Source organism: Lampetra fluviatilis, chromosome 46 (genome assembly GCF_964198595.1).
Source record: "Lampetra fluviatilis chromosome 46, kcLamFluv1.1, whole genome shotgun sequence".
Taxonomy (NCBI): domain Eukaryota; kingdom Metazoa; phylum Chordata; class Hyperoartia; order Petromyzontiformes; family Petromyzontidae; genus Lampetra; species Lampetra fluviatilis.
This window is the reverse complement of record NC_136320.1, coordinates 3949401-4237758: the sequence shown is the minus strand read 5'-3', so window position 1 is coordinate 4237758 and position 288358 is coordinate 3949401. Positions and strand designations below refer to the sequence as shown.

At 48.8% G+C, this 288358-nt stretch overlaps 2 protein-coding genes across 9 annotated transcripts in view; both read left to right on the top strand.

Annotated features, from left to right (window-relative positions):
• The window catches only part of LOC144947683 (protein strawberry notch homolog 1-like), a 117225-nt gene extending 97363 nt beyond the window's left edge, over positions 1–19862 (top strand). For 3 of the 5 annotated variants that reach the window (XM_078876957.1, XM_078876960.1, XM_078876956.1), the window contains 8 exons: positions 54–101; positions 269–415; positions 2574–2668; positions 3880–3972; positions 7477–7614; positions 8479–8555; positions 9585–9775; positions 10957–19862. In XM_078876957.1, coding sequence (XP_078733083.1) covers positions 54–101; positions 269–415; positions 2574–2668; positions 3880–3972; positions 7477–7614; positions 8479–8555; positions 9585–9775; positions 10957–11117 — 950 coding nt within the window. In that variant the 3' untranslated portion in view covers positions 11118–19862. The remainder of the gene's footprint in view (positions 1–53; positions 102–268; positions 416–2573; positions 2669–3879; positions 3973–7476; positions 7615–8478; positions 8556–9584; positions 9776–10956) is intronic. The other 2 variants (XM_078876958.1, XM_078876959.1) reach the window with 2 other exon arrangements.
• Positions 19863–46439: 26577 nt separating this feature from the next.
• LOC144947680 (uncharacterized) lies at positions 46440–286238 on the top strand. Of its 4 annotated transcripts, XM_078876952.1 has the most exons (14): positions 46440–46721; positions 84645–84693; positions 106758–106838; positions 129648–129778; positions 166275–166389; positions 171379–171394; positions 174209–174310; positions 175825–176126; positions 176841–177174; positions 210749–210855; positions 270532–276256; positions 277110–277267; positions 280294–280332; positions 281708–286238. In XM_078876952.1, exons 1-14 carry the CDS (start codon positions 46717–46719, stop codon positions 281801–281803), a joined length of 7260 nt encoding a protein of 2419 aa, XP_078733078.1. In that variant the 5' UTR covers positions 46440–46716; the 3' UTR covers positions 281804–286238. The 4 variants fall into 4 exon arrangements, with proteins under 4 accessions (XP_078733078.1, XP_078733081.1, XP_078733080.1 ...); XM_078876955.1 differs by lacking the exons at positions 46440–46721; positions 84645–84693; positions 106758–106838; ... (5 more) ...; positions 176841–177174; positions 210749–210855 and adding an exon at positions 225938–226068; XM_078876954.1 differs by lacking the exons at positions 46440–46721; positions 84645–84693; positions 106758–106838; ... (5 more) ...; positions 176841–177174; positions 210749–210855 and adding an exon at positions 239166–239395.
• The last annotated feature ends 2120 nt before the right edge of the window (positions 286239–288358 follow it).

Sequence of the window (288358 nt, the reverse complement as noted above, 5' to 3'; positions counted from 1 at the left end):
GTTTCCTCCGAGTGGCAATGCTGATGCAGTGCCTTCGCCCCTCTCTCATGCAGGCATGAACCAGTACTCGCACAATGGCGTGCAGTTGGGACCGAATCAAGGTACTTTTGGGTCTGCTCCTACTTTCCTTTGTAGCTCTTCTTCAACTAGTACCCCCTCCCCCCCCCTTCTTGACAGATTTGAAGATGCGGTGAGGATCGCGCGGCGCGTTGAAACGTGCGTGTATTATTGTTTTGCTGTTTCCGCCCGCGTCCACTGTGAAACAAAGCAGAGCTGGGCCTTGCAAAGTTCCTCAACCGGATTCTGGGCATGGAGGTGACGAAGCAGAACGCCATCTTCCAGTACTTCATCGAAACGTTCGAGGTCACCATCGACGCGGCCAAGAAGGAGGGGAAGTACGACATGGGGATATTGGGTAAGGCCCCCCACTGTCACGTGTTGCGATGTTAAACTCAACTGCAGTGTTTTTATGTCACCAGATAAGGCCTCCACTGGGCCGCAAATGATAGCTCAACCAAGTGGCTTATCACGTGGGAATTTATAGCAGCAGGGAAAACCAGAGGTCCTGGGGAGAGAACATGCAAACTCCAATAATGCAACAGGCATCACGGTCGGGATCAAACCCACGATCTCCTGCATACCAGGCGAGGTAGTTGACAACATCGGTACGAAAGAAGTTCTACATACATATGTACAACCCTGGGCTGTGGTCAGGGCACCCAATTTAGATTTCTTACGATTCTTTACTTTACCGGGTCACGCCCACTGAGCTCTTTTTCAAAAGCGACCTGGCGATGGAGTGGCTTAACATGTGGACATTTATAGCAGCCAGTTACTCTAAATGCACGTTTCATATCACAATTACTGCGGCGTGTTTTATTGACCGTAATAATTCTACGCTCCACCGTCCGCTTCAAAGGTGACGTTGAAGATTCCCCCGACGTCATTTGGAAGTGCGGCCCATCGTGTGGCCACGTCGCATTAAAAATTTGACTGTCACACCGCAAATTGCTCAGTTGGAAATTTTACACGGCACCAATCGCCGACCCCCCCCCCCCTTCCCCTTACTGGCAGACGAATACTCCTGGCGTGACACTGATCACACAACTGGGATACAAATTCGGACTTGGAAGCAGTTCCATTTGCTGATTGTGGATTGGCGGCTCTGAACCGCGCCACAAAAGTGTCTCCTCTGGGTGTGCCTTTCTGCATGCATGGTGTGTACATTCTCCCCCAGTTCTGCGTGCCTTTCCCATGGGTTCTACGTTTTTCCCCCCTCACACCTAAAAAAAAAAAACCCAAATACAATGTCTAATTTAATATCATATTTATAGAGCGCTTGACGTAGTTTGGAAAAAAAAAAACGGTGACAGAAGAATGATTTAGATGGCAGGGGGCGTGCGGAGATTGAGGAATGAGTGACGGTAGCAATAGAGGGGTAATTAAGGGATCACGAAAGGGGAGGGGAGGGATGGGAAGGAGTGGAGGGGTGAGGGGAGAGAAGAGGAAGAGAATGGGCAACGGAGAAGAGGTGCGCTTTAAGAGAGGAACAGAAGGAGGTTTAGGAGGGGGACTGTCTCAATGTACAGGGGAAGTTGATTCCAGTGGAGGGATTCAAGGATGGAGAAGGAACGGAAATGGGATTGGGCACAGGGAGGGGAGGGACAGGGAGAGAGAAGATTGGGAACGAAAAGGACGAGGTGAAGGGGGACATGGAAGGAGATGAGAGAGGCGAGGTGAGGTAGGGCAAGGCCATGAAGAGATTTAAAGACGAGGTATTTGAATAGCCAGCGGTGCAGCGAATGGGAAGCCAGTGGAGTTGACGGAGGAGAGGCGAAGTTTGAGAGTTAAATGGGAGATTGAAAATGACCCGCGCGGAAGCATTTTGAGTTTGTTGGAGGGGAGTGAGAGCAGAGGCAGAGAGACCGAGTAGAAGACAATTGCAGTAGTCCAGGCCGGGTAAAGATTAGAGCATGAATCGGGAGTTTGGAGATCTGGTTTGGGGCGTAAGTGAGGGAAGAGTCAAAGGGGACACAAAGATTGAGGGCAGAGGAAGCAGGAGTGAGGGAGAGAGAGAGAGAGGGAATGGAAGGAGGTGGTGGAAACAGGAGGAGGAGACGGAGAGGCCGGAAAGAAAATGAATGATGTTTTGGATGGATTGAGAGAAGCACAATCCAGGATTGGATGGCAGCCAGGCAGGAGGAGGAGATGCGAGAGGAAAAGTCAGGGAGTAAGACGGAAAGGAGATTAAGATTTGTGTGTCGTCGGCAAAGGAATGATGAGGAAAGAGGTGAAAATAGATTCAAGAGGCGAAATATCGAGAGAGAGAATAGTACGGGACCCACATCCGACCCCTGCAGAACATCGACACTGAGAGGAGGGGAGGGGAGGGAGGGGATACGGGGCGGTTGAAGGAGACTGAGGAAGTGCGAGAGGGGAGTTCCAGAGATGCCGAGGTCGGAGAGAGTGGAAAGACGAGTGGGCTGATCAAAGGTGGAAGAAATCTCAAGAAGAAAAGATTGGCGTGTAAGGAATTTGCAGTGTGGTTCCTGTCCACCCTTTGCGCCACGCAGACCTCGCGCCCGGCGTGGAGGAGATCAACGAGGAGAAGAAGCACACGTTCAAGATCCCCTCGTCCATGGGCAGTGGGCAGGTGGTGCTCTACACGGTAAGGTCACGTGGGGGTCACGGCGCGAGTCGCGTCGTGCGTAGAGAGACGGGGAAGGCATTGCCGCAGCAGCAGCATCAACGCGGTCTCCATTGTCGGTGTCATGATTATCAGTGTCGTCATATTCGGTCATCGTCTGTACCGCCATCGTCATCACATTGTTGTCGTACTACTTTAGTCGTCACGCTTCGGCATTCATCATGATGACCATCACGATTCCGTCCATTGTCGACAAGAACCGTCACCTCCGCTCGTTATGTAATGCTTCTATAAATACTTTCACCTTCACAGCTCAATTAGCTCACTTGAGAAGAGGAATTTTATCGGCGAATGTTTTTTACTTGAAGTTGCCAAGGTTGAGACCGTGGTGAACATAATCTCCATCGCTCATGCGCTTCTGACAGTGATGAGCGACTGATTTCACACTTAAAAGACCGCAGGTTATAACAGTGCGTGCAGAGAGAGGAGGCCGATTTAATTTCAGAGTTGTGCCGCGTGCAGCGTTAGGGATGGGAAGACCCCCAAAGCGCCATTGCGCAGCCTCATGGCTCGGCGGACGATGCGAGAAACTCTCCGAGAGGCGGCAGGGCGACGGCGAGACGCAAGAGGCAGGATTAAGATCGCCGTTAGTGAAACGAATCTCCCATTGTGTTCTGTCGACGAGTCCTCGCGTTGAATTTGGGGGCAGCGCTGCGGATGGGACGCTGCCGCAGTGGTGGTGCAGCACGCCGGGGGCTTGCAATCCTGAGGGTGCCCGTTTGATACGTCGAAGCGATAGTTGAAACAACGGGCAACTCTATTAAATCCCCGTGCCTCTGCCCGCCCGGCGGTATGCATCGGCGCACCGCAGCCCTTTGGCGGTTGGCAGGTCACGTGTGGTGGGGTTAAATGTGGGTACGCCCACCTCTTCCAAGACATCTAACCAGTGCGGAAGGGTAGACCGAAATCCCCTCCAGAGGGGGCTCTCTGTAGCCCTCTGGATCTCCCTCTAGTAGAGGCCTTTCTGCCGGCGGTGACGCGAGTGAAGGTGTTGAATGGCTACGCATTACCCTTTCACCTTACACGAGAGGTGGACCCAGCGCCACGCGTGGCATAGGAATGATTTGCGCCATGCGTTGGATGGCCGCTAGGCGGAGAGCATTTGCGCGGCATTGCGATCGAGTCTCACCTGCTGCTTGCATTTACCCCCCCCCCCCCCTTTCCGCGTGCAGGTGAAGGTCGACCGAGGAATTAGCTGGAACGACGCGTTGGAAAGGAGCAAAAAGATGACTGGACTGAACGACGGATTCTACGTCATGAAACTGGTAAATCCAGGGGTTTGAGTCTGAACCGCTTCGTACACGTGTGTACGTTATCACTTTTTCTTCCGATGATGGGAGAAAGACTGAAATAAAATAACTTTATCCGTACCGAGGCTCCTGCAAGGCCATGCGGGAGGGGCGTGTGGCGCAGTTTGGCACCAGCTGGCGTAGAGTGGCAGTCGTGATAATTGTTTTTTTACCCTTCTATCTGGCAACAAAACTGACACCTTTTTTACAAGGAGTCATGTTTACATAGACCACAATACCTGCAGTCATAATGCCAGATAGAAGGGTAAAAAAAACAATTATCATATTTTTTACTGGCAAATGAGGTTCCAATGGAGTGGCAGTCGTGTCGCTATGGTTCTCTGCGGTGAGCGGTGAGTAGCGATAGCGATGCCTCTCTAAACAAAATCATCTCCGACCCGCTTTGTGCGTTCCAAGATTAAGCGGTGAACGGGGCACCCACCCTGCAACTCGAAACGGGAAAGGGTTAGCAGACACCGATGAATGGACTCCTGGGCTTTGCACCAGTAGTATTATAAACTATGGAAGGTCCCAAGTGTAGCTTGTGCTAATTTATACAATGATCAGATTATTTGTACCGGGCTGTAATTATGTTACCATGGAGTTTGACCATAAACGTATTTGAATTATTTGATCACGATGACACTGCTGCTGTTGGCAGTGGTGCGCAAGCACAAATAACCAAACGTATACATTTGTAATTTACAAATGTATACGTTTGGATAGTGAAATCTGGAGATGGCACTTGACATCGTGAGGCCTGATAATTAATGTTAGATGTGTAAGCAGTCACGTGGTTGCTGTGGTTCGAACGCGTCACCTGCAATCAAGAAAACCCCCATGTCCTCCTTCCCCACTCAGTTTGACTCGGTCCTGCTCAATGAAGGGTCCACTCAGGTCTGGTCTTCCAACACCGGATGGCGATGGAATACTTTGAGGGACCCCTCGATTTGTCTCACGCGTAGGCATCTCAGCCCTCCACCCCTCCTGAATGAAGGGTCCACTCAGCCCTTCACTGCTCCTGGTTGAAGGGTCCACTCAGCCCTTCACTGCTCCTGGTTGAAGGGTCCACTCAGCCCTTCACTGTTCCTGAATGAAGGGTCCACTCAGCCCTTCACTGCTTCTGAATGAATGGTCCACTCAGCCCTTCACTGCTCCTGAATGAAGGGCCCACTCAGCCCTTCACTGCTCCTGAATGAAGGGTCCACTCAGCCCTTCACTGCTCCTGAATGAAGGGTCCACTCAGCCCTTCACTGCTCCTGAAGGAAGGGCCCACTCAGCCCTTCACTGCTCCTGAATGAAGGGTCCACTCAGCCCTTCACTGCTCCTGAATGAAGGGCCCACTCAGCCCTTCACTGCTCCTGAATGAAGGGTCCACTCAGCCCTTCACTGCTCCTGAATGAAGGGTCCACTCAGCCCTTCACTCCTTCTGAATGAAGGGTCCACTCAGCCCTTCACTGCTCCTGAATGAAGGGTCCACTCAGCCCTTCACTCCTTCTGAATGAAGGGTCCACTCAGCCCTTCACTGCTCCTGAATGAAGGGTCCACTCAGCCCTTCACTCCTTCTGAATGAAGGGTCCACTCAGCCCTTCACTGCTCCTAAATGAAGGGTCCACTCAGCCCTTCACTCCTCCTGAATGAAGGGTCCACTCAGCCCTTCATTGTTCCTGAATGAAGGGTCCACTCAGCCCTTCACTGCTCCTGAATGAAGGGTCCACTCAGCCCTTCACTCCTTCTGAATGAAGGGTCCACTCAGCCCTTCACTGCTCCTGAATGAAGGGTCCACTCAGCCCTTCACTGCTCCTGAATGAAGGGTCCACTCAGCCCTTCATTCCTCCATGAAACAATGAAGTCAACAACATACGTGCGAAGTCAGCAGCAGTCACTCTGGTGGCGTAACTAGCCATTGCCATGTGAACGTGGAATTTCCACCGTTTGTCTATGGGCTACCAATGGTGACAAGCGCCTGCTCGCTTTTTTCTTTCTTCCCATTGTCCGCGTGGAGAATCGTTGAACGGAGTGGAGACACCGGCTGTGAGGGCTCTGAAACGTGCAACGAATTTGGCACGAAGGGACCACGGGTTCGCACCGCCCGGTGTCTGCGCGCGAAACAAATCGAGGGTCCTTTCAAAGTCTCTTCTCTCGCCATCCAGTGGTGGGAAACCAGACTTCTTGAGACGAGTTTCAGTCTCCGTTCACCAATCACGTAACTTTTTTGGGAGCATTGTAATGTGTAACCAGTGCCGGATTATCCTAGGAGCAAAAGTAGCTACATATGCTACTGGCCCCGCACTTTCAAGGGCCCCGCGCTAAATGCTTTCAAGCTATCAATTCTGGTTTAGTGATTCTGCACTTGCTCTATTACTAGACTACCTTCAACTTTGATGAACCACTGGGTGTTTAAGGTTAGCGATTAGTCGTATTATCTGGCTGTATAGCAAATGCAATTACTTTACTATGCAAGTGAACAATTTGTATTTTGATATTTATTTTTTATTTAGGGCTTCTTTAACATATGCTACAGGCCCTGCACTAGCTTAATCCGGCACTGCGTGTAACCCCTCTATAGATGGCGTTTTCAAAGTGACGTAATTAGATTTCGTTAAATATTAACATTAATTTCTACAAACACGTCACGTGTCTAATGGCAGAAATAGCGGCAGTGTGATCTAATTTTAGGCATTGCAGTACGATGCGTGCGCGTTGGCTGTTTAGCCGAACTGCCCACAGTCATTTCGCCCCTTTAGTTTCGTTGTTTTTGGAATTATTCTCCAATGAAAACAAATGACCTCATGGCTTTTCCAGCTGCCAATTGAGCACCCAAACCATCGCTCACCACCTGTTGCGATTTAGCAAAAAACAATCGAAATGCATTTCATTCCACACCCCCGATTAGCATGGTTGGCTACGTACGGTGCGAAAGAAGTTATACATATGTAACATCAGTACTTCACACTCGGGTCCGTCTTGCGTCACTGACGCCTCGGGCTGCCCGCTGCCTCCACTCGTCCCTGTCTGTAGCTTTCGCTCGGCGCTCTCCCCACGTGTCCCCTCTATAAACCTGCCTTTAGATTATGTAGATTGTTTTGCTGCTGTATATTTCCACATGATAAGCCACTTTGTTGAGCTATCACTTGTGGCCAATTTGTCGCCTCTGAAAAATTTGCTAATTGCTCAGTGTGCCTTACCTGGTAAACTACATTTTTTTTGTATATTTGCTTAAGTGATTTTGTTTACCATTCCTACACTTTGCACTCCTATCGTGGTTGTATTATTGTTTGTTGTGTACCGTTCTGACCCGCCCTGTGAAAAAAAATCGTTATAGCTCATCGGATTTCTCCAGATTGAATAAATATTCTGACTGAGACGTTCCACCCTTGCGCGACTGGTCGGCCACCCTCACAACGTCGATGGGGGCGGGGGGGGGAGGTTAAGGGATTTGTTGTGACGCCCTCCCCACTCTCGTCGGTGGATCCACAGATGCGCTCGGGCCGGCAGATGGCGATACTCGCCGAGGAGTTTGACAAGGAGAAGAAGCTGTTCGCCATTTACCGACCAAACACGGGGAAGCAGCGTCACCAGGAGGAGCTCCGTGACCTCAGCAGAAAATACGACAAGGTAGCGGTGGCTGGGAGATGTTATCTCCCTCGCCGAGTATGCAGGAGGTCGTGGGTTCGATCCCGACTCCTGACGCCTGTGTATTTGGAATTTGCGTGTCTCTCTCCCTGTGGTCGCGTGGAGCTTTCCACCGGGCCGTCTGGTTTTTCCCTCCATTTATAATGAACGTGCATTTAGAGTGTTTGGTTACTAGAAATTCCCACGTGATAAGCCACTTCATTGAGCTATCATTTGTGGCCAGGTCGCTTCTGAAAAAGCTATACAGCTCAGTAGGCCTTACCTGGTAAAAAAAATATATATTTAGTTTTTAGGTCGTGCCGCGCGATGTTAGACACGACGTCCGATGTTACGCTCTGCGCGCTCTTATTTAAAGGAGGGCGCAGACCACGTGGGAGCAATGTTACTCGCACGCCCGATGTTAATTCTGAAGCACTGTTAATGATAATGTTACATTCCTAAGTTCTGCGGCCACATTGCCCTCGACGTGTGACGCCATCGCCTTGGCCTGCCAGGAAAATCCTCGCAGCGGCAGTTTTTTTGATGCCCAGTTTTGGGAAACTCTGTTAAATTTGGCCGGTTTTCTATCGGGCTAAGTTTCTGATAGCAATATAAAATACATCATAATTGTGTTCGTAGTGAATCGGCTTTACACGAGTTATTGTGGGGGTATTCCCCGCGACAGATGGACAGGCGGACACAGCTAATGCGCTCGCAACCATGTTTGGAAAAATGCAAACAATTGAATGTGCGGTGCTGCACGTGCGTTATTACATTACTTATTCCTGAGTGGTTCTTGGCTGCGGTGAAAACGGCACAGGGGAAGCATTTCTCCTCACTCGGCGCAATTCCAATCTCCCCCTTCAGGTCACGGAAGAGGAGGCGGAGGATGTATGGAAGTACCAGTACGACTGGTCGTTCGACAGTTGCAGCCACGCCTTCTGGTCAGTGGAAAGAAGGGGACGGTGGGAGGGGATTTCTCATGATCGTGGTGGGGCAAAGTGTGGGTAACCTCGATCGCGTACCTCTACCAGTTCATTCCTCTTACATCTCGCGATGGGAGGGGAGTGGTGGCCAGAGAAGTCTAAGATTATCATAATAATAATTTCAACTTGTAAAGGGGCACCGCACAGCGTCTGCTCGCTCTGGTAGAGTGAGAGAGAGAACGACTTGGAGGCGGGATTACAGGTGAGCGGGAAGGCAGCAGCAGCCACGCGGTGAGGAGCCGGCGCTACCAGCAATTGCCCAAGCCCTGCGGTCCTCTGTGTATTGAGGTGTTTATCGGCCAATTGACGAGTGGGAGAAAACCGGAATACCTAGAGAAAATCCCAAACGTGTGGCGGCTGCAGTTATCACCCAGTGTTCCCTGCTGCGTTGAGAACAAATAAGTATAACCCGTAAAAACAAAGTTTTTCACTATAAATCCTTTATATGCGTGGCAGCGAACTTAATATAAAGGATTTAAAAATATATTCGCCTGTGGAGGACGCGGGGATCGATCCCGCGACCTTTGGCATGGGAAGCGAGGGCGCTACCAACTGCGCTACTCCGCCACGGCCTGTGGAGTGGTTACGCTCTGGGCTCTTATACTGTGACGTTCAGCCAAAGCGATGAATGAGTTCTATTTTAATATATGTAAAATATTTTTTTTGCCTAAAAAGTGTAAAATTTTGGGAATTTTTTTTCACGAACATTAATTGTCTGGCACAACGAGTCTGTGTGGAAAATGTCAGCTCGATTGGATCACGGGAAGTGGGTTAAAAAACGAGCGAAAGATTTGCACGGTCCTAAGCACGCAAGCACGCAAGCAAGCAAGCGAACTTAATATAAAGGATTTAAAAATACGAACGCACGTTCGTACGTTGAACCTCTTTGGCACCGTGTACGTAGCCAACCGTGCGAATCTGGAGGCGTGCGACGAGCTCATCTTCGTAACGCCGCTCCGCTCGTTGTTTTTTCCGCCCCCGACGCAGGAGCGGCCGCTGCCGGAACGTGGCGGCGCTCGGCTCGTGCTCGCACGGCGGCCGCCTGTGCCTGCACCACGTGCTCTGCGGCACGCTGCTGAGCGTGTGGCGCGGGGTGGAGGACGCCATCCAGCAGGTCACCAACTCCACCAGCATGCAGATCGTGCGGCTGCAGACCAAGGACAAGCGGCGGCAAGTTGGTGAGTGAGAGGCGCCGCCACCGCCGGCGGCTCACGGGTGGAGGAAAAGGGTCGTTCGTGTGGTGCATCGTTTTGCGTGGACGCCCCCCCGGAGATGGAGCTGGGGTCTTCTTGCCACCCCGGGGGTGTTTGCGGTCGTGCGAGGTTCTGAGCGTCCCCCGCTCGGGAGCGGCTTGTTCTTTTGGAGCTCCGCAGGACATCATCGGGGTTCTTTTTGCGTTTAGTTTGTTGGCCTTCTCCCGCACCTCCGATTAGCACGGTTTGCGACGTATTGCACGAAATAAGTTCAACATACGTACATCAACCGGTGACGTGCCGGCCAGCGGTAGTAATATTCACGTTGCTCGGGTGGAAGTCTTGCTGCAGGAAAAAACTGCTATTGACTTCGCGCAATGTGATCGTCTTTGTTATCAACCCCGTGGGACAACGGGTTGCTTGGTGTCTCCCAGCTGGGAGTTGAACTCATGACGGCTCACTAACTGAGAGTCTTAAAGCCCCAACCGCAGTTCTGCAAACACCAGAAAGTGAAAAACCAACCAGAGGGGTGGAGAGGGCCCACTGAGCGATGGGAGAAGCGCACCGTTACGCGGTCGGCGCATTCACCAACGCGTCCTGAGCGTTAGTCCCGATGAAGACTTCTTGCGAGTCAGGCTTTCTAAATGGTATGACATAACTAAAGTGTACTAACCCAGCCCCTTCTTGACTTTCACTTTTTGGTGTTTCCAGTGGCCATGCGGATGGATGTTGGAATGTAATGTAGGGTTAAAAGAATAATAACAATGTAAAGCTTTAGTGACTGCAGGGATTCATCTTCTTGGTTCTTTCGGCAAAGTCACGTAGAATGTAAATAATAAAATAATAAAAATAAAACATAATAAAATAATTCTCACGACGTCATTCAGACTCTGTCTACTCGACAGACCTGCTCTCCACCTGAGGACGGCTGCTTGCGTTGTGGCCGAAATGTCGTGAGAATTATTTTATTATGTTTTATTTTTATTATTTTATTATTTCCCTTCTACGTGACTTTACCGAAAGAACCAAGAAGAAGAATAATAACAATGTCAACTTTTTAAAAAGTTTTCCACGCGTAACCCCCCTCTCTCCGTCACCATCATCGCCTCCCCATCCCCACCTCCCCTTCTGCCACGGCCGTCCGTTCCCCCTTCCGCCCCCCCCAGGAATCAAAATCCCGGAGAACTGCCTGAGCAAGGTGATGAAGGTGCTGGCCAACCAGGACCAGGCGCTGCTGCTGGCACGCGAGTCGGTCATCGTGCCGTACCCCAGCAGCCCATCGGCGTTGTTCATCGACGAGACCTTTCCCGACGGCCTCAACGGCTAAACCCGGCCGCTTCTGAGCCCCCACCACCCTACCACCCTCACTAGCCAGACATCGAGCCGTATCGCGTGGAGTCGAGGTGGTGGCAGTGGCGGCGGGAGAGGGTTGGTGAGATGGTGGTGGTGGTGGACTGGCAACCATCGTAAGACTCGCCGCGTCGTATCCGTAGCGGCGGTGGCGGCGTCGGTGCCGTCGCTTCGCGGTGACCTCAGTGTGCATATATACGTGCAGTATACATGTATATTAGTATTTACTGTGTGTGCGTATATATATGTTGTATTTAGATGTAAATGCAAACATGTCCGCGCGTGCGCGCGCGCGTGTGTATATATAAGTATTTATGTGTGTATTTATATATGTTTGTATATAAATTCAGTATATACATTCTGGAAAGGGTAAAAAGAGAAATCCAGTCCGTGTTTTCCCGCCCACCCGCGGAAAAATCTTTACAAACGCCGCACCGCAGATTTTGTAAACGGCGGCGTCGGGACGGCCAGTGTCGTCGGTGCTCCGGGCCGGTTGGTGGCACCGTCGGGGGCCCCCCCCCGGGAGCTGAGGGATCCGCGTCGTTTTCGTCCCGTCGAGGGGCTCCTCCGCCGTGGGAGGTCGGAGGGGAAGCGAAGCGTCGGCGTCGATGGAGCCTGCGGCGGTCGGAGAGCGAGCGCCCCCCCCCTCCCTCCATCTCCCCTGCCCCCCCCCCCACACCCCATGGAGGTGTACAATCGTGACCTCCAGTATTGTAGAAGGAAGTTGTATTTTGAGGTTCCCTCCCACATCCCCCACTGCCGCCGCCCCCTGTTCTGACTACATTTGGTTTCGACTTTTAAAGAACCAAAGTGCCTTATGATACACAACTCCCTCTGCCAATCCAGACGTGTGAATGCAGTATGCCCTCGACTCGTCTCCGTCGTGAAACTGAAGCCCGTTGTCGTCGTCGTTGTTGTTGTTTTCCTACAATGGTTTTAATGAGCATCGGCCAAGCCAAACAGAACCCCACCACCTGTTGTAGAAGGGGGAGGGAGGGGGGGGTGTGTTATGCTCGATTGCGAACGTCAGACCTGAAGAGTCCCCAAAACTTGCACGTTCAGGAACGGCGTCACTAACTTTGTCTTCTTAGCCCGGCCGCTGGAACAGAAAATGTGCTTCTGTGTTGTTTGTGTGCGTGTGTATCGATGTAGGCGAGTGTATGCGTATGCGTTACGCACCTCCGATAAGCATGGTTGGATGCATACGGTGCGAAAGAAGTTCAAAATACATCCGCCTCTGTGGATGTGTGCGTGCGTCTCAGCGGCTGACACTTTGCGTTTATGATCTTGGCAGCCTGGGTTCAACCCCCGGTCATGACAGACACTGATGGCATTCGGTATCTGAACCGGTCCTGGTCCCGCTCCCTCGGTCGACTCTACCTTGAGCACACAGTGTGGTTGATGAACATTGGCAGGCGACAAAGGCAGCCCGGCCAGGCGTTGATCACATGTCACCCTCGTGAGCCGTGTGCCGCCCTTACCAGATGCTCACCACAGCGCTTGCCGTTGTGGCTTGTCAGGCTAAAGAGGAGGTCGTATTTACGTGTGCATGTGTGTGTTTATTGCACGTATGTGTACATTCGAGATGTGTGTTGCCAATTTTTTGGGATTAATCTGACAAATTCGCGAATTGCGCCTCTGAAAAGAAAAGTTTTGGATCCAAACCTAAAGGGCGTGTGATGGGAAATGTCGTGACGTGTGTTATGACTCTCCCACCAAATGTCACGTCACGTGGCATCAGGCGACGCCGGCTGGCACAATGGCACCGTTGACTTCCTTACATTATGGAAATTATTAGTAAATCTCAAAAAGGCCCAAAATCGTCCTTTAAAATTCGAAATCCTACAGTTATACCAACGCAACTCACACCTGGGTTTGGGTGTGTTTACTATGTACGTGTGTTTCTCGTCCCGACGTTCAGCCTCTTCTAGCCGGTGCGATCTGTCGGCCCGTACTCGTGCGAGCGCGAATCGTCAACGCGCGCCGGCTCAGCGCGTGGGCCCAGCCACCCGTGCCGGGTTGACGCTGGGTCGCAGTGGGCGGTCAAAGTGACGTCTGTGCGGCCTCCGGGACATCTTCCCCCTCCGAGCATTCGTTTCGGATGAAATGAGATTGTAGGCATGGTCAGGTGCCACCACCACCACCACCCCCTCCCAAACAGAGAGCGTGCCACCACCGCCACTTTCATATTCACGTCGAAAATCTACAAGTGGGGGAGGGGGGGGGGGAGCGCGGTTCTTCTGCCAAACGAAACGGCAAGATGCCCCCCTCATGCCGACGGATGAATTGGGGGGGGGTGGGGGGGGCACGTGTCTCCAATGTGCTTGTGCCGAATCCCCAAAATGAAATGGGATTTATTGTTGGTTTGTATAACAGCGATGAGACAATTTTTTACCAAAATTCCCACACCCGTGGCATGTAATTCCTCTGCACGATATTTATTTTCCTTGTAGTGCCATGCCCCTGTCGTTAATTTTTAATTTTTGTAGAGTTGTTTTTTTAATGTTCAGGTTACTGTTGTACAGATGCTTGATGCCAACTTTTTTCGTGGCATTGTGTGAATGTTTTTAAAAAAACTTGCTCGGGCCTTGATGTCAGGTTTGGTTTGGCCTTGACCTCATTCTATAGAGTCAGCCATACATTATATATATTATATAACGTTTAAAGAGAAAGTTGTGTTTATGGGAAAGGCAGTTTTAAACATAGCATTTAAAATGTATGCACGTGACAATTTTTTTTAAAGCCAAATTTCTATCACAACAGACGAAAAAAAGTAGTTTTGAAACAACTGACCAAAATTGTAATTATAATTTTTTATACCAAAAAAAAATCTAGTATAAAAACCGCTGCTTTAATTTAACCTTATTGTAGCTTAGCTACCACGTAACATTTTAATCTATCCTCTGTCTTAAACATTGGGGACCACGTTTGCACCTATTCCTCGTTTTCCTTGCATGTCGAAAAAAATAAACCTGTTTTCTTTCGCCGCGCGCGAGCTCCCGCACGAGCCGCGATGTCCAACAACGGCTGTGCCCCCACGCCCCCCCCCCCCCTTGTCTCGCACGGTCGCCGGCGTTTGACGACAACACCCCCACGCACGGATTTCACCTTCAACCGAGCATTACCCTCCGGTTCCACACGAGGGTCCTGCGAGTGAACTGTGAGAGAGGTCGCGCTTGCCGACCTCTCACCTTTGACATGCGCCGTAGCGTCCCCTTGTGTCCTTGTGTTTCTTGAGTGTGTGCGGTGATGTTTAAGTAGGAGAGGGGCGGCGGCGTGGGAGGGGGGCGATGGAGAAGTCTTGTGGCCTGACAAAGATAGCAGTGGCTTGTCCTTGATGATGTCCTCATATTTTTGTGCATGTTTTTGAAGTGTAAGCCAGACTGAGCCTCATTCCTTCAGCGTCCCAACATTTTAATGCCACCTGGAATAACGTTTTTTTTTGTGCTCCTTAAACCGGTCGTTCACCGCACACGCATTGCTCCTTTTCATAATCAGGCAAGTTGCATCTCCGATGCGGTTCCGGCCGCGCCGCGTGTTATTTGAACACGGAGTTCGGAGGTATCACTCCAAGCGTGCCGGCGGGCCTCTTCAGCGTTGCGTTTCTGAAGAAGCTTCCCCTGGGGCACTTGGGGCAGAAACGTCGGCGGAACGCCGTGCCGGACACAACGTGCAGGACACAACGCGCGGTGCCGCTCGGAAACCCACACACGGGGGAGGGCTGCGGGATAAGCACGGCCGCAGGGACCGTCGCAGGCGGTCCCTCTCGCCGTGTGTGGAGCTGAGTGGCCGGCAATGGGATCCAGCCATGTCCTGCCGTACGATGGGATTTCTCTTTTTCTGCAGATGTCTGTGGATTTCTCAACGTTTCTGTTAAAACACTGCGATTTTCAAAAGTTAATTTAAAAAAAATTAAACCGAGTACAGTTCATCTTTTGAAATGCAATTTGGCATTGCTTTAATGTACGTTTATCTGTACATTCACCCTTAGTAATAGCAGAAAAACTCAATTACGTCTGTAAATAACACTGCCTTAAAAGCAAGAGTATATAATTGGTGATGTTTTGGGCAGTAGCCCCTTCCGCGTAGTGCAGGAAGGGCCGGCGTCCAACATGCCACCAGTCGTAGACACCGGTTCCTTTTGAGGCCACAGTGTTGCTCACGAGCGTGGGTTGTGTTGTTTGTGCTTTTTTGGTACCACTGGCAATGCAGTGTCACGAAAGTAACTTCGGAATAGCACCACCCCTCCGATGTCAGGCCACGGTCCTTTTTCCCTCGTCCCCTGTTTTGTTGTGTTTGCGCAATACCTGTCGATGCTGACTTTTGAACGCTGCGTTGGGGTTTTGTGGTGGCCAGCCTGCAGCTCTTCGCGATCGCCAGGGGGGCCCCCACCTACGGGGTCCGAGTTGTCTCGCAATTCGGTAGCCGCGCAGAGAGCAGCCCTCGCCTCGGCTCAAAAGTGGCCGGCGATCCTCATTAATTCCCACAGGAGCTTTCAGACTTATGGCCCAGTAAACGTGGAATCAACAGTTCCAGCCACATTGGCCCAATGTGGGCCCCAACTGTTGTGGATGTCTTGGGGTGTCCGATGCCGAGGCAACTGAATATGTAGGAGCGAAGCTTGTGGCGGGTGGTGTGGTCGTGCATGATCGTGCTCCGACCTGTTCGCTCGTTCGGTGGCATGATGACATTTGGACCCTTTGCACGTTTGGTTTTAGTGGAAAGCTTCTATTAAATGGGTCACTGTGTCTTAAAGCTTGGAGCTTACCGCAAACAAACATCCGCTCGTTAAAAACACAATGTGGAATTAATTTAACGAAACGTTGTAGACTCAGTTTTTCGCCATATAAGTTCCTAACAAAATCTGTTTCGCAAGTGGGAAGACACACGGCTACGCAGATAAATGCCACTCAAATTAGGAGACTATTCGCCAAAAAATTAAATTGTTCACCAACCCTCTTGCTCTGCTGTCGCCTTGTGGCCCACCTCGTTCCCAGGCAGGTTGTGAGCCCGACAGTGATCTGTGCACGGTCTACCCAACCCCAATTCCAGAGCGATAACATTGCCGGCGTATGAAAAGAATTCTCCAACGATTTACGGGGAATTCTCACTAAGGACCAAACTACCTGCATACATTTTAGGATAACAAGTTCAAGGTTCCACCGTAATTTGAATAACGAAACACTTTATTTCCGCTGGTGGCCCTCAGCCTTTGGTGTATATTTCACATTCCTATGACAGGGATTATCTCTAAAAAGCAAAACATCATTTTAACAAATCTAATACGTTCTAAATGGGCCAGTTTTATAAAGGGAAAGGGCATTTGGAAGTTGAAGGCTTTTCTGACCGAGTAACAATTTCAAATTTGTATTGTTGTTCAAGTGTGGTTTGTAAATTTGCCATCGTTGTGAAGTAGAATTTCCTGTCGAAGATATGAGGATCCCGTTTAGATTTGTGTAAGCATTCACAAACCTCGGAAACTTTCTTTTTCCGTTTAACCATTTCACATTTAAGTTTTCTATTTTAAAAAAAAAACTGAATTTAATGGAAGCTTTTCAATACGTGCATGTAAATGTGTGGCGTAATATTTTTTTATTTTAAATTATTATCTATCTGTCGAGATGCAGCCTTGCAAAGTCTTTTCTCTTGCTACTGCTGCCGGATATTTGGTCAGTGATCAAGGGGGGGACGCCTCAACGCCATAGCTCTGTTGCATTCTCACCCGCCGGATAAATGTCGGTTCGCGCGTGAAAATTCTTCTCTCTTAACCTGTTCACACGGTGCAAGTATTTTGACCCCCCCCCCCCCCTCAATGTGTTAGAAACGAGCTCAGGTTTCACACCGTGTGGATGTCGCGTTTTGTCGACTTTGTTTTGCTGCACTGGAAAAGGGCGACATGGTGTTGGGTGTTTTAGAGTGCAGTTTTAACTTGGTTCCTGACCGCACGTTGTCAAACACGCGAGCCCCACTGTGGGACGTATTGCATCCTTCTTTCAGCGGTCTCGGTAGTTCCCAATAACTAAAACGCATTATCCCAGGATATAGTCCATGAGCCCCCAGATCCGATATCTCATTCGTCGGTACCGCTTGAAGTGGCATCACTATAGTGGGATCTAATCTCTTAATGTGGCCAAAAATAGTGAATTGTGTGAAGGAGGTTATCGAATAATTCACTTTTATTATCCATATAACAAACATTGGTACTTCTAAAGTTGTGCTGCCTTATGTGGTACCAATTTTTGCTTGAGCCCACGGACTAAAACTTTGGAAATTCAGAAATCCTACTAAACAACACGTGCAATGGGATTATTAGTCTACGGAACAGCTTCAAGCTGCAGGATGGAATATCTTTCACTGGGCCATTCTCAATGGACCAATCCGTTTTACGTTGTTTGTACCTTCAATTCCCTTTCGTGCCACCTCAATGTTTTGTTCAGCTGTTCGCTGATGGCATGCGACTGATAATTACGCAGATAGCGATGTGTTAATATAGCATCTCAAATAACAGCATCTGGCCTGGGCTTGGTACGTCGGTGAAATGGGTAACAAGACGTACGAATTTGTCTTTATGGGTGACAAAGGTCCTTAACCGACTCCCATAGACGATGGTGGCAGGTGCTGTTAGCGAGCACCTGTTAAGGCAGGAGTGGCAGACGGAGGAGTGGCGTGGCCAGAACCACACTTGGCCATCTCTGTCCCACTGGTGCTGATGTTCACTCGCCGAATCCGGTTCTCACTTGAGCACGAGTCAACCTCACGGAGGCTTTGGACAGGTCTGGGTAACACTTGCCGATGCTGTTATTCACGGTGGTCAGGAATCCAACCCAAGTTGCTAGGATCGCATCGCAGTGCTAGGACTGCTGTGCCCACTGCTTGCAAATTGTATCGCATTGTAACTCAATTCCTGACCGCTGCAATACATCAGTTGCAAGTAATATCTGACCTTATGCTGAGCACCGCCGAGGTCAACTCTGTCTCAAATGAGAACGCATTAGCGTTGCAGAGATAAAAACCACTGGGGCACGGTGCTAGCTTAAACCACCTTTGCTCACGTCTTGTGCCAGGAACAATCTGTGCTCGCTAACAGCGCATTCCGCTCAGCTCAATAATGCTATAAACGAGTGACGTGCGTGTGTGGGTATGACATTGTGGGAACGCGGTAATGCCAGCTGCATGTCAGACCTGATGTTGGTGTTGATCTTTAGTTCCATCTTCCAAGATTGGCAATCTTTTGAAATCAAATTAACGTACATATGATATTGCAATAATTGCATATGGAAGTACATTTGTATAACTTGGGAATGCCGACCGCAGAGAGGAGTGAGGATTTGAATTTAAGAAAGCTTGTCCAACTTTGGCAATCAAACGATCCCATGCCATTCCACTATTTGTAATTGATTTAGTCATTGTTGCAACAACAACGAAATTGTCTCTTCAAATGCGCACGTGGGTTGACGCTCAACTCCATTGGTGTTTCTGAGCCAGTGGTGGAAATTCTACATTCCTATGGCGGGAGGCCATGCTGTCCATAGAATAACCACTGGCGACGTTCCACAAAGCGGTGCTCGTTTGTTTTTGTATCACCGAGATGTTGATTTGACCCTCCAGACCAGGATTTGAATTGGCGACGCGGTCACTCTCTAACCCCCACGGTGTCACGCGGTTAATGAACAATGTCAAACACAGTGATCAGCAGTTAAATCTTCCATTCGATGCCATTTGGGGCGGCGGGGGGGGTAGCGCAATGTCCGGGGAGACGCGCGGATGGAATTAGACTGTGTAATGTGAATCACAATAAGACTATGAATGGTTGACGATACTGTATCTCTCACACCGAGGTGAAAATCCGCCAGTGGGGCATGCTGGGTAAACACACTGCAGGCTTGCCGTCACCACATCAGCTGTTTGCTCTGTGCCGCTGTCACGCCGGTTAATGTTTTGAGACGTACCACTGATAACTCTATGCAGTTACATTGTAATAACGACATATTTATTACACTTTTGTATATGGTAGCAAAAGTATACATTTATACTTTATTTTACCCCTGTAATTATTCGCTCCTTTGTGACTAAGTTGGCGTAGTTCGCTACCGATACCGTTCTTTGTTTAATGCGTAAACATTGTTGTAAAGGATATGTTTAAAGGATTATAAATGAGCTTTTCTGCAAAGTAAAAATAACATCCTTACCACGTTGTGAGAGATATTTCTTAACGCATTAATAATTAGAGCTTTTTTATATTTACAATCTCGCGTATTGTTTTCCCCGTAATTTTCTTAGTACTATGGTTTAAGTTTAGCGATCTATTTCCAGTTAAGAGTTTATATATCTTAAATGGTTCTCCCCGTTTTAACTGTACATTTTACAGATGGTCGGTTACGCGTATTTCATGAAAAGGTATTTATAATTTTTAATCAACTAAACCTTTTTTTTGAAATGTAGTACAATTAGTGTGTTTTGCACTTCTCCAATATGCAGACATCACAAAGCTTAAGTTATTACTATGAATATACATTTGTATCGACAGAACAGTAAATTCCTATACACTGTAAAGTCTACGTAATGTTTCGTGTTGGTTTCATACGTATTCCTATCGAGAATCGTGGGGCGGTTAAGGGATATATGTAATGTTTGTTACATACTTGGGTATAGTTTTAATATTAAAATTTCTCTTGCACTTTGTAAAATTTATGCCTTAATACTATTAAAGATAATGTGTTGACATCATTGTCCTCCGCCCACTGCTTTGTGATATGTTGTAGAAATGTAAGGTCACGGTTACAGAGGTCAATCATAGACAAAACAATAATGATGATATTCATCACCCAGTGCATATAGAGGGCACTTGCTGTATATGCCTCAGCAGCTAAGAGCACGTTACGATATTTCTTGCTTAAACTTTCGAAGGGCACCTCCAGTGGCAGCTTGCCCTGCGTGGCACTGTCATCCCTGCCTCCTGCCAGATCTCTCTCCAGTTGAGCGATGCCCCCTTGCCCCCAGGGAGATCTCCTGGCAGCCTCAGTGCCGCCGACCGGCTGTGGGTGTCGCATGCTCCGAGTGGTCGCAGACATCTGGGCCATCCGTGGCATCGGTCAAAGGCGGCAGAGGGAGGGACATCCCCAGTCAGGTGACGATGGCGTTCACAAACGCTGGGGGAGAAGTCGCCGTTTGTCCAGTGTCCTATTGGTGTCCCACGGGAGATGGAATAAAAAAAAACCTGGCGATGTCTGCATTGCAAGTCCATTGTGCAACCATTCCACCACCGTGGCATCAGTGGTAACATGAAGATCGTTGGCTAGCAAGTCGACATCGGTTAGTGATGGAAGAGATGGACCCTTTACCATAGGATAGTGGAATTTCCACGCCTGGCTCAGGGCTACTGATGACGACTTTGTTGACCTTGAATTCACTTTCGCTGTGGTGGTGGTGAGGCATATCTGTAATCCGGTGACGTGGCAGGGTAGGTTGACCGCACAGGGATGAGTGACATGTCTATATATATATCTCAGACACATGAGGTACAATGAGAAGATGCCAAGAGTTGATGCTGCTCAACGTTGATGTCTGACCTTGCAGTGTCGAGTTTGACATGTTTCCCTTGTGTGGCTTTTAATCCGGGCGCTTTGGTTTGCTGCCATGAACAATAAATACTCAGCGTCGCGTTTAAGTGGCTCTGTGCGCGAGCCTTGTGCCACAAGCAGATACTCGAAGCTTCAATCCCAACGAGGGAGACGCTGGCAGTGACTTGGCGATCGACGCTGCCCTCTAAAACCCTTCAATCCTTCTAGATTTGAAGCTTTCGTGACTGCAAGGATTCATATTCTTAGGTTTTTTCGGTAAAGTCACGTAGGTAAAAACATAAAAATTAATAAAAGTAAAATAAAATAAAAAAAATCACGACGTTTCGAAGGCAACACAAGCTTCCGTCTTCAGGTGGAAACGTCACAGCCACGACAGCTGTGACGGTTCCACCTGAAGACGGAAGCTTGTGTTGCCTCCGAAACGTCGTGATTTTTTTTACTTTTATTAATTTGAATGTTTTTACCTACGTGACTTTACCGAAAAAACCTAAGAATATAACCCTTCAATCGAAGAGCAATCCACCCCCCTTGGTAAAGGCACAAACGTCCCTGCATCTAAAACATCTTGATGCTTAGGAACAACAGGAACAACAACAGGGCAGTTGTTTATCTTTAGCGATGTGTCCTGAGCCAGCAAAGACAATTCTCTGCGTTTTCCACGATCTGGCAAAATCGGATGTTTCCCAAGTTATTGGAATGATAATGTTGACATTCGAATCTGAATTTATTTATACTGGAAGATTCAAATGAGCTATGCAGCTCTCTTTCGCAGGTGTCCAGTAGGGGTGGGTCACAATAGGAGTGTAAAGTTTAGGGAAGTTAAACAAATCACCAACAAATATATATTTTTTATTTTTACCAGGTAAGGCTCGTGGAGCCATTAGCTTCGTTTTTAGAAGCGACCTGGCCACAAATGATAGCCGAACGAAATGGCTTATGTATGTATAGCAGCCAAATACTCTAAACACTTGTTTATAAATGTGGAGGGAAAAGCCAGAGGACCCGGCGAAACAGCCACGCAACCACGGGGAGAACATACAAACTTCAAATAGACAGGTGTCAGGGTCGGGATCGAACCCACGACCGCTCGCATATCAGGTGAGGTGGTTAACATCTCCTAGCCATCGAGGAAACAAGGATGAAGGGAAGGGGATGGCTTGGGAGAGGGGACCGTGGTGATAAGAGGGGATGGCAGAGGAGTGACGGGAGAGAGAGCTGTGGATGAATGGGAGAGCTGTGGATGAAGGAGGGGGGATGAGCAGAAGAGTTGTGGATGAACAGGATGGAGCTGTGGATGAAAAAGAGAGCTTAGATGGAGGGAGCTTTGGATGCAGGATGGAGCTGTGGATGAACAGGAGAGCTGTGGATGAAGGAGGGAGCTGTGTGGAATAAAAGGATTGGAACCCTTGCCTGCCTCAGAGGGTTGGTGAGAGGAGTGTCCGCTACAAATGCATGCTATATGCTCATGTAAACCAATGAAATGTTGATTGATTTATAATATTACACTAATAGAAGTATATTTTTTGACGAATATTGTTACCTGGGAGAAGTAATGTTCATGTGTTAGGATGTTAATTCCATCTGAAATTGATTCCCATTAGAGATGATGAGGTCGCAATTGGAGAAAGTGTCGACTTAATCTCATTGTGGGTGAAGATTATCGACGGGTGTAATGGGGGGGGGGGCTCTGTACAAGGAATGGAGCAAACGGGAGAAGCAGGAGTGGGTGACGTTCGCTCCACTCTCCCCAACCCACGTCCGGTCGGCGCAACCGGCGACTCCCAGGGTACCCGGTGCTGGGATCCTGTGGGCGGAAAACCCGAAAAGCCCCGAGGCACGACCTCCACAGACGCACGCCCCAGCTCGTCGGACACACCAGCCACCCGGCCCTTGGATAGTGCGGATGAAGGGATTCTGCCCGGTGGGGAACAAATAAAAATAAAACACGGATCCCGACGCGTTAGATGCACAGCCAACACCGGCGCACGAACCGAATCCGCACGTATCCATGGACACAACACGGACGCCAGGGTCCCATGCCACCCTGCAACCGTCCCATCTCCCAGGCGGTGATGGGGCCCAAGACTGAACTGTCTAGCGCCCCTTCACTCGCACAATCACAAATTACATGTTGGATGTCGTCCGACATCCCGGGGCAAAGAAGTCGCGCTGCAAGGTCGCCCCAGTATCTGTGTTTGAAGGTTCAGCGACGATCTCGGCGTGGAATTGGGCCCTGCTCGTGCACGAACACAGCGTGGAACCACATCTCGGCGGGTCCCCCTGCGTACAGCAGCAGCCGTCCCGTGAGGACCACGACGGACATCTCGTGTCGTCTCCCTTCAGCACCCCACCCCCTCCTTTCCGACGCGGCGTCTCAATGATAAAATCGCACACGGCGGCCGTATCAGGGGGGATTTTAACCCGTCTCTCTCCCCAGACTCGCATTGCAGCGTTTGGCTGTACACAATCGAGCCGAGAGGACACAGTCATTCACTCTCCAAGACTCGCATTGCAGCGTTTGGCTGTACACAATCGAGCCGAGAGGACACAGTCATTCACTCTCCAAGACCCGCATTGCAGCGTGCGGCTGTGCACAATCGAGCCGAGAGGACACAGCCATTCACTCTCCAAGACTCGCATTGCAGCCCCTGGCTGTACACACATCGAGCCGAGAGGACACAGCCATTCACTCTCCAAGACTCGCATTGCAGCCCCTGGCTGTACACAAATCGAGGGGAGAGAGCAACGCGAGTTTGGCGACAATTACCAGTCCAACGCACCCTCGATCCATTATGAACACAAGGAGCATTCTCGCACGAGAAAAACAACATTCTGTGCAACAACGGACAGGCAACAATCAGTGAGTTCTAACCACACCGAACCTGTCCTTCCAAAACTCCCCTCGACATCAAACACGGGGTTTTCCCGGGGCTCAGGGCACCCGAACTCGACAGCAAAGCACCACACACGATCCCCCCAATCGTCGACGATGTCGAGCAAAGCAGGATATGCAGTCCGCACATCGTTAACCATCCCGATCAGTGCACTACACAGCACTTACAAACAACACACAATCCCGACAATGCACCGTATTCGATAAGCAAAGAATCGGCGATCCCGAAAATGCACAAAAAAAACCCCGATATGGTAGTATTGTCGGAGTCGTAATGCTGCAGCGTTGGCAGAAAGTAATTTCCGCTTGTTGCGGTCGCGATGAGATGATGCGGGCGACACGAACATCGCAAAATGCGTTGAAGGTCATTTCCAGCGACTGCGCTGAGCCGTTGCTGATAACTCCACGTTCCCGTGACGGCACCTGGTGTTGTCCATGAGACCACCGATGCTCTGGTCATCCGGTGCGCGTCTGAGATGGGGGCGACGGCGTTTGTACGCCGTCGTGAGCGGTGGCGCAGTGGTTAGGGCACTGCGCTATGAGCCCGGCGATCCGAGTTCGATTCCCGGTCACGGTCGACGAACGTGTCGTGGCCCCGTGGCCTCTCCCCTGCACCAGTTGGTACGAAGCAGCGTGGTCGGGAATCGGCAAAACAACCCCCATGGCCAACGTGGTACGCCGAGGCCTTCATCCAGCAGTGGATTTGCACAAGGCTGCACGTTACACAGCATGCTCCTGTAAGCTCCAAATACATTCACACACAGAGGCTTTCAGTTTACGGTATTAACCCTAACAGGTTGGTGATGTTGGATGATGATGATGATGGTGTTGGATGATGATGATGGTGTTGGATGATGATGTTGGCTCATGATTGATGATGTTGGCTCATGATTGATGATGTTGGATGATGATGGATGATGTTGGGTGATATTGGATGATGATTGATAATGTTGGATAATGATTGATGTTGATAGATGATGATGATGATGATGATTATATTGATGATGTTGGATGATGATGATGGATGATGTTGGATGATAATGATGTTGGATAATGTTAGATGATGGTTGCTGTTGGATGATGACGATTGATGATGATGATGACGATGGCTCACGACGAACCTAAGTCGATCCCCCACACTGCCTCTGGAGCTCGCAACCCTCCCGACCGTGACTCGATCGCTCTGCCACGGTTCGTCCGGGGCCGGGTGATGAAACCCAGAGGATGACCAAATGGGAGGCGAGGGGCTTCCTGCCGCATTTAGCCACAGGAATCCATTCCCCTGCTGCTGCAACATCTGGGGCTCATTGCGCCCGAGTGATGTCAGGAATTCGGCCGTCAGCAGATTGGCAAAGTACTTGGGCTCGTTTCAGGCACGCACCCCACGGAACACCCCGGGATATTTATACGAGGTGTTTATCGGCGGCTTCACGAGCTTTGTTCAATTCACGCAGCACGATTCGTCCGGTTGGTGGGCACCTCGCTTGGACCACCACGTGACCCCGCAGTGGGAATGTTGGAGTCCCGGTCGGGGGTGAGAGTCCTCTCTGTGTCCTCCCGATTGAGGCCTCCATCGCGAAGAATCGAGTGTGAATGTCGATAGCTGTGGGAATTCATAATACAGGTTATTTTTGTGTTAGATCGCGTAAATATATCAATGTTGCGTCGTTAAACCCGCCACCACCCAACACAGTCAACTAGTATGGCGTGTCATGTACACAGAACGTGCCAATTCGTTACTAGTGTAGTGTAAAATAATAAAAATAAAACATAACAAAATAATTTGTATTACGTTTTATTTTTATTATTTTATTACTTCCCTTCTACGTGACTTTACCGAAAAAACCAAGAAGATGAATCCCTGCAGTCACGAAAGCTTTAAATCGAAATTTAGTGTAGTGTAATAGCGCCGGCTGGTGGCCAGTAGCGGCAACTGTGGTGGACAAACAGCACGCAAGCCGGTGAGCGTGTACACGGCTGTGTGGGCAGGGCGGAGGAACTGGGGCAAGGGTCATGGGGGGCCCTCTGGAAGGTTCTGGAACCTGCCAGTGGGTTCGAGAAGGGAGGCGCGGCCAGGGCGGATCCAGGTCGCGCTGGTAGCATTAAATGGAACTCGAGGCTGCCGGTTCCGGGAGTGGATCCTCGCCGTTCACGTTAAAGATTCTTCTTCTTCTTGTCGTGTGGCTGCTGATGTAGATGCAGAGCAACAGCTACAATTTCACATTCAGGGTGGTCAAGATCAGATAACCGCGTCAGGAGCAGTAGCGGAGTAGTATATCGTCGCTGTGATGATGTCTCCTTCGTATGTGTGGATCGGAGCATTGCGTCGTTATACGTTGTGTGGTTTGGATTACCATAGTTTCACACTAATGGAGAGTTTTTAAAATTTTCCATTTGTGCATCAGGTATCATCCGCATCTACTGCCATGGTTTGTGTAGCGGATGTGGTTTACGCTGGACCATGAGCTTCAGTGGAAGATGAAAACCAGAGATCGTCTGCGTTGGGTCCTTCACAAGGTGTCTGTGAGTTCTTTCCAACTCCATTAATCTCTCTAAGCTTCATCGGAGTTGAACTCACATCGTTGATAATATTTCTAGAATTCAGAATGCTAGAATAGTTTTTTTTTGTAAGCATGCACAACTTGGCATTTGTAACACCTCGCTGCCGCAGGTGTCTGCTGGCAGATTCACCCTTTGGCCGTCTTTCGTATGATGGGGGAAGCTGACAATGGGACGTGGAGATTGGAGATCCGCTCAGTGGCTTCGAGCGAAGCCAGGCGCATGCATGAAGTGCCTCTTGCAACGGATCCCAGCGGGGAGGTTGACGAGACGCGCCCCTTGCTAACGAAGAGCTCCGTAGCTCAATGAAGTATCCCGGGGACTTGTATGAATTCTGCGTGTTCTTCTGGGTGTAAAACAATGTATGTGCGTATGCTGAACTTCTTTCGCACCGTACGTCGCTAACCGTGGCTAATCGGAGGTACGGGGGAGGGACAACTAACTAAACACACAAAATACAACTTCAAAATAAATGTGTTTTTGATCTATGTGCCTGTTACATCCAGCACAGAGTGTATGTTTAGATTACATTTGCGAGTTTCGTTTCGGCTAATCGACTGCACTGAAAACAAACAGAACACAAGCGGCGCTGGACAAAAACACCGCAAGAAATGACGACGCACGAAAAGGCGAAAATGAAACTGAAAAAGAATCGACGCCGTCTCAAATCAATCCTCGAACTCATTCCTGGCCCCTTCGATTGTGACGATTCATCATCGCCATCATCATCATCACCATCATCATCACCATCATCATCACCATCATCATCATCACCATCATCATCACCATCATCACCATCATCATCACCATCATCATCACCATCATCATCACCATCATCATCACCATCATCATCATCTTCACCATCATCATCACCATCATCATTACCACCATCATCACCACCATCATCACCATCATCATCATCATCATCACCATCATCACCATCATCACCATCATCATCATCACCATCATCATCACCATCATCACCATCATCATCACCACCATCATCACCACCATCATCACCACCATCATCACCATCATCATCACCATCATCATCAACATCGTTATCACCATCATCATTACCATCACCATCATCACCACCATCATCATCACCATATTCACCATCATCATCATCATCACCATCATCGCCATCATCATCATCACCATCATCATCAACATCATCATCACCACCATCATCACCATCATCATCACCATCATCATCACCATCATTATCACCATCATCATCATCATCATCTTCACCATCATCATCACCATCATCACCATCATCACCATCATCATCACCATCATCGCCATCATCATCATCACCATCATCATCAGCATCATCATCACCACCATCATCACCATCATCATCACCATCATCATCAACATCATTATCACCATCATCATCACCATCACCATCATCACCACCATCATCACCACCATCATCATCACCATAATCACCATCATCATCATCATCACCATCATCGCCATCATCATCATCACCATCATCATCAACATCATTATCACCATCATCATCACCATCATCATCACCATAATCACCATCATCATCATCATCACCATCATCACCATCATTACCAAATCTCTACGAGGGAAATCGCCGAACACGCAAGAAAAAAGTTATTGCCACAAATGAACCACAATACCTGGCTGATCTCGTCACGTATATACTACACTATACACTACACTACTGTAGGGGTGTTACGGAGGGGCTGTATACATAGGATCACACGGGAAACAAACACAGTGGGCGGGGCTTCGTGAGTGCACGGGGAGGTGCTCTCAACGACGTCCGCACAGGGCAGCCTGGGGGGGCTGGCTCCACCCCTCAGCGGGGGGGTTTTGGTATAAAAGGGGATGAGCCGGAGAGCTCGGGGAATGTAAAAGCTAAACCAGTGAAGACCGAAGATCGTCTAGCTAGAGCCCTGGACTCCCCTGGGTCGCCGCCCTTGTCAGGGCCGCGCAGGAACGAGCAAGCGGCGTGGTCCCGAGAACCAGAGCTAGTGCTCTGGGACTCCGGGTACCGTAGCCCGACTTACCAGTGTCGGGCCAGACAGCCTCCCCTAGCCCGTTAGTGGAGGACTAGGAGGTAGGTCAGAGATAGCTAGCAGTGTATTCCCAGCTAGCCGGGTGAGGGGGCCGATACCCCCTCCAGTGTTGTATGTCCGCGGTTGTGACAACTGTTGCGGAATAAATTCGTGTGCCTCAACCCCGGCGTCCAAGAGTCCTCAACGATATTACACTACTATACACTACACAGTATACCAGAGGTGGGACAAAGTCATTGTTATGCAAGTCCAAGTCGAGTCGCAAGTCATCAAATTCATGACTCGAGTCTGACTCGAGTCCAAGTCACATGACTCGAGTCCACATCTCAGAGGTGGGACAAAGTCATTGTTATGCAAGTCCAAGTCGAGTCGCAAGTCATCAAATTCATGACTCGAGTCTGACTCGAGTCCAAGTCACATGACTCGAGTCCACACCTCTGCTACACACTATAATACACTATACACTACACTTCTATACACTAAACTACTATACACTGCACTACACTTTCATACACTACTATACACTACACACTATAATACACTGTACACTACACTTCTATCCACTAAACTACTATACACTACACTTTTATACACTACTATACACTACCCAGAATGCTACACTACACTTATATACACTAAACTACTTTACACTACACTACACTTTTATACACTAATATACACTACACAGTATAATACACTATACACTACACTTGTTTCCACTACTATACACTACACAGTATACTCCACTATACACTACACTTCTATACACTAAACTACTTTACACTGCACTACACTTTTATGCACTACTATACACTACACACTATAATAAACTAAACACTACTATGCACGACACCACTATACGAGATTGAAAACGAATGTCTTTAGAATGTGTTTACTGTGTTGTCCTTCCCCCGCACCTCCGATTAGCACGGTTGTTCTATGTGCGGTGCGAAAGAAGTTCACCGTACAGACATCACCTGGTGATGCCCTGCGTTGGCAGTGAGGCACAAACACAAATAACTAAAACAGAACTCGGCACGTTCGTCAATGACACTGTGGCCTTAAAATAATATATATTAGATGTTGACATTTTCAGCAACGGCCCTTTCTCAGAGCACATTATTTATATATTAAAAATCACAAAAAAATGATTGTGAATAATAATGATGATTCATTTATTTCCAATAAAGAAGGGCCACTGCATTAAACGTTGCCGATTAAACAAAAGTTTTATTTTAAGGCTACAGTGTTATTAATAATAATAATCTCGACTTATAAGGTGCACGGCATTCGTTCACTTTCTAATCGAGAGGACAACTCACAGAGGAATCGCAGCAGTGGGCACGCGGCGAAGCAGCGCCAACAATTGCCCAATCTCTGCGGTCCTCTATGTATGGAGGTGTTCTCGGCCAATTCTTGAGTGTGTGTGTGTACGTGAGTTAAGAGTTCTACCCGGAGCCCCACTGGGACAGGTGGACATAAACTAGACGAAAATTTTGTTATTTCACCCCCTAAGCTCTTTTTCATAAGCGACCTGACCACAAATGATAGCTCAACGAAGTGGCTTAACACGCGGACATTTCTAGCAGCACTCACAGACTCTAAACACGTAGTGACGTTGATTCTAAACGTGGAGGGAAAAACCGGAGGATCCGGAGAAAAATCCACGCGACCACGGTGAGAGGTAGTTTACATCTCCTAGCCACCGTGATGATTGTGATGAGAGAGAGAGACACGCAAACTCCAAATATACAGCAGGAATCAGGGTCAGGCTCGAACTCACAACCTTGTCCATACCAGGCGAGGTAGTTAACATCTCCTAGCCACGTGATGATGATGAAAGATAGAAACACGCAAACTCCAAATATACAGCAGGTGTCAGGGTCGGGATCGAACCCACGACCTCCTGCATACCAGGCGAGGTAGTTAACATCTCATAGCCACCGTGGCTCCCACAATGCCTGTCATGAGCACGAGAGAAAGGCTCTTTAAGAATGCTGGGACCCCGAGTGGGGTTCAGTGAGACGTGACCCCCTTTGACCCCGATCGCGCCCGTGGAATGGATGGAACTTGTGCCTCTCCGGTTTCCTGTCGAGCTGTCACCCCACGGCTCAATTCCTCCCTGAATATGTCCCCGCGTCTCTGGCTTAGCCTGGAGGAGGTTTGTCGTAGCCGCAGCGAGAGGAATACTGGCCTGGCTGCACGTGGTGTGAGCTGGTTGTGGAAATGTTGCCAGGATCACCGACCCCACGTAGAGATGGAATTCACACCATCCGAGCAGGCGGTTCGTGTGGCCTTTCTTTAGAGCTGCGTGCCACAACATGAACAATTACGAGTGCTCGAATTGTCCATGTGGAAAAAACATAACTCTGATAATGTGCACTGTCCTTGAAGTTGATTGGTCCATACCCGAGACAGCTTTCCTTAGAGCCTACACTCACATGGGTTGGACCAGATGACGCCAAAAGTGAGACTAGGCTCTAAGGAAAGCTGTCTCGGGTGTGGACCAATCAACTTCAAGGACAGTGCATACATTATCAGAGTTATGTTTTTGTTTGCATTATGGCTACAGGTATTGTGGTCTATGCAAACATGACTCCTTGTAAAAAAGGTGCCAGTTTTGTTGCCAGATAGAAGGGTAAAAAACCAATTATCATATTTTTTACTGGCAAATGAGGTTCCAATGGTGTCCATGTGAAGCCCGCAACATTCTCAATGTTGTGGGTTTACCTCTGCAACACACCGGCGTGGTGAACTTGTCACTAATTGGCACGCTTCGTTCACGCGACGGAACTTACTAGTTGGCTGTGTCGGGTGGCGGCGGGTTTAACGACACATTTATATATTTACGCGATCTAACCCCAAAAACACCTCTATTATATATTAATTACAAACACCACAATCGGCATCATTATCACAATCATCTTTCAATTACATATTTGCCGAAATCATCACCGCGAGTTAAATATGATTGCACATTATCATCTTTCTATTAGTCATCCATAATTTTCAACACAATCATATTACTCATCATTAATATCTGTTCATTAAACATTGGTCCTCCTCCTCCACAGCATCTATATTATGTTGCCATATGTATCAACGATTGTGGTGATAGCATTGAAGTCATCATCATCAGCTTTAAATACATTATTAATAGTGTAATGTTTCGTCTAACACACCAACTTAATTATTAAAACATCGTCATTATCGTAATCATCATCTATCAACTTAATATACATTCTCATCTGCATTTTAATTCTATCAATCAGTGAGTTATTAGTGTGTACACACACGTAAATGTACGGTCATAAAGGAGTTCAACATATTACATAAACACGATTTATCAATTATTATAATATCCATAAGAGTTTTTTTTGGGTTAGATCGCGCAAATATTAAGCACATATAATATATTATAATATGACAAAGATATTACAACATGACAAAATTCTCATATCTTTTACCACCTTCATCATATGAATCATCATCGATCAATACATATATCCATCACCAACCATCGAATATTCCGCCAAACGCCCATCGCTCCGCACCGTCTGGCTGTCACCCAGACAACGTCTGGTCCACGCGGCCCTCAATGCCTCATCGCAACGCGGCAGCCCGGGCAGAGCCCAACAGGTAGCGTCGGTGACTTCTACAGGTGACTGCTACAGGTGAGTCGAGCGTGGGCACCCCCCCCCCAACCCCTGCCACCCCAACCCCCTCCACCCCAATTGCTCCCCCCACCCCAACCCCTCGCCCCCACCTCAACCCCTCCCCCCCACCCTAACCCCTCCCCCCCACCTCAACCCCTCCCCCCCACTCCAACCCCTCCCCCCCACTCCAACCCCTCCACCCCACCCCAACCCCTCCCCCCACCCAACCCCTCCCCCCACCCCTCCTGAACGCCTCCTGTTTTATTGCCAGAAAGGGTAAAACGAATTACCTTTCATATTTTGAAACCGGCAATAAAAAAAAAAGTCCCCGTGCTACACAGCAGTTGCTCAGGCCGAGCCATGAATGCCGTGATACGTGCGGCATGGTCCTTGTGCTGTCCACCTTGTGGCGTCCTCTCGTCCGACGCCGGTGAGACTGGGCCCGAGAGAAGGCAGATGTCTCTGGTGCGGACCAATCAGTTTCAAAGGCGATGCATCATAGATTATTTATCAAGCATGCTTTATTTGTGCATGTTCACCGCAAGTACTGTATGTGGTTAATGCAGACTTGATTCCCTCCAAAAGGGTCATCTATTTGGTTGTTGAACACCTTAACGCACCTGCTGTTTTTTTCCCATAAGTGGTAAAAGCCCTCTTCTTATTATCTTTCATCGCGTCGTCCGTGTCCGTGTGGCGCCTGCCACGCGCCCACGAGGCCCCACGTGGCGCGGAGGGCGGCGGCCCGAACGATTATTCCATAAAGTTGGTATTTGCTCGATCATTTATCGCCGTAAAATATACAGAGCGCTGGCTGGAGCTCCACTTGCAGATTGCCCACCCGTCTCACTCAGCCAAGCGTCGTGCAAGCTCGCGGGAGTACCGTGCAGACCGTCTGGACGATTCTCTTGGCTCGGGATTTTCCACGCGCACGAAAAAAATGTTAAGCTGTTCGCAAATTACGATTTTTTTTTTGACGTGAGCTGAAAATCATAAGGTTAAACTCATCCCATCATCCTTCCAACGTCCGATAAAAGTAAGCACCGCAGCAGGCGTCGTTATTTTAGCGTACGAATTCCACTCCCAGTTGAAGGTTAAACTCATCCCATCATCCTTCTAAGGTTCCATACAAAAAAATAATGAGAATGAAGCACCACTGGCAGACGGAGCGAGGAATCGAGCAGGTGGTGCAGGAGCTCGTCGCATTTATTACATCGCAGAATCATGAGAGCTGGTGATGCCTCGGGAGGGGCTTCATCCAGCAGTGGATTGACCATGGCTGTCTGACGACGATGATGTTAAAGAATTACGAGCGGGCATCCTACAGAGACGTTTAATGTGCAACTCGCGCAACACCGCCGTGTGCCTGTCGACGAAGATGTCCATTTGGGCACGGAGACATCGTCAGTGACTTTGACTCGTATCGGAATCTATTGGCCGGGTGTGTGTGTGGGGGGGAGGGAGGATTTTGCTTTCTGAGCACGTAGCGCTGTGTGACGCTCTCTCTCTCTCGCACACACACACAGAGAGAGAGGGGGGGAGACACGGCCCTAGTTTGGAGCTCACAGCTGCTGCAGCGACGTTGCAGAATCGTCACATCGGGTGCGCTTGTTCAGGGAATTCAAGGCGGCTTCACGGAGACTATGGTGTCACGTGGCATTATAAGATGCATCGAGATTATTCAGATTATTTTGGTGCTGTGAATGTCCGAATGGTGGCCCACTTTGTTGAGCTATCGTTTGTGGCGGCCAGGTCGATTCTGAAAAATAAGTTAATATATCACTGGGCTTTGCCTGGTAGGATGGATTTAGTTTGATTTGTTTAGGTGATTTGTTTAGCTTTCCTATACTTTGCACTCCTATCGTGTTTTCGTACTGTTTGTTGTTGTGACGTTCTTACCACGCGCCCCTACTGGATATGTTTGAAAAAGAGCTTCATAGCTTATCGGATTCATCCAATATAAATAAATATTCTGATTCTGATATCAGGCATCTTAAACAGCGGTGGAATTGATCCCCTCTGCTTCGGTGCCTTGATTGATGGGGTTGGTGGACCATGCAAGAAATGGAGCCTGCAGGGCAATGAGGTCCGATAGAAACCTGCCATCGTGGTGGCTATGAGATGTTAACTACCTCGCCTGGTACACTGGAGGTCGTGAGTTTGATCCCGGCCCTGACGCCTGCTGCTGTATATTTGGAGTTTGCGTGTCTCTCTCTCATCATCATCACGGTGGCTATGAGACATTAACGGCCTTGCCTGGTATACAGGAGGTCGTGAGTTTGATCCCGACCCTGACGCCTGCTGCTGTATATTTGGAGTTTGCGTGTTTCTCCCCCCGTGGTCGCGTGGATTTTTCTCTAGGTCCGCCGGTTTTCCCCTCCACATTTAGAATCAACGTCACGCATTCAGAGACTTTGGTTGCTATGAATTTCCACGTGATGATAATAAGCCACTTCGTTGGGCTATCATTTGTGGCCAGGTCGCTTCTGAAAAATAAGTTAATATATCGGTGGGCTTTGCCTGGTAAAATAAAAAAAATAGTTTAGTAAATAGTTTTCATAGGTACCAGTAAACAGGTAGTCGAGCAAGTAGCTATAAAACCTGCGTCTGTCTGTGCGGAGTTTGGATGGATGTTGTTGGGGTTCCTTCCTCCAGGCTCTGCAGATTCCTCAAAGCCGTGAAAGAAAAAGACGTAGAGGAATCGGTCAAGCAATGCAAGGCAGGACCCTCTTGAAAATGAGTCTTGAGATTTAGAGAGCGTGCATATGGATATTGAGGTATTTTTTCAAATAAAATATAAATATATATCATGAGTATTATTACTATGCTCGTTTCTAGTAATTGGTTTTTACCCTTTGATCTGGTACAAAACTGACACCTTTATACAACGGATCATGTTTGCAATAACCACAACACAAGCAGTCAAAATGCAAACAAAAAGAAACAACTCTGACAATGATATGCACTGTCTTTGAAGTTGATTGGTCCACACCCGAGACAGCTTTTCTTAGAGCCTAGTCTCCATTGGTGTTGGACCAGATGACGCCAAAAGCCGTACAACTCAAAAACAGCGCACTATCAGAGTATTGAGAGCTCGGGGTAAGCATTTACACTATGAGAGGTCTCAGTGTAAAATGTCTGTGTGAGCCTATAGGACACTATATGAGTTTTTGGAATCCTACATGAGTCTATGGATCTCTTTGTGTGTCTATGGATTACTGTGTGGGTCTATGGATCTCTGTAGGAGTCTATCGATGTATATGTGAGTATAGGTCATTGTGCGAGTCTATGGGTCTCTCTGTGAGTCTGGACCTCTATGTAAGTCTATGGGTCTCTGAGAGTCTATGGGTCTCTCTGTGAGTCTGGACCTATATGTAAGTCTATGGGTCTCTGAGAGTCTATGGGTCTCTCTGTGAGTCTGGACCTCTATGTAAGTCTATGGGTCTCTGAGAGTCTATGGGTCTCTCTGTGAGTCTGGACCTCTATGTAAGTCTATGGGTCTCTGAGAGTCTATGGGTCTCTCTGTGAGTCTGGACCTCTATGTAAGTCTATGGGTCTCTGTGAGTCTATGGGTCTCTGTAAGTATATGGGTCTCTCTGAGTCTATGGGTTTATGTGAGTCTATGTGTCTCTGAAAGTCTATGGGTCTCTGTAAGTCTATGGGTCTCTGAGAGTCTATGGGTCTCTCTGTGAGTCTGGACCTCTATGTAAGTCTATGGGTCTCTGAGAGTCTATGGGTCTCTCTGTGAGTCTGGACCTCTATGTAAGTCTATGGGTCTCTGAGAGTCTATGGGTCTCTCTGTGAGTCTGGACCTCTATGTAAGTCTATGGGTCTCTGAGAGTCTATGGGTCTCTCTGTGAGTCTGGACCTCTATGTAAGTCTATGGGTCTCTGTGAGTCTATGGGTCTCTGTAAGTATATGGGTCTCTCTGAGTCTATGGGTTTATGTGATTCTATGTGTCTCTGAAAGTCTATGGGTCTCTGTAAGTCTATGGGTCTCTGAGAGTCTATGGGTCTCTCTGTGAGTCTGGACCTCTATGTAAGTCTATGGGTCTCTGAGAGTCTATGGGTCTCTCTGTGAGTCTGGACCTCTATGTAAGTCTATGGGTCTCTGAGAGTCTATGGGTCTCTCTGTGAGTCTGGACCTCTATGTAAGTCTATGGGTCTCTGAGAGTCTATGGGTCTCTCTGTGAGTCTGGACCTCTATGTAAGTCTATGGGTCTCTGTGAGTCTATGGGTCTCTGTAAGTATATGGGTCTCTCTGAGTCTATGGGTTTATGTGAGTCTATGTGTCTCTGAAAGTCTATGGGTCTCTGTAAGTCTATGGGTCTCTGAGAGTCTATGGGTCTCTCTGTGAGTCTGGACCTCTATGTAAGTCTATGGGTCTCTGAGAGTCTATGGGTCTCTCTGTGAGTCTGGACCTCTATGTAAGTCTATGGGTCTCTGAGAGTCTATGGGTCTCTCTGTGAGTCTGGACCTCTATGTAAGTCTATGGGTCTCTGAGAGTCTATGGGTCTCTCTGTGAGTCTGGACCTCTATGTAAGTATATGGGTCTCTGTGAGTCTATGGGTCTCTGTAAGTATATGGGTCTCTCTGAGTCTATGGGTTTATGTGAGTCTATGTGTCTCTGAAAGTCTATGGGTCTCTGTAAGTCTATGGGTCTCTGAGAGTCTATGGGTCTCTCTGTGAGTCTGGACCTCTATGTAAGTCTATGGGTCTCTGATAGTCTATGGGTCTCTCTGTGAGTCTGGACCTCTATGTAAGTCTATGGGTCTCTGAGAGTCTATGGGTCTCTCTGTGAGTCTGGACCTCTATGCAAGTCTATGGGTCTCTGAGAGTCTATGGGTCTCTCTGTGAGTCTGGACCTCTATGTAAGTCTATGGGTCTCTGTGAGTCTATGGGTCTCTGTAAGTATATGGGTCTCTCTGAGTCTATGGGTTTATGTGAGTCTATGTGTCTCTGAAAGTCTATGGGTCTCTGTAAGTCTATGGGTCTCTGAGAGTCTATGGGTCTCTCTGTGAGTCTGGACCTCTATGTAAGTCTATGGGTCTCTGAGAGTCTATGGGTCTCTCTGTGAGTCTGGACCTCTATGTAAGTCTATGGGTCTCTGAGAGTCTATGGGTCTCTCTGTGAGTCTGGACCTCTATGTAAGTCTATGGGTCTCTGAGAGTCTATGGGTCTCTCTGTGAGTCTGGACCTCTATGTAAGTCTATGGGTCTCTGTGAGTCTATGGGTCTCTGTAAGTATATGGGTCTCTCTGAGTCTATGGGTTTATGTGAGTCTATGTGTCTCTGAAAGTCTATGGGTCTCTGTAAGTCTTTGGGTCTCTGTGCGAGTCTATGGGTCTCTCTGTGAGTCTGGGCCTCTATGTAAGTCTATGGGTCTCTGAGAGTCTATGGGTCTCTCTGTGAGTCTGGACCTCTATGTAAGTCTATGGGTCTCTGAGAGTCTATGGGTCTCTCTGTGAGTCTGGACCTCTATGTAAGTCTATGGGTCTCTGAGAGTCTATGGGTCTCTCTGTGAGTCTGGACCTCTATGTAAGTCTATGAGTCTCTGTGAGTCTATGGGTCTCTGTAAGTATATGGGTCTCTCTGAGTCTATGGGTTTATGTGAGTCTATGTGTCTCTGAATGTCTATGGGTCTCTGTAAGTCTTTGGGTCTCTGTGCGAGTCTATGGGTCTCTCTGTGAGTCTGGGCCTCTATGTAAGTCTATGGGTCTCTGTAAGTCTATGGGTCTCTCTGAGTCTATGGGTTTATGTGAGTCTATGTGTCTCTGAAAGTCTATGGGTCTCTGTAAGTCTATGGGTCTCTGTGAGTCTTTGGGTCTCTGTGTGAGTCTATGGGTCTATGTAAGTCTACGGTACTCTCTGAGTCTATGGGTCTCTGTGAGTCTATGTGTCTCTGAAAGTCTATGGGTCTCTGTAAGTCTATGGGTCTCTGTGAGTCTTTGGGTCTCTGTGTGAGTCTATGGGTCTCTGTGAGTCTCTGGGTGTCTCTGTAAATCTATGGGTCTCTGTGAATCTCTGTGTGTCTCTGTGTGAGTCTATGGGTCTCTGTAAGTCTATGGGTCTCTGAGTCTATGGGTCTTTCTGAGTCTATGGGTTTTTCTGAATCTATGGATCTCTATGTGAGTCTATAGGTCTCTGTGAGTCTATGGGTCTCTGTGAGTCTATGGGTCTCTGTGAGTCTATGGGTCTCTGTGAGTCTATGGGTCTCTGTGAGTCTCTGGGTGTCTCTGTGTGAGTCTATGGGTCTCTGCAAGTCTATGGGTCTCTGTGAGTCTATGGGTGTCTCTGTAAATCTATGGGTCTCTGTGACTCTATGGGTCTCTGTAAGTCTATGGGTCTCTGTAAGTCTATGGGTCTCTGTGAGTCTATGGAGACGCTAAAAGTCACGAAAGATGGAAAGCATCCATCGTGGAAATTAATTCTCATCTACCATGTGAACGTGGAATTTCCATTACCGGCTCACCAGTCACGATTACCACTACCCCCCGGATCCAAATTGACACTGCCTCGACTCGTGATTTTGATTTACAATGGGCGTTGTGCCAGAGCACCGAGTGGCAATTGAGTTGCAAGGCATTAGCCGAAATCATTGCCTTCCTGAGTGGTGTTACGTAATCCAGCGGTGGCTTTTGCTGCTGAAACTCCCAACAGACCGCGGTGGCCCCCCGCTGAGCCCACTTTCTGTGCACGGGCAGTTTCACATCGATTAGCGGCACAGAAAGAGAGAGAGAGAGAACGTTTTACGTGAATGTGCGTTGTGTACGTTGTGATTTTTTTCGCACCGTACGTGGCCAACAGTGCCGATCGGAGGTGCGGGGGAAGGACAACAAAACTAAACGCACAAAAAATTCGGTTCTGAATAAAAAAAAATTCGATTGAGATTTAAAAGTGCATAGCTCCAGTGGCTTCCTAATATCGGAAGGAAGAGCGTTCCAGACGGCCGCAGAAGCGCAAATATACAGGGTGTTTAAAAAGGTTGGACCCGATTTGAAATCGCTATGTCTCTGCATCCACGAACCGCCCATGAATTAAACTCTTACCACTTGAAAGGGCGGGGCATAGAGAGGGCGGGGCATAGAGAGGGCGGGGCATAGAGAGGGCGGGGCATAGAGAGGGCGGGGCATAGAGAGGGCGGGGCATAGAGATGGCGGGGCATAGAGAGGGCGGGGCATAGAGAGGGCGGGGCATAGAGAGGGCGGGGCATAGAGATGGCGGGGCATAGAGAGGGCGCGGCATAGAGAGGGCGCGGCATAGAGAGGGCGGGGCATAGAGAGGGCGGGGCATAGAGAGCGCGGGGCATAGAGATGGCGGGGCATAGAGAGGGCGGGGCATAGAGAGGGCGGGGCATAGAGATGGCGGGGCATAGAGAGGGCGGGGCATAGAGAGCGCGGGGCATAGAGATGGCGGGGCATAGAGAGGGCGGGGCATAGAGAGGGCGGGGCATAGAGAGGGCGGGGCATAGAGATGGCGGGGCATAGAGAGGGCGGGGCATAGAGAGCGCGGGGCATAGAGAGGGCGGGGCATAGAGATGGTGGGGCATAGAGAGGGCGGGGCATAGAGAGCGCGGGGCATAGAGATGGCGGGGCATAGAGAGGGCGGGGCATAGAGAGGGCGGGGCATAGAGAGGGCGGGGCATAGAGATGGCGGGGCATAGAGAGGGCGGGGCATAGAGATGGCGGGGCATAGAGAGGGCGGGGCATAGAGATGGCGGGGCATAGAGAGGGCGGGGCATAGAGAGCGCGGGGCATAGAGAGGGCGGGGCATAGAGAGGGCGGGGCATAGAGAGGGCGGGGCATAGAGAGGGCGGGGCATAGAGATGGTGGGGCATAGAGAGGGCGGGGCATAGAGAGCGCGGGGCATAGAGATGGCGGGGCATAGAGAGCGCGGGGCATAGAGAGGGCGGGGCATAGAGAGGGCGGGGCATAGAGATGGTGGGGCATAGAGAGGGCGGGGCATAGAGAGCGCGGGGCATAGAGATGGCGGGGCATAGAGAGGGCGGGGCATAGAGAGGGCGGGGCATAGAGAGGGCGGGGCATAGAGAGGGCGGGGCATAGAGAGGGCGCGGCATAGAGAGGGCGGGGCATAGAGAGGGCGGGGCATAGAGAGGGCGGGGCATAGAGAGGGCGGGGCATAGAGAGGGCGGGGCATAGAGAGGGCGGGGCATAGAGAGGGCGGGGCATAGAGAGGGCGGGGCATAGAGATGGCGGGGCATAGAGAGGGCGGGGCATAGAGAGGGCGGGGCATAGAGAGGGCGGGGCATAGAGATGGCGGGGCATAGAGAGGGTGGGGCATAGAGAGGGCGGGGCATAGAGAGGGCGGGGCATAGAGAGGGCGGGGCATAGAGAGGGCGGGGCATAGAGATGGCGGGGCATAGAGAGGGCGGGGCATAGAGAGGGCGGGGCATAGAGAGGGCGCGGCATAGAGAGGGCGGGGCATAGAGATGGCGGGGCATAGAGAGGGCGGGGCATAGAGAGGGCGGGGCATAGAGAGGGCGGGGCATAGAGAGGGCGGGGCATAGAGAGGGCGGGGCATAGAGATGGCGGGGCATAGAGAGGGCGGGGCATAGAGATGGCGGGGCATAGAGAGGGCGGGGCATAGAGAGGGCGGGGCATAGAGAGGGCGGGGCATAGAGAGGGCGGGGCATAGAGAGGGCGGGGCATAGAGAGGGCGCGGCATAGAGAGGGCGGGGCATAGAGATGGCGGGGCATAGAGAGGGCGGGGCATAGAGAGGGCGGGGCATAGAGAGGGCGGGGCATAGAGAGGGCGGGGCATAGAGAGGGCGGGGCATAGAGAGGGCGGGGCATTGAGAGCGCGGGGCATAGAGAGGGCGGGGCATAGAGAGGGCGGGGCATAGAGAGGGCGGGGCATAGAGAGGGCGGGGCATAGAGAGGGCGGGGCATAGAGAGGGCGGGGCATAGAGTTTCAAATGATTACCGCGAGATGCCTCTCCCAGCGCACAAACAGCCCCTATAGCTCTTTGGTTCTTTTCGGTTAAGTCACGTCTAAAAATAAAATAATAAATTAAAATAACATATTACGACGTTTCGATTGCAACACAAGCAATCATCATCAGGCATAAAATTTATTATTTTATTTTTAGACGTGACTTAACCGAAAAGAACCAAAGAATAATTCCTGCAGTCACGAAAGCTCCTAAATTAAGATTGAACCACTTCTACGGGGAAGTTTTAAGCTTATCATTTTTCTTTCTGCCTATTTGTTCTCTCTGCCTGTGTCCTCTCTTTGGAATTTTCACACTTAAAATTCTAACTTAGCAAATTTTGAAACACGTAATCAACCAGGCTATGCGTTAATTGTGTGTTAACCGACTCTCTGTGTTGTATTACATCACATTTCGATATTTTGCTAGGTTATTTAATTTTCGTGTGCCTGTCTCCTAATTTTCAAGCTTGCGTGCCCGTTCCACATTGTCATCTTACTTGCAACAGCAGTACGTTGCCGTACACTCATTGATATGCTAATTCTCTCTGCCCCCTCCCTCTCTCCGTCCCCGCCCCCCCCTCTCTATATTTAAGGGACCGTCACAGAAACGACCCCTCTCTTTGTGCCGATTTGTGTCCTCTCTCTGTGTGCCGTTGTGATGTCTGTCTGCTTGTATGTCTGTCTATAGTTTTCTAGTTAGATTTTTGTTGCTATTTCTTTTATGCCTGATGATGATTGCTTGTGTTGCAATCGAAACGTCGTAATATGTTATTTTAATTTATTATTTTATTTTTAGACGTGACTTAACCGAAAAGAACCAAAGAATAATTCCTGCAGTCACGAAAGCTCCTAAATTAAGATTGAGCCCCTATAGCCTCAGTCATTCGCGAGACGCGCTGCCTCACCGTTGGATAGGTCGCACCGGACCCCAAGACTTGGCGCTACACTCTTGGCCCCCAAGATCACCCCCAGACATCACCACACCCTGCAACTTTTTCTTGTGGGGATACGTCAAAGACCGTGTGGTTTTTGACGATGTTTTAGACACGACAGCTATGTCAGGGCCGAGTAAACGTAAGTTTATGATGCCACATTCGCCACTGATGTTACCCGTGAGCAGGAATCGAACTCAGGTTTACGGGTTCACGGTGTTCGCGCGCTAACCACTGCACCACCGATCTAACCACACACAAACCAGTGGTGGATCCATTGATATTGAACATAGAAAAAAAACACTGAATGTGCTTTTTAGATCTGACTCTGACACAAAAATCCCCCGTGTTGCCTTAACAGACTGTTGGGGCAAGCGCTGTGAGCGAGCAGCACCTATGAAGGCCGGCACGGTACACGCGGTGGGTGGATAGCCATCACGACTCCCGGCCGCCTTTGTCTCCCTAGTGCATCCTGCACCAGGTACTTATTTAAAGCTCAGTCAACCTAGGGGTGGTCTCGGACCGGTTCTGTAATCCATCACTGATGTTGGCAGTGAGCGGAAATCGAACTCAGGTCACCGGGTTCGTAGCGCAGTGCGCAAACCGTCATCCCACCGCTCCCCACACAAAGACACATCCGCACAGTAAAATGCATTTCAAACTCACAAACGCTTTGGCTTTATGAAGGCCCTTAGTGTGCGCGGTATCTCCAAAAAAATACTTTAAAAAGTTTAAAGACAAAACGTCATGCCAATTTGGGTCCTTCCTGACCAATTAGCAAATACCAAAAAAGCCGCGCGGTTGTTTTCATTTCTGGCTGTGGCCATCGTCCACTAAACATCCCAAACACACGAAGCACTTCCACGCCAATGGGATGACGTTGCCAAGGGGTTCAGCTGCGACTCCTCTCCACCTGTCGCCACAGCTTCACGTTCCGTTGGCGTTGCGCAATGCGGCGCAGCTGAAGAAGTGGTCGCAATGTGTCCTTCTCTCGTCCGTCAGGACACGCGCTATGCAGTGCCGGATTAAGCTAGTGCGGGGCCTGTTGCATATGTTATAAAGGGGCCCTAAATAAAAAAACGTTAATATTTAAACACGTAAATTTTTAGCTTACGGTGTAAAGTAATTGTATTTTTTTTTGCTGTACGGCCAGATAATACGACAAATCGCTAACCTTAAACACACAGTCGTTCATAAAAGTTGAAGGCGGTATAGTACTATAGTAATAGAGCAAGTGCATAATAACTGAACCGGAATTGATAGCTTGAAAGCATTTAGCGCGGGGCCCTTGAAAGTGCGGGGCCCGTAGCTACTTCATATGTAGTAGCTACTATATGCTACATATGTAGTAGCTACTAAATATTGACTTAAAACTTTCGTGACTGCAGGAATTCATATAGAAAATAAAATAAAATAATCTCTTATTTTTATTACTTATTATTTTCATTATCTGTTATTTTAATTATATTTTCTATCTACGTGACTTTACCGAAAAAAACCAAGAATATAGTAGCTACTACATATGTAGGTACTTTCGCAACGAGGATAATCCGGCACTGGCTTTATGCACAATGAGCCGTTAGATTTCGTAAAAGTTTGACCCGTGATGTGCATCTGTTTTTGTCTGTTTCAGTAACGCTCTTGCTGAACCCCGACAGCTGGCACGGCAGGTTTGAGCCCACGGTCCTGATCATCCCGTGGTCAATCCACCGCGAGTCGATCTCATCGCTCCGTCTCTCACGCGGAACGCCTCCTCGCGACGCAGCTCCATCCCTTGGCAGCCACTCCCGTTATCTATTCCGTGAGCTCTCGGCCACCGACTCCTACGACACCATGACGCGTCCTGCCCCAAGCACCACTCTCTTTTTTTATTTTACGATCAGTGGAAACAAGAAGATGCTCGGTGTATTCGGCACTTTGCTTCGTTCATCATTTCGTATTTTTTATTATTTAAAATTTTAAAACTTGGCTTTATGTAAACCCCCCTCTAGCTCACTCTCTCGCTCACTCGCTCGCTCTCTCTTTTTTTTACGATCAGTGGAAACAAGAAGATGCTCGGTGTATTCGGCACTTTGCTTCGTTCATCATTTCGTAATTTTTATTTAATTTAAAATTTTTAAAACTTGGCTTTATATAAACCCCCCTCTAGCTCACTCTCTCGCTCACTCGCTCGCTCTCTCTTTTTTTTACGATCAGTGGAAACAAGAAGATGCTCGGTGTATTCGGCACTTTGCTTCGTTCATCATTTCGTAATTTTTATTTAATTTAAAATTTTTAAACTTGGCTTTATGTAAACCCCCCTCTAGCTCACTCTCTCGCTCACTCGCTCTCTCTTTTTTATTTTACGATCAGTAGAAACAAGAAGATGCTCGGTGTATTCGGCACTTTGTTTCGTTCATCATTTCGTAATTTTTTTTTTAACTGGGCTCTATGTAACCCCCCCTCTAGCTCACTCTCTCGTTCGCTCTCTCGCTCGCTCTCTCTCTCTCTAGCACCACTCTCACTTCGACGCTCTGTATGATGCCATTAGTCGGCGTGCGTGCTTCTCTCGTTCACGGGCTCCTCTTCTCTGCCTCTCTCAATGCAGACCCCAAGCGCGCATCTCTCCGTGCCTGGTCCAGGCCATGCGAACGTGGAAGTTCCACCACCGGCTTCAAACCACGAGCGGAAATGAGCGCCCACCGCACTGCTTGTGCGTGTGTGAGCAATGGGAATTCTGGCGGCGTGCGAGTGCTTTGTATCCTGGTTTCCTCTAAATGGGAGCCATTCAATCTGACATCATGTCCTGTTCACATGCGTAGTGCGTGTGTGTCAGTGACTGGCATGCAGGGCATTAGGATGTGTTAGTGGCTGGATGTGAAATACGGCGTGGTGATGTTTGTATGTGTGTGTATGTCCGTGGCTAGTTGGGAGGCAAGGCGTTATTTTGATGTGCGTGTTCATGAGTAGATAGGATATTAATACGTTAGAATGTGCGTGTGTTATAACAGTTGAATTGGAGACGTTAAGATATGTGTGCGTGTGTGTCAGTGGCTGGATGGGAGGCAACGTGTTAAGATGTGTGTGTGTGTCATGTGGGGAGCGGCAGTGTAGTGGTCAGCGCTACGCTGCGCTACGAACCCGGCGACCCGAGTTCGATTCCCGCTCACGGCCAAAACCAGTGACGATTATCTCCAGCAACAACGGAGGGCAGAGGAGCGACGTTCACAACAACGAGCGGAGCGCCGGGCGGATAAAACGCAGCGAGTTGGCACAGTAGGGGGCACAGGTGGTGCATCAGCCAAATAATCAGTCAACCCACGGCATCCGCTGGGTCTGTCCCGTGACCTCCTGCCAACGAACCTTCGACACTGCACGTGGCCTCAAATGTGCACCTAGCCTGGCACAAGCGCCGTGGTGACGTCATTGCCACTCGGAGAACGGTGGTCGTTGGTTCAGTGGCAGGGCACTGTGTGTGTGTGTCAGTGGCACTGTGTGTGCGTGTCAGTGGCACTGTGTGTGTGTGTCAGTGGCAAGGCACTGTGTGTGTGTGTCAGTGGCAAGGCACTGTGTGTGTGTGTCAGTGGCACTGTGTGTGTGTGTCAGTGTCAAGGCACTGTGTGTGTGTGTCAGTGATAGGGCACTGTGTGTGTGTCAGTGGCACTGTGTGTGTGTGTCAGTGGCACTTTGTGTGTGTGTCAGTGGCACTGTGTGTGTGTGTGTCAGTGACACTGTGTGTGTGTGTGTCAGTGGCACTGTGTGTGTGTGTCAGTGACAGGGCACTGTGTGTGTGTCAGTGGCACTGTGTGTGTGTGTGTGTCAGTGGCACTGTGTGTGTGTGTCAGGGCACTGTGTGTGTGTGTCAGTGTCAGGGGCAGGGCACTGTGTGTGTGTGTCAGTGGCACTGTGTGTGTGTGTGTCAGTGGCACTGTGTGTGTGTGTCAGTGGCACTGTGTGTGTGTGTCAGTGGCACTGTGTGTGTGTGTGTCAGTGGCACTGTGTGTGTGTGTCAGTGGCACTGTGTGTGTGTGTCAGTGGTACTGTGTGTGTGTCAGTGGCACTGTGTGTGTGTGTCAGTGGCACTGTGTGTGTGTGTCAGTGGCACTGTGTGTGTGTCAGTGGCAAGACATTAAGGTGTATGTGTGTATATCTGCTTAGAAGGCAAGGTAAATCATATGTGTGTGTGTGAGTCTTAGTTTTTCAATGGCAGGCAAGAAATTAGGATGCCTGTGTGCGCGTCTTGCTGCTTGAATGGAAGGCAAGGCCTTGTTATAGCCGCGTGTCTGAGGCTGAATTGGATGCCTTAGGACGTGCGGGTGTGAGTGAGTGCGCATGTGGTTAATATTGCCCGGCTCAGAGAGAGAGAGGCAGCAGGCCCCGCTGATGCACATGGTGGGGTGGGTTGGTGGTGGCGGTGGGGTGCAGGGCGGGAGAGACGGAGGAAGGAGGAAGGGAGGGAGGGGCAGGCGTGTCTCGGACGAGGAGGCGATTCTTGCTTCTCGCAGATGAGCAGCAGCAGTAGCAGCATACGGCTTGTGTCGGTGCATAGTAAGCTGAGCAGCCCTGTAATCCTGACACATCCTCACCGCATCCATTCGCTATCCCAGCCAACACCCCACCCCCCCACACAGTCTCAGCATATCCCCCCCCACTCCCCTCTCTCTCTCGGCCCACCCCTCCCCCCTCTCTCTCTCTTCTCTCTCTCCATCCCTCCCTCTTCATCACCTCCCTCTCTCCATCCCTGGGTGTGCGCGCTGCATCATACACAGCCCGTGTCTCTGCGTCTGCGTGCACACACGTACATCAAACCCTACAGACACACACACACACACGCGCATCTATACATTTTACTGTGTACGTAATATATTTCACACAGGCGTACACACACGCACAGGCGTACACACACACACGAAGATTCTACAGCCTACTAGGCAATCCGCTATCAAGGCAGTGCCGTGTTCATCAAATGGAGTGAGTCACATTTATGTCATTATACGCATGATCGTTTTGTATTAATTGAGCAATTTGTGATTTCATGCGGTTTGTTTTTATATATATATAAATGCACACAGGTATAGCGTCTTTTATCGAATGCTATTCTGTTGATGATGCTACCTGTCTGTATACTGTTAACATTATTTTGTAGATCGTACGCACGGAGCCCAGTTACCTTTAATACTGTTGCTATGTTGCCATATCCTGCACCCTGAATAATACATTTGTATACAACTATATACATTACTGCCTGTACGCCGTGTACATGCATTATTGATACGCACCCGTTCACCATACCGAACTGCACGGATATTTCATGGTTTTACGACTCGCCTCATCGATAAGCTGAGGAATTACCCGACTCGCGTTTATCTCCACCAGTGCCGCTGGACGGGAGGTTGATGGGCTAGGCTCGGTGACGTCATCGCCACGATCAAATGGGCGTGGCTTGTAGGGCGGAGCAGGGGGTTTCCCGCCTTCGGGAGTCAGAATTAAGTGGGGGGGGGGGGGGGCACCAGCTAAATGTATTAAGGGGGTTCGAGTAGCATCGCTGCCAACCCATTCTCAGCGCCCTAGCTGACTACAGACCAAGTCAGACCTCGTTGCTCACCCCGTGCCCCTTGTACATCTCGACGTTCATCCGACAGAGTCCCATCACAAGGGAGAAACACAAACCAATAGACTCTATATTTGTTGCCCGTATTGAAACGGCTGTGCACCGTATGGACCCGAATACTCAATTTCCTTGACAGCTATGGAGTAATTAATTAGAGACGGAAAAAAATTCCATTGCAAATTTTTGGTCGATACAGTAACTATATTACACACTTGCACTGCATGTTTTAAATCACATTCTACAATAAAAACCGATTTCGAAGGGAATACAAATATATAATAGGCGACGTTTCGGGCAATGACCCCTCTTCGAAGCACATAGGACCAGAGAGATTTGAGTGCACAACAGTTGGCGACTGGCACTCGATCACACCAGAGGACCCTGATAAATGTGACCGCTTTTGAAGCTGAGTGCAGTAAAGTTGAAGCGCCCGTCTCCTGCTCGCCATGCACTCCACATTAGCGGCTGTGCATGTTGTGTGCCACAGCACACACGTGCACGACTAAGCAAGTGCGGGGCCCGTAGCATATGCAGCTACTTGTGCTACTCGGTATAATCCGGCCCTGGCTGCACGCGGGGTGATGTGGGAGACGGATGAGCAGTATCGCGAATCCTCGCGTTCGCGATTTGACTCCTCTTATCCGCCGTTGAACAGAGACGCGTGGGCAGAAACGCCGCGGATAAATGAGTTGATGAGTGTTCGCGTCCCTTCAGCTGCCGCGGCCACAGCTAAGAAGATGCGTCCTGCTGCCGTGTGTCACTGTGCAGTCTGGCAACAAAATAAAACAATCTAGAATGCATATTCTTAGGTTTTTTCGGTGAAGTCACGTAGGTAACAAATTAAAATTAATGAAAGTAAAATAAAATAAAAATAATTTTTATTTTATTTTACTGTTATTAATTTTAATTTCTAATTTTTTTCCTACGTGACTTTACCGAAAAAACTTAAGAATATGAATCCTTGCAGTCACGAAAGCTTCAAATCTAGAATCCAGAATGCACCCCATCTCATCAGACCTCGGAGGCAAATCAAACGAATACTCACGACAATTTTTATCCACCGGTTAGTGCTGTACTAGTGCACTACACTACACTATACACTACACACTAGTGCTGTACTAGTGACGAATTGGCACGTTCTGTTTACGTGACAACCCTTACTAGTTGGTTGTGTCGGGTGGTGGCGGGTTTAACGACACATTTATACATTTACGCGATCTAATCCCCCCAAAAAAACCTCTATTATGGATGATATTGTTCGCGAAAGCCTCCTACGTGTTAAACTACAATTTGTATTTTTTTTAACCAGGTCAGACCCACTGAACTTTGCAATATTTTTTCGGAAGCCACCTGCCACTCACACATGGCAGCTCAACCCAGCGGCTTTCGACGTCGTGAGGACGTTCATCGCAGCAGGCCAATATTCAGTCTAAAGCCGAGTTGAGCGATTGTATGTGGGACCACCCCGCGCCATGCTTACAGGTGCTAGAGGTTACTGCCGTTGCGGTACCGTGCAGTGTGCAGCAGATGGCATTGCAGCAAAACAACATTGTTGTGTTGCACTTCTATGGCCCCCCCCCCCCACCACCACCACCACCACGCTCACGATCACCGGCTCCACCAAAGCACACTGCCCGGCGTAGTCGTGTCTGGTCAAATAACCTCCACGATCTGGGGCAGCGTGGGGGAGGCATTCATCCAACAGTGGATATTCATGACATCTCTCGTGTATTAAAATTTTTTTTATATGTTTAAATATCGCATTATTAGGTGAGCATATATTAGCGCGTGTATTTCATGCGCAATCGACGCTGTTTGGAAGTAGAGTGTGTGCTTACAAGTGGGTACAGCTTGTGCTGGTGATATCGATGGACATTGCAGTTTGCATGCTGTGTGGGTGTTATTCACTGCACATGATATATGCTTAATGGCTTTCCGTTGTTTTATGCTAGTAGGGTATAACTTACGAGGCGTTCATACCCAAACACACACTGCCTTTCTTGCGTGTGCGGTATGTACTCGATGTTGAATTTCCTACGCGCCTTACGTAGCCAACCGTGCTAATCGGAGGCGCTGCGTTTGATCCATCGCTTGCGGAACGTCGAGTGGTATCCACTCGCACGCATGGGGGGTTAATCTCCGGGTTCTAGTCTTTCCAAGGTTTCATATTCTTAGGTTTTTTCGGTAAAGTCACGTAGGTAAAACATTACAATTAAAATTAATAAAAGTAAAATAAAATAAAAAAATAAAATTAAAATCACGACGTTTCGGAGGCAACACAAGCTTCCGTCTTCAGGTGGAACCGTCACAGCACGATTGCTGTATCAAGTAAATGAAAAACTCATTTGCTGTATCAAGTAAATGAAAAACTCATTTACTTGATACAGCAAGCGTGCTGTGACGGTTCCACCTGAAGACGGAAGCTTGTGTTGCCTCCGAAATGTCGTGATTTTTATTTTATTTTACTTTTATTAATTTTAATTTTAATCCTTTCCAAGGTGTCAAATACGAATTGGGTGGAACTTTGCCAGGTATTGCCAAAGTCGTGGGGCTCTTTGAAGCTTCTCCACGGTGAGTTATTATGGCATTGTTAAAGCACAGCACGTGATGGTGTAGAATCTCGCTATAACGTACTCAACTTGCGGATAGCCAGTCCCCTTGTACATACTGTTGGTACCTCGCCATAACGTGCTCGAGATTTTCCAACGTGTGCACTCAGGCGCAACATTGTTTACGTTTCAGGTGCCAGGTGCCATCCAATCATTAGTATCCTAGACTTGCTTACAGTCTCTGTCATGTGTACTCTATTCATATCTTTCACGTGTACTGTATTTTTTTGCTCTGTACGAAGTGTCGTCAGCCTGTGGCGGCGCTGCCCGTGACGTCATATTTTCGGAATCGGCCGGACCCCAAAAAAAAATCGGGATCATGAATGTGGTCATCTTGGCCTGACATTTTTTGTATTTATTTTGGATTCATACAAAACTCCGGACCACATTCCGACTCTGTCGTGTGAATAGGCTGCACCACTCGTGCTGTTGACTATCGAATCCATGCTGGTTTATACCAGCGGATGCATTGCATTGCAGGGTGGTTCGCTTGCACAGGGCACGTGATGTGGTGTTCTAAATATGTCATCCTGTAATATAGTACACGTAGGTGTGCATGCCTGGTGTGAGAATAATTATATTGGCATGCTGCTTGTGTTCAGTACAGCAGTATCCATAGTGTTCATGCTGCTTGTGTTCAGTACAGCAGTATCCATAGTACAGCAGTATCCATAGTGTTCACGGGTGTGGCTATGGTGATTTATTTTATTTTATTTCTACCTACGTGACCGAAAGAACCACAGAGTGTGATTATGGTATAGAGAGTATTGGAATGTACAACAACCTACACTCTCTATGCAATGTATTGGCAGCAAGGCTGCAGTGTTTATATGGGATGTATGGCTTGTGTATATATACAAATACAGAATTTGTATCCGTAGGCTTCATGGATGTGATTATACATAGGCAATCTTCACGGATGTGGCTATGTTATATTGGGGTGCAGTATGCGTTAAGATATTCGCGGCACGGCTGATGTTGTGCATTGAGTTGCTTGTGTGTGTGTGTTGGGTGACGAATATCCGAACCGGTCCTGGGACACGCCTAGGTCGACTCAGACTTAAATATGAACCTAGTGCGGAGTGTGATAACCATCAGCGTTGGGGAGACAAAGGTGGCCGGGCGTGATCCAGGCCGGTGCACCACCCACTCCTCGTGCGCCATGCCGGCCTTAGTAGGTGCATACAAGCAGCACTTGCCCCAGCGCTCCGTTAGGGGCTATATGGGGGATCTTTGTTTTTTGCTTGCGTTCGCCCGTGCGCGTCGTCGATTAGCATGCACGCCCGTGCTGCTGCTGCTGAGGCATGGCATGGGTGTGGTGACTCCCATAGGCAGCAGCATCCACCTCCACCACCATGCACGCGCACACACATGCAGCGTGCATCCATTGTGAACACAGGGATATCCCACACACAAAAACAATGATCCCCCGTATAGCCTGTAACAGACTGTTGGGGCAAGTGCTATCAGTGAGCACCTATGAAGGCGCAAAAAGGCCAGCACCACGCCCGGCCGCCTTTGTCTCCCCAGTGGCGATGTCGACACACCGCACCAGGTACGCGTTTGAGGCTGAGTCGACCTAGGGGAGGCCCAGGACCGGTTCAGATAATTGCCACTGATTTTGGCCGTGGGCGGGAATCGAACTCGGCTCGCCAGGTTCGTAGCGCAGCGCGCTAACCGCTACACGACCGCTCCCCACAACACACACAGCACACACACGCGCGGGCAATACGACCACGCAACACAACCACATAGACCCACGTGGTCAACGACATGACGCAATGCACAGCTTACCCATATTGTGCATAGCATCGCACACACAGAGAATACGAACATGGGTGTGAGTCTGGATTCATTTATGTAATCATGGAGATGTATGGACATACTTTAATCCTACACTGGGGATATGTTCTACACTTTTTTGGATGAATGCAAGGAAACAAATTAATTCGAGAAAATTAAATTGTGTATGCTAATGTTTTTTTTTCGGATTGGTCAGAAAATGCGACATCGCTTCTATTACATAATCTCTGTGCTAGCAATAGTCATTGAATAATAACGTCAACTTGTAACGCGCTGCCATCGCATGGAATTCACTCCTCGCTCTCGTAGAGAGACAGAGACAGAGGACGACTCAGAGGCGCTCGGAGGAGGAACCACAAGCGAGCTTAGGGAAGGCAGAAGCAGCAGCAGCCAGGCGGTGATCTGGCGCTACCAATAATTGCCCGAGCTCTACTGTCCTCTACATATGAAGATGTTTTCAGCGAATCAATGAGCGTTCATACATGTGGCGGAGATCCGGAGCACTCGGAGAAAACCCACAGCATGCGAGGGGACAACGCTCGATCCCTCGCCTGGTGGGTTAGTTCCCAACAATCTGAGTACGACGTTTCGCCAGTAATTACAACTAGCTTCATCAGGCGACGGCCAGATTTGTGGAGAAGTCCACCTGTAAATGCTGTGGCTTGGCTCTCCAACACACCGGTGTGCTGTACGAGTGACGAATTGACACGTTCTGTTTACGTGCCGGGTGGTGGCGGGTTTTAACGACACATTAATATATTTACGTGGTGATCTCACCCAAAAACACTCTATTATGGATGATATTGGTCACGAAAGCCTCCTACGTGTTAAACTCTCCGATTACGCACGACTCGAAGCTTCACAAGTAGTGCAATACTATTTGTTTTTTTACGGATTTGAAATTCCATCACCTGATTTGCTTTTTTATTGTTACTAACAAACTCCGATCGAGGCGAAGCGTCACGCCCTCGGGAGGTCACGCGAGCACCTATGAAGGCCGGAACGGCACACGAGGGGGTGGGTGACCAGCAACCACGCCCGGCCGCCTTTGTCTCCCTAGTGGCGATGTTTACACACTGCACCGGGTACTCATTTAAGGCTGAGTCGACATAGTGGGAAGGTCAGGACCGGTTCGGATAATCGTCACTGCCGTTGGCCGTGAGCGGGAATCGAACTCGGGTCCCACCGGGTTCATAGCGGCAGCTACCGCTCCCCACATTGCACGGCAAAGACAAAGATCCCCCGTATAGTCTCAGTAGTCTGTTGAGGCACGGCACACACACACGTACACACACACACACACGTACACACACACGTACACACACACACGTACACACGAGTACACACGCACACATACACGCACACACACGCGCACACACACGTACACACCTACACGCACACACACACGTACACACACACACGTATATACACACACACACGTACACACACGTACACACACACACGTACACACACGTACACACACACGTACACACGCACGTACACACACACGTACACACACACACACGCACACACACACGTACACACACACACGTACACATACACACGTACACATACACACGTACACACACACACACGTACACACGTACACACGTACACACACGCACGTACACACACACGTACACACACACACACGTACACACACACGTACACACACACACACACATGTACACACACACACACACGTACACACACACGTACACACACACACACGCGCACGCGTGCTCACTGACGCAACCGTGGATGTGCTCCCCCCACCACGTTCACAGACTCAACACAATTCCTCGCGTGACACAATTCGTCTGGCGCGCGTCACCAGCGTCTCCGTGTGCCACCCCGCCCCCCCGTCTCACCCCCCCCCCCCACGTCTCACTCGAGACGCGATGTTCTCACCCCCCCCCTCAACAATAATAATGAACAAGAGCTACAAACACAATAGCTCTTAGGAAAGGGTGGCATATAAAGTTACCGAAGATTTTTTATAATTATTATAATCCATGCTGTCAATTTCTTTTTTTGCCCTCGGGTAAAATAACACACTCGTTCTGCCCGACGTTTGTCCTCGTATCACTGGCGATCAGGACACGGGCGTGGTGCTGTAGCGGAGCCCTAAACTCGCAGGGGGACGAGTTCAGTCCCTGGTCAGGGTCAGGTCATTCTAACCTCTCTCCAGCGTTAATAATAAAACACACACACACACAAGCTCCGCATTACGGGATTGACAATTTGGTGGTTGTCGTACGGAGTAGACTGGGGCTGTGGTCTGTCTCTCTCTCTCTCGAAAAAAAAACAGCTGCTTATTTCTTTTTTTACGATCAGTGGAAACAAGAAGATGCTCGGTGTATTCGGCACTTTGCTTCGTTCATCATTTCGTAATTTTTTTTTAAACATTTTTAAACTGCTTAGGTTCCATGGGCCTTACAGCCTGACGCTGGCTCTCGCCATAGGAATGTGGAATTTCCACTCGGGCCGCCAACGGAGGTTGAGCAACCCATCCCCGACGTTTGCGCAGCCGCTATTGGAGCCGTGACGAGCACTCTGAGACACCCGGTGTCTGTCGGTGTCTGTCGGTGTCTGTCACTGTTGAGATGTGGAGGGAGAATCGAATGATCGTTGTAGCATCCGGCGAGGCTGGGTTCTCCGTGTTGCTGTGGGAATGGAAACTCGTGTTCTGAATATTTTTGTTCGACGTGTTTTACATTTTTTTCGACAAACAACGTCTTTCCATAATACAGGTGTTTTTTTGGGTTAGATCGCGTAAATATATAAATGTGTCGCTAAACCCGCCACCACCCGACACAGCCAACTAGTAAGAGTTGTCACGTAAACAGAACGTGCCAATTCGTCACTAGTACAGCACTAGTGTATAGTGTAGTGTATAGTGTAGTATACTAGTACAGCACACCGGTGTGTTGGAGAGCAAAGCCATAACATTTACAATCTGAGTACGACGTTTCGCCAGTAATTACAACTAGCTTCATCAGGCGACAGCCAGATTTGTGTTGAAATCCTCCCGGTTATGATGCTACGTGTAATTTACGATGATATATAAAAGGCGACGTTTCGGGAAATACCCCTTCTAAGACATCCAATAGCGGATTGACAAAAGCCCGCCACGTGTTTTTGTGACATTTCAGTCTAAATCGTGCTCGTGTGTGTGTGTGTGGGCCCCCTGAGAAAGGCCCATTTCCCTCGAAATGTTGTAAATCGTTCTCAACGTTTGCAATGCATCGCAATATGCCATGGGGGGGAGGGGGGGTACAAAACTAATTTTCGACGCATTGAAGTGTGCACCGCCTAAATGCATTCGCGTGAATGCACCGCCGGCGTCGTTAAAACGATCGACGCATCACGTGGCGATGTCGCCTCGGACGCATTACACGAGAATGACGATACCACATCGGACGCATTCTTTGGCGATGATACAACATTAGACGATGACGACGACGATTTAATTGACATGCTCGAGCAAAAATCATCAACGCGGGTGAGCGGGGACGCCACGTGACCACAGGGAGAGAGAGAGACACGCAAACTCCAAATATACAGCAGCAGCAGGCGTCATGGTCGGGATCGAACCCACGACCTCCTGTACACCAGGCGAGGTAGTTAACATCTCAAAGCCACCAAATTTTCGCGTGAGCACGGGTCGCCGGGCTTGGCGGTGCAGTAACAGCGTCTTAACCCAGCCCTCTTTGCCCATTGCAAGTCGGGCCGTGTTCGTGAATTAAACAACGAGCGGCCCTAATGTCTATCGATTAGCGCCTGGAGCCCGGAGCGAGGTGCGGGCAGCAATCATTGCGACTCTGCACTTCCATCAATGGCCTTGGGATGCCGGAGTGATTAATCGGACACGTTGATGAATGCACTTCTACGATTGCTACTTTTTTTTATATATCGCATTAAGCTAGTTGCAGGGACTATAGCATATGTTATAATGCGAAATAAAAAAAAAACACATACATATTTAAAGATTATCTTCTTTGTTGTTTCGGTAAAGTCACGTAGAAGGGAAATAATAAAATAAGACTTTACCGAAAGAACCAAGAAGATGAATCCCTGCAGTCACGAAAGCTTTAAATCGAAAATTAGAAGACTAATTTTTAACTTGCATAGTAAAGTAATTGCATTTTTTCATTGGCTATACAGCCAGATAATACGACAAATCGCTAACCTTAAACACCCAGTCGTTCATAAAAGTTGAAGGCGGTATAGTACTATCGTAATAGAGCAAGTGCAGAATCACTGAATCGGAATTGATTGCTTGAAAGCATTTAGCGCGGGGCCCTTGAACGTGATCAGGACACAAAATAAAAGTTAATAATTCACTCCATTAATATCTGTGTAACACATTTTTTTTGTCCCTGGGTAGTAAGTGTTATTTTCCAATTGCTTATTCTTCAAAAGTACAAGACAATGTCTATTATTCCCCACAAACTTTACTTTTTTGACCAGGACAGTGATATTTTGAAATGTAACTATTTTCAATGAGAAAACGTGTGCATTTGTGTCTTTCGTTCCCGTAAAGTCCTGATCACAAAAGCAAAGTTTGTGTGGATATCCATTTTCTATACTTTTTATGCATAAGCAATTAGAAAATAACACTTAGTACCCAGGAACACAAATCTTGTTATATCGTGTGTATTCAGCCTCTAGCCGCACATTTGTTTGTTTTAAAAATTGCCCGACATAATCCGATTATTTGACTTCCTTTATGATTTAAAAGCCAAAGTGTATCCATCTTTAAATGTCCACTGGAGCTTCGCTCATCTAATCCTAATAATAAGAATAATCACGTTAATTTTCACAGTAGCGTCGTCATTCATGTTAATTGCATCTCACAATCGCTGATAAACCACAGACGCGCTGGAAGGCAGCCAGGCAGTGAGCCGGCACTACCACGCAATTGCCCAAGTCCTGCATTCCTCTATGTGTTCAGATGTTATCAGACAATTGTTGAGTGTTTGTACATGTCGAAGGAAACCGGGGCACCCGGTGCAACCACACGAGTGTGTGCGTGGGAGCAACACTCGATCCCCGTACAGAAGGGCACGGGTGATATTCGTCTGAACCTTGCTGAGCCAGTGTACGACTGGCTCCTTGACGCTCACGGGGAAGGGATTTTCACGACATTTGTGCGGTGATCCGCCAACCCTCGCCGATGCCCTCCACCGTTGCTGGATTGCAGGCCACGTGCAACGCCACTACCACCCAGCATCCCCATCGGCGAGCAGTGAGCGAGCGAGCGGAGCAAATGTCATTTTTTTGTTCCATTGACCATTTTTGAATGCGCACAAAGTAATACCTATTTTAATGGCCCCTATTCGGGATGATGAGCTGAGCCAACTCCCCACAAGCACTCCAATCACAGCCCCGTCTTGGCCAGACTTTTTATGATACCGGCAGTTTCACCAGGGTTTGGTCAAAGCAAGACTGACTCTGCTTTCGCGACCCTTGTGCGTCAAAACCGGTTCCGAGTTTGCTCGTCTTGAAACAAAGCTGCTGAGATTATGCACTCCCAGAAGGCCGTGCGGACGATGGGATGTGCAAGAAATACTTGCATCTATGAACGTGGAGAGACGGATACGTGAAAGAAACATTGTCTGCTTACCTATTTAGTTTTTAAAAATTATTAGATTGATTTAAGTGCAGAAATATTAAGTTGGAATAACTTCAGAATATCGATGGGCTGTAGTGTGATCTACATCACTTTTATACACAAGCCAAAGTTTTTTCTGTGTCGCCATGCAGAGTGCTGGTGCAATAGCTGTTCTCGAGCATATTTATGTTGACGAATCGGCAGGAATATATAAATATACGTGAACTTGTGCATTTTTGTATACTTTATAAGTATTATGTATAGCAACTTGAATTATCCCTTCTCTATCTTGTTCTTTTATCGTTATTTCGTTGTTGTAATTTGTTAATGCAACTTGCTGACCGCCTGCCCCCGCACTGGACATCTGTGTCAAAGCGCTTCGCAGATCTTCGGGTTTCCGGCCGCGGCGAGAGCGCTCTCCGCCTCGCTGCACGTGACATTCGCGCGACTTTTACCGTCCGAAATTCGACAGATCCCGCGATCGCTTCTCGCGAACTAAGAGCTGGTGCCGTTCACTCTCACCACCTCTACAACAACATTCCTCCACGTCCCGAGGCGATCTTCCTCGGGAATCCGTCAAAAGACAAATGTCATTGCCCCCACGCTATTGGCGAGCACACGTGGTGGAGCGGTGCGTCTAGGATCGAGCCAAGGCGCACTTCGTCTCTCCGGCGCTGATGTTCAATCGCTGGCACCTGGTTCTCGTTTAAGGCTGAGTTGATCTAGGGGGAGGTGCAGAACTTGTTTGGATGCCACGTGTCACCGACATCACGATTCACTGCACTAACCTGTGCATACACGGGCACTGTACGCGCACAAACAAAGACAAAGATCCGCTGCATAGCCTTCAAACAGACTGCTGCATGGGCAAATTATGTCAGCGAGCGAAATTATGAAGGCCGGCACGGCACGCGAGGGGGTGGGGTGGCCAACACCACGCCCGGTCGCCTTTGTCTCCCTTCGTGGCAATGCTTTGGCACATCGTACTAGGTACTCATTTGAGGCTGAGTCGACCTAGGGGAGGCCCAGGTACCGATTTATATTCATCGTTACCGGTTTTGGCCATGAGCGGGAATCGAACTCGGGTCGCTGGGTTCGTAGCGCAGCGTAGCGCTAACCGCAACGCTACCGCTCCCCCGTCATGCACACACACACACGCGCGCGCGTGCACACCATTTATATCTGGTAACAATTTCAGAATATACACGCATTAAAATAGCAATATGGTTGAAACCGGAACACACAAAGTTAACACGTACAATGGAAACTTAACAAACGCACTGTGTAGAGACATTAAAGGGCAATAATTTACAGGTGCTTTTAAGGGAACGCGCACACACACACGTGACTTAAACACACGAACCAAAAAAAACACACAACACTCACTCACTCTGAAACAAAGCTGCGACTCCTTATAAACAATCTAGATTTGAAGTCACCTACGTGACTTTACCGAAAGAACCAAAGAGTATGGATCCTTATAAACACTTTTGGCAGAGCGGTGGTGCAGGGGTTAGCACGCTGCTCTCTAAACCCGGCCCTCCCAAGTTCAAATCCCGGCCAAGGTGAGAGTCATTTATGAGCACCGACTGGACCGGACATCTGTGGAAAAATAAATTAACCCGTAAAAACAAAGTTTTTCACTATAAATCCTTTATATGCGTGGCGGCTAGAGTCCTCTCGTCCTCTGGCTTGAGATGGCTGCCACCTATGGGTCAGATGATTGCCTGCCACCATTAAGCAATTGGTAATTAAATATTTTAAAAAAATTCCTAAAAAGTGTAAAGTTCTGGAAAAAAATTTTCTCCAAAATAAATTGTCACGCACAACGAGTCTGTGTGCAAAATGTCAGCTCGATTTGATCACGGGAAGTGGGTTAAAAAACGACCGAAAGATTTGCACGGTCGTAAGCGCGCAAGCAAGTGAACTTAATATAAATGATTTAAGAAGCTTCATAGCTCATCGGATTTCTCCAGGATGAATGAAACATTCTGATTCTGTATTCGTGACATCCGAATTCGCCGTGGACGTCCCCATCACCACCTCGCATTGACACGTGGGATGGAGTATGGCCACTTAGCCCCCATGTGTCGGTACAGTACCGTATGTTTATACATACCTGTGAACCCCTTATCAGGGCCCGACCTTGTTACAGACCAATTCAGACCTCATTGGTCATCCCGTGTCCCTTATAATTCTCAACGTTAATCCTACAAAGTCCCATCACAAGGGAGAAACAGAAACAAATAAACAAAAACATACCATCTTTTTTGCCCGGATTGAAATGGTTTATGCCGTATGGACTTGAAAACTGAATTTCCCTGCACAAGAATACGGGGTGAAGCCGTATGGGTTGACAGCTTATTTATAGGTGGACTCAGCCTCAAATGAATAACGGGTGCGGTGTGTAAACATCACCATTGGGGAGACAAAGGTGGCGTAGTGTTGACCACCCACACCCCCCTCGTGTGCCGTGCCGGCCTCCATAAGTGCCCGCTAACAGTCCTTGCCCCAACAGTCTGTTACAATCCGTCCAGGGGGTGTCTTTGTGGGTTTATAGCTCAGCCCAGCCTGTACACAACACCGGTCGTCTAGCACTGACGGCGCTGACTGAGATAGCCAACTACTCTCCTCCGTAGCGCAGCGTCTAGCGGAGACGTTGAGCACCCCACACTTTTACCCCCACGCACCGCGCGCACCGCTGGGTGGACGGAGGCGGTCGGTCTGGGGGCCGCGCGGAGAGAGAGTTGGATTCCGGACGTGTTCTCCGACGTTGTTCCGAGAAGCTGCCGCGCCGGGAGGTCGAATCGAACCGGCGACGACCTTCAGGCCTGCAAGTCCAGAGCGCTGCCCGGTTGGCTGCGTACGGTGCGAAATAAGTTCGTCGTGCGCTACACACAAAACAAGCTGTACGGTGCTGTCATGCGCACATAGATATAATAGATTCCCTTTGCGGTGATTTGTGTGAATCTTTGCACAGCCGAGGCAGCAATCCCCGATTTAAATGTGAAAGGCGTTTTTTTTTTTACCTCCACGTAAATCTAAAATAGACGCTTACGTGAGAGACGGGAAATGGACCGAGTTGAAGCAACTGGGGGCTGTATTTGTCCAAATTAACGGATCGGAAATCCCACCCAAAGGAAAGACACGCTTCCTGTCCACTCAGCGCCAGAACATTAGCAGGTGGAGCGGTCAGAGAGAGAGAGGGAGAGAGGCACGGTCCTGTAAGCTGTCCTCCATCAACTCCCACAAAGCAAGGCCAAGTTTAAAAAAGAAAGAACAATAATATAAATAAATTGTTTTGTTAATCCCGACTGACCACAGCTGTCGGTGAGAACTGTATTGCGGGTGAAACTGTCGCCAGCGTGCCTGGCGACGTTCCGGCAACGTTCCAGCGACGTTCCAAGCGATGACATTTCACAGCTGGCAAAGGCGACAGCTGCATTCGTAACAGGGACTTGTAGACTCGCACGCAGACCGACGCAGATGCCCATAGACTTGCACCGAGACACATACACCCGGAGACTCGCGCAGAAACACGCAGACTTACAGAGAGACCCATCGACTCGCATTGAGATCCACAGAGTCAGAGAAACACTCGACTCACAGACTCACAACAATGACCTGTATGCCGGGAATCAAACTCACATGGATCTGGGTATTAATGTTACTCCAATTCAGCTGCATGGAGAGCTGTGTATTGAAGCAACATCGATTTACTTGTATAGACATTTGTGTATAAACTGACCTTTTACCTTCATAAAGATATGTACATGAAAGCAAGCCCTAAGAATATTCAGAGACCTGTACGGCACTATATATACCAAGGTGGGCCTCCGTTCACTTTCACAGATATTTGTACAGTTCTGTAACGTGAAAGAACCCTCCATTCACTTGAATAGACATCTGTATATAGTATTAAAGTGACTCTCACTTTTTGTTGGTTCTTTCGGTAAAGTCCCTTCTACGTGACTTTACCGAAAGAACCAAGAAGATGAATCCCTGCAGTCACGAAAGCTTTAAATCGAAATTTGACTCTCACTTGCTTACACATTAACAAGTGAAGGTCATTGAATTTTAATGCTGCCCCACATCCACTTTAATGGAATTCCACGTATAGTATAAAGTAGCCGCTATTAACTTTTTTTTGTGGAAGTCTAAGCAACATCGGTAGCAGTTTATTGCAAAGAACCATCAACCAACATGTGCATGTGGTTGTAACCATTGGCCCCAACGTTGGCCTAACGTGCCATGTCTGTATGTAGATGTGTGATGACGACTTGACACACCTCTCTTGAGATGGCACTTTATTGAAGACGCGTTCACTTGACATCAGGCGGAGACCCCCACCGCAACAGCCCCGAGTCTCCCGCGCATCTCCCTTTTATATACCGACACGAGGCCGTGCCCCCCCCTTCTCGATTATTCTCGCCTACCCTGGACGCTCGCTCCATCGGCAGACTCCACCGTCCTCTTCCGTCGTTTGACCACGCTCCCCTTCTCGAACATTCCCGTAGTCACTAGTCCATAGTAGAGTTTTTTTTTGGGTTAGATCGCGTAATGTAGGTCAGAATACAAACGATCTAACCCAAAAAAACTCTATTATGGATGATATTGGTCGCGAAAGCCTACGTGTTAAAGCCACTAGTCCCTTCACACTCACAACTGATACCCCTGTCACTACCTCCCGTGGCCACTAGTGCATTCGTACTGTAAGCTGACCTTCTTGTCATTACCTCCTGTGGCCACAAGTCCCCTCACACCGCATACAGGCTCTATTGTCAATACATATGTACATGTATGTATGTTGAACTTCTTTCGCAACCGTGCATAGTCAACAGCGTTTGTCAGCGGTGCGTAAAATCGGGCAGCCCTTACAATTGCAAAATCACAAACACGTATATATTGTAAATGTTGTGGCTTGGCTCTCCAACACACCGGTTAGTGCTGTACTAGTGACAAATTGGCATGTTCTGTTTACGTGACAACCCTTACTTGTTGGCTGTGTCGGGTGGTGGCGGGTTTAACGACATATTTAGATATATTTACGCGATCTAACCCAAAAAAACCTCATTCATGGTTGATATTGGTCGCGAAAGCCTAAACATTAAACTGACGTGTCCATTATCTTAACCTCGGTGGCTTTAATTGGTCTCGTTTGCGCGTGCCTTTGACGAACAAACGGGACACTTTCAGCCCTGGTGAGCAGCCGGCGATAGCATTCTCGAAGCGGAGACTCGTGACAGAGAGATAAGAGTGATATTTTTGGTCCCGGGAGATAGCGCGGTGACACCAGTGACATCGGCCCGAGATGAAATGGAATGAAGTTTCCTTTTTTCGCATGGCGACTGCGATAGCGCGGAAAGAAAATGGAAACTAGCGGAACGGTGATTTTATTTGACGCCTGCAACCGCGTTGATTTCGTTATAATTTAACGCCCTCTTAATTGTATTCGTGAAGTTAACATTGTGCAGTTATTTACGAGCACTTGCATTCACTCTTGGGACGAACTTTAATTTAAATGAATAAGTTTTCACTCTTTTGTGTCACGTGTTTAATATCAAACACATCCCTGGTGTCCGTTAGCTTTATATATGTTTTTCTTAATTTCAACACTGCCCGCCACGGTCTACAGTATCCACTGCTGGATGGAGCCTTCCCCAGCCCGTCGCCACCCCTCAAGGTGTGACGATGCAACGACCCACAGCGCTCCTGCACACGGGCCGATTTCACTGCTCCATCTCCGCAGATGACGTTCCCTCCCGCTCGGTTCTCTTTTAGACTCGAGCTGATTGGTTGGTGGTGCTGCAGCTGCTGCTGCTGTTGAATTGGCAGCGGTGCAGAAGGACAAACAGCAAATAACTCACTATGAGACCTCCTTTACCAGTAGCAAAATATAGTAATAGGTTTTTACCCTTTGATCTGGTACAAAACTGACACCTTTATACAAGGGATCATGTTTGCAATAACCACAACACAAGCAGTCAAAATGCAAACAAAAAGAAACAACTCTGATGATGATAATGATATGCACTGTCCTTGAAGTTGCTTGGTCCACACCCGAGACAGCTTTTCTTAGAGCCTAGTCTCCATTGGTGTTGGATCAGATGACGCCAAAAGGCTTGTGTTGTGGTTATTGCAAACATGATCCCTTGTATAAAGGTGTCAGTTTTGTACCAGATAAAAGGGTGAAAACCTATTACTAGCAAATAACTCGCCGCACATTCGGCAATAACACGGTGGCCTTGAAAGTAAAACATTGTGCAATCGGTGATGCTTCGGGGTTGATGCCCCCTTCTTCGTAGCGTCTCAGACTCGACTACAATGGGAAACAAGATAGCTGATGTAAGAAATGTAGGTCAGAATACAAACGAAATTCATTTCCACACATAGGCGTCATTTCATCATGAATTTGCTAGTCCACGTTTCCCATATTTATACGTTCAAGATGTGATAAATAATGTAGTTAATTGGATCAGCAATCAGCTCATCGTTAATTGTTGATCCGATTGGCGATTCGGATGACACTTTACTCGACCGTGACTTCACTCAGTCCATTCAATCCACAGCACTCAAAACAGAAACGACGTGTCAAAGAATTGAGCGCCGCACAGGCGTTCGTAATCAAAAGCTTCGTTCGCGCTGCCGGGGTCTGTGCGGATAAAATACTGCCAAAACCCGAGAGCGGGCAAACCAGTAAATACCCAGGACATTTAACGTAAACGCAGCGCTGCACAGTAAATAACGCCGCTTAACGTAAATTGTTTAGGAGTTGGTGACGTGTCTAACGGTGCTGCCCGGACAGCATGCACCCAGCAACCACGAGGTGAACACCGCGAGGACAGATCGTGCCGCTGCGTTGTTCTTTGGCACGTTGTCCGACGTTTCGCTCCACGCGCCGGGGGCAGCTTCTTCGGGAACTGTGTAAGCTCGAGTTTGAAAGTGAATTTAGTTATTGGAATTCAGTTTCTCACGTGGTTTTTGTTTGTTTGTAAAGAATGAGGTTAAACACTTCACGGAGAGACAACATAAGTAACGGGTACAATGTTTTTTTTTGTCTGTAAGAATAATTAGAGCGTGGCAAGTTAGAGTACTTGGACGTGTAATTTAAAAGCAAGGGACCAAATTTAATGTTTTGACTTGGGGACATTACAGGCACAACAAGAAGCAGACGGAGACAGCAAATTCACTTACGTAAAGCAATCTGAACAATTGGACGCAACTGGGAATCGTTTAATGCGAAGTGATTGAGTAAAATATTCTTATGTTTTTTTTCGGTAAAAGTCACGTAGGTAAAACATTAAAATTAATAAAAGTAAAATAAAATAAAAATCACGACGTTTCGGAGGCAACACACCGTCACAGCCACGACAGCTGTATCAAGTAAGTAAGTACTTGATACAGCTGTCGTGGCTGTGACGGTTCCACCTGAAGACGGAGGCTTGTGTTGCCTCCGAAACGTCATGATTTTTATTTTATTTTACTTTTATTAATTTTAATGTTTTACCTACGTGACTTTACCGAAAAAAAACCTAAGAATATGAATCCTTGCAGTCACGAAAGCTTCAAATCTAGAATGGTTGAGTAAAGATCATGGACAGAGTGGAATGGAATAAGGGCCATCACTGTTCGCTGATGGCTTTGAGTGTGTCGCGGTGGCGAGATGTTAACTCCCTCGCCTGGTACACAGGAGATCGTGGGTTCGATTCCGACTCTGTCTCTCTCTCTCTTCCCATGGTCGTGCGGATTTTTCTCCGTGTCCTCCAGTTTTCCCTCCACATTTATAAACATGCCTTTAGAGTCTTTGTCAGCTGTAAATTCCCACGCGATAAGCCAACTTCGTTGAGCTATCATTTGTTGAGCCAGGTCGCTTCTGAAAAAGAGCTGTATAGCTCAGTGGGCCTTACCTGGTATAATAAAAAAAAACAGGTTTACGTGGTTTACTGGAGGCTTGAGCTGATCTAGAGCGAGACATAATCTAGCTTGTAGTTTAGCTTTAGCGAAAGGGCGTGGCTCACACAGACACGCGGTTCAGTCCCTGAATACGCTGCCAGGGCCTGTGCGCGAAACGTCGGGACCGGACATCGCGTGCTGCCTTTGCAGCGCGCGGGCACGGCGCGAGCAATGCGATGTGAACCCACGCTCCGACCGGCAACTCCCGGGGGGGGGGGGGGGGTCAGTGACCCGGACACTGGGCCGAGGTTCTCTGGTGGCGGTGGCGTAGGCAGCAGCGCCCTGCTCACGCCGAGTGGCGATTGTTCCACTTAGGCGGTGCTCGCGTTCCTGAAGCAACGCGCACGCGCCATCTGCTCTTGGCCGCAACGCCGCCTGGCTGGCGGGATCGCCTCCAGCGGAGAGGGCGGCGTTTAGTCTGTATTTAGTTCGTATTTAGTCCGTATTTAGTTCGTATTTAGTTCGTATTTATTCCATATTTAGTCCGTATTTAGTTCGTATTTAGTCCGTATTTAGTTCGTATTTAGTTCGTATTTAGTTCGTATTGATTCCATATTTAGTCCGTATTTAGTTCGTATTTAGTTCGTATTTAGTTCGTATTTAGTTCGTATTTAGTCCATATTTAGTTCGTATTTATTCCATATTTAGTCCGTATTTAGTTCGTATTTAGTCCGTATTTAGTTCGTATTTAGTTCGTATTTAGTTCGTATTGATTCCATATTTAGTCTGTATTTAGTTCGTATTTAGTCCGTATTTAGTTCGTATTTAGTTCGTATTTATTCCATATTTAGTTCGTATTTATTCCATATTTAGTCCGTATTTAGTTCGTATTTAGTCCGTATTTAGTTCGTATTTAGTTCGTATTTAGTTCGTATTGATTCCATATTTAGTCCGTATTTAGTTCGTATTTAGTTCGTATTTAGTTCGTATTTAGTTCGTATTTAGTCCGTATTTAGTCCGTATTTAGTTCGTATTTAGTTCGTATTTAGTTCGTATTTAGTTCGTATTTAGTCCGTATTTAGTTCGTATTTAGTTCGTATTTAGTTCGTATTTAGTCCGTATTTAGTTCGTATTTAGTTCGTATTTAGTTCGTATTTAGTTCGTATTTAGTTCGTATTTAGTCCGTATTTAGTTCGTATTTAGTTCGTATTTAGTTCGTATTTAGTCCGTATTTAGTCCGTATTTAGTTCGTATTTAGTTCGTATTTAGTTCGTATTTAGGTCGTATTTAGTTCGTATTTAGTCCGTATTTAGTTCGTATTTAGCCCGTATTTATTCCATATTTAGTTCGTATTTATTCCATATTTAGTCCGTATTTAGTTCGTATTTAGTCCGTATTTAGTTCGTATTTAGTTGGTATTTAGTCCGCTAATCCCGACCTCTCGGGGATCAGGGGGGGGGGGGGGTGCCCCCCACTTGACCCCACCGCACACGACCGTTCCCTGTCGACGAACGTGATGAGTGCGTGTCGGTGCTCAGGCGAGCAGTCGGCAGCAGCTGCAGTGGTGGTGGTGGTGGTGGCGAGCAAGCTGAGAGCGTGCGATTTACAATCACATCGCGGCTCATTGACGACGACAACAGCAACAATGGAAACATTTGATATGGAAGCGGTTTTTTGCAATTGTTTTTGTAAACGTAAATTGTAGAGAGTTCCCCTCTTGACACTCGAACCGCACCAAGAGGCTGAGTCCCCACGTGTGAGCAGACGGAGTCGTCTCAACAAAGCCACGTCGTGGACCACAAAGCCACGTGGTGGACAACAAAGCCACGTGGTGGACAACAACGCCACGTGGTGGACTACAAAGCCACGTGGTGGACAACAACGCCACGTGGTGGACTACAAAGCCACGTGGTGGACAACAATGCCACGTGTTGGACAACAAAGCCGCGTGGTGGACTACAAGCCACGTGGTGGACAACAAAGCCACGTGGTGGACAACAAAGCCACGTGGTGGACTACAACGCCGTGCGATGTCGCAGAATTCCTTTGCGTAACGCGCGAGCGGCAGAAATGGTGGAACGACAAAACCCTCCTTCCCTCGTCTTTGGTTCTTTCGGTAAAGTCACGTGGGTATAGAATAATAATAAAGTCACGATGTTTCGATCGCAACCACAAGCGGTCGTTCTCAGGCGGACAAAACAAGTACAATCCAGGCGGGGAGAGAGTGGGGGATGGTCACACATGAGGTCACGTAGTTTACTGGAGGCTTCAGTTGATCTAGAGAGAGATGTAGAGATGAGAAGGGAGGTGTTCAGAGCGGGGGGTGGTCACACAGGACGTCACGTGGTTTACTGGAGGTTTGGGCTTATTTATATCTTGAGATCTTGCCTTAAAATTCGAATTATGATAATATTCACTTATGTGCTGATTATGTGATTTTGTAACACTCTTGCATGTAAAGTTAAGCAAATACAAAAAAACAGCAACTCACATACGAATTTATGTGTATTCATATATATATCAATAACTACGTTATTTAACAGTCTTTTTTCATGCAAATAACACTAAGTGTTTGACCTTCACGAGCTCTAAAGTGTCCATGAATAAACATTAAACTCATCGTGCGGCTATACCATTTGAAATGCCACATGCTGCAAACTAGAGGGACATTTCGTTCCATATTCATCTGAACTTTAATGCACATATAACAATTGTCTTAATGTGTTCATGATTCTGCGTTGGCAGTGGTAGTGTGCAATAGCAAATAAAACAAAGAAACTCGACACGTTCGTCAATAACTCTCTGGTCTCGTGAGAATTTTTTTTAAATAAAATATATAATAGGTGACGTTTTGGGCCATGGTCCTTCTTCATAGCACATGCATGATATTAATTTTAATATTGCATTGAATTCATGTTAGTCTAAAATATTATTTTCAAATGGGGGGCGGTTATCCTGTTTAAATATTTACAATCATTTACACGATCACAATTATTACTTTGGAAGTACTTTAAGACGGAACGATAGACACATTGATTCCAGAACATCATTCAGATGTATCATTCAAACTATTAAGAAAAAAACATGTATTTTTTACGCTTTCCAAAAGGGCCATTTAATCTAATATTGATGCTTTTGATGTCACTGATGATAATGTTGATGACCGTCAAGAGCGAAGTGGACACATGACTGGGAAGTTAAATCTCAGTGTCCAGTTTTGTCAGTCTATCGCTGGATGAGAATAACGGCATCTTACAGCAACCAGGAACAACGCTTGATACGGGGTTCAATAAAATGAACACCGATGTGTGGAAGCCAACATTGGCTGTCCTCTGGACAGACTAGCTCCTGCCATAGCAATGAGAAATTAGCATGTCTGGCTCAGGGACACCAGGGAGATAGTCCGACTTTCCTGAACGAAAAAATATCCCCGACGAGGACTCGGTCAGACGTCCCAGACGCAGGCACCCTCCTCAGGGGGAGTCCTGAGACTTTGGTGAGGTCTCGCCGCGTCAAAATATAACATCGCTGTCATCAGAACGCTGCTATCATTTTGTAAATCAATGCCAGCGGTGCTGTCACAGGGGTTCGTGACCCCAATCCCGAGGAGGGGTCCACTCGGCACATCAACGGCAATGTGGAGTTTATACCACCGGACCCAGTGTCACTAAATCACCAGAATTAAAACCACATTTTTTTTTTATCAATGTTTGTTTATTGCACCAGGCAAGGCCCACTGAGCTATTAAGCTCTTCTTTTTCACAAGCGACCTGGCCACAAATGATAGCCCACGGAAGTTGCTTATCATCATGTGAAATGTATAGCAGACAAATACCCTTAAACAGACGTTGATTCTAAATGTGGAGGAGAAAAACCGGAGGACCTGGAGAAAAATCCACGCGACCACGACGAGAGAGACACGCAAACTCCAAAAATACAGCAGGCTTCAGGGTCGGGCTCGAACCCACGACCTCCTGTGTACCAGGCGAGGTAGTCAACATCTCCTAGCCACCGTGGCGCCCTCATTCCCAATCTCATTGTACTTCAGGAACGCGAACACGTTTGAGCCTCGTTCGTACTTGTGTTGGTGACTAAAACGGCTTGCCAGGTGTTAGAGGGCATTCCAGGAGATGCCGGCATCGAGCGTTCCCCCCTCGTAGGTGTCGGAGTTTTCTCCAGGCGCTCTAGTTTCCTGCCACACGCAAACCAATCGCTCGTCACTTGCATTCGTCAAATATCCCCATGCAGGGATCTTCCCTTACAGAACTCTACAGACTCTATTCACGTGGGGGTTTCCCCTCGGTCAAGTAATTGGCATTGCAGCATTGGCCATCATCAAGAGCCAGCATCTATCCACTGCTAGATGAAGACCTTCGTATCACGGCCGGTCTTGCGATGCAACAAATGCCATTAACCACTGATAATACCAAAAAAATAGCGCGCGGTTAATTATCGTTTTAAAAATATGGACGCTTTGGCCTTATGAACGTAACCTTCTCCATTTGCCCTTTTGAAGAGATATGGTAAGCGGTTGAATTTTACGAGGTGGCCTTGGGGATGGCACGAATACTGTTTTGTATGACAATTAGGTGTAGTTTATGTTGTTTAACCAGGGAAGAACAAAAGAGATCAGCATATAAGTCCCATTTGCAAGAGTGACCCCTGGGTAAGCGAAATGACGAAAGTAAAAACAAATAAAATAAAGTGCAGTCACGAAGCAATTAGAAATCAGCACAAAAACACAACTGCACGTGACATGCACGCGTAAGGACACGTGGATGTACATTGTCCATGTAAGGAAATTGCACACGTCAGGACAAGGGGGTAATCCTGCAACTACCACCACTGCCGACAGATGGACCTCCATTAGAGGGCACTGTATTTGGCCTACTCTTCCACGCCGGCCAGACGTGTGGGAAGAGGCGAGAGGCCGGTGCCCGCGAGTTGCTTTGGCGGCGTTCCCCGTGGCGCGTACAGCACGTGGCCCTCTTGGGTCTCTTCTTTCTCGCGTGAGCGTCGAGGAGCAGAAACCATCGTGGCGCAAACTCCACTCATCCTCACAGCGGCGACGGCGGCGGCTTTATGGCTCGGCCATCGAACAAAGACGGTGGCGGTCACCGCATCATCGCGCGGCGTTTTCCGATGCACTTCTGCGGCCGTCTGGAACGCTCTCGCTTCCGATACGGGCTTTGAAATCGTCATCATCATCATCATCGAGGTTTTGCGTTCCACTTGTCGTCCTTACGCAGCACCTCCGATTTGCCGCGGTTGGCTACGTACGGTGCGAAAGAAGTTCATGCACACCAGTGCCACAGGGCCCAAGATAGAGTTCCCTTTGGCCTTGTGCTGTGGTCGTCGCTGTGAATAGAACTCCCGTGCTAATAAAAGTGCTCAGCGTTATTAATGGTGGGGGGGGGGGCGGAAGAGGGTGGGGGGAAATAGCCGTGTATATTTTAAGAAATTCATTTTAAAAAAGCTACTGATGGGTGGAGATTTCACCCATCACCGATGCCAGAATTAAAATGTACAATCCCCCCCTCCCTCCCTACCGCCCTCTATTAATCATGTAGTTTGCTAACCACTGCGCCACCACTCCCACCCTGGCTGGCAATGCCGCACAGCAAGTGACGGATCAATCGCAGCGGAGTCGACAGGCCTCGCCAGACGGCCTTGACCACGTGCCCAGGCCTGTTTATGTCAAATTAATTTGAACGATTCAATCACCGGCCGCCTTATTCTGCACACATTACACAGCGCACGTTCAATTAAAGCCGTGTTGTGCGGCGCAGGCAAATGCATTTGCTTCAGCTTTAAACAAGTATGAAGAGTGAATAGCGTTTGTTTTTTTTACGTTCAAATCGTGCGTAACGTAATGCTGTAATGCATTATGCATGTGCTGCAGGAATGGTGTAAATTGTCGATCACGCCAACCACACGGGCCGTTCAAACAAAGACAAAGATCCCCCGTATAGCCTGTAACACACACACACGCGCACATCCACATCCACACACACGCACGTACACGTACACACACACACGCACACACGTACACACACGCACACACACACGCGGTTAGCCCGGTGCCATGCAACTCGTTGACTTCCTCTGCTCGGTGACAATCCGCCAGCACTCTGGCGGCTGTCCCGGTGCATGCCGCCTCTCCACCGCACGCTCCTCCCGTCTCCTCCCTCTCCTCCGCCTCCTCCCGTCTCCTCCCTCTCCTCACTCTCCTCCCTCTCCTCCGTCTCTTTCCCTCTCCTCTCTCTCCTCCCGTCTCCTCCCTCTCCTCCGTCTCCTCCCTCTCCTCCGTCTCTTTCCTCTTCTCCGTCTCTTCCCTCTCCTCCGTCTCCTCCCTCTCCTCCGTCTCCTCCCTCTCCTCCGTCTCTTTCCTCTTCTCCGTCTCTTCCCTCTCCTCCGTCTCCTCCGTCTCCTCCCTCTCATCCCGTCTCCTCCCTCTCCTCACTCTCCTCCGTCTCTTCCCGTCTCCTCCCTTCTCCCCTGTCTCCTCCATCTCCTCACGGTCGCCTCACGAGGAGAAGCTCAGAAACGGGGAGCGGGAGGAGGAGGAGGAGGGGAGGAGAGGGGGGCACCAAAATGTCGTAGTTTATTATTATTTGAAGAAGAAAAAAAAACCGTGAGAAAAACGGAAACGTTCCCAGTGAGGCAGAGAGACGACGCAGAGCTCGGGGTGGCGTTGAGAGACGGGGCGAGGGGCGCGTGGGATTTGATTTGCGTCGATGTCGGGTAGCTGAGCAAGGATTAATTCTAGATTTGAAGTTTTCGTGACTGCAAGGATCCATACTTTTTGCGGTAAAGTCACGTAGGTGAAAAGAAAACAAAAAAATTAAATCAGTAATTTTGCTGTGACGGGTCCACCTAAAGACGGAAGCTTGTGTTGCCTCTGAAACATCGTGAGCAGGATTAGTTTGAGCCTGGGCAGCGCTTGGACAGGTGACGACCGTGCATACCGGGTCGTTACGTGTGGCTTCTGCAGAGGGCATCGCAGAAACGTCCACTCGTGTGGCTCTTACTTCACACGCTCCGGCATCCACACTGCCCCGTAGCACCAACCCAGGCTGACGCGTTGCGGTGAAATATGGTGAAAGATCCCCCGCTACACACGGACGGAGAGTCCTTCATCCAGCGGCGCGTTGAAAAATAATGCGTAGACTCGAAAGACGAGGATTGGTCTCGCTCGCAAAGAGTGACCCCCCCACACACCCAAATGACAAAATAAAAACGAGGAAAATAAAAAAAACTAGATTAGGAGTATTCGTGACTGCAGGAATTACTCTTTTGTTCTTTCGGTAAAGTATAAATAAATTTAATAATAATTGAATACGACGTTTCGATTGCAACATAAGCAATCATCATCAGGTACAAATGAATGAGAAAACAAACATAGTAAACTTTAGTCAGTAGTGTCTACTCTGTAGGGTGCGTAGTCATATATACCTACACGCCCTACATACTATAGAGTCAGTAGTGTCTCCTATGTAAGTAAGGTGTGTAAATACCTACAGAATAAGACGGCCGTAGTCGCCAACCACGTCACCGAGTATAGAGAGATGTAGAGATATAGATAGAGAGATATAGTTTTGTATTGCAATGCTATTGACGGATGCGTTGGTGGGGTGTATTTATTGATTGAGCAACTGGTTTACCTCCCGCCAAGGATTGACAGCCACCGCGTCCTGCCACGAGTGCACGTGGCTTGGCACCACTCCAAAGGGCCGAGCCACCAAGGCCACCTAAATCAGGGCTCAGAATTCCGAGTTCGTCCAGAAAAAAAACCCCTAAAGAAGTGAAAACATTTGAGACAAATTAGCTCCGATGATTGCTTTGGACGCGGATTCCACGCAAGATTCGCTACCCCCCCCCCAGTCTCCTTACGCTCTGCAGGACACACAGCGACGCTTTCCTAATCACTTTTATCCCGACGGCTCCATCAATGGCCTCATTCATCACGGAGGCTGCACGTGCCACCACCGCCGCCGCCACATGCGAATTCGATTCGGGCTTCTCGGACCGTCCCAACTGCAGAGAGCCCAGCGCACCGGGCCCTACCAACATAGCAAAGCTGACGGGGAGGTACAGGAGATAGGGCGCGGGGGTGGTGGTGGTGTGCGGCGCGATGTGAACGTCAACGTGGAAGATTTTCCTTGCGTCACTTGCTACGAATATTGGAAAATTGTTTCTTGGCTCCAGCAATGCAACGTTTCGGATCTTCTTCTTAGGTTTTTTCGGTAAAGTCACGTAGAAAGTAAAATAAAATAAAAACAAAAATCACGACGTTTCGGAGGCAACACAAGTCTCCGTCATCAGGTGGGACCGTCACAGCCAGATTAGCTGTATCTTGATACAGCTAATCTGGCTGTGACGGTCCCAGACGGAGACTTGTGTTGCCTCCGAAACGTCGTGATTTTTGTTTTTTATTTTATTTTACTTTCTACGTGACTTTACCGAAAAAACCTAAGAAGATGATTCCTTGCAGTCACGAAAGCTTCAAATCTAGAATTAAGTTTCGGATCTTCTTCTTCCACATCCTCCTCGTGTAGCTGCGCGTTGGAATAGCCACAGTTAGAAATGTGAATCTCATAAATTATCCCGTGCCCCTGCTGTTGCTGCTGCGTTGGCCGCAATGCACAGGGCACAGCGAACGGAAGCAGCCGAACGCGTCCGTGAACGGCGCCGCAGCAAAAAAAGCAAATCGAAACGATGTCAACGGGCGGCGTTGTGGGCAATGAATTGCCCTTTAAAAAACATAGCGCACGGTTACACCTCAATGTAGCTTGTTTAGCCACGAGATCGCTTCCGGCGATGCCCAGCGAACGCCTTCAATTCCTCGCCGTCAGAGGATCGGAAGGGGTACAAGCGACGGTGATGCGCTCCATCGATTTGCGTTGAGTGGCAGCGTGGGGGGGGGGTTTCCAATCGCGTGCCCGCCGCGGCAGAAGCGTTCGTAGCTGCCTCGAAGCTTCCCAGTGTCCGTGAGGTCGGTGTGAGCCAGCAGGTCTCCCAGCTGACTCGGGGATCGAAGTGCGCGTTGTTTTAGTTGTTGTTGTTGTTGTTTACCTTGAGTTGGCGTGCCGGCCCTCTTGCCGGTCAAGTTTGCAGGGGCAGTTTCACGGTGCGAGGGGTTTCGCTGTGCGACGCGTCAGCTGTGGCTCCGGGTCATCTGCGTGACGGGCGCGTGTCGCTCAACGCGAGCTTATTTATTGGGGGGGGGGGGGATGTCACTCACCTCGACGACAAATATCAACGACCGCAATAATTGTACAGAGCTTCTGAATGCCGCGAGCATCTCAAGATGCCGCATGGCGCAAGCGCGGGTCACAAACAATGAATGCGGAACAACACCCCCCACCGCACTGTTTGGTTTTTTCGCTAAAGTCACGTAGGTAAGCAAAAGGAGAATTAACTAAATCACGACGTTTCGGAGGCAACACAAGCTTCCATCTTCAGGTGGAACCGTCACAGCAAAATTGCTGTATCAAGTGAAGAGAGCTCTAAGAGACACCCCCCCCACCGCGTTGGCAATATCGTGACGCCGCGCAGAATCCGGCCCGGCGACAACCGCGGACCCCACGCAGATGCAGAATTGTGTCGCGACGCGTCGCGCTTAATGCAACAACGCTTTGCTTTTCTTTTTTGTAATCATTCATGCAACAAGGGGGAAAATCGGTGGAGTGGAAAGTGATTCGCTGCTCAAGTGAGCGCTGAGGCATTGCCGCTCAGCTCCTGTTTACACGCTTGCACGGGGCCGGCCAGCGTTGGAAATTCCACATTCCTATGGTTTGGGGGGGGGTGGGGGGACGGTACGGCGTCAGTCTATCCAAAGGACGATCGCTGTTGACCGACGGATGTCGGGATGATGGGCCGAGTCGAGCCCCGAGCCGGGGTGCGAACTCGCGACCCGCCGACTCTGCGAGGCCTCTCGCTCCACCGCTGGGCTGCGTGAGCAATGGAGGTGGAAGAGGCCAAGGATTTGGTAAAAAGAAAATGTAGTGACGGGTGTTTACGTACGTTAAGCACCATTATTATTATTTGTTTTTGTTGTTATTATTATGACGTTGGCCACGCAGGAGCAACGCCGATCGGCGGCCCCGAGATAGCGGCGAAAGTTCCACGTTCCCATGCCAGGATCGTTCTGTCCATAGGACACCCACTGGTGACGTCATGCAAAGCGGTACCAAATTTAACTACCAAAGCGATTACAATGTAAATACCAAAGCGGTACCAAATTTAACTACCAAAGCGATTACAATGTAAATACCAAAGCGGTACCAAATTTAACTACCAAAGCGATTCCAATGTAAATACCAAAGCGGTACCAAATTTAACTACCAAAGCGATTACAATGTAAATACCAAAGCGGTACCAAATTTAACTACCAAAGCGATTACAATGTAAATACCAAAGCGGTACCAATTTAACTACCAAAGCGGTTCCAATGTAAATACCAAAGCGGTACCAAATTTAACTACCAAAGCGGTTCCAATGTAAATACCAAAGCGGTTTCAGTTTAACTCCCAAAGCGATTCCAATTTAACTTCCAAAGCGGTTCCAATTTAACTCCCAAAGCGGTACAATTTAACTACCAAAGCGGTTCCAATTTAACTACCAAAGCGGTCCCACATTTAGAATCACCATCACGTGTTTAGAGTATTTGGCTGCTATGAATCTCCACAAGATAAGCGGATTCGTTGAGTCGCTTCTCAAATAAATAGCTATGCAGCTCAGCGGGTATTACCTGGTCAAATAAAAAAAGAGTTAAACATTTTTTTTTTAGCAGTTTAGGTTAACTACGCCGACTCTATGATTGTTTGAATCATCTCGCGAGTGGAATTTGAGCGGGGAGGGATGCTTGACCAGTGCCTCTTTGAAGGCGTGAAACGAATGCAAGGGTTTGGGGAGATTTTTTTTGTAATATATATTTTTTTGAACATCTCAACTGAAGGGACCACCTCCGAGGAAGGTATCCGAGCCCGGGTGCCCTTTCACCGCTATTCCCTCCACATTCCACAATTTCCTCCCGGGAGAGACGTCTCAATATAACCAGCGAAGGGGAAAGCACTTTGCGAAATACGGTACAGTACGGCGCTGCAAGCGGTGCAACATTCGGACCGCTCGAGCAGCGAACATCATCTGTGGCCGCCGACACTCGCCGTGAACTGGGAGAAATAAACACGTGGACAAAATAGATTTACGGCGCAAGGCATCCTGGGAGGACCCATAAACACTCTCGCGTAAATATAAATTTTTGCTACCCGTCAGTTGCGAGATGGTGAGTTAAAATCCACTGTTGGTCAAAGCTCCATCATCGCCACTGTCATCCCGCGCCTCCGATTAGCGCGGGTGGCTACGCGCGGTGCGAAAGAAGTTCAAGGAGTATTTGCGCGTCGCCGTCGAACTCTTCTCCAGCATCAGCAACGTGGCTTGTCAAGTTGTGGCTCTCGGCATTCAACGGGGGAAAAGTGTCCACGTGGCGTTCTCATTTGCGTGGCTACGTCGTGGGTGGCGGTGGACGGTCTTACGGCAAAAAAATTGGCCGAATAATTCCCCGCCCCCCTCCGTGGCCGAATTCCCCCCCAACCTCCAACAAAAATCGAATTGTGAATCATAACGTCGGTTGTGGAAACTGACGATACGCGGGGTCTCCAGTTTGTGGATGGTGGATCACGATGGATTTAAAATCCCGCCCATGCATTAGGGCTCTCTATCGGCTTGCGTGGATCCTTTATAGATCCCAATAAAATCCCAGTGTGCACTGCACATTCCCACGGTGGCTTCACGTGATCCCAGCCGGGGCGTGCAGCCACTCGAGGGCGCTGTCGTGACAACCACGTGACCATGAATTCTGATCGATGGATCGTGACGCTTACGTTGTGAGGCCCGCGGCGATACAACAACAACAAAACCCCCCACGGTGTAAATATTCACGGCAACACAAATGCCAGCAGTTTCTGCCCCGTGTTGTGCCTCCCATTGAAATGCTTTTCTCGCTGTGCCTCCTCCTCCTCCTGCTGCTCCTCTCCCCCGATCTGTTGGGGCTATGCACGTCCCACGGGGGCCCATTCATTCAGAATCAGAATCTTAAATGTATCCTGCGAGAAATCTTAATTTTAGAACTTTCGTGACTGCAGGAATTATTATTTGGTTCTTTCGGTTAAGTCACGTCTAAAGATAAAATAATACATTTAATTAAATAAAAATGTATTATTATTTAAAATAATAAATTAAATTAAATAATAATTTATTATTATTTAATTTAATTTATTATTTTATCTTTATTATTATTTATTTTATCTTTATTATTATTTAATTTAATTTATTATTTTATGGTTAGACGTGACTTAACCGAAAGAACCAAATAATGTATCCTGCGAGAATCCGATGAGCTGCCAATCGTTTTGTTTCACGGATGTCCAGTTCGGGGCGGGTGGTCCAGCGACCGGCAAACAACGCACAAGACGATACGCGTGCAAGCTGCGTCACTCTTGATTGGTCGGCGACGTTAACACAGCTGCCAACCCCTTATCAGCAGCGCCCTACCTTATCACAGACAAATTCAGACCCTATTGGTCACCCCGTGCCCCCTTATAAATATCAACGTTTATCCTACAAAGTCTCATCACAATGAAGAAACACAAACAAATAGACAATCAAAACCACTAATCTCACCACTGCATAGCTGCCAACCCCTTATCAGTCGCTATCGTGAAGGTCATTTGAAATCATCATCAAATCACAAGCATTATCCCTGCCAAAGAAATGCGGAATTTCCATCCACTGGCTCAGCACTACCAATCGAAAATAAGCGCAGGCCCCGTTTGGTTGTTTGAGCGAGGACACTTATGAGAGCCAGGAGGACACAAAAACACCGGCTTACAGAGTTTTGCATCCTCTAACAAGTGACAAATTGTAACGGAGTTCAGATTTGAAATCATCGAAAGGAGCTACCGCGTCTCGGGATGCCCGTACATGGGGAGGGTCACGTGGGGTTGCCGGGGGGCGTGGGAGGATGGCGGTTATCGCGAGCGGGAAGGGGAGGGATGTGGGGCTTTTTTTTGCGTTCACTGTGGGAAAGAAGTTTGTCTCACGAGGATAGCGATCGAGGCGTAGGAGGGAATGGGTTTGGTAAGAGTGAGAGGATGAAAGAGTTCGACAGGCCCGTGCTGGTGAGACTAAACACGGGAGAGCAAGACACGGCCGTGACCTAATCACCCACAATGCACCCGGATTTGTTAGATCTCAGCAGCTAAGCAGGCGTGAGCCCGGATAGCGGCTTGTATGGGTGACCGCCATGCATGCCAGGTTGCTAAAGGCCTGCTGCAGGGCTTGTTCTGTATGGCCGGCCGCAAGAGCGCGGTGCGGAAAATCCCGTTGTTGTACCCTACTTTCTACGCTCCATGCCCTCGCTGACCCCTGCAAGCCGCGCGGCGTGCGGAGCCCGTCATCCAGCAGTGGATCGACACAAAGGCCTGCACGTGTGCAGTGGCTGTGGGCGGAGGAGCAGGGGAACGTCTAAAGTCCCCACTGGAAGAGGGCAGCGAGGGGCGGAAGCAGGACATCGTTGTTAGTGTGGATGTCAAGCAGGGAGGGAGTTCCAGGTGCACAGGAGGTCGTGGGTTCGATCCCGAACCTGACGCCTGCTGCTGTATATTTGGAGTCTGAGTCTCTTTCTCTCATCATCATCACGGTGGCGAGGAGATGTTAACTACTTCGCCTGGTGTACAGGAGGTCGTGGATTCGATACCGACCCTGACGCCTGCTGCTGTATATTTGGAGCCTGAGTCTCTTTCTCTCGTCATCATCACGGTGGCGAGATGTTAACTACTTCGCCTGGTGTACAGGAGGTCGTGGATTCGATACCGACCCTGACGCCTGTTGCTGTATATTTGAAGTCTGAGTCTCTCTCTTTCTCTCCGTGGCCTCGTGGATTTTTCTCCGGGGACTCCGGGTTTTCCCTGCACATTTCGAATCAACGTGATGTGGGTTAGAGTATTTGTATGCTGTAAATGTCCACGTGATAAGCCACCTCATCGGGCTACCACTTGTCACCTCGTAGCTCAGTGGGGCCTTACCTGGTAAAAATATATATATTTTTAAAAAATATATATTTTTTAAAAAATAGTCACGGGGAGGCTGAATTGTAGAGGCTGACCTGCGGGGGTTGGACAGAGGGCCTAGGCAGCTGGAATGGAGTCCACACGGAGGAGAGGGGAAGAGACATTAGAGGAGGAAAGGTAGCGGGGAGAGAGGCGAGCGAGTGGTGGAAGATTCGTGGAGATGTTGCGGGCGGTGCTTGGGAGTCGGGATTCACGGTCGGATCGCGAGCCACACGATGAATGTGTGCGGGTGCTCTCGAGTGAGGGTGTGGAAGATGACCTGGCCCCGGCCAATGAGGACGCGAGCGACGCTCACAACAACGAGCGGAGCACTAGGCAGATACAATTCAGCAAGTTGGCATATTCTTTGGGTCTATCGGTAAAGTCACGTAGAAAGGTTCAAATAAAATAACAAAAAAATTACAAAAAAACGACGACGTTTCGATCACAACACAAGCGATCGTCATCAGGAAGAAAAAAGAGGGGGAAAGCTGCTGAAGCAGACTGTTTTAAAGGTTTAAAATGGGTGTAGCCCAAGGGTCATAACGAAGTGGGCGGGGCTTGTTATGTTAATGTGAGATCGGAGGGCGACCTCCATGACGAGGGCACGGAAGTGGCTATGTTAATGTGAGAGATTAGCATGTTCACGGAAGTGGCTATGTTAATGTGAGAGATTAGCATGTTCACGGAAGTGGCTATGTTAATGTGAGAGATTAGCATGTTCACGGAAGTGGCTATTGTAATGTGAGAGATTAGCATGTTCATGGATGTGGCTATGTTAATGTGAGAGATTAGCATGTTCACGGAAGTGGCTATGTTAATGTGAGAGATTAGCATGTTCACGGAAGTGGCTATGTTAATGTGAGAGATTAGCATGTTCATGGAAGTGGCTATGTTAATGTGAGAGATTAGCATGTTCATGGATGTGGCTATGTTAATGTGAGAGATTAGCATGTTCACGGAAGTGGCTATTGTAATGTGAGAGATTAGCATGTTCACGGAAGTGGCTATGTTAATGTGAGAGATTAGCATGTTCACGGAAGTGGCTATGTTAATGTGAGAGATTAGCATGTTCACGGAAGTGGCTATGTTAATGTGAGAGATTAGCATGTTCATGGAAGTGGCTATTGTAATGTGAGAGATTAGCATGTTCATGGATGTGGCTATGTTAATGTGAGAGATTAGCATGTTCATGGAAGTGGCTATTGTAATGTGAGAGATTAGCATGTTCACGGAAGTGGCTATGTTAATGTGAGAGATTAGCATGTTCATGGAAGTGGCTATGTTAATGTGAGAGATTAGCATGTTCACGGAAGTGGCTATGTTAATGTGAGAGATTAGCATGTTCACGGAAGTGGCTATGTTAATGTGAGAGATTAGCATGTTCATGGAAGTGGCTATTGTAATGTGAGAGATTAGCATGTTCATGGATGTGGCTATGTTAATGTGAGAGATTAGCATGTTCATGGAAGTGGCTATTGTAATGTGAGAGATTAGCATGTTCACGGAAGTGGCTATGTTAATGTGAGAGATTAGCATGTTCATGGAAGTGGCTATGTTAATGTGAGAGATTAGCATGTTCACGGAAGTGGCTATGTTAATGTGAGAGATTAGCATGTTCATGGAAGTGGCTATGTTAATGTGAGAGATTAGCATGTTCATTGAAGTGGCTATTGTAATGTGAGAGATTAGCATGTTCATGGAAGTGGCTAGGTTAATGTGAGAGATTAGCATGTTCACGGAAGTGGCTATGTTAATGTGAGAGATTAGCATGTTCATGGAAGTGGCTATTGTAATGTGAGAGATTAGCATGTTCATGGAAGTGGCTAGGTTAATGTGAGAGATTAGCATGTTCACGGAAGTGGCTATGTTAATGTGAGAGATTAGCATGTTCATGGGAGTGGCTATGTTAATGTGAGAAATTAGCATGTTCATGGAAGTGGCTATGTTAATGTGAGAGATTAGCATGTTCATGGGAGTGGCTATGTTATTGTGAGAAATTAGCATGTTCATGGAAGTGGCTATGTTAATGTGAGAGATTAGCATGTTCACGGAAGTGGCTATGTTAATGTGAGAGATTAGCATGTTCACGGAAGTGGCTATGTTAATGTGAGAGATTAGCATGTTCATGGAAGTGGCTATTGTAATGTGAGAGATTAGCATGTTCATGGAAGTGGCTATGTTAATGTGAGAGATTAGCATGTTCATGGAAGTGGCTATTGTAATGTGAGAGATTAGCATGTTCATGGGAGTGGCTATGTTAATGTGAGAGATTAGCATGTTAATGGCAGTGGCTATGTTAATGTGAGAGATTAGCATGTTCATGGAAGTGGCTATGTTAATGTGAGAGATTAGCATGTTCACGGAAGTAGCTATGTTAATGTGAGAGATGAGCATGTTAATGGAAGATCGCAGACCAGCAATGTCGCTGTGTTAGTGTGGGGAATTTAACCTGCTATTGTCATATCAGTGAGCCGAAAATAACAACTAACGAAAGACCCAAAGAATATGAATTCCTGCAGTCACGAAAGCTTTAAGTGAAGTTGGCATAGTTGGGGGTACAGCTGTTGCATCTGCCAGTCATCTGTCAGTCAACCCACGGCACCTGCTGCGCCTGTCCCGTGACCTCCTCCTGCCAGCGAGCCTTCGACACTTCACGTGGCCTCAAAGTGCACCTGGCCTGGCACGGGCGCCGTGGTGACATCACCGTCACAAGCCAGGCCTGCTGCTCGCCGCCTGTCGTACACACATTCACAGCGCCAGGATTGGAGGTAGCCGCAGGTTAGAATCGATCTATCTGTATGGATGTTAAACATTTATCTGTTTTGAATGAGAATAATTTATTATTGAAAGAAAGCAAGGGAAGCGAGGGTTACAGCGTACGGTGCGACTGGGTGGGGGCGGCGCGTGGGGTAAAGCGTAATGATAACAATTTACATTTACATGTAAGGCGCCTTCCACTAACGTCTCAAGGCGCCTTAATGGAGTAGTAACACCCACGAGCCACACAGGGGGGTAACGTTCTGAGTGGGAGAGACCGCCTTGATGACTACTGCGGGGGAGGCGAACGAGGATCCTGTGGGGCTGTGGTGTGTGTTGTTGGCACGGTGGAGGCAGTACAGCTGGTGCATCTGCCAGCAATCGGTCAACGCATGGCACCTGGGTCTGTCCCGTGACCTTCTGGCAGCGGGGAGCCTTCGACACTTCACTTGCGCCTGGCGTGGCACAAGCGTCGTGATGATGTCACCGTCAGTCAGTGGCCAAAGGCGGTTGTTGTTGTGGTTGGAGAGGTTGGTGGCTCGTGCGGCGGTGGTAGTGGTGGTGGTGGCAATTGGTGAGTGTGTGTTGAGTGAGGGTCTGCCTGGTGGGGCACGTCGGAGCGGTGGATGTGTCGTCAGTGGGAGAGTGTGGGGGGTGGTGATGCTTGTGTTTTGATGTGTGTGTGATCTCCTTGTGAGCATGGCTGTTCTCCAAGGTTGCCACTGTGTGCAGACAAACCCAGGGATTGAGCAGGACCCCTCCTGGCGATGAGCCTTGAGACTACTAAGGGGTTTTCCTGTGCAATAAAAAAAAATATTTTTTCGAATAAAACGATATATATTCCACATTTCCATACCAGATAAGGCCTCACTCAGCTGTGTTTGATTTTTTCAGAAGTGACCTGGCCACAAAATGATAGCTCAACGAAGTGGCTTATCACGTGGACATTTCTAGCAGCCAAATATTCTAAACGCGTCATGTCTATTTTAAACGTGGAGAGAAAAACCGGAGGACCTGGAGAAAACTCCACGCGACGACGGGGAGAACAGTAAAACTCCCAAATATAGAGCAGGCGTCATGGTCCGTTTCGAACCCATGATCTCCTGTATACCAGGCGAGGTAGTTAACATCTCGCCACCGTGGCGTAACATCACACGGCTTGAAAACGTGTATTTACTTGAGCCCTCTTGTCAATCCACTGCTGGATGAGGACCAATCCACGCCACGTGGCTGGTAGCGGTTTATTTGACCATACTTCACCACCGCACAGATATGTCTGTGCAATGTTGGCGACGGTTGGAGCCTATAGACATGGGAGCATAGAAGCGCAGTACAACTATGGATTTCACCGCACTACCTTCTGCTGCCTGCAGTCTATCCGCAGCCCTGTCCATCACCTGTGGCGACCTGGCATGCACGGTGGTCACCCATCCAATCACTATCCAGGCTCAACTCTGCTTAGCCTCAAATGATTTTGCTTCGCCTCCGAGATCCGATGAGATCAGGTGCATTCTTGGTGATCTAAAACGTAATTAACAGGCTCATATCTCGTGAGTTTTGGCTGCAGGTTTTGTTTGCGTTTTAATCATTTTTTTCCCAACAGGCTTTCACATAATCTCAGATAATTATTATTTAACTGCCTCCAGCATCGGGACGTGGGGCACATTTGCTGGATTTCACCGCAGTCAGATCGTGGATAAATAAAGTCTACAAAACCAAACATCCGCGAGGTTTATTTTCACGAATGTCTGTATTATGCGAGTAAAAAAAACCTCTCTAGATTTAAAAGACACATTTTGCAAAACAAGAATTCCGCCAGGCCAGCAGTCGGCGCATTTTTGGAATATTCCCTTGCAGACGGTTAGAGAATGTGAAATAACAGAACCCAGGTAAGAACTGGACCACAAATGCAAATTTCTCTCTGTATCCAGCGAGAGCAGCAACAACAAAAACCCATAAAGAACAACAACCCACACCCTCTCATCGCGGGCGATGCCGCTGGAAAATGATAGCCACCGTGCGCGGCGAGGAAAATGGGAAAACCATATCGGGGTGGAGATATAGAGTGGTGACATAGAGTGGCGATAAAGAATGGAAGAGGAAAGCGGGCGAGAAGATGGGGGGTGGGCACAGAGAGACAGAGTGTTGGGGAGGGGAGGGGGAGTGTGTGGTGGGTAGGAGGGAGATAGGGAGGGGGTGAGTGGAAAATTGAGGGAGGGGAAAGTGGGAGGGAACGACTGCCAAGTTGAGTTCACAAATCTCACCACCCTGAATCACTTCGCTCGCTCGCGCGCGCGAGCTCTCCCGGTCATTTGTCCCCGTGGCGTTGTTCGCTGCTGGTGTTGTCGGCTGGTGCCGTGCGCTTTGCGCTTTTTTTCGCCGCCGCCGCTGCAGCAACAGCAGCAGCAGTAGCCAGGGATCGGTGCGGCTGCCTGGGGGCTCTGCGAAGCACCGTTTCTGAGCGTGCGTCTTCCTTTTCTCCTTCCCCAGGATGGATGTGGTGGCTCATCTACAGAAGGAGAGGCTGCAGACCTTGACGGTGAGGCGTTTCTCTGTCTCTCTCAATCTCAAAGTTGTTTGTCTCGATGTGTTGTTATATTTAGTCCTATTTAAACTATTTCACAATTTGTATTTGTTTTTTTTTGACCAGGTAAGGCCCCGACTGAGATGTATGGCTCGTTTTCAGAAGCGACCTGGCTATTACAAATGATATCTCAATGAAGTCGCTTATCATCATGTGGACATTTATAGCAGACAAATACTCTGAACGTGTGATGTTGACTGTAAACGTGGGGGAAAAAACGGGAGGACGTACGGAAAAATCCACACGACCACGGAGAGAGAGAGAAAGATGCACACTCCAAATATACAGCAGGCGTCAGGGTGGGGATCGGGTTCAAACCCACAACCTGCTGCATACCAGGCGAGGTAGTTAACATCTCCTAGCCACCGTGGCGTTCTTGTCCGGCAGGGGTAATGACTCGTCGTGTTTTCGAGATTGATGAAATATGAGTGCCACTTTGCGGAACGTTTCCAGCGGTTGTCCTACAAAGACCGATCCCCCGCCATAGGAACGTAGAATTGACAGCGTTGGGGGCCGAGGGCAACTCGGCGCTGATTTGGCGGCGATTCGACTCCGCTAAAGTAAATAAAACTGGCAGTGCATTTGGCAAGTGAAATGTAACATCGCGACAAATATTCCCCAGCGCAAGGTTAATTGCCGCGCACGCAACGGCATAACGTCGAGCGTACCCGTCAAAAATAAACCTGAACGAAGAATAAAAACATCGGCGCTAACTTCGCCAGCGGCGCTCTGTGTTTTTTTTTTTGCGGCCGATGGGCCACATCGCGCGGGTTTGTACGGCGGCGCGTTTGGTCGGCATTCACGCATCGGTGCGGTGCCCTTCGCGAGCCATCGACGCACCTGTAACTGGGGAGGGATCGTCGTGTGAGAGGTTCGCCTACTTACAGTGGCCTACAGATGTGAGTAGTGCGAGTAGACTGCTCATCTATCCGTATGAATGGGCTCTCGGTTTTTCCCACTCTCCTCCCACGTGGAAATCGCGAATAAATGATTTTTTTTTAAACTCCCAAATCGGGGACATTTCGCGGTACAGGGCCCAGCCTGTTGCCCAGCTAAGCACCGGCCCCGCTCACCCTCAACGGCAGCTGTAAAAAAAAAAACACGTGATCGGTTCATAATGTGTGTCAAGAGGAGGCCAGGTTAATGTTCAAACGAAGTTTTATTAAAGTTCGGAAGCGTAACATTGCAACGTTGTGCTTGAAGGACGTGGAAGGACCTCCGCTCTGCAGGAAATGTTATTTTGTTTCGGTTAAGTCACGTAGGTTAAAAGAAAACTAATAAATTAAATCACGTGACTGTTCCACCTGAAGACGGAAGCTTGTGTTGCCTCCGAAACGTCGTGATTTAATGTATTTGTTTTCTTTTAACCTACGTGACTTTACTGAAAAAAACAAAGAGTATGGATCCTTGCAGTGACGAAAACTTCAAATCTAGAGTTATTTTTTGGTTCAGAGTGAACGTCACGCGCAAGTTGCTGATCTCTTCACGGATCATAAACCATTTACGCGAACTCCGGTCATCCTCACAGCGGCTTTTGGCTGACCACCGAACAAAGACGGTCAGCTGCTGTGCGGTTTGTTACATCGCAGAACTGCGTCTCGTGGAGGCCTTCATCGAGCAGTAGATTCCCCGCAGCTGGTCACGCGAGGAGTGGACTACGCTCGCCTCCATTGAGCCGGTGTGGTAGATTCCACGTTTCCCAACACAGGCGCAGGTCCGTGCGTGGGATGACCACCGTTGACTTGCCCTTGCCTCTGCGGTGCTCGTTTTTGTCTCGAGCCACAGAGAGCACGGTGGAGCCGACTTGACCCCTGACCCAGATTCACGTCTGTCAACTTTCCAGCTGCGAGTCAAAGCGCCAGCGTTGCGTGACATCGGAGGTCACAAACGGGTTTTGATTCCTTACCCGTACCCGTACCCGGCCACACCAGGGTCGAAAACGGGTACTCGTACCCGGCCCGATACCCGGCAACCCGTACTCGGCAGGGTATCGGGTAGGGTACGGGTATCGGGTACCCGGTTGCGACCTCTGGGATGAAGCCATGTTGCAGGTGCGGGTGGGTTGATTCTAGGAACTTGAATTGTGAGAAGAGACAAGACGTTGGGAAATGAGTGACACACGGTTACTCACCAGGGACTCACGGTCTACCCGGCCGCACCAGGGTCGCAAATGGCTACCCGTACCCGGCTGGGTACGGGTAGCCGGGTATCGGGTAGGGTACGGGTATCGGGTACCCGGTTGCGACCTCTGCGTGACATTTATTCTCCGCTTCCTAACCCCTCGACGGTGCCCCTCCGCCTGCTCCTCCTCATCCGCAAGCAGCCCGCGGTGGCGGATCAAAGAGGTGCAGCACGGACCAAGCGGGGACGTTTCAATAGCGACAAGTTCCATGCAGCTGATACCAGCGGCGGCTCGATTAGTGGCAGTAGTTGGGATGTGATTCAAGTTTGCTTCTGGTTTGTAAGTGGCAGCAGCAGTATCCCTTGTTTAACCAAGTCGCGGTGACGTCACCACGGTGCTTGTGCCAAGCTAGGTGCACTTTGGATTGCAGGCCCATTGAGACACGCAATGCATTTGCCTCTTTCACAAGGGTGACCTGGGTCACATCAAGTTGTCTGTCATGGATCGGAATATATAAAAGAAAAAAATTATATTGCAACAAGAATTTATATCTGTTACCTCGTAATAATAATAATTGTTATTTTTTTACGTTTTACAATATTGAAGCACATTTCACCCGGAGGTCGCAAAGTGCTGCTGTACGTCGATAAAAACAGGAATAGCTAAATATTTTTAAACGAACGCAATAAAAAAAAACTAATAAAAGCTCGCAGGCTCGTGAAAGCAACACCCCGCGGGAGTAAAATAAACACCCGGCGGACGGGCGAAGGTGACGTGTATATACGCGGAGGAAGCGAAGAGTAGATACGTGGAAGGAAGTGTCTGAAGGCGCGACTGGAATCGGCGTCTGGCGGAAGTGAATGCCACCGCCCGGGAAGAGGCCCTGCCCGGTCACCCGCCAGGCAGGGCCTCCGCCTCGGCCACGCACAGCGGCGGCGGCGGCGGCACCAGCGGTCAGAGTCGGATCTCTTTGTGTCCGTAGGTCAGAGGTGCCGGGGTGGCTCGGGGGAGGGAAGGTCAATCTGGGGGGTCAATCTCGGGGGGGAAGGTCAATCTGGCGGGGGGGGGTCAATCTCCGGGGGTGAATCTGAGGGGTCAATCTTGGGGGGTCAATCTTGGGAGGTCAATCTGGGGGGGGGAAAATTGGGGGGTCAATCTGGAGGGGTCAATCTGGGGAGGGTCAATCTGGGGGGGTCAATCTGGGGGGTTCAATCTAGGGGGGTCAATTTGGGGGGGTCAATCTGAGGGGTCAATCTGGGGGGGTCAATCTGGGGAGGTCAATCCCGTGTCAGGGCGCTGAGCGTTCATCGCTGAGTGTTCCACTGTGGGGCTCGTCCGATCCTTGTTGGTGTGTCCCCCCCCCCCCACAATGCAGTTCCCTGTCGTTCTTCTCAAGTGCTGCTCGCTGCAAGAGCTCCGAGTTTAAATGTCTCGAACCGTCACGCGACAGACTCCGATGGCGCCATCACGATGTTCGTGTAGCGACAGAGAACATCCCACCAAGCGGCTCAGTGGTAGAGCCAGCGGCTTGCAGCTGGAAAGTTGCAAGCTCGAATCCTGCTTGGGGGTTGACTCAGCCTGCTAGCGCCACGTTACAGGAACGCAGAGCAGTGATCGTCCTGTGGATGGACTCACCTCCGCCATAGGAATGGTGAACTTCTACTACTGGCTGAATGCTGTAAGCGGGAGATGAGCACCACGTGATTGCTCATTTGAGCCAGGAAATCGCTGACTTTTTTTTGTTGAAAAGAAGAAAAACGCATTAAAAACTGTTCAGAATCGAATTTCCGTTTCCACAGCAACGCTGAGAAGTCAGCCTCACTGGATGCTGCGCGGTCATTAATTCCCTCCACATTTCAATAATTACACGACCCGAGGTAGCCGGGTTTCTCGAGAGGGCTCGTGATTGCTGCAACAGAGCCAGCAATGCTGATGGGCCTGGGTTCGAATTTGGACCACCACCCATGATTTAAAACAGGGCTTTAAGAAAAAAGTGACTTTGATAGCTGACCAATTCATCGCCCGGGAAAAGATACCATACTGTTGTCGCAATAACCGCAATTTTGTATCTGGCCATGTGGCAATGTGCTCAGAGCTCTCTCACCTTACCCCAGCAGAAGATCAGCGAATTAAAATTCCAGTCACGATGTCGTCATTCGTCCGTTCTCGGCCTGGCGGAGAGACATTGGCCCACCCCACCGTAGGAATGTGAAATTTCCGCCACTTGTGGAGGACAACCAATGGAAGTGGACGGTGCTCCGACGCCGCTCGTTCAGAGCAGGGAGACCCTCTGACCTCTTGAGCTCTGAGTAATCGTTCTCTAGACGTGCCGTCAATTTTCGACCACGCCGGCGCAGTGAACCCCCCCCCCCACCGCGTTTCAAATAAGACGCAGCGATGTCAGCCGTTGGGGCAAAAAAACCATTGGCATTTCCTGAACAGTTGCATTGTGGTCCTCCTGTCCGACCTAGATCACCGTTACCGTCAAATTAAATGTTAGCAGATGTGGCCGACTGACGGCAGCGTTGATGCGGAGACAGACAACTGTGGTGGGCCGGTTTCGTCCTCATTAGAGCTCATCAGCTCAGTATAGTCACCACTGCTCACTGCTGGGAATTCTAATCGTCGAGCACCCTCTTACTCAACATGGGCCCAATGATAAGAATTATTACAATGTATAAAGCGCCCTTAAACGATTGTTCTCAGGGCGCTATAACCGGAAAGGCGGAAAATAGTTTGACGTCAACCAAGGAAAGAAGAAACGAGAAAGACGTTTGAAAATAACTAAAGAGAGAGAAAGCCACTTTAAACAGATACGTTTTACGATGCGCTTTATGCAGAACTTGTGCTTTGCGGGCCTGCGCTGATATTCTGTTACGATTGGGGTTTTCTCGTCGCTTTCCGATGTGAGGGTGTGTAGGCCGTGGCAAAACGCCTCTCCCAGCCAACGCTGGCCGGTGTTCCATCCCTCCCGCGTGACGGTGGGCGCATTGTGTGCCGGTCAAAAAGGGATGCGTTCGCAGGAAAAAAAAACACAACAACGGCCAATTTATGCATGTAAAATTAAAAAAATTCGGCAAAAAATAACCCACCGTGGCCTTGAAAGAAAAACATCGGCGGTTATACATTTTTATTGTATGGCCCACGGTCGTGCTGACGAATGCACCGAGTGTCCTTCTCGTTAATTGTGCTCGTGCCTCGCTGCTCACTCCAGCGGCGGCGGTGGCATCGCCAACAATGATTGAGCTGCTTTGTGTTGCGGGCTACGTGCGCACGTCGCTTGTGATCGTCGCCCAAGATCGTCAACTCGGGCTGCGCTTGAGAACCCACCCAATCGGTTTGTAATCGCAAATGAGGGAAACCCCGGGCCCAAGTCCAGGGCTCTCAGCAGCGACGCCAGCTGCTTGGGCTGATGCCGTTACGATGGGAGAGAGAGAGAGAGAGCCAGCTCAGACAGCCACAGACCTCGCTTTGTTAATATTTAATTCGTAACGAATTCAAACTACTTGTGATTGCTGCATTGCACTTCACGCAGATCGATATCGCCGAGCTATCTTCCATTTTATTTTCGAAATATATCTCCACGAGCACAAGACACGGCGTCCCTGTGGACAAGTTGTATAATGTCTTAACAAATGGTAGGAGATGTTCTACGTGTTATCGTCGTCGTCGTTGTCAGCGCTGTCTTCCCACTGCTGGGCAAAGGCCTTCTCTCAGACTCTTCCATTCCTTACTTTCCTCCCTTGCTGAAGTCAGTCTATTGGTCTCTGTGTGAGTCTATGGGTCTCTGTGTGAGTGTATGAGTCTCTGTGTGAGTGTATGGGTCTCTGTGTGAGTGTATGGGTCTCTGTGTGAGTCTATGGGTCTCTGTGTGAGTCTATGGATCTCTGTGTGAGTCTATGAGTCTCTGTGTGAGTCTATGTGTCTCTATGTGAGTCTATGAGTCTCTGTGTGAGTCTATGGGTCTCTATGTGAGTCTATGGGTCTCTGTGTGAGTGTATGGGTCTATGTGTGAGTGTATGGGTCTCTGTGTGAGTGTATGTGTCTCTATGTGAGTCTATGGGTCTCTGTGTGAGTGTATGAGTCTCTGTGTGAGTGTATGGGTCTCTGTGTGAATCTATGGATCTCTGTGAGTCTATGGGTCTCTGTGAGTGTATGGGTCTCGGTGTGAGTCTATGGATCTCTGTGAGTCTATGGGTCTCTGTGTGAGTGTATGAGTCTCTGTGTGAGTGTATGAGTCTCTCTGTGAGTGTATGGGTCTTTGTGTGAGTCTATGGGTCTCTGTGTGAGTGTATGAGTACTCCGTCCTCACACGTGTGGCCAATTAGTTCTAAACATTCGGATACAGGTGGAGACGGTGAAGTTGTTGATTGTTTTTACGTTGCAATTGTGCCGAGAGATCAATTGTTCTCACGATTTGCAAAGCAGCGGACGAATGATGACGATGCATGTGCCTGTGCGCACCGCACGTATCGGTTGTCCCAGGTGTCTCCTCTCAAGGCGGGTGCTCCAAATCAGGAGACGCGCACTCACAATTGAACGTCAGAGTTTAATTGCACGTGGCTCGGTGTCTCAGGGGTGGGGGGGGGCTGATTCCCTGCCAGAGCACTGAGCCAGCGCCGTGGGAGATCTCAAGTTGGAGGTTTCTTTTGTGCGGTTAGTTTTGTTGTCCTTCCACCCGCACCTCCGATGAGCACGGTCGGCGTGCAGTCTATAGCGACCTGCTGTGCATGGTGGTGGTCACCCATCCAAGCACGATCCAGGCTCAAACCTGGTTAGCTTGTCAGATCTGAGCGTGGCCTCTTTGGATAGATGAATACATGATCATTATTCATATCTGACAAGGTCGGGTGCAAGGGTGATTTGGTCAGAGACTTCTCGTCACTGATACGAGTAAAATTTCCCCTTGAAGGAACTTCAAATATGGTGTCTGTGCTGTCATTCTTTTGCGAGCCGTTTCGGGATATTCCACTGCTCACTGGGAGCAAACCTCGTGGAAATTTCGGCACCGTAACGGCACTGTCAGCAAGATTACAATTGGAGAAAGAAAAATGTAAACCGTTAACAGCGTGTGCTATAACAGAGCAATCGAATATTGTTCTTTATAATTTACAGATTATTATTGCAGTTATTGTTATTACATATTGACCGTTTCCTCCCTATGTTCACTCGTGGCCAGGAACGTTACTGCGTTATTCGCCATCGGAACAAGGTGCCTGCATTCGCGAGCGCTGTCAAGAACGTAACCGTCGCGGATAGACATCGGGGTTTTTACCGCATTACAATTCCAGTTGGAACTTCAGCTCCCAATCGGTGGGGACTCCTTGGCCCAGCGTCTGCCCGCATCGCGACCACTGTTGGTTTGCTCCAGAGTGGAACGGATTCGGTAAAAATCCTGGAGAGGGGAAGACGGTGGACTGAGTCGAGTTCTGACCCAATGTTTGAATGTCGCAGCCCTTCTGGCGGAGCGCCACCCACTCGCATTCTCAAGTTGTGCCGTTCGTCCGAGTGCGTTGAAACCCAGGTCAGGCCTTGGAAGGCTCACTTAATACACTGGATTGCACGCGTTTTTGTTTGAATTCAGTGCAAAATGTTTTTAATGCACATGAAAGCTGAGGGAGAACATTTCTACCCATTAAAAATATATCCTCGTGCGAGAAATTTCAATGACTTGGTTTTAAGTAAAATCATGTAAATCTGTTCGTTTTATTTTGCTCACCTACAGATGAAATTCTCATGAAAGTATTGTCTCTGACGGGTGCTCAAACTCATCGAAGTGCAGGGCTCAACGTGGGAGGAGGGCTGGGGGTGGTTTTTGTTGGTCCCTGCTGATGACTACTCAGCGCCGATACTGCGATTCAGATTTTATTTACTAAATCAAAATGTTAGCCCGGTACAGCCAATATTGCTGCAATTAGCGTTCGCGTGCGGAATTCAGTTCCGTTATGTGTGTGTTGTAGTTTGTTAATGTGAACACATTCGTGAGATATTGATGCTGATACCGGGTTTTTAATTGATCTAATTGGGCTTCAAACCCATGCAGGAGTCACGGATTACAGATAAATTCCATTTTAGAAATCCTAATTACGAACTATCACGTGATCCTCATCGCTTGTTCTTCTTTCCTGGGAGTTATTTTGTATTATTGTTATTTATTATTCTTCATTATTATACCATTATGTATGCATGAGCCTAAAATTGCTCCGTATTTACACAAGCTGGCTGCAGTGTGTGTGTTTATGCGTACAGTATACGCGTGCTATGAGCAATGTACAGTTACTACTCTTTGTTTTTTTCGGTAAAATAAATGAAAAAAACAACTAAATTAACTCACAGTGATTTAATTTAGTTGTTTTTTCATTCATTTCATTTAATGTTTTACCTACGTGACTTTACCGAAAAAAAAACAAAGAGTATGAATCCTTGCAGTCACGAAAACTTCAAATCTAGAATGTATAGTTACTGTTAAGATTTTTTTTCCAATCCGCTGCTGGATGATGGCCTCCTCACCCCACATTGGTAACAGTGTGCCGTTTGACCATGCTGGCCAGCTCGGGTTTTTAGACAGGAGGGCCCATGACTGGTTCCGATATCATTCGCCACTGACATCAGCTATGGTTGTGAATCGAACTCGGGTCGCCCAGGTTCTTCGTGCAGCTCATTCACCACTGAGCCACCCCCCACGACTCCTCACCGCCACGGCTCCGTATATCTGGACGTGCGTTGCCGTATTCCTGTTTCGAGTGGTCGGTGCATTGCCCGTCCAATCTTGGTGACCTGGGTTAAATTCTAGACCGTGATGCATGACCTCAGCGGCTGTTGGATTCCCCGAGGTGGAGTTAGCCTTGAATGAGTACCTCGTGCAGTGCATGAAAGTCAACGCTGGGAAGACAAAAGTGGCTGGGCATGGCAATAGCCACGCAACACTGATTGGGTACCTTGCCAGCCTTGATAAATGCTTCAGGGCAATGGTTGCCTCCTGTGGTATTTGAAGATATATTCTGGTTTGTCGTGTCTGCATATTCGGGTGGGATATTGAAATTGTTCGATGAGCTGATCAGATGAAATAAATTTGTATTCGTGCTATATTTGTTCCTAAACATGAATCCAAAACACTCCAAATATTCAATAATATTGGCGCACCATGTATTCTTTTGGTGGAGTGGTGGCGCAATGGATTGCGGCCTGTGCTACGAAATCCGGCGACCCGAGTTTGATTTGCGGCTATGGCTAACATTAGTGGCGAGCGAGTGATATGACAGCCAGTCCTGCCATTGATACGTACTGACCAGTGTGGCGAACTATGGCTCAACAAAGAATCCCCATAACTGTCACGGCCTGGTGAGGCCTTCCTCTGTTGGTGGATTGAGGTTGGATGGAATGAGTTTTAATTTATTTGATAGATTATTTAAGAACTGTAGGATGCCCTCTGTCGAAGTGGAAATGTACTGGCCACCTGTAACGTCAACAAGAGGCATCTACGCTTTACAAATTATTTTTGTTACTGATTAAAGTGTTTATTAACTTTAAGAAACAAGATAAATTATTTACTTAATGTAGGTTTGCAATACAGCACGTGGCAACACAAATCCATGTCTGTCGATACTTATTTAAAAATGCTGTATCATTTTATAAATCGGCTATTACAATGTATCATCCGATTATTATCTGCAGACCAGGATTGGATTTATCCACCAGACGATGTTATCAACAAGAGAGGCTGATTCGACCCGCTTTGCTTCGTATCGGTTTCGGGTCTGATTGGATCCACGTGATGTCAGGTCCAATAGTGAACAAATATTGAGTTTACACATTAGGGTTAAAATTATTTTCTACAAACAGTTTAACACGTAGCAGGCTTTCGCGACCAATATTATTCATAATCGAGGTTTTTTAACGTTAGATCGCGTAAATATATAAATGTGTCGTTAAACCCGCCACCACCCGACACAGCCAATCAATAAGGGTTTGGCGTGTGAACAAAATTCAACAGATTCATGGAACGGATGAAACAATATTTACGATTTGTGGGTTGTTTACTCTCCAACACACCGGTGTGCTGAAGTAGTGACTAATTGACACGTTTTGTTTACGTGGCAAACCTGACCAACTGGATTTGTCGGGTGGTGGCGGGCTTAACGACACATTTATATTTACGCGACCTAACCCAAAAAAACAACCTCTACTATGGATCCACAAACAGCATTTATTAGAGTAAAAAAAAACCTGGAAAATCAATTACACTGTTCCAAAAACCAGTCTCCATCTGCACACCGGAGCAAAAAATAATCTAACACACACGCCGATTGTTTATTTTGGGATGAAGTCAATGAGACGTGTTTTTATTTTGAACAAAAAATCTCATTACAAGCAAGCGGGGGGGGGGTCATTTCTCCCGCTTGTAGTTGGACACGCGGCGACATGAAGTTACATGTCCCGCCTCTGCTGCTGCTGCCGCCGCTGCTGCTGCTGCGCGTGTGACGGTGACGCGCGCGTGTGACGGTGACGCGCGCGCGCGCGCGCACGTGCGTGGACTCGCGCGCCGACGCAAATTTCCACGCGAGCCTCTGTTCAGGGCGCCTATTTTGGGAGCCTCCAGGGCACGCGCCCCCACCACCATCTACCCCCCGCTCGCCCCGGCACTGGAGGCCCGGGAGCTTTTTAATAGCGGCGAGCGCCCGGAATAACGAGAGGTCACCGGCTTGAATCCGCTGCTGCGATGCAGTTGTTTCATCGGTCGCATTCGGTGGGGATTTACTCGAAATTCCGTCGGCAGGGACGCACCCAGAGGCTTCTGAAGGTCCGTGCAGATCACCACGTGGCCTTCCAAACCCCCCCTCCCACCTCCTCCTCCTCCCCCTTATTCATTCGTGACAATATCAATACAAAGCAGGCCCCATAGGTTGCCCTATTTTGTGTGAGACTTGGGAGAAAATTACCCCTTGACTTCGCACAAACGGATACTCGTTTTATTGACCCTATCGGGACGCGTGGTGTGATGAGTCAACATATGACTGGGATTTGAACTCGTAGAAACCTTCCAATCGAGCACGCCACCCCCTGCCTCGATGGCAAATCGTTCAGCATACGCTCTTTGTCGCTTTAGGAAACGTTTGAAATCGTCGTGTTTATGCATTGATTGACTATAAAAATATGGCGAAACGTGTAAAGCTAAGAGCGGCGCTGGAGAAGATCCATACTCACACCAGACCTGGCTCCCAGTGCCTGAAGGTTGTTTTGTAGGGTTAAAGAACTGCTTGTGATGGAACGTGACTCACGAGTGAAGTTACAGCACGTGCACCCTGTGCTCGTGTCAAAGCAACGCTGCTGAAATGACGCGCTCCCAGAAGGCGTTGCGGCTGATGCTTTGTGTAAAGGATATACTTTGAGGTTGTTCTTTTTACGGGGAGAGACAAATATGGGAAGGAGGCTTTTTATGTTGTGCTGTGAATTAAACCCTTGGGACATCAATTATGGTGGTGATGATGGTGGTGATGCTGATCGTGGTGATGATGGTGGTGGTGGTGATGATGGTGGTGGTGATGATGGTGGTGGTGATGATGGTGATGATAATGGTGGTGATGATGGTGGTGGTGATGATGGTGGTGATGGTGATGATAATGGTGGTGATGATGGTGATGATGGTGGTGATGATAATGGTGGTGATGATGGTGATGATAATGGTGGTGATGATGATCATGGTGATGGATCGAGTGCGATGTCAACATCTGATGGGGTCCACCTAGAGTCCGAGAGAAATCGTGAAGCTTCATCCTGGCAACTCTCCGCTCTCTCTCTCTCTCCGTGTCCTACCACTTTATTTTTTAATCATACAGTTAATTGCTCGCAGCATTTATATCCAAGTGGGGATTCCTCCAATTCTGCTAAAGAGCTCCTTAATTAATCACACGGTCAATCAACCAAGCACAGCAGTGTTAATGCTCTCACCTTTTCACGTTTTCCAACTAATTTGGCAAGCGCCATATGAATCTGCTTCATCCATCCATTTACCCGTCTGTCCATCTGTTTGGAGCGGCAGTGTCGCGCTACAAACCCGGTGACCTGGCTTCGATTACCACTCACGGGTCAACACCAGTAACGATTATTTTAACCGTTCCTGGGCCTCCTCTAGGTTGACTCAGCTTCAAATGAGTATCTGGTGCGGTGTGTCAACATTGCTACTTAGGGAGACAAAGGCGGCCGGGCGTGGTGCTGGCCACCCACACCCTCGTGTGCCGTGCCGGCCTTCATAGGTGCTTGCTAACAGCATTTGCCCCAACAGTCTGTTAAGGGTACACGGGGAATCTTTGCCTTTGGAGGGGTGAAGTAGTTGGGAGCTGAGAGGATGGAGTGTGCAAGGTTCCTAGTTCCACTCCCGTTCAGGGGTTAGGATTAGCCCATCATCCCACCAGGGCCTATAAAATAGCTATCACTTCGTGGCGAAGTGAAAAGTGGTTTGCAATTCGCAATGGCATTGGCTCTGTCAAGGGAATGTGGAATTGTGACCGCCGGCTGACGAATGATACGAGCATCCCCCTCCTCACTCGTTTGTCCAAGGGAGAGACACTTTGACCTTTGACCCGAGGGATCGTGTTGGCATATGGTGCAAAGAGAGAGAGAGAGAGACGGAGAGACGACCGCGTCAATCGTGAACGCTGGTGCCCATGGACAGAAAGGCACGGGCGCACGCTCGCAGGCGGTCTCGCAATGCTTCGCCGGCTTCATTCGAACTCTTTTCTGCGCGTACGACGACGCGCACGCGCCGTCGTACGTGCTCGGACCCGTTGCTTTCTGTGCGCGTGCGGTGTGCGGGCTGTATAAGGCGGCACTCTGCACTGTACAGGGTGGTCCACGTGTCTTTAATTTTCGACAACTTAATATTGGTTTGAAGTTCAGGTTTCAATTAAGACAGAAATGAATTTGGAAAGGAAGAAAAAAATGTTAGGGGTATATTAATTTGGGGGGGGGGGGGGGAGTGGTGTTCACAAGACATCTGGACCATCCTTGCACTATGAACTTGGCGGCCTGAGTTCGATTCCCGGCCATGGCTTAAACATCAAGAGGCGAGTGATGTCTGAAGCAGGCGTAGCACACATGTCGCTCACTTGACCAACCCGCAGTGACCGAAATAGGTGAAGTATGGTTCCACAACCCCTGCCCCCCCGTGACCAACGAAAAGTAGTGGGAGTGGGCCTTCATCCAGCAGTGGATTGTAAACAGTTCTTCGTTAATGCCCGCTCCTCGTTACAACGATCGTCATCAGCCAGTGTGACAAGGCGAAACGGTACACAAAAAAACCCAACAGGAGTGCAAAATAGCGAATAAGTATATATAAATAATTATAAATTTGAAGCTTTCATGACTGCAAGGATTCATATTCTTAGGTTTTTTCGGTAAAGTCACGTAGCTAAAAAATAAATAAAAATAAAAAAATAAAATAAAATTTTATTTTTATTTTAATAAAATAAAAGTAATAAAATAAAATTTTATTTTTATTTTACTTTGATCAATTTTTTACCTACGTGACTTTACCGAAAAAAACCTAAGAATATATATAAATAATTATGTCGATTCCATAAGTCCGATTGTTCAACACTCAAGGCGAGCTTGCAGGGGTCACCGGTTTGAGTGTCTTTACCCCCCAATCCTGCACACCTCTGTCCGTGAGTCGCTCGCCAGACCGCGCTGCGGTCGGGTGAAGTGTCAGGTGCAAGGCTCCACGGTGGCTCGGAGATGTTAACTACCTCGCCTGGTATACAGGAGGTCGTGGGTTCCACCCCAACACTGGCGCCTGCTGCTGTATAGTTGGAGTTTGCGTGTCTCTCGCTTCGCGGTCATGGGGATTTTTTCCTGGACTTTCCCTCCACATTTAGAATCAACATCACGCATTTGGCTGCTGCTACAGATTTCTACGTGGTGATGAGCCACTTCGTTGAGCTATCGTTTGTGGGCCAGGCCGCTTTTGAGAAAACAGCTACACAGCTCAGTGGGCCTTACCTGGTCAAATAAACAAATCAAGATGAAACAATGGTTCAGTTTGAGTTTAGTTCAAGGTTAGGCGCACCCCTTCCAAGGTGTCTGGCCCGCGTGGAAGAGGAGGCCAAGCACCCCCCAGAGACGCCTCCAGTGGAGTTCCTTCTGCCAGCGGGCACGGGCGTGGGGGCTATTGCAGGGCTGCACCCTTTCACATCATAAATCAGACTGTGTTCCCCGTACGCACTTCAGGAATGCCAGAAAAGGGATTGCAATCGACGAATGAAAAGTCTTCGGTCATCGCAGACCGATGACTTTTGACAGGTGACCCGTTCTCAGTGGCGTTTATAAGCAGCTTGCAATTGTCAGGGGCAATATTAATCACCACACGTGTCCCTGGTGGTGGTGGGTTCAGCTGGGGGAGCGTGGCGGCGATGGCGGCAGGAACGAGGCCTGTGGAACAGCAACAGCAAACGACGCGAGGGCTTTGACATTTGACGTTTGGCAGAGGCCGGAGGCTCTCGGTCGAGTGGTGGTGGCGGGTGGGGGGGGGCTTCCCAGGCGGAGGCTGCACACACTCGAGGGTGTGGGCAGGCGGGCGTTGTGTGTGGCAGTACCGTCATACCAAGGCCATAAATATAATAAATATTGGGGGGGGGGGGGGGGACACATCCACCCCCCCAATATTCAAATATGCGCAAAATGTCCCCCCTAATATATTGCTATAAAATAGATTTCTGTTTATATGATTGTGGTTATAGTTGTACTTTATTAATCCCTAATCTCTGCCATTACAAACAATGCAACAAGAAATGGTAATAAAGAAAAAACAGAGCAATGTAATACAATACACTATTAGACATTATTGTAAAAAATAAAAAAAGTCCATCCTGTGTGTTAGTGAATTTTTTTTTATATTTTAGGCAGGAAATTCGCTTTCAAACTTAAATTTTTTTCTGGGGGGGGACCCCCAGACCCCCTGGAAGATTTGGTCCCCCACAATGTTGACTCCATGGCTGCAGCCTTGGCTTCTGCGACCGTCTGGAACGCTTCTTCCGATTTTTCGGAAGCCACTTTAGCTCTGCACTTTTAGACCATCTAGATTGGAAACTCGTTTCTTTGGAGCTGCTCCTTGTGTTTAGTTTGTTGTCCTCCCCCCGGCACCTCTGATGAGGACGGTTTGCTGCATACTGTGGAAAAGAAGTTCAACATTATACGTGTGGGGCTATGTGTCTCCATGTATATATTTAATCTGGACAATGTATGCCTGTTCAAGGGATGTCGTTGATTTTTGGATTACTGTAATTTACAAATTAATTTGGTTGGCATATCCATAAAAGTTTGAATTACGTGTATCTGGAAATGATCTGAAAATATGATGTCACAATAAGGGACAGCACTCCCATGGCATCACGTCCATGCTTTTCCCGCCAAAAGGGCCATCACGTGACAGGATTTTGACGGTGCTGCACTAAACTATTTTTTATTTTACCAGTTAAGGTCCACTGAGCTATATACAGATGGCGACAAATGACAGCCCAACGAAGTGTTTCATCACGTGGAATTTAAAGCAGCCAAATACTCTGAACTTAAATAAATGGTCGCTAACAGCACTTGCCCCGATAGCCTACCTGCATTCACCACGGCAGCGGTAGGGCCTGCAAAAATAAAACCTCTGTATTATCCATGGCTCCATTCTTCCAATTATTTGCGATTTCACCCCACCCCCCGCGCATTGAGCAAAACCGCTTTACAACGCGGGCAAGAGGACTCGGCTCAGCAAATTTCTGCAGCTATCTGCAATATTTTTCTCCGCAGATCAGAGGAGCAAGATCGCTGATAATTCTGCGAATAATAGGATCTGCGATGTTGGTCACCGGTATCGCCGCGGCCAGGAGGGGTTCTGTTCGTTGTCCGCGTCGTGTTGCGTTTACGCGGAGCGGTGGCGCAGTGGTGAGTGCACTGAGCCACCCGAGTTCAACTCCACATCATGACCAACGTGTGGCGGATATTTAAACCAGTCCTGGGCCCCCACTAGGCCGTGCCGGATTAAGCTAGTGTGGGGCCTGTAGCAAATGTTATAAAGTGGCCCTAAATGAAAAAAAAACATTAATATTCAAACACAAATTTTTTACTTGCGTTGTAAAGTAATTGTATTTTTTCATTTGCTATACAGCTGGATAATACGACAAATCGCTTATCTTGAACACCCAGTCTTTCATAAAAGTTGAAGGCAGTCTAGTACTATAGTAATAGAGCAAGTGCAGAATCACTGAACCGGAATTGATAGCTTGAAAGCATTTATCGCGGGGCCCTTGAAAGTGTGCGGCCCGTAGCATATGTAGCTACTTTTGCTACTAGGATAATCCGGCACTGCCACTAGGTCGACTCAGCCTTGAATGTGGTGTGTAAACATCCACTCTGGGGAGACAAACGTGACAGGGCGTGATAATAGCCATCCACTCCCTTGTTGGCCTTCATAGGTGCTCGCTGACAGCGATTTTTGTCTTTGAGTTTCATCAACCTGTCTGGTCGTGTACATACCACATTCTCTGTATTATCAGACGCGCTGTGTTCACTTTAAAGCACACCGTTTGCGGGTGCGTCTTACTTTTCGGGGTGTCCTGTAATCAGGAGAATACGGCACATATGCACGTGTGTGTACTTAATGTGTAAGTGCACAGGATATGTGTGTGTGTGTCAAATAATATTCGCAATGGACTCTTGCCTGGTTGAGTACGGAACAATGAATTGAAATGCGAGAGGTGACACTTGAAGCTGTGGTGCACGGATACCTCGGAGGAATGGAAGTATCTTGGGAATGCATTGTGTTGTCCAGAGGTGGAACACGTAGGGAAGTAAGTCTATAAACAGGGCACTCTTTAAACAAAGCTCAAACAAGTTCACGGAGGATGTGGAATGTTGTGTTTGGTTAAAGCCCCTGTTAAGTTTCAAAAAATGCCTTGCACCTACGTGTAAAATGCCTATCTAGAACCCAAAGGAATTCCACAAGACAGATCTCAAGAGATAGGCTTTACAATTCCTTGCAAGACAATTTTAAAGGTTTGTAAAATATATTCGGCAGGAAAGGTGGTACATGCTCCCCTGCTGGTAATCCAGCTCCGAAGAGGCGTACACACTCGCCAATGATGCTGTGGCCTTAAAAGTAAAATTTCGAAGAGGTGACTTTTGGGGCAATTTAATGATCATTATCTCACGTTAAGATTTTATATTGTACCGTTCATGCAAATTACATCTTACAATCACCGAGGCACCACAGACGAGATTGAAAGCTGCCAGACGGTGAGCCGGCGCCAACAATTGCTCTGCAATTCTCTACATATTAAGATGTTCTCAGCCACGAGTGAGTGTTTATTATGCATGTCGGAGCACCCGGAGAAAACCCACGCGTGCGAGGGGGCAACGCTCTATCCCATACAGAAGGTGACTGATGACATTCGTCCACTCTTCGCTGTACCGTGTTTGGCTGGCAAGCCAGGATATTACCAGTGCCGGATTAGGTTAGTGCAGGGCCTGTAGCATATATTATAAAGGGGCCCTAAATTAACAAAAAACACATCAATCTTAAAACAAAACATTTTTTACTTGCAAAGTAAAGTAATTGTATTTTTTTAATTTGCTATACAGCCAGATAATACGACAAATCGCTAACCTTAAACACCCAGTCGTTCATAAACGTTGAAGGCAGTATAGTACTATATTAATAGAGCAAGTGCAGAATCACTGAACCGGAATTTGGTTAAAGCCGTGAAAGTGCGGGCCCGTAGCATATGTAGCTACGTTTGCTACTCGGATAATCCGGCGCTGGGTATGGCACGAGAAGCTTAACAGCATCTGTGTGTGTTCCACCAACTCCTCGCGTCACGCAGTGATGGATTGCAGGCCACGTGCATAGCCATATCACCCTTCTCCATAGCACGTAGGTGCCATTGCCCCGTGAGGTCGCCTATTATAAACATGCTTTTCTTCTTTCAAGGCCACACACAGTGTTATTGACGATTCTGTTGAGTTGTGTTTGTTTGTGCACCGCTGCCAACACAGCAGCAGCAGCAGCGAACAGTGCATTCTACGAACTGTGATTGTTGGGTCACGCACAGAACAAGCATCACACACCTTAAATTTCGTTTTAAAGCTTTCGTGACTGCAGGGATTCATGGTTCTTTCGATAAAGTCACGTAGAATGGAAATAATAAAATAATAAATATAAAACATTATGTTTTATAATAAAAATAAAACATTATGTTTTATTTTTATTATTTTATTATTCCATTCTACGTGACTTTACCGAAAGAACCAAGAAGATCACACACCTTCCTTCGCAAGATGGTGTTTTCATCTCGGTGTGATCCACCCAACCCTAACTACTTTGTCACCTATATTACGACACTTATCAATCGGGCTGGGTGGCACTGTGGTCGGTATCGCCGGCATCACAATTGCACGGCAGGAAATTCAAATCTCGGAGGCGGTTCAACTCGTGAAACCCTCGGTATCTTAAAAAATAAAAATAGTACCAGAGTGCTCGTTCTGGAGATGGAACCGCACCTACAATGGGCATGCTATGTACAGTGCGAAAGAAGTTCAACGTACACAGTGTCCCTCACATTGCGGGAATGTGGAATTTCCACCACTGGCGCAGAGACGCCAACGGAGTAGAGTGCCCACCCCCCGCCCCCATCCAGCGGAGAAGAGAGAAGTCCAATTTTGTCTTTGATTGGCGCTCTGAGAAGAGGCATAAGGCTCACCTTTCTGAAGCAGCATTTGCATTCGCTCAGAGGTTTTTTTTTGCAAATGAAAGGATTTAAATAAAGTTCTCTATTCATGAGGTGCGTATGCAATTAGATTGTACTATTATTCGTTTTTAAAACAAATATTTTTCCTGTAACGTAATTCGCCACAATATTTAGCCATTCGTATAAATTCGTTCACACTTACAATATGCCAGCTGTTCAAGGTAAACGCAGAGGTGCTGAAACAAGGGCAAGAATGTGTGTGTGTCAGCGAACAGGAATGTCGCCGGTGTTTATAACACTGCTACATTGTGTATACACACGTACGGCGTTCGTGTGTCCGCTGTGCGTGCGAGATTTTTATGGGGACCAGCGTGTGTTTTTGCGCGGCAAGCGGTGTCAAAGGGCAGGTTTTTCGCTCACCGAACGCGGGAAACGCGTCCCGAAAAATTGGGGGCGCGCAAAAAATCAAATTCGCTCGGCGTACACGGCACCGTCACCCTAACCCACAATGCACCCCAGGAGACAGCTGCCTGCTGAGTAGGAGCGCATAGAGGGCACACGCAAATGGTGTCCCGCGTCCGAGGAGCACAGTAGCCGCATCTGGGTGAATTCACACAGCGCGTTTGGCTGACTTTTGGGAAGGAATAGGTCAGCAACCCCCCCCCCCCCCGTATACGCGAAAAACCGGACCCCGCAAAAGGCGCTGCAATCCCTGTCCCATCTTTTGATGAACAAAACAATGTTGACATGTGGTGTCTGGGCTACCTCTGTGGTGGCCTGGCCTAAAATGTGGACTGCCGGCGAATTGCGTAATACGCCAAAGGTGAAAATGTCACGAAATATATTGTGTGCGCCTGGTCACTTCGGGGGTAGACATCGGAAGCTGGAAGTATGTCTCTTGCTCAGTAGCCACCATTAGATAAATATTCATATGCCAGGTAAAACAAACTAAAAAAACTTCATCAGAAAAGATACAAATTGTTTTACATCTCCATTAGGCCCCATGGCGTCAGCGCAGTCCCCAACTCTTACCATCCACTCCGCCTCTCGACCAGCCTCTCCATTAATGTGCAATGAAGAAGAGCCATTGCCCGAAACGTCGCTTGCTATATATATATTTTTTTATTTTCAAGGCCAAACAACGGTGTTATCGACCAACGCGCTGAGTTATTTTTAGTTTTTTTGCACCAATGCCAACGCCGCGGGATTGTCAAAGAATGTGTTCTCAGAGCTGCGGTTGTTGGGTCACGCACAGGGAACCAAGCATCACACACCTCCCCTTCACGGGATGACGTTCTCTTCTTGATGTGATTCACCAACCCGAACTACTTGGTCACTACATTATGTATTCAGTCTTCTACCCATTTTTGCCATTCTGCCCAGATAGAATCGGTGCTTGCTGACAGAATCAGAATATGTATTTATATCGGAGGAATCCGATGAGCTATAAAGCTCTTCTTCTTGGTTCTTTCGATAAAGTCACGTAGAAGGGAAGTAATAAAATAATAAAAATAAAACAATAAAATAATTCTCACGACGTTTCGGCCACAACACAAGCAGCCGTCCTCAGGTCTCCCCGACAGACCTGGTCTTCACCTGAGGACGGCTGCTTGCGTTGTGGCCGAAACATCGTGAGAATTCTTTTATTATGTTTAATTTTTTATTATTTTATTACTTCCCTTCTACGTGACTTTACCGAAAGAACCAAGAAGATGAATCTTTTCAGTCACGAAAGCTATAAATCGAAATATAAAGCTCTTTTTCACAAATGTCCATGAGGCTTGGACCTGTGTGAGTCTACGTTGTCGTGTCTCCCTGGACCAAACGAGCACGAGGCGGCTGCTGCCGCAAGCTCTGATCCACCGGTGGACATTCCACATTCCTACAGCAGGACTTTGTACTCATTCACATTTGACTTCCCCCCACAGTGGTACTCATTGCATCAGCCCGTGCTTAAGAGTTCCTGCAGTCACGAAAGTTTAAAGTAAAAATTTACGTTAATTTGATTATTCATTGTTATGCGACAAACACTCTGTGCGGGACATTCAAAGTTGCCTCATCAGGGGTAAGAGGCCTCTGTTGAGAGCAGCTTCAGAAGTAGTTCTTTGACGTCAACCTCTGTCCTCTGAGAGTGCTGCGTAACGGTGCGCCGCTCACGGCGGAACATTCCAAAGCGGAAACGAGTTAATCTCTTGACACGATGCCGATAGCACATTTGGAATAAAACCGGGGATAAAATAGATAACAATAATAATGATGTCAACTTGTAACGCGCCACCGCACAGCGTCCGCTCGCTCGCGTACAGAGAGAGAGAACGACTCGGAGGCACGAGGAGGAGGAACCGCAGACGAGCGGAAAGGCAGCAGCAGCAGCAGCAAAAGCCACGCAATAAGCCGGCGCCAAATTCCCCCTCCAAGCTCTGCCATCCTCTGTATATGAAGGTGTGATCGGCCAATGAATAAGTGTGTGTGCATGCGGGAGGAAACCGGAGCACCCGGAGAAACCTGGCAGTAGGAGTTTCACATTGTGCAAGTGAAATTGTGGTTTATTGCAACTGTTTTAACCACCGCATTTATACAAAAATAATCTGCCTCCTAAATCTTGGTTTTCATTTGCAATGTTCTATTTTTTCACGAGCCAATCAAACGCATCTAGTTTTACACGGAAATCGTTTGCATTTGCAATTAATATTTTGCATACGGTGCAGCGGGTCCCAGCGATGAGGCAGTGTTGCCCATTTGTCTTCCCCTCCACACCGGAGATTGCACTCAGGGTGGTCTCATGGTTATAAATACGTTTCCATCCTAACGGCTTGGAGAGCAAGAAACACGCACAGCCCTTCAGCAGCAACAACAACAACCACCGTGTCTCTCTCTCACCTGTAGAGCGGTGGTCGTGTCGCTACGGTTCTCTGCGGTGAGTAACAACATCTTTGAAAACAACGGCGCTACGGCTTCTCTAAATGAAAATAACGCCGAACCGCTCGCGCGTTCCGAGACTCGGCGGTGAACTGGACACCCACCCTGCAACTTGCAGACGTCTCAGAACGGGAGAGGGTTAACAACATCGCCGGCTGTCAAACCCTGCGCGCCAAAGATGTCTCGCGCGGCTATGGGAGGTCGGAATTGTCGGGGGCGTAGCTGACCGTGAGCGACTCGTGTCTCCACAGGAGAGAAGAAGCAGACAGGAGGACATCGAGAACAAGAAGAGGGCGCTCGAAGATGAGAAGTTAAACCTGCAGCATTTCAAGGTGAGCGGGCGACCCGTGTGCGTGTACGTGCGTGCGTGTGCGCGCACCATCGCTACGAACCCGACGGCCCGAGTTCAATTCCCGCTCACGGTCGACGCCAGTGACAATTATTTAAACCGGTTCTGGGCCTCTCCAAGGTCGACTAATACTCAAATGTGTACCTGGTGCGGTGAGTAAACATCGCCACTCAGGAGACAAAAGTGGCCAGGCGTGGTGCTGGCCACCCACTCCCTCGTGTGTCATGCCAGCCTTCATAAGTGCTGCTCGCTAACAGCGTTTGCCTAAACAGTCTGTTAAGGCTCGACGGGGGATCTAATGTACAATGGAATGGTGTTCTAATATACGTGATCGTTCAGGACCAGGCACTGCATTGGGTTCTAATGTACGTGATCGTTCAGGGCGAGACACTGCAATGGGGTTCTAATGTACGTGATCGTTCAGGGCCACACACTGCAATGGTGTTCTAATGTATGTGATCGTTCAGGGCCAGGCAGTGCAATGGGGTTCTAATGTAGTGATCGTTCAGGGCGAGACACTGCAATGGGGTTCTAATGTAGTGATCATTCAGGGCCAGACACTGCAATGGGGTTCTAATGTAGTGATCATTCAGGGCCAGACACTGCAATGGGGTTCTAATGTAGTGATCATTCAGGGCCAGGCACTGCAATGGGGTTCTAATGTAGTGATCATTCAGGGCCAGACACTGCAATGGGGTTCTAATGTAGTGATCGCAGAGTATCGGTGACCAGTGAATAAACAACGGTGCAAGCTTCTTAAATCATCCCTCCCGCCCACCTGTGTCCACCGAGCAGTGTAAATGAGTACGCTACAGCCAGCCGATCGGCCGGTCGCGTGTGCGGTGGGGTAGAGCGTGGGCAACTCCCACCTCGTCCACGACGGCTGGCCAGCGTCGAAGGGCGGGTCAAAACAGAGCTCCCTCGAGTCGCGTCCCGATCGCTCGCAGCGACGTGAGCGAGCGATCTCAGGGCTGCACCTTTACCTAGACCCGATTTCAGAGCCATCCTTGTGACGCTCTAAGTCAGAGACACCCACACGCACAGCCACACGTTGGTGGGTTCAAATACCAGATTGGCGGTGGACTCAATAAATCGTTCCCCTATGTGCGATAAACGTGAGCCCCCCCCCCCCACCCCGGTCTTTACCGTAGCGCTCTGGAATTTCCACGCCAGATTGAGGACCGCAAATGAATATAAGTGCCGCGCAATGCCGTGCTTGTCGATGCGGCGACGCGAACTTGTTGAGTTTTACAACAATTATAAAGCAGTAATAGGTTTAAACGCTTTAAATTGGTACAAAACTGACACCTTTATACAAGGCATCATGTTTGCAATAACCGCAACACAAGCAGTCAAAATGCAAACAAAAAGAAACAACTCTGATAATGGTAATGATATGCACTGTCCTTGAAGTTGATTGGTCCACACCCGAGACAGCTTTTCTTAGAGCCCAGTCTCCATTGCTGTTGGACCAGATGACCCTAAAAGGCGTACAACTGAAAACATTTATAAAATCGCACATAAGATGAAAGTCGTCGCAATAAAAGGGTGGGGGTTATTAAGAAGTGGGGGGGGGGGGGGTGTAGTTATAGTGGCACCGTGTTCAGAGTTGCGTTTGGCCGGTGACTCGGGGTGTTGGTAATGGCCGTGCCCGAGAGCACTGAGCCAGCACTGAGCCAGCACTGAGCCAGCACTGAGCCAGCATTGAGCCAGCGAGAGCACTGAGCCAGCACAGGCAATGTGCTGGGTTCAGTGGCTCGAATAAGCCACTTCCACCAGGGTGGTGTACATCACCAGATTAGGTCGTCTCAGCTCACTCGGCAATAGAACATTTATCGCGAAAAATTGGTTTCGCCTTTAAATGGATCAGTGCCCAGCTCACGGGGGGGGAGGGGCAGAGAGCGGGGCATTCACTCATCTGCAAAAGCTTCAACGTGTGCAGAATAACCGCTCGTTTCAGACGCAAACCCTCGAGGGATGTCAGTCCAGAGCTGCTGTGTAACTCCACAAAGTGGTACCCGCAACGCACGGAGACAACCGAGAGCGGCGATTTGGCATTTTTTCTTGCAGGTTTTTTGTAACTTTTTTTGCTGTGGATTTGTATTTGTTTATATACTCGCAAACTCACGACGTCCCACGGATGGCTATAGCTCATGACAGGGGTGGCCACAAAACCTTCTGACACTGCGAACCGCCGACCGACAAAACATCTTCATAGGGCCAACAGCGGAAGAGACACGCAAACCTTACGCGTGCGGTGAGCCGCTCACGTGGGGCGGTCACGTGGTTGAGTGGAGTTGGCCAGCTCCGCTCGCAGTGAGATTTTAATTTAAAATTCTTTGGCACGTAAATTTCGATTTCAAGCTTTCGTGACTGTAGGGATTCATCTTCTTGGTTCTTTCGGTAAAGTCATGTAGAATGGAAATAATAAAATAATGAAAATAAAACATAATAAAATAATTCTCACGACGTTTCGGCCACAACGCAAGCAGCCGTCCTCAGGTGGAGAACAGGTCTGTCGAGAAGACAGAGACTCTGTCTTTTCGACAGACCTGTTCTCTGTTCTTCACCTGAGGACGGCTGCTTGCGTTGTGGCCGAAACGTCGTGAGAATTATTTTATTATATTTTATTTTTATTATTTCATTATTTCCATTCTTTGGCACGTGTCGTGTTACTTGCAAGATCTGACCACGTCCGTCCGGTGCTTGCCGAGCTGCATGAGCTTCCGATTGCCGAACGAATACATTTACAAGGTCGCGCTCATTACACACAAAGTGTTTGCCACAAATGAACCGCAATACCTTGCTGATCTTTTCAAGTAGCATCAATCATCATTGCGCAAACTCCGGTCATCCTCGCAGTGGCTTTTTGGCTAACCATCGAACAAAGGCTGTCACTGCATCGCAAGCCTTGATATGTGCTTCTGCAGCCATCTGGGACGCTCTTTCTTCTGCTATTAGGAGGCCACTGGAGCAATGCACTTTTAAATAAATATGTAAAACGAATTTCTTTAGAACTGCAATGTTTGTTTAGTTTGTTGACGTTCCCCCGCACCTCCGATTAACACAGTTGGCTACGTACGGTGCGAAAGAAGTTCAAAGTTCAACGTGCCTACGTACAATTTTAGAAATCTGCGCGAGCACCTGGGGGAGTGGCCACGTCTGGCTCCGCTGCCAAGGTTGAGCGCCCCTGGGCTGCTGCGGCTTCCGCAGATTGTTCCTTTTTTCAAAATTCAGTTACAAATTGGGATGCGTCTCTATCGAGCCGCACGTGAACTGTGACTCGCAAGCCGCGGTTCGCTATCCCCCCCCCCAGCCGCTTGCGGCACCTTGCGTTTAACACATTCCTGCGGAAGGAGCTGGTAGGAAGTTGGGTTGCTCGGTCAATGGCCAGGGTGGTGTATTCCGCAAATATGGCCGACCGTGAGGGCGGGCACAAGCCGGCGTGAGTAGGTTAAACGTTGAGTTTTATAAGGGCACCACGGGGTGACCAGCCCCTCCCCACCCCCACCCCCCACCCAGGCCCCCCCTCCCCACCCAGCCCCTCCCCACCCTCCCCTCCCCACCCAGTGCCTCCCCACCCTCCCCTCTCCATCCAGCCCCACCCCTCCCATTTTTGGATGCACGACAGACGGACGGACACAATAATCCCCTGTGGGCTGGTGGAACCAGGTGGTTCCCACCAGTAATAGGCCACTGTTTACTGATGACACTCGGAGGAGATTGACGCTGTGCCCTGCTTAACACGAGGAATCTACCCAAAAAAGATTTCTCCTGAAGATCTATTGGCCGATGGACGTAATGCTATTTAGTTCTGGCAGTGAAACAGAGCAGCTTTCAAAACGTATTTATTTCCAAACACTTCATCTGCCAAGACAGCGAGCGGTGATGTTGTGCATTCCAAACGGCGCTTTGCTATTGTAGGCAGAATGAGGAATGGAAAATTCTTCACTCCCTGCCTTGATGCCAAAAGGACATTTGGGATATAATCTGGTAAAAAAAAAAACTAAATAAATAAATTCAGAGCATCAGAATCAAGCCATTGCGTAACTATGAAAAAGATTGCATTCACGTTTCATCTTCACGGATTCCAGACTTGGTATTCTTCGTGTAAATATATTGTGGCACCTTACAGACTCTCATGCACTGCCAGCTTTCCCAGCATTCCTCTTTAAAACCAACAGTTTCCGGTTGCTAATTCCAAGTTGGCCGAGTGTAATCTCGTATATATAGACCGCGAATTAAGTTACAGTTGTCATTTGAACAACTGGATGCAACTGGGAGGAGAATCCAGTTATTGAGCCAATATCATGGACAGAGCTGAATGTCAGGAAGACCATGACCACCGAAGACTTTGAGAAAGGACACTGCACAGAGAGAGAGAGTGTCTTAAAATTTACATCTAGGATAAAATCGCGAGTGGCAATTTCGGCTATTGACGGAATTGCTCCTCGCGATTTTGGCTATGCGCGAATCTCATCTGGAGCTCCACAGACCTGCATCGAGAGAGAAAGTGATGAGATGAAAGTGATGAGATGAAAGTGAAGAGATGGAAGTGAAGAGATGGAGTGATGAGATGGAAGTAATGAGATGAAAGTGATGAGATGAAAGTGATGAGATGAAAGTGATGAGATGGGATGATGAGATGAAAGTGATGAGATGAAAGTGATGAAAGTGATGAGATGAAAGTGAAGAGATGAAAGTGATGAGATGAAGTGATGAGATGAAAGTGATGAAAGTGATGAGATGAAAGTGATGAGATGAAAGTGATGAAATGAAAGTGATGAGATGGAGTGATGAGATGAAAGTGATGAGATGAAAGTGATGAGATGGAAGTGATGAGATGGAAGTGATGAGATGAAAGTGATGACATGAAAGTGATGAGATGAAAGTGATGAGATGAAAGTGATGAGATGAAAGTGATGAAAGTGATGAAATGAAAGTGATGAGATGGAAGTGATGAGATGAAAGTGATGAGATGAAAGTGATGAGATGAAAGTGATGAGATGAAAGTGATGAGATGGAAGTGATGAGATGAAAGTGATGAAAGTGATGAAATGAAAGTGATGAGATGGAGTGATGAGATGAAGTGATGAGATGAAAGTGATGAAATGAAAGTGATGAGATGGAAGTGATGAGATGAAAGTGATGAGATGGAGTGATGAGTTGAAAGTGATGAGATGAAAGTGATGAGTTGAAAGTGATGAGATGAAAGTGAGGAAATGAAAGTGATGAAAGTGATGAAATGAAAGTGATGAGATGAAAGCGATGAGATGAAAGTGATGAGATGAAAGTGATGAGATGCGTAGCATCATTATAATTTCGGTAAGTTCATTTATAAACTATTCCTTAATAGTTTAATATATTTTTAAATTTTACTTTATGTTTAGTTACGTAAAAATGTGTTGTTGTGTTATAATTTTCATATATTTAACATCTTATTTACGTATTTATTTAAGGTAATATTTTGTTTAGGTCAATATCATTATCCACGAAATTTCCTTATCACGAGCATCACCGGAACGTATCCCTCGTCGCGAATGACGAGGTCACACCGTACTCGGTTCAGTCACCGTTGGGAACAGCTACGACTGTGGTTATCTCTGACTATTGCTGCCTTCACATTCACCCAAGCGGCTACCGGCTCGGTCAATTTCGTCTCGTCATCGATTTTTGGAATCGTTTTCAAATATTTTAAAATTAACGCAATCATAAAACGCGATCAATAGGTGCGTGCTAGGCAGCGGGTTTCGTGTGCGCGTTCCTCGTCTCTCCGTGTATATTGTCTGCCGCTGCGTTGTTTTTGTATTGGGTTTGCAATCACTTCCTTCCGGAGAGATTCTGTTGCCGTTGTTGTTATCTCAAATTCCACTTTGTTACAATGCCTCAAAGAGCTATTGCATGGCCACAGTCGAAGAGCGGTTGTGGCTGCGCAACCGAAACTTTGGACCGCACAGTAAGCTCACTGTATAAATTTCGATTTAAAGCTTTCGTGACTGCAGGGATTCATTTTCTTGGTTCTTTCGGTAAAGTCACGTAGAAGGAAAATAATAAAATAATAAAAATAAAACATAATAAAATAATTATCACGACGTTTCGGCCACAACGCAAGCAGCCGTCCTCAGGTGAATAATGAAACACCACCAAGCTTGGAGCGTATATTTAAGCTGGGTTGGTGGCTGCTTGCGTTGTGGCCGAAACGTCGTGAGAATTATTTTATTATGTTTTATTTTTGTTATTTTATTATTTTCCTTCTACGTGACTTTACCGAAAGAACCAAGAAGATGAAGCCCACTGTGGTTTGCGCTCCTGCTATGGATGAGGAGGAGGAACAGCAAAGCCACACAAACTCTCGTGGAAACCCCTCTCGCCATGGCCAGCATACATCTGTCGGTCGTGGGTTCAACCCCAACCCTCACGCCTGTTGTATATTTGAAGTTTGCATGTCTTTCTCTCTGTGGTCACGGGGATGTTTCTGGGTCCTCCGATTTCCCCCTCCACATTTAGAACCAACGTACGTTTAGAGTATTGGGCTGCTATACATTTGCACGTGACAACTACTTCGTTGAGCTATCATTTGTGGGCAGGTCGCTTCTAAAAAAGAGCTATGTAGCTCAGTGGGCCTTACCTGGTAAAATAAAAATTGGTGATCTCCACTGCTGCATGTTTTGACCATACTTTACCACGCCAGTCAGAACCGGTTCGATAGGTCAATCGCCAGCAATGCTCGCCGCAGCCAGGAAAGAAACGCAGATCCTTTTATTGGGAATCGTTTCCAAACATTTCGCAGATCGCCACTGTGGCCTGCGTCCGTGGCTGAGGTTTCGATCGAGCAGAAAACTAATTTATGTAGATTCCAGCTAACGGCGACGTGGTAAATTTCGATTTAAGGCTTTCGTGACTGCAGGGATTCATCTTCTTGGTTCTTTCGGTAAAGTCACGTAGAATGGAAATAATAAAATAATAAAAATAAAACATAATAAAATAATTCTCACGACGTTTCGGCCACAACGCAAGCAGCCGTCCTCAGGTGGAGAACAGGTCTGTCGAGTAGACAGCGTTTGAATGACACACTCCAGGCTTGGAGCGACTATTTAAGCTGGGATGTAGGGGGGAAGCTTAAATAGTCGCTCCAAGCCTGGAGTGTGTCATTCAGACTCTGTCTACTCGACAGACCTGCTCTCCCCTGAGGACGGCTGCTTGCGTTGTGGCCGAAACGTCGTGAGAATTATTTTATTATGTTTTATTTTTATTATTTTATTATTTCCATTCTACGCGACTTTACCGAAAGAACCAAAGGAGCATGGCGACGTGGTACCCACTCCGACGCCATCGTTCCGATCTGGGCGCCCTGCACAGTTTTTTCCCCTTCTTCTGCTGCCCGGCTATAAATGGCGCCGTCTCGCGTTGGCACATTCCAGCCAGACAAGAGCGGGAGGCCTTCCCCTCGAGGGGTCTGCCCTGAATTCCAAAGCTCGCTTTCGCGGTCAAAAGGGCAAATCTTTGTCAACACAACTTGCGCGGAAGGTCCAACGTGACACTGAGCAGATGTGGTTATTACTTTGCCGGGTTTTGTTCGCCTACTTTCCAGTGCGTAAAATGTAAGTTGCTTTATAAATTTATAGCGGGATTTGCCCTTCCCACCCCCCCATCCACCCCGTCCGCCGCTGTGGTTTAGCTGTGGCCGCTTGGCCTGTAACACAGTTTGTATCCTGGCAAGCCTCCCTGATAGACCCTAATAAGGTCCCGCATTACATTGCGGGCTCAGTAACGGCGGTTTACTGCCCGGGGCTGTTTCGGAAAAATTAACCAGCGTGTGTATGCGTGGACCATGCGGTGCTTCCCAACGTCTTCGGAAGTGTTTCTTGAACAGTATGGAAGCTCGCAGAGAAAAGCACGTTCGCATCATTTCAGAGTCCTTTAATTTTAACACTGGTTGGTGTTTTCTCAAGTTTTTCGCCAGCCGTCGATCAGTTTTGCCGGTTTTTGAACTTATCAAGTGCCTAATAACAACACCATAGTTTGCTAGCTATTGAAGTACCCAACAAACTGGACGTACAGAGCTCTTTGGAAAGTGTTGATCGGATGAAAGTGTCTCCTTGAGCAAATGTGCAATGACATGGAGTTGTGGAAATTCCACATTCCCATGCCAGGGACAGTCTCTCTCTGGGGGACGACTGCTGTTGGCATGAATAAACCCCTTGGCCTCTATTTGAACTGACAAGATTGCGATTGTGAGCTGGATTCCTCTGTTTAATTTACTCAAGAAAGTATAATTTAGTCTCAAGATCCCTTTTCCCCATTTATTAGACATGACTGTATTTCTGTGTGTGTGTGGGAGGAAATGGTATTGCCCAGAGAACACTCGGAAAACCATCACACCTAACGTTTTAGAAACCTACTTGCTGCGGCCTCTGGAAACTGCCCTTTGATTAAGCTTCCGTCCCTTCGTGATCCATCCTACCCTGGATGCGAGTTGTTTTGTTGCATGGTGGCAGCTCAACCAGGCTTGAGCCTGGTTAGCATTCGGATGCGTGACACTGCAGGGGTGGCCAGGAGATCGCAGGAGAGCGGCAGATTGTTGAACTTACCGGTGCGGAACTTTTTTGTGTTACTCCCTTGTACGTGTGGTGGGTTTTCTGTTGGTTCTCTGCTTTTTCTTGCTTTGCTTCTCTCTCCAATATTCATGTAACAGTTCAGACACCCCAAATGCGGCAGTCCCCTCCTCGAAATCAGTGTCGCGGCTTCAGCTAGGCTTTGAAATAAAGTAAATTCCAGCCATTTTCTGAATCCACCAATTGCTGAAGATATCTCTATGCCATGTCGGTCATGTGCGGTGCGTGGTTTTATTTTTGGCCATACTTCACCACGTGGGCTGGTGATGGGTGAGGAAGGTAGGCCCGGCTGTGACATCACTCGCCACTGATGCTAGCCGTGGCCTGGAATCGAATTCTGCGTCGCTGCGTTCAAAGCGCAGCTTGCTACCTGACCTGTCTGGGTTAATTATTATTTAGTTTTGATTGTAATACATTGGATTGCTAGCATGCAAAGACCCCCCCGCATCGCCTTAACAGACTATTCGGGCAAGTGCTGTTAGCGAGCATCAATGAAGGCCGGCACGGTACACGAGCGGGTGGGTTGGTCAGCACCACGCCCCGCCGCCTTTGTCTCCCTTGTGGTGATGTTTACACACCGCACCAGGTACTCATCGGGGCTCAGTCGACCTAGGGGAGACCCAGGAACAATTCACACAATCGTCACTGGTGTTGGCCGTGAGCGGGAATCGAACCCGTTTGACCAGGTTCGTAGCGCAGCGCGCCAACCGCTATACTACCGCTCCCCACCATTCCTGGCGTACACCACCATCACCACCACCACACAGCATTGAGACTTATTTAAAAGAAAGTTCTGAAGTGGGACTGCGCGTGCTTTCTCGAGGCTTCGGCGTAACGTGCTGGCTCTCTGCGTGCGACTTGCTCCAGTGGGAAGGGAAAAAAAAAACGAATTGTTAAATAAGTTTTTGACCCACTTGGCGGTGCAAACTTAAGCGTTTAGAGCCCCGGTAGCTGCTTTGGCGGGGACGGCGCTCCGTGCCGACGGAATGCCCGCACGTTCTCACAGCCGCGGGATCCTGGTCGTGCGGCGACTGAGCTCATCTCTCCGGGGTTATTAAAATGAGAACCACATTTGCGGGGAGGAAAATAATATATCCGGCAGCGGTAATCCTGCGTCATGGGGACGTGCAAGGAGCTTAACGACAGCTAGGGTGTCTGTCATGAATTATGTTACGTAACTGACGAACGCTAGCTAAAGTGTGCGTGCGAAGGAGTTTGGAATTTGCCGAACATCCCTGCATAGGGCCACGGACCTTGGGGGAATCGTTGGCACCGGTTCTGGCCACCCTCCCGCGTCTCCGGGCGACTTCAGTGCCGCGTCACCAACTCGGCAGCAGTTTCGAGAGGCGATTTGCATGAATCGCGCTGTGTAAAATAATCATCACGTGAGTAATAGAAGTTGCGCGTATTAGTTGTTATGTAATATGTGTCATACGTATTTCCTCCAGGATGTGGCTAAGTAGTAGTGTCGTCAGAGCACCCGACTCACGGTCAAAATGTTTTCAATCCCAAGTGGAAAATCGACATGGGCCACCAACACCATCATCACCATCATCACCATCATCGTCGTCGTCGTAACCTTCCATCTGTGAGGCGGTTGGAAGTCAGCAGAGTTTGTACTTTGGAGAGAATGGTCGCCCACCTTAGAAACGTGGAATTTCCACCGCAGTTTTCCGAGTCAGCGGCAGAGATCATCGCCGTCCCACGATTTTTTGGTCACGTTGGCCCGCGCTGCCAGAACGTGTTCAACAAAGGCAGTGTTTCTCCTTTAGCCGTGAGTCAGACACGACCACGTAAACGCTGTTCACCATCATCACCACCACCACCACCACTGTTTTTCTTTGCATTTAATACATTATTTTTTTTTGTTCTTACCGGTCTTTTATACTGGTGCACATTTTTTTGCTGACAGGGTTCGTAAATCTGGTGTCTAAATTAAACACGTTAGTGGCATGGATATTTGCGGCCTTGACCCACTGCCATTAATTATGAAAATGCCAGGCTAATAACAAAGGCATTCACTGTGCCTGCGTGTGCCTGGGCCCGTGTGGGCCCCCGGTGTTGGCATCTTGACCGGGGGCTGGGGGGGGGCTGCATCGGTGGGTTTATAAAAAAGACGTAACGCTTGCTCCTGATTCTATCGCCAGTATGCGCTGCCAGCTTCGCGCCGCGAGAGAGGTGGAGAGAGCGCCGTGAGCGTCGTCGCCTCGCGTGGCATCGCGACGCAGAAAGACTCGGGAAAGTGACGGCACGAAAACGACTTCAAAAGTCAATTGAATAATGCGCGAGTCACCCTTACTTTTTCAAACGAATCAGCTTGGTGACTTCCGGCTTTTGGCGTTCAGTTTTATCGCCAGGCTAATTGTGTTGCATGCCATGCGCATGATCATGGCAGCGGCAGCAGCAGTAATTTGGTTGGGGAGCTAAATGCCACTGTTGAGGTCTGCTAGCCACGATGAAAGGGCTTCAGAAGAGAGTTTGTGTAGTTTTTTGCCGTTCCTCTGTTGAGATTTGGCTGATGACGGTCGTGCACCGGTGGTAAAGTTCGTGGGCATGTGGCGGTCGTGTACACTTTGGCCGGAACGTGTTAATTTTCGATGGCAAAAACAGGAGAAAAGCAAATTTACACAGCAAAGATTCAACTGCGAGTGCATCTGCAGCTCGCCAGATCTCAGCCACTCACGACGATGATGATGATGATGCTCTTTGTAATGTCTCCTTGATCAAATCATCATGCACATTTCACCTCGCCATGCAGTGCTTGGAGCATGGCAATTCCGTACAACAGATACCCTTAATGCTTGAAGTTGGATTTCGCCAATTTAAGTCGAACAAAACACACTGTGTGGTATTTGAGGATCAAGCTGAGACCGTAACATTGCTGTCCTTGAGAATCCAGTTTCATCTCGAATTACTTGGTGATGCTGCGTCCATTTATGTGCTACGAAGAAGGGCCATTTCCCGAAATGTCTCCAATTACATATTTTTTCGTTCGAAGGCCACAGCGTTAGTGGCGGATGTGTTGAGCCTTCAGCATAATCACGGTTCCACGAAGTCCATGACTGAACCCAGCAACACTGGCAGTTTCACCTTGGTGGTCTGACAGAATTGGCACCACGAGTCACACGCCGGCCGTTGCGATCGCCTCGACTGTTCAACGCCAACTGCGGTGTGGACGTCTACGTTCAGAAGGGTACCCCTGTCATCTTAAAAAACAGAAGCTCTAATGAATCCTGGGCGATAATTGTTCATGATCCAGACATATCCCCCCCTCCCCCCAATGGATAATCATGCAGGATAATTTTTTTGGAAGAGGGATGAAACAAAATTCTTTCCGCTCGCTAATGGAAATAGCACACGTGGAAAGCCATGCTTGGCACAGTCGAGTTACAACAGCACGTAGAGCCCTTGGTTCAATTGCCTCCCGCATATAAGGGAGGACACTTAAAGCACCCCCCCCCCCACCACTCTGTTATTTTAAATCATTGGTGGCATTTTAATAAAGGCGAGTGAGTGCGCGCTATATCCGGCCACGCGGCGATGTGGCAGAGTAACCCGACCCGACTCGCGAGCGAAAGATTGAGAGCGGCCGCTACGCTGCCGCGCGTGGCTGCAGCAAGGGTGGGTGGATCACGACGTTTCATTTGCAACACAAGCAATCGTCATCAGGTGTGAAAACCACAGCAAGAAATTTTTGAAAAAAGTGGCGGTGGTTTTCACACCTGATGATGATTGCTTGTGTTGCAATCGAAACGTCGTGAGAATTTTATTGTTGAATTTTTATTATTTTATTATTTCCCTTCTACGTAACTTGACCAAAAGAACCACGAATATGAATCCCTGCAGTCACGAAAGCTTTAAATCGAGATCGTTGTGACTTTCCCCTCCCTTGGCTCGCCAGGAGAAGCCGGGGGAAGCCGAAATGTGGACTCCGACTCTTCCATCTGTGTAGGACAGAGTGTCGCTCTCTTGCGCGCTTGGGGTTTTCTCCGGGTGATCCAGTTTCTCCCCACATGTGAACGCTCATGAATTGGTGGAAAACATCTTGATCTACGATGGCCAAGATGGTCCACTGGATAAAGACGGTCCCTGCATCGCTCGCTTTCAGATGCGATTCTGCGACCGTCTGGAGCGCTCTTCCTTCCGATATTAGGTCACTGGAGCTAAGCACTTTCAAATCTAGATTGAAAACTCACTTCTTCAGAACTGCTTTTTGTGTTTGGTTTGTTGGCCTTCCCGCATCTGAAAGCGCGCGATGCGGTGACCGCCTTTGTTCGACGGGTAGCCAAAAGCCGCTGCTGCTGCCGCTGCTGCTGCGAGGATGACCGGAGTTTGCGTGGTGATGGTTGACGCTCCTTGGCGAGGTGTTGTGGTTCATTTTTGGCAAGAGCACTTTGTGTGTTCATGAGCGCGAGTTTCTAACCCCCTCCACCCCCACCTCATCCTGTTCAGCAAACAGTATAAATGGGTACGACCCAGTTTGTTGATTGGCAGGTTGCGTGTGGTGGGGTAAAGTGTGGCCATTCCCACCTCCCCCAAGATAACTGGCCACCGTGGAAGAGCAGGCCAAGTACTCTTTACACGGGCTCGTCTAGAGCTCCCTGCCGTGGAGGCGTGGGCCAGCAATTGCAGGGCTGCCACCTTTGCCTTTTCACTGAGGGTCGTTGCCTCATTTTGTTAGATTTCAGCTCTGAGAAACTGAACACAATGGTTTGATTGCCTTGAAGTGAACGGAGTTTGCAAGGCAAAAATATTGCAAGAAAGATGTTCGCCGATTGGTGTTCGATGAGGCAATTGCAGTTGTTGGTTTGTGCAAAAAAAAACAAGGAATTATTATTTGGCGATGCTGCTGCGTTGGCATTGGTGCGGAAGCACAAATAACAAAAACAACTCCATAATTCTCTCCATAAAACTCATTCGTCAATAAGACGGCGTGGCCTTCAAAAGAACAAGTATATAATAGGTGACGTTTAGGATATTGGCCCTTTTTCACGGTGCGTAGAGAGGCCGGCGAGGCAGAGTGATCGTCGTTTTGTGATGTCATCTTTCAGGCACATTAAATGTTGGCTCAGCCCCAGCTATGGAAATAACCTTCATATACACGTGAAAAAAATGTCTTAAAACTCAGATTTAACTCCTTTGAGCAGTTTAAGGCAATTATTTTAGGTATCTTCGTAAGACAAATCCTTAAGTGATCACTTCTGTGACCTGCAATGTAATTCTCAGGGTGTTCATTCGTGGTAGCCGAGTGGCTCTCCTGTCAGTAAACGACCTGGAATGAAGACATGGTTTGCAAGTGCTGACAGCACTGTCGTTGAAATGAAATTGCTCAACAATATATTTTGGGAGTATGCACGTACGTATGTTGACTTTCGCACCATACGTAGCTAATGTTTGTACTCTTAGGTTTTTTTTTTCGGTAAAGTCACGTATGTAAAAAAGAAATTAAATAATTAATAAACTAATAGAAGCAATAATAGAAATATTATTTTATTACTTCTATTATTTTTATTATTTATTTTTATTTTTTCTACCTACGTGACTTTACCGAGAAAAAAAACCCTAAGAGTATGAATCCTTGCAGTCACGAAAGATTGAAATCTAGAGCTAATGTTTGGTCCGTTTCCGCTTGTTTTTTTTCAATGAAGGCCTCGCTGAATCTCATGACTCTTTTTCAGGAGGGTCGTGCCTGGTTTTCCACATACGGGGAGGGCGGGCGGTGGCTGCCATATAAAACTCCAGTTGAGGGAATGCGCGGTGCAATTTCTTAAATCTTGACAAATTTGGAGTTTCGAGACGCCAGCACACGATGCCCGCTTCTTGAAAGTGACGTCACGGGATCTTTAACGTCTGCCGTGAAGCAGACGGCGAGCGTTGTTACACCCCGCAAGTTTTAACCGGGGTCAGCCGCTGGAATTTGAGAACTCTGAAACCTGTGCCACAAGCGGCGAAAGCTGAACCACCGCTGGGCCTCCACTTGGCCTACTGCTGGGCCATTGCTGAGCTACTGCTGAGGCACCGCTGGGCTACCGCTGAGCTACTGCTGGGCGACTGCTGGGCCACTGCTGGGTCACGGCTGGGTCACGGCTGGGTCACCATATTCAAAAAGAAAAATGATCAATAAAACAAAAAAAAGGCAGCCGTGTAATTTGACTCTCAGCGTCACTCCCTCTGATATTGTAATTATTGATATGTTGCCCTAGTCCGGTTCGATAAGGTTTGGGCTGTCACGTCTGATGCAAACCAAAACCTAAAGTGAAGTACTTTTTTTTCTACCTTCTAACAAACAAACAACCACCCCAATTATTATTATTCACGTTCTCACATCTCATAGCATTTAAGCAGCAGGGTGCTGTTTAAAAATTGTGTTTTTTCCAAAAGAACATTAGTGGCGTCTCCCTGTGGAAAAACAAACTATTAAGTGATCTTAAAAAAAAAAGCTTTTGCCAAAGGGAGATGTTAGCTGATGGACAGCCGTTGGAGTAAATTGCTTGTGAAGGCGACACTCTAAACAACGCACTTTAAATATTAACGGGCTCCCTTTAAGACCCGTGACCAGCCGTGTGACGCTTGGGTTACAGTTGCCGCAAGGTCACGGGTCACCTAAGCCCCGTAATTGCTCTGGGATCGATAGAGTGAGCACAACTCCTTCCCGAAAGTCTCCTGCAGACATAATGGCCCCTGTTACAGGAATGTGGAGTTTTACACTGGCGGGTCAGAACACACTGATGGAGTCGTTCCAATGCCTGTTTGGACGCGGGGACACTGACTTCACTTGACGTTCATCCCCAGAGACTCGCCACTGATGCCCAAATGTCTGTGGATTACAGCGTCTCGAAATTACGGGGGCGGATACGCACTGGTCCACGTATAATGGAATATTTTGTGGGGAAGCCAAATTTATATATATATTTTTTAAGTGCTTTCCTAAAATGTTTAAAACTGAACAGCTAGCAAAGCAATGCTGACTTGCAGTTAGCGGCCTCTCCACGCTGCGCTGTGGCATCTCTACGCCAGTCCCTGCGCGTTCCCCTGTCCTGCACGACCACGACTTGCAGCATTTGATTTGTGCGTTGCAGGATTAGCTCGTGACTTTTTCAGGAGTGGCTTCATTGGTTGTTGTGTCCATCTCTCTTTAGTAAAGTTAAAATTGTAATATTTGTAGTTTTCGGGGTGCCCGGTATTAAGGCAGAGTTTGCGTGTGCAGTATTTGTAATCGGAGTGTGTTGGCAACCACCTTTTAAAACGGGGCTCATGTCAGTACTACAGCCCTGTTATTTGATCACGTGTAGTGACATCGCGGGATGTCACTGTACAGTGCCGGCCCTAGAGGGGCCCTGTGAGCGCTGAGTGATGGCACCACGCTTGGCGTGCAGTGCCAGCCCCTACAGGACAGGGTGTGAGAGTGCCGGCCGTAGGGAAGGGGTGACTGAGGGCCATGCACTCTGGTTGACCCGAGAGGACACGTGCCCGGTTGAGTCGACAAAGGGGCCCCAAGTGGGGGCGAGGGGTGGTCACGTGGTCCGGGTCGAGATCCTGCTCGAGGATTCTGGAAGGTGGGCGTGGCCAAGGGCGGAGCCAGCCACGCCGCAAAGGATATAAGCCGGGTCCCCCAGAGGGGCCGGCATTGTTGTTCATCTTCAAGAAACCTTTGTATACGTTCTACGTCCTACAGAGTCTCCAACACGTGGACCTGGACGCGAGCTGTGGTCCGGTCCGCTGTAGCTAGTCACGTTGTAATTAGCGCAGTTAGCCTGGTGGTCACCACCATAGGCTTTTATTCTGTTAGGGGGCAGTTACCCCGTGTGTTGGTATTAAATAGATGTGTTGCCTCCAAGAGTACGTCTGCGACTCGGTTGTACCCACTACACATGTACAAACCAATACAGGCAGTCCCCGATATACGAACGTCCGACTAACGAACATCCACACTTAGGAACGAACCGCCCAAAGACGTCGTGTTATGTTCAACCATCCGATTTGCGAACGTTCGGTCGTGCTCGCGAACCGAACCGCGGAACCACTTTGTTCGTCGGAGCGATCCTCCGCGCGATGTGACGAGTCCCTGCATCCTGCTGTGAGTGAGTGCGTGTGATTTGTACCGGGGCACACTACCCCCGGAACTTGTGCGGTATTTCGATGACCGACTGTGCCTCTGTTCATCGCCAACCTGTTGCAGTGGGCAGAAAGCGGCCTTCACAGATTTCTAATGATGTCTGCAGCTGTGTCAGCCCCCACTGTATTTGCCCGCCCCAAACTAAAATCGATGAGGAAAGTGCATCAATAATGCACGCATATAGATTTCATTCTCTTTTAATCGTTTTATGGTTTGTACTGCACTGTTGTTGTGGTGCGGTGTGCGCGTGTGGTGGCACGGGCGCTTTTGCTTTGCCAGCGCAATCGGAGGTTTGGCTTCAAAATAGCCGGGCAATCACCGTCGTACACAGAGCGTGTGTGGTGTGTGTGCGAGAGAGAGAGTGGCGAGTGAGTAATTTCCGGCAGGGCAGGGAGATGTTTGGCAGCAGAGACAGCGAGGAGCAAGGGAGCAGTTTTTTTTATTTTATTTTATAAAAATAACAAAGACAAACAATACTAAGACCACCCCCCCCCTTATTGCCTAACGTGGAATGTTGGGGCAAGGGCTCTGGGGGCCTCTATGCCACACGAGGAAATGCTCTTGTCCAGCACCACCCGGCCGTATTTGTCTCCCCAGTTGGTGGCGTCTAAACACAACGCACCAGGCGCTCATTTTTAGGCAACCTAGGTTCGGAGAAGAATTTCACACGTGGGATTTCGCGACCAATATTCATATTAAAGGGGTTTTTTTTTGGTGGATAATCGCAGCGCGCTGACCACCATCTACGCCTCCACTCCTCCGTACGCGATAACAAAACACAGCACACACACACAGCACACACACACACAGCACACACAACACACACGTAATCACCAGTGTCCACATACAACGAAATGTCTGGAGACAAATCACCGGCGATGTCTCTTTTGCTTGCCGTGAGTGTCACGGGATTACGATGTGTCAGAGGCTGTAATTCAATTGTTGCAATTTCCTGACATTGGATCGTGGGACACCGCAACACCATCCACCCACAGCCAAAGTGGCCCCACTGCCGACATGAACAACTGCGGCAGTGTTCCCCTCCACTGGTGGCCCGAGCTTTTTGAAATTCCACATTCCCATGGCAGGGAATGTGTATTTTATTTGTCGGGTGGCGGCCGAGGATTGGTTGCCTTGCCGAGTTGACCGCGAACCGAATTTGAACTTCCGCGAACGACACAAAACGAAAAGGTTCAAGTGTTCATCTAAAATCTAAATCGTTGGTTTTTACTTTCACGCCGTCTGTGTCACATGGGCGGCGTCCTGGGGAGTTCATAATGGCCATGGCGGAGGCACTGGGCCAGAACGACGTCTGGGTTTCCCCAGAGTACCTCTCTCGTCCAGACACCAGCTGCCCCCCTCCCCCATTATCCTGTTTAAAATAGATATATAAATATATCTCGCGTAGTAAACATCCAATTAAGACTTTCAGAGCAGAGCCGGGCTCAGACAAAATAAATAAAAAGCTAACCACGTGTTGTGTGCGTTTTGCAAACTGAGGCTAAGAGCGTCAATGAGTTATCGCTGTCCAACGGGGTGAGGCTTAACACTCGTTAAAGATAAACAGGACCCTGCGGGGTGGGCTGGTAGGAACGAATAACCAAATAATATAAACATAATGTATTATTACACTTGTTAAGCCAGGAAAGCCCCACTGAGTCAAAAGGTTTTTGTAGGGTCCTGCCAAGTGTTTGCAGTAGGGGTCGATGTTGATACACGGACGGACGGACGGACGGACGGACGATATAATCTATTGGTGGTCTGGTCCACTTCGTTCCTACCAGTATAACTTCAAACCTGTAATGCGCTGCACGGTACTGTATTCACTCGCTCGTGAAGGAGAGAGAGGACAACTCTGAAGCGCTCGGAGGAGGAACCACAGACGAGATGGTTAAGGTAACAACAGCCAACAATTGCCAAAGCTTTGTGGTCCTCTATATATTAAGATGTTTTGGCCATCTTAGACGAATTCCAGTTATTTTAAATTGCGATCGCTTATGTTTATTAGGATCTGAGTAGCAGCTGATGAAGTTTTTTTCTATTCAATTTCGTTCGTGAACCGGGACCCCCTTGAGCTACTTGGGATAATCTTCCTTTGCTTCGTTTGCGTGTGTACTCTCGCGCTACCACTGGTGGATCGGGACGAGACTCAGATCATGGGGGGGACGTGACCACTGCCACTGACCCAGGGCTTGCCAATGGACACGGGCATCACCTCTCGTTTGAGACACTTCAACTGATTTCGAAAAGTGTATTGGTTTAGCCATGTTTGTTTGTTGTAGTACAGAGTTAGACTGATGGCCTTAATCTAGGTTGTCTTGTGGTTGTTGTTGTTTGTTTGACTTGCATACCACTGGGATTTTTGCACACAGCGTTAGTGTACGGTGTTTTTTTCTGCAATATTTTGCTGTCTTTTCTTGGATTTTCTGTTTGCACTCAGTCACATATTCACTTTAAGATGTTTTTTTGTTCATGTTTTTGTTTTTTGTTTGTTGCGGTTGCACCCGATTCAAGAGCCGAATGGCTCACAGGGCTATACCTAATAAATGAACTTGAACTTATTATTACAGTTTATATCAAGAAGCAATGCCACGCACGAGAACCAGCGTCACCCCTATAAATGAACAAATGGAACGTTCCGCAAGCTGTGATTGGCTAACGTCGTGCAGGTGCAGCGTGGCCTTTGGGGCATTCCATTTGTTGCGGGGGTAGGGGGGGTTAGAGAATGAGCTGCTGGTTTTAACATTCGCCCCTTGCACATGTGTTAAGCATTTTTTCAGCCTCATGCAACATTTCCTGCCCAGATGTTGATATTGCAAACAAAAGTGGCCATTGTCTGTAACCCCAAAACGTTTACATTGTTCGGTTTTTATTTTCGCGCATTTGTCGCAGTCCATCGTGGTTTGTCACTCGCTACACGCCGTTCAGGCTGCTGGTTTAAATTGTTGTTTTGCCATTGTTTGAAAGTCAGTTGCGGTGGTCATAATGGAGAACGCTGGTCCCTGTCACAGTAACGTGGAGTTTCCCACCGCTGGTTAGAAGCCACGGAAATTGAAGATGAGCCGTCGCCCAGTGCTCGTTTGCGCTTGGGAAAACATTTTGACTTGATTGAAATGTGCATCGTTACATGCAGTCTTATTGTTTATTAATTCATGCTGATAAATATATTCATAAGATGTATGTATGTCGTCTGTGTGTCTGTGCGCCTGCCTGTGTATATCTATGTGTGTGTCTGTGGGGAGCGGTCGTGCAGTGGTTAGTACACTGCACTACGAACCCAGCGACCCAGGTGCGATTCCCGCTCACGGCCAACAACAGTGACGAATATCTGAGCCGGTCCTGGACCTCCCCTAGGTCGACTCAGCCTCAAATGAGTACCCACTGGGGATACAAATGAGGCCAGGCGTGGTGTTGGCCACCCACCCCCTCGCGTGCGGTGCCGGTCTTCATAGGTGCTCGCGAACAGCACTTGCCCCGACAGTGTGAAAAGGCTATACGGGGGATCTTTGTCTTTGCCTGTGAGTGGGTACTCCCACACATTTTTGACCATTCAAAAGTGTGGGTTTTCAGATTTTTGTAGCCGCTATAGGACATGGGTGTAAAAGGCATTTTTAGAAATGTTCATCTTATTAAGCCTTCTTAGAAAACCAGTCACTCGGGAGCTCATGATAATCTCCACGTGTTATCTTAACAAAGCGAAGGTGTTCATTTGCATTGGGTGCCTTAAGCCACTTTCGGAAAGATGTTGTACGATTGCATTTTCATCAAACTAGAGATCCTAGTTTTCGAGAGGAGGTCCTTGTCTTTAACATCTGGCAAGTTCACCAGCAGTTCTATAAAGTAAGCTTGACTTGCTGATGAGACACTGCACGTTGAACCGGTGCACAGACGTGCTTGTACTGAATCAATGTTGCCGAAATCATTCACTGCCCCCAGAAGGCCGTGGTCAAGATCAGTTGTGTACAAAAAGAAATATATTTCTAAAGTTCTTAGATTAACTCAGTTTTTCTTGTGTCACGCGCAATAAGTTTTTACGACATATCGCCGCATTTATCCGCGGTGAACGGCCGTGTTTGTGTAAGCGGCAATTTCATTCTTTATATGGGCGGTCGTGCTACGTTTTGGTGTATGTTCGCCAGATTCATTAGCGCCGGATACTATTTGTTTTACTGAGAAACTTGTCCTCTGCTGCACGTCACAACTCACCCCCCAACCCCCACCACCCCCCAGTTTATCTCTGCAATTCTCCCGGGGCAGCGCAGTTATCCAAATGGTGCGCGCCGATGGATGGTGCGGCGGTCGCTACGGTTTCTCCGAAGGGTCACATTCCCCCGAGGGCTCACGCCAAAGCGAAGCGTCGATCCGTCGAGCGACGTTCGCTTCCATGAACGCGATGCGCAACTTGACGAGGCCAGAGGGAAGATAGGCTGGCACCCCTCCCGACCGGGATTGGGATTCATAATCTTTTACACTATGAGACATCTCCTTTACCAGTGGCAAAATACAGTAGTAGGGTTTTACCCTTTCAACTGGTACAAAAACTGACGCCTTTATACACCTGTATACGTCTTTTGGCGTCATCTGGTCCAATGAACTTCAAGGACAGTGCATATCATTATCATCATCAGAGTTGTTTCTTTTTGTTTGCATTTTGACTGCTTGTGTTGTGGTTATTGCAAACATGATGCCTTGTATGAAGGTGTCAGTTTTTGTACCAGTTGAAAGGGTAAAAACCTACTACTATATTCATAATCTTATACAGCAATCGTCAGTTGGATATGTTCAACCGCAGTACAACCCAGAGAAAGCAATTGGCTCATAGCAGCTATCGTTGAATGCTTTAGAGTAGTTTGCCTGCTAGAAATGTCCACGTGATAAGCCACTTCGTTGAGCTATCATTCGTGGCCAAGTCGCTTCTGAAAAATTGCTGATTAGCTCAGTTGGCCTTAACTGGTAAGATAAAAAAGTAGTAGGTCACACTATTAAAAGTAGTTCCAATTACAGGAATTGTAATTGCTGTTGTCTCTTGCCTTATTTGTTTCACACAACTGTGAATGCCCAGCATGTACCGTTTGTATAGTCACGTGACGCACCCACAATACATTTCTGCTCAAGTGGAGTGACAGCACCACTGTTGATTGTATGTACCTTGAACTTCGTTCGCACCGTACGTAGCCAGCCGTGCTAATCTGAGGTGCGGATGAATTCCACAATCGTGCCCCACTCTCTTTCACGCGACCTCAGGGGAAGGGCGCTCCTGACGGTCCGATAACCATCGAAACACGATCGTCCCCAGCACCGCGCGTGCTGCCAATGCTCCAGCGTGAGTCGCAGTTCGAGGCCTCTGCTTAGCGCCGAGAATTTCCAAAGTAAACACTGAGCAAAGACAACGAGCACATATCTGGATCGCAATTCCAGTATGCTGGCTATTACGCCGTTGCTACGCTGTTGTGCCATCATCGATGCGCTGCAGTTGAATCAATGATGCAAGTATCGTTCGAACCGCTTCAGCTCTGACCGTACAGCAGTATAAATAGCCGCAGTACACTTTATCGTTCGGCAGGTCGTGTTCGGTGGGTTGAAGTGTGGGTACTTCCCACCCTTCCAAGACATCCGACAAGCGTGGAAGAGTAGACCAAAATGTACTGCATCAGGACTAGTGCAGGTTTCTCTGTCCACCCAGCCAGTGCTGTATCAATCTGCAGGTCACGTGTGATAGGGTAAAGTGTGAGTACGACCATCGCTTGCAGCGCGTCTGCGAACCCTGAAAGAGTGGACCAAATACCCTCCAGAGGTTGCTCGAGTGGAGGTCCTTCCGCAAGCAGTCGTGTGAGCTGAACCTTTACGTTTCTCTCAATGTTTTTCATGAATATAATGCTAACACCATTTCTAATGGGCGCTTATTTCGCTAATTGTCGAACGCATTGTTCTATCGCCAACTCGGAGGTGTGGAGCCAGATACGGGGCCCCCGTTGAGTCTTTATTCTTTTTGCTGATGCCACCCTCCGTTGCTGCGTGTGCTCCGTGTGGCTGCTCGTGGCCGCGTGTTTGCGCCGTGCAGACGAAGGTTCTGCGTGAGCGTTGGCTCCTGGAGGGAGCGCCGGCCGGCTCGGCCGAGGAGCAGGAAGCCGTGAAGAACCAGCTGGCGGAGAACGAGCAGCGCTCCAAGCAGCTGGAGGAGACCATCCACAGGTATGGCGCGGCACGGCGTGATACGGTGCGACACTGCCGCACATCTGTGTCCGGCATCGGGTCAGATACCCACGGGGGGGCAGTGGGTATCCAACGGGTACCCGCAAAGCAAGCCGGAGTTCGACGGTCTGTCCAGCTTGCCGTATGGGCGGGGGTCAGGTCATGCCGCGAACACCGACGCGCCAAGCATGACCCTGACCCCCGACCCCGAATGGCGGCGGCGAGCGGTGGCGATGACCTGGCTCTGACGTGGCGTGAGGTGCCATCCGTGCTCGCTTCTTCTTCTCGACGGATCCTGCGCTCATCGCGTCGGCCTTACGGGTGGCGGTTCTCAACCCCACCACCCGCTACCCAGGAGGGCGTGAAAGCCTCCAGTAGGGGGGGGGGGCACTGGCTACTGGACATCTATGAAAAAGAGCTTCGTCGCTCATGGCATTTCTCCAGGAGAAATAAAGATAAAGGCTCTGAGGTTGCTGATCTTGTGCACTGTTCCCCTGGGACCGCAACGACACGGCCATCAATGCGCCGCCTGGGCCAAGTCGGGTAACAGAAGCTAAACAGGTCTTTTTTTACTTTGAGCCTGGCTAGTAATGCGATCGATGTCCGACAGGGATTGCTAGGTGTTGCGGGCGTGGGACGGATAAGTGGCCGGGAGGTGGCAGTGCTGAGGAGTGTGACTCCCCTCCCTACGTACGCATGGCGGTGGTGGTGGCGGCGGTGGTGATCTCGCCGGCCTCTTCGGTTTCCTCGCAACTTGAAGCCAAACGGCCGTGACCGGGACTGGCCGAACATCACCAAGCGGCCAAGTCCCTTCCTTAAATATAGTCGTTGCACTCGCCGAGGCTTTCACGGGTCAGTAAAGAGTCGCACAATGGTGCCTGCGGCGGCTGTCATCCAGCAACGGATTGCGAGAGGACTGTGAATTATGATGATTTGTGTAGAGGCTGCATGTCCGGCACGCGTGCTGCGTGCACAAGATGGGTGACGAGAAACAGACGGCTCACTCACAACAAAACTTAACACCACAACCGGCCCTCGCAGCGTGGACGCGACGGATTGGAAACCGCTGGTGGGATGTTCGAACCGAACAGTGGTGGGGGGGATGGGGGGATGGGGGGGTGGGGGGGTGGTTACGTTTGAAGGCACAAAGAAGGCCTTTGTTAGACGTCGAGTGCTGCGGTACCCCGCCGCCTCCCGGGGATGCGCGTGCTGCGCGTTTCGTGTGTGCCAAGGTGGGGGGCGGTAGCGGTGGTGGTGGTGCCGTACGCCGGGCGGTGGCGCAGTGCGGAGGCCACGTGGGGCGGTGGTTGCCGGTTGCGATGCGCAGCGTGCAGCGTGACGCTCTCCTCGTCGCTTGCTCCGGTGCGTACGGAGGGTACTCCGATCGTCTGAGACTTCGTACGGCCGGTGAGGAGCAACTCTTGAGAGGATCAGCTCTAAGCGATTGAGATGTTCACTCTCGTCACTGCTGGCCTGTGGCCAAATCACACGGAATAATAATCATGCATTTTTATTATTATTTATAAAGCGCCCTTAAACAATGGATCTCAGAGGACCAGGGAGAGAGACTCCAGAGACTAGGTAGAGAATAAGAGAGAGGAGGCTATCGTGGTAAACAGACGGTGGAGTCTACAGCCAGGACTCATGACCCCGTATTGAGACTCCATCTCGAATTCCATCTCGAATTCCATATCGAGTCTCCATCTCAAGCCTCCATCTCGAGTCTCCATCTCAAGCCTCCATCTCGAGTCTCCATCTCAAGCCTCCATCTCGAGTCTCCATCTCAAGCCTCTATCTCGAGTCTCCATCTCAAGCCTCTATCTCGAGTCTCAATCTCAAGTCTTCCATCTCAAGTCTCTGTCTCAAGTCTCCGTCTCAGACTCCGAGTCCCTCACCTCCAAGGGCAGGGAACTCCGGGGGCCCGGGCCCCGTGCATCCCTGGGGGGTCGCCCTGGGGTCGGAGCCTGGAGCGTGGCTCCGCCGAGTTAGGGGGGTGGTGGTGGGGCACCATCGGTGGGACCTCGTGAATCTCGGTGGCGGGGTATGGTGTTGCTCAATCAACTCCCGATCTCATTGGTCATCGGAAGCTAAGCAAGGGTCGAGCCTGGACGGTGCGTTGATGGGCGGCCACCGTGCATTGCAGGTGTTGACGCCTACATTGTGGGGCAGTGGTGGCACTCTTCGCTATGGACCTGAAATCCTAAGTTCGATTCCCAGCCGCAACCTACATCAGTGGCAATTGATTTCTGAATCATTCCTGGGCCTCCTGCCTTCACCGGCATAAGTGATGTATGGTCAAGCAACCCCAATGAACGACATGGCAATGGGAAGCCTTCTCACAGCAGTTGATTGGCCAAGGGCTGAATATTAAATCTTTGCTGAATACCGGATTTAAATTGCACCGTACACACGTATATAACCCAGCGCAAAAACTGCACGCAGTAAAGAATGCGCGTGTAATATATCATGTTTAGTACACGTGTAGTTGGATATTTATTTCACTTGGAGGAGCAGAAATTATCAATGCTTTACCCAACTTGACCATCATCCCTCTGGGTTGGCTAAATCGAGTATCACATTGTGGGAGGTAAACAGTGGGTGTTGTATGGGTGGGTCACTGGCCTTTGCCATAGGAATGTGTAAATTCCAACCACTGGCTTAGGGCTATGCATATAAATGGAAACACTTTGAATTGTGAATCTCTTCCAGGAAATGCGTGTATTTATTGACCACAGCTGCTATGCAGAGGCACCGAAGCGTATAATGCCAGGCAGTCAGAAATAACTACTTCTAAATTAAGCGTAGCTCATGGTGGGAAGTTACGATCTTCTTAAATTAGAATCATAATCCCAGGTATACATGAGCACGGTTGGCTACGTGCGGTGCGAAATAAGTTCAACGTACACGCATACACACAAGGGAAGCATCACCGAAGCTGAAGCTTCTTTTTCAGAAGGACCATGCATCGGGATGTCATAGTGAGCTGCTGGTGGATCCTGATGGCCTTTAGTGCGGCCCCTGACAGCACACAAATGTGAAAACACCCTGTCGCGTTGTCACACCCCAGTGGCTTCAAACGTGTGGCGGCCCTCACACCGATGATGCCTTATCGGCGAAAGTGGCCCCCTACTGAAAGTGAGTAAAGAACACTGTCATGAAGGATTGTTTTTGGCCTATGGGAAGAAGAGCAACCCCACGCACACGAGGGGACAGCGCTTAACGTGTGGTTATATGAGGATGAAAGATTGATAAAGGAAGGGATTTGGACGATCTGAGGCGTGCGATGGGGGGATGGTTGGGTGGGACTGCCCTGTGGTGAAACTGCTGGACGGGCCAGTAGCGACGAGGCAGAGCGGCCGTGCTCTCCACATCAGGGGCAGAGTCAACAAATGCGACTCGCGAGAGCAACGGGGACGACTGCGATAGTAGCGGCAACGGAGAGACGAGGAGGCAGCAGAACGATGATGACGGCCTAAGAGGGACGATCGTGACCACCTAAGAGTCTTTTCGGAAAGCAACGATGCACATCCACCTTCCACGATTCAATGAATGATCACAATTTTGGGTCTGGATTCAGTTCACATATCCCGAGCGCTGTGCATGTGTAACATTTCGCGGGATAATTGATATGGACACGTGAAGAGTACAATCGTAAGATGCAACATCTGTTGCGTGCATCGTAAGCATGACAATGATTTTGAATTGAATCGTGGTAGAGGAACGTCGTTGTGGCCTGTTCCACCCGGCAAGCGCCGTGAATGAGCACCTAATCACAGAACGATGGCGTGCGGGCAAAGGAGTGTCAGCCAAGGAACGCCAACGCGCCCGAGAACCACGTCCACCGTGGAGATGGAGCGGTGAAAATCAGCTCGTGGCGCAAGCGTTACGTGGATTGTATCGCAGGCTTCGCGATAGATGATCACAGCTTCGGAGAGGCCCTTATCCAGCAGTGGATTGATCATGGCTACTGCTGCTGTTGTTGTTGATGATGATTGAGCCCGGCATAGCGCGTACAAAAAAACGACTTGTTGGAGAATTTCCCCGAAACAATAAAAAAATAAGTGTTTCACTTGTTTTACGTTCACATATCAAATTTAAATTGCACGTGCAATAAAATAGTTTAATAACGCCAACGAAAGGGGACTGTGATTTGTGGTAATGGTCCAAGCCGCGTTGTGTTTCCCGTCTTGGTTTGCAAGGAGACATTCCGTAGTCCGCGCGCGAGCGTTAATTTTACTTTTTTTTGGGGGGGGGGGAGGTGGGGTGAAACTTGCCCGCAGCAATCCGAATCTTTCCCCGCGTAAGAAAAATGTGTCTCGAATCAGAGCGTTATTTATGCATGGCCGTACAAGAGATTAAATCTCAGAGAACGCTTGATGTTACTTTGAAGGTACCAATAAAGTAAAACATGTTTTCGCGATATACCGTAGAAGCAGCGCTCGTATACCCAGTGCACCGCACGTCCGTCACATATCCGCCCTGACCAGTTAACCGCCCTTGTCCAGCAACCTTTATTTGTGCACGCAGTGTAGCCCGTTAATGTTTCAATGAATATTCACAAATCGGCCCTTTTCACATTCCGATGGCGTGTGCACGTACGTCATCCAGTTTTCTATTCCATTCCGATGATGGAATCGATTCTGTATGGAATCGGAAGTAAAAGGCCCATTTGTCGATTTAAAGCTTTCGTGACTGCAGGGATTCATCTTCTTGATTCTTTCGGTAAAGTCCTATGCATTCCACAAGTAGTGACTAATCCCATATCTGCATTTTCCATAAATATGCTAAATTCCTCTGTTGATATGCAAATTCATTTGTCAAGGCGCCCTTACTCCCCTCACCCAGCTTAAATATACGCTGCCAAGCTTGGTGGTGTTCATTCAGACGCTGTCTTTCCGACAGACCTGTTCTTTACCTGAGGACGGCTGCTTGCGTTGTGGGCGAAACGTCGTGAGAATTTTATTTTATTATGTTAAATTTGTATTATTTTATTATTTCCCTTCTACGTGACTTTACCGAAAAAACCAAGAAGAAAAAAGGCCCATTGCCGGAGGGCTGGCGTAGAGCGGCGGTCGTGTCGCTACGGTTCTCTGCGGTGAGTAACAACGTCTTTAAAAACAGCGGCGCTACGGCTTCTCTAAATAAAATGAACGCCGAACTGGTGAACGGGGCACCCGCCCTGCAACTTACAGACGTCTTGGAACGGCAAAGGGTTGATCTCTCCGTACAGACGCTCGCTCCAAGAACACGGTAACGCACCGCCCCGCGTTTAAAGCAGTGTGCGCTTCGTTTGTGTCCAGTAGAGTCCGATGCGTATGTGGTGGTACTGTAATTTTCCGAGAGATGCTCACATATGCCGACCCATTCACGCCTACCCACTCAGTCCCAGAGGTGTGGACTCGAGTCATGTGACTTGGACTCGAGTCAGACTCGAGTCATGAATTTGATGACTTGCGACTCGACTTGGACTTGCATAACAATGACTTTGTCCCACCTATGAGATGTGGACTCGAGTCATGTGACTTGGACTCGAGTCAGACTCGAGTCATGAATTTGATGACTTGCGACTCGACTTGGACTTGCATAACAATGACTTTGTCCCACCTATGAGATGTGGACTCGAGTCATGTGACTTGGACTCGAGTCAGACTCGAGTCATGAATTTGATGACTTGCGACTCGACTTGGACTTGCATAACAATGACTTTGTCCCACCTATGAGATGTGGACTCGAGTCATGTGACTTGGACTCGAGTCAGACTCGAGTCATGAATTTGATGACTTGCGACTCGACTTGGACTTGCATAACAATGACTTTGTCCCACCTATGAGATGTGGACTCGAGTCATGTGACTTGGACTCGAGTCAGACTCGAGTCATGAATTTGATGACTTGCGACTCGACTTGGACTTGCATAACAATGACTTTGTCCCACCTATGAGATGTGGACTCGAGTCATGTGACTTGGACTCGAGTCAGACTCGAGTCATGAATTTGATGACTTGCGACTCGACTTGGACTTGCATAACAATGACTTTGTCCCACCTATGAGATGTGGACTCGAGTCATGTGACTTGGACTCGAGTCAGACTCGAGTCATGAATTTGATGACTTGCGACTCGACTTGGACTTGCATAACAATGACTTTGTCCCACCTCTGCTCAGTCCTAACAGTGAGTCTGCTTCGGTGAGCTGGGGAGCATGAAGGTCAGAGTGAGGCCCAGTCAAGGGGGGCCTCTCCCGCTCATATACGAGCAAGGGGAAATGTTGAGTTTCATCGGCAGCCCTTGCATTCCACATTCCTATGGAAGGGGACGGTGTTATTTGTCGGACAGCAATTGTTGACTCACCGGCAAACGTGGCTGTTTATTTTATCAACCCCCACAGGGCAAGCAACAACAAACAATCAAACAAACCTCAATGTATTTGTCAGTCACACTGTGGCCTTGAAAATGAATCGTATATAATAGGCGACGTTTCGCGCAGCTGCTCTTCCTCACAGCACATGGAGAGGTAGAGATAAGGCCATTAGACACTTGACCGGGATTTGAACTCAACGGCGGCGTGGTGTATTCCGCAAATATGACCGACTGTGAGGGCGGGCACAAGCGGCTTGAGTAGGTTAAACGTTGAGTTTTATAAGGGCACCACGGGGTGACCAGCCCCTCCCCACCCAGCCCCACCCCTCCTACCCCCACCTAGCCCCACCCAACTCCACCCTCCCCACCAAGCCCCACCCCCCACCCAGCCCCACCCTCCCCACCCAGCCCCTCCCCACCCTCCCCACCCAGCCCTTCCCCTAACCTCCCCTCCCCACCCAGCCCCTCCCCACCCCACCCTCCCCTCCACTCCTCGCCCGTCTCTCCCCACCCAGCCCCTCCCTGCACGACGGACACAATAATCCCCTGTGGGCTGGTGTAACCAGGAGGTTCCTACCAGTATTAAATGTTGAACCAATCACGTGCCGAGAATGCCGTCTCGTTTTGTTGTGTCCTCATTGGTGCGGGTTCTCTCCAGGCGAATCTGCTTCCGCCTCAAGCGTCAAACTTGTGCAGTGTCAACTTGCCGAACGTCCCGATTGAGAAAGTCCGAAAAGGAACCCATCGTCAGAACAGAGACATCAGTGCAGACCGCAAAATCCACAAGTTTCAGGCAACACATAGCAACGTGTGAGTGTGCGCATTATGTCAACAACAACAAAAAGCAGATTTGAAGTTTTCGTGACTGCAAGGGTCCGTACTCTTTGGTGTTTTCGGTAAAGTCACGTAGGTAAAAAATAATTTAATTAAACATTAAATTAAATTGCAAAATTGCTGTGACGGTTCAACCTGAAGACGGAAGCTTGTGTTGCCTCCGAAACGTCGTGATTTAATTTATTTTCTTTATTTTCTTTTTTACCTACGTGACTTTACCGAAAAAACCAAAGAGTAACAAAAAAACACCACAAACAGCTCCTGAAGACCTGCATTGTTAGACCTCTTGTCATAGGTCGCCGTCAACGTAAATTTGAGCAAAACAACCCACTGTAGCAGGACCCTCCTGGAGACGAGTCTTGAGACTCGGCGATGCTCCCCTGGTTGCATAACAGAGCAATAATTGATGATTAACCAGGGAAGACTTTTTGTTTCTGGAGGTTTCTACACTGGGATGTTTAGCCGGTTCCTTGACGCGTGTTTTTTTCTGAGTGTGGGAGAGAACTGGGGTTCCTTTTTCCCCCCATTGTGGATGTCAGAGGAGGATAACAACACTCACGGCTCTGCACTAATAGGACTCAAGAATCCATTGATGTACAGCCCAGAAGGTTAGGAGTCTCACAGTAGTCGATGATCTCTTGTTGATCCACCAACCCCTTGTCTCCGACGCGCCCTTCATTGCTCAGTCCACTACCACCACCACCGCCACCACGGTGCCAGAGCTACGTGTACGTTCATCTGCGAGAATTTAGCTGCAGATTTTGATGTTTTGCCACAGCAGCCGATCGTAAGGGCGATTATTATAAAACACTTTGAATGTTAACGGCCGCCTAACTCGAATCAGACACGACCGAGGGTTGTAAAGCCGTGACGCGGAACACCGCGGAGCGCATTTCAGCCGCGTGCCAAGGAATTTGAACTCCTTTCGCGCCCGACCGGGGCACGTCAAGGGCTGCCTGCACTGGAGTCTGGATCTTGTGCCCGTCACGGCTGCGTTGCCGCTGCGAGGGTGGCGCTCTTCACCGCTCCGTATCAGCTCTGTGATGTGTGATTTGTACCGTGCCGACACCGCCGCGTGGTGTACACTCCTCGGCCTCGTGGAGAGAGAGAGTCACTTAAAATAACGTGCACTATGCTCCCAGGTATTTTTTGTTGTTCAGCGGCATTTTGAGGATAGAAAAATGCGTAACATTGTAAATTTCGCGAAGTGTGGTTCCGCACTAAGGGATTCGTCGGCATTTTCACGTATCCCAACAATATTGGTTTTATGTTTCATTCACGCGGTTTTGACATTGTGAATTTAGCGAGGTGTGATTTTACGCTAAGCGATTCTTAGGCATCTCCACGTCTCCCAACAAAGTTGGTGTGATTGTTGTTCCATTCCCGCGGTGTTCTTAATAGACGAAATAAATCATGTTTGTACAAAAAAAAGAGACGGGGAGAGAACAACTCGGAGGCGCTAGGAGGAGGAGGAACCATAGACGAGCGGAAAGGCAGCAGCGGCACAGACGGAGAGCCGGCGCTACCAACGGTTGCCCAAGCTCTGCGGTCCTCTATATGCCAAGATGTTTTGGCCATCTTAGTCTCGTTGAAGTTATTTGTAATAGTGCTCTGAGGGGGTAAAGAACATATGTTAATGCTTTTTATGATCTGAGGAACAGCTGATATAGTACTTGCTCTATCCACATTACGTTCATGAATCGGGACTCCTTGGGCTACTTGGGGTTCTTTGCTTTTGCTTAGTTTGCGTGTTCAGCAAATTAATAATGTTTACACGCGTGTTTACACGTGTTTACACATGAGAGGAAACCAGAGCGCCGGGAAAAAAAGGAAAACCCACGCGCGCAAGAGGGCAACACTTTATCTCATTCGGATAGAGACACATATGGAGTCCACGTGGCGCTGTAATGCGGTCCCCTGCTCAGCCGGGTACGGCACGTCCGCCGACGTCCACGGGAAGAAGATTTCGGAGCATTTTGTGTGGCGATCCAACAACCCTCGCTGCCGCCTGCAGAGCGCTGGGTTAGCAGGCCACGTGCAGCAGCGTCGCAGCCAAACATAAACACGGGCTCACAATACAAGTAAATAGAAAACAATTATATTGAGAGACATGGCATGCAGGAAACAAGTGAAACCGAAAATGTTTATTTCGCTTATGATGAATGACGATGGTGATGAAGAAAATGGTGATGATGAAGATGTTGATAATGATGATGGTGATGATAAAGATGGTAATGATGAATATGGTGATGATGAAGATGGTGATGATGGTGATGATGATGATGATGGCGATGATGACGATGGTGATGATGAAGCTGATGATGTTGGTGGGGGTGCTGGAGAGGGTTTACAACGCGCGGAGCAAGACCACGGGAGAGTGTTGGGGCGCGAAGTTGGCGATGAGATATTCATCCTCCGTTCAGCGCGGTTGGTTACGTACGGTGCGCAAGAAGTTCAACGTCGTATCTACGTACATACATCCGCAGCGTGTAGAGTACAGGTGAAGGGGGCCGTGCACTGCTTGCCAACGCTAAGATGAGAAGCTTAGCAGCGTCAAACCACATAGAGTCGAAACATCGCAGCCCGCGTTCCGGAAAGCATAGCTCACGAAGCAAACCGCGTATCGCTGAAACACGCGTTCGATAAACCGGCGTTGGGCAAGGCGCGACTGTTTTGTATTGTACACTCTGAGCAAGAGTAGACCATTGTGTGCCACGCAATGTGGCGATTTGTGCCTTCGCGTTTCCTCATCATCGTCACCATCATCATCATGTGTCATTGTCTATCCACTGCAGGATGAAGGCATTTCCTCACCATTATCGTTGCTCATGTGATGCCACGATCCATTTCTTTCCTGCGCTGAGCAGATTTTCATGATCTCCACCTCAACGGAGGATGCCGTGGGAAGTTCCATCCTTGGGCTTCCATTCCTTTTCCAGTCTCGCCGAATCGCCGTCATTCCTTGCGGGGATGTGTCCTGGCCAAGGCCATGGCCTTCACTTTCCTTCGCAGTCGATGGATCTATCTGATTTGCGTGTGTCCAGTAAATCCTCGTCGGAGTAATCGTGACAAAGTTGAGCCAACGTTGGCACGTGTTTGGTCGTGGGTTCGATGCCGACCCTGACGCCTGCTGCTGTATATTTGGAGTTTGCGGTGTCTCTCTCTCTCCCCGTGGTCGCGTGGATTTTTCTCCAGGTCCTCCGGTTTTTTCCCTCCACATTGAGAATGAACGCACGTTTTCGAGTTTTTGTCTGCGATAAATTTCCACGCAATAAGCCACTTCGTTGGGCTATCATTTGTTGCCCGGGTCACTTCTGACAAAAAGCTATATAGCTCAGTGGACCTTACCTGGTAAAATAAAAATAGTTTATAGTTGCATAGTTCATGTTGAGCTTCTTCCGCACTGCACGTAGCCAACCGTGCTCATCGGAGAAGCGGATGAAGGCCACCAAACTTTATTCTAGTAATCCATTCCTCGTCGGTAGTTGCGGCTGCGTATATTAAACTCGTTCATCTGTGAGCTCCCGTTACGTAACGCTCGTTTCAGCGCATCGCATCGCCATGCTGCCCGTGTGCCGCTCCCATTTCGGCTGTTGGTTCATCTGGGGGGCATCTCCACACAACGGGAAGGTTGTCAGCTCCTTGGCATGGGAAAGGACCACCACGGCCACACTGCCCCTGTGAGCTGGGAGACACTGGCACTTGATTCTTGATCGACAGCACAAAAATGTTGCCCAATTGAGTGATTAGCAGTGTCATGTTTTTCAGCGATAATTGCTACTATGAGCCAAGAATGTCTGTTTGTGTGTATCGCGCGTGACGTCACTTATCGTGCCGCACCCCCCCTCATTAATATTCATGAGCGGGTGCATTTTTACACTCGCGCAGAAGAAGGTCGAGTGGAAATATTTTATTCGCAAATTCGCTTTAGGTTTGACATTTCTTTATTGAAAGTGAATCTAATAAATAATTCTACGCAGCAAAAAAAATGTGGATTTTGTGTCTTTATTTATTTCTTCAGCACTTGAGGTAAAAGGTATGCTTCAACATTCTGGTAAAAAAGACATTTCTCGGTGATTTTCCAGATATTGTATCGAACTCCAATTTATTTCAACCCCATCGACCGAAAGCAGAAGAGAATAAAGGGTCAGAGCAGTGAATTTGAACAAATTGAAAGTCAGTTAAATACAGTGCTACAGTGAACTGCGGTGAAGTGTTTGATAACGTACGGTCGTGCAAGATTCACTGCCATTAAATCTACACAAGAAACAATGATACTCTGCTAAAAATTTTCGTAAATATTACAGCTTCCGTCCTCGGACGGGCAAACAAGCTAGCGATAATAATAGTTTACACGTCTTATTGCGCCTTTCACGCGGAGGTCACAAGGCACATTGGCATGTTTGGCCTGCACCACTTTGCCTGGTGTACAGGAGGCCGCGGGTACGATCCCGACCCTGACGCCTGCATATTTGGACTCTGCACGTTCTTCCCGTGGTCGCGTGGATTTTTCTCCAGGTCCTCCACATTTAGAATCGGCATCACGCGTTGTAGAGTACAAGTTGGATGCTCCCCTCACCGTCCGCCTCATCCCCGCTCTGGCGTGCGCGCGCCAAAATACCCGCGCTACGTTCTCACAATCTCGGCGGGCCGAGAGTTCTCAACTCCGTTCGATGCGCATTTGCCTTTATAAATTATACAACAACAAAAAACGAATTTGAGTTGTTGTGTTAATATTACTTTTCTCCCATAGGCTCAAATAGACCACAGATGTTTTCTTTCTCATTGAGAAGAGCGCGTTTTACACGTGTGGTGACCGACAAGTGACCCACACGTATGCAAAACAATAAAAGGTTTTACCCTTCTCTGGCACCAAAACAGGAGGTGTGTTCAGATCTTCAAACACCAAACGGAAACTTTTTGCGAGGAATCAAGTCTGCACTAACCACACACAGTACTTGTGGTGAACATGCAAACAAAACACGCTCTGATAATTATACTTATATATGGGCATTGTCTTTGAAACTGATTGGTCGACACCAGAGGCAGCAGCCTTCTCTAGGGCCCAGTCTCACCAGTGTCAGACGAGAGGACGCCACAAGGCGAGCAGTACAAGGACAATGCACGTATCAGAGTATTCATAGCTCGGGGTGAGCAGCTACATTTTTTTAAACGTTTGCGCCATGAATGTATTTTATATATATATTTCAAATATGTCCAATATCAACATTATTTTTTTAGTTGTTAAGATCCTACTTGTGCTTGTACGGCTGTGGTATTTGCAATACCAATCTGTTTGCTATGTGCTGCTGCTGCTGCTGTGTTTATGTTAACCCGGGTCGCCCTTGCGAGAGATGTATTTATAGTCTCCGGGAGCTTTCCCATTGGTAATAAGTAGAGGCCGTCAACCAATGAGTTTGAGAAATATTTTTTACAGCAGCCATGTTTCTGTAAGCACACGACCCAAAGTTGTATCAGAGGTTGTGTCTATAATTTGAAGAGGAGTTTTTTTTTTTACACAACTTTCTATCACCAGCACCAGCCGTCAGACAGGTTGGCAGAAATACCGGGAGACGTGGCTGGTTGCAATGGCTGTGTTGCTGTGTGTGGGTCATGTAGCCCGCATGCCCAGCCATCGCATGCCTAAACAGCTTTTGTTCGGCCGGATCGAGGGGGCTAAACGGGCACGGCACGGGCTAGAGAAGAGATGGAGTGATGTGGTACAGGAGGACGTGGAGCTGAGTGGACTTGCCGATGACCGGTACCAGCGGTGTCAAGATCGGCCTCTGTGGAGGAGGCTCGTGAAGGACGCTACTGGGCAGTTGGAGGCAGTCGCCCTCCAACAACAACGGAGGGTGGAGGAGCGACACTCACAACAACGAGCGGAGCGCCGGGTGACTAAAGCACAGCAAATTGGCACAGTAGGGGGCACAGGTGGTGCATCAGCCAGTCATCTCGATCATCTCAGTCAGTCGACCCGTGGCACCTGGGTCTGCCCCGTGACCTCCTGCCAGCGGGCGTTCGACACTTCATGTGGCCTCAAGGTGCACATGGCCTGGCACAAGCGTCGTGGTGACGTCACCGCCACTTAGTGGCGAATGGCGGTTGTTGTTGTTGATGTAATGGACTCAGTAAGATATGCAGGTGCAAGCATATGGCTGTCTAGATTTGTCTTCATCAAGGCCTTGCACAGTCCAAGTGTGCGGTTGGGTGAGTTTGAAAGCTTTAACCTTGTAAAAAACATCACGAAAAAACTCACCACATTCATCAATAACACTGCCTTACAACTGAACATGTTCTATAATAGGCTAACGTTTCTGGCAATGGCCTATTTTTTTCAGAGCACAGAGTTTGTTGAGTTGCGGAGGCAGACTGGGCCAGGATTTGGCAAGAGTGCACAGACTTAGATATTTCTTTACTCGTCGCTATAACAACAACAGAACGCATAATTTTGTAAATAAATATTAATATACAATACAATTCAGAATAATAAAAATGTATATTTTTTACTTGAAATCTTATCAATGATTTTCATACTGTCTGGGACACTATTTGCTGAAACAATAATAATTCATTCTCGTACTCGTGACTATTTAATTTGTTTGGCTATGTCGGGTGGTGAAGGGTCTTAAGACACAAATTTGTCCAGATTATTACTTCGTACATTTGTCCGTGATAACCTTCGTGGTTAAGTGAACCACCAAATTATTGGGCATAAACCCACGCGTTACATTTGATTTGTAATTGAGTGTGCGTAGTATTCGAGTTGTGAGAGTTAACTCACAATTTTTGTTTTTTTCGCCATGCGACAAACACTCTCTTGGCGCGGCACGTGAAACGTAACGACACCGTCTTGGTGACCCAGGGTGGTCTTGCAAATGTGCCAGTTCTGGTCTCTTCTCGGTTACAGGGAATCGGCTTTAAACTTGACCGAGCGTGGATACGATGCCACCGAAAGAGGCCTTCAGAAGTAGCTCTCTGTGACGTCACCTTGCAGTCAACCATCCTCTAGCACGAGGTTGATTCCCTGCTCGGTGCCAGAGTTCCAAATGTGAATTTCTTCATCTTCACACGACACCAATAGCTAGATATCCAATGTGGGTTTTTTTTGGCCTTGACGTGATGTCCGACGTTTGACTCGTTGTGCTGGCAGCTTCATCAGGAACCGTAAACATGGTACAAACCAAACAGCGCATCGGTGAGCCATACAGCACGGCCTACGCAGTAGTGTGACACCAATAGCACGATTTGGAATATTATTATAAACAACAGAAGAGTTGTCGAGCACAGTGACCAGAGTTGGGGCCATGTAATGTGATGAAATCATGGCTTTGTGCAGAGGTTCACGGTTCAAATCTCCTGGCAAGCTGCCCTGGTTATCGCTGCTGGTGCACAAAACCATGAAGTGCCACTCGCCATCGGCTTCACAGGTGGACATTAAAGATCCCCGGACGTCATTCGAAAAGAGGCCATTATGCGCCGGCGTCACAGTCCAAATAAAAACAAAAATACCCGAAAATTACACTCTCAGGATTACGCGTAGCAAACCGGCAGACTACGTCTGTGAGACGCAGAACCTTCCTTTGCGATCGCCCTGCGCTATGAGAATTGCGTGTGAACTCGTGAGGCATGAAGCTGTGAGGCCATGGGTTGCCTTGAACATCAGCGTTGACATTTTAATGGTGATGCCTGCACTGGACACCAATGGGGTTTTGTTTTGTAATCTGCAAACCAAGCAAGTATCAATTTGTTTTATATTCTTTGGGTCTTCTATGTAAAGCCACGTAGATATAAAAAATAATAAAAAAATAATAACAATATCACGACGTTTCGATCGCAACACAAGCAATCGTCATCAGGTGAAAATAGATGATGATTGCTTGTGTTGCCATCGAAACGTCGTGATATTGTCATTATTATTTTAAATTATTTTTTCTGTCTACGTGGCTTTACCGAAAGACCCAAAGAATATGAATTCCTGCAGTCACGAAAGCTTTAATTCAAGATTCATCTATTTTTTTTTGTTACAAAGTCAAATTGATTTACTGCTCAAATGAGCATTGAGGCGGTGCTCATCTCCTGCTAACCACCCTGAGCCGGTCGTGGGAATCTGACATTCAGTTGACCGGAACAATTCCAACCATAGTGCAACGACTGTTGGCATGAATATCTGGGACGTAACACGATATTTATTTTTTTGCGCGAATCAATCGCTTTATTTCTTATGAAGGTGGCTTTAATTATGGTTGTTTTACTTTTCCCCCTAAAGCGGCGACACTTAGTTTCATTAACCGCGGAGAGGTGACGGTGACGGTGCTTTTAGCAGACTTCAGTTCGGGAGACCGCAATCCATGGCACTAGCGAGCAGCCCTCCGCGTAAGTGAAACCCCATTCACAGGGCAGTTGGCAATGACCAGGAAGCACTTCATTGGCCTTCCATTAGCACTCTTGTATTCTATTGATTGGAAATGAGCCAATAGGCCACTGTAATAACCGTGTTACTGGAGCAGCCCTTTATGCATGGAAGCACATCGATGGGTACCATTGAACTGCTTCAGCGAAAGCATTTATTTATAACCTCAAAGGGGTCGATTTTTTCCGCAATGTTTTTAATTATACACGATTTTTTAAAATATCTGTTTTTGTTTCAATGAAGTCAAAAGTCAAGAGTCTCTCTCTCTCTTTCTCAACGGCGTATAGAAGCACTCAACCACAAAGCCAGATGGCTGTAATTTCAAATCCTCGTTGAGAGGTCATTCCATCCCATATTTCATCCCTTTGCGGGCGTGGTCGGTGAAAATGAGCAACAAAAAACGCGTGAGAAAATCAATGGTGGTCATTCCTGGCGATGGACTCGACTCCCGCCATGGGAATGTGGAATGTGCACGGCTTGCCGGCGCAGAGCAAGCTCGTTTGAGCCGGGAGAGATGGGTGGTGACTGCGAGCCGGTGGGTCGCGTCGCTGTCGGTGCAACCTGCACTTGGGAGCGAGGCGCTCGCCCGTGCCAGACGGCGATTTGCGATCTGCGCAGAGAAATATTACTTCGCCTTAGTTGTGGGCTCGGCTGACTCCTCTCAATAACGGCCCTCCCCTTTGATCTGTCGCTTTTACGACCTCGCCACGCACCTTCCGCTGACAATTGCAACACGACGAAAAGTCACGGGCGGCTGATTTGGTTTTTGCCAGACGGTAAAGTTAGCGGAATGACGTGGAAAGGTCTCCCGCTGGAATGCCATTCTGTGACAAAGGAAGCGTCTCGCTCTTTTTGAAAAGTGCTTTGAGAAACCGCTCGCGAATCACTCCCACGTTGAGCGAAACGTGGAGTGTGGAGGTCATGTGCACAGTGGCGACCGTGAGTGATGATGGGTCGGCTGTGTGTTGGAGGGGCGCCACGGTGGTGAGATGTTGACTACCTCGCCTGTTATACAGGAGGTCGTGGGTTCATTCCTGACCCTGACGCCTGTATATTTGGAGTTTATGTGTCTCTCTCCCTGTGGTCGCATGGATTTTTCACCGGGTCCTCCAGTTTTTTCTTCCACATTGGGAACCAACGTGCGTTTAGAGTGTTTGGCTGCTGTAAATTTTCACGCGATAAGCCACTTCGCTGAGCTATCATTTGTGGCCAGCTCGCTTCTAAAAAATATCTACATGGCTCAGGCGGCCTTACCTGGCTAAATACGAAAATTGTTGAGTTTTTATTGTTTCAGCTGTGAGCCATGCAGGTTGGGCATGAAATGTCGTCTGCCTCGTGTGTCTCCTGCCATGCGCATTGGCGGCTCGGTGACTTCGCCACGTTACAGATTATCAATCCGCGATGTTGCAATCCTGCTGGAGATAAAATCGCAGATTCATTTGGGGGGGTGGTCACTTCAGCCCGTCGTCCTTCTGCGGTGGATAAAATGAGTACCGCCTTGTGGGGAAGTCAGCATCCACGTGTGCCAAATGAATGGGAGCTCTCACTGTTGTGAATGTGGAATTCCTCATCCTCGGTCGTGGACTGCCAACGTCACCGTAGGGGCTGGGGGGGGGTGACACCTCACCGGCGGTAGCTGCCGTTTCTCGGTTGTTGCAGAAGTTCACGGTTCAAATCCAGTGGCTGCTCCCGGTTATTACTGCGGGTTTAACCGTAAAAAATACTACTACGTGCTGAGCTGTCTGCCTAACAGTGGACATAAAAAATCCCCTCACATGATTCACAAGAGTAGGCCATTCTGGCCCAGCTTCAGTAGTCCAAATTTGGAAAATTTCTACCAAATCACTCAATTGGGATTAGACACGGCAACCATTGCAGCTTCCTGCAACAAAAAACTTGGCTGGAACTTTCAGAAAAAGAGTCACGAGACTCGGTGAGGCTTTTCTGGGCCCTCTTCGTTGTTCTTTTGTATGGCCCAAGGGAAAGTTTTTTCCTTCCACATTTAGAATCAACGCGCGTTTAGAGTATTTGGCTGCTGTAAATTTCCACGTGATACGCCACTTCGCTGAGCTATTTGTGGCCAGGTCGCTTCTGAAAAAAATCAATATAGCTCAGTTGGCCTTACCTGTAAAAATAAAGTTTTATAGTTGAGTTTTAAAAAGCAACACTTTTGAAATGTGTTCCGGTTGAATGCCAAGTTTATTCATCCAATCCAAGGAGACAGCAGTAGATGCCATGTGGATCACAGCGACACTTCCAGGATGGTGGAGATGGCTAATTCACTCTCCTGGGTAAACCAGCGTAGTAAACGAATAATTAAACCGGCTAGGAGTACCTCCTCACACACACTTGAGGATGAAGACACGTCTGATGTTGTCATCGTTAACCAACGCGGCACTGTAACTGAAATGCACCAGCAAAGAAATTAACCAGTGGTTCTTGTCGAGAGCCGTTGTCTTTGCTCGATGAGTTGCATCGCGGGGTGGTGAGGAGCGGCCTACGTTGGCCAGAGCGATGCGCACGCACGCACGCGTGTTTTGTTTTGCGCGCAGTGCAACGATGGATCAGTGTCCGCATGTCAATATTTCGTAGCGTAACGTCAAGTCGGGAGAAACGCGGTAGGAAATAAATGTTGCTTCGGATTTCTTGAGCAATCGGATAAGTCACGTGCAAACATATTTGAGGTGGAATTTTTTTAAACAAAATTATCACCTCTGTTGCCACGTGTGCCGCGGGAAGGGAGGTGATGGGCGGGGCTTGGTTGACGTCATCGGCACCATCATCATCATCAGCAGCTGGGTCTCGCTGAGCCGTGGCTTGTAAGCAGGTTTCCCTCCATGGGGAAGCAGGGTGTGGACTGAACGTGGGGTAGCCACCGTTTTTTTTATTGCAACTCAACGTGAGCCCGATACAAGTGGGGGATCACAAGCGAGGAAGTGGAAGTTTATACGGGGAGGGGAAAAAGGGTGAAAGGGGGGGAAGATAACGAACACACTGGGGGGAGATAAAGAGACAGGGAGAGAGAGACCGAGTAACCGGCCACGAAAGAACGAGTCGGTTACCTCGTTTCGTCGACTGATCGACACAATCGAGTCACTGACGTTTCTGGCCTCTGCTGCGTCCTGGCTTAACGGCTTCGTCTGTCTTGCCATCCTTGAGTTCGCTGGGGCCAATTCCTTTCCTTGCTTTCACACGGACACGTGACCCCTCGGGCTGTCGCGATAATTTTCGGTCTTCTCGTCTTTTCGATTTTCTCCCCGTCGATTTAATCACAATTAGGTTGAAACATTTGGCCAAAGTTAAAAGCTCTAATTGTCCAGAGACGAGTACCTGTGGGTTGGGGGCAGGCGGTGTTTCTATGTTACAAGTAAAGGAGGAGACCACATGATCCACGTGTTTTCCACGCGGCCTAATCAAAAAAAAAATATGGGATCCATTGTATTTTAAGTGAAGGAGTACCAAATATTTTGGATAGGGCCCCGCCGCGAAAATGTGAACTCGAAATGTAAAAATGTGACATTCATAATAACTGTTTGCGTTGATATCAGGCGAAACAAAATGCACCCCTTGTCTCAGAGCAAGTTCCCATGGCGACGACTTACGCAGCATTCCTAAAACATGGTGGCAAGCAAGCGGCTGGAGTCGTAAACAAGCTCTGAGCGAGGACGCCTTAAAACTCTTTCGCATGAATCACGAGCGTTGTGCGCGTCGTCGCTCATTCTCTCCGTAACATTTAGATGTAATGTCACGGGCGCGCGGCTCGCTCCGCCGAATTCTTTCCGCTTGCGAGGAAAGCGAGGATTCACTTTAATGTCGTCGTCCCGTCTCCACGCAGGCCGAGGCCGCGGCGGCGGCCACAACGGGCCCCTGTGTTTGCGTTGCCTGCCGAAGGTCAAAGGTCACGTGGGGTTGAATGTTTGGGAGTGAGATGAAAGTACGGGGCGGCTGCAGTAAGCTGCCAAAGCCCTTTATTTCTTTGTTTCTGGACAGGGAAAAAATATTGTCGTCCGTGGTTTTTCCCTCGTTGTATTCTCATTGATGTACAATGATAAGTTAAAGAATTGTGTCTTCGGAACCCTCGTATAGAGAGAGCAGTGTGAATGTAAAATCACCTCGTGTCAAGGAATGGCCTGGAAAGATGACGTCACAGAACTACCTCTGACGTCCGCTCTGCAAGGCCCCTTATCGTCACTGGGCGTTGCAAGTTAAGGCAGCCGATACCCACTGGCTACTCATTGCGATGCCTGGGAAACATTTTCGTCTCTCCTTCCAAAGCCACTTTAACCATTAAAAAAAGAAATGAGAGCATCTCTTAACCAGTCGCCGAGTAACGTACCACACAGCTTACCTATTCCAGTGGCCAGATCTGTGTAGTTTGTGGGCACGGTTGGAAGTGAATTATTTTAAAATATTTGTTTTCACGTATTAAATAATAATAACAATCATAGTTTACGTTTATGCAGTGTCAATCATGAATATTGCATCTCAAAATGCAGAAACCAAAGAGCCATGCTGTTTCTTTGGATAGTCCCTTATCGCAGGATGCCCATGAAATAGTCGTTGGTAACCAAGCTGAGGTCATGAAGTAATTACTGCGCACTTAAAAACCACGTTTAACTACGGGTAGCTGTGGCCAAGATTCAGAGCCTCCAGGATCCTGTCTCAATGCTTTGATCTCTCATCTCAAGCGTCACGTGGCCTTATCAGGCATAAGCCTTGTTTTATTTAATTACTGATGTCATTTTCCAATTAAATTTCAAGTTGTGCTATTTACATTATGTCACGAGCTCCATTTGGAACTCACCCAGAAGGCAGAGTAACATCACATCGCATCGCGTGACGCTTTCAGATGCACTTCTGTGGCTGCCTGGAACGCTTCTTCCTTTCCATTTAAAAGCCACTGGAGCTATGCTCTTTAAAATCATCTAGATTGAAAACTCACTTCTTTTAGAACAGTTTTTTGTGTTTAGTTTGTTGTCCTCATTCTTAGGTTTTTTCGGTAAAGTCACGTGGGTAAAAATTAGGCTCATTCCTAACAGCGTGCTTCAGGGCCTACCTTGGCTCCTCCCACCCTCAACCAGTATATATACAAGGACTGTTTTATCTTAATTTTTAGAACTTTCGTGACTGCAGGAATTATTATTTGTTTCTTTCGGTTAAGTCACGTCTAAAGATAAAATAATAAATTAAATTAAATAATAGAATACGATATCTGTCTGCTAATATGTATGTCTATAGTTTTCTGGTTAGATTTTATGTCGCTATTTCATTATACCTGATGATGATTGCTTGTGTTGCAATCGAAACGTCGTATTCTATTATTTAATTTAATTTATTATTTTATCTTTAGACGTGACTTAACCGAAAGAAACAAATAATAAAGGACTGTTTTCTTAAAATTTCTCTCACTTGATACAGCTATCGTGCTGTGACGGTTCCACCTGAAGACGGAAGCTTGTGTTGCCTCCGAAACGTCGTGATTTTTATTTTATTTTTTATTTTACTTTTATTAATTTTAATTTTTTACCTACGTGACTTTACCGAAAAAACCCAAGAATATGAATCCTTGCAGTCACGAAAGCTTCAAATCTAGAATTTGTTGTCCTTCCCCCGCACCTCCAATTCGCTTTGTTGGCTACGTACGGTGCGATAGACGTTCAACATGCATGCGTGTTAGAGAATGGCCTGTTGAAGATGACATTACAAAAACGACTTCTGAGGTCGCTGCTATCAGAGGAACCCTTTGCTCGGCAATCAAACATTCGTTTGAGTCCTCGGTGCTGTAATGAAATAAAAAGTGAAGTGAAAACCCGCGTGTGATATTACTTTTTTTGGTGCAGTAATGGATGACCGGGTTGAGGCCAACATCTCACTAAACTGTTTTTTTCTCATGGGTGGCTACCCACGAATTCGATTGCATTATCTCAGCGAGTGCCAGGTCTCGTCAATCACGGCCCTATCGGAGCCCCCCTCGCATAAAGAGAGGCCGTTACCTCTCTGGCATCTCTTCTAATCTGTGAAAAAAGGGGCCATCGCCCGAAACGTCACCTGTTGTATCATTTTATTGTTAAGGCCACGGTGTTATTGACGAATGTGTTCAGTTTATTTTGGTTATTTGTGCTTGTGCGCCACGGCCAATGCAGCAGCAGCAGAAGCAGCAGCAGAAGCGGCGTATAATTACATTCTAAAGGTGACGTGTCTGCGTGCTCAAGGGAGGTGAAACACAAAGATGGATCAGGCATCTGCCTGGGCGCTGAAATAAATACAACATCCGGTTCCACTGACAAATACTCTGTCGCAGCCGCATTTGTGACACGTAATTTTGTGATTGGAGGTTTCGGTGCGTCTATAGGGGTGTGTGTGAGGGGGCTCCTCAACGCAGTGATTGATGTGAGAGCTTTACTGCCCTTTAAATAAAGCCACAGTGTTAGGCTCTGTGACGTCAAGTGCCCGTCAGACACAACAGCCTCTGAATTCTGATTTGGCTCCAGCGAGAAATATGCAGGCTCCCTCGACACTGACCTTGATGCCTTTGTTTTATTATTTGAAAGGTTTCCAAGGCTCTCAAAATCAAAATATGGATGATCTAACAAAACAACGCAGAGCGCCGTATCCGTGAGAAGGCTTACATGTTTTGCTACGGCCTTGATTCAGTGGTAGGGCTGTTGGTGATAGATGGCAATTATCTTGTAGAGCGTTTTCAGAAACGTTGTGCCGTCAGCAGGATTGGCGGTCGTGTTTATCGCAAATGTCCCTGTCGTAGAGATTGTAGCGGATCGACGCCTGCCGGCGATACCGACAAATCGTCACAATTCAGGGCCTTGAGAATTGGCTCGTGATGCAAATTTTTTTTTTGCCATAAATACGGTATGCTGGGAATAAATATGAATAGAGTACACATGAAAAATATGAATAGAGTACACGTTAAAGATATCAACAGAGCACACATGACAGAGACTGTAGGCAGTCTGGGATGTAAGTTGAGTACGTTAAGGCGAGGTACCACAGGACGTACAACGGGACTGGGTATTAGCAAGTTAAATACGTTATGGCGAAAGTACGTAAAGTGGGCAGGCGTAAATTGTGGTAATACTGTACATGTATCATGAGCTTAAGAATTAATTGATGAAAGTATGCATTGTTATATCCCTCACTGACTCATGGCTTCATTTTATTGTTTTTATATTACTTATCACTCATTAACCACGTGAATAACAGCGCCAAAAATACATCCTTTATCATGTATTTATCTCTGAACATTTCGCTGAATCTTCATCCTTATTCGTTTTATGATGGCCCTGCATGGGGATATTGTGCTTTACATTTTAGGCAGAGAATACTTAGATAAAAAAAACAATGCATTTGCAGAAATCACGCTGATTAAACTACTTGCGGGCCATCTCACAGTCCAGCAGTTGTAAATCTCTGGGTGATCCACCAACCCTGCCACGAGCTCAATCACCCAGCAGTCAGATCGGATCCAGATCCAGCCGGGTGGAGCTGGGGTCAGGGGTCAACCCAGACTGTTATTCCTTCCGGGGTCGATAAAATAACATTTTGACGAAATTAAAAAGCGATCATCCTTACAAGGCAGTGATTGCTCACGGCGACTTATCGGGCTTAGTCGTGTGTGGTGGGTATCAGATGGCTCGCAGATGTACGCGGAGTTTAAAACAATTTCCGGATAGCCTCGAGCTGATCAGGCTAATTAGGGCATGGTGTGATTCCGGCATGTGAGATTGTTCAGTGTCTGGTGTCACCACTGCCTGCAGACAGCGGCACGTCTACCCGAGTCGCCCCGTTCCTTAATCGCCACGTTGCAATCAGCGAAAGCATCGACGGTTGCCGGAAATGAAAGGCAATGCGGGTTGTAATATCGGTGTGTTTGGCGTCACTGTTTGGCACTGAATAGTGACAAGTGAGGCTCACGGTTCCACGTTTTCACGGATTACGCTGGCGGAGTACTCGGCTCACAATCGGATGGTTAACGAGATAAAATCCTGGCTCGGCAAATCATCCCTCCACAATTATAATAATAATAATTATGTCAGTTTGGAACGCACCACCGGACAGTATTTGCTCACTCTCGACGGGAGAGAACGAATCGGAGGCGCGAGGAGGAACCGCAGCTACTCGGGACGGTCGAAGCGAGGCTGTGAACTGGCGCTAACAACAATTGCCCAAGCTTTGCGGTCCTCTATATATGAAGGTTGTTTTCGGCCAATTGATGCGTGTTTACGTGTGGGAGGAAACGGGAGCGTGCGGAGATAAGACGCATGTGGTGGGGGGAAAATACTAACCCATATAGCAGAGACACAATTTAAATGACTCAGCAAATCATCCCTCCAAAAGTTCCCAGTCGGCTGAAACAATCGTAATGGGCACATGCGTCACAATTTAGTGTTTGGCTGTGTCCAGTGGTGGAGCGTCTCACGCCATAAGTTTGGCCAGATCGCCGGTGCGTGGCCTAAGCGAAAAATCATTAATGAATCACAACATTGGCTGAGAAAACCTGGTGTTCAGTTACCCCCTGCACGGTTGGTTAAATAAGCATTGCTTTATGCAAAGTTGGCAAAATCCAGGCACAAATCTATGATCTCACTATTCCGCTGGCTTGCGCATCAGCCATCTGAGCCACCTGCTTTACCTCTATTTTAATTATTGTTAATGGATACTTTAGGCTTTAGTGTATGATACTGACACGCAGTGCTCTAATCTTAAAAAAAAACATTACGTGTATACCTTCGTTACGATTGTTCACCCAGCAAAGGTTCACTGAGTCTCAAGACTAGTTTTCGAGAGGGTTCCAAAAAGTTTTTGCAATTGTTTTAATCAAATGCATTTCATTCACGCGGTGTGAGGCTGCGCTGTCGGCCTTTGCACAGGTGATCGTTCGCGTCACGAAAGTGAGCACAGCGGATAAACCGGTGCCTTGGAGGGTCCTGGGGGGTTTTGGTGGCTCGCTCCATCTCGATGAATTACCCAGGGTGAAATACTTTTTAAAAAATTACAAAAAATGTAATTTAATTTATTACATTTATTTAATTTAATGTTTTTTAAAATTATTTTTTACCTACGTAACTACCGAAAGAACCAGTCACGAAAACCTCAAATCTAGAATGAAATATTTTTACAAATATAAAAAAAATTAGCTGTCAGATTTATGGGGTCCTGTCAAATGCTTGGCCCCCGGTTCCCTGTGGGCCTCCTTCTTCTCGTTGTTTTCTTGCCACTGAGTTCCCGGCTGATGGTTTTGGCCGCGGTGGTTTTTTGGCAAACCTGCAGAAAGGAAGCTTTTTTTAAATTCCCACCTACGTGTGTAAACACAGTTTGTAATTCTCAGAATCAGATGCCGAGCACAGGGGGGGGGGGGGACGTGTGATGTGACTCGGCTGCAGGAACCTGTTGTTAATGTATTTTGTTTCGTGTTAGGGTTAGCGTATGTGGCCGCTGCGGTCTGTATTTTAGTAAATAGTTTCGTTGTAACGGAGGGGGTTGGTGGCAATGCATGAGCTGTAAATGCGCTCTTCTCCCCTAACGTAAACACAGTACCGTATGGGGACATCGCCAAAAGAAACCGTGTGTTTTGTTGTCGGTAGCAGCGTGCTTTTTCAAAATGTTGACCCATCAAGCTGCCCGGTTGGTGGTTATATTTCCGTCCTGAGCTGACGTATTGTTTTTTGTTGTTGTTGTGCTAAGCAAAGGGCAGAAAACACAATGAACACGAGAGAAAGGGTGTTAGCTACAGAGCTGGGAATAAATGTGTTCCAAGTGAAGCCATTCGTGAACCATAGCGTGACTGTATGAACCTGATCACCAATGTGATGTGTAATAAATCCCTATTTCGTATCAAGTTTCAGAGTGTAAATGGATTACCGATGAACCTAGTAATGAGTTTGATTCTGCGGCCACTGTTACCATAAGTGGCGAGGGACATCTGACTCTTGTCCTGAGCTTCCTTTCATTAATCTAAAACGTTCTAGATTTGAAGCTTTCGTGACTGAAATGATTCATACTCAGGTTTTTTCGGTAAAGTCACGTAGGTAAAATTTTTTAAAATATTATTATTTCTATTATTTTTATTATTTAATCTAAAACGACCAGCGTGGTGAAGTTTGGTCAAACGACCCCCAGGATCGGCATGGAGTGGGTAGGTGAGAGGCATTGTTCGAGCAGTGGATTGACCAAGGGCCGTCTGAGAGTTATTCTTGTAATTGATATGAAGTGGCTTAACCCTGCTTAGGGTGTACCAGTTGATCACATTTTATTTTAATTTTGAAATTGATTTTTCTTTTTTTAAAAAACCCCCCCACAGAGGTAGAGAAATGAACGCGTCAGCAGCTTTGGGTAATGTGAGGACACAGCAGCCACTGCCAACGCCGATAAATCACCCAGCCCGGCCTTCGTTGCAGAGTATATAGGCGCTGGCTGTTTACGAGGTCAAGAGGTAATCACGAAATGCGATTACATGGCTTTGAAAACACGAAAAATAACAACAGCGCTACGTTTCAATAATTATACAGGAGGCCATGTTAAGAGGAACTTGACTAGCATCCAGTCTCTTAACATCATCATCATCTTCTTTAAGGATCGATAAAACAAACACCACTGTGGGGGAGTCGAGAGTAGCCATCGCACGGCGGTACTTGGCCCCAACCATGGCAATGTGGAATTGTCACCACTGGCTCAGGACAGCCAATGAAGATGCGCGCCACATTATTGCGCATGTGTGTGCAAGGGAGACTCTTTGACTGAATGTGAGACGTATACAATACAATAACAACAACATGAAGCAGGTGAGAGTGTACTGAGAGGAGTGTGATGTGGGGACGAGCGGGTGAATGTCGTTGTTGTTGCTGCGTCTGTGGACAGAGCGGGGCCATGATGAGGCTCCGAGACCCAGATGGTCGCCGTCGCCATGGCGACTAATGGAAATGAGGGGCGGGGGGCTGTGTGTGAGGGGGGGGGGGGGGCTGTGTGTGAGGGGAGGGGGGCTGTGTGTGTGAGGGGGGGCTGTGTGTGAGGGGAGGGGGCTGTGTGTGAGGGGAGGGGGGCTGTGTGTGAGGGGGGGGCTGTGTGTGAGGGGGGGGCTGTGTGTGAGGGGAGGGGCTGTGTGTGAGGGGAGGGGCTGTGTGTGAGGGGGGGGCTGTGTGTGAGGGGGGGGGGCTGTGTGTGAGGGGGGGGCTGTGTGTGAGGGGGGGGGCTGTGTGTGAGGGGAGGGGCTGTGTGTGAGGGGGGGGCTGTGTGTGAGGGGAGGGGCTGTGTGTGAGGGGGGGGGCTGTGTGTGAGGGAGGGGCTGTGTGTGAGGGGGGGGGCTGTGTGTGAGGGGGGGGGGGGGGCTGTGTGTGAGGGGGAGCTGTGTGTCAGGGGGGGGGCTGTGTGTGAGGGGGGGCTGTGTGTCAGGAGGGGGCTGTGTGTGAGGGGAGGGGCTGTGTGTCAGGGGGGGGGGGCTGTGTGTGAGGGGGGGGGGCTGTGTGTGAGGGGAGGGGGGCTGTGTGTCAGGGGGGGGGCTGTGTGTGAGGGGAGGGGGGCTGTGTGTCAGGGGGGGGGCTGTGTGTGAGGGGGGGCTGTGTGTCAGGGAGGGGGCTGTGTGTCAGGGGGGGGGCTGTGTGTGAGGGGGGGGGCTGTGTGTGAGGGGAGGGGGGCTGTGTGTGAGGGGGGGGGGCTGTGTGTGTGAGGGGGGGGGCTGTGTGTGTGTGAGGGGGGCTGTGTGTCAGGGGGGGGGCTGTGTGTGAGGGGAGGGGGGCTGTGTGTGAGGGGGGGGGGCTGTGTGTGTGAGGGGGGGGGCTGTGTGTGTGTGAGGGGGGCTGTGTGTCGGGGGGGGGCTGTGTGTGAGGGGGGGCTGTGTGTGAGGGGGGGGGGCTATGTGTGAGGGGGGGGCTGTGTGTGTGTGAGGGGGGCTGTGTGTCAGGGGGGGGGCTGTGTGTGAGGGGGGGGGGCTGTGTGTGAGGGGGGGGGCTGTGTGTGAGGGGGGGGCTGTGTGTGAGGGGAGGGGCTGTGTGTGAGGGGAGGGGCTGTGTGTGAGGGGGGGGCTGTGTGTGAGGGGGGGGGGGCTGTGTGTGAGGGGGGGGCTGTGTGTGAGGGGGGGGCTGTGTGTGAGGGGAGGGGCTGTGTGTGAGGGGGGGGCTGTGTGTGAGGGGAGGGGCTGTGTGTGAGGGGGGGGGCTGTGTGTGAGGGAGGGGCTGTGTGTGAGGGGGGGGGCTGTGTGTGAGGGGGGGGGGGCTGTGTGTGAGGGGGAGCTGTGTGTCAGGGGGGGGGGCTGTGTGTGAGGGGGGGCTGTGTGTCAGGAGGGGGCTGTGTGTGAGGGGAGGGGCTGTGTGTCAGGGGGGGGGGGCTGTGTGTGAGGGGGGGGGGCTGTGTGTGAGGGGAGGGGGGCTGTGTGTCAGGGGGGGGGCTGTGTGTGAGGGGGGGGGCTGTGTGTGAGGGGGGGGGCTATGTGTGAGGGGGGGGCTATGTGTGTGTGAGGGGGGCTGTGTGTCAGGGGGGGGGGGCTGTGTGTGAGGGGGGGGGCTGTGTGTGAGGGGGGGGGGCTGTGTGTGAGGGGGGGGCTGTGTGTGAGGGGGGGGGCTGTGTGTGAGGGGGGGCTGTGTGTGAGGGGGGGGGCTGTGTGTGAGGGGGGGGCTGTGTGTGAGGGGGGGGGCTGAGTTTGAGGGGGGGTCGTTATTCACGCGGTTTGGTCACGTGGTGCGCTCAGGCTGTGGCCCTGAACTCAGCTAACCCCGCGTACACAGGGGGGGGGGGGCAGGGGGGGGGGGCTGTTGTAGAAATCCGAGGAAGCTCCTCCGGCGTCGTAAATATCCGCGACTCTACCTCCGCGAGCCCTTTCGTGCACATCACCGGGAGAATCACGAACGTGAGCGTGCGAAACGTGCTCTTTGCCATCACTACACAGCTGCGTTTATGTTGGCACGATGTACACGCGCGCGTGTCATATTTTAATGTAACCACAGCTCTCGTTGATCAGGAATGGAAAGCGATATCAGCAGCAAATGCCGATTCACCAATTCACCCGAATTGCACCGGATCTCATCAGAACCGTCGGAATGCTAAGCGGGGTTGAGCCTGGATAAGTGCTCGGATGGGCGACCACCATCACCACCCATGCATAAAACGGGTCTTAGTGGGGTTTGTGTTTTGTACACCGTCACCGACCTGTGCCGACCAGCGTGGTGAAGTATGGTCAAATATAACCTTCACTGCTTACATGGCACATTTGGGGCGGCCCTCGTCAAGCAGTGGATTGATGCATGGACTGTGCACGTGTACATTTGGAGCACACATTGTGCAATTTTAACAGGGATATATGGCCACGCTTTATTGAACACGCTATGAAATCCACCGATATTAACGGAAATCTTTTCCCAGGGAGAAACCTGCGGAAAATGAACATTCTGCACATGACCAAAAGTGAACTAACTTCACGTTGTGTCTCTTGCTCATGTGAGCAGTGGGTGCACCTCGCGTGGCAACGCTAAGGCACCAGCGTGGAAATTCCACGTTCCCATGCTGGTGCCAGTCCCTCAACGAGACAGCCACTGTAGTTATTACTTATTGTATTGACCCAATTGGCACGATTTACCTCGGTGATCCCCAAACAGGATTTGATCTGGCATCGTTTAGATTTTGCCGTGCGGTGGTGGCTTACGCACGTGACGCTCTGTAATCCAGCTCTGTGCGAGGGTCGGTGGATCAACGCGCAGATGTCGTGAAACTCCCTTCCCGTGAGCGTCGAGGGAGATGTCATACCCTGGCTCCCCATGAAGAAGCCACGAAAGCAAAATGGGGCCCAACTTGTTCTACTTCCATGGGATAGAGTGTTGCCCCCTCGCACGCGTCGGTTTTCTCCAGAGTGCTCTGGATTCCTGTCACTTGTAAACACCTTAATATATAGAGGAGAGGAGAATTTGGAGGGGGACATTTAGCATGGGCCCACGGCGTGGCTGCTTTCCCACTTGTCTTTGGTTCCTTCTCGCGCCTTTGAGCCGTTCTTTCTGAACTGAACAACTATTTTTTATTTTGCCAGGTAAGGCCCACTAAACAATGTAGCTCTTTTTCAGAAGCGACATATTCCCGAATGATAGCTCAACGAAGTGGCTTATCATGTGGATATTTACAGGAGCCAATAACTCTAAGCGCATGTTGATTCTACATGTAGAGGGAAAAACCTGAGGACCCGGAGAAAAATCCACGCGACAACGGGGAGAACACGCAAACTCAAAATATACAGGCGTCACGATCTCCTGCATACCAGGCAAGAGAGTCAACATCTCGCCACTGGTGGCGAGAGCGAGCGAATCCTGTGTTTAGACGTACACGGTCTAAATACCACAGCATATAGAAATGTTGGGATTCATCGATTAAAACAAACTCGCACATGCACGATATGCACATCGGAGAGTATGTGTGAAAATAGACGTTTTATAGTTTAATGCGTTGAAAGTTACTTTCCTGAAAATAATAGAACAGAACATTTTAAGGCCACAATGGTATTGACCAATGTGTCGAGTTTTTTTTTGGTCAATTGCGCTGCGTGCATCACTGCTAACGCAGCAGCAGCATCGCCAACCATGTAATTTGTTTAATTTGGACAACAGATTTTGCTCGTGTCGAGAGTCATCCTGTTCCCACCGTGGTCTAGAAACCGGGGAGGTGGCCACCCTCTCTAGCCACTACATCGTCAGCCACGCTCGCTAACGATCTTCGCAGGGCACATTTCTCACGGGCGTAGGAGTATAATTAGTGGTCTGGGATGTGTGCTGCTGCAGTTGGCTGTTGGCCCGGTTTCAAGATGTTTTTCAACAGCTCGCGTTGCAAATTGACACTCTGCCCGCAAATGAGCGCCTTCTTGACTTACTCCGAGGTTATTTAAAGGAAACCATCGTGTCACCGTCACCGGCCAAGAGCGTGCCAGAAGCTTATTGAGGCACCCCCGGTAAAATCGCCTCCCTGCCACTTCTTAGGTTAAACGTTGAGTTTTATAAGGGCACCACGGGGTGACCAGCCCCTCCCCACCCAGCCCCACCCCTCCCACCCCCCACCCAGCCCCACCCAGCCATTCCCCACCCTCCTCACCCAGTCCCTCCCCACCCAGCCCCTCCCCACCCTCCCCTCTTCACTCAGCCCCTCCCTCCCCACCCAGCCCCTCCCTACACGACGGACGGACGGACACAATAATCCCCTGTGGGCTGGTGTAACCAGGAGGTTCCTACCAATATAATTTCTCGCTGTCTTGAAGAGTACGTTCATGGTTGTATTAGTAAAGTGAACGTAAGGAAAAGGTAGAGCCCTCACGGAGCACGTGGATTCCGATGAATGCTCGTACAAGGGTATGGGTTCATACGCGTGCACACCACAGACAGGTAAGCATTAGATTTCCGAACGTACAAATGTACAGTGTCGTCGTTTTTAATTGCATTGTTTAGGGGTAGCGTCTTACAATTTTTCGTGCTAGTTAAGCACACCTTGAATTTCCTGCACGCGATTAGCATGGCGTTCAAAGGTGGACTGATGCACGCTTAATTGGACTGCGAGCAGTGTTCCGATCGCAGTTAAACGTATTCATTTATTTAAGGTGGCCTGTCTAGGTTACCCAGAATTTAGGCTTACTGGAGTCGTTGTTTGGTGTGTACAGAGGAGAGAAGGCTTTGGCATTGCCCCCCAGATGGGACTGTCAGAGGTCATCTTGTTCGGGAGGCCAGGCAGCAGAAGGTCGATTTCCTCTCTTCTGCTTTTGAGCTCCCTTTCGTCTTCGTTGAGAGATGATGTGGCCATGTGAGGTCTCTCCACCTCTTTCCGTGTCACACGAGCCCCACGGCTTCCTTGACTCGTCGCTTTTTTTCGTTCGAGATCGTTATTCACCCGCCGTCAATCCACGACGTCTGACTCCATCTCTTGTTCCGTTCCACGTGCGTGTCTCACGCCTCGTGTGCCATTTCTCTCCGGATCCGTTGTGGACCGCGTGTCGAAACCACCCCGAGTGGGCGCTCTTGGATATGCTCTCTCCATGTTCCGTCTTGTCGTTATATTGCCAAAGCATTTAATGCAAACTTGATTTGAAGCTTTCGTGACTGCAGGAATCCATACTCTTTGGTTCTTTCGGTAAAGTCACGTAGGTAGAAAAATTTAATAAAAATATATCACGACGTTTCGATCGCAACACAAGCGGTCGTCCTCAGGCAGAAAAAAACAATCCAGAGGACGACCACTTGTGTTGCGATCGAAACGTCGTGATATATTATTTTAGTTTTATTTTTCTACCTACGTGACTTTACCGAAAGAACCAAAGAGCATTTAATGCAATTCACCAAAAATCGCTAAACAAGATCGGCGTCGGCATGGGATGATAATGATGGACTGAGTTTAGCCCCCGCAGGGAAGTGACCTCACAGGTCACCAGCATGGACCATGCGACTGGTGCAGGCCAAACATCCCAATGTGCCTTGCGACCTCCGAAGTAGAAGGCGCTATAAAGAAGTGTAATCTATTATTATTATTATTGCTGACAACATTACTCTGCAAATCAATCAATTGAGATTGCACACAGCAGCAGCATTGCCCCCCTACTGAAAAAAAACATGACAGAACCCTCCTCAGATTCAGATATTTTTTTTATGCTGGATGAATTCGATGAGCTATAAAGCGCTTTTTCACAGATGCCCAGTAGCTTAACAGAGGTGCAGGCCACAGAACTAGTTCAGATATCACTCACCGCTGAGGTCAGCCGTGCCTGGTTAATGTTGGCTAATCTACTTGAGGAGTTGAAAACGACTGGAGCTGGTTGTTGTTGTGGTGGTTGTTGTTGTTGTTGTCTCGCGTGTGGTTAACTCGCTAAACATAACACCGCCGGCTTTACAATTGAGCCCGACAGATTGGCTCGGATTACGTCGCATTACCTCGTCTGGCTTGCCCCCCCCCCAAGTCTGGTGTCTGTCACTGCGGCGGTGGTGGCGGCGGTGGTGGTGGTGGCGGTGGTGGTGGTAGCGGTGGTGGTGGCGGTGGTGGTGGTGGCGGTGGTGGTGGCAGCGGTGGCGGCGGTGGTGGCGGCGGTGGTGGCGGCGGTGGTGGCGGCGGTGGTGGCGGTGGTGGTGGTAGCGGTGGTGGCGGCGGTGGTGGCGGTGGTGGCGGTGGTGGCGGTGGTGGTGGTGGCGGTGGCGGCGGTGGCGGCGGCGGTGGTGGCGGCGGTGGTGGCGGTGGTGGCGGTAGCGGTGGCGGCGGTGGTGGCGGCGGTGGTGGCGGTGGTGGCGGTGGTGGTGGTAGTGGTGGCGGCGGTGGTGGCGGCGGTGGTGGCGGTGGCGGTGGTGGTGGTAGCGGTGGTAGCGGTGGTGGCGGTGGTGGCGGCGGTGGTGGTGGCGGTGGCGGTGGTGGTGGTAGCGGTGGTAGCGGTGGTGGCGGCGGTGGTGGTGGTAGCGGTGGCGGCGGTGGTAGTGGTGGTGGTGGTGGTAGTGGTGGCGGCGGTGGTGGCGGCGGTGGTGGCTGTGGTGGCGGCGGTGGTGGTGGTAGCGGCGGTGGTGGTGGTAGCGGTGGTGGTGGCGGTGGTGGTGGTAGCGGTGGTGGCGGTGGTGGCGGTAGCGGTGGTGGTGGCGGTGGTGGTGGTAGCGGTGGTGGCGGTGGTGGCAGTGGTGGCGGCGGTGGTGGCGGTAGCGGTGGTGGCGGTAGCGGTGGTGGCGGTGGTCGCGGCGGTGGTGGCGGCGGTGGTGGTGGTGGTGGTGGCGGCGGTGGTGGTGGTGGTGGTGGTGGCAGTGGTGGCGGCGGTGGTGGTGGTGGCGGTGAGCCCCGGAACGTGAGACGCGCCGCGGAGCTCTGGTGCTGCCATCTCCCGAGGCGACCGGGCCCCACGGCTGCACCGTGTGACAGCGTTGGGGAGTAATCCATTACAATTGATGCCCAGTGCTGTAAACCGGATTGCAAAAGCAGGTAGTGGCAATCCCCAATTGCTGTAATTCGGATTACAAAAGCAGATGCTCGCAATCTCCAATTGCTGCCCTGCTGTGTTTTTTTTATTTCTATTCCGTGGAATGTGAGCATTGCTGGTGGCCATCATGTAATGCCCTTCCCGAGTGGCCCTGGTGTGCCGCGGTGGCGAGATGTTGACTACCTCGCCTGGTATACAGGAAGTCGTGGGTTCGCTCCCGACCCTGACGCCTGCTGCTGTTTATTTGGAGTTTGCGTGTCTCTCTCCCCGTGGTCACGTGGATTTCTCTCTGGGCCCTCCAGTTTTTCACATTTAGAATCACTATCACACGTTGTAAGTATTTGTCTGCTATGAATTTCCACATGGTGATAAACCACTTTGTTGAGCTATCATTTGTGGGCAGGTCGCTTCTGAAAAATAGCTTATATAGCTCAGTGGGCCTTTACCTATTAAAGTAAAAAGATATAGTTTCGTTTAGGAAACTTCTGATAATTGTTATTTTACCCTTTTATCTGGCAACAAAACTGACACCTTTTTTTACAAGGAGTCATATTTTGCATTGACCACAATACATGCAGTCAGAATGCAAACAAAAAACATAACCTCTGATAATGTATGCACTGTCCTTGAAATTGATTGGTCCACATCCGAGACAGCTTTCCTTAGAGCCTAGTCTCTCATGGTGTTGGACCAGATGATGCCAAAAGGCACCATGAGAGACTAGGCTCTAAGGAAAGCTGTCTCGGGTGTGGACCAATCAATTTCAAGGACAGTGCATACATTATCAGAGTTGTGTTTTTTGTTTGCATTCTGACTGCAGATATTGTGGTCAATGCCAACATGACTCCTTGTAAAAAAGGTGTCAGTTTTGTTGCCAGATAAAAGGGTAAAAAAACAATGATCATATTTTGCTACTGCCAAATGAGGTTACAATGGTAGGTAACTTCTTTCGCACCGTATGTAACCAACCGTGCTAATCTGAGCACGTGGTGGTGCCGAGCCTTCTCCATGAACCGCTGCAGCCCCTCGTGGAAGCGGCTGCCCCCCGCCCCCCCACAATGCCCTTCAGTCGGGAGTTCAGGATCCTGTCGCGGCGACGATGAAAAGGGCAAACGACCTATGTCCAAGTCAGGGTGGGATATTTAAATACAAATAAAAAAACTTCTAAGGTGAATCTAAATCCATTGAAAAATATATAATCTATCGAGGTCTGCAGCCGGTATATACCCCGCAAACATTGCCCACATTCGCCGCACGTCAACCAAATGTGTATATATTTTTTAAGACTAATGCTTATGTAATCAAATAAATAAAAATCACATTACCTTTAAAATACCAGCTGTGGGATTACATTACAGCGACCCCTGTGAGAGTGATTACGTTTCACGATGAGCGCTCTCAATGCTGGCTTACAGTTTCAATTTGTATAACGTCCGCGGAATCGTGGAGATTGTCGTAAGCTGGAGAAACACAAAAGATCAGCGGCTTCTTTCATTTTCCCATCAGCAATGGGGGCGCTCCACCTTGACCTTGCGATGAATCGTCACTTGGCGTGAATTTCACCCAAATGCTTCCGTGTAGAACGTGCAGCCTCACTGCTACTCATTACAGTGCTTACAGTGAACGAGACAGGGAAGGCGTGGGTGACGGTGTCTGTTCGGCATGCAATATGGGTGCGCGGCTTCGTCAGTTCGGATTGATTGCCACGCTCACAACGCAGGCTGGAATTGAATTGTGTGCGGTAAGAATTGATTCTATTTTAGTCGTATTTATGTTGTTACGGGAACGAGACACAGGCCCCGGCAACCATCAAGGGATTCCGCACAACGGTACACAATGAATAATTACCTCGCGCGCGCTGTTATGCTGCCATATTTATCTTCTGTACTTATTCTTACGGAATAGACAAAAACTGTACAATGAGACGAAACGATACAAATGAGACTGTATAAATGTGATGATAAAAAGAATACATTCGTTCATGGAATCGTGATCCCCAAATTGTCACAATCCATGCTCAATCTTCAATATTTGGCCGCTATAAATAGTTTAGTTTAACGTTTGGAGCTGGTGGCTTACTATTTCCTTATATTCACATGGAGTCTTTTTTACACAGAGTCATCAATGCAACTCCATCTCACAACGCTGCGCGATCAGGACACACGGAGTCGCATAGATTAAGATTTGTTTCCAGCCAATTAACGACTGGTGACGTGTGGGAGGAAACCGGAGCACCCTGAGAAACCCACGTGGGCGAGGTGCGAGGGGGCGACACTGCCCCGTACAGATGGGGCCCGATGATATTAGTCCACACTTTTTTTGGACCGCCTGGCAAGTCAGGGTACGGGGCACCTCCTCGATGCTCCACGCGACGAGACTTGCCGCAACATCTGTGCGATTCACCAACTCTCGCTGCCTCGACAGGGCTGGATTACAGGCGACGTGCTTGGCCACTTTTCGCCCGGCCACCTGGGTTCAACTCATGGCCGCAGATGACGTCAGTGGTGATGGGTGATATCTGAACTGGCTCTGGAAGCCCCCTGAGTCTTCACCCACCGGCACTTACCAGCATGGTGAAGGATAACAGAGTAATCCCAATGACTCTCACGACATGGGGGATGGGGTTGTCACCTCGGAGGTACGGGAAAAAACCCGAAACATAACATGGGATTAATGCGAATATCCCTCAATAGTTAAAGAGTGGAGACCGACATGTGACTGCATTGTTTTCAGCGGTACATCATTCCGCAAAATCGCATCAACCTGGACTCGTATTAGTCCAAGGAAGACTTACACGTTTCCCCAGGTCAGCTCCCTCAGCAAGTGGACAATCCTGGAGAAACCAGGACAGGCGGCAACCCTAATGGCGGGGAGGAAGTCCTCGTCCAGTAGCGGAATGACACGAAGGGCCTGTTGTACAACAACAACAACAATAACAAACGCACTGGACCGTGCTGACCGGCGCGCGTTTGTGTTGCAGGCTGGAGGCTGAGATCGATCGAGGCGAGTGCGAGGAGGCCGAGCTCAAGGCCAAGGAGAAGGGCCTCCTGCAGAGGCTGCGGGACGCGGAGGCCGCGGTCAAGGATGCCGTGACGGTAAGGGGACGACCATCGCCAGAAGTGGCCCAAAACACCACCGCACGTGCTGCCCCCCCCCCCCCCCCCAGTTTGCGGAGGTGCCTTCGGCCAGCGCGCGGGTCGTGCCCCCCACGCCTAGAGGACCTGAGGGACGGCTGGGTGGGGGGGCGGCGGCTCGGAAGCATTTTAGGAGGGGGAGGGGCCGCAGGCTGTGGCATGGATACCGTGCAGGGGGATTTCGGCGCCACGTCACGGCAACAAAACGCGCCGGTGGGAGACACGAGACAGACGCCCTGCGAACACTGCGGTGGGATGTGTTGTGGTCTAGAAGTGAGGGGGGGGGGGGAGAGCCATGCAGATTGGTTATGACACAATTCACCTTAGATTTGTGTCATAAACTGTGTGATGTGGGTTTTGCGGTGTCGTTACTGAGAAGAATAAAAAAATTCACTGAATCTTCGGCACGATGCTCGAGGACCTCCGACGTGCTGTCGGGCCGTGTCGGGGTTTGTTCTCCACAAGGTCCCGACGCTTCACTCCACGTGCCGGGAGCCTATTGAGCAAGCGAAGAGGAAACCTAAAAACTGAATGAGCTCCCAGCGCATGGAGTGAAACGTCGGACCATCATGCCGAACCTGCAAATCCGAAAACATCAGAACGCTCTGTGCAGCGCAACATACGAAATCCTTGATTCAAAGCTTTCGTGACTGCAGGGATTCATATTGTTGGTTCTTTCGGTAAAGTCACGTAGAAGGGAAATAATAAAATAATAAAGTAATAAAAGAATGTAAACATAAATCAATAATTATTTTATTATTTCCCTTCTACGTGACTTTACCGAAAGAACCAACAATATATATACGAAATCCTGTGGCATGACACTGCAACAGCGCCCTCCAGTGACATCTCTGCCACGCTCGAGATCCATCGCCTCCGCCGATGTGCACCGCGGCGTCCTGGGAGCCCCACGTTACATTCTCGTGAGCAGAGTGGCAAATTGAGAAAGCGAATCGCCAGTTTTTTTTTTTTCCGATGCGATTTTCATCTGCCCGCCGCTCTGCAATGGGTCGATGTTGTATTTGATCCTCGATTTGTCTCTCTATCTCGCTCTCTCTCCAAATCAGCTCAAGCCTCTCGTAAATCACGTGACTTATGTATGGTCACCCTCACTCTAAGCCCCTTCCCTCTCCCTGCCCGCTGTGAAAACAGACGCTGCTCCTCCGTGCGGCTCACGTCTCCTCGCTCTCCCTGTCCTCCCTCCCCACTCATCATCATCACCATCGCCCCCCTCATCCCTGACATCTTGACCCGATCTTTCCTTCTCTCCCTCCTCCCGATTCCTGCTCAGCGCTCCTCCTCTCTTGCTGCCGCACATCTTGAGCCGTGCCCTCCTCTTTGTCTGTCTGTCTTGGGGACTTGTGTGCCGGTATCCCATCCTTTTCCCGTTCATTCTATGTATGTTGAACTTATTTCGAAACGTGCGTGGCCAACCATGCTAATCGGAGGTGCGGGGGAAGGATAACAAACTAAACACAAAAAGCAGTTCTGAAGAAATTCGTTTGCAATCTAGATGATGATTTAAAATTGCATAGCTCCAGTGGCTGCCAACTGTCAGAAGGAAGAGCGTTCCAGACGGCCGCATGTGCATATCTGAAGGCGCGCAATGCACACCCCCCCCCCTTGGCTCTGCTCCCCTTCTCGTGGTGTGTCATGAGTAGAAACTTCATGTAACACAAAAGCACACAGCTGTTATGCAGCTTGTGAATAACTTTGAATACAAGAGACCAGGCTTTTTCAAATTTCCCTCAATGGGTGCTTTCTGGGTAGCCCAGCGTTTAGCGCGGTTATCACTTCAACCTTCTTGCTGTACCGCAGGAGCAATTACAAATTGTGCTCGGTGGTGGTCAGCTTCGCCCATCATGCCTCTAGAGCCGATTAAAATAGGTACCACTTTGTGGGATATTGAGCGTCGTTGATTCTTTCGAGGGACTGTCCTCCATCTGCACGGCGCTGACTCTGGGTCGCCCATTGTGATGAGTGCAACCGCACCACCACACTGGTCAGAGGTATTGTAAAAGGTCAGGGAGTAGCCACACTTTACCCTACCACGCACGACCTGCCGGATTCACTAACTGCGGCATACAAATGTATCCTGCTGCTAGCCGGACAGGCAAGGGGCGGTTGAGAAACGCGCCCCAGGAGATTGAACCGGCGACCTCTGGATTGCAAGTCCAGCGTGGTGCTAACTGTTGCACCACGGCAGAAAACAACAATTAAACTAAACTATTAAATATAATTTATTTTACCAGGTAAAGCCCCGCTGAGCTATGTACTGTAGCTCTTTTTCAGAAGCGACCTGGTCACAAATGATAGCTCAACGAAGTGGCTTATCGTGTGGAAATTTACAGCAGACAAATCCTCTAAACGCGCGATGTTGATTCTAAATGCGGAAGGAAAAAACTGGAGGACCCTGAGAAAAATGCACGTGACCACGGGGAGAACATGCAAACTCTAAATATACATCAAGCGTCAAGGTCAGGCTCGAACCCACGACCTGTCGCATACCAGGCGAGTGCGTTAGCATCTCGCCACCGCGGCGCCCCCCAATTAAAATAAATACAAATAAAGTAACACAAAGTGGTGCACATTAGGACTCGGCGTGGAGTGAATTACAACGCAGTTCCCAGGGCAGGGAGGGCCACGACACAATGGCCAAGACCGTGACGGGCCCCGGCGTCGTGTCTGCGCGAGCCCCCCGCCTGTCTAGCCCCGTGATTTTCGCCGCCGTCTCGGTGCGAAGGAGACCTCCGAGTCTCCTTGAGGCTACGCCTGGGACTTCGATTTTGCGCATTCCACCGCAAATTTCCGTTGCATCGTGAGGTTTTCGGCAGAGTGTGCCGGCAAGCTGGGCGGTAATTGGGACCAGATTTGTTGGAGTGGGGTGGGGGCCGTCTGGGCTCGGGTTTCACGAATCGGAGCACACGGAGCCAGCTCAGCTGGAAGTCCCGGGTTCGATTTACCTATCTTCAAACGTGTGCACGTTCAAGTACACGTCTCTGCGTGTGTGTGGGTGGGTGGGTGAGTAAATGAGTGATGGGTGAGTGCGTTGTTGTGACCTGCAGTGTGATAAGTGGACGAGTGAGTGAGTGGGTGAGTGCGTTGTTGTGACCTGTAGTGTGGCTAGAAGATGTTAACTACCTCGCCTGGTTTACAGGAGGTCGTGGGTTCGATCTCCCCAAAGTCGCATGGATTTTTCTCCCCGGCTTTTCCCTCCAGATTAAGAAACACGCGTTGAGAGTAATTGGCTGCTGTACATTTCCACGTGATAAGCCACTTCGTTGAGCTATCGTTTGTGGTCAGATCGCTTTCCGAAATAGAGCTGCATAGCTCAGTGGGGCCTTACCTGCTAGGTAAAAAAAAGAAGCTCAATCAACCTGACTGCTGAACGAGGAATTCTGTCGAGCACAAGTTGGGGGGAGGGGGGTGCCGTACCGCTCACAAATCCAGACGGAGAGCTCACCTGTCAGGACCGAGAGGCAGAAACACTCAACGCGTTCAACCCTCGCACGCTTTCGTCGAGTTTCGGAGGCTTTCGCTCCAAGCCGTCTAAAAACTTTGCGTTGCCAGCGCTGGATTTGGGCTGTGCCGGGAGGAGAGCCTTTCTCCCGTTTGGCAACGAAGGGGGAAATGTGGCCTTGGGTTCCAACACGCGGCGGCAGCCAACGGCAACACGACGCTAGTGGGCCTCGCTCGAAGTGCATTGGAAGTGTTCAATTAGTCGGTTGAGTGTCACAGACACACACACACGCAGGGACAACACACACGCCGTTGGCAAGCGTTGAGACATTGGCCGGTAACTGACTTGGCACATTCAAGTGCGTCTGTAAGCAGGAGGTCAAGCTCGGCACAGTCCATTTGGTCATAATCCGAGTAAAGTACAGATGTAAAAAACACACAAAATTGTGTCGATGTGCGTGTTCACTTTACAGCATGGCCTTAAATGGATACATATATATAATCGGCGACGTTTTGGGCAATGGTCCTTCTTCATGCCTTAAGAAGGAGCATTACCCATAACGTTGCGAATGTTGTTGAGTTGTTGTTTGTGCTTGAGAACCACTGCCAACCCAGCAGCAGCAACATCACCGAATAATTTGCACGTTCAATTTTTGAATGAGTTTAAAATCCAGACCATATGTTCCTCTGAATCAGTGCCGCTTCTTTGTGTGAAAGTCAACAGGTAGTAGTAGTTGTCCTGGGATGTAAATGTAGGCTGTCCCCTCACTCAGTGCGGGTTCAGCTTGTGCGATTGTTGCGTGTATGCGGCTAACCTCTTTCCACCCAAGATTCGCTGCATGTTTGTTCAATGTTGAACTTCTTTCACACCATTCGTAGCCAACCGCGCTCATTGGAGGTGCGATGTGCGCCTTTAACTCACTCGTATGTGGCTACACGTGGGACAACGTTGTGTGCGTACTGTGTGTGTTCTGTGTGTGTACTGTGTGTGTGGTGTACTGTGTGTGTACTGTGTGTACTGCGCCTATATTGTGTGTATGCAGTGTGTGTACTCCGTGTGTGTGCTGTGTGAACTCTGTGTGTATTGTGTGTGTGTACTGTGTGTGTGCAGTGTGTGTACTGTGTGTGGTGTGTGTGTACTGTGTGTGTACTGCGCTTGTATTGTGTGTGTGCAGTGTGTGCACTCCGTGTGTGTACTGTGTGCGTACTGTGTGTGCTGCGTGTGTGTTGTGTGTGTACTGCGTGTGTACTTTTGTGTGTGCTGTGCATGCTACTCGGTGCGGTTTCGCTTTGTCCACCAACTTGTTTGGAATGCATCTACTACGACTGCTGCCGCATCACGCGAGATAAACCTGAACGGCCCAGCGTAGCGGTGGCAGTCTGACCTTGCTGCACACGCATTGGTCAGCGTCAACACAACGCGAGATTAGCGCCCGCTGCGATTGTTTTGCTCGATGTCTCATTGTGTTTTTTGTGTTGTTGTTGTTGCAGGCTTCTGCCACTGCAGGTGAGTGTGTGTGCATCACGGCGCTGTGCACGCCAGTCATTTGCACCAAAGTCAAATAATATTACCCTGTGATTTTGGGACAGTATTTCTGCTTCCATTTAACGTGAACCGCAGACGCCCCGCTTATGTGACGATTGTCACAATGATAATTCTGGCAAATCGCCCGATGATGCTGGATGTAATTACCAGCGAAACGTCGTGCTACTCAAACATTGTAAATGATGTTGATTCACTCTTCAACACACCGGTGGGCTAAAGTAGTGAACTATTTGTCTTTTGTCAACGTGACACTTTTTTAGTGATTGGCCGTGTCGGGTGGTGGAGGGTTACGACGCATTTATAAATAACGCGATCTAACCCAAAAACGTTGATTATGAACAATGATAATTATTCAACAGCCCAAGTAAGTTAGGTATATTTATCGACTTATGTTCACATTTTAATGGTAACACCGATAATGACATTGGGAGGTGATGACAATGGTACCTGTTGTGATAATGGTGGTATCAGTTGTTGTGACAACAATAATAATGATGGTATCAGCTGTGATCATAATGATATCTGTTGCAATGCTAATTATGGGACCTGTTGTGATAATGGTGGTATCAGTTGTTGTGACAACAATAATAATGATGGTATCAGCTGTGATCATAATGATATCTGTTGCAATGCTAATTATGGGACCTGTTGTGATAATGGTGGTATATCTGTTTTTGACAGTGATGATCAAGGCTGTATATTCAAATTCCAGTTTCATGTTTCTTAAGTATAATGCAGACATTTTAATGGCTTTGCGGACATTCATCAACATTGTGCTTGCTATTGCTAAATGCTTTTGCCTTTCTCGAACTTTTGGTTGCGAACCTCTCCCCTCCCCACCCACCGTTATCTCTCCGATTGGGGTTAACGGCCAGACACGACACAATTTAAACCCAGTGATCTCGTGTGATCGATATATGGTCTCAGCCTGCTCACCAACGCCTGCACAGAAACGTGGCGTTCATATGAATCACTCAATTTGGCTTTTTCCACCACTGAGAATGAATAACTCTGCTTTGATTACCCCGCGACGAGCAATCTTCTACCACAATTGAGACTTCTTAGCATAGTCACAAGTAGCAGGGCTGCGGTGTCTTGCAATGCAGTATCAGCCGGGTGGTGGTGATGGTGGCTACACAAGTGCCCTGCAATGCAGCACTGTGGAGGAGAGCTGCGGACGCATCACACCGATGTAGTCAAACTTCCTTCCCGTGGGCATCGAGGAGTTGCTATACCCTGGCTCGCCAGGAGACGGCGGTACAGCAAAAAAAACGTGAACTTCACTTGTTCCCTCTGGTATGGGATAGAGTGTCTCCCCCGTGGTGCTCCGGTTTCCTCGGAAATGTCGAGACTCATTCATTGGCTAATAACAACAACGACGACAACTTACTGGAGTATATAGAGGACTGCAGAGCTTGGGCAAGTGTTTTGGCGCTGACTCACCACGTGGCTGCCTTTCCCGCTTGTCGGTGGTTCTACGCGCCTCCTCAGTCGTTCTCGCTTCGACAGCGAGCGAAGACTGCGTGGCGATGAACACGTTTTAAATAATTAGCGTTTTTACCAACCCCAAAAGGGGTTACGCTTTGAAAAACAAACAAAAATATTTCCCCGATGTGTGGACAAATTTGCGCTCTTGCCATCGTGTCCCCGTGAAGACAATCTCCATTTGAAACCCTAGCAGAAAGCAGTGCACCACCTTGTGATGAAGCTGACGTCACCGGATCGCTTTCTGAACTTCATAGAATCGCCTGTTTATCCCACACGTAGATGGTCCACCTTCCCACGTCCCTTGCAGCGTTCCTCACCGGCTAATCAAAGCAAAATAATGTAATTCTCAGAGTTGGAATGAAGCCAAAGTAAGTGACAATTTTCACACGATGTTTTTTGTACAGTCTTTAGTGACTAGGCCGAGACCACCAACTCATCGCACTTGAGTACCTGGTTTAAATCATGGGTGGCTGAGACCCAGATTCTAACCCAACATTTCAGTAAAGGTAAAGGTGCGGCGCTGTGTTTACGCTCTCAAGCCATTGTTGGCAGAAGGGCCTCTATTTGAGGGGGCTCTCTATAGAGCTCGTCTAGGGGGTACTTGGCCTACTCTTCCGTGCTGGCCTAGACGACTTGGAAGCGGTGGGAGAAGTGCCCTCTTGGTGCTCTTGAGAGATACAGGGTGGCCCAAAAGTCAGGACAAATAGGGTTCTCTGTTTTTTTTTTATATTGACATTAAAACATTCAAATTGTTTATTCTTTAAGTTAACATATTACCTATTGTCATTATTCACGTTTATTTTTCTTCTTGCTGTGTGGCTCACCTCAAATCCTTCCTTTACAAAGCTCAACCAAGACGTTTGAAAGAAACTAAAGAGAGAGAACGCCATTTTAAACAGAGACGTTTTTAGTCCCCTGACCTCGAAGGGGCAACGAGTTTCAGAGTTTAGGTGCCGCGATCGCAAAGTCACCGTCACCCCAAAGTGTGAAGCCGAGACCGTGGTGACAGTGAGCAATGCACGATCTGAGCATCTTCATGATCTCGGTAGAATATTCATGGCTGAAGGAGGTCATGAATGCAGGGAGGAGCAAATAAATTTAAGGCCTTGAATACCAGCAAGCGAATCTTAAAATAAAGAATAACCCCATGTGATTTGTTAAAATAAACTTTTGGGCCACCATATATATCCCCCTCCCTGGATTCACCACGGCCACTGCCGCCGCGTGCGGAGATCACGAGAACCCTGGGAGTCGAGCTCTCTCTCTCTCTCGCTCGTCCCTCTGCAGGGGCAGACGAGGTGAAGTATGTCTACTCGGAGGTGGGAGCCATCCCGCAGCAGCTGCTGGCCAAGGTGGCGGCCACCGGGGACTCCCACGCGGCCTTGATGAGTGAGTGACCCGCGCACGGGGGGCAGCTGCTGGACACTTCCCCGAGGGGGAGGGGGGGGGGTGTGGGAGGAGGGCTGGGGGGGAAGTTGGGGTGGTGGGGGGGGGGTCCTAATATTTGAACCTCTCTAAATATGGCCCTACATTATGAATGCTTAAATATATTGGTAAATACCATTAATATGCCAATTCTCAGGGTCTGAAGGTGGTGGTTGGGTGGAGGAGGAGGTGGTGGTTGTGGAGGGGTGGGGGGGGGGGGTTCAATTGCCACCAACGGTTAGCACAGCAGGGTGGGAAAGTTGCAAGACCTGTGCCCCACAGCAATAAGGGCCTGGGTTCGAGCCGTGACTCGGTCACTTTCCTGTGTCGAGTTTGTATGATCTCCCCCTGTTCTGCATGGGCTCCCTCCGGGTTTTCCCAGTTTCCTTCCACAGCTAACAAAACCATACAATGTAGCTGGTATCGGCCAACCATCCCACGTTGCAACATCAGTCACGACTACGCAAAACTTTGGCAGGACTCGCTTGAAAAAAAGTCTTTGATCAACAAGCGTAATATTATTATTATAAGCCAAGCAAGCCTGTCCAGTGCCCCTGCTCACAGAGCATCGCAGCTCTAGATAGAGGACCCAACCTCAAACAGAGAGATGGGTGTTGCAGGGAGGCAACCGGTTGAATAGATGGCAGAGGAAGGTCCCAGTGAACATCAGCAGCGACATTGTATGTACGTATGTTGAACTGCTGTCACACCGTATGTAGCCAACCGTGCTAGCAAGAGGTGCGGGGGAAGGACAACACACTAAACACAAGAGGCAGTTCCTCAAGGTAATTGCAGAAGGGCCACCTCTTCGTGTCTGAGGTGGCGAACCAGACCGGCTGAAGGGAAAAGGCCGATCGAAGTCATGAAACTTTGCACACGGACAGAGAAAAATCCTAGCAGATGACCCCGTGCAATCGTGGGACTTTTGTCCTAGAAGAAGAATAATCAGAAGATTACAATAATTGTTATAAGCCACGAGCACAGGGCCACCAAGTGAGAGAACAGTGCCCAGACACCAGGCTGACCTTCTCGAGATCGTCCCGGGTTCAGTGTCCGCACTGCCGCAGCGAGCGTCCAGAGAGACGAGAGACTCCGACGACTCCCGCGAAAGTAGAAGCCGTGCCTCTCTCCCATCCGCCCCCCGCTCCAACCCCCCCTCCAACCGCCCCCCCCCCTACAAAGACAAAAATCCCCCGTATAGCCTTCATAGACTGTTGGGGCAAGTGCTGTTCGCGAGCACCTATGAGGGCCGGCATTGGCTCATGAAGGGGTGGGTGGCGATGTTTTCACGCACAGCACCAGGCACTCATTTGAGGCCAAGCCGACCTAGGGGAGACCCATGACCGGTTCAGATAATCGTCGCCTGGTGTCGGCCGCGAACGGGAATCGAAACCCGGGCGGCCGGGTCCGTAGCGCGGCGCAACGCTCACCGTGCGCACTCCGCCTGACCCCCGCCCGACCCCCGTACGCGCGCGCAGAGCCGATGTCGCTGACGATCAGCGTGCTCAAGGACCCGGTGACGGGAGAGACCCGCGTCGTCTCCACGGGCACGGTGAGCGGCGACGCCACGCAGCTCGGCGGCACCAAGGTGTTCGACGACGGCCGCAAGGTGGTGTACGCCGTGCGTTCCGGCGGGGGGGGAGACGGGGGTGGCGGCGGCGGCGGGGGTGGTCCCGCCGAGAACGGGGTCCCCCAGCTGACGGAGGCCGAGCTGCAGGAGATTCTCGCCAAGTCCGTGGGCGAGGCGGCGTTCCTGCAGTCGTCTGTGCCGGGCGACGCCGTGAGTCCATCACACCCGCCCCCCCCCAACTCCTCCTCCACCCCCTCCTCCACCCCCTACTCTTGATCATGTCGATGCCGTCGGCCGCATTGATGTTGCTGATGCGGCGTGTTGATGTTATGATTGATGTTGATGGTGAAGTTGATGTTAATTTTATCGATGACAGTAGAATATTTATCTTAACCTCTGCCATACCCACCCCATCTCTCCCATCTTTTGTGGCTCTTCCATCTCCCATCTCCCAATTCTTTGGTCCATATCTACACCTGTCTTCAACTCTATTCCCATCTCTCCACATCTCATATTGCTCTTATCTCTCTTTGCCATGGCTCCGATTATCCCTGTCACTAACATCTATCTCCTGATCTCTGTCTCCCCTCTCCTCTACTTATCTCCCCCATCTCTCCCACCTCTTCCATCTCTTCCATCAACTCTCCCCCATCTCTCACTCATCTTTCCCCCGATCTCTCCCCAATCTCTCCCTCATCTCTGCCCCATCTCTCCCCCATCTCTGCCCCCATCTCTCCCCCATCTCTGCCCCCATCTCTCCCCCATCTCTGCCCCCATCTCTCCGCCATCTCTGCCCCCATCTCTCCCCCATCTCTGCCCCCATCTCTCCCCCATCTCTGCCCCCATCTCTCCCTCATCTCTGCCCCATCTCTCCCCCATCTCTGCCCCCATCTCTCCCCCATCTCTGCCCCAATCTCTCCCCAGGCGGGAGGCGATGCCCCCGTGACGATGGTGTTTGCCGGCTACGAGCGGAGCAGCACCGCCGTGGGCGTCGGCGGCGTCGGCATCACCACGGAGGGGCGCTCCGACTGCTCGTCGGAGGGCGCGGTGCGCGCCGAGCTCGTCATGATCGACGAGGAGGGCGACGACGTGTCGCTGCGGGAGAAGACCGTCACGGACCCGTCGCCGGCCGACGGCTCGGCCGCCGAGCTCGTGGCGAGCAGCCCGCGCAAGTGCGAGGCCGGGGGGGGCGGCGGCTCGGGGGGGGGCCCCGCCGACGACGCCACGGAGGCCCCGTCGTCCGCGCTCGACGCCGGAGGTACCAAACCGCGCCGGCGTTGCCAGTGCTGCGCCCTCATGTGACGCGACGACGCGTCCCCCCCCCCATCCCCCGCCTCCCCCCCTCCCCCCCTTCGCCCCTCCCCCGTGCCCCCACGCGCCCGTTTCGATACGCGGAGGTTCCAACGGTCGATCGGTCGTCATGCGGTGCGGCGGCGAGCGGATTCTGTTCGTGAGGATGCGTGGGGTCCGTTGGGACGACGAGCAAGGGAGCGCTGGGATTCGGACGGAGGGTGACGGAGTGGCGGGGGTGGGGGGCGGCCGTGAGCCACGGATGGAATGTTCACTTTTCCACAGTGGGAAGACGGTCAGCCCGTGTGGGGGGGTACAATGCAAAGACGATACCGGTGTTAAATGTTAAGCGCAGAATAGCAAAAGGAAAAATCGCGCGCGTCAAAAAACCGACCGTATTTTAAGCAAACGATCAGAATCTAATATAAATGAAATGCGGTGTGAAAAATATCGCGAAGCAAACTTAGGTCACGCCCTCGTTGGAAATCACGGGGACAAAAAAGACACGGCTAAATGCCATAAACTTAAAAGTTGCAATAATAATATCGTACTATTGTTCGTTATTATTCGATTCGAGTAGATTTGGGGCAGATTCTGCGATTGCTTGACATTTCTAAATTGCTAAACTTTTAACAGTCGTAATTGGCAATGAGTGGTCCGATCCACGGAAGGAAATTTGATGAAGGTTTCTTCGCGATATTAATGGATGCACGTCCTTTATTTAGCCGAGCGGGAAGCGAAACATTGTTTGGGATTTGTGGCGTTCCTAATCAGAAGATAGTCGGTTGGGTGGCACGGGGGGGACTCGTAATGGCCGAGTCGGCGCTGATGAGACCCTGGGTGTGGTTGCTGGCGTTTAGCTGCCTGCAAATATATCCCAGGTTCTTAAGTGTGAGTGAGTTGATTGTGCCAACTTGGCCACCAATAACTTCACAATTATAACTATCGGATTAAGAAAAAAATATCTATTGCCTAATTTGGCCTTTGCGTGAGTGACACAGTGTGAGAATAAATACAGTGGATGACAGCCGTCAGCGAAACGACTCTGTAGATGTCGCTAAGGGGGGGGGGGGGTTAGTGTTGGGTGGGAGATGCCTCTTGAAGTAAATACTCCAGAAGTAGTTCTCTAGTGTCCTCTTCCTCGGCCGTTCCCTGACGCAACGCGACGCACTGCAGGCCGCGAGAGCTCTAAACACACAGTCGACGTAGTTGTGAATGAAAAATACCATAGACATTGTCTGCCAAGAAGCCCTGGATGCTATTGTCTGTGAAAAAAAATACAGAATAATTACTCAGTAATTATTATTCTTAATTGATTTCTTTGATCAGATCCAGCGAGGAAAATGTGTCTGACACCCTCCTCCACCTGACACGGCCAATGACTATAGTTGTCACGGGAGCAGAACATGACAATTTATCACTTCCTCAGCACCACCTGCGTGTTGGGTGACCAATCCACACACACGAAACAATTTGGAACGACCGTTTCGCTGGAGGACATATTCGTAATTTTGGCTAGTGCCTGATGATGCTGGTTGTAACTTCCGGTAAAACGCCTGCACCCGATTGTTAAACGTGTGTAGACTGCTGTCCAACAGCATTACTGGTGGTGCTGCTTAAGCAGTAACCATTTGGCGCATTTGTTCGTCACGTGACAACTTTAGGGTGCATGACGCACATTTTACTTACGTAATCTGACCCCAAAAATTATAATTTACGAATCATAATTTCGGTTGCGAAAGCCTATGTGTTAACAAAAAAAATTACAATTCAATTTTGGGTGCATTTGTGGTTTGGGCTTTAGGTCAGGATAGTGCCTGCTGTTAAAAATGTTAAACTTGTTAACCGTACTTTATACACATTTACAAAATTCTAAGCGTAGATTGCCCCATTTAGGGGTAGGGGAACCACCTTTAAGAATGGAAGCGAACCTCTCAGAATATTGGCTGAAATCTTTTTCAAGAACCTTTTCAAATTGTTGTTGATCGTTTTCTTTTCTTTTTTAAACAAGCAGTTTCATACTCTTTGACTCTTATCGGTAAAGTCACGTAGGTAGAAAAAATAATAGATCACGACGTTTTGATCGCCACACAAGCAATCGTCTTCAGGTGTGGCGATCGAAACGTCGTGATCTATTACTTTTTCTACCCACGTGACTTTACCGAAAGAACCAACAAGTATGGATTCCTGCAGTCACGAAAGCCTCAAATCAATAAAGAAGCAGTTTTCACTGACAGTGTTGGCACAGCCTGAGTGCCATTTATTACAGACGAAGCAAACTTTTGCGAGGCCGCTGATGGTCCTGCTACATTCAAACTCGCCTCGCAGGCCCTGTCCTGGACACCGCCTGGCGGCAGTAATGCGTGCACACGCAACAACAAAAAAACCCTCTCTTATGGATACGTTGGTCGCGAAAGCCGACGTGTGAAAGCGACACGTTTTGGGCGACGGTCCTCTTTCATGGGCAGGGGAAGAGGGTCGATGATGGTTTGGTTTTCGAGTCACAGTCAGGGTGGGGGGGGGGCACTTGGGGCTTGACGGCGTGCGCTGACGCAATGCTTTGGTGGGGGGGGTGGGGGGATCTCAACGAAGGTCTGCGGACGTCAACTCGGTGCCATGGGGCGTGCGCAATCAAGCGGTGGTTTAAAAAAAAAAAAACGTTGAAGCCACCACGTTGTGAAGGTCGCCGTGCGGCTCCGGCGAGGTGCATCCGTCTCACCCCCCCCGCCCCCCCCCCGCCCCCCCATGTCGGCTCTGCAGTCGGGCGGTGTTGGCGATGAAGGTGGTGAGCTTGCCCTGTGCTTGGTCACCACTGCGCCTAAATCTGTGCAAGCTACCGTGGGAAAAGAGGTTCATAGCTCATCGGATTCCTCCAGTCTAAATTCAGATTCTTGATTCTCACACAGTGCCCATGACGTTGAGTCCCATTATGATCTCCCTTTGTCACAGACTAAGCCCGCTGGTCACGGTAATCATCCCTCAGAAAATCTACCACGAGGAGGCGGTAAAATCGCGGGTGCGGCTCTCCGGCTCGGGCTGCGTGGCGAAGCGTTCCTTCTCTCGCGCTCTCACCGCTTTTTGCGTCCAGTTTGTTGTCCTTCCCCCCGCGCACCTCCGATTAGCGCGGTTGGCCACGTACGGTGTCGAAAGAAGTTCCACGTGCGTACGTACGCACAGCGCGCTGCTGCTGCTGCTGAGAACCGCGCCCTTCGGGAGTTCGGCGCGTGGGCGAATAGAGTCCGACCGTCGGCGACGTCACCACGGCGGTGCGCGTGGCGAAAGCGGCACGAGGAGGGAATGCACCGCACGCGGCCCAACCCGGAGAACCGCAGCGTCGATTGCAAGCGGCCGCAGCAAAAACTTGCTCGCTCACGTCACGGCGGCAACGCCGAGACTCGCTGAGCCCCTCCGATCATATTCTTAGGTTTTTTCGGTAAAGTCACGTAGGTAAAAAATTAAAATTAATAAAAGTAAAATAAAAATAAAATGAAAATCACGACGTTTCGGAGGCAACACAAGCTTCCGTCTTCAGCCACGAGGCGACCAACACGCCGTGCGCCGAGCTTATCGAGACATCCGGCGGGGGGGGCTAGTTTATGTCGGCCAAATAGGCATTCTGTCTCTCACTCTCTAGCTGCGCTGATGTTTAGGCGGGTAAAACAGAACCGGTGAAATGATTCAAGGGTGTGTGCCCCCTGGTCAGAAGGAGCCCTCGACGCAGCTCGCCTCTGTTGGCGACCTCGAGCCCGTGGTGGAAAATGTCCACCTTGCTGTGGTAGGAGGCAGTCACTGCCGTGGGATAATCGTCGTGTCGTTCGCTTCCAAAGTGGTGCTCGTAATCTCGGCCCTTGGGGGGCATGTCAGGCTGTGCCGGCCGCCGACTTGGGGTTTGAACAAAAAAAATAATGTTCGATTGTGAGGTAAATGTGTTTTGCCACAACGCACCTGGATAACAAACAACAAAAATGGGTCGAGAATCAAATAAAATATGGGAAACTTTGCCGTATAAATCACGGCCGCACGGTGCCATCACGAATTTAAATTGACAAGCCGTCAAGAGAGGGCTTTAGATAAGTCGCTCATTCAAACAACGAGAACCTCCTAAAGAATCAGTAAACACAGCGGGCACGCAGGGGAAGCCTGTGCCAATATTATTTATCTGGTCAATGGGGATTACTGTCGACCAGAGGAAACGTTAGCGGAGGATCTGCTCCGCCCTTATTTGTGCAGTGAAATGTCGGGCTCACGGATTTGGTGGCAAATAACGAGAAATGGCTTGTGGCTTCCGGGGCTTAACTTCCTCTCCGCCCCCTCCTCTTCCCTCTCCTTCTTCCCGTGTTGTGAGTTCTCTAATGCCACTTGTAAAACTTGTGCTACAATTATAACGTCGGTTCTTCAAAGATTAAAAAAAAGGATGATGAGAGTGGACATTAATTTACATTGCGGGGACATTACAATTAAGAGCATTGGCTCTCAGGGCATTTGACCGCGATGTTAATGCTATGGATATATGAATATATATTACGTAAGTGCACAGTACAGCATATATATATCCGATGCCTACTGCTAGATTTTTTTAATGTCACCCATCACACGGAGCGTTTTAACGCCGCATCGAACATTCTCCGTGCGCAACGCACGTGCGCAAGGGGTCTAACGGTTTTCACGGGGGAACCAAAAAATGACATCAAAGTTGCATCGGCCTGGCAAAGCTCAGCTAAATATGAAGGCCGCTGTTGAAGTAGCAAGCAAGCAATCACTCTCGTGGATAGTGGACAATTGTCCCTCGTGACTGTGGTATTAAAGAGAGAGAGAGCGGCACTGTGATAGCAGTCGCTGGAAGGGATCGTCATTTTTGTCGTGAAATTTCCCAGCCTGCAGAGGCACGGAGGTCATGGCAGTATAGCAAGTAGGTTATTGACCTCAATGGATTTTGATCGTGTCTCTGTGGGCTGTCCCCTCCATTTGGCGTGGGGTTTTCTCCTCCTCGTGCAAAAACACTCACGAAGGAATGTCGCCAATATGATAAGTCTAAGACTCGGGGAGGTTTTCTGGGTTATTATTACGAGAAATGCAAGGGAGTGTTGAATGTGGCCTGTACTCAATTACTGTATGCATGCTACCAACTCATCTGAACCTCAGTAGTTTAATCTTCCCAAGAGGCATTGCTATTCCGTTTTGGCAAAGGGATTTATTTCCTATTCGGCTTTAATTGGCCATCCTTCAATAGAATTATATTTTACTAAGTTATATTATGGTGGAAAGAAAATCGTGCAATTATGTTCCTTAAAACCGCTGAAAAAAATTAACTGCCTTCTTCCAAAGTAGTATTCCCAGTCGCGTTTGTTGATCAAACACAGCAGCCAGTGTTGACTATATTGAGTCTCATCAGCAAAGTGTGGCCTTGCAGCCTAACGCAATTGTGTGTTCTCCAGTCATGGGCAAAGAGCATCCTCCAGTATGCACGCACGGGCATGTGTGTCCCAGTTCGTATTGAAGCTGTGTGCATGAAACGTTGGGAAGCTATCGAGCAATGTTAAGTTGCGTTTAATCAGTAATGAATGAAAAGTTTAACCAAATATGAGCAGAACTTAATTCTGTCCTTCCACACGTACATTGACACTTTCTTACAGCCCATCGGCCTGTTGCATTTGCAGACCAACGTTATCGAGCAGGATTTGTTTTAAGCCAGCAAACTCGGAACCGGGTTTACAACTTATGGGTCTCATCGGCAGAGTCAGGGTGTTCTTGGCAAGAGACACTGCATGTAAAACATGGGGCTCCCATTGAAGGCAAAGCATTGATGCACACAAAAAAGGCAATGCATAATGAGTTTGTGTGGACTGTGGTTTACTCCGTAGGGCCACCTGGCCTGGCTGATTGGTCTTGGCTTTCTCTGTTTAAACTGATGATGCTGGGGTATGTGTGAATCTGCAAGGCATGGGGTTTCTTAATAAATAAAAAGCCAGCATTTTCTGTGCTCACACATTCCTGCGGTGAGATTGAGACTGTCCATAGGGCAACCACTGTTGAACTGCCCACAAAGTGGTAGTCATTTTATAGATTATCAGGGGAGTGATGGGCTGATTTTAACCCCTTTACAGTAATTTAAAATCTCAGTCATGCATTGCGATAAAAAGTAGTTCATAAATCAGATCCTCTAAATCGTTTTGGCATTTGTTTATTTTATGGTAGTTGGAACGTGCGATCGTTTTCCTCAACGTGCCGATTGATCTGCCCGAAACTCATTTTAGAAGCGTACACGTGCGGTGCAATACTTGCTTGTTGCAGCGACGAAATCAATTAAAATCAATCTCCCCCTCCCCCCCCTGTAGACGGTACGACAACTTGCTCACGGTCGCCGTGCCCTTACCTCGAATGCTCCCCGCTCCGTAAGCGACTGCCCTCTCTCGTTCACCCCCAGTAGAGTAACGCCTGCCTCGTTGTCAACTTCCGATTAGCACGCTTGGCTACATACGGCGCGAAAGAAGTTCAACATACGTGCATTCTGTGTGAGCGCAGCTGTAAACAAAACCTCGCGAGAGCGCTTGTCAGCCGATCTCCCTTCTTGTTCACACGGAGCACGCAAAGGCCTTCACGAGCTGGCCAGTAATTGCTCGGTGGATGTCCGAACCCGGAGGAGCGTGGTCCCCGGCATGCTTGACCATCGCGCGGTACAAAAAATATACGATAAGAAAATACAGAAAGCTGAATACGTGAAAAATAATGTAAAAAAAATGTGGGAAAATGTGTAAAGCTGCCTTGTGGTGTGTCCGTCACAAAAGGTCGCCTGCGCCTAGGTGGTCCGATGTCTTAACTGTCGTGGAAGTTCCGTTTGGGTGACGCGTTAACCCGCGACACGGTGTCACGCCACCGCCTCGCGATGATTTGTATCGTTCGTTTGTTTCGCTATGAGCTAAGACGCCTTAGTCATCTTGAATTAAGTATGATGTAATGATATGTATAAAAAAGAACCACAGAAGTTCCGTTATTTTACTTTATTTATTGTTAAGCGAGTGGGTTTTCTATTTTAAATGCAACGTGCCGTATTTATCTAGTTTGTAGTCTTTATGCAAAGGAGTTATGGCAGATTAATTGCAAACAGTTAGGGGCAAGTTTTTGAAGATTTGACTCTTAAAGAATCTAAATTCGCCTTCATTGTTTAAACATGCACTCGCGAACTTGATTTTTATTTTCTCTCAGTGGTATTTATTTCAACTTTAGATGGTCAGTTTAAATGTTAATTGTCTATTTAATATGTTGATCGTTTCGCAATTACCATCAGAATATATATATTTTTTGTTCTTTTTTTGCCAAAGCAATCAAATGCGATTCACTCTTGAATTCACTAGAGAGAGAGACACAACAACAAACCACAGAGTAGCATTTCATTTACTTTGTTTAATCCATAAGGGCTTTCGAATGTATTTTCTGTTGACGCGTGATAATAACGACGGGTCTCGCACGTGACTGGTGTTAATCCTCGTTGTTCAATCATGGTGCTGATTGTGATACAATCGCTGTTACCTGTGGATGCAGAAAAAAACCCATGTACGTTAAAGGCTGCCTTCCGTAGTCTGCGCAGGTGAACGTGACGCAGAATATATTTCAAAAGAACGTACACGGATGCTCGGCGTATAGCGGAAACTTTCAATCGGCCAGTGCTCAATTCATCGTGAGAATTTTACGTGTTTTAAAAGCTTGTCTCTCCACTATCCGTGTCTTTGCTCCGGGAAGTCGGCGATCATCGCCCTCCCTCCTTCCTCCCTTCCGTTTATCTCCGTCCGTGATATTTACTCAAGAACTGTCTGAATTGGATACCACCAGCTGCATCCATTTGTTCAAATTTCTTTTGGAATTTAATTCGTCATCTTCCCTGACTTCTTCCTCCTGGAATTGTCCCGATCATAAATAACTAATTCATATTCATGATCTCGTTGTCCCGTCACATGTCCAAGAATTGATATGATTTTAAGGATTTGTTTTAAAAGTCACGATGTAAAGTCGTTATTTTACTTGAGAATGTCACCATTTCACATGGAATTAGGAAATATCTTCTTTGCAAAGTGGTGCATTTTAAGCTCTGTCATATTTATAATTCGCATTTAATTTGCATGGTTATATACCGTAGGTTTACAATACTGTGTGTAAAAAAATCACATTCGTCAAAGTATACTTTAGTTACATTTTTAAGTGAAGAATAAACGTCTCTCCTCTGCAACGTCTTGAAAATAACGATGTGGCGAGTCATCTTGATAATGAATAAAAACTGTTTATTCACTTTGCTATTCAACCGGGTGGGTGGGGGCTATACACGTGGCCTGTGTGAGCCAGCCACTTCTTGAGGTGAGGGTTGGTGGGTCGCGAGGAGGAGCCCCATAACCCTGGCTCTCCAGGAGAAGGCGTTAGAGAAAATGTGGTTCCCACCTGTTCCGTCTACATGGGATCGAGTGTTGCACCCTCACGCGTGTAGGGTTTTTCTCCAGGTGCTCTGGCTTCCGTTCATGAAAAATGTCTTCATACGTAGAGGACTGTAGAGCTTGGGAAATTGTTGGTGCTGCCACACCGTCTGGATGGCGTTCCACTCATCTTGGGCTCCTTGTGACTCAGAGTCATTCTCTATCACTCCTTCAGTTGACACTGATCCTCGATATTACAAACTGGCACGATTCAGGTCACGATTTGATTCTAAGATCGGTTCACCGTTTGCATTTTCTGGATTCGTGCAGACGACGCACTGGCATTAATCTATATTTACAGTAGATATATTAAAAAAGTCATTCATGGGCATAAACATGCACAAATCCTAATTGATCGGTCCTTACATGCGGGATTTGGTGCACGCATTGACCGGCATGGTAAAGTACGGTGAAACAACTCCCACGAGCCGCACGGCGCGGGGAGGCCATCTTCCAGTTCCTCGTGAATGGACCATCATGTGAGCAGACTGACCGCCAAGCAACGCCAGAGCGCATCGCTGCGTTAGTTTGTACGTGACGCGAGCAAAAACTGTGGAAATTATATTTGTTGAACGACGAACAATGCCGAATAGCAGGCCAAGGATGTGCGGCGTTAATCGTTTGATTTTGTGAGCGACGCATCAAATAATATCACGTGACGTGGTCGTGCGTAGCTGTGAACGGCATCGTGGTGTGCACAGTTCGATCGGCTGCTCGTGTTTTCCCCGTAGCAAGGTCGTGTCGTAACCCACACTGCCGTCACCTCGCACCGACTTCACTGAGATGCACTACCGTTCCCCATAATTCACAGTATCACCAGTCTACACACACAGTGCAGAGATGTTACGTTCAGAAAAAAATATGATGACACAATTTAAAACAGTAACCACGCTAAAAAAAACATTTTGTTCCCAGCATTTCATTGTAATCACCAACACATCACCCCTTGAACCTTTGCTAATTGACTGCGCACCTTGCCATTTGTGATGTGTTGGATCACTGGTTGTCGGAGCAGGGATTGTATCCCACACGTCTGGTAACCTGCCAACGATAGTGTAGCAATTCAGGCCTCTTTCGGTTATTTTTGCATTGCTATTGTTATTATTTTATTTTATTGTTTCCCTTCTACGTGACTTTACCGAAATAACCAAGAATATGAATCCCTGCAGTCACAAAAGCTTTAAATCAAAATTGCTATTGTTCTTCTTCTTGGTTCTTTCGGTAAAGTCACGTAGAAGGGAAATAATAAAAATAAAACATAATAAAATACAATTCTCACGACGTTTCGGCCACAACGCAAGCAGCCGTCCTCAGGTGAAAAACAGGTCTGTCGGAAAAGACAGCGTCTGAATGAACACCACCAAGCTTGGCAGCGTATATTTAAGCTGGGTTATTGTTATAGTTGTTGACTTAATTCGTCGAATACCGTCCTAGGCGTTGGGTTTACTCCGGGCACTCCGTTTGCCTCCAACACACAAAGCCATCCTCAATAAGCAAGCGGCCAAACATCCCAGGTAGGACCCTCTTCTAAAGGAACAGTTGAGACTCAGTGAGGCCTTTGAGAATAATCGGTTATTTATTGTTTAAGGATGATTTAACTGCGGATAAGTATTTATTGTTTATCTTCATGGTAGTGACCATCAATGTTTTATTTTTTAAAGATATCTATTTACTTGGTGTTGAGGGAGGCACCCTTTTTGTACATTTGTAATAACGTGTCTGCATTACATTTATTTTGTTTAATCTTGAAAGGATTATGGTATTTAACTTTTGAAAGTAGAAACTAATGACTTTTTTATTTTACCAGGTAAGGCCCCACTGAGCTAAGCAGCTCTTTTTTCAGACGCGACCTGGCCACAAATCATAGTTCGACAAAGTAGTTGATCATCTTCTTGGTTCTTTCGGTAAAGTCACGTAGAATGGAAATAATAAAATAATAAAAATAAAACATAATAAAATCATTATCACGACGTTTCGGCCACAATGATCGTCATCCTGTGGAAGCAGTGGCCCCCCTCGTCACAGTAACGTGGAATTGCCACTGCCCGCCTCAAGGCAAGCAAAGGCAATGAGCACCGCTGAACCCTACATTTGAGCGGGGAGACATTTCGAATTCGCTCGATTTATTTTACCCGCACGTACGAGCCGACGGTGATTTTCATGCACCCGTAATTATTTATTCTTGTTGTAATTTGAAACGCCGACGGACTTAACGGTCACAGAGACAAACAAACCTCCCCCTCACCTCCAGGACAGCAGAAAAATCGTGTTCAGAGGGAGGGCAGCAAATGCCACCGTGCACTCCGTCACCGTGTGAATGTGTAAATGCACGCGTCAATACGTATTGCCGTTCGCTCGGTTGCCAGGAGGTAGGTAGGTTGTTGTTGTTGTTGCTGCTGCAATGGTTTGATCTGCACTGTTGCATGCCAGCTTGGGCTCTGTTTCCGGCAGTGTGTGCGGTCATTTGCAAGCGAAGGTGCAGCCCTGCAATTGCTTGCTCACGGTCACCGCTTGGGGTGTATTTGAGCAAATTGGTTGAGAACCGATGGGTAGCCATATCACAAAAATCTGCACGTTCGCAGATTGTGTGATACGTTGCTTTTCCTGACTTTGTTTCTTTTTTGCATTCAAATTATTTTGGAGGTTCGAATGGCTTTATTATTTTTAAACTGATTTAACATATTTATTTTATATTTTGGATTGTTTTCATTTTATGGTTGACTAAAAATCCATTTAGTTTCAATGTATTCCCAGAAAAGCTGTTCATAAATGGAATAGAAGGTTCACACTATTTTATTGCATAAGCATTGGCAATGTTGAATTGTAATGACACATAATAATGAAACTGTATGGGGGTAATACACTTTGCATCGTTGAATTATGGATTTTCCAAAATATTGCCTGATAACATACTAACGTGGAATGTAAAAAAATATATGTTAAAAGTTACTTAGAGTTTTTAAAGGTATTATTATTATCATCGCTATTTTTATCTGAACACAACTTTTAAATCGTATTATTTAATTAATAAGATTTTAAAAATTAAATGTTTTTGCAACCGTCATGTTGATTTTATATTTTCAAACTTTTTTTTTACGAAATACGCATTTTATTACAAATTGCCATACCTCTGGACGTACAAATTTAATTGATTCAGAGTTTATATTCTTTGGGGTCAGATCGTCGCGCAGGTCAAATGTTGTGTCGTCGTGCACCCTGCTCCACCCGACGCAGCCAACGAATAAAGTTGTCACGTGATCGACGAAACGTGCCCACTGTTATCACTGCCTCAGCAGCAGCACCGCCGTTGTGTTGCTTGAGAGAGCAGTCCACGCACACGTGGAACAATCCGCAACGGGGATCGCTGTGCCAACGCGCCGATGCACTGAACCAGTAAAACAGCGGCACGTTTGTTCGTCACGTGGCAACTCTGATTGATTGGCCGCGTCAGATGGAGGAGGGTGTACGACACACACGTCACTCCCTGCAACCTGACCCCAAAAAAGATCAACTGTCAATCTTACCATCGGTCACGAAAGCCTCCGTGTTAAAAACGCGGCTGCGTTATTTTAGTCACAACGGCAACTCTGATTTCTTACAACGCAAAAGTGCTCGCACGGCATGTTCCGCTGCATTGCCTCCAGTGTTTTAAATATTCTTAGCAGTCGTATTTATTTCGTTTGCATCTTAATTTAATTTGAAGGAACGCCTTATTGCCGTAATATCTTGAACGCTAAATCGCAATTAGCTGGAGGTTATGTATTTGCTAGAGGTATAATGCCCCATGATGCTTTGTTTTAACGTAAGTTATCGCCATGCTTAATTTCTGCCCATTTTGCCATAATTGCTTGCAATTAAATTTACACTAATTTTCTTTACTTCCACTATTATGGTCATATATTGTGGCAGTAGTTGTATATACAAAAATACCATATATATGTAGATGCACACACATGTATTTCGTAAATAATTAAATGGCACGATGGCATTACCGTTTCTAATTGGTCACAGTATGTCGCGGTTTTTACACAAGAACATTTTTACGGTGGTGCTATAATTTGTAATTATTGCATGTTTATGTTCTCTATTATAGAAGGCCGCGTTGTTTACCGTGACTAGTATATATGATGGCCCCTAGGAGAACAGTACAATTCGCGTTTAATGTGTTATTTTTATTTACATTTTCAACAAAGCTAACAGGAAAAAAAACCCAGCACCGGGCTGCGGGGAAGAGCTGCATCCGGTATCAAACCCGAGCTCTGATGAGAGGCAGGAGAGGGCAGCAGATGAAGAGAGGACGCAAGAGAACAGAGCAAGAGAGAGATACGGACATGATAATCGAGAGAGAGAGAGAGACGAGGATAGAGAGAGATCGAGAGAGAAGAGTGACGAGCTATAATTTCAGAGCTTTTATTGTGATGAAAGAGAGGAGAGAGAGAGACAGACAAGAGGATGGAGTGACGAGAGATTAGCGCACGGTGCATGAGATGACCGAACCAGCAAATGGATCGACGCAATTGAGAACCTGCGAGGGAGACGTGGGGGGGGGGGGGGGGTTGAGCACGGCCACCCCCTCCGGCTGCTGCATCTGAACTTGGCCAACGAGTTCTGATGCAGGAGCCGGACTATAAATTATTTTTTATTTCTTTCTGTCTCCCGGCATCTCGGTTGGAAGAGCCCAAAGGTGCCGAGATCAAATTCTCATTAAGGGCACCGTGGAATGACGTGAACTTAGTTTGATGTTCTTGCGGGACGTGATCAGAATATAAGAGTGGAGAAGAACACATTGCACAAGTACATTCATTCCTGCCGATTTTTCAATGCCAGCTTGAGCAAAGGTAGCGAAACAACAACAGCAGTTCTAGACAAAGATCCCCCGTATAGCCTGTAACACACTGTTGGGGCAAGTGCTGTTAGCGAGCATGGCACAGGAGGGGGTGGGTGGTCAACACCACGCCCGGCCGCCTTTGTCTCCCCAGTGGCGATGTTTACTACACACTGCACCAGGTACTCATTTGAGGCCGAGTCGACCTAGAGGAGACCCAGGACGGATTCGGATAATCGTCACACTTGGTGTTGGCCATGAGTGGGAATCGAACCCGGGTCGCCAGGTTCGTAGCGCAGCGTGCTAACCACTTCACCACCGACACCAAGACAACGCAGAGTCCCTTGATCACATTTGAACTATTGGTACACGATGCGAGCTTTGAAGTTACAAATCACATTCTGAAAATCTGGCACGAATATTCCGCTTCAGCGTATTTGATTTTGAAGGAAGATCTGCAGAGTAAAGTGAGGGTTGCGAAGTTGTTCCAAAACAGCAATTGGCTTTGCCACCTCCTCCAAGTCACCTTCATTGACCACCTCGGGTTGCATCAATAAATGGTCAATGATCATCACTGCCGCCGCCGCTCACATCCGGAAGAAAGGAATAAAAAATAAATAAATGCTATCCTGTGTTGTCAACAGTTTCGTTGTTCTCCAGGCATCTTCATTCAAGTGCTAAATTGCATCCAAAGCGTGGGCTTTAATTGTTATAACTTCTGAACTTTTATTGTTTGGATTTCGAAACTTTTCTTATAGTTTCTGAACTGTTATTGTTACAATTTCGAAACTTTTATTGTTCAAACTTCTGTATTTTTATTGTTACAAATTCTGGGCTTTAATTGTTACAATGTATGGCATTTTATTGTCATAACTCCTGTGCTTTTATTGTTATAACTTATACGCTTTAAAAAGTTAATGTCAATGACCGGTCCTTTGGGAAACGCCCGTTGATGAAACGCGCCGTTCTAAAGCGCCGCGTTCGCAAATCACTCCGCGTAGACAAATTTAGTGAGCGGTTGGTGGAGCCGCACTCTTATAAATGTGGCGAATAACAGTTTTAAGTATAAAGAATAATAATAGGTTTTACCCTTTCTGGAATTAAAACAGGGGATGTGTTAAGATGTTCAAACACCAAACAGAAACCTTTTGCAAGCAATCACGTTACCAGAGGTGTGGACTCGAGTCATGTGACTTGGACTCGAGTCAGACTCGAGTCATGAATTTGATGACTTGCGACTCGACTTGGACTTGCATAACAATGACTTTGTCCCACCTCTGCACGTTACTGCATTAACCACATGCAGTGCTTGTAGTGAACATGAAAACACTAACACACTCTGATAATATACGGAATTGTCTTTTAAACTCATTGGCCTACACCAGAGACAGCCTTCTTTAGGGCCTACTCTCACCAGTGTCAGACCAGAATTGCAAGCACCCATTTAATAACAAAAGTGAACGTGTCGACTAAATGACTCTGTAAATAATATATAGCGAGTGCCCGCTTTAGCGATTTGCAAATTAGTTTTGGTTAAAATGCCGCTTCCGAATGCTCAGCGGATTCTTGCAAGCGGTGTCGAAGGGGACGCGTGTATTCCAGTTGATTACTAACATCGTCACTTTCTCTTAGTAAAACACGCGCACGTTATCCATCGTAGGGAATGCTACATTTTCGCAAAAAAAAAAACGCACTTGACCGGTATCTCCGAACTTGTGGCAAATTGCGTCAATCGCACGAAACGAGAGTTTCCTCTTCGCTTGCATTGCCGGGCAGGTGGCGGCTACACACACACACGCGGCCTGTAACCCAGCAACTGTCCAGGCGGGGGTTAGTGGATCGCACGAATGTTGTGAGACTCTCCGCCCCGTGCCTGTGCGTCGAGGCACGTACCATACCCCTGGCTCGCCAGAAGGCAGTACAGCAACAACGCGGGCTTCAGCGATTTCGTCTGGATGGGATCGAGTGTTGCCGCCCTGGCACGTGTGGTTTGCTCCCACATACTAGAAAAAAAACCTCATTCATTGGCTGAAAACATCTTCATATATATGGGACCGCAGAGCTTTGGAAATTATTGGTTGCAAGCTCACTGCCTGGCTGTTGTATTCCCGCTTGTCTGTGGTTCTCCCTCCTCGTGCCTCTGAGTCGTCCCCTCTCTCTTCTGGAGTGCGAGAATATTGCGTGGCAGTGCAACACAAGCTAAGATATTATCATCTCGTTTTACAAACCGCGATAGCTTTCTCCAGAAGATGATTTGTGCGAGAAACCGCTGCGGATCATGTGTACGTTAAAAATAGCGCAGATTAAGATGCAGAGACATCCTGTGGAATCCAGAATGTTTAATCACGCGCTGAACCTTTCAGTTTGCTGACCCCCATTAATGCAAGCTCTGTGGGTTCAAGCTGGTTAGTTGCCTTCATTTCACATTCATTCTTTTGCTGTTCGAGGATGGTAGCTCAGAGTGATGGCATCAATTAAAAAAGACCCGTCGTACTCAGTTTTCATTTAAGAAATTCACGAAGCAGACTTTGTAAATAACCGTTGACGTGGTGGAGTGACTGGGTGGAGTGGCGCATGCCTGTAAACCCGCAGTACTCATTCTCATAGCTCCCTGTAGTTGTGCACGTGGGAGCAGTGCTCCCATCATGCTTTGCATGTCGCGTGACATCGCTGGAAGCGCTCGTGTAGAAGCGCACAGCCTTGCTTTCGACCACCAACTCAACAGAGCGGCCACATTGCGATAGACGGTAGCAGGACAGCGAGACAATTGTATATACCGGTTTCGTCCTTATTAGAAATCATCGGTGCAATCTGGCCATCGTTGCCTACTGTTGCCTGGTGCCCCTGGAGTTTGTATGGACAAGCCCTCCGTGGCCACTGTGGGGACAGCGAGGCACTGCCCTTAGGCGACACTAAACCAACTTTGATGTGTTCTTTACCTGTAATTAGTCCTGTAATCCAGCTGTTTGACTGCGGTATTGGTGGATCAAGCAGGGGCCATGCGCTGTGGGACTCCCAGTTTTCGGAGATCGTGATGGAGTGTGAATGGCAGTCGGGCATATAAAATCTCGAATACAGTATTAGTTCCTCCTTATCCAAACGCAGGGCCCTCCTGAGAACTGTATCACGTTGTGTGTCAGGCTCTCTAGAATAAATTAAAGACTATCGCCTTCTTCTTAACGTCATCAATGAGGGCATGAACGCTCGTGAATGGAGTCGGCAAAGCATCCACAATTTAGGACGGCAGAGCTTGGGCAAATGCCGATGCCAGTTCTGGTTGCCTTGCGGCTCATCTGTGGCTTCCTGAGCCTCCGAATCTCTCTCTGGGAGTGAGTGAGAACGGTGTGTGCGTTACAAATTCTAAATTATTATGATGATTATTATGAAACATAACGGCTGCAGTTTATTTTATTTTATTTTCACCCTCCCCAATGTCGGCTGATGGAAAACCGTAACATGTTGAAATCGTTTCTGTTCAAACTTACAAAGAGAGTGGAACAGAGAAAAACATTACGACGCACGATGTCTTCTCCAACCGTGTCAGTCAAATCTCTCGGCCTACCGTCTCTCTGCGTCCGTGCCCTCTGAAGGAAGGCCACTACCTAGGTGGTGCCTTGCACCAGCGCACTATAAACCAGGGTTCGATTCCCAGCCAAGGCGAGTGATATATTTCAATTGATCCCTATACAGAACGGTATATGAGTCTGTTGTTAAAGCCAGGGACGGTTCTAATCTCCGTCGCAGTGGTGGAAATTCCACATTCCTATGGTGGGAGGCAGCCTCTCCATAGGAGAGCCACTATAGATGCCCCACAATCTGTACTTATGTTACGTACCCTGGAAGTACGAAGGACCGAGACTATCTGTGACTCGGATTTGAAATAAAAACTAAACAAAATGATTTTGTTATATTACCAGGTAATGCGCACTGAACTATAACAGCTCTTTTTCAGATACGAGCTGGCCACAAATGATAGCTCAACAAAGTGGCTTATCGCGTGGAAATGTATAGTGGCCAAATACTCTAAACACGTGATGTTTATTCTAAACGTGGAGGGAAAAAACCGGAGGCCCCAGAGAAAAGTTCACGCGGCCACGGGGAGAGAGAGAGACATGCAAACTCTAAATATACAGCAGGCGTCAGGGTCAGGATCGAACCCACGACCAGACGACCTCCTATATGGACATTGTGACATCATGATCTATTGTGACATCATGATCCCGAGAGGATGAACGACCGAGAAGAGCTGTGACGAGGAGATGAGCTCACGACCCTCTGATTCTTCTACTATCGGGCAATGTTGATGGCAGCAGTGGCGAGGTGTTTAGAACTTGCACATTGATTTGAAGGCAATGTAATGGTCTACAGTGCTCGATTGCAGAAAGCAATATTTCACTGGCCTCCAGAAAACTAAAGAAAAAGTAGACTTGGCAGTATCACTCAATTATAACGTTATGAAAAAAAAGGTAATTCATACTCTGACAAAAGACACAATATGAAATGAATCCACACAGGCAAAGTAAAGACCAAGCTGATTTAACGCCATGGATTCCTCCTTTTGATTATAGACCCAATAGTTTTTTTCTGAAACTAAAGTAATCTTAAAAAATAATCAGATTTTTTTCTTATTTCACAAATCTGAGTACTAATACCTGCCATAATTGGATTACAGAAACACAGTATTGTACGTAAGCATCATACAATTGGCGGTATCTACACACGTGGCCTGTAATGCAGCAGCTTGGAGGCAGCGAGGGTTGGTGGATCGCACGAATGTTGTGAAACGCCAGGAGAAGGCGGCACAGCAAAAATGGGGACTCCCATCTGTTCGTCTGTGTGGGATAGAGCGTTGCTCCCTCACACGATTCGCATTCTTCCGGGTGCTCCGGTTTCCTCCCACATGTATAAACACTCATTGATAAAAAAAAACATCTTAAATATATATAGAGAGAGGACTGTAAAGCTTGGGGAACTGCTGGTGCCGGCTCACCGCCTGCCTGCTGCTTTCTCACTCGTCAGCGGGTCCTTGCGCCTCCTGAGCGAACGAATCTTGTCTGGCGGCGCACTGCAAGTGGAAGTTGTTGCTATGGTTATTATTACGGTTATTATTATGGTTATTTTTACGGTTATTATAATGGTTCATACTCTATGGTTCTTTCGGTATAGTCACGTAGGTATAAAATGAAATAAATTAAATCACGATGTTTCGGGCGCAACACAAGCATCCGTCATCAGGTGGGACAACCACAGCAAGAAACAATTGCTGAAGTGGTACCACTTGATGACGGACGCTTGCATTATGCCCGAAACGTCGAGATTTAATTTAATTTTATACCTACGTGACTTTACCGAAAGAACCAAAGTGTATGAATCCCTGCAGTCACGAAAACTTCAAATCTATATTATAACGGTTATTATTGTTATTATTATTGTTATTATGGTTATTATTAAAGCATATGGAGTCGGACCATAGAGTGTGGAACTTCGAGGTGGCCGTTGGAATCAACTCTGGAAGTAGTTCTGTAGTGTCATCTTCCCGGGGGGTGGGATGTTGTTCTCTGTCTCCCTCACGACTCGGACGCGCGCGCGGCGGCACGCACGGCGGCCTCACCCAGAGGCCGTCGCTGTTTTCCGCTTCGTGCTGCCACGTTGGAAGTCGCCATTTTGTGTGGTTGCCCGCTATTTTTCGACTCCATTTTATTTTACATCGCGTATTGCAACGTACGCATATTTTTACATATGTGTACGAGTGTACGCGGGGTGTATATGTATAAAGTACACACACGTGTGTACACAGACACATATACACGTGTGTACACAAGAATATGTGTAGACACTTGCACAGAATCTGTCTGTATACACTTGTGTGCAGCAGGAAGAGTGAAACACAATGTTGGGGTTGATAATGCATCATGACAGCACCTTGTATTCTCTGTGTGCTCAACGCCGTGTGCGGTTACATGCGTGCACACATGTGCATACATGTATGTACACCTATATTGACCATATGTACATACGTGCACTGGCGGAGCCAGTGGGGGGGGGGGGGGGTGGCATGTGCCCCCCCCAATGATCTGATCGAAATCCCTAATTTCGATCGGATCATTGGGGTTTATTAGTAATAAATCGGCATTTTGCGACCCCCACTGCCACAGTGTAGCATATTATTATGTGCCAGGGACTCTATGAGATGATCGGACAATAGTCTGAGTCCATAATTGGCAATGAGTAACGACAAAGCGGTTATAAGTGACTCAGAATTGTGCGCAGTTGCGTATACAGTACACGACTTCCCTGAAGGCATCAACACCTTCAGCGAGCGCGATGCCGATCACACGACGCGGTTCGAATTCGACCCTCGATCGATGGCTGCGCCATCGCCGCACACGCGTCGAATAAAAAGCAAGGGACAAGTCCTTACTTGCTCACAACTCCTCTATCATTTTTCATTGCTGGAGGGGTTGCCCCCCCTACCTGAAAATCCTGGCTCCGCCATTGCATACGTGAGCATGTGTTTATCTCCACGTGTAGAAAAAAAATCTGGGTATCAGTTGTAAGAGCGCGTGGTCAAAGCACCATTACTTTGCAACACCAACACGCTGCGTTGTCAAACTTTAAACGTGACAGGTGTTTTAAACGTGTGGCATCGTGCAGCATTTCCATATTTATAACGTGGTGGCACAATGCCCATAGCCCAGTGACTAGAATTTGGGGGTTGGGGGGGGGTTGGTGGATCGCACACAGATGGAACCGTCGCATGTGTGAGACTTTCGCCTGCAGGAAGGCGAGAGGTGACCCTCGTAGGCAGTACAGCGAGCAGGTTGCGGACCTGTTGGTGCGTCGCACGAACAACGCTCTTCTCTTGTGTGCGCGGATTTTCTCTCGGCACTCCACGTGCCTTTATTGTGCGATACAAATTCAAGAATTGGCCAAACATCCCAATGCAGGAGCCTCCTCTGAGACTCGGGGTTTTCCTTCGTCAAATAAAGTTACTTTGTTTTGTTAAATTTACACTTAGATATTATGCAGCTATTTAACTGCCTGGACAGTGCTGTGGTTTGAGGAAACAATTTGAAGGTCACGAGGTCAAACCCAAGTCATCGTTCTCCCAATCACGCGAGAGCCCCTCATTGTGGGCAAAACCGAAAGTGGTGAACCTCCAGAGGTACTGGCTCCCGCCATGTGAATGTGGAATTCGGCTCGGGGAGCCCCGATCGATTAAGGCGCCGCTCGTCGGTGCTGAGTCAATGAAACCGGCTTTCCTCTCATTATAAAATTATGAAGTGGGATAATCTGTGAATCTGAGACGCCTATTTCCCACGAATGTTTGCCCGCGGATAAGATGAGTAAAGTCATCGGGTGACCCCCGTGGATAATAGGATCTGCTCGCGTGAGCACGTGGCTTCTCTGTCAGAGGCCCTGCGCAAGCCGTGGAAATTCCATATTCCCGTGGTGTAAGCTGGGTTATCCATCGGGCAATCGTCATTGATGAGGAATATATTGCTCGTTTCTGGATTTTACAAAAGTTTTTTTTTTTAGCTCTTGTGTGATGTAGATCCTTGGAATGTCATTAGTGGATCTTTTATGACGTGGAATTTGATTATTTTAAGATTTGAAGACTTGGCGCAACACCTTTTTGAAACTATCTTTTATGTGTACAGGATATGCACGTGTGTATGTATGTCAGTGTAGCACATACACACTGTTTATGCTCTAGCAAGTTTGTTTCCCTTGCTTATACAGTATACGGTACTGTGTATGTACACTTTTGAATGCCGTGTACATGGTGCTCATCTTCATTGCCTGTCCTGAAATCAGCTACGGAAATTCCACGTTGCTATGACGGGGAGGGGGTTCCCAGTCGCACCTTAACCGCACAACCGCTGGCGACTTCGCACGGAGCGTTTCACTTCGCTCGAAACTCACGGCGGGCTCAGCTTGCACCCTCACCGGGCATCGCACTCCCACTCTCGTCGCTTTGTGGCTGCGAGCGCGGGGCGCGAGCCATCCGAGCCGCCGTTCAGCCCACGGTGTCGCATCTCGGGCCCGCGATGGGCCAACAAGAATGTCGCTCATCACGGGTAGCAGCAGCGGCCGCACGCATGCACACGCACACGCACGTGCACGTGCACACACGCGTACACACGCGTACACACGCACGCACACGCACATGCACGTGCACGCACGTGCACGCACGCGTACACACGCACGCATGCACGTGCACGCACCTACGCATGCACGCACCCATGCACGCACACGCACACGCACATGCACGCACCTACGCACATGCACGCACCCATGCACGCACACGCACATGCACGTGCACGCACCTACGCATGCACGCACCCATGCACGCACGCGCACACACGCGTACACACGCACGCACACGCACATGCACGTGCACGCACGCATGCACGCACCCATGCACGCACGCGCACACACGCGTACACACGCACGCACACGCACATGCACGTGCACGCACCTACGCATGCACGCACCCATGCACGCACGCGCACACACGCGTACACACGCACGCACGCACCCATGCACGCACGCCCACTCGACTTGGTGAGATTTGCTGCTGCGGTGCCGCACGCATCTGGCCTGCGAACTGCGCGACGTTCGCGGCGAGCGCAGCCGTTGCATTGCGCGCGCGGTTGGTGCCTTGTTGAGGATTTCGTGACTAACGCCGGCTCGGACGACGCTTGTCATTCTGCCTGTGGGTCGCTTGCGCCGTCGCGCGCGCTCGCTCGCTCGTGTGCTCGTGGGTGGATGGTGTGGGGGGGGAACGGCTTGGGCAGGGGGCCGTCTGGAATGCCCACCCACCGCATCGTACCCCCCCCCCATCCCCCTTTCTGCTCTACTGCTGCTACTGCTGCTGCTTCTGTTACTCTCGTCGGACTCGCCCAATCCTCGTGCAGCACTGGCGTGGTACACGCGCGTGGTCGTGGCTACGTCTCGTTCAGCTCCCAGAATATCAAACTCGACGAATCTGCCGAGGCCACATGGGTGGGTGCATCAAGTCGGATAGCTCAGTGAGGCTTAACAGAGTAAAATAAAATAAAAAATAGTCTAGTTTAGATAGAGGGCAAGGGCGGTGCTTCTCTCCGTTGGCGGCCCTGAGCCGAAGGTGGAACTTTCACATTCCTATGGCGGGAGCCAGTCCATCCGTATGATGACCTGAGTGGCTCGCGGGTGCTAAGTTTTGTATTTTATCCGAATTGGACTGTTTACCAGCAACCGCTGCGCGTAGAGATACGGTGGCATTCAGATGCTCTGTCGATCCAAAATTTGAGTGGGTATCCCGGGATTCTTTCCCAAGGTTCTGGCGTCCGTACCTTAGGCACTTCTGGGTTAAATTCGTGACGTTAGCTTTACGCTGGGCTGGTGTAAGGCTACGGCTGAGCCGGTGGCTGAAATCCTGAACTCAAATGCGGAGAGGTTTTAGTGATGGCAAATCAAATGGGCCGTCATCCCGAGTCGGTTTGTGTCCTTTGCTGTGCATAGCACATTCGGCCAACGTTTGCAATAAAATAAGAAATTCAACTTAATATTTTACGTGTACATTGTTGAATATAAACCAGTCGAGACCTTTCCTGTAATCGGCACTGGACACAAATGCCAACGCTGTTAGGACTATCCTGAACAAAAGCTTTGAATCTTTCCTGGTGGGAATTTTCTATAAATAACGCTGCCACGAGCAATGCCCGTGGCTTCCGAAGCAGAACGTGCTTCACTCAGACTTGGCTCTCCTCGGCTCTGTCAGGGCCACTGCTTTCCATCAGCCCAGCCGCCCGCAACATCGCACTCGCTGTCCTTCCCTGGCACCGCACGGTTGGCCACGTAGGGCGCAAAAGAAGTTCAACGTGCACGCGGAAATCAAATAAATAAGTTCAGCTCCGTTTGAGAATTTACGTTTTTTCATTTAAAAATAAATAAATACAAATCCATTTTTTAAACGACCGATTGAGTCAGAAAAACGGTTGCACAAAGCTTGGGGCGTCTTTTCTTTCGGAGAAATATCCGGCCTTCCGTAGCTGCTCGGCACCATCACGGAGCTCAGTTCGTAACATTCACTGGGAGGCAACTCGGTGGTGAATTTCGGTGAACCTTTAATTGAGGAGTACAGCAATTTGACGTAGGCCTCCTCGATCCACGGTCGGGGTCGTGACCTTTAAGCCGTCGAAGGTGCTGCAGTGAGGTCCGGCGAGATTCCGACCGACAAAGATTTCTGCTCAGTCTCCTTGCTTCCCCCTCCCTCTCTCTCTCTGCACTGCGATTAACAAATAATCTGAGCCGTCTTGTCATTTCTAAACAATTGTGAACACCATGTTGCCGTGCGTTGATGTTTTATTTCTCTTGTACACTGAGGTTCTGTTGGAATAAAGCTGTGTTGAGTGGTCACCTTTCTGCCGCTGCTCTTCTTTTAACTTATTAATGTGTTTGTTCTCCTCCATTTTCTTTCGCTCTCCATCTCCACGTAACAGTGCACATCACCCATTTGTTTCTAACCCCCTCCACTTCACGATCCACGTTTCTCCTCCTCAACTCCGCAAAGGCTCCTTCTCCCCCCCCCCTCCGAGCAGCGCGAGAGGCTTTCGGATTCCTCACGTCCACGGCCATGCGGCCACCCTTCCGGCACATCCACAATCGCCGAGGGAGAAGTGGGGGGACGGGGGGGGGGACGGAAGGAGGGGGTGGAACCCCGAGGGGGGTGAGGCCGTGTGGTTCATGGGAACAAGACTTAGCCGGTATCGATTCCGAAATGACATGGGTCCGGCCCGCTTGGCCGTTGTTACGATTATAATGATAACACCAACAACAACAACAACAACCCTTTCCCACTCACATCCGAGCCGAGCCAAGCCAGCGCGTGCTCCTTCGCGGTACGGGCGGTCTTCCGCTGGATATTTTTCCGGCCCGGAACCAAACGGTGGCACGGCGTCCTCGCGAGACGCCTGGAAATCTTTATCCCGGGGCGGGGGGGGGGGGCGAGCAGGCGGGGGGAGGGGGTGTGGGGTTCACCGTGTTCGTCGTTTTGCATGCGAGGTCAGCACGGCTCTCTCGGCTTCTGCAGTGAACAGAGAGGCTGGAGGCGCTGGCTTGGCGGTACGACACCTCTGCTTTAACGGGGATGGTGACACGGACCTTTGTGTGTTTGTTCGCTCCCTGCGATCCAAACTAATCTGTTTAAACAAATTTGTATTTATTTTACCAGGTCAGGCCCCCTGAGCTGTATAGCGAGAAGTGACCTGGCTGTCGCAAACGATAGCTCTTCTCCGGGTGCTCCTGTTTCCTCCCACTGGTAGAAACAACTCATGAGTTGGCTGAAAACCTCTGTGAACTAAAAACCCAATGTGGCCGCAGGACCCTCGCTCATGAGAGTCCGTGGACTCGGCGTGGCCTTCCCGGGTGAATAAGGGATTATTTTTTAGAGATAGGCACCGTCGTAAACATAATGTACACATGAACAAAAAGGTCACGTGGGATTATCCTCGTAGGCTGGAGCTGCAAGCGCCGTTAGAGAACGTCTGCCAAGTGTGACACACCACACCAGGGTGTGGTGTGTCCGCACCTTGCATAGCCGACGCATTGCCCAGTGCTGATGTTTACGACTGCACTGCACCAGACCCTCATTGTAGACGAAGTCAACCTAAAGGAGGCCCAGTCGTTAACCCTCTCCCGTTCAGAGACGTCAGCAAGTTGCAGGGCGGGTGTCCCCGTTCACCGCTGAATCTTGGAGAGCGCAAGCGGTTCAGCGTAAATTTTATTTAGAGAGACACAGTGCCATGGTTTTTAAAGACATTGCGCTCACCACAGAGAACAAATAGCGACACTACCGCACTGTACGATAGCTGGTGCCAAACTGTACCACACGCCCTCCTGCATGGCCTTCCGGGAGCCTCGGTACCGACAAAGTTAATATTTGTTTTCTTCCGGTTCCGTTTCGATGACGTACATCTACATACACGTACATCATCGGAACGGAATCGTGAGAAAAACGGATGACGTACACGTACATACATGTCATCGGAACGAAAAAGGGTTAAGCTTCACGTATCAATCGACCGAAGTTTCTGCATCTTTGCTCGGAAGACAAACATAGGTGCCAGAATAATCTCAGACAAGCTCCATTCACAAGGAGAAATAAGATCAACACGAAGCCTAAACTGACCAGCTGGTCTGGTGGAATCGGTCCGGTCACCATCTCCTTTGGGCAGAACAACGGTGTACCAGGCGCGCGTGATGCAGGCCGCACCACTGCCGAAGGTTCCGTGAGGGCCTTGGCGGATGCATACCAACAGCACTTCCCCTGCTCGTGTGTCGAGTTAACTGGAACACACAACAACACCACCACCACACGCTCACGCACAAAGTTCCCCCTCTTGGGCCTATAGACTGCCGAGGCAAGCGCTGATAACAATCGGCCATTGAGGTTGGCACCGCACACACTCGCCAATAAGCAGTTACCAACACCGCGACAAAAGCCACAGTCTTACGTCTTAAATTATGGCCAAGAATTTTGCATGCGCGCAAGAGGTATGTAACATGGATTCGCACGAACATTGCAGCAGTTCGTGTTGCAGCTACGGCCCAGGACGTTGGCAGTGGCGGCAGCGAGAGGGCATTGCTGGGTGGGAATGTGCAAATGAACAAGATGCAAAAAAACAACTAATTATTTACCCGAAACCCACGCCAGGACTTCCTGTGAACGGGATAAACAATAAACGGTGCTTGATAACACAAAATGAGTAACAGTGTCAACAAATCTTGTCACGGACACATGTAATCGCGTGTTTACAGAGCCTCGGATTACATGGAGCTTGAATAAGGCGTTCGCAATTGTGGCAGAGACTCATTGCTATGATGATCACACATATTACCGTGTTGTGTATAGAGAGGCTCAAATGAGCATGGGGCATTCGTGGTGCCTTGCCAATGGAGGAACTTCCACATTGTCATGCCAGAGCCATCATATCCCATAGAACAACCACCGCTGACTCACCACGAAGTGGTACTCACTTTAATTTTTTTCACAAGAGACATGATGGGCTGAGTCAACCCTCGACTGGGAGTTGTACTCGTGAAACTTCCGATCAGGAGTCAAAAGTGCTCTGTCTCAGCCTCCTCTCATGGCTGGATAACAAATAATAATAATACCACTATCGTTATTTTGTAAATCAAAGTTAAGTCTTAGTCTGCATTCTCTAGCCAGCTGCGAATAATTATCGACCAAATTTAGCTTCGAGTGGGAGAAAATTCCACGTCGGTCAGCACATTTTCGCGAGCAAGCACTCGAAGGAAAGGACGTGTCAGTGGCTCGGTAGCTCAGGATTTGCTCCAAACTTTACAGGGTTTGGCATTTCATGCATGAAACTTGATCATCAGTATGTCGTAGAGGTCCCCCCCCCCCCCATTATTACAGCCCTTGGTATTGACATCCTTAGCCCTCGCAAACGTCTGTACGGTATATGGATGTTTACAAATAAAATATTGGTTGAGCACAATGGATTGAAACACAGTACGCTGGCGATACAAACAGTAATGTTTCGGCTTGGAAACCAAATATTCGGTTCATAATAAAAAATAATGTCAGCTTCGACAGGTCTCATTAACATGGCAATCTCTGCGTGATTCACCAACCCCCCTTCCAATTGCAGTGAATTAACCACATGCTTCACCACGTCCACGCTACGTACACATGTTCTACCCAACTATATGTACGTTTATGCGTACTAACGCACGTGCACATGTAACGCACGTGCGTAGACATGCGGTGCCCACGTACGTTCACGCATACATGCAAATAATACTGAAATGTGATTGGTTGAAATGTGATCACATGGTTGTGGATGATACATCATGGGTGTCACGACACATGATTCTATTTGCAACTAGTTACTCGTAGCAGGCTTTGCCCACTTTCTCTCAGCTTGTGCATCAACACCCTTCCAAAACGTGGCCGAAAAATTGAGATGTTGAAACTATTCCATCGCACGCTAACTAAGCGTCCTTGAAACATCTTCACGTGCGAACTTTCGCAGGCCTAGGCTCAACAGTGAAAACGTAGACAATTCTTTTCGCCAATATTGGGGGCGAAAAATCTGCAAGTTTGGTTCAAGGATTTAAAGATTTGCTGTCATGTTTGGATTCGGCACTCTTGAAAAGCTGCGAATGCAAACTTTTCTAGGCCTTGGTTGATAGCAAAAAAAGTTGAAAATATTTTCCACTCCCCAATGTTTGGAGGAAGGCCAATATCGAAGACATTGGTTCTCAGATATTTTATGAGTATATACACATACACGTGACTATATTTTGATAAAAATTTCAGCTCTTGCTCTTCTAGAAAAGTCGTTAGAATTCACATAATTCCCTCGCTTATTCACTCGCTCACTCGGGACTGGCTGCGGTTATAAGTGTGAGACGCACTTAAAAGCATTCTAAATTAGCTTCCGCTCGACAAAATTCCTGCAATAAATTTTTGAGTTTACACTTTTTCATGACATTTCGAATGTCTCAGTGGTTGGTAGAGACGGTGTAAAGCACACTTAGTAAACCGGTGACTTTATCTGGGGTTGGTGAAACATGATGATGGAGCTGTGGTTAGGAGATGTTAACTCCTTCACCTGGTATACAGGAGGTCGTGGGTTCGATCCCGACCCTGACGCCTGCTGTATATTTGGAGTTTGCTTGTCTCTTTCTCCCCGTGGTGGCGTGGATTTTTCTCCGGGCCCTCCGGTTTTTACCTCCTCCACATTTAGAATCAACGTCAAGCGTTTAGAGTGTTTGGCCGCTATGAATGTCCACGTGATGAGCCACTTTGTCGGGCTATCATTTGTGGCCAGACCGTGTCCGAAAAAGAGCTGTACAGCTCAGTGGGCCTTACCTGCTAAAATAAAAAAAATAGTTTAAATCGTAAGATAAGGAAGCAAACGAAGCAGACTCTGGCAATGCGACTTGCATTTGTCCCCTTGTCTCTCTGCGTTTTTTCTGAATTAACAAAAGCAAGTCTCGAAGCTCGTCACAAACTTCACTGGATGCACACTAAAAGTGACTGCCTTCGGGTAGACGTGAAACCCCGCTTCAGTGCACACTCAGTCGACGTGCAAACGTTTCGGCGAACATTTGGCAAACGTTGATTCCAACGATTCAAACCACAATCCAGCTGTTGGCGTCATTGCAGCATGCTTACTGGGCTCCGTGTAACTGCGTAACCGTATAAACTGATTAATCGCGTAAACTATGTTGCGTGTTCCATTTTCCTAACGAATAATTGTAAACACATGTTGCGGCGTGTCCTTACGTTCCCATTCTGCGTATATAAACACAGGGATTTGCGTGCCATTTAGCACCGTTGTAAATGCTATGGATAAGTGCACGCCATCGTTTTTACCACTGGAAAGGTACTACAGGTCACGCGCGTCTCACCTTGCAGTAAAAGTGGAGTGCGTGTGGTGGCAAAAACCACGTGCGAAGGACGAACGTCATTTGAAAGCACAGTGCATCGATCTGCGCCGTGTGGGGTTATTATATCACGCACGGCTATTTTAAATGATGATGTGTGACAGCATGCGCCGCCATTAGCTGCCTGTCCGCATAGGCCTCTTTCGCCGTCAATCCACTGCTGGATGATCCACTGCCTCTCCATACCTTGCAGACCGTGAGGGCTAACTGACCATACTGCCACACGCTGGTCAGTGAAGGTGGAGTGGGGGGGGGTACAGAACACCACGTGGATTTTTTTTTCTGCACTGCCCTCTACTGCCCGCTACGCCTACTGCACCTGCCCTTCGCACGTGGTGGTCACCTATGCACGCACTGGCCAGGCTTAAACCTGCTCAGCTTCTGAGGCCTGATAATGTTGGGCACATTTTGGGTGATTTAATCTCAGTCGTGTGAGCTGCATACACCACTGAAATCCACGCTGCCATTTAACTGTTTTTCTTTTTCTTTTATTTTACAAGGTAAGGCCCACAGAGCTCTATAGCTCTTTTTTTAGAAGCGACCCGGCCACAAATGATAGCTCAACGAAGTGGCTAATTTTTAGCAGCCAAATACTCTAAAGGCATGGTTCTAAATGTAGAGGGAAAAACCGGGCGACTTGGAGAATAATTGACTCGACTACGGGGAGAACACGCACACTCCAAATATAGAGGCGTCAGGGTTGGGATCGAATGGATCGCCACAGTGGCGAGATGTTATCTCCCTCACCTGGTATACAGGAGGTTGTGGGTTTGATCCCAGCCCTGACGCCTGCTGTATATTTGGAGTTTGCATGTTCGAGTCGATTATTCTCCGGGTCCTCCGGTTTCTTCCCTCCACATTTAGAATCAACGTCACGCGCTTTGATTATTTGGCCACTACAAGTTTCCACGCGATAAGCCGCTTCTTTGGGCTATCATTTGTGGCAAGGTCGCTTCTGAAAAAGAGCTACATTGCTCAGTGGGGGCCTTACCTGGTTAAAAGTAAAAGAAAAAAGTTAAATATAACCCACGACCTCCTGCATACCAGGTGGGGGAGTTAACATCCCGCCACCGTGGAGCCATGTAGCGGTGATCAGGTCAACGGAGTGAACTGTGTGCACGCGGCGTGAATCGGACAATGTGCCGGGGGGGGGGGGGGGGGTCAGCGGGAGCGCTGACCCCAGCGGACGACTCCGCTCACCTGCCCAATCCATTCCTCTCCGCGACCTCGCGCCACCCTTGCGGATCGGCTGCTAACAAGCCCCTTTGCCCTGCTGCCAGCTCTAACCTCACCCTCCACAGGCATGACTAAACGCTCCGGCTGCTGCGCCTCTCTGGTGCCCTCTGCTAAGTGCGCTCTCGGCCTGCAAAAGTAAGCCTCCTCTGCTCGTCTTGCTCTCTCACTCACCGCCGCCACGGCGTCTGCTGCTGCTGCCGCCGCTGCGTTCACCTGACGTTAAACTGAAACTATTCTTTGTTTACCAGGTAAGGCCCGCTGAGCTCTTTTTTTCAGAAGCAACCTGGTCACAAATGATAGCTCAGGGAAGTGGCCCATCACGTGGAAATGTATAGCAGCCAAATACTCTGAACGCACGTTGATTTTCAATGTGGAGGGTAAAAACCGGAGGACCCGGAGAATAATCCACGTGGCTACGGGGAGAACATACAAACTCCAAATATACAGCAGGTGTCAGGATCAAACCCACGACCTCCTGGACACCAGGCAAGGGAGTTAACATATCCTAGCCACCGCAGCGCCCAAGTCAAACGCTGCACCCTGTCTGCACCGTGGTAGAGTTGCTCGGAAGTTCGAGATTCATTTGAGATTTGCAAATGCACCATGCACACTTCTCAAACCAACGGAAGTGAGTAGAGAGCCCCATGTCCGCAGGTACTTTGGGAATGGGCAAGCACGCTCTTCGCAACCACGGGAGTGAAGGTTGCGCGAGGATTCGCAACTAGGCAGCTTCAATCACATAAGCGTTGGTTTTAGGGGTACAGAAGGTGTGGTTCGCGAATAACCGAATCAATTCCGCTGGCCGTCTCTACTGCATCTAATTATTGCTGCATTATCCAAATGTTGAGAAAAGCTTGGGTCAAACATGATAAATGCATTGCTCTTTTATTCACTGTAACAATTTGCACATTATTAAGCCATTCTAGCCAAGCTAAGTCCATAATTATAATGATTAATTAATTCAGTAGACGCGAGGACAGGCCCAATATTGTATCTACCTACCTGACTGTCTTTCCTAGCTGCCCCAGCTCAGAGATTAATAAGTTATTTAGTGACACTGCAATGGCAATGGGGCAAAAACACAAATAACAAAAACACTCAACGCGTTCGTCAATGACACTGTGGCCTTAAAAGTAAAAAAGATATAACAGGCGATATTTCAGCGAATGGCTCTTCGTCATAGCACATAAAAACAGAGGCCGGTTGAGAGATGGAGTGGATAATAAGAGTTAGAGACTGATATCAGGGCATGATAAGAATGACACGTTGCATATATTTATTGAGTAACAGTTTGTACATTTGGCAGACGAATAGTTACCTAAAAGTAGATATTGAGTAACCAATAAGACCGTTTAACAATCAAAATTCTGATTCTAAATACACTAATTTATATTAAAATTACAAAATTCCCTTGGCTAAAGAGCTGACCTGAAATTTATCAAGGGTCTAGGCAAGGAATTGTGGCCTACCCATGCTATATAACAAACTATGTGGCGCTATAGGAACACTTTATCAATAAAATAATACAATGCTGTATATAAAATTAAGTACCTTAATAACATTTGTGATACTGCGTTGGCAGTAGTGCATCAGCATAAACAGCAAAAACTGAACTCTTTCGTCAATAACACTGCTTTAAAGAGTACAAATATATAATAGGCGACATTTTGGGCAATGCTCCTACTTCAAAGCACATAAATACGACATGTATATGTACTCCACTTACGTGCTGCTATATTTAACATTTTAAGGCCACAGTGTTATTGACGAACGCTTTGAGTTTTTACGTATTTAAATAAGTAGACCTGAATTCGACTGTAAAGAATCGTGCACGATTTCCCACGTAAACGGAATTAGCAGCCATTTTTTTTTTATTTCTGCAGACGTGTTGCCAATGACGACCTCATTTCAGCCAATCGCATTTCAAAACGACTTCGAATCGAATTGCATAGCGGGAGTTGCAATCTCAAGCCAACCAACCTTGCTTCCTTTTATCAGCGCAGTTCAAGGTTAAAAACGGATGAAAATTCACGTGATCATTGTTGCAGGGAAAATCATTGCGGAAAAGTTGCCACCTGTTCAACTCGGGCCCTGCTCTGTCACCTCTTTAACGACAGGCATCAGATGCTTTCTAAAACTTTCTCAGCCCGAATGACAACGTAACACGTGCCTTGAACAAAGAGGCCTAATTCCTATCTCCTTTACACACCTTCAGTCTTGTTTATTTCAGTTTGTAATTGTAGATGTTGTGGGTTTACTCTCCAACACACCGGCGTGCTGTACTAGTAACGATTTGGCACGTTCTGTTCACGTGACCAACCTTAAGAATTGGTTGTGTCGGGTGGTGGTGGGTTTAAAGACACACTTATGCAATCTAACTCAAAAACTTTTATAATGGCATTTTTTTATGGTGGCTATAATTAGGCAATAGTTTTTGGTTGCTTAAAGCTGCGAGTCTTAACTAATTGCACGTTATTTTATTGTGGTGGCAGCATCACATATTCAATTCTCAAATGTCACAACAACAAAAATGATTGGGAAATCCTGAGTTCAGTAACATATCCACGCTGAGGTATTTTCTCATTACTATCTGTCAAGGTGTATTGTATACTGTAATTTTGATTAAGAAATATCAGATTTTAATTAGTTTTGAAAAAGTATAGCAAACCACAGAAGTCTAATATTTGCTTAAAATGTTCAACATCGCAGACCTTAATATATTATTTTCTAAACAAGAGGAATCACATATGCCAAATGTTTAAAATCATCTGGGCACGACAGTTTTTCCCCCAAAATAGAAGCTTCACAAAGACAAACATCCGAGCAAGACCCTCCTGAAACGAGTCTTGAGACTCGGAGAGAATTATCTGCACAAAGATATCAAACAATGATAACAACTTAACCTTACGAACAAAATCAATCACATTCATAATAATTTTTTTGGGTCAGATCACGGACATAACATGCACGTCGTAAACCCTGTCCATGTTAAATTTCGAATTAACCACAACTTGCATTCCCACGACAAGAAGGGGTTGCGACGGTTTGAATACAGCGGCCGCCCTGGTTAATACTGCGCGTGTATTAAACAACCAAACAATACAGTCTTCCCCACAGTGGACATTAAAGATCCTGCGATAATTTGAAAACAGACGACCACGTGTGCTGACCTCCAAAATGTAAATATCCAATCTTAATCGGGAAAATTACTGAATAACATCAAGCCCACTGGCAGACTATTCTGTACTCTTCTGTTTAAAATCAACCCTTTGTAATATCCTTGCGCTTGAAGAATGATGAGAATGTCAAATGTACTTTTTATTATTATTATTATTGTGGGAGCTTTCACATCATGCCTTGCGGTTCAACCACATTGCATCCCTTGGCATACATAATTTAAACTTTCACAAACTTATCGTAAATTGGCACAGGTATTGAGTTAGCAGCCTTAAGCTACTTTGGCATGACCGTTTAACGGGCCCATTTGTGTCAACAGGGATGAGATGGGGCGGACAGACAGGAGGTTATCATTTCAATCTCGGTTGCTCCACGTCTAGGCTGGAGTCATGTGCTGGTGCAAGCCAATGGGATGTCTCCGTGGTCTGGCAGCCAATCGGATGGCCAGGAAGTCCTGGAGTATTCGATCCACGCGGAAAGCATCGAGGTAAGTTGAATAATTACGCGCGCGCACTGCCATTGACTTGTGTTTGAGAAAATTTACATTTTCTGCAGAATGGCATGATTTATTTATCTGCGTGTTTAATGCACGTGTGTTTCTAGGTCGAAGATTCGCACCGTACGTAGCCAACCGTGTTAATCAACAGTCTTATGAAACTTTTAGAATTTGAATGACTTATTTGAAACACACGGTTGAAATGGTGTACGTTCATTAGATTTGCGAAAATAGTGGCCGTTCAGCAGCTAGGTTTTGGCGGAAATTATTTAAATTAAAATGTCAAAATCCCAGGAATAGAAAGTGAAAATATCCCACCACTCAAACAAAGCACTGGGCAGTCCAAATCTCAGCGGCCCTGGGAATCCACTTTACCGTGAAATGAGCCAGACTTTATAAAGGATAAACACGGCTTCCTTCCCACAAAAGAGTATTTATATTACCAATCCTAGCGGATACATGGGCTGTCAAGCCCGAGCTAGGGTTTGCAGCTTAAACACATAGCATGAACTAACGTGTCGATTTGTGAATGTGTAAAGCATAGAGCGTTCTAATTTTGCGTTTATTTTTTCATGCCGTTAACCATACTGATTATTAGTCGCGAAATCCTACGTGTTAAACGAATCATATTGAAGCAGAGCCATTTGCGCAAGCTGCCAGTCAAGCCACAATCAAAGTGTCCTTCTTTAGCGAGCAGTGGGGTGGCACGAATTTAAATTTGTGGCTCTGGGCCAGTGGTGGTGTAAATTGCACACTACCATGACGGGAGCCAGGTCTTCCATGGGACAACCACGAGCAATAGAGCCATGCTCATTTCAATTGGTGGCTCTGAGTCAGTGGTGGAAATTCCACATTATCATGATGGGAACCAGGTTGTCCATAGGGCATAGGACAACCACAGTTATCATTCTTCTAGGCCATTGAGCTGTTGACATTGACCGTTTGTGTCACACCGGTATCTCCTTGCAGTGGTCTCTCCACTTCTCTGAGGTGGCTTCCAAGTAAAACATGGGCCAACGTGGACTTAATGGTCTGAGCCACATGCCAAAATGAGTCCAACGTTGCATGCTTACTGGGGTTCGTCCCATCAACCACTGTTGACATCCCACAAGGCGGTGCTTGTTATAAAGCCTCCAGGAGCATCAGGGGCAGTGCTCCATGATGATATTGTGGGTCTTTGAGTGATTTACCCTCCGATGTTTATAATTTCAGGCGATAAAATGCAACGTGACCTGCAAGTCACAGGTAATGTTCATAAACGCTGCGAAATGTTTAATGATGCCTTATGTGGAATGCATTAACTCAGGCCTTACATTTTGAATGCAATGTTAAGTTGAACTCATGTATATATTCTTGGTCTTAAAGTGAAATCAGGCAATAGTGAACACGATGGGAGACCAAGAACCCCAAGCAAGTTTCTAAGAAGAGAATAAAACATATATTAATTTCTAAACAAAGGAGAATCATGAATTCTAGATTAGCAATATAAATTAGCAGAAATATGGATACATGAATGAGTACATCTCATTGCTGTATCCATGTCTCCACGTTAATCAAAGTGTGGCCTTCTGGGAGTGCGTAAGATCAACAGCAGTGTTTCAAGACAAGCAAACTGGACCGGTTTCCACATGCAGTGTCTCATCAGCAGAGTCAGACTTGAATCAGTGCTGGTGAACTGCCAATCTGACAGGCAAGATTTTGGGGGTCTCAGTTCGGCGCGAGGTTACTACATAACACATTACTTTAAATGATCTGAAGCGAAATTATATAAGCCATAACTCAACAGAAATGCGTTCTCCACAACGGCACTGTCGATTATTTTGCATTACATTATTTCTCAGCGACACACAGTGCGTACTGAACGCCCCCTTATGGGCCCGACGATCATGTGACCGCTCATTCACGGCACGTTCTTGATGTGTTTTCCGTCACGCGAACTCGAGCCGTGCGGCAAAATTGCAGCGCGCATTAACACATTTCTCCTGCGGAGGGAGCTGGTAGGAACGTTGGGTTGCTCGGTCAATGGCCAGGGTCAACGGCGGCGTGGTGTATTCCGCGAATATGCCCGACTGTGAGGGCGGGCACAAGCCGGCGTGAGTAGGTTAAACGTTGAGTTTTATAAGGGCACCACGGGGTGACCAGCCCCTCCCCACCCAGCCCCACCCCTCCCACCCCCCACCCAGCCCCACCCTCCCCTCCCAGCCCCTCCCCACCCTCCCCACCCAGCCCCTCCCCACCCTCCCCACCCTCCCCACCCTCCCCTTCCCACCCAGCCCCACCCTCCCCACCCAGCCCCTCCCCACCCTCCCCACCCAGCCCCTCCCTCCCCACCCAGCCCCTACCCACCCTCCCCTCTCCACGCAGCCCCACCCCTCCCATTTTTGGATGCACGACGGACGGACGGACACAATAATCCCCTGTGGACCGGTGTAACCAGGAGGTTCCTACCAATATAACACGTCAAATGTAAACGTCTTGGATATCAATCCATCTGTTATAATGCGTAACATTCCCAGTAGGCTGCATATCTGGAGTTTTGATCGTAGGCTGAGTCTACTCCTGCCCGGATGTGAACTCATAACCGTCTGATTGTGAGTCAAGGGCTCTGACCACAGCACCCACCGGCCGGACGACGATAAAGTAATCTGGTAAAATTATTCTTGCTTTCAGTAGGAATGCTGCGATGGGTGTAACGGTGAGCACACTGGACTTGCAACCCAGAGGTCGCCAGTTCAACCTCCTGGCGCGCCAGTTGAAGCAATCGGCGAGTTTGTTTTAAATCCCCCCCCCCCCGACATTTGTTGACCCCGAATTATAAATGTTGATCGCCATGTTGCGTGCGGTGGGGTGAGGTGTGAGTTCTACCTCCGCTTTCGACACGTCTGGCCTAGTGGAGGAATTAGGGAGATAAATATTCTATTGGAGGGGCTCTCGATAGCTCCCTCTAGTGGAGGCCCTGCTGGCCAGCAGTGTCGTGGCCGAGAAATTGCAGGGCTGCACCTTAACCTTTTTAACGGACCGTGCGGTAGTTTAAAAAAAATTAACCCGTAAAAACAAAGTTTTTCACTTTAAATCCTTTATATGCGTGGCATCGGTTTTAATTTATTATTCATTTCTGTTTTTCTTGAGTAGGAGTTTCATTTTTATCACATTGGTATTTTAAATTAAATATGAATTTTTTTTTCCTAAAAAGTGGAAAATTTAGGAAATTATTTTTCACGAAAATAAATTGTCACGCACAACGAGTCTGTGTGCAAAATGTCAGCTCGATTGGATCACGGGAAGTGGGTTAAAAAACGACCGAAAGATTTGCATGGTCGTAAGCGCGCAAGCAAGCAAGCAAGTGAACTTAATATAAAGGATTTAAAAAGAAAACATATCGTGTTTGACACACATTCGCCCAGATTCACATCTCGGCAAATTGGCGCCGCGGTGGCTATGAGATGTTAACTACCTCGCCTGATATACAGGAGGTTGTGGGTTTGATCCAGACCCTGACGCCTGCTGTATATTTGGAGTTTGCGTGTCTCTCTCCCCGTGTTCGCGTGGATTTTTCTCCGGGTCCTCTAGTTTTTCCCTCCACATTTAGAAACGTGCGTTTAGAGTATTTGGCTACTGCTTTAAATGTCCACACGATAAGCCACCTCGTTGGGCTCTCATTTGTGGACAGGTCGCTTCTGAAAAAGAGTTATATAGCTTAGTGGACCTTGTGTAGTATTATATATTAAAAATAGTTTGTAGTTTTAATTGTCTGTGTGTGACATATCGCCTTGGCAATTTGCCCCACTCTCCGTGACTCGTCCCCACCACAGAAATGTGGAATTTCCACCAACGACTAACCCGAGCGTCCAGTGGACATCGATACCGCACAATGCTGGCTGGAGCATGGGTGGGCATTTATTCTCTTTTCAACAGCGATGACTCTTACACACGCGTCCTCTCTCACCGTGTGGAACCGTAGCAGAGAGCACTGTTAGCGAGCACCTATAAAGGGCAAGTAAGGGCGCGGATAGGAGGGGAGATGGAGCCACCTTCATACCTCCCCAGTATTTACGTTCACACACTGCCCCTGTTTCTCATTCTAAGGCCGAGTTGACCTTGGGGAGACCCAGAGCAGGTTCAGATACAGCCTGCCACCGATGTCGCCTTGCCAGATATTGAATCCAGGTCATGGAGTTCGTAGCGCAATGCAGGAGCAGCTCTTGCCACCGGAGACGAACATTAACACACGCACAGCACGGATCTATTTATTGACGATACGGGGTATTGACACAACATGTAACGCCTCACTCTTTCACGTTCACATCTCGGTTTCGTCATCACGGTTTTGCTCACGAATGACCCGAATCAGGTTGCAGTCAAGGTTTTTGTAGGCGGCCGAATGTTTTGCCGCTCACTAAGCAACATCTTGACGGTGCTGGGTGTGGCGAGCCCAGGATTGGGCACGAACGCGGCGTTCTGGACTCCGCACTGTGGACCCGGTGACCTCCAATTTGATTTTGATTGCGAGCCACGTCTCACATCAGCGGCGAGTGATGTGTGAGATCCGGTGCTGTGACCGCCCCCCCACCCAACCTATTTTCCACACCCGCATTGACCAGTGTGGTGAAGTATGGTTAAACCCCCCCTGTAATTCGCCTTAAGCTACCAGTAAATTAACAAAGGAATAAACATTAATATGTAATTAAGAATGTATAATGCAGAGATGTAATAGATGCAAATGGAATTACCCTGTCATTATTTTATTTCCGTCATCATTGCCGTTCCATCTTAAAAACAAATCGGCATCTGCTACTAATTTAAGGCTGAGAGAATCTAGAGAATGCCCACGACTGGTTCAGATAGCTCCCGCCACTAACGATAACCGTGGCTGGCAATCAACACTTAGCTCGCCGGGTTCCAAGTGCGCTGCACACAAACCAGTGCGCCCCCACTCACCACGTAGACAAAGACAAAGATCCCCCGAATAGCTTTACCATACTTTTGGGGCAAGTGCTGTTAGCGAGCACCAAATGAAGGCCGGCATGGCACACGAGGGAGTGGGTGGCCAGCACCACGCCCGACCTGCTTTGTCTCCCCAGTGGCGATGTTTACACACCGCACCAGGTGCTCATTTGAGCCTAAGTGGACTTAGGGGGGACCCAGTCCCGGTTCAGATAATTATCGTCACTGCTGTTGACCGTGAACGGAAATCCAACCCGGGTCGCCGGGTTCGTAGCGCGGCGCGATAACTGCTGCACTGCCGCTCCCCAACAACAACAACAACCGCCATTCGCCACTAAGTGGCGGTGACGTCACCACGACGCTTGTGCCAGGCCATGTGCACCCTGAGGCCACGTGAAGTGTCGAACGCCCGCTGGCAGGAGGTCACGGGGCAGACCCAGGTGCCACGGGTCGACTGACCGAGATGACCGAGATGACTGGCTGATGCACCACCTGTGCCCCCTACTGTGCCAACTTGCTGTGCTTTAGCCACCCGGCGCTCCGCTCGTTGTTGTGAGCGTCGCTCCTCCGCCCTCCGTTGTTGTTGGAGGGCGACTGCCTCCAACTGCCCAGTAGCGTCCTTCACGAGCCTCCTCCACTGAGGCCGATCTTGACACCGCTGGTACCAGTCATCGGCAAGTCCACTCAGCTCCACGCCGCTCCCCAAGCACACAAACACACGCACAGACGAGTGAAAACGGCTTGCTGTGAGCGTCTCTGAACGGATTCAATGCAGCTGCCGCGACCGCCTGCTTGGGAACACCTCTCATCACACCGACGTCAACATCTACCCGCGCGTGCATCGACCCTGGCCCCGATCGCCCGGCACGACGCCACGCGTTTGTCTGATGGAAGCGCCGGTAACGTCGAAAGGACGCCACCCCCAGCCACCCACCCCCGTGCGCAGTGAGTTGAAGAGGGACGTGCCGCATCGATCACCGCCGAGGGTGAGAGAAATCCGCGCCGTCAGCTGTTTTGCGGCCTTGGAGAATGGGGGTGTATAGTGCGTGTACGTAGAACTTCTTTCGCACCGTACGTAGCCAGCCGTACTCATCGGAGGTGCGGGGGAAGGACGGCAAACTAAACACACAAAGCAGTTCTCAAGAAATGAGTTTGTCAATCTGGATGATGATTTAAAAGTGCATAGCTCCAGTGGCTTCCTAATATCGGAAGGAAGAGCGTTCCAGTCGGCCGCTGAAGCGCATCTGAAATACGAGCGATGCGGCGACCGCCGTCTTTGTTCGATGGCCAGCAGCCAAAAGCGGCCGCCGCCACTGCGAGTGCGTTGTGCGTTGTGCGTGTTTCTCGAACTCCTTTCGCGCCATACGTCGCCAACCGTGCTAACCGGGAGTGCATCGAGCACGTGGAATGCGTCGCTCTGGGGACGAGGCTCCCTGTGAACCTGCGAGAGCCACCTTTGGTGGGCCCCGTGGCCTCGTTTGTGCGAGATGACCAACGGAGTTGTTCAGCAGTGACCGTCACGGCCCTCTCCGATGTGCATTCGGGCTGCACCGTGTGTTGGTCGATGTCGGTTTCGCTCCTCGTGACGGCCGCTTCTTCGGGGGAGCTGAAGGGTTAAGGTCATGACGACAAATTGTTTAGTTCCGGAATAAATCAGCCCTGTGCAGAAGCTCCCAACGCGTCGAGCAAAACGTCGACATCGCAACCGATGTTGTGTGACCATCAGTGTCATTGGCATCGTCATCACTGCCATTGATTGATTTGCATGTGTTGATGCATATCTTGGGCCCAACTCTGCAGCATTCTTCATTGAGTTCTTCAATTGTTTCCTGCAGTGAATTTCCATCGGCGATGCAAGAACTCTGTCCTGAGCAAATGCGAAATGGTGAATACAACTCTCCACTAACGCCTACGCATTTGTCCAATTAGTTTATCACGTAAGCACATGTGTGCTTAACAAATTCAGACTAAAATACAGTGCCAGACAAGAGGGAATCAACTGGTAAACCCATCGGAGGATGTAAACTTAGCGCAGTTATTGAAGACAGACCTGCATGAAAATGATGAGATAAAGAGGCAGGTTGGGGCGCTATTGTAAAACGAACTCGACAATGAAAAGTTTCACAGCAATGTGTCCGAAGAATAATAATAAGTCATACATAATTGTATTGTCACCTGTGTGTGTTGAACTTCTTTCACACCATACGTAGCCAACTGTGCCAATATCACCTGCGATGACACACGGCTCAGAAACATACGAGTGTGTGCAACAAAGAAAGTGCACAAAGCAGAGGTGCAACGCTTTACAGCGAATTACACTGAGAGACGGAGAGAGGAAGACGTGGACTACAGCACAAACCCACGTTGGAGACATCGAATCGACGATGAATCAGAGCGAGTGGGCTTGGGCAGGAGGCGACAGCACCAGAGAGGTGACGGCCGATGGTTTGAGACCAACGGTGGAGCGGCAGCCAAAGGTGGGAACGAGATCCACCAAGAGGAGGTCCGAGTGGGAGATGGAGCCATGGGATCAGTGAGTGGGCAGGAGCGAGGTGAGGTTAATTGTCCTGCGTCGCTGTGACCGCGAGGAACGGCGATGGATTGGAGAGATGCTAATGCAGCAGTGGATAGGGCATGGCTTGTGATGAAGATATTGATGAAATATTGTGAATGATGTCACGAAAATACAAATGAATCTGGATAAACTTCCAAAGCAGAATGATTGTGATCACCGCTACCACGATCATTGTCAGCCATGGTCAATCCACTGCTGGATGAAGTCCTACGAATAGCCATCTCCACCATCTCTCACGATGGTGCGCTGTAATAATTCACCTATACTTGTAATAAAACCGATTTAAAGAGAGCAATTTGTGGGCTTTTTGGAGTAAAATAAAATACGGCATCATCATAAATACTCCATTAATATGCTGGCTTTTACCCAGCTTGAATTGGCTTGCTTGTTTATTGCGGTGCATAAATGATTTGACACGGTGTGTGTAATGGATTACGTCTCAACTACGGGCTAGGTCATTCTCTGCAAAGTCCGTCCCTGGCCGTGCTTGTGGTGTCAATATTACGGTAATTGATGTGCGCACTCTCAAGCAATAAATCACTGCAATTATGCATGACTTAATGTTATGGCATAATAATTATTTCATTTTATATAGCCTCATTCAACTAATCTACTTTAAAAAAAAAATGTTATTTACCAGTTAAGGCCCACTGAGCTATAAAGCTCTTTTTTAAAAGTGACCTGGCCACAAATAACAGCTCAACAAAGTGGAAGTTTAACGCAACCAAGTACTCTAAACGTGTGATGTTGATTTTAAATTAGGAGTGAAAAACCGGAGGACCCAGAGAAAAATCCACGCGACCACGGGGAGAACATGCAAACTTGAAATATACAGGCGTTAGGGTCAGGATCGAACCCACGACCTCCTGCACACCAGGCGAGCTAGGTAACATATCGGCACCGTGGCGCCCATGCTAATAGCATCCCGTAACGCTGTCGATTAATTATAGAGAGGACCAAAACCCATATACAGCCACTACCCAGCCAATGAAAATCCTACTATTACCAAGCAAAGTTTTGTTGCCAGATAGAAGGGTAAAGAACCAATTATCATATTTTTACTGGCAAATGAGGTTCCCATAGTGTAGATGCTTGCCCCGAGCTCTCATACTCTGATGGTGCATTGTCCTTGAGTTGTGCGCCTTTTGGCGTCATCTGGTCCAACCCATATGAGACTAGGCTCTAAGGAAAGCTGTCTCGGGTGTGGATCAATCAACTTTAAGGACAGTGCACATTATCAGAGTTATGTTCTTTTGTTTGTATTATGACTGCAGGTATTGCGGTCTATGCAAACATGACTCCTTGTAAAAAGGTGTCAGTTTTGTTGCCAGATAGAAGGGTAAAGAACCAATTATCATGTATTAACAAATTAAGAAATGGCACGTAAACAAAAAGCACAAACAAAGTTATCACATCTTCTTGGTTCTTTCGGTAAAGTCACGTAGAAGGAAAATAATAAAATAATAAAAATAAAACATCATAAAATAATTCTCACGACGTTTCGGCCACAACGCAGGACTGCTGCTTACGTTGTGGCCGAAACGTCGTGAGAATTGTTTTATTATGTTTTATTTTTATTATTTTATTACTTCCCTTCTACGTGACTTTACCGAAAGAACCAAGAAGATGAATCCCTGCAGTCACGAAAGCTTTAAATCGAAAGTTATCACAACGAAGCAATGAATACATGAGGTCTCCTACACATCGCAGAGCACAATCCTCACCAAGCCAGGAAACCTTCACACGAGGGGCAGCGGTCAAAAAGTCACGACTCGCTTATAGCAAGTGAACAGCAAAATTTCGCGGATAATGATATTGGCCTACGAATGTTTTTGTTAAATATTTTTATAAATTACCTGAAATATGTAAATACGCTATTAAATATGTGAACATGATCATAATAACACATCTCTTCATCTCATCACTTTCTCTCGCATCACTTTCTCTCTCATCACTTTCTACGCACACGCTTGATCTCTCTATCTCTCTCTATGCAGTTGCGTACATCTTCTTGGTTCTTTCGGTAAAGTCACGTAGAAGGGAAGTAATAAAATAAGAAAAATAAAACATAATAAAATGATTCTCACGACGTTTCGGCCACAACGCAGGACGGCTGCTTGCGTTGTGGCCGAAACGTCGTGAGAATTATTTTATTATGTTTTATTTTTATTATTTTATTACTTCCCTTCTACGTGACTTTACCGAAAGAACCAAGAAGATGAATCCCTGCAGTCACGAAAGCTTTAAATCGAAATTCAGTTGCGTAGAGTCGAAGATGCGATTCGCGGATAGCCAAAATCGCGGACGACGGGTTCGTGAATAACGAGGGAATAGTGTAAGTGGAGGAGGTTGCAGGGTGGAGGAGGACAACAACTTTCCCAGAGGGGGCATTGAAGTTGCACCCAGAGGTCAACAACCTCGGAAAGGCCGGTGATGAGACTGCGACAGTCAACCCTGGCAGGTTGCATGCCGACTCTGTACGAGCTGTGGGATCGAGCAGAAGGAAGGACACGGATTGGCAAGGATGTGTGCCAACATCCCTACGCAGGTAAAAAAATGAAATTAAAATTAATAAAAATAAAACAATAAAATCACGACGTTTCGGAGGCAACACAAGTCTCCGTCATCAGGTGGGACCGTCACAGCAAGATGCATCAAATCTGGCTGTGACGGTCCCACCTGATGACGGAGACTTGTGTTGCCTCCTAAACGTCGTGATTTTATTGTTTTAATTTTATTAATTTTAATTTCATTTTTTACCTACGTGACTTTACCGAAAGAACTAAGAGTATGAATCCTTGCAGTCACGAAAGCTTCAAATCTAGAATCCCTACGCAGGACTCTCTTAAAAAAAAAACAGTCCCTTGAATCAGTGCGGCTATCCCGGGTAAATGTGCAGCTGTTAATTGTTATTGTCAACAGAATTGGCCCTGGTGACCTCTTATCACAGCGGCCTTGACCTACGTGTGCACAAATTTAAATGTTTAAAGCTGGCACGTACATCCCCCCCCCCCCACATCATTGATTTTCCGTGATTAGAGCTTCAATACATTTTCCAGTTTTTACAGCGCATACAGTATGAATCCTCGCATCGATCGAGAGGGAAAACACTGAATACATTTACAGAAGCGCCTTGGCGCCGACTTGAAAATTACGAGATCGCTCCTCTTGGAGAGTGAGAGAGAGGCACACGAGGGTGCGATTGTGGGTTCGCGCGAGCCAACATTTCCCCAGGGAATTTTTGGAGTTTTGCCGACGCGAAAAAAAAAATCCCCCGCGTAGATCCAGCCCGAAAAACAGTAAAAATAAATGAATCACCCTCGCTCTTTTTTGCTTGCACGAATTATAAGATCCTAAACCAGCCTAAACGTATGGGCCTCTTGCTGCGTACATTCCTGTCAACCCCTTATCAGAGCCTACCTATTACAGACCAATTCAGACCTTATTGGCCACCCCGTGCCACTTATACATCTCAACGTTCATCCTGTAAAGTCCCATCACAAGGGAGAAACACAAATAGACAAAAACAAATTACCCGTATTGAAACGGCTGTACGCCGTATGGACCTGAAAACTCAATTTCCCTCTTCAAGAATACCGGGTTAAACCGTCTGGGTTGACGGCTATGCATGTACAACAGTCCGCGGCTTAATGCGTAGAGCCAGACAACAGTCTGACGTGACTAATGCGCCCAAAGCATGACCAATATCTCTGGCGCACAGACACATACAGAGGAGGGAATAGGAGGGAAGCGATTAAGAAGATCTGATGGCACGGGATTCATTGGGGGATGACACTTCTGATGAGAGACTTTGAAGCAGAGAGAGGCAGTTGCCTGGGAAGGAGAGCCTAGTGGCCGGCTAAGCCTGTCCCCGGCGTTGGGAGCTCCCCAAGAGGTTGTTTTACTGGCGGACCGCCCGCCCCCTCGTCATGGGAATGTGGAATGTCCAGTCACTGCCTTAAAGGGAGCCGGCAGTGGAGATGGGGGTCATATTCTTAGGTTTTTTCGGTAAAGTCACGTAGGTAAAACATCAACATTAATGAAAATTCGGCTGTGACGGTCCCACCTGATGACGGAGACTTGTGTTGCCTCCGAAACGTCGTGATTTTTGTTTTATTTTATTTTATTTTCATTAATTTTGATGTTTTACCTACGTGACTTTACCGAAAAAACCTAAGAATATGATTCCTTGCAGTCACGAAAGCTTCAAATCTAGAAGAGATGGGGGTCCTCAGGTTTCACTCGCAGACGCAATGACATCCGATTCCCTCTTGCTTCGTCGTGTGGATCTCTCAGACATTGAGTGTCCCATTATACTGGTAGGAACGAAGTGGACCAGACCACCAATAGATTATATCGTCCGTCCGTCCGTCCGTCCGTCCGTGTATCAACATCGCCCCCTACTGCAAACACTTGGCAGGACCCTACAAAAACCTTTTGACTCAGTGGGGCTTTCCTGGCTTAACAAGTGTAATAATACATTATGTTTATATTCTTTGGTTATTCGTTCCTACCAGCCCACCCCGCAGGGTCCTGTTCTCGGGTGGCTAAGAGGACCCTGGGAGACGCCAACGATCTCCCTCCCACTGTGATGATTGGGTGGTCGTAAGGTGATTGTCTTGACAGGAACAACGCAGGTGCGTGGTGTACACTGCGATGAATTGGCGTGGCTGGCTCCACCCGCACCGGTGATGCTAAGGACCCCCTGTATTTGGAATTGTATTTCACGGCCCTTTGCCAGTCCATACTTGACCACTCACAGCACACCCCCAATGATGGCGGTTGTTCGACCATACTTCACCACGCTGAGCAATGGGCGCCCGGGACCGGTTCACGGTATAACTCGCCGTTGGTTCTTCGCCTTGGCCGGGGAATCGAACTTGGGGTCCACGGCGCGATGCGCTAAACCGCTGCGGTACCAAATTTACCCAATGAGAACGCGTGCCATCATCATCATCGTCATCGCCGTCATCGTCATCATCTAACACCGAACCACGATTGTCGTGCGGAGCTCACAGCCCCTTTGGCTGTGAGCTCTCTTCACTTTAGCCTCGGCGTGAGAGGATTTCATAGCGTCCCATTTGGTGTTGCCATGTTCAACGTCGTGAAGATTACTTGTTCCGCGCTGTTGTTTCCCCCACTGTGGGAGTTGACCCCCACTGCATACCAACAGGACCGTTGTTACAGTTGTACTTATTGGCTTGAGCGATTGTAGGGGCGGGGAGGCTTCTCTATAGGTGCACCTAGCCTGGCACAACCACCGTGATGTTACCGCTACTTAGTGGCGAACGGCGGTTGTTATTGTTGTTGAGCTCGCATAGCTGCCAACCACTTATCAGTGCCCTACGTTACTACAGACAAATGCAGACCGTATTGATCACTCTGTGTTCCTTATAAATCTCAACGTTCATCCTACAAAGTCCATCGCAAGGGAGAAACACAAACAAATAGGCAAAAATATATATTTTTTGCCCGTATTGTAACGGCTGCATGCCGTACGGACCTGAAAACTCGATTTCCCTGCACAAAAATACGGGGTGAGCCGTGTGGGTAGACAGCTTTGCCAACAGCCTGTCAAGTCTATACGGGGGATCTTTGTCTTTTGTGTGTTTGGGGAGCCTGAGGAATGGCAGCCCTACACTCGGAGTAATTTATTATTGCTGAGCATCGGGCGGTAATGAATTCAGCAGCCTTTAACAGTCGCAGTGAAATGCCCTCGCAAAAACAAACGAACACACAGCAAGCACACACACGTTGGTGCATGCAAAGATGCACTTACACACGCACGCATGCTTAACTTCTTTCGCACCGTACGTAGCCATAGCACGTAAACATCCGTAACAACTTTTCTCTTGGCACATCACGGGAAGGTGAGTGTCCGTAGAGTCAATGGTATAATGATGATGATGCACGGACACAGATAGAGGAACGGGAGAGGGAACGGATGCCGGAACAGAAGTCCCTAAAACGGACAGAGAGGAGGGCACGGGTCAAGATGAGCAGCAGGAAGAGAAGAGGAACCCCAAGGAGGAAGGGGAGGAGGAGGAGGAGGAGGCATGACCGAGTCTGTCATCTAAATCATTCTAATGTGTCGCCCTTTTTGACACTTACATCAAGGACCTTGCGTGAAGGTGCTCCCTAAATACGAAATAAGATGTCGGGAATGAGAGGGGTGGTGATGATGATGATGTGTGAGGAGGGAAGAGAGCAGTAGTAGAGAGAAGGAGCGAGCACCTGTGAGCGGCACGACAGAGCGGCGTCTGTTTTCACAGGGGGCGGGGCCAGAGAGGGAGGAGTCCAGAGTGGGGGTGGCCAAGCAGACGTCACGTGACTTACGGGAGGCTTGAACAGACTTAGCTATAAGAAATACTCCATAAAAAAAAAAACTGTATTATGGATGATATTGGCCGCGAAAGCCTACGTGTTTAAGCTGTAAGGGATGCTGTCGGTACGTGTGTTGTTAGCGAGCGCCTATTGCTGTGATAGTGCAGGCCAGCACAGAACGCTGTGGCCAGGACCATACGTGATCAATAATCTTTGACACACACCCCGTAACCAGGTTACAGTCCTCATTTTAGGCCGAGTCAACCTGAAAGAAACTCGTCACAGTCAGGGACCACGCTGTTCGCCAGGATCGTTGTGCTGTCCTGCGGGACACTGCGACACTTTGACGAGTCTGCGAAGGTGCAACGCCTTTACGCACACAAAGACAAAGATCCCCCGTGTATCCTTCACAGACTGTCGGGGCAAGTGCTGTTCGTGAGCACCGATGTGAAACCAGCACGCCGCACGAGGGGGGTGGGTTGACAGCACCACGCCTGGCCGTCTTTGTCTCCTTAGCGGTGACGTTTTATTAATCGAGGCTGAGTCAACCTAGGGGAGGCCCAGGACCAGTTCGTAAATATTCGTCACTGATTTTGGTCATAAGTGGGAACTGTATGTATGTTGAATTTCTTTCACACCGTACGTAGCCAACCGTGTTAATCGGAGGTGCGAACTGGGGTCGACGGGTTCGTAGGGCAGTCCGCTAACCACTGCACCACCGCTCCTACTAACCCACACAAAGACAAAGATCCCCCGTATAGCGTTGACGGACTGTATTGTCAAGTGCTGTTAGCAAGCACCAATGAAAGCCGATACGGCATACGAGGAGGTGGGTGTCCAGCACCACGCCCGGCCGCCTTTGTCTCCCTAATGGTGACGTTTACACACCGCACCAGCTACTTATTTGAGACTGAGTCAACCTAGGGGAGCCCTACGACCGGTTTTAGACAATGTTCGCTCGTGTCGGCCGTGAGTGGAAATCGAACTCGGAGCAGAGCGCAGCGTGCACAGCATCACTGCCCCCCCTCCCCCCGGCACACACGCGCACACAGACGCACGTATCGCGTATACACACACACACGCAGATGTGTGGCGGCATGCCCACCCACACAGCAGTGTCACGCGCGCACACACTGGGGGGGCACTGCTCTAGAGCCGATCTGTATGCAGACGACGAATGCTCGTGACTTATACTGCAGCGGCAGCAGCAGCAGCCGTGGTCTAGGCAGGCAGCGCGGGTTGACGAGTGAATGCGTTGCGCTAGCTAGAAAGGGGCAACCCAGCCACCACCACCACCACCACCAACATCGTCGTCATCATCTCACCGAACATCCCAGCCATCGTCCTCGGCTTTGCCAAAGGTGGGTGATGAGTGTTCGCTGTGGAGCCTCGCGCCCGTTGCGCAGTAGCGAGCGACCCGCTGGGATGACGATGGCCAAACGCAGAACGCCGCGATCGCAACGGGAGCGCTTGGAACGAGCGGCCCGCGGTGGGAGCAGATTCTGCGTCTTCCTACCCCCCTCCCCCCCGCCGCCGTGGTGCACGGGAACGCGAATTTACTGCCGTGCTTTTGCGACCCGTTGAAAAATCGACGGCCGCTCTGCTTGCTGCTCCGCAGAGGGCATTCATTCGGGAGCAACGGGGACGTTAGCGGAACGGTGTGCGGAGTGCGGTTGCACGCAGGTGCCTGTGTGTGTATCTGGCTGTGAACGAGCGTGTACTTAAGTAACTGTTTCTATACTTTTTTTTTTATTAAAAGGGGTGTTAATGCATTGCGTATACTTTGAGTGTATTGCACGGTATTTGCTTGTATGTTTAAAAATGCGGAAAATGCTTTGTACAGAGTAAAATCTACGGATTGTCGTTCACACAAATGAATGAATTGTTTCAATGATTGGTGTGTGTACACCATAAGAGACCGAGCATGTTAATGTGGCGATGCTGCTGCTGCTGCTGCGTTGGCTGTGGTGCAAAAGTGCAGCCAAGAGTGAGAATCTCAACACGCTCAAAGTCAAGTGAAATCTCCCACTCAAAGCACCACCACGTGAATATTCAATGTAATAATAGAACATTCAAGCAAAATATATTAAACACTGTGAACTTAAAATAAAAAAAAATGTAGGGCCATTTTTCGTAGCGTGCGAAGAAAGCCCAGAGAGAGAGAGAGCTTCTGGGAGGCCTTTCTTGGGGGTATTTTGCCTACTCTTCTGTCGTGAATTTGACCCGGAAGAAACTTGACGCTTCTTCGTCGTAGTAGCACACGTGCCACGCATCATATTAATGTGCTCCGAAGAAGGGCCATTGCTCGAAACGTTGCCTCCGAGAATTTTTTTCCTTTTGAGGCCATGCGGTGTTATTGAGGTTTTTTTTGGTTGCCGTTGTCCCAATTGAGTTTATTTTTGATTTGTCGACGCGCGATGGCCCCGTTGTGCCGGTCGCCTGGCTAGCTTCCGCGGAGAGATCCGTGCTGCTGCAATGAGCAGAGGCAGCAGCGAGCAGCAGCAACGAAACAAAGACGGCGACATTGCAGAGAACGAGCGCAGGGTCCTTGAGGAATATTGCACCACTTACAGAGGTGTTTAAAAGGTTGCTTCAACGGGGTGTGAAGAACAGCCGCACGCGTGCGCGCGTGTGTAGGCTGTGTTGTATATTCTTACATTCATCCTTTTGGAAATCGTCCTTTGCGGCGGGTTAATGCTCGCGGGGTAAGTTGATGGCGCGCGGAATTAAAGTGAAACGGTTCTGCGGCGTCGCTCACCGTGGACGGAGCCGGGGTCATCGAGCTGCCCGTTGAGGAATGCCCTTGCGGCAAATTAAAGTGGCACTGAATAAGGAACTTGCCGCGCGTGACAATCGCCAGGGAAGTGCATCCCACGTACGTACAACTCCGCGTGGCATCGGCGCGTACGATGTGGTGAGTTGTAATTGGACGTCTACAACGTCGGATGGTGCCACTATAGCACCGGCCACTGACACGTCTAAATTTGTGTGTGTAAGGCTATTGTCTAGGGCTGCTTTGGGAATGTATTTGCAACGTGTTTAGACGCTTACCAGACATAGACACAGTGGCAATGGGCTGTCGTAGTCACTGCTCTGTGTAATATCCCATAACCATGAAACCCACTTCCTGCCACCATGATGCCGCCGTTAATATAATTGATATTTGGCATCGCTTATCACCATTCACACCTCGATCTAGACATCATCATCATCATTAATGCAGTGCCACCGCCATCATCATCATCGTCGTCGTCGTCATCACGGGCACACATCGTGCACACACTATTTGTTTCACCACGTTACGTATTCAGGCAACACGTTCGGCACTCTGCTCAGAGTGACGGCCAATCTGCAATGCACACCACGCAAAGGCCCACGTGTGTATCGAGTCATAGGTGGAAAGTCCACATTCGCGTGATCATGACCTTGTTTTATATTTGTAGAGAACCTTTCACTCGACGCGTTTGACGCCGTTTAACACAACGGCGACGGGAGAACGATGTAGATGCCAGGGGTGTGCAAGGATGGAAGAATGGGTGACCGGGATAGAGGGGTACTTAGGGATCACCAAAGGGCAGGGGAGGGATGGGAAGGAGTGGAAGGGTTCGGGGAGGGAAGAGGAAGAGAATGGGCAACAGAGAAGAGGTGAACATTTAAGAGAGGAATGGAATGAGATGAAGGATGGAGGCTGCTCAATGCAGAGGGGAAGTTGATTTCAGTGGAGGGGTGCAAGGAGGAAAAGGACCGTAAACGGGATTGGGCACAGGGAGAAGGAGGGACAGAGAGAGAGAGAGAGAGACGGGGAACATTGGGAATTCAGAGGACGAGAGGGGACATGGAAGGAGACGAGAGAGGCAAGAGGTCATGGAGAGATGGAAAGACAAGCGTCAGGACTTTGAAAATATTCTTGGCCGAGAAATCCACCGAATCGGATTTTGCGTATCAACCAGATTTACACAACAAACCCTTCACAGCCGTCAGTATCACCGTTTCCTTACGAGGAAGACTACAATGGATGACGTTTCAGAAAATGACCCTTCATAGCACGTGATTTACACATAGCTCTCTGAAGTTCAGTTAAAACTAAACAAAAACGATTGTTTTTAACCAGGTAAGGCCCACTGAGCTATATAGCTTTTTTCAGAAGCGACCTGGCCACAAACGATAGCGCAATGAAGTGGCTCAACATGAGGAAATACTCTAAACGCGTGATGTTGATTCAAAATGTGGAGGGAAAAACCGGAGGACCCAGAGAAAAATTCCCGCGAGAATGAGGAGAGAGACACAGCAACCTCCAAGTATAGAGCAGGCGTCAGGGTCGAGATCGAACCCACGAACCTCCTGTATACCAGTCGACGTAGTTACCATCTCGTGAATGGGTCGCCGTGACCCACCGTCCCATCTGGGAGGATTAGCGGGGGGGGGGGGGAGTCTATGAAAAGAGCACCACTTTGTGTGAAATCGGCAGTGGTCATTTTATTATGAGAATGGTCCCAGCCATAGTAATGTCAAATTTCAAAGCCTAGCTCTGAGCAGCCAGCGGAGATTAAATAAACCTTGACTTAAAGCTTTCGTGACTGAAGGAATTCATATTATTTGGGTCTTTCGGTAAAGTCACGTAGATAGGTTCAAAGAAAATAACAAAAAATAACAAAAAACTACGACGTTTCGATCGCAACACAAGCGTCCGTCATCTTCCTGATGAGATGTGACGACCCCACAGATTCCCATATACATCCATATATTATATTCACACATTACGATGCATGTGACATAATAATCGCAACACAAGCGTTCGTCATCTTCGTGATGACGAACGCTTGTGTTGCGATCGAAACGTCGTAGTTTTTTGTTATTTTTTGTTATTTTCTTTGAACCTATCTACGTGACTTTACCGAAAGACCCAAATAATATGAAATTAACATGGTTAAATGGTAACCGTGCAGCTCCGTAATTGCTTTACCCACACCGCTTCTGGCTGAAGGCCATCCACTAGCCAGAAATCTAATGGATGCCTCCCTTGAGGTTCTTTGGCCCACTCGTGTCCGAACGCGAAGACACTCTGCCGCTAAAACCGCAACCCTGGATTCGTACGCAAGCCCCTCCGGCTCGCTCCGCGGTCTCGTGCGAAGACGTGTGGACTCGTGCTCCTCCGCGTCGCCCAACACCCCGCGCGTTGCGAACGTGGCGGCGAAACTTGAAGGTCATTCGTTCGCCGTCCATTATTTTGTCGTAAAAAAAAAAATCGGGGCCCGGTGCTGGCGCGCAATTTATTACCCATCCCTTGTTTCCCTACCTCGCGTCGCTCCCATCTTGCTCCCCTCCCCCCCCCCCAGCGCGTAACGGTCTCCTCCAAAATTCTGCCTCTTGCCACGCGTGCACCCGCGTCCCATCGGCGCTTGATACAACGCCTGCATCGAAGGTAAAGGTGCAGCCCTGCTAGCGCTCGCTCACGCCAATTGCTGGCGGATGTGCTTCCACTGCAGCGAGCTAAAGAGGGCCCAAACCCCTCCACCCATCGCCACCAGAGGATATTTCGGCCTGCCCTCCCACGCTGAGCAGGCGTCTTGGAAGAGGTGGCATTACCCACGTTTTACCCCCCACCACACCACTGTCGAGAACTCATGTAAACTCCCGAGTTGGACAGAGATGAATTGTGGGTTGTGTCGTGGGGGGGGGGGGGAGGTGGGATTTTTGTTAGATAACACGTCAACATCAGCTTGTTACCCACTCGTATGTGCTGGAATTGGCCTTCGGTCTCCACCGTAGGATCCTCTGACAAGTTGTTGAGGTCTTTTTGTCCTCCACCTGGATTACATTTTAAAAAAAAATCATAATTTCAAGTTCACTTGTTGATTCTAGATTTGAAGCTTTCGTGACTGCAAGGATTCACACTCTTGGGTTTTTTCGGTAAAGTCACGTAAGTGAAAAATAATAAAATAAAATAATAATAAATGAGAATAACTCAATGAAATCACGACGTTTCGGAGGCAACACAAGTCTCCGTCTTCAGGTGGGACCGTCACAGCCAAATTTACTGTATCAAGTGATACAGTAAGATCTTGTCTCTTGGATTTCTCTTCACTTGATACAGTAAATTTGGCTGTGACGGTCCCACCTGAAGACGGAGACTTGTGTTGCCTCCGAAACGTCGTGATTTATTTAAGTTATTTTCATTTATTATTATTTTATTTTATTATTAATTTTTTTACCTACGTGACTTTACCGATAAAACCTAAGAGTATTCACTTGTTGAACCGAGGCACGGGCCTACGCATGCGGAATGGTGGCTTACTTACCTACACCTTGACACCGATGTAATACGTATAAAGGCCGGAGGTTTCTGACGAAAGTTACTCCGGTGAATATTTTCGGCCCAGACATTTCTGTGCGGTCGTGTGGCCTCACCTGGCAGTCGCGTCGACAACGATGGCCTTGCGTGCCCGTACACCATGGAAGGGCGGGGGTGAAATGCCAACGCAGCCTCTACAAACACCCAACATGCAATAATTATGGTCAATACACTTTTTCTGGCATAAGGTATTCCAACGGTTTTATGGTAATTTTGTGGTGCTGATTCCAAATATGGCATCAGTTTTTGTCTATCACATCAGCTTTTTGAGATATCAAATATTGCATTTTCAATAAAAACTGCGGAAGAAAGCTATTAAATAAATGTGGATATCTACATAAAATGATATTATAAATACACTATCCTAAAAATACAGCACCATATTTTAACACTAAAGCAGTCACTGACTCGCAACAACTTGCAATCATAAGTGACAGAGTTAATTTCGGGTAAAATCAATGAAAATGGGGTATGCCGATAGCATAAAAATGAGATGTGATAGAGCAAATCTGAGATCAGATTTGGAATCAGCACCCTGAAATTAGTCTAAAACAGCTGCAAAAGTCCAGGCCGGAAATTTTTTTTTTTTTGTTGACCAGTGTAATGCATCAAGGTTGAAGCAGATCTCAGGGGGCTCTTGAGAAATGACGGCGAGGTAGGTTTCAATTAATTGACCGTGGCTCACAAATGTTCACGTCGAATTAAGCTGCCAACACACGAAGACAAAAAAAATCACCCTCAACTTGCTTCCCCTGCGTGTGAAATCCTATTACTGTGATGATATTAAGGCAACATCTGAACACCAGATTTAAATGCAACTTCCATTTAATCAACATCAATTAAATAGTAATTTTCAAATTTTGATTAGAGGCAAGTGCTGTGTAGCTCTGGGAAATGATTTTCAATTAAAACTTGATAGGATATTTTTTTTTCTGGTGAAACATAATTTTTTTTGCTGTGGCAATGATAATAATGTAAACCCTCAATTAAAAAATAAAATCCTCATGGCATGATGAGGATGCCTGCAACGTCACGTAGCCAATATCTTCATCACTAGGCGAGTAATGTGTTGCCTCCAACTGAAGCCAGTGGAGGGAACGGAGTGTTGGGGTGACGTGGTCTTGGGTGCAGGTGACAAGTCTGACAGACATTTTTAATCGTCATATTTTAGATTTATATCTGTGGAGTTTGGAGGTGAGGGACGCGGGGGGGGGGGGGTGAGGGACACGGGGGGGGGGGGTGAGGGACACGGGGGGGGGGGGTGAGGGACACGGGGGGGGGAGTGAGGAACTTTGCGTAGCCAATCAGAGGTGCGGGATAGGACAGCAAACTAAACATGGGGACGCCGTACAGGGGAGGCTTGCAGAAGTGGGTGAGGGTCACAGCGGCAGCTGGTGTTAGGAAATTATTGATGTGGGTGGCGTTGCGCTGGTGGAGGTGTGAGGTCGTGCAGAGTTGAGTGATCTGTGGGAAGGGACTGAGAGCTGTTGTAGGTGGACGCTCAAACTGGATTCCCGAACGGGGCAATTTTTTGTTGCCGACGACGGGAACCTCTGTGACATTGCCGTAGTGTCGCGTGTACAAATTCTTCGAACTCGAAGCAATCCATTCTTACACGCATGGCGCCATGCACGTTCGTACGCACGTGGGTATCGAGAGCCGGCAATCGATTTGAATCGATGCCTCGACGCCGCCGTTACGCGGTGCCTCAATCGTCATCGCCACTACCGTCCGTCACGATCCTCCGCTCGCCGTGCTCGGGGAATCGGATTCAACACCGCAAAATCTCGGCCGTGCTCATTCAGTGCTCTGGCGCAGCCATTTGTGTGTGTGCCCTCCTCCCGGAGCCAACCCCTCGGGTGTTGCTGTGGAGCACGTCGTCGTTGTTGTTGTTGTTGTTGTGGTCACTCGAGGGAACCCTCCTCGGCGGCTCCGCGATGGTCAAGTGTTCGTTCAATTCTACGTGACTTTACCGAAAGAACCAAGAAGATGAATCCCTGCAGTCACGAAAGCTTTAAATCGAAATTTAATCGAAGTAAACTTCCACAGCTGAGCACTGTTGTATGTTATTTATTAAACCCCGGTGGTGAGAGGGGGGATATGGCGTAAGGCGCGGTGGTCATGGGTCCATTTGGCTTGAATATAAACGTTTTGGGAAAATTGTTCCAATTTATGTAGCATTCACAGTAATCTTTGGAAGAATGTAATCAACCAGGTGGGGTGTTGACTGTTGTGTTGGCCGACTCTCTGTGTTGTATTGCATTGTAGTTCAAAGTTTACTATGTTTGCCTGGTGGATGCATAGGCAACATCATAGCTGTGTAGTCATCGTTGCAGCTGCATTATCATCAACTGCAACAGCAGCAGCATCAACTGCATTCCAAATCATCAGCTTCATTGTGACATCATCACCATCATAACCGCCAACTTCACAATGATCGTCATCAGCAGCAGCACCAGCAGAAGTCGTATTGTCCCTTCATGATCCATCAAATGAGCACCATTTGGTGGGAATTGAACGTTGGTTGTGTCGAGGTGACCTACCTTGGTCATGTGGACAGTGCTGCCGATAGAGAAGAGCATTGATCGATGCTTAAACAAAAAAGACGCATGGAGCCACTTTGTATTGTGTCCGATTACTCTCAAACGGAACTCACCCGAGGTGTTGTGGATAAATGAACGAATTGGTGGCACACCGGTGCGGCATAACACACCGGTCCTCAAAAAAACTGTTTAAAATCAGAATTTTAACCGACATACGCCTCCCGACTGCTTCAACATCACGAAGAATAATTTTTGACGCACCACCCCGCAAGGTTTTTCTGACGGGGGTTTGCGAATCGTTCCCACCACGTGCACACGTGCCCCCACGTGCACACGTGCCCCCACGTGCACACGTGCCCCCACGTGCCCACGTGCATCGCCCCCGCGCGGCGCCCTCGGAACATTTTCCCCCCATTTAGCAGGCAAAAGGTGAAGGTGCAACCCTGCAACTTGCTTGCCTGCGACACTGCTGGCAGAAGGACCTCCAAGGGAGGAAGCTCTAAAGGGTATTATCGTGGATGTGTGTTAAACTTCTTTCGCACAGTACGTAGCCAACCGCGCTAATCGGAGGTGTAGAGGAAGGTAAATAAACTAAACACAAAAACCAGTTCTGAAGCCTACTCTTCCACACTGGTTGGACGTTTTGGATATAAATGTTATTTCAACCGCTGTAGAATTCCCTAATCAAGTGATATCACATTCCAAATGTTCATAAAATCATGTATATTGTATTTCCACAAAATCTCCACTCGTTTCATTTATCCCTAAGTCCACCTGTTACGGAATCCTCGGTCGACTGAGGATTTGAATTCACAACCTCCACGATTGGGAACCGAGCGTGTCAACCACAGCTCCCCTCGGGCCCGATGTAGGTGAACCGCGTCGGATGAATTATAATTATTCCCGTAAATATCTTGTTCCTTGGCAATACACGTGTCGCCATTGCCTGCAGGGAATTTCGAATGCAAGAGCTTTCGCGTTTTCAAGGGACTCCAGTGGCATCATTTGTGAATAATTGCTGCAGAGATATGTTCCACCGCTCGCAGCGAATCTCCCGCGACGATCGCTAGTCGCGTGTCCTCGTCGCTCGTTGGCGCTGTGATCTTGATGTGTGATTACGAACACAACGCGTGGCCGAGGTGGCACGGTGGGTGCCCGCAGGAGTCCCATCGTGGTCCCGTCAGACCCTCTTGAGCCAGCACTGCTGAGACCCCCGGGGTTTTAATTCAGGCGGCCACAAATAAACAAGCCTCCCTTTTTCGTCCCGGCTGATCGCTATTGAAGTTTGTCTGCATTGGCATTTTCTGGCGCCTTTCCCTGGCGATCTGAAGCTCTGCTGACTTTCCAGGAATTTAATTTGTTTCATGTCACCACTGCAGTAGCATAATTGGGATATAATTGGTAATTAAAAACAGCGCAGTGTGTATATTTTTAATGGGAATGCCACTGTACGCTGTTTGGAGTGTTTCACTCCCAACGAGAGTCGCCACACAAACGCTTTCCGTATTTTTCACATTTAAACGAATCGCACGGCCCCTCCGTCGTGGGGCTCTCGGGTCGTGCCGCGCGACGTCCGACGTTTCGCCCCCCCCCCTCCGTCCTGTGAGAGCTCCGTCGGAGTCTCTGCGGAGAGATTTCCAGAACGGCTGCAAAACCCCTTCCACGGGCCTTTAGTAAGGGATTCCATTGTTGGCGTTATTTTTTTTCTCCATATAATTCAAGCGTTGTTTTTGTTGTTGCAAATATCCCATTCGTGTGGCGCTGCGGCGAGAGCATTTCATTGACGATCGAAGACTGCAAGTTCGAGTTTGAGGGTCCACTCAACCCAAGTTCAAGTTCAAGTTAATTGATTAGGTATAGCCCTGTGAGCCATTCGACCCATCAGTCAATAAAATGAGTTCCACTTTGCGCGCGGTTGGCTGCAGAAGGTAGTGCTGCAAATGTCCTTGTTGCACTATACTTCTATGCTCACACACCTACGCTCCCCGCCTCCACCTGCACTGAAGACCCTCGTGCAAGTGCGGTCAATCGCCGACAGCGTCCCAGAAATTCGCGGCGCCTCTCTCCAGACTCGCTCCCCAGCCTGGACGTGAACACAGCGCGTTGCTGATCACCCTGCCATGCGCAAGAGAAACCCGTACGACCCGCTCGTCGAAAGCCCTCGCCCAGCAGTGGATTCACAATGGGCCGGGCGAGCACGAAGGGCTACCGGTGGAGATGAGCATTGCCCCGCAATGATTCGAACGCTGAGATGGCTGTCCTGTAGCTCAGACAACAGAATTTAACTATGCTGTTGCGTGGATGAATGAAAACTGAATAGGCAAGATTTCGTAAGATATTGCAATGGTTTTTTTTGTAAGTACTACTCTGATTTTGCCGGGCCCTTCCGTTTTTCGCACGTTTCTGATTGCCCAATTTCGCAATTTTGAACGGATGTTCAGCCGGATTCGTATATCACGAGCTGAGATAATCTTGCAAAGAGTGTTCTGTTAAATGTTGTTAAAAATGGCAATTATTTACCCAGGCAGAAAAGCCTTGGCGAGTCTTGTGGTTCTTATCCAGGACGGTCCTGCATTGGGGATATTTGGCAAGTGCCACTAATGAGCGTCTGGCGTCATGTGGGACACAACTGGAGGACCTGGAGAAATCCCACACAGAGTGGGGGGGGTTAAAACCACCTGCCCTTCCACCTTCAGTCCATCTCGCAGCCCCACGCCTACAACACATAGCAAACTCAAGTCGTGTTCGCACATCCAAGTTTCTGTTACCTGCCAGAGTCAACCCTGCTCAGCTCTGAGAACCGGTGTGGAGGCTCGGTCCATCCGTGACGCTTTGCGCCGAACACAACTTGACAACTCCAGCAAGAATTGCAATATTTACGCGAAACAGGGAGCCCATTGTCAAATAGCCAAGGCAAGTTTCTCTTTATTAAATTACAAATGTGATTTCATAACCTGCCGAGGTTTTAGACGGGAGACGTTCGTGGTTTGGCAGATTATGAGAAACTTCGTGTGGGCTGGTTGCTGCCGATGCTATCCCATCCCAGCAGGTTCACTCCCGCACAGCTTGCAATTTTCTCTCCCTTACATTTACTACCACATGAGAATACGCGTGTTGTGTTGTTTCTAATTTTCGCTCGGTAACATTAATCTTACGCGCAAATGTTGCGTTTGTTTAACTGGAAGCGCCTGTGCTTACCCGAATATGGCGTAGGTGCGTGCAGATGGAGCTAGGAATTGAATGGGAGAATCGCGGTAAGAAACTTGGAAGTCCGGAGTAGAACGTGATAAGAAAGCAACGCAGGGAGTTGATTATAAATTAATATCAAAGGTAAAGGTGCAGCCCTGCAATTGCTCTTGTCACTGGTGGTAGAAGGGCTTCCACTCCAGAGGGAGAGTTAGGGAGCAGCTATGGGGAGGCTATTTAGTGGACTATTTCACGCTGGCCAGACATCTTGACGTTCGCCTGTGGTGAACCGATTATGACTGCTGTGTGGACAGAGACGAGAGGCGGTGAGGGATGGGATTTAAGAAACTTGCATCGTTGTTTTAACCGTTACGCCGGTAGATCGAACCGGTGACCTTTGGATTGCAAGTCCAGTGTGCTAACCTGTACCCTACAGCGTCACAGAGTGATGTGGTGCCGCGGTGGCGAGATGTTAACTACCTCGCCTGGTATACAGGAGGTTCGTGGGTTCGATCCCAACCCTGACGCCTGCTGCTGTATATTTGGAGTTCGCGTGGCTCTCTCCCCGTGGTCGTGTGGATTTTTCTCCGGGTCGTCCGGTTTTCCCCTCCACATTTTGAATCAACGTGTGCGTTGAGAGTATTTGTCTGCTCTACATTTCCACGTGATGAGCCTACTTCATTGAGCTATCATTTGTGGCCAGATCGCTTCTAAAAAAGAGCCATATAGCTCAGTGGTGACCTTACCTGGTAGAAAAAAAAATGTTTAGTATAGTGTCATATATGTGCCTGGCACAACCGCGTATCAAGCAAGCGAACAGTGCAGCCGGGAGCGTCATTTGAATTCACATTGAGTGCATGCGTTCGCATTTTGAAGCGCCACTGAAAAACTGACACTTATCTTCGGCAGTGTCAGATGGCATGCATATTTCACAAGGCACATGGAATATACAAAATGCGTTTTTCCCCCGCTTGTTGTCATTATCACTGATCGTATTCTAATTGTGCTATTGGAGTCATGTCAAATGCAGATCCTGCTGGAACAGCCGCAGTTGGCACCTTGAGCTCGTGAAAAAACTGTGTAGATGTCCATCGCCTCGTGGGGAATTGAGAGAAAATATGAGACCCCCCCCCCCCTCGCTTAGCACTCCTTCTGAGGTCACTTCATTAGGCCTGTCTCACAAGTAGCACCCACCTCTCTTCTTCACGCCCTGTGAAAGAGTGCTTCACCATCTGTCAGTCACCTCCGAGGTAAAGGTTCAGCCCTGCAATTTGCTGGCTCGCGCCACTGCTGGGAGAAGGGCCTCCGCTAGAGGCGAGTTTTAGACAGGCTCACGAGAGGGTACGTTGGCCAACTCTTCTTTCACGCTGGCCAGGGGTCTTAGAAGAAGTGGAGAGTTCATCTTCTTGGTTCTTTCGGTAAAGTTACGTAGAAGGGAAATAATAAAATAAAAATAATAAAACATAATAGAATACAATTCTCACGACGTTTCGGCCACAACGCAAGCTGTCGGAAAGACAGCATTCGGACGCTGTCTTTCCGACAGCCATGTTCTTCACCTGAGGACGGCTGCTTGCGTTGTGGCCGAAACGTCGTGAGAATTGTATTATATTATGTTTTATTTTTTATTAATTCTGCCAGACTTGATGCGTCGTAAAAAAGGCAGCCTAAATAAAAGTCGGCCTTCGAGTAACAACGACGACGTTCCTGCCCCCCCCTCCCTTCGCAAAAACCCCCAAACCCCTTCTCTTTCAAGCTGCCGCTCGGTACCCGGGGCGGCATTTTGCGTTGTCTGGGGTGGGTGGGGGTGGTGTGTGGATGGATGTGGGTGGGTGGGTGTGGGTGTGGTGTAGATGTGTGGGTGTGGTGTGGATGTGCGGGTGGGTGTGGGGGAGTGTGGGTGGGTATGTAGGTGTGGTGTAGGTGGGGTGTGGGTGGGTGTGGTGTGGGTGGGTTGGGGAGTGGGTGTGGTGTGGATGTGTGGGTGGGTGTGGGGGAGTGTGGGTGTGTAGGTGTGGTGTGGGTGGGGTGTGGGTGGGTGTGGTGTGGGTGGGTTGGGGTGTGGGTGTGGTGTGGATGTGTGGGTGGATGGGTGTGTGGTGGGTGGGGGTGGGTTTGGGTGGGTGTGTGGTGGGTGTGGTGTGGGTGGGTGGGTGTGTATGGATTTGGGTGCTGACTTGCCGAGCCAATCGGGTGGCTGCGGCTCCACTTCACCCCCCTCCTCTCTGCCTGCGGAATGCCGCGGGGCTGGGCTGACCGGGCCGCCCCCCCGACTCGGGCAGGAAAAAAGTCTTCATTCTGATTGCCCTCATTACAACAGCGCTCACTGCACACAACACACACACCACGCACACGCAACACAATCAGCAGTCCGCAGGGTTTTTTTTGTTTGGAGCGGGGCAGGGGGTGATCGCCTCTCTCTCCTCTCTCTCCTCGTTCTTCTGTTGTTGGCGGATTTTCGCGTCCAAGCCAGCGGGCTTCCGCCAGCGCAGTCTTCGTGTAGGCTGCTGCTGTTGTTGTTGTTGTGAAGACGACGCTTTGGCGGTTCGCTCCCGACACCTCGCCCAGTGATTTTTTTGTCTTTGGGCCTCGCTGCAAGTTGCCAAGGTAAGGAGGAGCAGGGGATGTCGCCGAGATGGATTGAGATTGGGTGGAGGGGTGCGGAGGGGCGAGAGACCACAGCAGCATGACTTTTTTTTTATTGGTGATGCAGAGTTGAGATGAACAATGGACACTTGATGGGGTGTGGGAGGTTTTTTGTGTCTATTGCTGCAATGTAACGTGTCCGATGACTTATTGATTTTAAAACAGATTTTTTGTTTTGTTTTCACCGGCCCGTGTTGTCGAGAGCGACGTTGAGCCGACTTTGCGCTCCCTCTGTCCCCGCTGTCTGGCCGACGACGTTTCGGGCTCCGCACCTCGTAGTGGCCGCTACGCCGCTCTCTGGAGGCGGCGTTGGGGAGCGGCCCGGGTTCGACCTCCCCCGCTCCACGGCGCAACGCCACTGACGAATATCCGAGATGTCCACCCGCAGCTGTCAACCCATCGCTGTCCACCCATAGCTGTGAACCCATAGCTGTGAACCCATCGCTGTCCACCCATAGCTGTGAACCCATAGCTGTCCACCCATAGCTGTGAACCCATCGCTGTCAACCCATCGCTGTCCACCCATAGCTGTGAACCCATCGCTGTCCACCCATAGCTGTGAACCCATCGCTGTCCACCCATAGCTGTGAACCCATAGCTGTCCACCCATAGCTGTGAACCCACAGCAGTAAACCCATAGCAGTGAACCCATAGCTGTCAACCCATAGCTGTCAAACCATAGCAGTCAACCCATAGCAGTCAACCCATAGCAGTCAACCCATAGCAGTCAACCCATAGCAGTCAACCCATAGCAGTCAACCCATAGCAGTCAACCCATAGCAGTCAACCCATAGCAGTCAACCCATACAAACTTACCCCGTATTCTTGTACAGAGAAATTGAGTTTTCATGTCCATAAGCGTACAGCCGTTTCTATACGGGCAAACACAAAAAAAATAATAATGTGTCTTTGTTTGTGTTTCTCGCTTGTGGTGATGGGACTTTGTAGGATGCACGTTGAGATTTCCAAGTGGCACGGGGTGACCAATAAGGTCTGAATTTGGCTGTGATAAGGGGGGTTGGCAGGTATGAAAATGCGATGTGTCAAAACATCGCCGAGCGTGGTGCTGGCCACCCCAGCTACCCCAGCCACCTCGTGTGTGCCACAGTGCCGGTAGCCTTCATAGGTCGATTGCTACTCGCTAAGAGCAACTTTCCCCAAACAGTTCGTGAAGGCTACACCGGAGGGGGATCTTTGTGCGCGTGTGTGGGGGTGTTTCCCGATGGAGAATTCGTGTTTTGTGATGATAACAAGCAAAGCACATCCTGAAAATGGTTTCCTGCAAAAGAAAATGTTATCTTAACTTGGCAGGGCATCGAGAGGGGTGGGGTGGGGTGTTTGCTTTAAAGTGAGTGAAACAAGAAGTAACACCGATAAAGGCGCGATAATAAATCGTGGGCAAGGGTGCAGCCCTGCAATTTGGCTTTCTCGTGCCGCTTCTGGTGGAAGGGGCCCTCGGATCGCGAGGGCTGTAAGGGACGGGCTGTTTAGGGCCTGCTCGTGCCACTAGGCCGAGACGTCTTGCAAGACGTGTGCTGGTCACCCCACACTTTCCTCCACCAAACGTGCCACTAAACTGCGGTAAACACCGTTCATTCTGCTGCTGACGCTGCTGGGTGCACGGAGGGGGAGCGATGTTTAAACAAATTCCTGCCCCATAATTTCAAACTTCTGCGCGCGTCAAGGGAGATGAAAACCAGCTGCGCTCATTATTCCAGCACCGTGGCATCTTCCACCACGCAATTTCATCGCGCTCGCCATTAAATGTGCAGACTAACTTTGACTTTTCGGGTCATTCACTTGATACAGCAAACGTGCTGTGACGGTTCCACCTGAAGACGGAAGCTTGTGTTGCCTCCGAAACGTCGTGATTTTTATTTTATTTTAATTTTACTTTAATTAATTTAAATTTTTTACCTACGTGACTTTACCGAAAAAACCTAAGAATATGAATTTTCGAGTCATGTTGCCCACCCCCCCCGCAAGCATGTTCTTGTTACAATTCCACTGGGAGGCTGCTGCGAACGAGCCGCGAATTCGCGGGCACATTACGTGCGTGTACGTAAATTGTATTCCGCGGAGCGCCGAGGCGACGTGCGTGCCCAGCAGTGTTAAATATTGAGATGAAGTTTAAAAAAAAATAGATAAAGCTGAGCGGCGTGTGCCCATTGTGTTCAGAAAATCATTGCTGGAGCGTGAGATTGAGTGGAGTGGATTACTTGCAGCAACACCCCATTCTTATTATGGTCCATTGCTAGATTTCCTCCAGTAGCGACGAGACATTGCTTGCGCTGTTTGTGTGCCCGTCACCTGATTTAACAGACCACATCAACAGCCCTTTATCAAGATGCCACTTTGTTTGGCGATGCTGCTGCAGCTTCTGCTGCTGCTGTTGCTTTGGCGATGGTGCACAGGCGCAAATGACCAGAAAAACTCAACGCCATCTCGTCAACATCGTTGTTGCCTTAAAAATACATAGAAATCTGTGACGTTTCAGGAAATGGCCCTTCTTCATGGCACGTGAGCGTTTGTGCGCTATGCAGAAGGGTCATTGCCAGAAACGTCGCCGATTACATATGTCCTTGCTTTTGAAGGCCACAGCTTTGTTAACAGGTGCGTTGAGTTCTTTGCCATTGTACGAGTAGGATGAAGGGCTTCCGCGCACTTGATCGGTCAAGGGGGTCGTTGGACCGTGCTCCACCGCCGGTGACCGCGGGTTGGCGGCAGGCAGGGACCGGTTTCGGGTATCGCTCGCCGCTGATGTTGGCCGCGGGGCAGACATCAGACGCAGTCTCTCGCCAGGTTCGTGCCGCTGTGCTGCTGGTCACCGTGCCCCCCCCCCCCCCCCAGTAGACAAGCAACGCTGTACCCCCCAATGTATTCCATGCGTGTAATCGGAGTCATGTCTTGAGACGACAAACCAATGTAGAACTCTCGCAGAGCGGTGCTTCAGCCCGCGTTAGGAAACGGTCCGCAGAAGGAGACGGCACAGAACTGCTCCTGAGATCTTTTCAAGTCGCTTCTGATCCACACACAAGGGGGGGAGGGGCGGGTCAAAGCTTTCTCACCCGCCCTGCTACAAAGAGTCACGCTCGGTGCATGGCAGTCGAACCGATATGTTAAATTGTCGAACTTTTGTGCAAAACTAATTTTAATACGGTGCTCGTTGTGTGGAGTCATCGGTGATCGGTCTCAAATCGCCAACTCGCTGCACTTGAGAACCTGGTTCAGATACGAAGCCAGGATCGCGGCCGGTATGAGCTCAGCGCTCCATTCTCTGAGCCGTTCGGCCACGTCGGCCCACCGCAGGCCCGTTTAAGAGCAAATAAATAAACGCAGAAAATACGATGGACACGGGGGGACAATATTGTTTTCTCAGCATGCACGTCTCGACCCCTAGCAGAGAGCAGCCCCAATCTCAGAGGGTGCATTAAACACGGGGGTCACCGCAGCAGGAAAGACAAACGCAGGCGTGGACATGAAACAAAAACATCCTCAAGGATGACCCTGACGCGTCAGCGGTCCTCGCTCCGCAACCACCTCGTGTCGAACGGTGTGGGGGGGGGTGTCACGTGAGCCGTGGGAACGGTGAGCCACTGGGCGGCTTGGGATAATTTCCTGAAATTCTTGTGAATAGCAAATATTACAGAAAATTATGTTTGGCCTACGGAAATCTTTTTAATGAATGACCTCACATAAATAAGCTATCAAATACATGAAAATAATCGCAAGAGAAATACAATTTGGTTATGATTAACATAAATTAAATACAAATGTAAGTATTAAATAATATATTCTTGGTTCTTTCGGTAAAGTCATGTAGAAGGGAAATAATACAATAAAAAATATATAAACCAATTTTTATACTTTACCGAAAGAACCAAGAATATGAATCCCTGCAGTCACGAAAGCTTTAAATCTAAATTGTATTAAATAATAGTTGATAAATTCACTTACCTTAAATTATAATGATGCTGCCCATCATCACTTTATCTCTCACCTCTATCTCATCACTTCCTTTCTCTCTCCCGATGCAGTCACGTCGAGTTCCAGATGCCATTCGCGGAAAACCAAAATCGCGGATAGCAAGTTCGTGAATAACGAGGGAATAACCGAATCGAATTCTTACTCATTGTGTCACCTTCGCAATTTTCTCCGAGTAAGATACACAACCCGGCGGTGGAGCGGTGGCTTCGACGATGGCTCGCTTATTTGTTAAGCGTCTTGAGATGCTGCCGCGTGACTATTATTGCGCTTTCTTCAGAAGCGACCTGGCCACAAAAATGACAGCTCAACGAGGTGGTTTATCGCGTGGAAACGTATAGCAGCCAAACAGTCTACAAGCGTATGGTGAACCCAGTGTATTTCGATTTAAAGCTTTCGTGACTGCAGGGATTCATCTTCTTGGTTCTTTCGGTAAAGTCAGCTTAAATAGACGCTCCAAGCATGGTGGGTGTTTAATTCAGACGCTGTCTCCCCGACAGACCTGGTCTTCACCTGAGGACGGCTGCTTGCGTTATGGCCGAAACGTCGTGAGAATTATTGTATTATGTTTTATTTTTATTGTTTTATTATTTCCCTTCTACGTGACTTTACCAAAAGAACCAAGAAGATGAACCCAATGTATTCACGCAAATTGTTACTGTGCGGGAGTCAAGCCTAAAAGCCGTTGCCCGCATCGTTGGCCCAATAGAAAATATTCTCTTACGTTTTATGTATGTGTATGTATGTATGTTGAACTTCTTTCGTACCATACGTAGCCAACCGTGCTAATCGGAGCTGTTGTCCTGAGTATATCCCATTTGGGATGTGGGTGAATACGGCCGCCACGTTGAGACACGTCAACAGTTGATGCTCAGTGTAGCCTGGTTGGTCAAAGTCATAGGAATGTGGAATTGTCCACACTGGCTGGCTCAAGCCTGCTGATGGAAGGTGAGCGTTGCCAAATTGCTTATTGCAGAATGAGCAGAGGGAGCGGTTGCGGCAAGGAGTGGCGGATGTAAGCAGATTTTCTTTTTGCACTAATCTCTGTGATTGAAATGACATCTATGCGATCTTTGAAACGTTGAATTGTAAGCAAAAGCTGAAAATAACGATGTCATCAAGCATTTTTAAAACTCCCTTGTCAGCTTTTCATAAATTTTGGTTGAGCAAATGTTTTTTTTTCTTCCCCATTTTGTTTCCACATTGAACATAAATCCCACGTTCGTAAATCCAGTTGTTTATTATGGTTGGTCTTGCCATGGTTGTAAATCTACCGACATTTTAGACTCGCCGTATATATATTCAGTTGCCTTGGTGGAGGTTCTCTTTTTTTTCCTACAGTAGGCACGGCAGAGTTTGAAGTTGAATTTGTTCAACCGGCTGAGAACTCAAGAGACCAGAATGAGTCTCATTTGCAAGAGCGACCCCCCCCCCGCCTGGGTTGTCGCCAACGTGACACGATCAAAAGAAGCGTAAACACTGAATCACACGAGAAATAAAAAAAATATTGCAAACATTAATCAGTGTTCAATGAAAAGCCACATCTTACACTTCCTTGCAGTGCAAATCGGCTCATAGAACATTGGGACGTTTTCTTCTTGGTTCTTTCGGTAAAGTCACGTAGAATGGAAATAATAAAATAATAAAAATAAAACATAATAAAATAATTCTCACGACGTTTCGGCCACAACGCAAGCAGCCGTCCTCAGGTGAAGAACAGGTCTGTCTTCCATTCTACGTGACTTTACCGAAAGAACCAAGAAGATGAATCCCTGCAGTCACGAAAGCTTCAAATCGAAATTGGGACTTTTCTGAAGGTGGTGTTCAACTCTTTAAGGGTCGATGGGTGGGGGAGGGCTGAGTTGACCCGAATGAGAACTCTTGATTTTGAAGTTGGCGTTACATCAGTAGAAACCACAGCACACGATCGATTAGTCACGTGTGTGGCGCGTTGCGCTGCACACGCGAAGCACGAGGCTCGCGAGAAGTCTGGCAATGCGGCGCAAATGCAGGGAAGGTCGTCTGAGGTTAATCGTCCAACGTTGTTGGTGTTGTTCAGCCTAAACCCGCCCTTACTGGCTTCCAAGTTAACCCAGCTGGCCGGCCACAGCAGGGCTGTTTGTCTCGTACATTGCGTAACAAAGACAAAGATCCCCCTGTATCCTTTAAAATATTGCTCGGGGGAAATGCTGTTTGCGAGCGCCTATTAAAGTTGGCGCGGCACATGAAGGGGGTGGGTGGGTGGCCATCACCTCCCCCTCCCGCCGTCGTGATGATGTTTTCACACTGCTCCAGGTACTCATTTAAGGCTGAGTTGACGTAGGGAAGACCCAAGACCGGTTTAGATGTGTCACCAATGTTGGCTGTGAGCAGGAATCGTATTCGGGTCGCCGGGTATGCAGGCGCTGTGTGATAACCACGAAAGTCCCACTCTTACATTACTTTGAAATGTGTACAAATGCGCAAATACCGTAGTTTTGCTAGTCCTTTTAGCGAGCACCTATTAATGCTGACGCAGCACGTAAAGGGAGCGATGTGGACACCGCCTCGCCTGGCCGCCTCTGTCTCCCCACATTTGATGATTACAAGCCGCACCAGGCACTCGTTTGATGGCTGCCGAGTCAACCTACGGGACGATCAGGGCAGGTTGCTCTACCGCCCGCCACTGATGTTGTGCGTGGACAGGGATCAAACGCAGGCGTATGGGATCCGACCACAATGATCTCCTGTCAGCCTCGCAGTAGCGGCTTTTGGTTGGCCATCGAAAAAAAGACGGCGGTCGCCGCATCGCACGGCGCTTTCAGACGCGCTTCTGCGGCCGTCTGGAACGCTCTTGCTTCCGATATCCGGAAGCCACTGCAGCTGTGCACGTTTAAATACAGATTAAATACGAATTTCTTGAGAACTGCATTTTGTGTTTTGGTTCGCTACGTATGGAGCGAAATAAGTTCAACATACATACGTGAGCACTGCGCCACCTACGTAGCAGGTACAGGCACTAACATGTGCACGCTCCCCGTCCGGCCTTACAAGCGTGCAGCGTTTATTCCTCCCCCCTCCTCTACCTAATGGTCAATGTCCTCTGCTCGACTCGACTCTGTGAAGTCATATTTCTTCCTGAGCGGACATGCCTGCAGATAAGCTGACTTTGAATCAAGTGGCGCGGGTGACCCCAAAATATGTGATTATTCAGCAGAGTGCGTTGCCTTTGATGCCGCAGCAATATTCCAATATTCTGTGTTCGCCCGGCTGTGAGGTTAAACTCCAGGTTTACACACCGCATGTCAGCATCTTGCAATATAATTTTAATTTCCGCTTGTCATGTCCTGCACAGTATAGGTGCGAGGAACCACAGACGAGCAGAAAGGCAGCAGCCAAGCAGTGAGCCGATGCCAACAGTTACCCAAGGTCTGCGGTCCTCCTATATATGAAGGTGTTATCAGCCAATTAATTAGTGCTTGCATGTGGGAGGAAACCGGAGCACCCGAAAGAAAACCCACTTGTGCGAGGGGGAAACACTCTATCCCATGCAGAAAGACATAGGTGGAGTCCACATTTTTACTTTACCGCATTCTCGTGGCGAGTCAGGGTATTATGACCGCTGCTCAATGCCCACGGGAAGGGATTTTCTCAACATCCGTGTGGTGATTCGCCAACGTTCGCTGCTGCCGCCTCCACACTGCTGGATTGCATGCAGTCACGTGCAGCAGCTTAGGCACCACCGCCCGGCTAAACCCACGCTGACCGGCATGGAGAAGACTGTTCACATAAACCCCCACAGCCCTGACGGTATAGGGGAGGCCCTCATCCAGCTGTGGATCGACGAAGGGCCGTACATTATTGCTGAGATGATTCACCACATCTGTGGATAGAGTGTTTGACCCATATGGAGGAGGTTGCGAGTTCATATCTCGCTTGTGGGGACCCACTTGGCCCATAATTTTTCCAGGGATGATGAAGCGATTGTTACTTGGCAGGAAGTGAGCGGCAGTCGTCTCCTGGTGAAACTGGCCCCTGCCATGGCAATGTGGAATTGTAACCTCCTCCGGCTCAGTGTCACGAATTGATATGGGCACCTACCCAGGCTCCTTTGAGCAGGGAGACATTTGTGATCTTGTATATCTTTTTCGACGTGGTTTTTAACGGTGGTTAAACAAGACCGTCCGTTGCATCCCCGTCGGCATCGACTAACACCATCCTCATCTGCTGCGGAGATCTCACCCCGTCGTCCTGTGCAAGTGCCCCGTTATTTATCTCCGAAGACCGTTCTCTTAATTAACGCCATCGCTAATCCTCAGTGACTGATCGCAGATAAAAACGCACAGCGTGCTGACCGAGTTATCGTGTCGCCCAGCCGAACGTTAATTGCAACGAATTTGCATATGCTGCTGTGCTTAAGTCGCAACGAGCACAATCGGCTTCACTCGCCCGCTTCTGTTCTTCCCTTAAAACAACCTCCATCTCTTGTATCGCAGCAGCAGCATCATCATCCTGCTACTGCCTGTCCCCACTCCCCAGCTACGATCAGGCTTACCCCAACCCCTACCCCCATCACTGCCCCTATCACTACCTCTACCCCCAGCACTACCCCAACCCCTATCACTACCCCAACCCCCATCACTATCCCTATCACTACCTCTACCCCCATCACTACCCCAACCCCTATCACTACCACTACCCCAACCCCCATCACTATCCCTATCACTACGTCTACCCCCAGCACTACCCCAACCCCTATCACTACCCCAACCCCCATCACTATCCCTATCACTACCTCTACCCCCATCACTACCCCAACCCCTATCACTACCACTACCCCAACCCCGTCACTATCCCTATCACTACCTCTACCCCCAGCACTACCCCAACCCCTATCACTACCCCAACCCCCATCACTATCCCTATCACTACCTCTACCCCCATCACTACCCCAACCCCTATCACTACCACTACCCCAACCCCCATCACTATCCCTATCACTACCTCTACCCCCAGCACTACCCCAACCCCTATCACTACCCCAACCCCCATCACTACCCCTATCACTACCTCTACCCCCAGCACTACCCCAACCCCTATCACTACCCCAACCCCCATCACTATCCCTATCACTACCTCTACCCCCATCACTACCCCAACCCCTATCACTACCCCAACCCCCATCACTATCCCTATCACTACCTCTACCCCCATCACTACCCCAACCCCTATCACTATCACTACCGCAACCCCCATCACTATCACTACCTCTACCCCCCATCACTACCCCCATCACTACCCCCATTACTATCACTAACCCTGTCACTACCCCAATCCCAACCCCTATCACTACCACAACCCCAACCCTGATCACGACCCCTCCTTAACCTCCCCTGCCTGTTCCCTTGTCACCATGACTACACCACCACTCTTAACAACCCCCGTTCTTTATCTCAACCACTATCATCTTTTTACAATTTTATAATTGTAAAGCACCTTGGAATAAGGCACTATATATATAACTATCTATTTACTACTATAATGAGCCAAGCATGTCTGTGTGTCCCACGCGTGTCGTCACTCCACATGGACCCCCCCCCCCCCCTCGTCATTAATAATCATGAACGGGTGACATCACTACGCATGAAGAAGTTGGTGTGAAAGCGAAAATTTGTTTACGCAGATTAGCTTTCATTTTGACCTTTATGGAAAGTAAAGCTAATAAAGAAATCAACGCAGCAACTAATATAATGAACCAAAAAAGGCTGTGTGTGTGTCCTGCAAGTGACGTCACTCCACATGCGCCCCCCCCTCATTAATATTCATGAGCGGGTGGATTTTTACTTGAACGCAGGTCGAGTGGAAAAAAAGTTTTTTTTTGCAAATTCGCATTAAGTTTGACGTTTCTTTATTGAAAGTTATTCAAATAAATAAGTCGATTTGGTGTCTTTATTTATTTCTTCAGCACTTGAGACAAAAGGCAAGTCTAATTTATGCTACTAAATTCTCATAAAATAGACATTTCTCGGTGATTTTCCAGATATTGTATCGAATTCCAATTGATTTCAGCGAGCGAAAGCAGAAGAGAATACAGGGTCAGAACAGTGAATTTTAACAATTTGAAGGTCGGTTAAATACAGTGCTACAGTGAACTGCAGTGAAGTGTTTGATGACATCGTTTCGTGCAAGATTTACTGCCATTAAATTTACACAAGATACAATTATACTCTGATCAATGTTTTCGTAAATATTTCAGCTTCCGTCCTAGGATGGGCAAACAAGCTAGTGTAAGATAACATGGATTGCTGAACATGACACATCTATCGCTATATGCCTCTTACCTGCAAGGAGCTTACATTTTTTGATTCGGAATGTGTTTTATGAAATCCAGTTCATGACATCTCCCCCCTCCTGCAACCACTAGAGGCCACTACACTCACAACTATGTAACAAACCAAAAAATAAAATATTTATTTTATTTTATTTCGTTGACCCTAGAATCGCAAACAAATAAAATGTGTCGTTTCTGCCCAAGGGAGAATTGTTACACCTCTAGCGTGAAAGCAATTAATGATGATGATAATAAACAAAACATTGTTTTTATACCGGCGTAACATTGCAAGCAATTACGAGGCCTCCAAGTCTCAACAGCCTGAGGGAGGCCTTCATCCAGCAGTGGATTGACAAGGTGCTGGGCGTGCACTCCTGGGCTACTCCGCCGTTACCTGTGGCGAGGTAGCGGAGTTGGGGGATCGGTGCCATCTGTGGTGCTGGCGGAGTTCATCTTCTCGCCCCGCTGCTCTACGTACGTGTGTATGTTGAACTTCTTTCACACCGTACGTAAAGGCCAACCGTGCCAATCAGAGGTGCGGGCGACGGACTAAACACAAAAAGCAGTTCTAATGAAATAAGTTTTCAATTTAGATGTAAAGGTGCATAGACCCAGTGGCTTCCTGTTATTGTCGGAAGGAAGAGCGTTCCAGACGGCCACAGAAGCGCATCTGAAAGAGCGTGGAGTCGTAACCGCCTTTGTTCGATGGCCTGCCAAAAGCCGCGGCGAGGATGACTGGATGTTGCGTGATGGTTTACGTTCATTGACGAGATGAGCAAGCCGCTGTAGTTCAGGATCACAATATTTATACTGGAGGAATACAATAAGCTATGAAGCTCGTTTTCACAGATGTCCAGGAGGGGTGGTCAAGACAGTTACAATAACAAACAGCACAAAAACACGACAGGAGTGCAAAGTACAAGAAGGGCAAAAAAATCACCCAAACGCACACAAACACCCAAAAACATTTGTGGCAAGCAATCTGCGTGTAATGTGCGAACCACCACCGCTTGCTGGCCTGCTCAGTGCTGGTTGCAGGCCACGTGCCTAGCCACTACCGCCCGTGATATGAACACGGAGACAAACGTATGAAAGTAAACCCTGGCTTCACAATGCCCCTAACATTTAGAGGTATAAGCAGACGTATCGATTGATATGTATTCGTAAGCCGTGTAAGTAATCTATGTTTCGATTTGTGTAAGTTGTGTGTAGTGGATTCACGTGACTCCTTCAGCCACAAGGAATTTATTCTTGGAATCAATTATGACTGAGTTGTGGAAATTAATTGAATCGTGATGGCAGCGGATGGTTTCAGCCTTACGAAATAATACTCACGACTGCGTTCTCAATGCATTTTTCAGTAAACACCAGAGGTGGGACAAAGTCATTGTTATGCAAGTCCAAGTCGAGTCGCAAGTCATCAAATTCATGACTCGAGTCTGACTCGAGTCCAAGTCACATGACTCGAGTCCACATCTCATAGGTGGGACAAAGTCATTGTTATGCAAGTCCAAGTCGAGTCGCAAGTCATCAAATTCATGACTCGAGTCTGACTCGAGTCCAAGTCACATGACTCGAGTCCACACCTCTGGTAAACACCGAGAGCTTATTAATAATAAAAATCACAACGGAAAGTCTGTGTTGCACGTTCAACTTTGAGATTTTCAAATAGGCCCTCGTGGGTCGTGTTATACACTTTGCAGAAGCGACCACGTGATGTAACACCGGTCGATCATTTTAATGCTACGAATTAAGATGCCACAAGTGAAGATATGATACAGTGTTTACTTAATGGGGCACTCTAAATCGCTGAGGTTAAATCTTTAACGCGTGGGTAATTTGTCACGTGTCCAATAGTGGCTATCATTAATGATGATCATCGACGTGATTAACAACAACAACCACCACGCAGCTATTCAGATTCGCTGTGTTTTAAGAACCAAAAAGCATTGGCGTGTCTCTGCTCATCGTCGCTTTTTGCAGCTCTTGAGCCAGCGATGGATATTCCACATTCCTGTGTCAGGGTACAGGCTCCTCCACCACACCACCTCCCCCTTCCTAGGATGACCGCTGCGTTAGTGAGCTGGGTGGTGTTTCATGCCTGTAATCGCCGGGCGATGGTGGCTATGCACGTGGCCTTTAATCCAGGACTGTTGTGGTGAGGGTTGGTGGATCTCGCATTTTGTTGCAACTCCCTTCCCCTGGCTCACAAGGAGAAGGCGCTAACAGCAGAAATGTGGACTCCACCTGTTCCGTCTGTACGGGATCGAGTATTTCTCCCTCGCACGCGTGGGTTTTTTTCCCGGGTGCTCCGGTGTCCTCCCACATTCAAGCGCTCGTTAATTGGCTGATAAACACCTTCAAATATAGAGGACCGCAGAGCTTTGGCAGATGTTGGTTGCGTTGGCACAGCACTGCGTGGCTGCTGCTGCCTTCCCATGCACCTGTGGCTCGTCCTCTCGCCTCTGGGTTATTCTCTCTCGATTTGAAGCTTTCGTGACTGCAAGGATTCATATTCTTAGGTTTTTTTCGGTAAAGTCACGTAGGTAAAAAATTAAAATTAATAAAAGTAAAATAAAAATAAACTAAAAATCACAATGTTTCGGAGGCAACACAAGCTTCCGTCTTCAGGTGGACTGTTTCTCCCTCGCATGTCCAGTTCCACCTGAAGACGGAAGCTTGTGTTGCCTCCGAAACGTCGTGATTTTTTGTTTATTTTTATTTTACTTTTATTAATTTAAATTTTTTACCTACGTGACTTTACCGAAAAAACCTAAGAATATTATTCTCTCTCCTTGAGAGTGAGCGAACACTGCGCAGTGGCGCGTTACAAGTTGAAATTATATTATTAGAAATTCAATTCAGGCGAACGGTAGATTATCAGAGCGTGACGTCCTGGTAAAGTGAAACCAAAAGGTCAGAGTCACGAACGTTGAGCAGTGTTGATTTTCACTGGCGGTCCTGGGCGGTGCAAACTTCTACATTCCTGTGTTGAGGACAATTCTTATCATCGGACAGCCAATGTTGACTTCCAACCAAGTGGTGCTGGACCACAGGGTGGCACTTATTGTATCCTCCTCGGTGGGAGGTGGATCACGACAATGTCAGCTTTAACCTTTTTATTATTTCTAGATTTGAAGTTTTCGTGACTGCAAGGATCCATACTCTTAAGCGGTTGTGCTTTCGCTACGTTGTCCCCACCTGAGGACGGACGCTTGTGTTGCGCCCGAAACGTCGTGATTTAATTTATTTGGTTTCATTTTTATTTATTTAATTTTTTCCCCTATGTGACTTTTTATTATTACATGCTTTTAATTAACTCACTCTGTTGTCGTTGTTGTTGTTGTTGCATCCTCAAATATTGTAACTCAATTTTAACCCACTTCCCAATGTGGTATCGACTGCAAACTTGGTATGCTTATGTCATACTGATGACAATACTATATTCTACCATAAAACATTTTTTGTAAACATTCATTTTTATATGTTATGGTTTTGGCTTGGGTCTAATTGTCCACGGTAAACTAGCGGTTGGCTGTAATTGCCCACGCTCCCTTACGTTGTGGCAAGCTTCGGTGCCACTTCCTTGAGAGGGAGTCTTCAAAGCGTGTTTTTAAAAAAGTTTATTAAAATATCTATTATTAAACTCGAAGCCCTGTGCCTCTTCTCACCTGAGCGTCACCCCCCATCCGGTTAACCGGAACAATCCAGTTGTGTATTAAAAAATGTGATGGCAGCATTGTCAGATAAGGGCCCATCTGCGTGTTAGAATGCCTTCTTTGGGTGCACGCACACACACAGAGTCAATATTAGCCGGACTTTTGAGTTTGGACGGAATGTTTCCGTGCCGGTCTCGGGCAGTCGAAGCATCGCCCGCAGTCCAATGGATGACGGTGGCTGTATGACCTCTCCGATTTCAATTATTCACCTGGCGGTTCGGATTCGGGCAGCTCTGGGGGAGCCCTTGTCAAATTAAGGTTGCACTGTATGAGGCTTTGCTGGCTTAGGGAGGGCAGCAGCACTGAGCCAAGCCACTGGATTCCAATCTAGGATTTAGCAACAAAGTCATTAAAACCGTTGTCGAGTGTAGCCAGCTAATGGTCTCAACGTGACGGCCCAAAGTGGCTTCGCAATGAAACAAGCCACATCCTAGATACGTTTCTGATCTAAATTTGGCTTGGCATAAGTCTGAGTGATGTGGCGATGTATGTTGGCGTGGTCACATCGCAAAACATTGCTTGAACACCGCACGGGCTGGAGCCCCCGCCTGTGACCGAATCACCCTTGAAGTTGGCGATCTCGTCAGATCTGAAGCTAATTGGTGACCACTATGTATGCCAGGTTGTTATCGGAGGCAGGGATACTGAGAGGGCCCGTGCTGTAAAATCAATTGTTGTACTCTACCCTGCTTCTATGCTCCCATATCCGCTCCCTTGCCTTCAACGTTCAGCGCTGGCCGGCATGGTGAAGTATGGTCAAACGACGACCCACGTGGCATGAAGAGGCCCTCATCCGGCAGTGGATTGAGACATTTAATGATTAAATTAAGAGTCATTTATGTATGGATATATACACAGATCGGTAGAGAGGGAAAGGTTAACGAGTTGTGGTCATTATTTATACTCCCACAAATTACATCTTCAGGTGGCAAAACTAACGGGGGTATTTGATTGGCAGTAAGCGTCTTTCCAAGCAAGAGATCGCAATGCATTGTCGAAATACGTTCACAGACAATAATGTTGCAACAATAGAAATGCAGACAATACAGTGCAGGTAAGAGAGGCATACTGGAGGCAGGCTGCTGGCACTACTTACGTGTGTGGGGAGTGGTACGGACAACACCACGAGGGAGACAAAGGCGGCCGGGCGTGGTGTTGTCCACCCAAACCCCTCGTGTACCGTGCCGGCCTTCATAGCTAGCAGCACTTGCCCCCCTTACAGTCTGTGAAGACTCGAGACGAGACATTGCGAGTTCTAATCCTGCTTAGTGGTTCTTATTCTCCTCCCTGCCCTGATGTGACCTCTCCTCCCTCTCATCTTCCCCCTCCCCTGTTCCTCTGTTTCTCCGTTCCTTCTCCATCCTTTCCGCTTATTTTCCTATGTTGTTGACCCATACAGAACTGATCCTTGGCTCGTGCATAATTGTAAAAAAGCCACTCGTTCTTGCAGTAACAGCAGTCTTCTCTCTCTCTGCTGTGAAGGAGACCGGACCCCCATTGCCCCTACACGTCGACGATTCCATGGCGCAGTGTTGTTGATGAACGTGTTGAGTTTTTGATTTGTGTGATTTGTGCCCATGCGCCCCCCTTGCCTTCGTCCTGTCACACAAACTAAATTGTGCTCAAACGTTGGCAAGTCAACGGGGGAAGAAGGCGCATTCTATGGATATACCTGGACCCTGCCATGGGAATGTCACAGTACACGTGTACGCAGTACACACAGTACACACGTACACAGTACACACAGTACACACTACACGCATGTACACGTACACACTACACACAGTACACGTGTACACAGTACACATGCCTGCTGTGTTACGGTCTCCTCGCGGTGTCTACAAAAGCTGCACCGTCCACGATGAATGATTAGTGTGTAACTGTGTACAGTACACATGTACACATGTGTACCGTCCACACGTGTGGCCCTTTTTCTAAATCCACAACCGGCTCAGGGTGTCCTCGCACTGTACAAGTCACGGTGCGGGGCACAGTTATTCGACCATACTTCACCTCCCCACGTGCTTGCGTAGCAGTGCCGTCTAAATAACACGAAACATGAATTCCCTCCAGCCCACACCGTGACCCGCCGTGACAAAGTGCTTCCCCTTTTTTCCCAGGGACAGGGCAACCCACGACGCTTCCCTCGGATATATTTTTGCGCTGTTTGGTTTGCGACAACGACGACAAGAAAAGTGTCCCCGTTGTGTTGAGCAGCGATTAAGAAATGTGATCAGCTCTGTGTGGGGGGGGGGCGGATTGGGGTTGTTGTGTGTAGAGAGAGAGAAACAGAAGGGGGCCCTCTTGGGATGTCAACGTCCCTATGGCGACACGAGTTGAAAGGTCGTGCTGAGAATGGAATGCCGTGTGGTGGTGTGGCGACAAAGGGGGGGGGGGTCTCTAACCCCCCACACACTCACACACCACAACCCTCGTGTTTGCGTGTGAGTGTGTAGGAAGAACAGCCGATAGGGTTCCGTACGCGCCCCTGGCCTCTTGTGGCTTTTGCGAGATTATTTCGTTATCGTCTTAGCTCGCTAATTTTCGTGGCCCGTGGAGAGAAGCCAGCTGTGACGAGCGCTGCCGTGACGAGCGCTGCCGTGACGAGCGCTGCCGTGACGAGCGCTGCCGTGACGAGCGGTGCCATGAGAATTTGTGCGTGAGAATGTGTCGTGCAGGGATGGACGGGCGACTGCCGTTTTAGGTGAAAATGTAAACCCTTCGTCTGGTGAATAATGAATGCATCGCCAAGTGTCCGGTGACTTGCCGGGTGGTCAGCGGCGGTGGCTTTTGGCGGAGAAGCGCGCACGGTCTCAAAGTGGCAGAAAATTGTGATGGGATCGAGGGTGAATCGGCACGCGTGATGCATTCGCGTTTTAATTTTTCAACAAAAAGCTTCGGATGCGAAACAAACTAACAAGAAACCCAGGGCGGCTCGCGACATTTCTCGCGAATGTCGCGCGGACGTGAATTCGGCAGGAAACGGTGACAGGTTTTCTTTTATTTTCTTCCTTTTGTGGCCGTTTTTTGGCGATTGACGTGACCCCATCGAGGCACATTGTTGGGCGGTGTTGCGTTGTGGGAGGCGGGGCGCTGCTCACGACGGAGATGTCTCTACCCAAACTTAAATACCAGGCCCCCTGGGAGGTCCTGCTGCAGTCGTGGGACCAAAGTGCACAGGTAAAAGCCCTCTGCGTCCGGTCTAAATCGTTTGTTTGTTTGTTGGTTCGGTGGTGGGGCCGTGCGGTGAGCACACAACATCGCAGCGCTCGTTTTGGTAATTTCGGACAGGAACGCCACCTAATTGTTTGCAACTTTTGGGTTGCCAAGGCGAATTGTCTCACGATTCTGTGACGTGACGTGCAACAGCAGCTGGTCATTGTGTGTCGCTGTTATTTTAAAAAGCAAGCCTCCAGAGATAGTAAAAAATATATAATAATTACGAATCGTATTCTAAAAGTTGAAGTCCAAATGACCTTACGCTCAAACGATGGTGTTGTGATACTCATCTTCATTTACAGCCTCCGTTTTGACCGGATTGGTGGTGGACAATCCACATTCCTGTGGGAGGGGTATTTCACATCACAAGATACCAGGGGGGGGAGCTGATAGGGGCTAGAGGATTGCAGCCTTCACACGGCCCACTGTTGAGTGAGAAGTCACAAATTAGTGCCATCATCCCGGCGACCGAACATCGATAAACGATCTCCAGGCCTCCAGAGAAACAATCCCTGACTGGGATTCGGACTCATATACTTCCAATTGCAAGTCTAAACTAAATGTAACTTTTTTTTATTTGACCAGGTCAGGCCCCACTGAGTTATACAGCTCTTTTTCAGAAGTGACCTGGCCACAAATGATAGCTAAACAAAGCGGCTTATCATCATCATGTGGGAATTTATAGCTGCCAAATACCGTAAACGTGTGCTTGTTGATTATAAACGTGAAGAGAAAAGCCAGAGGACCCGGAGAAAAATCTCCGCGACCACGAAGCGAACACGCAAACTTCAAATATACAGGTTGTCAGGGTCGGGATCGAACCCACGACCTCCTGAATACCAGGCGAAGTAGTTAACATCTCATAGCCACCACGGCGCCCTAACAGCATCGCTCGGCTTTAGTTTTTATTACACACTTTTATTTAACTGTTGTCTGTTGTTGTATCCTCAAATATTGTAACTCAATTTTTACCCACTTCCCAATGTGGTATCGACTGCAAACTTGGTATACTTATGTCATACTGGTGACAATACTATATTCTATCATAAAAAATAAAAAACATTTTTTTTTATATGTTATGTTTCGGCTTGGGTCTAATTGTCCACGGTAAAACTGACGTTGGCTGTAAATGACCATGGTCCCTTATGTTATGGCAAGCTTCGAGGCCACTTCCAGGAGTCGTGGGGTTCTTCCATTACTAGTACGGTACATTTCATCAAAGCGTGTTTTAAAAAAGTTTGTTTTAATATTGTTTATTAATTACATGCGGCAAAACAGCAGGTCATTGCCCAGCAAACGTGAAACGTTGGGTGAACAACGTTGGACCGATGGTTGTGACCACGTGCCAGTGTTGGCTGAACGTTGTTGCAGGTTTACTGGGTGTGTGTCGCTCTCATTAATTCACTTGTATACGTCGGCCTCATTTACCGGCTTCTTTTTAAGACTCGTGTACATGTTATGCTGCTAGTGGGGCGTGTGTCATAGAGATGGTTGTGTTGTTAGATGACTGTAATCATCGAAGTATTGAAATGTCCTTATTGTTTCACCATCATCATCATCACTTATTCATCATCATCACTTATTGTTTCCTGGTAATGTCTGTTGGTGCGAACATGTCCTGCCCTTCGACGTGCTGATTTCTCACAAGTTCTATGAAGTCTGAGTGTTTTTATACGTTTGGTTTTTTTCATGTCGACGGTTAATGACTTTCAATCCTTTTTCAATCCACTACCGGACAAAGCTGCGTGTTGGTCACGGGGATTGTTGAACTTACTTCACCGTGCAGGGTCAGTGCTTTGGATTTTCATCAGGATACAGAACGGTAGCCTCCGGTTTATTTTGACAATTATCCAGGTGAGCACTCAAGGAGACCAGGACGAGTCTCGTGTGCGAGCGTGACCTAATGAGTGAATGAACGAGTGAGTCACTGAGTGAGTGGGTGAGTGAGATGATGATGATGAGTGAGTGGGTAAATGATTGAGTGAGTGCGAGTTTCAAGTTCATTTGTGTAGCCAGGTGAGCGCTCCAGAGACCGGGACATTGACCTGGAGTCTGCCAGCCGGGCGTGATGGTTTATGTTCATAATCCTAATTACGTAGTATAGCAATTGTAATTTAGAGTGGTATTAATATAGTATAAATGTTCAGCCCTTTATCAATCCATTGCTGGATCGTGGCTTCTCCATGCTGTGTCAGTCAAGTAGATTTTTTACCATAACTCACCATGCTGGTTAGTGCAGATTTGTTTGAATTTGTGTTTCCTTTTGTGTCTGTGTGTGTATGCATGTGAACGTGTGTTTGTATTTTAGACATGCGCGCAGGTATTTAAATGCACCTTTCTGTACACGTGTCTGATTGTGTACATTGGGTTCGGATGAATTATACACGTTTGCTTACATGTGTACATAACACGGGAGATTGGGGAGCGGTAGGTGCTCGCTAACAAGACTTGCCCCTAACAGTCTATTAAGGCTATACGGGCGAACGAACTTTGTCTTTGTTTGTAAGACGGGAGAAAGCGGAAGTGCAGTGGTTAGCGCACTGCACCACGAACCCGGTGACCTAAGTTCAATTCCCACCCCAACGGTCTGTCAAAGACTATCTCCATGGAGGTTCTTAATTTTGTTATTTGTAACACGTACATGTAGAGCACTCTTGTCAATCCACTGCTGGATGAGGGCCTCCCCACGCTGTGCACGCCGCTGGTTATTTGACCACACTTGAACGGGCTGGTCGGTGCTGGTTGATAATTCACTGGTCAACAAAAAAAGCTTTTTTTTCTGGCCTGGACTTTTGCAGCTGTTTTAGACTAATTTCAGGGTGCTGATTCCAAATCTGATCTCAGATTTGCTCTATCACATCTCATTTTTATGATATTGGCATACCTCATTTTCATTGATTTTACCCGAAATTAACTCTGTCACTTATGATTGCAAATTGTTGCGAGTCAGTGACTGCTTTAGTGTTAAAATATGGTGCTGTATTTTTAGGATAGTGTGTTTATAATATCATTTTATGTAGATATCCACATTTATTTAATATTTTTCTTCAGCAGTTTTTATTGAAAATGCAATATTTGATATCTCAAAAACCTGATGTGATAGACAAAAACTGACGCCAGATTTGGAATCGACACCCCAAAATTACATTAAAACCGTTGGAATACCTTATGCCAGAAAAAGTGTGTTGACCAGTGTAATTGTAGAGAGCATAGACGCCGGCGCATAGTACAGCACAACAGTGGATTTTTCTGCGCCGCCCTCTGCTGACAATTATGGCCTGCACCGACGCACTACACCTGTTTTTATGCATGGTGGGTCACCCATCCAAGCACTATCCAGGCTCTCAGCCCCTTAGCTTAGCTTATGACAGCCGATGAGATTGGCGTGCATTCTGGGTGATTTGCTCAAAGGCGAGTGTGTTTGTGTACAAAATATGTATTTGGAATTAAGTGCTCAGTTGTTGAGTACTTCTTTACACATGTATACTATAGCGTCTGGCCCCTGCCATGTGAGTATGGAATTGCCCCCACTAGCTTCAGACCAACAGAAGGAAGCAGCGTGCCCCATTGCTCGATTGACCAGGTTCGACAGCACTGACTTTGTGAACAAAACAACTCGCATTCGTCAAATGCGACTGTGGCTTTAAGAGGAAAACATATAATAGGCCGCTTTTTGGTCAATGGCCCTTCTTCATAGCACATTGATGATTTTAATTTTCATGTTGCATTTAATTCCTGTTCGTCTAAATTCGTCTTTTGAATGGGGCGCGATTATCCTGTTCAAATATTTGCAATTATTTCCGTGCTCACAATTATGACTTTGGAAGTACTTTTAGACGGAACGATGGACACATTGATATCCAGACCATCATTCGGAGGCATTATTCAAACTATTGAGAAAAGTGTGGAAATATTTTATTTAACTTCCGTTTAAGCATTTTCTTTTTAATTCAGGCAGCTAAGCGTGGCTCGGGCAGGTTACGTCGCCGGAAGGGACGCTGATTGCCAAAGGTCAACACGATGGGCTGGCAGCCAGGGAAAGGGATTGCGTCCGAGATGACGTACACTGAGGAGATGGAGCGATGAGGTGGACTCGCGTGCGCGGTGCTCGATGGATTGTTACGTAGCAGGATGGAGAGGGATGGTTGCGCCTTCATCCAGCAATGGATTGACAAAGGGCTGAACGTTGTCCATTATTACACGAATTCATACCTTGACTTTGAATAATATAATCAAGTTCTTATCTAGGAAGCATGTGTTACAGAGTGTTTTTACATATGGCAGGAAGTTAGTGTTATGCTTAGTGGGAGACTATCTAGAGAACATTCTAAAGACTTTCTGTACTGCTTTCTTGCATCCTAATTCCACTCACTTTTTACAATTTATGTTTGTGCTTGCCAATCTCAGCTGTCGTCACCATGCCCTTGTATTGAGTTGTTAAATATTAATGTGGTGATCGTAGATCGCTTTCGTCCTTTGCACTGGGTCATGGCATCATGCATTTGCAAGACACGCGTTTACCCTCGAGGAGTTATTCTTAGTTCCTTTAAAGATGAATCAGAAAAGATACCAGAGGTGTGCTGTCATTCTTAGTTCCTTTAAAGATGAATCAGAAAAGATACCAGAGGTGTGCTGTCATACACCCTTCTTCGAGGTATTGCAAATATGCTGAACATCTGCAGCGATTGTAACTAAGTCACTGGCCACGGGGTAGACTTCTGGCTTCAGCTGCATTTCCTAATCGCGAGAGTCATCTCGGCGCTGCGTAGAACGCACCGCGTCCGGGTGTGCGGTACCCACCGTCCCGCGTGGCGTGGGGGGATGACACGATCCCGGACTGCAAATGACCGACGATCCTGCAGGGAGATTGGTGAGGGTGAGACATCGCGTGCGGATGTCGAATGGGAATTATTGACGCAATAGCGGTGAAATATATCCCCGCGGTTCAATACTTCGCGCTGCGAACGGGTAAATGAAAGCCTGGCCGCTCGAGCAGATGTTGGAAATGTGCTCAACCCTGTTTGGTGTGCCCTGTGCTGACCGGTTGTAGAAATTCCACATTCCATTGGCAGGGACCAGTCTCCCGCACTGGACACACGCTGTTAGTTTTCCCACAGCGTGATTAACGTTCTATTGGCAATGTTAATATGAAAGGGCTGAGTGGACTTGCCAGGATTTTAATTCACAACCTTCCCACTGTGCCTGGCACCCTGCCACAATCAATTATACGTTCAATTAACTGCCAGATTTCACGACTTTTTTTGTTAGAAATAATGCCATTGGAAGCCTGCATAAAGTGACATTGGATATCATTCGCAAACAATTACAAGGCAGTTGATAATGCTTTTGACTCTTTTGTTAAAAGTTTTTTTTTAATCAGTTTGATGTGATAATTTCCTTCAATGATTATACAGAATTTTTGCTGACAGCCCAGGGTAGCTCCTCACCCATGATTTGAACTGGACGTATCAAGTAGCAACCCAAGCAATTCCCTCCGCTTGTCCCTTAATCTCACCAGTATCACGCTGCCACTGGTCAATCTCATGCCACCCGCTGGCCTCTCATTCATTTGCATCTTCCTGCTTGAGAGATCAGATGATGGCAAGGATGATGATGATGATGATTATAACAACGATGAGTGGATTTTTCTCCTGTAAATTGTGTGCAACATAAACCTAGACTCTGCATTTTGAACAATACAATTATTTATTAAGAAAGCCTCTCTAAATATTAAGGTGCGTCTTTAAGAGGATCCCGTTTTGCAAAACGTGCGGCCATCTACATTTGAATGCAAAGGAAACCGCTTGGGCCGCAGAAACCCCCACGGACACGACTAGGGGAATGCCACTTGGGAAGGTCCCCACAGACGGGGTTCACGGACTCGCTTTTCCGCACCCTCCATCGTCTCCCGGCCGCCTCCCATTCCCCAGAGCGCTTGCGAGCATCGCAGGTTCGCGCGGATCCGCCGACCCACGCCTCCGACGGCGCTGGCTGCGCGAGGGGGCGGACACCGGCGCGCGTCCGAGGAGTCCTGACGTGCAGAACCGGCTGCCGAGTCGCGGTGGCAACCGTCCCTTGGCCCCCCCCCCGTGCGATAGGCGCCGCGCTAATGCGGATAAAGCCGCGCATTTGAGGAACTCGAGCGGGCAATCGGATTGGCGCCTGAGCCCCTCTCTGGCTGGTGGGGTGTGCGGTGCGTGCACGCAGCGGTGGGGAGGGGGGGGCATTGCGTGCGTCCGAGCCCGGGCAGCCGGGCCCAGCAGGAGTTCTTGCAATGACCTTGGCAGGAGAGGGGGCTGCGTGGTGGTGGGGGTGGCGCTGCCAAGGGTTACGCGCGCGCACGAGAGTGTGTGTGTGTACACGTGTGAGTGCGTGTGTGCACATGTGAGTGTGTGTGTATACGTGTGTGTCAAGATCGGCCTCAGTGGAGGAGGCTCGTGAAGGACGCTACTGGGCAGTTGGAGGCAGTCGCCCTCCAACAACAACGGAGGGCGGAGGAGCGACGCTCACAACAACGAGCGGAGCGCCGGGTGGCTAAAGCACAGCAAGTTGGCACAGTAGGGGGCACAGGTGGTGCATCAGCCAGTCATCTCGGTCATCTCGGTCAGTCGACCCGTGGCACCTGGGTCTGCCCCGTGACCTCCTGCCAGCGGGCGTTCGACACTTCACGTGGCCTCAGGGTGCACATGGCCTGGCACAAGCGTCGTGGTGACGTCACCGCCACTTAGTGGCGAATGGCGGTTGTTGTGTGTGTATTGTCGAGAGTCGTAGCGTAGTGGTTAGTACGCTACTACGAACCCGGCAAACCCGATTACGATTTCCGCTCACGGCCAATGCCAGTGACAAATATCTGAATTGGTCCTGGTCCTTCCCGAGGTCGGCTCGGTCTCAAATGAATACCCGGTGCGGTGTGTAAACATCGCCACTGGAGAAACAAATGCGACCCGGCGTGGTGCTGGCCACCCACCCACTCGTGTGCCGCGCCGGCCTTCATAGGTGCTCGCTAACAGCACTTGCCCCAACAGTCTGTTACAGGCTATAGGGGGGAATCTTCGTTTGTGTGTGTGTACACGTGTGAGCGGGGAGCAGCGACGCAGTCATTATCAGACTGCACCACGAACCCGGCGACCTGAGTTTAAATCTCGCTCGCGATCAATAACTGTGGAGAATATTGGAATTGGCCCAGGGCCTTCCCTAGCTCGACTCGGCCTTAAATGTGTGTACCTGACACCATTTGTGTGTATGTGTGTTGAGCTTTCGCACCGTACGTAGCCAGTCGTGCCAATTGGAAGTGCGGGAAACGTCACCACTGGGGATACAAAGGCGACCGGGCGTGGTGTTGGCCACCCACCTCGTGTGCCGTGCCGGCTTTTGTAGGTGCTCGCTAACAGCACTTGTCCCAACAGTCTGTGAAGGCTACATGGGGATGTCTTTGTGTCACCAGAGGACTATCATCATTATCCATGCTCAATCCACTGCTTGATGAAGGCCTTCCCAGATGACTTGGTGTGCAGAATGGGTGAAGTCGAGTGCCCGTGTCTCCCTGGTCTAATGAGCAATGCAGCACTGCTCATCCGTTTTAGTAGCACAGAATCAATGGGGGGAAATTATACATTCATATGATGTCTGTGAGGTACTGGCCAACTGCATCGGAGGTGCATACAGTCCATACACATCTAGACAACAACAGCAACCGCGATTCGCCACCAAGTGGCGATGACAACACCTCGACGCTTGTGCCAGGCCAGGTGCACGTTAAGGCCACGTTGACAGGAGGTCATGGGACAGACCCAGGTGCCATGGGTTGATTAACTGCGATGGCTAGCAAATGCACCACCTTTGCACACCTACTGTGCCATATGAACATAGACATGTAAACAAACTCACGTGTATAACTCGTACAAACATATGTGCACAAAGGCACATAGATAAGTGCACGGATATGCATATATGGTACAGAAATACCAGTCTAAAAATACGTAGACCTATACAATAACAACCGCCATTCGCCACTAAGTGGCGGTGACGTCCCTACGGCGCTTGTGCCAGGCTATGTGCACGTTGAGGCCACGTGAAGTGTCGAACGCCCGCTGGCAGGAGGTCACGGGGCAGACCCAGCAGGTGCCACGGGTCGACTGACTGAGATGACTGGCTGATGCACCACCTGTGCTCTGTAATGTGCCAACTTGTGGTGTTTTATCCACCCGGCGCTCCGCATGTTGTTGTGAGCATCGCTCCTGCCCTCTGTTATACCTATACACAACCATACATACATGAAAAGCCATGGATATGTACACACACACACTACAAAACACAAATAGCAAACCTGCACCAACTAGCATGGTGAAGTACGGTCCAACAACTCCTATGACTGACACAGCATGGAGAGGCCATCACCCAGCAGTGGATTGACAAAGGGCTGTAAATTCTTATTGTTGTTATCGTAAAGAAATAAAACTATTTACCCGTGGCACACAATGGGAAGCGGAGTAAGAAGTCGGTTGCACAGAAGGCAGAGGTCGCAAACGGGTTTTGATTTCGTACCCGTACCCGGCCGCACCAGGGTCGCAAACAGGTACCCGTACCCGTACCCGGCCGTACCCGTACCCTACCCGTACCCGGCCGGGTAGGGTACCTGATTGCGACCTCTGGGATGAAGCCATGTTGCAGGCGCGGGTGGGTTGATTTTAGGAACTTGAATTATGAGAAGAGACAAGACGTTGGGAAATGAGTGACAAACGGTGACTCACCAGTGACTCACGGTCTACCCATACCCGGCCGCACCAGGGTCGCAAACGGGTACCTGTACCCGAAGAGAGGAGGAGCAGTGGTTGCAGGATGGGGAGCAGCGGGGGGTGGGGAAGGAACGACTGGGCCAAGATGTTGGGGATGAGAGGGCGATGGCGATGATGATGATGAGTGGGGAGGGAAGAGATGGAGTAGCAGAGAGAAGGAGGAGCGGCGTCTGTTTTCCCAGGGGGCAGGGAGAGGGGGGCAGGGGTTCACACACAAGTCACGTGATTCATGGGGGAGGCATGAGCTGAGTTACATAGAGAGATACGGCTCACACTTAGCCGTATAGACTGTGAGTAGGGCATATGCTGCCGCTGTAGTACATGCCATTGTCTTTACCACCACAGCACTCGTGTTGAGCGTACCACTACTGCACTCGTGTTGAGCGTACCACCTGCACCAGGTGCTCATTTTCGGCTGAAACAACCTTAGGTGGAGCTCCGGAGCAAAGATTGCAGACTCCTCCTGGACTCGCGGTGCACCCTTGGGCGAAAGTGCACGAATCACGAATCGCCGCGAGCCCTTCCCGCGAGTTAATTCGTATTTGAAATCTATTCGAAATTAACTGCCACGTTTTATTACGTTTATTTAATGCCACTGCTGTAAACCTACAGAAAGTGACTTTGGATGTAGTTTGTAAAAAAAAAATACAAGCTCGTTAAAATGACACGGAGAGAAATAAAACGTAAAGCTATGCACATACAGTACCTTAATTTAGCCAATGCTTTGTTTATTATATATCTCCTCTTAAACCCACAGTGTTATTGATGAATGCGTTGTGTTTTTTGTTGTCGTTTTTGTTGTTTGTGCACCGCTACCAACGCAGCCGCATCACCAAATAACACTGGTCAACAAAAAAATATAATTTTTTTCTGGCCTGGACTTTTGCAGCTGTTTTAGACTAATTTTAGGGTGCTGATTCCAAATCTGATCTCAGATTTGCTCTATCACATCTCATTTTTATGCTATCGGCATACCCCATTTTAATTGATTTTGCCCGAAATTAACTCTGTCACTTATGATTGCAAGTTGTTGCGAGTCAGTGACTGCTTTAGTGTTAAAATATGGTGCTGTATTTCTAGGATAGTGTGTTTATAATATCATTTTATGAAGATATCCACATTTATTTAATATTTTTCTTCTGCAGTTTTTGTTGAAAATGCCAGATTTGGAATCGGCACACCAAAATTACCTTAAAACCGTTTGAATACCTTATGCCAGAAAAAGTGTGTTGACCAGTGTAATCTGTCTTGAAGAGTCAGTGGGCTTTTGGTAGGACGCGTCCCTAGAAGGGGGACGATGGTCGACACGTCCAGACAGCAGACGGGGTCGCCTGTTGGCAGCCCGAGGAGAGGGGGGTAACGCGCTGGGATGGGCACGGAGAAATCCGCTCGTGTGCGGGAGCAAGATGGATCGGTGCATTGCGAGATGGATTTTAAATGTTGTGACTTTGATCTCCAACACACAACCGGTATGCTGTACTAGTAACGAATCGGCACCTTCTGATCACGAGACAAACCTAATTGGCTGTGTCGGGTGGTGGCGAGTTTAACGACACATTTATATATTTAAGCGATCTAATCCAATGGATGATATTGGTCACGAAAGCCTCCTACGTGTTAAACTGAGATGGATTGAGAGTGCGTGAGGGGGCGCTGATAGCTGTTGGGGGGGGGGTGTCCTTCGACGAGCAGTGGATAGGTCACAGGTCATTGCTGACGATGATGACTTTCGTATTAATTTACAGCGCTCGTGTCAGTCCACTGGTGGATGAAGGCCACTCCATGCACGTCGTGTCAACCTTGGCGGCTGTTTGGCCACACTTGACCCACGCTGGTCGGTGCGGATTCGTGGAGGGAGGGAGGCAGGCAGGCCAGGACCGGTTCAGGTATCGCTCATCGCTGATGTTGATGGTGGCTGGGATTGGAGGCCAGTTTGCCGGGTTCGTAGCGCAGTGCGCTAACCACTGCGGGACTTGCTCCCTCATTACACTGTGGGTATAAGGAGCACTTGACATACACTTGTGAGGCATGCGTCTCCATGCATTTACAAAAGACAGAATGTTCAACCAAAAATCCAAGTGTGTGGAATATAAAATTATTTACATACTGCACAGTGACCATCATTTTTCCAATTATCTGTTTGACTAATCGGATAACACGAATATATTTGGATACGCCAAAAAAAATCTCTGCCCTGTTCCCACTTGTGCCGCTGGACGGGAGGTGATGGGGCCTGGGCTTGGCCACGCCGTCAGCATTATCAGGCCGCCTCGAACACGCACGGCGTTGTTTGCAGGGGGGGGGGGGCGGGGGGCGGTGAGTTTCTTGCCTCCGGGGAGAGGCCGAGAAGTCGGGGCGGCCACACACAAAACAACAAAAATGTATAATAATAAATTCCGGTCGACGACTCCCATCGACGGTCCGTCGTGCCGGCCGAAAAACCGCACACCGCAGTGGCGTCAAGGTGGGGGGGGGGTGGCGGTGGGCCTCTTGCGCAAAATAATCCTGCAGCTATTCGCCGGGGCCTCTCTTCCCATTTCTGTTCGGCGTCCGTGCGAAGGGACGAGGCTTTCGTCTGCGCATCTTTGTCTGTGAACAGTGCGCCATCGATTGTGCCTTTTCTCGGGTTTGACATTGGCCTTGCCCCCCAAAAGCGTCTCATCGATTCTATTGGCCAATTTAATTAACTGGTGGGTGAAGGTGTGAGTTTGTTCATTACGGATAGACATACTGTCCTCTGATTAGTGCACGGGTTGTTATTTTATTTATAATTATTCAATGCCTTTTCCTTCTCGTGCACAGCACAACACTGGTTCTGGGCGTGAGCATCTTCAAACGTGCTCTTGAAGGTTGTTAGCTGCTTTGTGCATTGTGCACTATTAATATTGTAACGATCGTTTTGCCCTACCGTGCGCAGTGTTTCATCTCTCTCACTCGCTATCTTCATATCATCGTCATCAACATCCTAATATTAAATTTCACATTTTCAACTTCAATATATCGTACGCATTCTGTTGATGGGAGGGGGTGGGGGGGAGGATGCTGCCACATTGGGGTAACGGTCAGCGCACCGGACTTGCAAACCGGAGGTCACCGGTTCGATTCCATCTCTTGGCGTGCGGTAGTTGAAACAACGGTGCGAGTTTCTGAAATACCACCCCACCACCCACCCACCCACCACGAGTCGCAATCAACAGGATCACTCATGGTTGGGGCAAGGTGTGGGTAACTCGCACCTCTTCAGTGACGTCCGCCCAGCGTGGATGGGTTAGACCACACCAGTGTGTTCTCGATAGTGACTCTCCGCAGCTGCCGATTCGCCGCAGTGGCGTGAGCACTGCGGCGCTTTGAGTGTGGTGTTGGTGGAAGGGTACTGCCCGTGGACTGGTTGCCCAGCGCGGTTTGTTTAATTCACCTCCATCACGCAGCCCTGCGCAGTTCGCAAACACTGAGGTGCGTATAGATTCAGGAGTTTTCAGCCAATTAATCAGCGATTACACGTGGATGGAAAACCGAAGGGCCCCCTAAAAAACCAACGCGTGCGACGAGGCAACACTCTTATCCCATACAGATAGAACAGACGATGTTAGTCAACAATTGCCGTACGACCTTTTCCTGGCGAGCCAGGGTACCTCCTCGACGCCCACGGGGAAGGGAGTTTCGAACCATCTCTGTGCGATCCGCCAACCCTCGCTGCTGCCTCCACAGCGCCGCGTTACAGGCAGCCCACGTGGAGCAGCGTAGCCACCAGGACTAAATCCGTGGAGCTCTGAAGCTCTTTCTCACAGATGTCCAGCAGAGACATCGCTCCAGAGGGCCCATCGGCTGCTGAACTAACAACGCGATTTCGTGAATGTTTATCGAGAGATAGGCATTTTTTGTCTGTTGATTCTGAAAAAAATCCCATAATCTCCCACGACGGGACGTCATACACCTTATAAATGCTACTGTAGTTTACTGGAATTTGCGCAGATTAGGTTGTTCTTTTTCCTTGCTGGTTTAGCATGATTGCACATTTATCAGAGTCGTTTTAATGTCTACAACCCCTTGTTTTCTTTGCATCTGCTCGTGTTTTATTCCATACGAGCAGATCCACAACAAAATTATCTCAATCCATTGCCATATGCAGATAAAGGGTATCATTGCCTACTAGGCCACGTAAGTGGCTGTCCTACGAATAGAATTTCCTCTACTGGCTGAGGGCTACTCGGAGAGACTGCCACTCCAGTGCCCATTGGAGCAGGGAGACATTTATGTGCTTGATTGGACGGCTACTTATGCCTGACACGTGTTAGCCCTGCGGATCGACCCCTCAACGTGACGTTGGGCGTGTTGTGAGTTTAATTCCTCGTCAAGGGGTTAGTCAGCTGACCATATGCCAATGGCGTCGATCAAATGGAGCATTACGACAAATCAACAGTGGAGGTTTTGCGCATGGCTATATGGACTCTTTTTATCTTGTGTTTTTAAATGCATTTCAACTGTATTCAATGCACTGTGTGTGTGTACACTGTGTGTGTGTGCCTGTGTGTTTTGTGGGGAGCGGTATTGTAGTGGTTAGCGCGCTGCGCTATGAACCCGGCGACCCGAGTTCGATTCCCGCTCACGGCCAACACCAGTGACGATTATTTGAACCGGTATTGGGCCTCTCCTAGGTCGACTCGGCCTTAAATGAGTATCTGGTGTGTAAACATCGCCACTAGGGAGACGAAGGCGGTCGGACGTGGTGCTGGCCACCCACCATGTACCGTTCCAGCCTTCGTAGGTGCTCGCTTACAGCACTTGCCCCAACAGTCAGTTAGAGGCTATACGGGGGATCTTTGTCTTTGTTTTGCCTGGGTGTTTGGGTGCCTGTGTGTGCTGGTGCCAATGTACGTAATTGTTTTCTCAGATCATTTGGTTATAAATACTTTATACTTTTTAATATTTAATATCTTGTTTATCGACTCTTGCTCCCGTGTCTGTCTGCTGGTCGAGAGTCACCCTTGAGAAAGCGCTGTATAGCTCAGTGGGCTATTTACTCTGATAATAAACTTCTGATTCTGTGCGCGCGTGCGCTGGTGTTTACAGAGATCAACTCGGTCGCTGTCTCCCCGGAATGAGCTGGGAGTGAGACCGGACGCTTCCAGAGCCGGCGCCGCACGCCAAGAGACGATGGAGGGAAGCCCCACGCACCCGGACGCCACATCCTCCTCCGAGCCTCGACCCCAACTCCCCGCCACCGTCGCCGCCGCGCCGTCCGTTGACGCAGCTTGGCCAAACGGAGGCGCGGCCGCCACCTCGCCCTCTCCCAGACTCCTCAACGGGCTCGACTTTGCCGAGGACACGGTGCTGGTGGCGAAACAAATAATGGTCACCGACGACGACGACGAATGCGACCGGGAAGACGGTGCCGCTCTCACTGCGGACGTCGCGGCGGCGGGGGGCGACGCGCAGACGACGCGCGCTCGCGGCACGCCGCCCAAGCCAGCCGCTCGAGTCGGGGACGAGACGCGGCTCCCTGGCCCCGGGCCTCTCGCCAGGGCGGCCGGTGCGGGGGGCCGGTCCTCGGAGGCCCGCTTCGAGATCAAAGCCTGCAAGGAGGAGCGGAAGCCCTCGAAGCTGTTTTCCGACGACGACGATGATGGCGGCGGTCACTCCGAGGGCGGCTACCGTCTCTGCCGCGAGGACCGGCGCGACGAGGAGAAGCAGGGGCTGGAGATGGAACGGCAGGCGCTGATTCGGAGCCAGGCCAAGCGCAGCGTGGCGGGCTCGCTGTCGGGCGGCGTCGCGTCGGTGGCTCGCGCGTGGAACCCCCCGCAGGAGGCCACGCTGGAAGACACGCTGCACGAGTCGCAGCTCGAGTCGCTCCGACGCTACCAGGAGCGGAAACAAAAGCAGCAGCGGCGTTGGGGCGGCCACGCCGCGACCGCCGAGCAGCGGCCAAAGACGGCGGAAGGGACGGAGCCGGATGCGGCGTCGCCGCCGTACAGGAAGCAGGTCACCAAGAGCGTGTCTCAGCCCGCCATCTCGGCGGCCGTGGCGCCGCAGCCGCAGCCGCGGGTGAAGAACGAGAACGTGGAAGTGGCCCCGGTGGACTTTGCCATGGCGCGTCGGCAGTTCCTGATGATGGAGAGGGCCAGCCACCTGCAGTCGTCGCTGCCGTACCCGATCCGGCGCAGGGCCAGCGTGGACCAGTCGCTCACGCCGCAGTCGCTGGGCTCCATCCCGCCGTCGCCCCGCACCGCGTCCCCGCAGTCGCCGCGCTCCACCTCGCAGTCGCCCATCTTCCCCGCGCACGCCGCGCAGCGCCCGCAGGTGTCTCCCAGCTTCATCTTCTCGCACGCCAGCTTGCCGCCGAGCCACGCGCCGGGCTTTCTCCCCGCGCACTCCGCCAACGCGGCGCAGCAGCAGCAGCAGCAGCTGCAGCGGTCGCCGGGCTCCACGCCCCCGCCGGGCTCCCCTCGGCCCCCGCAATGCTCCGCTCGGCCCGCGACGCCCGAGCCGCCCGCCGTGGTTGCCACCCACGCCACGCTGCCCTCGCCGCAGTCGCCCGGCTTCGTGTCGCTGGCCACCGGCTTGCTGCCGACGCAGTTTCCGGGCTTTGCGCTCGCACGGCCCGCCAAGTCGGTGGCCGAGGCCGCGGTGCAAACGGACACGGAGGAGCTGTCGGAGGAGCGGGGGCGCGGGGGGCGGCCTCCTGCGACGGAGCCGTCGAGGGCGGAGGCCGCGGGCGACGAGTCCGAGGGGAGGGCACTGGAGCGAGACGTGGGAGTTGAAGCGGTGGTGGGGCAGGTGGCGAGCGCTGAATGCGCGAGAAGCGAGTCGGGTGAGCGAGAAGCACCGGGGAAAGAAGAGCCGGAAGGGGGGGTGCGTGTGGAACCCGTGATGATGGCTTCTGTGGACGCAATTAAGGAATTGGACGTGGAGAATCGGGATGTTGCGGACAATTCTTCGCAGCAGAATGCGCAGGAATGTCAGGCCGGGATTGATGCAGAGAGCAGGCCCACGGCTTCAACCTGCGGTGATATTGAAATGGATAACGCTGACCAGACTAAAGAACCAACCGTGAGCACTGAACCGTCGCTCAAATCATTGTATGACTCGGTGGATAATGAAAAGAAAATAATATCGCCGCAGGGTGCAGCCGCGGGCGACGAGCAATGTGAATCGACTTTGGGGCCCGCGGTGTTGAATCGCGAGGTCGGCGCTCTGCACGTGACGAACGGCGCGTGTGACGGCGAGGGAAAGAAGACAACGGGCCTCGAGGCGCTTCTACCGGCGACGGCCGCTAGCGCGCCAGAGGCTGGGCAACTTCCGAGCGAGGGGGATTGCGCTGAGCTGCCCTCGAAGCATAGCGAGCCGCGCGAAGAAGCCGCGGTCTTGAGCGACGCGCAGGAGAGAGCAGATAACGCAGCTCCAAAAAGCAGTGGAGTTAATGTTGCGGATAAGCCCACTGAGCCGCCCGGATCTAGTACAGAACTGTCAGATGGGCAGGCAAATAAGGAGCAGTTGTTGGATGCAATAAGGCAGGAAGACAATACCACCGGCATCACCTGCGTGGAGGAATGCATGGCAGAAGCGGCAGAAGGTGGAAACAAAACCCATGTAGGCGAGAGGCCGGAAGGTACCATGTGTCTCCCAGACGGCCTTGCGAACGTAGAGCTGTCGTTGGAGAAGGATCCGGGATCTCTCGCTTTTCCGCAGACGCAAGATGGTCTGGACGATTCCTCCGCTAAAGTGAGCGGCGAGGCCGGCAGAGAAGACTGCGTCGTGGGGCAGGAGGCCGTGGAGATTGAGATCGTCGATGGGGAGGCAGGAGACGATGCCGCAACGGGCGATGCTGACAGTGAATCGGATCGCCTGTCGGAAAGCCGTGGAGGCTCTGCTCTGAAGTTTTCTGATCTGGAGGAGGATGGCGGCGGCAGCGGCGGCGGCGTCGAGAGATTCGCGGACGTCGACGACGGACGGGAGAGCGTGGAAGCCGTTGCCGCGGAGATGGTTCGGGCCATGGTGGCCAAGGCGGTGGAGATGATGAACGCCACCGCGAATTCGGAAGATAACCGCGACGGCAAAACGTTTGAGGTCGCCGCGGCGGAGGCAGAGTGGGAACCCACGACGGAGGACTACACGCTCGCGTCCGAATCATCCGAGAGTTTGCTCGCGGGCCAAGCCTCCCTCGACGCGTCCGAGTCCGCCGATTGCTTCAGTGGCGTCGCGGACAGGGAGTCCATGGGGGTTATCGTGATCGGTTCGGTGAACGCCGTCGGGCCAAAGGGGGAGGTGAGGGTGTTGGACGAGGCCCTGGTTTTCGCCACGGGCGAGTTCGACTCCGGGGTGGAGAGCGTTGCCACCAAGACTCCCGATGGCGACAACAACACCCTGGGCTTGACCTCGACGGAGCTCAGCTTGGCGAGCGACTTCTGTGACACGACGAACGAAACGCCGAGCATCTCGGCGGACGTCACTCCGGACGCGGAGAAGATGCCGATGCTGTTCATTTCCGTCAGCGACGAGAACAACCAGATCATTGAGCAGGAGATGATCGTGTCGTCGCTGCTCGACGAGCAGCGTAAGCACGCAACGGGCCGGAAGGCTCCGTCGGACGAAACGGCGGAGCCCGTGACGAGGACGGGATCTGTCGAAGTGAAGGCATCGTCCCCCGGCTTTCAAAACGTCAACGGCAGCGACGAGAGCCTGAACGAGGATTTTGGAGTGGATGAACTTCAGATTGAGGATGTAGTGAAAGATTTGCAGGACACGGTCGCGTTCGAAGAAGGTAGGCAGGCAGATGTTGAAAGAAGTTTGGCTCAGGGTGACAAGCGCGTGGACGTAGTGGCGCCTTCGGTTGAAGAACACACGCAAGTTGACCCTGGGACACCATCGGTTGAAGAAGTCGAGCAGGTGAATGTTGTGATGCCTTTGGTTGTAGCACACACGCAAGTTGACCATGAGACACCTTCAATTGAAGAAGGCAAGCAGGTGAATGTTGAGACACCTTCAGTTGAAGAATGCGAGCAGGTGAATGTTGAGGCACCTTTAGTTGAAGAACACACGCAAGTTGACCCTGAGACACCTTTAGTTGCAGAAGGCGAGCAAGTGAATGTTGAGACACCGTCAGTTGAAGAAGGCAAGCAGGTGAATGTTGAGACACCTTCAGTTGAAGAAGGCGAGCAAGTGAATGTTGAGACACCGTCAGTTGAAGATGACAAGCAGGTGAATGTTGAGACACCTTCAGTTGAAGAAGGCGAGCAAGTGAATGTTGAGACACCGTCAGTTGAAGATGACAAGCAGGTGAATGTTGAGACACCTTCAGTTGAAGAAGGCAAGCAGGTGAATGTTGAGGCACCTTCAGTTGAAGAACACACGCAAGTTGACCCTGAGACACCTTCACTTGCAGAAGGCGAGCAAGTGAATGTTGAGACTCCTTCGGTTGAAGATAGCAAGCAGTTGGGCCATGAGACACTTTCTGCTGCAGAAGACAAGCGAGTGAACATCGAGACATCTTTGGTTGAAGGCAGCAGGCAGAACGACATTGCGAAACCTTCAGTTGCATCAAGTATCGAAGCGGAGCAATCCACCGATATTGACGTGTCCGTGCAGGAAAGAGACCCTGTCGCATCGTCCCCAGAGCAACAAACACCTAAGCCTTGCGCCGACGAGAAAGACCAAGACGGCGAAGAGAAGTCGACGGACCGAGACAACGAAATCAACCTCCGGAAGGAGCGAGTGGAGATGTGCAAAGGAAACGCATCAATGCCGGACGAGTGGCGGAAGAACGTTGCCTCGCCCACCGAACCGGGCGGAGCGAGGCGGGGCGTCGCGATCGTCGTCATCGTCGAGAATTCCACCGACCCAGACGACGAAACAAACCGAGAGGGTGAGAGGCCCGAGCTCTTGGCCGACGCGGCGCCGCCGGACGACGAGGATGGTGCTGCGGTCGGTTCGGAGGCGGCATGGCCGCGGGACCGGGACGCGGCGGCGTCGATGCGTGAGCTGGTCACACCGCCGACCCCGCCTCCCTCGGAGGCGTCCGTCACCGAAACCGCAGTGCAGACGGACGCGGAGGACTTTCCCGATGAGCTCGAGGGGTTCGAGTCGTCGCTGGGCCTGGCGTACGCCTACGCGGCCATGAACGACTTCGACGTCGGCGCCTGGCGCGCCGCCAACGAGGCGGCGGACCGTGCACCGGAAGCGGAAAGCCAACCGGCGGACTCGCGTTCCGCGGGGGGCCCGGGAGAATTCCACGAAGCGACGGCGGAGGTTGTGACTTCGGCGACGTTGGAAGAGAGGCAGGAGGAGGAGGTGGTGGTGGGAGAAAAAGTTCTTCGAGAAAGAGCTTTGCGGCAGTCCGCGCCCGAAGACGTCGTCTCCGTGGAGGACAGGCCCGCAGACGCGTCCGCCGGGCCCTCGGAGAACGGTCACGCGGCAGAGGACGACGAGGTGGCGGCGGCGGCGGCCGAGAGGGGCGGCGAGGAGCACGAGGCGGGCGAACCTCACGAGGACAAGGCGGGGGGCGACGAGGTGGACTCGGCTCGGCCGGCGCAGCATCCCCAGGGGCCCTGCTTCCGCCTCCGCCCGCGCAAGCAGAACACGCTGTCGATGATCGAGCAGGAGATCCGCGAGTCGCAGGAGCGCGAGGAGGAGCTCCGGGCCCAGAGGCGCAGCCTCTACAGCTCCGACGACGGCTCCTGCCCCTCCCCGTCACCGCCGCCGGCGGCATCGCCGGCGCCGGACGAGGCCACGAAGGGCCCGGCCACCGAGGCCGCTCCTAAACCCACGGCCGAGGCGTCACAACAGCACAAGACCGGGCCAGGTACGGAGGGCGGAGGGGGGGGGGCCAGGGGCAACATAACAGCAGTGGTGGAAGTTCCACATTCCTATGGTTGGGGCTGTTATGTGTCTATGTATGTCAGTCCACAGTCCAAGCACTTTCTCTTTCATGAGTCCATCACTGGGAAAGCAGTGGGGTCTATCAAGTTTGCTAATTAATTAGGCATGCAATGATGCATCCAATTAAAAGTTCACGCTACATGCTCTTCAAACCGATCCCGCAGGCCTGGTGGGTTCCTTTGGCTCCTGGATGGGATTCAAATGCACAACCTTACAAGTTGTGAGCCGAGCACCCAAAGTAGAGTACATGCCACTTGTCTGAATTAAATATCATCATCAGCAGTCATGGTCAATCCACTGCTGGATTGGTCGTTACCTTCGGTAAAATCATCATAAAAACAGCATTCTTCATTGTTAACATCATCATCACAACCAGGGTTCCGGCGCGTTGCCCCGTGAACCCCCGGTGACCTCATTTCTGTTCGTGGCCATGGCTGAACGGCGCAGGTGAGCCATCTCTGAACCGGTCCTCTTCACCAACGCGCACTGACCAGCGTGGTCAAGTATCGTCGCACACCCCCACGACCGACACTTAATCTGCACCTCCCGATCGGCGCGGTTGACTACGTACGGCGCCAAAGAAGTTCAACACACGTACATAAATATGGCGTGTTGACCACGGGGCTATGCATATTATGCTTATTAAGGTCTGCAGACAAGTCGTTGTTAATATTAATTGACATCATTTCCACGTTTAGGGTCAAAATCTCCGCGACGCTGATGATGAAGTCTCCTCCCCTGTCCTCTCTCTCTCTCTCTCTACTATGACGACGCAGGGAGGATCGAGCGAGTGAAGCCCGCCACCGCACGCACCCTGGAAGAGGCAGAAGAGCAGGCCCCCGCCGAGTCGGACAAACGTGGCAAGGGTCTCATGCAGTCCCTGGTCAAAGACTACGACAAGGTGAAGCTTCGCGACAAGAAGGAAGACCCCTTGGTGAGTCTAGATTTGAAGCTTTCGTGACTGCAAGGATTCATATTCTTGGGTTTTTTCGGTAAAGTCACGTAGGTAAAAATTTTTTAAATAAAATTAATAAAAGTAAAATAAAATAAAAATCACGACGTTTTCGGAGGCAACACAAGCTACCGTCTTCAGGTGGAACCGTCACAGCACGCTTGCTGTATCAAGTAAATGACTTTACCGAAAAAAACCAAGAATATGAACCCTTGGTGAGTGTACACAACAACAACACAACAACAACGACAACAACATCAGCAGCCGCCACCATTCGCCAAGATTCATAATGATGTGTTCGTTCTCTGGTGTCTTTTCTTAGGAAGCCACTTGGAGCTATGCACTTTTAAATCTATATTGACAACTCATTTCTTTGGAACTGCTTGTTGTTGTGTTTAGTTTGTTGTCCTTCCCCCGCACCTCCGTTCAGCCCGGTTGGCTACGAACGGTGTGTCTGACTGGAGAGCGCTTTACGTCTCATCTCATCTCAAACATTTTCAAAGGGCGCCCCCAGAAGCAGCTGTCCCCGTGGGCACAAGGTCACTCGGCACCTGGCCTGCACACAGGCATGAGTCTGCCGGAAGGGGGTGATGATTAATTGCTTGTTGCGTGCCATCCCCAATTGATCAATTTGCGGGTAATTTTTTTATTTGGCAAATTTGTAACCCGATGCCCATGATGTTACGGGATCTCTTAAAGTTCACCGTGAAGCGGACAGTGCGTGTTCCATGTTTATTACACCCTCAGTAATAACCAGGGCAGCCACCGGTTTTTCGAACCACGATCCTCTAACAAACGTTGAACGTGCTCCCGCTGGGCCACGTCACCGCCCCACGTGATGGTGACATGATGTCACCCCAACATTTGTGTCACACTCGGTGTACTTTCAGGCGACGTGAAGTATCCCAAGAGCTCGCTGGCAGGTCACGTGACACACGGACGCATCAAAATCCTCACGCAAACTTTGGTTTTACGGGTGGCCAAATTGAGTCTGCGGAAACGCATGTCGCTGGGGTGAAAAAAAATCGACATTTCCTGATCTCAGCGGTGCCGATGAGTAACAGAGGTGTAACGAAGCGTCGTTTCACGATACGAAAGAATCGGTGATGACACATTCACATACGTTGTGAGTACTGGATGCTTATAGCCCTGCAAGTAGGCAACGGTAGTCGCCACGTTATTAAAAACGAACCGATTCTTCGATCAACTTGTCACCATGAACCGAGAGAGGGGAGTGAAACCATGACACCCATCTCTTGCACGTTCAAAGTTTGGAGGCGGGGAGGGGGGGGGTTCTCCGGAACGATGGTGGCACCGCATGAATTTAAAAAACGCAACAAACACGCGTCTCACACCGAGCGCATCGGGGCCCCTCCGTCATCTGTGTGGCCGGTGTGCGCGCAACTCCCAACACTCACAAGCCGCGCCACCCACCTACTGGCCGGAATCAATATTGACCGCCCGTGTATATTCACACGTTGTTCGAAACCTCTAGCAAATAAGAGGGGTGGCGAACATTGTTCTTGAATGATAAACCAAACAATTGCTATACTCTTAAGGTTCTTTCGGTAAAGTCACGTGGGTGAAAAATAAAATAAAAATAAATAAAAGTAAATTAAATCACGACGTTTCGATTGCAACACAAGCAATCATCAGGTGTGACAACCACAGCAAGACAATTTTTACTGAAGTGGGAGAGATGCTGGCAATCGAAACGTCGTGATTTAATTTACTTTTATTAATTATTATTTTTTATAAAATGTTTCACCTACGTGACTTTCCCGAAAGAACCAAACAGTATGGATCCTTGCAGTCACGAAAACTTCAAATCTAGAACAAACAATTGCTGTGTCCTTTCTGGCCTTAACTATTTGAGGTGTTAATGTGTTCAAACGCCAAATAGACACCAATTACAAGGCACAGCGCTTGCGGTAAAACGCGTTAACAAATGCGGTTTTACAATGTACGCAGTTGCCTTGAAACTGATTGGCCTGTACCAGAGGCAGCCTTTTTCATGGCACTATCTCACCAGTGCTATAGACTAAAGGATGCCAAAAAGACGAGCAGTACAAGGACAATGCGAACACCAAAGCATGATAAGCTCGGCTTAAGCGGTTATAGCTATGAGACACTTTCGCCAGTATTATTCCAATACTGAGAAATCATTTGGGAGGGTGGTGGTGGGGGGGGGGCGGTCCATTTCTAAAGTTCCACGTTTCTAATGAGTCGGGGTGGGGGGGTGTAACGATTCTCCTCTCGTCATTTTCAATGCAAGAATCACCTGTGTGGTGACTGTATTGCCTCTAGTGGCTGCCAGGGTCACATGCACGCGAAGCAATTGCAACAACACACGCGAAGTTAAACGAAAGTTACTCTTTGGTTCTCATCGGTAAAGTCACGTAGATGAAAAATAAAAAGAATAATACAAAATAATATAATGAAAATAACGATTTTTTTCTCATTCTTATTTTTATTGTTTTTATCTACGTGACTTTACCGAAAGAACCAAAGAGTATGGATCCTTGCAGTCACGAAAACTTCAAATCTAGAATTCAACGAAAGTTGTTTGCGCACAACAACACGATTCAACGCACCTCCGATTAGCACGGTCGGCTACGTATGGTGCGAAAGAAGTTCCACATACGTACGTACATACAGAGGTGGCAGTGGTGGCTTGGGGAGGCCTTCATCCAGCAGTGGATTGACCATGGCTGCTGCTGCTGATGATGATATTTAATTCAGACAAGTGGCACGTAGTCTGCTTTGGGTGCTCAGCTCACAACTTGTAAGGTTGTGCATTTGAATCCCATCCAGGAGCCAGCGGAACCCACCAGGCCTGCGGGATCGGTTTAACGAGCACGTACCGTGAACTTAAAATTGAATGCATTGTTGCATGCCTAATTAATGAGCAAACTTCATGGACCCCTCTGCTTTTCCAGTGATGGACTCATGAAAGAGAAAGTGCTTAGACTGTGGACTGACGGTGTTTGTGGTTTGTTGTGTTCCAGTATGCTGGAATCCTTGCTGCGGATGAAGTTGCGTCAGAGGTACCGTAGACTTCTCAGCATTGCTCAGTGAATGACATTTTCTGTACCTGAAGGAACAGGTGACCTTTGAGATTGAGGTCGTAGTGAAAAGGTTTGTCGGACACGGCTGCGTTAGAAGAAGCCAAGCAGGAGAACATTGAGATGCCTGGGATGCAGGATGGGCCTGGATATGGAAGTTTGGAATAATGGGTTCTTGAACCCATCTGTACGGATCTTTGAATATCAAACGCCTTGGTGTGTTCTGGATACTCCAGTTTCCTTCCATATGCAAGACGCTTCTTAGGATGAAATAATCCAAACAACCCAATGCAGGATTTTTCCGGAAAAAAATCTCAATAGCACTTTTCTGTCTGAGACTTACTTTCAGGAGGGCCTTGCAACGGAATGTTTGGCCCTTTTTTTAAAGGATTAGTTTCCCCCTAGAAGAATCGGAATTGGATTCTTTATTTAGACTGAAGGAGGAATCCGATGAGCTATGAAGCTCTTTTTCGCAGATGTCCAGTATGGGCATGGGGTCAGCACAATCGGCAGGACCCAGAGAGAACCTGCACATAGGTGAAGACAGCAGCCACAAACCCATGAGGGCTTGTTTAGAACCCACTTGCTGTACTCCCATCTCCTGGTTGTCAGAAACTTGGCAGTCTGATGATGATGCCTGAGTGACCCACCTACCGCCAAAGCAATGAGTTGCGCACATGCGCCACCATGCCAAGAAATTCTAAACAATTTTTTTTATTTAGAAAACTATTATTTAATTTTACTAGTTAAGCCCCACTGAGCTATATAGCTGTCTTTTAGAAGCGACCTGACCAAAAAGTATAGCTCAACGAAACGGCTCATCACGTGGAAATGTACAGCAGCCAATCACTCTAAACACACGTTTTTAAATGAGGATGGAAAAACCGGAGGACCCGGAGAAAAATCCACGGCGACCACGGGGAGAGAGACACGCAAACTCCAAACACGCAAACTCCAATTAGACAGCAGGCATCGTCATGGTCGGGGTCGAACCCACGACCTCCTGTATACCAGGCGAGGTAGTTAACAGCTTGCCACCGTGGTTTGCCAGCAGCTTGGCAGTCACACGCACGTGATGATTCCTGAGTGATCCACCTACCCCCTACCGCCAAAGCGATGAGTTGCCACACGCGCGCCACCACGCCATGAAATTTCCAAATTAGTCGAGAATGAGACGGTCAAAAGCAGTGGCGCGATGTCGGCCAAGGAACACAAAACGCCCGAGCAGAGCGCCCACGGAGACGGAACGATGAAATCGGCTCGCGCTCAGGTGTTTACGTAGATTGTTACATCGTGAGATGGGTGAGAGATGGCGGTGGCCTTGCGTGGGATTGACACCGGGCGTTTGTGCTGCCAGGTGGTGGAGGTGACGCGGGTGACTCGGAGGAAAAGCGCCAAGGCCATGCGATGGGAGGCCGGGATCTACACGAACCACGCCGAGGATGAAGATTGATGGCGCAGCCTTAAGCGCGATGGGGTCTTTGCGTTGGACCCAAACTGGATGGCGCTGTGTGTGCGTGCGTGTGTGTGCGTAATCGTTTTTTGTCAGTTTGGGCCTCACATTAAGGCTGCGGCTGAATATTTTTCCCCTAAATGTTTCATGACCAAGTACAAGCGAGCCGGAGCCATTCGACATCCAAACAGGACCTTAACTGGGCCGCAGTGAGCTTAGAGGCCTCGCCTCCCTCCCAATATCTCCTACCGCACTCCACCATCGTATCTCCAACCGCATGTGTTTTGTGCATCAGAGGAGTTGAGCTGCAAATGACTCCAATCTTCTTCTTCTTTCGTACAGCCGATGTAGATGCAGAACGACAACTACAATTTCGCATTCAGGTTGTCAGGAGCAGCGGGAGTGGTGTATTGCGATGATGTCTCCTTCCAATTATCTGCGATTGTCCGAGAATTTTTCACTGTGGGCAAGCGGAGTAAGATAGCAAATCACCCCGCAGATAATAAGGATCCGTTACATTGGTCTCGCCACATTGCCACGGATAAAAGAGTTTTCCTGCACAATCCTTCATTCTCCCTCTTGTCTTCTAGGACCCAATTAGCAACCAACGTGGGCTGTGCTGGGCAGATCTGTTAGGTGATGTTCTGGGCAATGGCGTGGGTCAGGAAGTGGGCCAAATATGACGTTGTTGTCTTCAGCGCGTTTCGTGCGAGCGAAAGTTATGCTGGTCCACGTTCGCTCAAAACTTTTTATTTTTATTCATTATAATTTATATAACCGGTTGGATGGCGCTATTACAGAGTGCTCGGCTCACAGTCGGGCGGTATTAGGTTCAAATTTTAGAGTAGATCAAACGCGTACCACATTACAATAAGTCAGGAGTGGTCGCCCTTTGAAAATAGTTTTCCTCACCATGGGAAATGCGGAATTTCCACTTCTGCCTTTGGGCTGTCAACAGATACGAGCACTGCACCGCACGGATTACGTTTTTTTTTACATTGTTGATAGTTTTCATTGTATTTGAGTGGCACCTGCGACTGGCACCGTCACGCACTCCTCATCTGGTGACCGTAACACGATGGCTGGTGCCGGGTCGGCCCCACGAAAGGGATTGGCAGCACCATTTTTTTTTTTTCAGAGTGTGGCAATGGCGCACGTGTGTAGCACGCTTAGCGATGACACTGGTCCACTGTTTGGAAAACATGGAACTATGGGAATGTGTAAGGACCGAGAACAGGTGAGGCGTAGGCGGCTCCGAACTGGCCAGCAAAAACAAATACATTCAACGACCTGTCTGCCGTGAGTGCACTCAGCACGCAAGCAAGTACGTTTAGAACGCTCTGCGAGGTTGCGCGAGGCTTGACGACCACTGAGGTTTCGCATCGACATTTCGCGTTGACATTTTCAGAGTTGCAAACGATGCATATTCATAGTAACGATGGATGAATATCGTTTCGGTTGCATTTTTGTTGTCAGAAACTAAAGGAGCCGCGTCAGATCGACCGCTGCTGCGGAGACCCGGGGATAGGAATGGGGCCTTTGCTAGGAAGGGGACCGCCTGAGGAAGGGGACTCGCTTCGGGGGAGGGGTTTGCCGCGCTATACTTTGTTTTTTATTTTATCCGGGTGATGGCTCTTCTTTAGACTTCTGAACAAAACCTTAGAAACCAAAAAAACTCCTGGAGAGACCAGACTCGATGACCACTGAGCACATTGCAGCGAGCGACACCTGCAGAAAATGGCAGCGTTCATGTTTATTGCAGGGCGCGCCGTTCTGTGTGGAGCGTGCCACTCGTGTGAAGGTGGAGATATTTCGGTAGTCTTAGGTTTTTTCGGTAAAGTCACGTAGGTAAAAATAAATAATAAAAATAAATAATGAAAATAATAATATAAATAAAATACTTTTTTATAATAAAAAACATTTAATTTTAAAAATAAAATGATTATTTCATTCTTATTATTATTTATATTATTGTTATTATTTACTTGTATTATTTATTTTCACCTACGTGACTTTACCGAAAAAACCCAAGAGTATGAATCCTTGCAGTCACGAAAGCTTCAAATCTAGAGATATTTCGGTAGCCCCTTGCGTAGGGAAATGTAATGGAAGGGGGAGCATCGTCGCCAGAGGAGGTGTTTGTATCTGACACGTGCCCCATTAGCGACGGGATGTTTAAACAGCACAAATACTTTGCCACAAGCAAAAAAAAAACTTTATGTACAGAAAATTACTTTTTGGGTGGCCGGTAAACGACGCGCAACATTGGGACAAAGTTGGCATGTGAGCGGGACCCAACGTTGGCCCAACGTTCGTTGTTTACCGGCTAACCGTGTTTGAACACTACACGCTACAGTTGTCTAACGGCAAGTTCGTTTGACATAGTTTTAACCCGTGGACAGCTCGCACAGTTTGTCTGCTTGCGTTTTATTTGGAGAGAAAAAATAAAACGTGTCCCAGTACACGGTCAGTGTTCTTTTGTTGTTAAAGTTTAAATGTGCTTTCATACGTAGACTAGCTCGGTGTGTCTTGTAGACTCCTTAATATTTGAGGTCGGTTTAACTCATCTGCTAAAGTAGAGATTATGACAAGTGGCGCTTGTGTCTGGTCTTGGGCGAGACAAAAAAAAATATTGAATACACGTGGTGGTGAAACACCAAAGCCCCATGGCTGGTCACCACAGACTCGCACATCATCCGGAAACACTGCACATTTTGCTACATTGTACTGGTAGATGGTAGAACTCCTCTTGTCCACGATACTGTGGGAAACGAACGACGCAGATCCCATTATCCGCGTGGTTATCTGCGAATTTACTCTCGTTTATTTGCAAGGGGGTTGTGGAGAATCATGGATAATAGGTTCGGCGGATAATAGTTTTTGCAAACGCCCCTTTGGCTCTTGCGAGTAATAATAGTCGCGGTGGCGAGATGTTAACTACCTCGCCTGGTATGCAGGAGCTCGTGGGTTTGAACACGACCCTGGCGCCTGTATATTTGGAGTCTGCGTGTTTACCCGTAGTCGCGTGGATTTTCCTCCGGGTCCTCTGGTTTTTCCCTCCACATTTAGAACCAACATGCGTTTCGACTATTTGGCTGCTATAAATTTCCACGTGATAAGACACTTCGTTGAGCTATCATTTGTGGCCAAGTCCGATTTAAAAAAAAAAAGCTATGTAGCTCAGTGGACCCTTACCCGGTCAAATAAAAACAAATTGGTTTAAGTTTATATAGTCGCGGATAAAAGGAGTTGCACTCCGTGTAGCGCAGTTTCGTTCTGTGTAAGCGTCGCTTTCTGATCAAAATGTAGTACGAACCCCAGCGCGCATCAGCAGAAACCACAGTGGGGAATTCGCGATGAGTTTTTGACGACGCGTGTATCAAACACGGGTTGCGTAGTTTTATCTTTTGCAGTGGAACACACGGTCATGAACGCGTTGACAAAATGTGGTTTTCACATTCTCACGTTTGTCTTCACAAATATTTAATTGTCAAACAAATCTGTATTTTATCTGTCATTGCTGACTGCACCTTCGGTAAAAACCTTGCCAAAGTGAAACTTAAGAAAAAAAAATAGTATTTAAAGAGCAACTCCATCCAGTTATTTAATTGGCAATAAGTCCTCCGAACCAGCAAATGTACTTTTGAAACTGCAGAGGGCAGTAGTGCGTAGGGCTGAGCGGTTGTCCTATTCTTTGGTTCTTTCGGTAAAGTCTATCTACGTGACTTTACCGAAAGAACCAAAGAATATGAATTCCTGCAGTGACGAAAGTTTCAGTCAAAAGCTGAGCGGTTTTTGCCGTGCAGCTGTCGCCCCCCCCCCCCCCCCCCCATGTGTTTATCGGGTCGTGCCGCGTGTTGCTCTGCGCGGTGTCCCGCGACGTTTCGCGCCACGTTCCCTCCAAAGCGGCTCCCGGGGTAGTGGGGAACGCGCCGGTCGGGACGCTCCGCGCACAGCGGCGTGGAGACGACCCCGTGCTCGCGAGATGACATCGGGGAGCGACGCAGAGAGAGCTGCAGCAGCGGGCACCGTCTTACGACGTTTAAGAGGTGTGACACAAAAAACCGTGGCTTTCGCTGAGAATGAACGGAACATTGTTGGGCCTTCTAAAATGTTAGTTTAATTTCACCTATATCCTACCTTAAATGTCCCCCCCTCCCCCCTGTAAATTTTAAATGAATTGCCTGTAACTGTAAATATTTATGTCATGTTTGTTGTGAGCACGCAGTGGAGATTCGGACGGCGAAGGGGGGGGAGATTGGCGTCTTGCACGATGGCCTGCATCTGAATTGCTCGGAAGTTGCGGATGGTTTAACGCTACCTAATGCATCGTCGTAGCATCCCATGCCCTCAGAGACCCCTCCTGATGCTTCCCCTGGTCGAAATAAGTTACGTAAATAACAGTTATGCAGTAAATGCATTTTTTAAAAATGAAATAAAAATGAATTAAAAACAACATTTGCGTTGCAGACTTCGCTGGGTTTTTTGTAGATATACACACAACGTAGTGGGTTTACAGAGGCCAGTGAAGTGTTAAATATTCCGCCACGTTCCACGCGGTGTGGGAAGGGCATCATCCAGCAGGACATGGAATGCTATCACCAGCCATGTCACGGACGTTCCTCCGTGGAGGTGAACAAACGTTGCTTTCACGTCTCCAGAACCAGTGTTCCCCACGATGTCGATAACGGCCCTGCAAGAGGACACCAGGCTTCTACTTTGCGAGTTCGTTCCGTCTCCCTGTGCCACCCCTCTAGTACCGTGGCTCTTCATCGCAAGGCCCAGCGGGCCACTGGCGGCCCTGGTGGCCGTTAGTGTGGCCCCTGACTTGCGCCCCGACACTACACAAAGAGTGAAAACACCACCACCATCATCATCATCGTCGTGCTGCTGTCAACACCAGTGCCGAATTATCCTAGTAGCAACAGTAGTTACTGCAACATGTAGCTACTACATATGTAGTTGTAGCTACGGGCCCCGCACTTTCAAGGGCCCCGCTCTAAATGCTTTTAAGCTATCAATTCAGGTTCAGTGATTCTGCACTTGCTCTATTACTATAGTACTATATCGCCTTCAACTTTTATGGACGACCGGGTGTTTAAGGTTAGCGATTTGTCGTATTATATGGCCGTATAGCAAATGAAAAAAAAACAATTACTTTACTATGCAAGTTAAAAGTTTGTGTTTGAATATTTGTGGGTTTTTTTATATTTAGGGCCCCTTTTCAACATTTGCTACAGGTCCCGCGCTAGCTTCATCCGGCACTGGTCAACCCCCGGTGGTTTCAAATGTGTGGCGGCCCTCACACTGACGATGTCTTATTCTTAGTTTTTTTCGGTAAAGTCACGTAGGTAAAAAATTAAAATTATTTAAAATAAAATAAAAATCACGACGTTTCGGAGGCAACACAAGCTTCTGTCTTCAGGTGGAACCGTCAGAGCACGATTGCTGTATTTGCTGTATAAATTCGAAGAAAACAGTCCTTGTATATATACTGATTGAGGGTGGGAGGAGCCAAGGTAGGCCCTGAATATAATTTTTGTGAGGTTCGGTGCGGCTAAAGCACGCTGTTAGGAATGAGCCTTTGTTGTGTAAACTTGGTGCAGACGATGTCTTGTCGGCGAAAGTGGCCCTCACTCTTGACGGTTAAGAAACACCGCTGTAGGACTGCCGTCCACTCCCTATGGGGACGGAAGTGCCAACGTTAAGGCCGCAGGGAGGCCGAGGAAGTGAAAAACAAACGTACTCTATGCACATATTGCTTTTGTGCAGTTATTTGTAACTTCCATAATATGCGGAAGCTGTCGGCGCCGTGAAAACGCCTTTTGTCAGTGGCCCGAGTCTTCTACTTTCGTGCGATTATCCACACCGCCCCCCCCCACCTCCATAGTTAATTGTAGAATCGCCTACAATTATGTGCACAATTTCTGTTGCGGATATGAGGAGTCGTGTGGGAATTGCATCCTGTTGTCTGCAAAGTTGTGTTCCTTATAGAAGTAAAATTGTGGATTAATTCTAGATTTGAAGCTTTCGTGACTGCAAGGATTCATATTCTTAGATTTTTTTCGGTAAAGTCACGTAGGTAAAACATTAAAATTAATAAAAGTAAAATAAAATTTTATTTTACTTTTATTAATTTTGGATTACCCCGTGATAATGTTGTCCATGGTCATCTGTTTCACGGATCGTAGAAGTCGTGTACTCCGATACTTGAGAGCCATTAATGAAAGACGAACAAACCCGGAATCTCATCAGCGCCGACTCGACCACCTCTAACACCTCTAATAGTTTAAACTCTGATGGGATTCATAGGCCGGCTGATGAACGTGATGTGCCACTCGCACAAAATGATTTCACAAATTATTGGCTGTAATTCCACTTCGTGTTGCACAGACTGACATCAAGGCAGACATCTGTTGTAAATTGACATGTAATGACATCATAATTCGCACGATTAAGGGACATTGTGTGCTGGTGCAATGACTCACATTTTCTACATTTCACACATTTCTTAAAGTCATTGCATGTAAACTGGTCCTGCACGGAGTGTCATTG

Coding starts and splice junctions, on each gene's coding strand:
- LOC144947680 (XM_078876952.1), top strand. Junction 176,127..176,840: donor CGTCTGTGCCGGGCGACGCC/GTGAGTCCATCA, acceptor ATCTCTCCCCAG/GCGGGAGGCGATGCCCCCGT. Junction 276,257..277,109: donor ACAGCACAAGACCGGGCCAG/GTACGGAGGGCG, acceptor ATGACGACGCAG/GGAGGATCGAGCGAGTGAAG.